The 221,222-nt window shown below is 37.4% G+C and overlaps 6 protein-coding genes and 1 long non-coding RNA gene across 16 annotated transcripts; 2 read left to right on the forward strand and 5 right to left on the reverse strand.

Moving 5' to 3' along the window:
* Positions 1–4,661: 4,661 nt before the first annotated feature.
* On the reverse strand, positions 4,662–42,296 carry atp6v0a1b (ATPase H+ transporting V0 subunit a1b). 2 transcript variants are annotated; one of them, XM_058376094.1, is made up of 22 exons: positions 42,213–42,296; positions 37,086–37,277; positions 35,887–35,965; positions 35,547–35,644; positions 35,262–35,390; positions 33,799–33,881; positions 33,554–33,680; positions 33,297–33,379; positions 31,338–31,431; positions 29,995–30,207; positions 26,671–26,821; positions 26,384–26,523; positions 25,936–26,099; positions 23,381–23,471; positions 23,152–23,270; positions 22,806–23,022; positions 20,281–20,388; positions 16,816–16,923; positions 7,997–8,014; positions 7,289–7,406; positions 7,035–7,206; positions 4,662–5,909 (listed from the first exon to the last, which is right to left on the reverse strand). In XM_058376094.1, the coding sequence occupies exons 2-22, from the start codon at positions 37,200–37,202 to the stop codon at positions 5,816–5,818; spliced, it is 2,523 nt and encodes an 840-aa protein (XP_058232077.1). In that variant the 5' UTR covers positions 37,203–37,277; positions 42,213–42,296; the 3' UTR covers positions 4,662–5,815. The 2 variants fall into 2 exon arrangements, with proteins under 2 accessions (XP_058232077.1, XP_058232076.1); XM_058376093.1 differs by having other exon boundaries at positions 16,816–17,010.
* Positions 42,297–48,339: 6,043 nt separating this feature from the next.
* Positions 48,340–59,001, forward strand: cavin1b (caveolae associated protein 1b). Its single transcript, XM_058376095.1, has 2 exons — positions 48,340–49,060; positions 56,908–59,001. The coding sequence occupies exons 1-2, from the start codon at positions 48,548–48,550 to the stop codon at positions 57,748–57,750; spliced, it is 1,356 nt and encodes a 451-aa protein (XP_058232078.1). The 5' UTR covers positions 48,340–48,547; the 3' UTR covers positions 57,751–59,001.
* A 154-nt stretch (positions 59,002–59,155) lies between these two features.
* Positions 59,156–85,975, forward strand: rpgrip1 (RPGR interacting protein 1). Its single transcript, XM_058376092.1, has 24 exons — positions 59,156–61,928; positions 62,003–62,053; positions 62,249–62,366; positions 62,480–62,685; positions 64,944–65,049; positions 65,680–65,817; positions 66,601–66,706; positions 66,846–66,869; positions 74,031–74,177; positions 74,325–74,398; positions 74,575–74,777; positions 74,870–74,976; positions 75,064–75,114; positions 75,241–75,420; positions 75,531–75,648; positions 75,740–76,252; positions 77,264–77,394; positions 78,761–78,985; positions 79,090–79,150; positions 79,235–79,329; positions 79,532–79,721; positions 81,094–81,178; positions 81,369–81,496; positions 81,573–85,975. The coding sequence occupies exons 1-24, from the start codon at positions 61,913–61,915 to the stop codon at positions 81,671–81,673; spliced, it is 3,174 nt and encodes a 1,057-aa protein (XP_058232075.1). The 5' UTR covers positions 59,156–61,912; the 3' UTR covers positions 81,674–85,975.
* Positions 78,367–79,550, reverse strand: LOC131344114 (uncharacterized). The gene is made up of 3 exons (XR_009203286.1): positions 79,415–79,550; positions 79,227–79,318; positions 78,367–78,616 (listed from the first exon to the last, which is right to left on the reverse strand). It is a non-coding gene; the product is annotated as an uncharacterized LOC131344114 (long non-coding RNA).
* A 5-nt stretch (positions 85,976–85,980) lies between the features above and the next one.
* On the reverse strand, positions 85,981–95,757 carry LOC131344113 (uncharacterized). Of its 3 annotated transcripts, XM_058376098.1 has the most exons (9): positions 95,609–95,757; positions 93,589–93,924; positions 93,441–93,470; positions 91,277–91,591; positions 90,531–90,560; positions 88,452–88,616; positions 86,871–86,915; positions 86,339–86,389; positions 85,981–86,119 (listed from the first exon to the last, which is right to left on the reverse strand). In XM_058376098.1, exons 1-9 carry the CDS (start codon positions 95,679–95,681, stop codon positions 86,106–86,108), a joined length of 1,059 nt encoding a protein of 352 aa, XP_058232081.1. In that variant the 5' UTR covers positions 95,682–95,757; the 3' UTR covers positions 85,981–86,105. The 3 variants fall into 3 exon arrangements, with proteins under 3 accessions (XP_058232081.1, XP_058232080.1, XP_058232079.1); XM_058376097.1 differs by lacking the exon at positions 85,981–86,119 and having other exon boundaries at positions 86,307–86,389; XM_058376096.1 differs by lacking the exons at positions 85,981–86,119; positions 86,339–86,389; positions 86,871–86,915 and having other exon boundaries at positions 87,525–88,616.
* Positions 95,758–97,370: 1,613 nt separating this feature from the next.
* LOC131344108 (intermembrane lipid transfer protein VPS13B-like) lies at positions 97,371–188,607 on the reverse strand. Of its 5 annotated transcripts, none has more exons than XM_058376089.1 (63): positions 188,502–188,607; positions 186,860–186,932; positions 185,638–185,802; positions 183,083–183,226; positions 179,470–179,572; positions 174,393–174,560; positions 173,709–173,890; positions 173,336–173,507; positions 172,364–172,623; positions 170,242–170,337; positions 169,874–169,996; positions 169,487–169,624; positions 166,439–166,526; positions 164,216–164,401; positions 163,921–164,087; positions 163,650–163,844; positions 160,643–160,767; positions 160,046–160,230; positions 155,164–155,289; positions 154,730–154,909; positions 143,479–143,591; positions 142,424–142,562; positions 140,994–141,118; positions 137,330–137,564; positions 136,836–137,062; positions 135,798–136,007; positions 134,290–134,458; positions 133,111–133,225; positions 131,551–131,692; positions 129,865–130,264; positions 129,636–129,753; positions 128,605–128,808; positions 127,784–127,910; positions 127,161–127,304; positions 123,747–124,404; positions 123,169–123,306; positions 122,172–122,531; positions 120,964–121,160; positions 120,309–120,519; positions 119,967–120,151; positions 118,317–118,510; positions 117,109–117,290; positions 114,965–115,326; positions 113,518–113,679; positions 111,761–111,916; positions 111,016–111,279; positions 108,917–109,000; positions 108,106–108,281; positions 107,697–107,873; positions 107,211–107,418; positions 106,907–107,092; positions 105,965–106,111; positions 105,593–105,873; positions 105,338–105,465; positions 104,993–105,210; positions 103,288–103,406; positions 102,231–103,009; positions 101,918–102,094; positions 101,432–101,602; positions 101,122–101,298; positions 99,938–100,040; positions 98,239–98,488; positions 97,371–98,155 (listed from the first exon to the last, which is right to left on the reverse strand). In XM_058376089.1, the coding sequence occupies exons 3-63, from the start codon at positions 185,782–185,784 to the stop codon at positions 97,913–97,915; spliced, it is 11,946 nt and encodes a 3,981-aa protein (XP_058232072.1). In that variant the 5' UTR covers positions 185,785–185,802; positions 186,860–186,932; positions 188,502–188,607; the 3' UTR covers positions 97,371–97,912. The 5 variants fall into 5 exon arrangements, with proteins under 5 accessions (XP_058232072.1, XP_058232074.1, XP_058232070.1 ...); XM_058376091.1 differs by lacking the exon at positions 131,551–131,692 and adding an exon at positions 132,820–132,877; XM_058376087.1 differs by having other exon boundaries at positions 172,364–172,626.
* Positions 188,608–196,095: 7,488 nt separating this feature from the next.
* osr2 (odd-skipped related transciption factor 2) lies at positions 196,096–202,589 on the reverse strand. 3 transcript variants are annotated; one of them, XM_058375986.1, is made up of 4 exons: positions 202,439–202,589; positions 197,970–198,665; positions 197,559–197,658; positions 196,096–197,194 (listed from the first exon to the last, which is right to left on the reverse strand). In XM_058375986.1, the coding sequence occupies exons 2-4, from the start codon at positions 198,626–198,628 to the stop codon at positions 197,015–197,017; spliced, it is 939 nt and encodes a 312-aa protein (XP_058231969.1). In that variant the 5' UTR covers positions 198,629–198,665; positions 202,439–202,589; the 3' UTR covers positions 196,096–197,014. The 3 variants fall into 3 exon arrangements, with proteins under 3 accessions (XP_058231969.1, XP_058231967.1, XP_058231970.1); XM_058375984.1 differs by lacking the exon at positions 202,439–202,589 and adding an exon at positions 200,652–200,930 and having other exon boundaries at positions 196,098–197,194; XM_058375987.1 differs by lacking the exon at positions 202,439–202,589 and adding an exon at positions 200,652–200,926 and having other exon boundaries at positions 196,100–197,112.
* Positions 202,590–221,222: the final 18,633 nt, after the last annotated feature.

The raw sequence follows: 221,222 nt of genomic DNA on the forward strand, positions 1-221,222 counted from the left end.
TGAAAAATTGCCTGATTGCTTATTTGCATACTTGCAAAGTACTGTGTCTAAATGCATTGATGTTTCTACATTATTTTTGGATTTTGATAGTTGGCCATATTCAGCCTCACTTTTAACATGTGGCATGTGGGTATTTGGAAAGCAGAGTCTCACTTGTGCATGATCAAGCCTTGGTCTTAAGTCAATTTTTATTGTAAAATTTGGGCTCAACCAAGTAGCAGTATTAAGAAAGTTCCAAGCATTGTTTATTTCTGAGTACTCTGCCTGAGTACTCTGAACCCTACCTCTGAGCCCTGTATATCACAAGTAGTCTTAATAATTATGGAATGCCATATGATATTACATGCATAAATATGACACTATTATTAATTAATAAGATTGTCCCTTTAGATTTGGTGAAAAGAATGTCATCCTTATCAGAGACGTTGTTTATCTACATGAGTGAATTTTCAATTAATAATAGTACTAAATAACACTTAAATGTAACTTTAACAGCATAGCATGCTCTTATCAAATTTTATTCATGCTTCATGTTGACAAATGGCAGTTACCCATAAATTATCAAGTGCATTCATGATCTGGTTTGCATTAGTGACATGCTTATCTCCATAAAGTTCTCAGAGATGAAAATGGTCTAATGATGGCAAAATGGCAAAAGAACATCTTATATTTGCCATTATGTATAGGCCTTATGTTAATAATAAAATAAATAAACAAGTAAATAAAAATAAAAATACATTACAAACAAATAGAACTGAACAGAAACAGGGAATGAACAGAAAACCAAGGAACAACTAATCAGTACCTTTTAGATATTCCTTACACAATTCATGCGCCAATAATTTTTAAACAGAATTACCCTGACAGAAACAATGCAGGTTGAGATTATGAAATCTGTGTAATCCTAAATGAGGCAAATACAAAGAATAATTCTCCTCTTAATTTCTGCTCCACCCAATTTTATCCGGACTAGACCCCCTCTATCTAAATTGGAATTTTAAACTTTTGTTTTGAATTTTTATATTCCTGTAAGTCTATTTTGTGACAGTGTCTTATTAAATGGATGCTGGATTTGTCAACCTCTAACTCTAATTAGCTTTTCATGAATTCAAAGTGGTGTGTATTAGTTTAAACTGATTGTGTTTGTTGATTGCTATAACATAGATGTAGATTTATGGTAAGTAAATTTGACTTTTTCTTTTCTTTTCTTTTCTTTTCTTTTCTTTTCTTTTCTTTTCTTTTCTTTTCTTTTCTTTTCTTTTCTTTTCTTTTCTTTTCTTTTCTTTTCTTTTCTTTTCTTTTCATTAAGTTCCCACATATATAGCTCAATTAGTTTGTTCTTTTAAATGCTTCTGTTAAACCACAATTTAAAAGCAGTGTCTGATTTTCATTAGTCAATTTTCAGTCAATTTTTATTTATTATTGCTTTTGTCAATTTCAAGTTATTATCAGTGACCATTGTGGGTTTTTGTTTCTTTAATGGAAGGGTACCAACAATTTTGTCCATGTGTGTATATGACCATGGATATCCAAGCTAATGTCCAGGCAATAATATAAAATAAGAATGAGTGTTAGATGAGAGTGTTAGGTGTACTGGGATGTTTGGATGCTGTCGCCTTACCACCCTCACAAGTTACTCATGTTTGCTGATTGTGAAGTAGTTGGACACTTTATGACCAGGGAAGCCACCTTCTGGCTCTCCCTTTGAGTTATGCTGTTGTAGCTAGTCTTGCCAGAGTCCCTGCCAACACTTTACACATAATCTTCATGTCTTTTAACATCACATGATCACAAGCATACCTAATATTTTTCTCACTCTCTCTTTTTTCTCTCTGTCCGTCTCTGTTGAGCTATAGATCCCAATCCTGAGCTCCCAGTGACCACTTCTTCTTTCCAGACCTGCCTGATCCATCCAGACACTCTACGCTGGCACAGGGGACCCAGGGGATTGCTGTAGATAGAACCACTTGGAGACTCTCATGCCATCTTTGAACTGCCAATGCCTCAGTCAGCTTTCGGCAGGAAGTGCTATGACAGTAATGAACTCAGAAACTACACTGACCTATTAGTTCGTCAAGAGCTCTTGGTTGGACAATTCTTTGTGAATATAAACCTTTAAAGAAAGAACATTATCAACATTTATATTATTTACTATCTGGTGTCACCCAAATGAGGATGGGTTCCCTTCTGAGCCTGGTTCCTCTCAGAAGTTTCTTCCTCATATCATCTAAGGGAGTTTTTTCTTGCCTACCAAATGTTAGGGATAAATAGTAACTTAACTCTAAATTTTAATTTTTATTTCTATGGTTCTATATTTCTGTAAAGCTTTAAAACAATATCCATTGTTAAAAGCAATATTCCAATGAGAAGTTTTATTGATGTGCGATTGATTAATGCTGTAATTGTAAATATGATTCACTGTTCATTTGCCTGCCCTTCCTTTTCTTTTTATTCTTCCTAACAAATTCTTATGCAGGTGGGCTGGTGGAACACTATTGTGTATCTAGTTTTAAGAAATAATATGGAATATTATAGGTGAGGATATTGTCCTTTGGACTCCAGCAACTGCTGAGACATATCTTCTCAAATTCCATGAGACTGACCTTGACATTATCAGCATGGGGCATCCTCCCTACTGACATCAAACAGTCCATGATGTTGAAACAACAATTTTTTAACTTCTCACATACAAAGTGTTTTTTTCAACTTGATTCATTCTGATTATTAAACAGTGTGTAAAAAGACAACAGCAATCTCAGAGTATACAGTATATCTACTGTGCAGAGGAGTTTTTTACTATCCCCTATCTGTAGCAATAATTATTTTAGTTAGATATCTGATATCTGCTTTAATACAGACTTTTCATTTTCAGACCAATTAGCCTTTGGCAAATTTTGGGGGGATTTTGTGGTTTTTAATATTATAATAATATTATAATAAAAAGCAGTCAGTGTTTTGTGCCAGTAGGGGGAAACATATAAATAAATGAAGAAAAGTAAAATAAAAGTATTATTTTAAAATAAAATATTCCACTTCCTTTTTTTCTAAACTGCTCAAGAAGTATACTGATTGCATATTTCTTTGGCAAGTACTAAATTGTCATTTCATGACTATGACTATGACACGTGGAGCCTTGTGTCAGGGTCAATATATTGCTTTATCAATATTTTATATTATTCTTCTTCCTATGTTTTTCTTGCCCAAGATTTATGGAAATGGATTCCCTGGTATAGAGACGTAATTCTATGTAACATGAACATGTCCACTAGGGATCAGTGTTGTATCCATAGCTTGAATTGCTGCCTGGCTTCTGTGACTCTTTTGCTGCAGGCTTTATTTTCTTAAGTGCCAGTAGGAAATGTGCCACTCTGTTGGTTCTAAAAAACATCATGTCTTTCTATCAATTCATATTTGTAGATTTGCTGTTATAATATCCAGTTTGATGTTTTTGCCTGCTTGTTCCCTGAATGTTAAAGCAGGTAAATGCAGTCAAACATAAAACCTCTTTCCCTTCTCCTAATATTCACTGTAAAATTTTGGTAGCAGTAATCACAGTGGAAACATCACAGTGGAAACTATAATATATATATATTAATCAAAAAAGGCAGTTCATTGTTCGAGTAGCATTCCTGGAAATTCACTATATGGCCAAATGTTTGTTGACAAATTAATTTGAACACAACTGCATTACATTTCTGTCATTTAGCAGACACCCTTATACAGAGTGACTTACATTTTTATCTCATTTTATACATCTGAACAATTGAGGGTTAAGGGCCTCAGGGGCCCAGCAGTGGCAGCTTAGTAGTCCTGGGATTCGAACTCACTTCTTTAGTCCAATGCCTTACCCACTAAGCTACCACTTCCCCTACAATCAGTATACATAATTATATGTATACTTGTGTACTGTATAATATGATTATTCAGAAATTTTGACCCTTAAGTCTGATGATACAATCATCCTTGGTCCAAGATGCTATAGTAGCAAGTACACTTCTAAGCATATAACCTTATCCCTTGGTTTGCACAAACGTCCAATGATATTTTACTGATCATGTTCAGAACATCATAACAGATAACTGATATTATTATTATTATTATTATTATTATTATTATTATTATTATTATAAAAACATGCCTTTTTAACATGGGTGTTTTTTAGATCCACTCTTAGCACAATTAAATTTTTTCAGTGTTTAGTATGTAATTTTCATATATTATAGATCAATTCTGTAATTATTTAGATTACAGCTTTATGTATTGTATGTATGTACTCTATGTAGCTTTATGTATATGATATATGATTGTGATGTCTTGCAGTTGTATAGTCCAATTAACAATATATTTTACATTTTTTTAACTAAATATTTTATTTTTTTAAACTAAATGTGTGGAAACCCCTTCTTTTATTTACTGACTGATTTATTTATAGACATCTATGTACTTTTTTCAGTAAAAATATACTTTTTTAACATTTTAACATTTGATATGGGTAGAGAACATTATTTTACTAGACATTTATTAAACAAAAAGATGTTTTGATGCCATTGACCCAATTTAAATTTAGCTGTTGTCTTCATTTACACAGAGGGAATGGACTATATGTTTCTTCCCCCAAAAAATAAAACATAAAAATAAATAAAAAACAGTGAGCAGTTCAATGGATTTACCCAGCAGAACTCTTTAATAGTGAAATTCTTGTAGAGATGTACTTTTTCCCAAACACCAATATACAATGGGTAGTTTCTATGATATGTCCATACACCAATAGACTTTAAAAATACATTTTTCCAATAAAGGCAACAATACATATATTTTAAAAATCACTGATATCAGTGATTTAATGTAATTCAGGAACTGTAAGGGGACATTGGAACCCATGTTCTCACTAATGTATAAGCAATGATAATGTGAACTGCACTCATTCCTTTTGAGAAAAGTGAAGTCAGACTTAAAGAATTCTCAGCTTGATCAGCTCTCTGTGTTTACAGAGGAAACATCTGCTTCTGCTTCCTTTTCTAAAGCAGTCATGTTCCACTACCAAAAGCACTGCTGATGATAGAAAGAGTGATCTGCAAGGGCCATTAAAAATTTAATGAGACCTTTCCATGGAGACATGTGAATCTTTTATAACTTGTTACAGTGCAAAAGTGCTTTTTACAATGCACTAAGATTTTTAATAATTAGGGGAAAATTTTGAAATTAGTAAATTCTTATTTTATATCATTCTTATTTTGAGTGATTCTCTCAAAGGATTTAAACTTTTTATTGTGAAATATATTTTCCCTCACAGATATTAAAGGATATCCATCTTAAATTTAATGGCTTCATTAAGTCAACAACCAACTACACTAGAACAATTCATGCATCAGGATTTATTTCAATGCTCACCATTTAGATATCAATATCAATATCAATATCAATATAGTCTCTTGCATGTTACATTATATTTTCTTGTCTCAAACACCACTGCTAAAGAAACAGATACTGAATATGACACCATGATATGACCTCAATTACTGTAGTTGAGGATGTTCAACATCGTATTCACATCAACTGTAACTGTGTTTAAGAATATCACACATTTTTATATATATAACACAGAACACTGGTATTTTTGGAAACCATGTAAATCTGCTAAGAACAAAACATAAAATATCCAACACAATGGTTTTCTAGTGCCTATTTGGAATGTCAGGTTACAGTTTACACACAATTCATAAAAAACTCTAGGAATAGGAATATCAGAATTAGATCCATGCAACAGAGAATGCTATGAATGCTTGCTCATCTGTTGGGAGTGTAACGAGTGATTTTACTCTTCAAATCGGCCCTCCAGGATACTGTCAAATGAGAAGGGAACAAACTTGAAGCCCTGGCCTGTGTAGAACTTGTTCTGGAATTCCACCCTGAATGAAGATAAATGTAACAAAACACGTGATAAAATAATAGAACATTTAATTTTTCTAACAAATTTATTCTGAAAAATTTTTTAAAAGAGGCATGTAGTGGTCTGTGTGGTCTCAGTATGCTGTTCTTATTAAAAGAGCAGTCATTCATTTTTGCTACACATACTCACACACACACATATAGAGAGAGAGTGAGAGAGAGAAAGAGAGAGAGATAGAGAGAGAGAGAGAGAGAATACACTCCTTTATATCAGAGGAGCACCTACAAATTACTATAACTCAGCTTGAAATATTTTGTGATGAGTGAGTAGGGAAAAGGATTCAATATTTTTACATTTCCATATTAAATGTAACAAACTTAATAAAAACATCTCCCATAAATTCTTTACACAGTTTTCCCTTTATTATTATGTCTTGATTGTACTTTTCTCATCCGATATTTCCTGAGTAATTCATGGGTAGCTGATTATCCAAACAATAGTGATATTTTTCAGAAATCCTTCTAATAATTACTATAATGATGTTGACTACTGTTATACTTGTACAGAATGTATACGTTCCACCACTCAGCAATAATGGTGACATCTAAATAAGCTATGTATACAATGCAACATAGTCAGAACACTGCATTATTTAATTGAATGCCATGTAGTAGTATGTAGTAGTAGTATGATATTGAATGTTTATTTGTATATTGTGTGCTTTTGCTTAAGAAGAAGAGGTGAAGTTAAACAGGTCTGCCCAGGTTGCCTTAAACGCAACCAGGTTTACAAACACAGAGGGTGAGAACATTATGAGCTTATCCTACACTGGAGCATTTTATATATATATATTATATATATATAATATATATATATATATATATATATATATATATTATATATATATATATATATATATATATATATATATATATATATATATATATATATATATATATATACATATATATATATATATATATATAAAACTCACCACCTTTTCACCACCTTTAACTCACTGGACTCTGAGTATCTTAATGTTAATTCTGCTTTATCCTGCAAAATATTAATACTATACCAGTTTTTGTCCTAACCCTATACCCTAAAGATCAAAATGTGTCTTGAATTAAATTGTGTGACATACCAGTGCAGTCGCAGAGCATGTAGGAAGGCGGACAGTCCTTCCATGACAAGAAGAATACACACTGTAAGTGTGGCAAAGACTGGGAAAATAATAGACAAACCAAAGAATCCACCACCACTTGAAGAGGCCAGTCCCATGTGCATCACCATTCCCCATAGCACCTCTGACAGTTCTGAGAGAGAGAAAGAAAACTGAATGTTTGCACATATACTTGCATTTATGAAGTCGGTGTGCACATTTGAAAGAGTACCCACGTGCATGAGCCAGACTAAGAGCCCAGAGACGCAAGTAAGAGGCAGTGTTGGAGATGCAACCAAGACAGTATTCAATGGTGTGGATGGCCTGGTGGACAGCTACATCCCCAAAGTTAAACTGCAAAGAGAAAGAGGACACATTACTGAGAATAACAGGTACTCTACAGTGCCATCAGTAATAGAATCCTTGCTGCTTTCATACACAGTAAATAGTATTAACCCTCTATGTTTTAAGGTTGAACAAAAATAATTCAAAAACATGAGCCTTTTTTAATTCTCTCCCCACTCTCTCAAAGTTTTCTGAAATATGTACTCTGCAGCATATTCTGCTTTATGAAGAAGTGATCAGGTTAGACCTGACCATCATTTTCCATCATCATATCCTCTCATTGAGTAAGCTACAATGAGTCATTTCTTCTGAAAACAATAGTGTTCTCACAGATAACATGCTAATACTCCCCTTCCTGAACTCACAGCAACCAGTTAAACAAAGCAATCCTCTCATAGCAATGAATAACCTAAATGCACATATTATTATACAATAACATACAATGTATGTGACTTCTGTAAAGAGTTTAGAACGTTGGGCATATATGGCATATAATTTCTGCTCTGATTAACTAAAACAAAATTGTCAAACTAGGTTTTATATGCACATCCTTTAGCAATTATGCGCACACACACACACACACACACACATACACTTACCGGCTCTTCCTCTGAGTGCTTGAACAGAAAGCAGAAAGGAAAATGATTCAGGTGGTTTTGAAAGCCAATTTTCAATCATGATGAAACCACTATGAGTGTCATTGTGACCAAATTCCTGGAGTTTTTTTTTTTATTGTATTCTTTTCCCATTTGTTCTAAATAGTCTATTATGCATACCTTTGATTGTTTATATAAAATGAAAATACACTTACCAGTTATGCACTTCTGCTTATTTATGCAGTTATCCAAATAGCCAATTATATGGAATCAACACAATCCATAGATACAATTTAACAGCTTCAGTTAATGTTAACATCAAACATCAGAATGGACAATTGTGATCTCAAGTAGGGTGAATGGTGTAGGAATAATTTTATATGTAGCCCGATTTAAGGGACAAAACATATTAGGACAATTGGCTGGTCACCTATTCCGTAGACACGTGTTAATTCCTATATTATTTTACTTTCTAGTAAGCGGATAAAAGGAGTTGATTTTTGTGTGGCACTTGCATTAGAAATCTGTTAATATTAACTCTCAATATGAAATCCAACATTCTGTCACTGCCAGTTACTTTTAGATAAATTAAAATCCTAGTACCAATACTAATCTTAATCAAAACCTAACAGACATCTCAAAAACACTAGATGTTGCCAAATCAGCTATACGGTACATTCAGAAAAAGAAAGAAAACACCGGAAAGTTCAGGAACCCCAAAAAGCCTGAAAGACCAAAAGTCAAGAAGCTTTTATTGTCATTTCAACCATACAGTATATAGCTGACACAGTACATGGTGAAATGAAACAACATTTCTCCAGGACCATGGTGCTACATAAAATAACATAGAACATATAACAACAGAGTTAACTAAGTTTAAATAAATTAAATAAGACTTAAATAAGTTGTCCTAGCCACAAAAAGTCTAGCCACATATAGTGTGCAACCTGGTGCAAACAGTGCAAGACAAAAGACAGTGCATACAGACAATACAAAGCACTACAGGACAGATACCCAATATAGCGCCAACCAGTGTACATTCTGTGTATTGTATAGTACATTGTGCAAAAATAAGAGAATTGTAAACAAAGAGGGTTCTTGTAAACATATATACACAGTTGGTGGCAGTGTGCAAAAACAGCAGTTGAGTGAATGTGCAAAGACACATTGTGCAAAAAACAGCATGTAAACAGTTTTTAATATGGGTGGTACTGTAGACAAATATATATTGAATAAGTGTGTGTGTGTGTTTGGTACAGTTGAGTTCTAGGTGATGGCTTGTGGGAAGAAACTGTTACACAGTCCGGTTGTGAGGGTGAGGGTGAAGAGTGTGTGTGAGGGGTGTGTGGAGTCATCCAAAATGCTGTTGGCTTTGTAGATGCAGAATGTTGTATAAATGTCTGTGGAGGGAAGCGAGACTCAGATCTCCTCAGCTGTCCTCACTATCCGCTGCAGGGTCTTGTGATCTGTAATGTGCAATTCCCAAACCAGGAAGTGATGCAGCTGCTCAGGAAGCTCTTGATGGTCCCTCTGTAGAATGTGGTCAGGATGGGGTAGGGAGATGGGCATTCCTCAGACTTAGAAGTAGAGATGCTGCTGAGCTTTCTTTGTTGTTGTTGACTGACCGGGTGAAGTTATCCGCCAGGTGAACACCTAGGAATTTGGTGCTCTTGACGATCTCCACAGAGAATCTGTCAAAGTTCAGCGGAGAGTGGTCAGTCAACAACATCTTTAGTTTTGCCAACATTCAGAGATAGACTGTTGGCTCTACACCAGGCTGTTAGCTGTTTCACCTCCTCTCTGTATGCTGACTCGTCATTCTTGCTGATGAGACCCACCACAGTGTGTCATTAGTGAACTTGATGTGTTTCGCGCTGTCCATTGCTACAGTTGTGAGTCGGCAGAGTGAACATCAGTGGACTAATTACACAGCCTTGAGGGGCCCCAGTGCTCAGTGTGGTAGCGCTAGAGATGCTGATCAGGACTGACTGAAATCTGAGGAGTTGAAGAGGGAAGTGTTCAAGCCTAGCAGGCTCAGCTTCTCAGTCAGGTGTTGAGGGATGATTGTGTTGAATGCTGAACTCTGCATGAACAGAATTCATATGTAGGTGTCCTTTCTGTCCAGGTGTGTCAGGGCCAGATGGAGGGTCATGGCAATGAAAACGTTTGTGGAGTTTTTACGACACTCAAACTGCAGGGGGTCCAGTGAAGGTGGCAGCAGGGTCTTGATGTGCCTTATTACAAGCATCACGAACCACTTCATTGTCATGGGTGTGAGTGTGATAGGACGGTAAGCACTGAGACAGGACACTGTAGACTTCTTTGGCAAGAGGATGATGCTAGTGGTCTTGAGGCATGCTGGAATGACACTGCTACTCAGGGAAATGTTGTCAGTGAAGATGTCAATGAAGACATCCGCTAGCTGCTTTGCACATTCCCTGAGCACTCTGCTAGGAATGTTGTCTACAGCCATTTTAACTGCTTTAGAACCAGTTTAGATTGTGTCTAACCAGTGGTCTGTATGCCCAAATTAGCATAACAGAGAAGTGGTCTGAGTAACCAAGGTGGGGAGCACTGATTTGAGATTTTCTCAGTTGAAATCTCCGTAAATGATAAGCTGTCCATCGGGGTGAGCATTCTGCAGATCGCTAATATTCCCAAACTGTTCACAGTGCCTCCTTAGCATTAGCACTGGAGAAAATGTAGACTATGACAATGAAAACCATGGTGAATTCCTGTGGTAAATGAAATGGCCTACTTCTAACAGTCACAAACTCCACTAACAATGAGCTGTAACTAGAGACAAGAGTTCTTGCACCATTCTGAGTTAATGTAAACACATGCCACCACCACATGCTTTACTGCATAGAGCTGCATTTCTGTCAGTACAAAACATGGTGAGCCCGTCTGGAGCCCGTCCAGAGCTCTTTCACTGAGCCACGTCTCCGTAAAAACAATGACGCAACAGTCTCTAAACTCTCAGTGAGTTATCCGCTGAAGTTAGGTGTAGTCCAGTTTATTGTCCAGGGAGCAAAAGCTGGAGAGCAGGCTGGATGGGATAGCCAGCACGCTAGGGTTTGTTTTTAGCCTAACATGGACACCTTCCCTCTTGCTGCGCTTCCGCTTCCTTGCACACCGCTTCCGACGTCCCCCTATCCGGCCACTGGCATCAGGCAATGCCAAGAACTGGGGGCCAAGTTCGTGAACCTTCTCCAGCACATCATCATGCAGGTCTGTTACATGATTTCTGTACTGTGGAATTGACCCTCTTGGAGCATGTGTTTACTAAAGTAAGTGTTTTACTAAAGTAACTGAAGTTAGGTGTTTCAATCAAGGGGATGCTAATCATGTGTGTGTTTAATCCAACTACACAGTCCACTGTAAACAGTTTGCATTAAATCACCAGCTTAATGTATATCATACAGTGGTACCTGTAGGTGTATATACAGTGGTTTTCGGTGTATTTCGCCGATTCTTGTTTCATACAGGATTGCAACGAATATCAACATTTCGAACAAAATTTGAACGACTGTTAATGTGAACTATATTTTCGAGACAAATTTTTAGTTATCGAAAATATTTTTCTGTGTTCTGTACCCTGGTGTACACAATAGAGATGAAGCAGTTTACACGGGTCATCTGTTCTGAAAGCATCATCTGTGAGTGCTTGTGTTACAACCCCATGCTATCTTTTGTGGTATAATTTCATTAGCAATGTCTCCGAAAAAGGGTAAATCAGGCATCACTGTTGCCAAGAGGAAAGTTGTGATCTCAACCATCGAGTTGAAACAGATTAATTCATTTTACATTATTTCCTAAGGGGAAAAATAATACAATTTTCAACCAAATCGGTATTCGACCAGACTTTTAGAATGAATTAAAGTCGAACACCAAGGTACCACTGTATATATATACACTACTCACTTGTTAAGGATATTTGGGTGAGATTTATGGAAAATGTAAAAAGTTCACGCTATAGTGATATTATATCATGAAAGTAGGGCATTTAAGTAGAAGCATGCAATGGTGATTTCCTCATCTCAAACCATTTATTACAACATTTATTATAACAAACAAACAAACAAACAAATAAATAAAAAAATAAAAAAATAACTAAGTAACTAGAAATAAGAGTAAATCATTAAATTTAATAATTAAACTATTTTATCCCTAATGAGAAAGCCTATAGCAAAGGTGGCAAGGAAAAACTCCCTGGGATGGAAAAAGGAAGAAACCTTGAAAGGAACCAGGCTCAGAAGGGAACCCATCCTCATTTGGGTGACACTAAACAGTAAACAATGTAACTATAACTGATTAATGTCCTTTCTACAACAGAAATCAATGGTCCATGAGGAACTATTAGGTCAGTGTAGTTTCTAAGGTCATTATAGACACTAATTCTTTGCTGTCACAAGCTGACAGATATAATGGCAGATCTGTGACTGTATGAAAGTCCCCAAGTGGCAATGACGTCTCATGCTGTTCACGAGTCGACTTATTGTCTGCTGAGGCATGGCATTCCACTCTTCTTGAAGGGAGGCCCTCAGGTCATTGAGATTCTGGGGTGCAGGGTTACGAGCCTCTACACGGCGACTCAGCTGATCCCATAGGTTTTCTATGGGATTCAGGTCTGGAGAAAGTGCGGGCCACTCCATTTGAGGTACCCCAACCTCCAGCAGCCGTTCCCTAATGATGCAACCTCGATGAGCTGGAGCATTGTCGTCAATGAAGATGAAATTAGGCCTGTGTTGTTCATGCAGGGGCACAATGACTGGATTAATGATGTTATTCAGGTAGTATTGGCTTGTCACTGTACCATTCACAAGATGTAGGGCAGTTCTGTATTGAGTAGACACATCTGCCCAGACTGTAACACCACCACAACAGTGGCTGATGCATAGCGCTCTCCTTGACGTCTCCAACATTGTTGACGGCCATCATTTCTGCTCAACGTGAATCGAGTTTCATCAGAAAACATCACTGAGGCCCATTGGTCCCTCGTCCAGCGTAAATGCTCCCTGACCCCACGCCTGTGCCTGAAGGTGTGGTCAGGTACCCTTGCAGGTCATCTATCACGCAGACCACACTGATGTAAACGGGTTCGAATGGTCTGATGTGACACTTGGGTGCCTCTCACCTCCCTTACATGTGCCTGGAGTTGAGTGGCATTCATCATCTGGTTCCGCAGGGCACTGTTCACAATGAAGCGGTCATCAACGTGGAATGTGGCCAAAGGACATCCACTTCTATGCCTTTCTGTGACTCTTCCAGTCTGTATCTCTGTCGCAACCTGCTGATGACACTCTGTGACGCTCTAAGCTCAGTGGCTACTTCCCTCTGAGAGCATCCGGTACTGTTGATCAATTGTTAGGTGTCGTCTTGGTCTCATGATGTCAAAATGTGAACAGCATGATGAAGAGGACTGTTTAAATACCAATTCTAATTGAACCAGAAAATGTATCGGTCGATTCATGGATCAAACACCATTTGTGAATTTTGCTGTTAAACACCTTGTTAGAGAACAGCAAGTTATGCAAAAAGTACTGAAACACTGAACAGTTGGACATGTGCATTCAAAAGTGTAGAGAAGATCAAATTAAGTTGGTTATAGTGCATTTTAGGTGCATCCTGAAATTTCACCCGAAAGCCGAATATCCTTAACTTTTTGTGAGTAGTGTGTGTGTGTGTGTATATATATATATATATATAAATAAATGAGCATTTCATTCAATTCATTTAAAAATGTGATTCAACCAAAAAAAACAAAGCCAAACTTAAAAGCCACCTGAAATCAACGCTAGATCTTTACAGATCAGATCTTTATCAGCTTACATGAAGTGAAATAATAAAGGAAAAACATTTCAAAGTCTGTGCTATTATTATTTGATTTCAGTTGATTGACAATGTCTACATATTTATAGACCTAACTGAAAATTCATTTTAAATGTATTTACTGACTCTCCTAAAGTAATCAGTCTAATTAATTAAAATTAATTAGGTGGTCAGTCAGATAGAATATCCCCATTTTCAGCATAAAATTATAATTAGAAATTAAAATGAATATTAATATAAGTCACAATTATTAAAACCTCAATTTTACTGAGAGAAATAATAATCAGTGACTCTCTGAAGGCTTACTTCTAAATAGTTTGGGGTTTTTATTTTTAAAAAATTAACCACAATCGAATACCAATATCCAATATGATGTACAGAAAACACGACAGTAAACATGACAGTAAAATGTCCAATAAAATACAAATAATTGAAATACAGTGTACTTAACTAAGAACTGGCCACTCTAAATAGGGGAGTGTTTTTTCCGAGCATGAGGTGAATGTGTCTCAAGCCTTTGAGGCTTGTCTTTGTAAGCACTGAATAAATGTAGAAACAGCTTTTTTGTTTGTAGATTTCCAGATTATGATTTGGTAAGAATCAACAATGCTAGTTGCATAGTCTGTCAACAACAGTGGCAGCATTAGGAAGGCTGCTGATATGACCAATCATGTGCAAATACCTCTGTCCCTGCCCTGTCCATGAATTGCATTTGGTAATGAGTTGTCTGTTTGCAACTGCTTTGTCTTAGGTGTTCTAGATTAATTGCTTGTGGATTTGCCAGTATGGTAACATCAAACTTATATTATATCAAAGCTTGTAATAATCTTATGGAGCCACAAGAATGTTGTGATCCAAGTACTCTTACATGTAATTTAACTTATGCACCTACATTTAACATCATTCTGTTCACTGATACTTCACACTGGTGTAAAGAGGGGAAATTACTCTTTATAAAATTATTAAATTATTTTACCCATTTATAGGTTAGAACTTTATTGTTAAGAGTATTATCAAACTGGCACCACATGTCTATAGGGGTGAGTAATGTATATGAATGCCTCCAATACTCCAGAGACTGGGAAAAGTTGATGGGTATCAATCAATTGTGCTATCTAAAATTCCCAAATGGCACATGGTAGCTTTGTGATCAGACCATATATAGTGAACCCACCATTTAGTTTAGTGACTATTGCACATTGGTGTATCTGTTTCCAACCAGACGTCAATCTAATGATAACTCTGTCAAAGCATCTGACTGACCATTACAAAGTCATTTCAATGTACACCCTCATCCTAGGGACTACACAACAGTAGATAATACAAACACATGCAAGCCACAGACTCAGAAAGATGGAAATTACTAGAAGTCTTTTTTTTAGAATGTAAATTCACCATAACACCAATGCAGTAAATGCTGAATCTGGCATTCTGACATTGTGGAGAACTGCACTGATGTTAATATAACATCTGATCCTCTTGATCTAACTAATAACTGGAGACATCTATAAAACAATTTGGCTAATATTAGAACACAACTTTAGACATCATCTGTGCCAGAGTATTATGAACTGATATGACTCACCATATAATTGGATGGAATGTACATAACAAGATAGATAAGGGGCACGTGTTGTTCTTTAAAGACCCTTTGAGTTTAGCCTCTTTGAATACACCAATCAGACATAACATTATGACCACTTACAAGTGAAGTGAATAACACTGATTATTAGAATATTAGGCAGCAAGTAAACATTTTGTCCTCAACGTTGGTGTGTTAGAAGCAGGAAAAATTGGCAAGCATAAGGATCTGAGTGAGTTTGACAAGGGCCAAATTGTGATGGCTAGGTGACTGGATCAGAGCATCTCCAAAACTGCAGCTCTTGTGGGGTGTTCCCGGTCTGCAGTGGTCAGTATCTATCAAAAGTGCTCTAAATAAGGAACAGTGGTGAAAAGGTAACAGGGTCATGGCCGGCCAAGGCTCACTGATGCATGTGGGGAGCGAAGGCTGGCTCTTGTGGTCCGATCCAACAGACGAGCCACTGTTGCTCAAACTGCTGAAGAACTTAATTCTGGTTCTGATAGAAAGGTGTCAGAATATACAGTGCATCAGAGTTTGTTGCATATGGGGCTGCATAGCTGCAGACCAGTCAGGGTGCCCATGCTGACCCCTGTGCACCGCCAAAAGTGCCAACAATGGGCACTTGAGCATCAGAACTGAACCACAGAGGAATGGAAGAAGGTGGTGTGGTCTAATGAATCCTGTATTCTTTTACATCATGTGGATGGCCGGGTACGTGTGAGTTGCTTACCTGGGGAACACATGGCACCAGGAAGGCAGGCTGGCAGAGTCATGCTTTGGGCAATGTTCTGCTGGGAAACCTTGGGTCCTGCCATCGATGTGTATGTTACTTTGACATGTACTACCTACCTAAGCATTGTTGCAGACCATGTACACCCTTTCATGGAAACGGTATTCCCTGATGGCTGTGGCCTCTTTCAGCAGGATAATTTGCTGTGCCACAAAGCAACAATTGTTCAGGAATGGTTTGATGAGCACAACAACAAGTTTGAGGTGTTCACTTGGCCTTCAAATTCCCTAGATCTCAATCCACTCAAGCGTGATCACCAAGCCTGATCCATGGAGGCCCCACCTCGCAACTTGCAGGACTTAAAGCATCTGCTACCAACATCTTGGTGCCAGATACAACAGCACACCTTCAGGGATCTAGTGGAGTCCATGCCTCGACGATTCAGGGCTGTGTTGGCAGCAAAAGGGGGACCAACGCAATGTTAGGCAGGTGGTCATAATGTTATGCCTGATCTGTGTATGTTCTTGCATAAATTACCTAAAAACTTGTTATTTTTTGGGTAGGCAGAACTAGGTAGCCCCATGATGATTCATTTATTGTCCCCCCCAGCCATTTTAGAAGAGGGGATACAGATGTCACTAAGTAACTTGCAGCCACCATATCACAAGTTTCACCCACCTCATCTGCGTCATCAGAATGCTGGGATAGCTGGTCGTGCTCAATGATCTCAGCCTCATCCTCAGTGGGTCCATTCCCGACCCGGACTCCCCCAAACTTCTGTGTGCCCTGTTGAGTGAGTCCGGTGGATGAGCTGGTGCCTGCTTGCTCTAATGTTTCTACTTTCTGAGCAGGGCTTGCCTCCCTCATCTGGGACTAAATACAAAACCCAACAAAGTCTGAATGGCTCACAGCATGCCGCATGCTTGTGGTGTGTGCGAATGGGTGTGTCTGTGTATAGGATAGCTACCCATCCCATAGTACCTCGTAATTTATATAACCGGTACTGTGTTGTATTGTTTTGTTAGGGTTTTTTTGGGTGGGGACAGGGGGATTGGGCAGGGTGTTTCACTAGCATTTTTTAAACAGTCCTGTGAAAAAGTTTTTGCACTAGAGAGCATGAACTGTCTAACATCTGCCACAGCATCTCAGTGCTGTCAGAACTTTGATTATGCCACTACAAAACCTTAAAAATATTTATTTTGAGCCATTTATAGATGGGCTTGCTCTTGTGTATTGGATTGTGACATACATAACCCAATTGTGTATTAGCCTGAGATCATGGATTAACAACTGGATATTCTCCTTTAGGATTTTCTGTTAAAGTGCAGAATTCATGGTTCCATTGGTTATGGCAATTCTCCCAGGCCCTGAAGCAGCAAAACATCCCCACATCGTCACACACTGCCACCACCATGTTTGACTGTTGGCATGATGTTCTTATTGTTGTATGCTGCCATAACTTTAAGCCAGATGTAAGATGACCCATGTCTTCCAAAGTATTCTACTTTCAAATCATTATTCCACAGAAAATGATCCCAAAATGCTTTGGGTTCATCAATATTTTTTTTTTTGCAAATTTGAAATGAGCCTTTATTCATTTTTGCCCTGAACTCTTCCATGAATAATATTTTTTCCCAATCTCTTTCTAATGGAGCAATCATGAACACTGACCTTACTGGACAAATAAGGCCTGAAGTATCTTAGTTGTTTGTTGACGTTCTTTTGGGAGAATTTTGATGGGCCAGCTACATCTAGAAGGATTCTACAAATTTTCTCCACTGGGAGATAATGACTTGCACTATGGTTAGCTGGAGTCCCAGAGATGGGTTTGGAATGGGTTTGTACCTATATTCAGAATATTAATATAAATAAATTTTAATAACTGTCTTTCTCATTCCTTCTGGAACTTCTTTTACACAGCTGCTTGTTTTGACCATCAACCTACCTCAATTTGATGGAAAGGCTCTATTTAAGTGCTGAATAGGTACAACAGGGCTAAATACCTAATTACTGAATTTGACTCCATGTCTGTTCTAATTGAACCAACAATTAAATTTGGTTAATTGGTTGATTAAGCAAAGAGATTAAAAGATAATATTTTATTTTATTTTTTATAAATTATATAAAGCACAGAAAATGGCATACAAGGAAGTGGAATTGCAAAAAGCAAGTGGGCATCTGTGCTAGGCTTAAGGGTAACCCTTTTTTTAAGATAAGAAATTTACAAAATCTCTTTCTCTTATATTAAATTAAATTAAAACTTTTTTACAACACTTGTAAATTAATTCTACCTAACGTAATTTTAGTGAAAGTAACTGTTACAGAAAATCTGAAAAAACAATTGCACACTGCACTGTAGATTTCTCTAGTCCTAAAATTGCACACTATATAAACTACATACAGTTGTGCTCAAAAGTTTGCATACCCTATAAGAAATTGTTAAACATTGCCATTTATTTGAAAAATATGACTCATAATGCAAAAGATTTTTTTTCCTTATTTAAGGATAGTGGTCACATGAAGTCATTAATTATCCTATTGTCATTAATATCCATTATTATTAAAACCTACTGATAACTGGAATCACCCAAACAAACCTTATTAAAAGTTTGAATATGCTTGAATGTTTGGCCACATTATAAACACACAGGTTGACACACAGAGGTTTAAATGGTTATTAAAGGGAGGTTTCCACACCTGTGACCCATTGTATTTGTAATTAGTGTCTGTGCATAAATAGTCAGCTCATGAGGTACTGCACTGCACCATGGGGAAAACAGAAGAACTGCCAATGGACCTGCGTAATAAGGTAGTTAAACTTTCTAAAGCAGGAAAAGTATATAAAAAGATATCTCAACACTTGAAAATGCCAGTCAGTACTGTTCAAACTCTGATAAAGAGGTGGGAAATAAGAGGCTCTGTTGATACTAAGCCACGGTCAGGTAGACCAAGATTTCACCCACTACTGCCAGGAGAATTGTTCGGGACACCAAGAAAAACCCACAAACAACTTTGAGAGAAATACTGGCTGCTCTGGAAAAAAATGTTTTTGTTTCAAGGAACACAATTTGGAGGTACTTGAACACAAGTGATCTGCATGGTCGAGAAAGCAGTTACTGTGCCATGCCACAAAAAGGCCCGCTTTCAGTAGGACATGACAGCACCTAGACAAGCCTCACAGCTATTGGAGCAGAGTCATTTAGATGAGACCAAAATTGAACTTAATAATCACAACCATAAATGCTATGTTTGGAGAGGAGTCAACAAGGATTGCATTGAAAAGTACAGCATCCCCACTGTAAATGGTGGTGGATCTCTTATGTTTTGAGGCTGTTTGAGCTCCAGTGGCACAGGGAAGTTAGTCAAAAATTGATGGCAAGATGAATGCAGCATGTTATCAGATAATTCTGGCAGACAATTTGCATTCTACAGCACTGAAAGCTGTGCACGAGATGCTCTTGGATGTTCCAACATGACAATGAGCCATAGCACAAGGCCAAGTTGACCCTCCAATGGCTACAGCAAAAAAAAGGTGAAGGTTCTGGAGTGGCCATCGCAGTCTCCTGACCTCAATATTGAGCCACTTTGGGGAGATCTCAAACGTGCAGTTTGTGCAAGACAACCAAAAAATTTACAGGAACTGGAGGCATTTTGCCAAGAAGAATGGGCAGCTACATCACCTGAAAGAATTAAGGACCTTATGCACAATTATTACAAGAGACTGCAGGCAATCATTGATGCTAAAGGGAGCAAACACGATATTAAGAACTAAAGGTATGCAAATTTTTGAACAGGGATTATTTCCTCATTTTCTTTATTGTCATGTTTTGTTTGGTGATTGTGCCATTCTGTTATGCCTTACATATGAACTTGAGTCCTATAAGAAATAAAATAAATTTGTTTTCTCTTCTCAAAGTTTTCTTTAAAAAATGGTACACATCTTTCAAATTCTCCCAAGGTATGCAAACGTTTGAGCACAACTGTATATAGAAGTATAGTATTAATGACATTTGAATATTCTGTCTTATCCAGAATACTAATAAAGCTAGATATTTTTTAATTTTAATTGATTTGTTCCCTAGAGCAACACTGAGTTTCATACCAACAAAAAGGCTAAAAGGACATTGGAGGAAGGTAACATACCAAGTGCTTTTTCCACAGGTGCTGACGGCGGAGCACCATAGTCTTCACCACCAACATGCAGGGAACACAGCTCATAGCAATAACCACCAACAAAGACTGGATCCCAATCTAAAAAATTCACATTATAATGCCAGATTATATTACACGATATGTAACATGGGATAAATGAAAACATCACAGGTTACATATGTAACCCAATTCCCTGAGAAAAAGAACAAGATGCTGCATCTTGGCTTGACACTAGGTGACCGGTGTGTGAAGCATGTGTGGAAACCCACGACTTCTATTGAACAACATAGGGGCATGTGATGTAGCACTGCGTGTCAACATGACCATAAATGGGCATCTATGTCACTGAATCTCTAGATTATAATTGTCTGAAGAAAGACCTTTCCGGCATGCCCGAAGTTTGGCAAAGCGACACAGTGTCTAATTTTCTTTCTCAGGGAACCGGGTTACATATTTATCCTGAGATTTTCTTTATTGAGGGAACTCAACACTGCCTCAACTCTTGAGGCAGTATTGATATTAATACCAATATTACCACACTGAGAAAAAATGCCTGCCCAACAGGACTGAGACAGACATTTGCTGAGTGCAGACAGAACCAGATCAACCCTGCATTACTGGTTAAAACCATGACCAAACTGTAAATTATATTTATGTATATTATATATTTATTTCACTATATGCTAGTGGAGTGGGCCCTGACTCCTAGTGGAAAAGCCATGCTGTACACCTTTTAGAACTGAGCAACAGCAACTGTTACCCAATGGATTATGTCTATTGCAACCACTAAAGCAGACCAAAAGTCAGGTCTGGTCTCAGTGATGGATGTAAATCCTAAGAGCCTGGACTAGTACATGAAGCCTTTCTTGCTCTGGAGAAACGTGAGGGGGCGGAAAGAAGGCTTCCAAAATGATTGGCTACCCAGTCGTAGAAGACAGAATGAATTCCAAGCTATTGTGCAGAATAGCTTTAAACATTCCAGGATCAAACTATATGCAGGGGGAGGCTACTGACAGGACCTGCAGATTTCCTACTCTTTTGAATGAAGATAATGGTAGTTGAAGAGCCTTTTACCGGGTCAGTAACTTCTTTGAGGCTCAAAGGGAGCCTCAAAAGGAGCCTCAGATAACCCTTCCAGAACATAATGGTCCCAGGAAGGAACTCACTTCCATTCACTTGTACTGCCATATGTACTCCACTAATTGCATTTGGAATTGCTAGGGCCCTGGGCATCAGCCCCCCCCATGATAGGATCTCTGCTCCAAAATTTGCATGCCCTGGAATGTAAATTGTCCTCTGGGAGAACAGTTTGGTTTCTTCCAGGGTCTTCTGCACCTGCCAGAAAAGGGGCCTCGAACACATGACACACTGGTGGTTTATTTATGAGACCACTGTAGTGTTTCCCATGTGGACCAACACATGGTAGCCCTTCAGTTGAGGAAGTGTTTCAACACTGCCCACATCTCCAAGCAGTTTGTGTGCCATGAAAAATAAGTCATTATTTCATTATCCTCTCATAAGGAGTGGATCAGAGGGTGAAAACCTCTGTTCTCATATGCATTAGAACCAGCAGAATAAAGTTGGCTGCTGATGCCATGAGACCTAACAGACCAAAAAAGCCTGAAGCACTGATAAATCATGGCCTAGCCTGACACTGCTCATAGCAGCACTGATAGAACCTACATGTGGAAGAGACAACTACACCTGCATCCTGGCTGTGCTTTCAACTGTGCTAGGATGAGCCAGTTATTGATACAATTCAGTACTCATATGCTCTGGAGTCCCAGAGGAGTCCCTTTTTATTGAAGATAGGGCTAGACCAAAAGGAAGAATTGATATTGGTAAGCTCTAACCCCAAAAGCAAACCTGAGCGACTTTCTGTGTTCTGGCAAAATCTCAGTGTGAAAGTACATGTCCTTTGGATCTATTGTGACAAAACAATCCTCGGATTGATTTGAAACACAATGAGTTTGAGTGTTAGCATCTTGAACCTATATGCTCCACAGAATACGGTTCATAATACACAGATTTAAAATTAGATGCAGCCCCCGTCCCTATTGGGTACCAGCTGTAAAAGCCTGACTCCCTCTTAGGAAGGGGAGTTTTCTACTTTTTATGGGCCTTTTGCACAAGAGAGACTAAAGTTACTGTTTTAGAAAAGGAACTTGTTATGAGTGTTCTACAGAGGGCAACACACCTCTGAATTGAGGGGGATGAGAGGCAATCTGTATTCTGTAACCTTTCCTTATATTATTCAGAACTCAGTGAGATACATTTGGCAGTAGTTGCCATGCTGCTAAATGATCTGAAAGATGCCACTATATAGAAAGACAATCCACTGCTATGTCACCTGACCCCACATTAGCCAATTTGGTTAAGTTTCCACACATGCTTCAGACATCTGTGTCAAGGAGGCATTCCCATAGCGTCAGGCCAAGACCCAGTGCTAAGTTCCCTCAAAAGGAATGGGTGTGAAAAAAATGTGAAAAGAAAATGAGTAATAAAATATTTTTCACCTGTCCTTTGTATAGAGCTTTATTAGTTGGATCGTTGTAGTTAAAAAGACACATGTTGATGAAGGCGATAAGGAGACTTGGAGCATCTTTAGAAGTGGTCCCATCATAGGCTGTCCACTTATAGAAGATTAGCAAGATCAAATAACCGAACAGGCAGCTCATAAACACAATTTCAGGGATAAAACCTAGAAAGATGTTCAGAGGCTTCTTAAAGTACCTAGGAACACACAGGACAACATTCAAACAGGCTTTATAATCAGTGTAATAAAATAGTAATATGCTCTTTTATAATACTGTGAGGATATAGACTGGTATGAGAACACACACACACACACACTCTACTTACAGATGATTGAAGAGAGAAAGAGTGACTCCAAACAACATGTGAATCACCCCTAGAATTATTGACATCTTCATTTTAAATGAGTTCAGGAAGGTTAGCTTGTTTGTGGCAATGTTCCATATCTAGCAGAGAAGACCCACAGAAAGACTTTGATTGATGCTAAATTCTTACCTAAAATCACTATTTAGTGGTGGTAGAAAAACATGTTTTTATTTGTGTTTATGTGACTTACTGGGTCAATACCCAGAGGATATGGTCCGCCAAATACTCCTGGTACAACTGGGTCAAGTTGCAGAACTGGATTTACATCAAGAGTGTCAAACCTAAACAGAAAAAAAACTATATAAAAGGAATTGTAGCAAATTGATTTCTACCTTGTCTACCTTGTCTTCTTGTCTATACTATTATTTGGGTTTATGGACACCTGACTATCATACCTGTATATGGTTTTTGAACCTCCTATTCCAGATGTCAGCTCCTCTTTATTATTATAATAACCCCTACTCTTCTGGGAATGCTTTCCCCTAGATTTGGTATGTGGCTGTGGACATTTATGGACATTCATCCAAGATGGGGGCACAGAAACACACAATCTCTGGCTGCAACATAAACCAGGCCTGGGGGGTAGATAGCTTCAGAGGAAGTTAGGAAGTGAAAGTGCATCATGCAAGCGAGTGTCGGTGATAGGCTAAAGGCTAATGCTAGCTTTGTGGTTCTACCATCTATTCTCCACTTCGATGTTCTTTCTAAATAATATACCAAATAATAAACAGCTTAGACTTCTTAGGACCAATGTGAAATTGGACATTTTTGTTCTTAGGCAAACCTGGCTCAAGCACACTACAGAATGAAAGGAATACACAGCATTAATGACGAGCCACATCAGCAAGTGCATAGATGATGTGACTTCCTTCAAGACCAACACCACACATGCAAACCAGAAACTGTTGATGATTTCAGGAAACTAATGAAATCTAAAGTAAATGCCTTCAGAACTGACAAAGGCAGCCTTCCACACAGCAAGGACCAATCTGTCCCAGGCTTTCACTTCCCTAATCACTAAGGACACATGCCATACATGGAAAAGTATACAGGCCATAACAGACTACATAGTAGACAACATGTCTATACTGTAATGGTTATGCATCACACCCAGATGCACTGAATGATTTAAAACACAGAACAACAGGCTAGTAGGAAAGACCACCCCAACTCCTAGCGACCAAGTACTTTCTTCAGGGCCTTCAGGTAGGATCTTTCCAGATTTTTACAGAGGGAAAACTGCTGGTCCTGACAACACAAATGACTGGATGCTCAGGAAATGTGCAAACATCTCCCTGAGCAAGGTTGTTGTAACTTTAAGACAACTAATCCCTGTGCTGAAAAAAAGTGTGTCCTGCCGAATGACTACTTGCATGAAACATGTAAAGACCAGTCTTCCCACCACACTGGTCCCATTTCAGTATGTGTACTGAACAGAAGATACCATATCTGCTACCATTCACTGTTCTATGAAAAAGGACAATTATGTAAGGACAATTATGTAAGTTCAGCATTCAATGCATCCTACAGTGGACATTGGATCCTACAATCATCCTACAACAAATAATAGAAAAGCTGGGCCTGCTGGGTTTGAAAGCGGATCCTGGACTTTTACTGGGAGATCCCCAACCATCAGGATTGGCAAAGCCACATCCAGTAACACTAGTGTTCCCTAGGGCCTTAGTCCACTGCTGTTTACAGCTATGATCACATCATCAAGACTAAAGATGACACTACAGCTGTGTGCCTCTTCAACAGCACTGATAGGTCAGCATACAGGGAGGAGGTAGAGCAGCTCACAGAGACAACAATCTCTGAGACAGTTAAGACCAAGTGATGATAGTTGACTTCATGATGACCTGAGGACACAAATCACCACTGCAGATATGCAAAACAATTGTCAAAATTGAAGTCAAAAGCTTCAAGTTTCTAGGTGTGCATATGACAGAGGACCTCTTCTGGACCCTCAATATTACCTGCCCAGCTAAGAAGGCCCAGGAGCACCTCTATTATTTCTACTTTTTACAAGAGGCTGAAAAGAGACAACCTCCCCAAGCCCATCCTTACCACCTTCTACAGAAGATCCACCGAGGTGTCTCAGTGTGTGGTATGAGAACTGCACAGTCTCTGTCCACAAACCCTAGAGAGAATTGTGAGAACAGCTTACCATTGTTGACTTGCACACTAACCACTGCATCCACAAAGGTACCAGCATTGCTTATGACCCCTCGTACTCCCTTCATAGTCTCTTCACCCTTCTACCATCTGGCAGAAGGTACTCAAGAAACCATTGCACCTCCACTTGTGTCTGTAATAGTTTCTTCCTGGAGGCAATCAGATTACTCAACATCCTGTTGCCACCAAACGTTTAAACACCTAACCCAGTATTATTCAATATCACTGCACATGTGCACTTTATAAAGCTGCATGTTGCTGCTACATTCATTGCTGCTACACTGCACACTAATTTATATTCCACTGTAGCTAGCCTACAGCTGGCACTTTATGTAGTCTTGTGTACTGTATTGTGTGTTTCACCATGTTCCTTGAGAAATGATATTTTGTTCCAATTTGTGTCAGCTATATAGATAAATAACAATAAAAACAGTCTTGACTTATAGACTTGCATAGCCAATCACTCAGTCCTCAGTGATGCCTAAACAGTTCCTAGAACGTGCCTGATTTCATTTCTAATTAATCCTTAATATCTTTCAGTCTAACCTTATTGGTTTACAATAAACTTACGACCAGTTTCCTCCTTTGGAGCCAAACATGGGCTTGACGCTCCACCCAGAGCCAAACACGTTGAGGGATTTGGAGAAGCAGTCATTGTAGATCATTCCGGTGTATATGGAAAATATGCCCATTAAAAGGACTATATACCGGCCTGCAAACACCATGTTAAACATCTACAGAGACAAATAGAAAGCAGAAGCAGAGAATTAGCTTTAATTAGATTTCACTTGTGCTGTAGTATCAAACTGTCTTCTCCAAATAATTAGGCACAAACAGTGTTGTTACACAAAGCTATGGTATATACAGTAATGCAACTTTTAACAATACACTAATCAGAAAACAATCTAATAATTTATAAGTTACTATAATTAACTAAAAAATCAAATACTGCATTATTAAAATAACAGTCTAAATTAATGAAAAGATAATTAATGATAATTCAGCCAGAACCACAAACCTCATTGTCACGCTTCTGTGCAAGTAAGCGACTCTCTCTGATGACCAGGTAGAGGGCGGCACAGGTCATAAGGACACCATGACCCATGTCCCCAAACATCACAGCAAATAGAAAAGGAAAGGTGATGATGGTGTAGGGTGCTATAACACAGATAATAAATACAAGATTAGGACAATCTAAATAGGAAAGGAGGACTTTTTTTAGTTAATTTTTTTAACTGGCTATATTTAAACAAAATATTATATTTTAAATAAATATAAATTTTAATGTCAATATTTGCATAGTGCCTGGGTTAATCTCTCTGTAGGTTCCAATTCCATAAGCATCCACAATGTTCTGGAAGCCAGAGGTGAATTTGTTTGTCTTGTTGTAGGTGGGTGGAGTCTGTTTGGTCTGCATTCTATTCAAAATAGAAGGAACAGTGGATCCACTTCTCTCCTGCAAGGTTAATAACAGAGAAACCCAAAGACACAGTACAAGATTTAAACTGCTGGCAATAAGAGGTTATGTATAATGCTTCATTAATTTAAAAAGCTCCTTTTTCGCTTTCAAATATTCTCTTTATTTACATAAAAACTATTTAAGTAGTACACATTGCTCCTAGGGCAGCATGGTGGTGAATAGGGTAATGTTGCCCCGTCATAGTTCCAGGGTCAATTGTTTGATCCTGAGTTTGGGTTACTGTCTGTGTAGAGTTTTGCATGTGTTCATGTAGCTTTTCTTTGGGATTTCCAGTTTGTAAGCACTATCCAAAAACATACAATATTATGCTACATTGTCTACATTGCACATTGCTACAATGTGCATCCCATCTGAGGTGAAAGCTCCCGCCTTGCACCCAGTGTTCCTAGGATTGGCTCCAGATCCACCAGAAATGAGTACAGATTTGACTGACAACGAAAAGGCAATAAAAATAAAGTATTCGGCAGGCTACCTTCAGGTGAAAAAAGAAAGAGGCATGTTCACAATGGAATCTGAGCTGAAGAAGATGCAGCATGTGCTGAGAGCACCACTCCTGAAGTGTCTAAACAGTGGGACAGTCTGGATGGGGTCCAGGCTGTCCCACTGTTTAGACACTTCAGGAGAGAACTGGCAGGGTCCCTAAGGCAGGTGTGCAAGAGTGAAGTTAGAATTTTTGAGGAACTAGCACAGTGGCTGGGCAGTAGAAGATTCAGAGGCATGGCTACATTATCCATAATCTCATCCATCAGCAGAACAAGATAATCCAGTAGGTCAGCAGGAGACAGCACAATGGCTTGGCCGGAGAGACAGTCTTGTGGACCTTAGGCTTAGCAGGAGAGCACCTCATATTTTCTGGTTTCCAGTTGAAACTCTAAAAGTCTAGAGAACTCCACAGACTGTCTCTGGACAACTGAATTTTCTGAACATTTGCAACTCTCTTTTTATAACAGGGAATATAACTTGCACTGCAGCAAGAATCCATTTTTTTTGGGAACTAACTGGTGTTTTATGCCACTGGAAAATCACTGGAATGTCAAATGGACATTTAGGGAGTCCAATGGTGGCAAAGACAGAGAGAAGACATGGTTTACTGAATTTGCATATTATTGCAGGCCCTCCATATATCATCATCAAAATTCACAGCTTGGGTCGATACACAGTCAGGAAGAAATAAACAAAGCATATCCATGAGCATGAATATAAAAGAGCTATAGGTCAGTACCAGAAAGCTCAAACACACTCACACACACACACGAAACAGAAAAAGAAATACATTTTACTGGGACAGGGGGAGCTGGTAGCCTAGAATGCAGTGGAACAAGGTGAAAGGGCTGGAGGAGAACCTTATTTTGGGCATTCATGGCCTGTGAAGTAATCATGACCACTCATCCAGATTGTACACAAAGGTTTGTTTAAGATTTAAGATTTCTTGATTTGCATGCTTGACTTGACAGCTTGATTGGTGATGTGCTCTGAACTGAAAGCAATACACACTTCCATTTTTTTCCATGAGCTGCTCCACACCTTTGACATGAACACATGCTGAAATAGAGATTCTGTTGTCTTGAAAGTTGATGGCAGGCTGGGAATGCTCACAAGGTGCAAGGACTTGTCAGTGATGAGCATAAGACCATGTTGTTCTGAAAGATGGGGAGATCTGTGGGAAAAATGACTGCAATGGGTGAGAATGGTCACTGTGGGTGAGCAGGGTCACTGGGGCAGTGTCATGAGTTTACAAGAAAGGAGGGCTTTGAGAACTTCATGAGAACCTGTGTGCATATTGGGCCACCAATAGTTTCTGTAGAAGTTAATGTTGATATCTGACTGCAGGAGATGTGTGTGCCCAAGTTTGTCACTTAGGACAAGCAGCACATAGGTTTTTAAGTGGGGCATGTCACTGTACCAGTTGATCTCGGGTTTGGGCTATATTTTAATAAATGTCCCATGAGAACACACCCAGCAAAACTGGTGGAAGAATGAGTCGCTCACTGGTTTCTTTGGGGGATGCAGGGTGAAAGCATGGGATAGAGTTGGCATTGTTGTCGTTTGAGCAAGTGAGAGGATAAGTTAGTTTAGAAGATATGTTATTAGAAGTCTAAAAACTTTTGCAGTTTCTTGACTGGGGTGGATAGAGGTCGGTTCATGAGTACCCTATGATAGTATATCCTAGTAATAAAATTTTAGACATCGGAAACTCCAACTTCTCCCCCTTGACGTATAGGTAATTTTTGGAATAGATGGATATGACTTGTTTGACATGAATCATGTTACAGTTTTGAGCATATCAAAATATCATTAAATTATAGCATTATATACATTATATCCATTATATGCGATTACATATTTTTTTTCCAACATGTCCAAAGAACACTGTTGACATGCAAGATAGCCCCTACATCTTTACACAGTAATCATACTGGCCAGTGGTGGTGTTCCCTTCTGCTTCCCTTCTCTGATTCACATGAAAGTACAAGTACTGTACAAATCTAGTTTTGTGAAGATGCATAGTTAAGTTGTTCTAAGGCTGAAAACTGAAGTTGGAGGGGTTCAATCAAGCTTTAAGAAGGGGGCAAGGCTTCAAGGGAATGTCTGTTAATATCGTAGTGCTCAAGACACCTGTGCATTGTTCATTGTTCTATTAGTACTAGTGTTACTTTTACTGCTCAGAGGAGCCTCTGTTGTCAGTGTGATCCAAGGCCAGAGTGCATTAAACCTTCTGTAACTCTTGGTCTATTTACATATTTTCAGGTTTTTTTCCTACACAGCGATGAGTCAGAAGTGCTGTTGGAATTTTACCCATTTTTCTGTCACAACAAAAAAACAGTACATATATGTGGAGAAGGTTTCCAGCCCCTGCAGTTAAATACATAACTAGCATTTTCTCTAAGAGGGAGAAAATTGGATAACCTGAAGGAAACCCACACAAGCATAAGGAGAATGTGCAGTAAACTCAGCAATAAACTAAACTCAGGATCGAACCCATGACCCTGAAGCTGTGAGGGAGCAATGCTACCTGCTTCACCTTCATGTCACATAATCATATCATTGATGGATGAAAAAGATATGAAGCCATATGAAAACTGATGTGAAAAATTAATAAAAGATAAAAGCAGCAGAGCATGAACAACAATTAGAGTTTGTTTTCTCACCGTGCCCCTCCGCAGGGCAAACTGTATAGAGTCCAGGTCAGAGACAGGGCACCACACTTCTGCGATTAAACATTTCTGTGTGACATCAATATTGCAGAGGTTCAGTGTGTGATAGATGGCCTTCATCTTCCTCACTTTGATGAACCACACACGCAGAGTTTTTGCAGCAGCCTGAAGAACCCTCTGCCGATGATCCTCAGTTTGATTTAGCACCTGCATTAAACAACAGATGATGTTTGAATCAGATTCAGTGGTACAGCAGACAAATTCAACTACTTGGCTATAAGAATACACATAATAAGCAAATCAGTACTAAGGACTTTCCTTGTTCAATTTTATCTTACCAACTACTTATCACTTTGAAAATTTAACATAAAAAAGTGAAAAATAATGTTCACCTAATTCTAAAACCACATATTTTTCCCTAGTGAGTATCCTGGTACTAGCTTTTATTAGATTACACAGAACCACAACTGTGTGTATATCTGTAGTCAAACAAATAATATTCTTATTATAACTTAGTTCAAAAACATAAAAAAATGCACATTTGATTCCCCCTAAATTTTTACAGACACATAAATGTTTTTTTTTTTCCTTTCACGGCATTTGGCAGATTCCATTTTTCTTTTTTTATCCCACACAATTGCAGGGTCTGCTGTCTTTGTAGCGGATCAAATGACCCGCGCGATTTGGCACAAATTTTATGCCAGATGCCCTTCCTGTCACAACCCTCCCATTTTTATCCAGGCTTGAACTGGCACTGAGAGTCAACTCTTCAGCAGCGGAGCCCCGCCCGGGACTCGGGAACCCGGGCCGCAGCAATGAGAGCGCGGGATCCTGCCACTGGACCACCAGGAGGCCATTTGCCAGATTCCATATCCAGAGCAAATTACGTTTTATCTCATTTTATTCACCTGAGCAAGTGAGGGTTAAGGGCCCAGCAGTGGCAGCTTGGTGGACATGGGATTTGAACTCACAACCTCCCGATCAGTAGTCCAACACCTTAACCACTAAGGATGGTTAATCCCTTTTTTACCCAGCAATAATTAAGCCCAGATGTACACTCCAAGCACATACATGTCCCACTTCCTCACAATATGCTTATAATGCAATTCATGCTCAAAATATCTCAAATCTAACTTTACACCTAGTACGGTCCAGACATGGATGGCTTTCTCCTTTGAGCCTGGCTCCATTAAGGTTGCTAGTCTAACCACAAAAGAATATACTCAAAATTCTCAGAATAACTTGTCATTTAAAAGATCAGCTTCAGCAACTTGTTTAGTTGGTTTCATAAACATTTAGAGGTAAGGAACAATTAGATTCCTAGAGATTAGATATACCATCTGCAGGTCATCAATGCGAGTGCTGACTCCAGCTGCCATCTCCTTTCTCTCCTGTGGTGTTTCAGGACAAGGGTACAGGGATGCACGGAACCTGACAAATTCATGATTAAAGTTAGGTGAAAATAGTGATAAGAGATGAAGATTGTACAAGATGCTGAGGTGTATTATGGATGTATTCACAATTCAAAAACTCATATTACTAAAAAAGTCCTTTACATCCTAAATGTTTTACATGCCAGTCAGTGCCCAAACTTTTTATTTCCAGGTTCTCTAAACAATTCAAAGTAAGGAGCTTGGTACCCATCATCACACGTAGAGAAGTTTTGACACAAGACCAAATTAAAACCCAACTAAGAAAATACATTGCTTTTGCAATGCAATTTATAACTAGCACTGTTTTCTCTGGTTTCTTATTTGAAGTTTCTAATTTGTATGGTAAAAATATACCTGCCATCACAACCTGGCCTCTAACCTAGGCTACACTTTCCAAGGCATGATATTCTTTTTTCGTACACTAGTGTTACATTAACATTAACATGTCATGACAACTCTCAGAATAAACTTAATAAAGAAGAAAGAAAGCTTTGTGGCTGGCAGAAAGGCTTGCATAGCCATGCTATCCAATGTAATGGCCAGGAATTCAAGAGGGGTGGAGAGGCCAAAAGTGTTCACTTCTAACAGAGGGATTTTAAGGTTGGTGATGATTTCCTTAATTTTAAATATACCACAATCGAGGGTGGGGGGGTTTGGCTGGGAGGAATGGCTTTGGAAAGGAATTGGGAAAACTGAATATGAGGAAATCATCTAGTAAACCTGCAGGGGCAAACAGGGGAGATGATTTCTGGTTGATGGGGGGTTGTTTTATTCCAGAGTTGAAACTGTTTTAAAGAATGCTGTAAACACATGGTCAGGTCTGTCCAAGGGATTGGCATTGGGTTGTTTGGCTCAGCATCATGTGGTGTGTTTCCATTGAGGTGGAATAGGGACAGAGTCAGAAGATGCAAGAAAAAAGATAAAGAAACTTTGAGAGACAAATTACAGTAAAACAAGCAAAAATTCTAGATACTGCCCAGTCTTGATGTTGGGCCTGTCAAACACTCAAGCATTTGGTGAAGAAAGAAGGCAGAAGATACCCCTTTGAGGATAAAGTGATTGTAGTTTCTGTGTCAGGTTCTGGACCTGAGCTGGGTTTCTTGTGGGATAAAACATAGCTGATGTCTAGATAAGACATTTTTCAGTGTATGAATGGGAGCCTGGAAGTTTAGTTGGGATAATAAAGAGGTATTTAAATGAGAAAATGCCGCCGACATCCTGCAAAATGCAACTCAGTCATTCAGCTGAATGGAATAACCTATTTTTCTCAGCTATCAATGGTATATAAGCCATCAGTAGCATTTCTTTTGAAATTATTATTATTATTGAGATTATTAAGAACATTATTATTACCTGCTGTATCTGCATCACACAACTGACTATACATAAATGCAGAAAGGACATTGTCATTGTCATATCACACTTTCTGGTGTCACCCAAATGAGGATGGGTTCCCTTTTGAGTCTGGTTTCTCTCAAGGTTTCTTCCTCATACCATCTAAGGGGTTTTTTCCTTGCCACAGTCGCCTCAGGCTTACTCACTTGGGATAACATCTAGGACTGTTTGTCTGTGTGTATGTTTGTTGTTTCTTATGATGTTTCTTATGTAAAGCTGCTTTGAGACAATGCTCTTTGTTAAAAGTGCTATACAAATAAAATTGAACTGAATTGAATTACCCTTGCATAGCTAACTCAAGAGTCACAGCATAATTGATAAACTCACTGAAATAACACAAAATCTTAAAAGAAGACTCAAAGTGATATCTAGTGTTATGTAAACATTTGTTACCAAAAACAAATATTGAATTGTTAATAAATATTAACAAAATTAATACAATAGCTGTCCTGGAAAATGGTTACCTACCCTTCACAGATCTTCTTCACACGATTTTTCAGTTGGTCCCCTTGGAAAAAGATGATAAATACTGACTTATGAACTTGATCACCCTGTAAAACAAAAAATTACAGCTGTAAGCTTCACAGTCTTATCAAATTATTAAGGATTTTAGTACAAAACAAGTGGTCATAATGATTATCCAAAATAGATTTAATGTCTATATATGAAAGCATGAGGGTACAGCAACAATTGTATAAATGAAAGAATAAGGCAGTAGCACTCACTGTGGTGGGATCCTCAAGGGGGTCCTCAATCTCAGCCAGTCGTAAAAAAACATTGCCACGACAAACCCTCCAAAGCATCCGTTCAAAGGTAGGTATACGTTCACGACTGATTACACCAGCAACAAACCTGCAGACCCAATCTGCATTATATAATGTTCAGATACTTCGTTGATAGATAGGTACTTAGGAAGCAATGACATTAGGTACTATGACAGTGATCACACTGTAAATTAAAGAAGACTCACCCAAGTCGCAGTGGGGCCCCTCTCCCAGCCTCACTAGGATCCAAAAGAGATGAAGTCTCCTCCAGGAGGTTGGGGTCTTCCATCTAGTAATAATGACAGTAAATGTAATTAGGTTAACTAAAATATGGTTAACTGAATGCTATGTCAAACAATATACACTCAATGAAACCTTTTCAGGAACACTATACTAATACTGCCTGGGGACTCCCTTTGCTCTCAAATAGCCTAAATTATTGAATGGATTCCACAAAATGTTGGAAACATTCCTTGATGACCGAGTCATGTAATTCCTGTAGATTTTTCAGGTGCACTTTTATGCTGAGAATCTCCAACTCTACCATGTCCTGAAGGTGCTCAATATTCAAATAAGCTGTGCATTCAAGCAGTGACTGTTTTGTATTAAACTGTCCTAAGAAAACATTCTCCACACCATTAGTCCCCTTCACCAGTCCATGGATTCATGATGTTGGTTTCAAAATTTAGACCCTACCATCTATGTGCTTCATCAAAAATTGAGATTCATCAGACCAATCTATTTTTTTCAGTTTTCAACTTTTCTGTAGTTAAAACGAAGACATTGTAATACTCTGGGCAATGTTCTGCTGGGTAACCTTGGGTCCTGGCATTCATGTGGATGTTACTTTGGCATGTGCCACCTACCTAAACATAGTTGCAGACCATGTACACCAATTCACGGTAATAGTATTCCATAATGGCAGTGGCCTTTGCTAGCAGAATAGTGTGCCTTGCAATATTGCAAAAATTGATATTAATTTTTCACCTGTTTTCTTACACATATTCTCACCTAAATGAGCAGACATAATGATGAGTAAAAGCAGTATCTGGCCACTGCATGACATGTCTGCACTCTGGGCCTCAACACAGACATTGCGTGTCAACTGACAATGTATGCAATTCCTTTACATGCCTAGCCGTGATCTAAACCCAGAAATAAACACTTCTAATCAATGCAAAAACCTACAATTTCATGGGTTGTGGTCCGCTGTGTCACAATGACCCATTCATATAATGATTTGCCATTCCTCAGGTACAGACTTGTTACAATTCATTGTGCACAAAACTCACAGACACAGCCCAGAACAGCCTAGACACTCACATTGGCAAATGAAAGACACACATTTTATTTTGCCAAGATAGAATTCACACCAGCCTGTAAAGCATTCAGTGTCACAGTGGGTAAGGTGCTTTTCACTTCGATCTTCCGTGTCCTTTTTTTGCAATTTGTGCTGAAATGGGCCTCAAAGTCGATAGCTTTCAAATTTGGCATGCTCTCTGCCAGAAGCCATACATCTGATGCATATAAGACCATGACACACATCTAGACTAGTTAATGTTCAAGTGTGTTCACTTAAAGTGTGTGTGTGTGTGTGCATCAAATCATAATTTGTATTAGTGATATTCATGCTAAATCAATTTTTAACAGGTCAAACAATAAACCAGACCTCATCAAAGAACTGCTGGGTACGTCTTAGGATGTGTTTTAACTCAGTCAACTCCAGGAAATTCTTCTTTAGGGCTTCTTGATTTGTGTTGATTTCCTTTAGTTCATTCTCCAGCTTCTCGAAAGTTGCCTGTCATTCAAAAGGAAAATGCAAACAAATTGGATCAGTATACCCAATACCACTGTCATAGCTGAGTTTAAGTATCAGTATTAAACTTCTTTTAATATATTTAAATGTTTATACCCATAGAACATAAAACTACAATAAAAATTTAAATGAACAAACCTCAAGATCGATCATGTCTCGTGGAAATGGTACTTCTGGATTTTCACCAGTGTCTATGATGGGGATGTTGGCTTTCTTAATCTCCTTCTCCACAAACCCTGTGCAAAATGTCATCAACATATTTTGTATCTCATTAGGACAGGCTACATTTTTCAACATTTCATAAAAAGGGCAAGGTGAAAAGAGGTTTCTGGGCTTTCACAAGAGGGTTTAACTCTCTCAAAACCAAATATGAATATCCATACATTGGACTATTCAAAATGGTCCATTCCTTTTAAAGAGAACCAATTTTCCCTTTTACAAGATTTCCTTTGGAGAGTCATTAAAGTGTGTGACTCACGCAGCTTTCTATCCATCTCCTCACAGCGCCTAACTTCATTCACAAACTTCCTCTGGAAGACATTCACATCGGGGTTCAGCTACAAAAGGGGTGGATTATATGGTTAGTTTACATTCCATTCAAGGTTAGCATAGAACTGAAGAGACTTGTAAGGTGAGCATTGTGTAAAGTATTTTTAATACATTTAATCTTATTATTGTGCATGCAAGTAAAGAACAGTATTCAATTTTTTATGATGAAGATTAAGATGATGATGATGATGATGATGATTATTATTATTATTATTATTATTATTATAGTATTGGAGAGTTGAAAGCAATGATGTTGAAAAGGTAACAAATTTGTGAATTTTCAAAGAGAAACTTGTCCATTCTTAATTTTTTTTAAACATCACCAAAATCTGCATGCAGAGTCGGGTGACCAGGCTTATAAAAAGCCGCACTTAGATTTTTGATGTATGGGACAGTGTGATTATTATGTCCAAATTATAGTATTTTGTCCAAACAGCTCAACATCAAATCAAGATTTTTTTTGAATGAGTCCCTTAAAGGATCTAAGCTTTGGAGAGCTAAGGAACTGCCAAAACAGGTAGTTTACCATAAGAAAAATGTTTACTTGCTTCTTCTACCACAGATTTTGTAGAAAAATTTTCGTTAATGAGTAAATGACATTATCCTCCAAGAGTTTTCGTCTAATACTAATTTAGGTGGCACTATAATTTACAAGTTAGCTGCTCGTAACTATTAAGTGGTGGGTACATAAAGTGCGTCACCCCCTTAAATGCTGCATTCAGTTATATTTATACATAGGTCTTTCCTTCATTCCTGCATGATACATCCTGATGCTCTACTTCTGCTTGGAGCTTCATGCACCAGAAAATTACTTGCTTCAGATGAAAATTGATGCTATAGATTTAAAGATTTTGTTTTCCCCTGATACTTACACTGAAGATCCTCTTAACATACTCAATACTGTTTAGCTTTATAGAATTAAGTTGTGGAAGAGTAATTACTCATAATCTCACTTGTCATGCTTTACAGAGCTTTTGAATTGATGTAAAAATGTTTTTTACTTTAAAACGACTCTTAATTTATTCAGTTTATCTTCAAGCACAACATCAGGAATATGCATATCTAATCCAATTTTAACAATAAGCATTGAGCAAAATCCCATCCCCTACTAATACTACGCATACTCACATCTCTGAACTGTACCATTCCCAGCTCCCCCAGCTCACTGACACAGCAATATGCAGCCTCAGATTGCAGGAAGAGCTGTGCAAGGGTCATCTCCTCACTGCGGAATAGCTCTCCCATTATGCTTCACGGGCCACACAGTTGACACAGAAGAAAAAAGATTCAGGATTCTACTGCTAACACAGAAGAAAAAGCCTGCGAGAAAAGACACATTGCTGTTGGACAGTTTATTAGCATGTGTATACCAAACCTGTTAAATTTGTCCCTTGAATTTATCCCCCCTACTTTATAGGTGCATATGCAAGGTGTATATTTAAGTGATAATGTTCATGGTGGTAGTATGTAATTATAGAATATATGAATTTTTATCAGGTTACACATATTCACACATTGGCTAAGCACTTTCCTGCGCAATTTTTTGTTATGTGCAAGCAGTTTATGCCTTCAAGGCCTAAATATCATATATATAATATATATAATATAATATAAAGTTCTAAGTATGTTCATTTATGCACTTAATATTTGGTTGTGGCTCCTTTTGAACAAATTACAAATTACTCAATACAGCGTAGCATGGAGACGATCAGCATGTGGCACTGCTGAGGTGTAATGGAAGAGCAGGCTGCTTTGATAGCAGCCTTTAGCTCATTGCAGGGTCTGTTGCCTCTCATCTTCCTCTTGACAATACCCCATTCTTTGTAGGGTTCAGGTCAGGTGAGTTGGCCAGCCAGACAAGCACAGTAATACCAGCAGATGACATGGCACCCTAAATCATTACTGACTGTGGACACTTCACACTGGACTTCAGCAGTGTGAAGCAGCTTGGATTCTGTGCCTCTCCCTTCTTTCTCCAGACTTTGGGACCTTGATTTCCAAATGATATGCAAAATTTACTTTCATTTGAAAAGAGGACTTTGGACCACTCAGTAATTCTCCAGTTCTTCTTCTTCTTAGCCCAGGTAAGATGTTTCTGACGTTGTCTCTGGTTCAGTAGTGGCTTGACACTAAGAATGGGACATTTATAGCCCATTTCCTGGACATGACTCCATGTGGTGGCTCTCGACTCCAGACTTAGTCCACTCCTTGTGAAGCTCTCCCACATTCTTGAATCAGCTTTGCTTGACAATCTTCGCAAGCCTACAGTCATCCCTGTTGCTTGTGCATCTTTTCCTACCACATTTTACCTTTCCAGTCAACTTTCCATGAATCTGCGTTGATACAGCACTCTGTGAACAGCCAGCCCTGTCAGCAATGATCTTCTGTGGCTTACCATCCTCATGAAGGGTGTCAATGAGTGTCTTCTGGACAACCGTCAAGTCAGCAGTCTGTGATTGTGGTAGTGTGTACTGAACCTGACTGGGAGATTTGTGGTATTTATACTGCATAAGTGGAAATTAAATATTCTAATGTTTTCAGATACACTTTTTAAATAATTTTGAGCTGTACACCAGAATTATCAGACCTTAAAAAACACTCAAATTTAATCTGAACAAATCAAGGATTTCAAATGCAGTCTGAACTTGTAAATAAAGTTTTTCCTTCCTATCAACTGCAATATACAATAATATAAAAGCAAGAAACATTTTTAATTAAACGTAAAAAAAGAAAAAGAAAAAAAAAGACTAATACATATGAATGAGAAAATGGCACACACTCTAGAGCAGTCTAGTAGATTGTCAGTCTTTTGTGGTATAAACAGTACCAGTTGTAGTTAATTGTAATTTCTGCAAATTTGTATTAAATTAATAATATAACTTCCATGATCATTATTCAGAAAATTATGAAAGAGAACTTGATGCAGCTCCATGATATTTTAATACATGGCATGCTGATTACTTGTTGGCTTAATGAGGACATGAGATACTGAACTGAGATCAGGAGATTATAATGTGTGTGCAGGGTATAAAGTAGGTGTTACATTTTAATACACTATTTCGATATGTGGAATTAAATAATAGAAGTGTTTTAGTTCATTTAATGCACCCCCTGCAAAGAACCTATTATGACAGGCTGAACAGCAATTTTGTAAATGTAGTTATAGCCCAGAATAGTCTAGTATTTACTCTCTATGAACACCAAATAATTGCCAGAAGGAGGTGTTTTTATACCTGGTCATTTTCTTGTACACATTTGTAATTGTGCCATGAAGCCACATGGTATCTAAAAATACACTTGTCAAAGGCTGCCATTCCCTAATACATTCTCACCAGTTTCAGGTGACAAGGATGTTAACCCACCATAACAGTAATCTGATGATAATATTGAGGGTGTCCAGTTCAGGTAATACCATAAGGCACACAGTGGGCATAGCAAGAATTGTTCAGGTGGTTCTCTTTCATGGAACAAGGTTGATCAATTGATTCGCAGATGTGGTGAGATATGACCTTAAACAGGAATCCTGGATTTGTCACAGAGTTCCTCCCACATCAAGAATGGGGCCTCCTATAAAATCCATTTCAACATACTGTATTGGCTCAGAGGAAGAGGACCTCAATGACACAAATACACTACCAGGCAAAAGTTTGGCCACACCTTTTGATTCAATGTTTTTTTGTTTAGGGATTTATTTTCTACATTCTAGAACAATACTGGAAATTTCAAAACTATGAAAAAACACACATGGACTTAAGTAATCCATATGTAATGACAACAAAAAACAGTCATTTGTTATTTTAAGACACGAAGGTCAGTGTTCTGGAATAGTTCTTGCAAAAACAGTATTGTCAAGTGCATTTGCAAAACCCATCAAGCACCATGATGAAACTGGCTCACATGAAGACCATCCCAGTAAAGCAAGACCAAAACTTACCTCTGCTGCAGAGGAGAAGTTCATTTAGAGTTACCAGCCTCAGAAATCACCAATTAACAGCATCTCAGATTAGAGACATTATGAAGGCTTTACAGAGCATCAGTAGCAGACATATCTCAATATCAACCGTTCAAAGGACATTATTGTGTATTTCGGCCGCCTTCAGCATTGTTTTACCATGTAGAATGAAATAAACATCAGGAAAGACCATGGAATTAGAAGATGTGTCCAAACTTTTGACTGGTATTGTAGATGGGTGAAGTTTGGGTGCTTCAGAAACATCTCACATACTACAGAAAAGTTACAGTAGCAGTAATAGCTGTGACATATCAGTTTGGAGTAGAGGAAGATGCCTTGTCTAACAGTTTTTGGCAGTGGACATGGCACTGGATCCACTGGATGACACTTTTATCATTAAAGAAACCTGAGAGAATAAAATGACTGTGTATTGGGGCCTTGTGAGATTAGTAACATTTACTGCACTGCTGCATGAAATTCGATGGTCTGCACTTCCTTCTGAGGGGCTACATCTACACATGCATGGACCTGGTTGAGAACCAAATCGTTTAATCTAACAAACAACAAATCTTTTTAAGGAAGAGCCTACCAAGGCATCCCAGCATGTGTGAGCCAATTTTTAAATTAAGTAATCCATCTGACATGCCAACCATTATACCTGGCATTAACACTGAATCTAGCTTCATGCTGATGAACTGTGATGATGAACCTGATGTTCACAGATAAATCTGTGTTGCAGAGCAGTTTTAATTATTATAGGCTGCCTCTGACTCATGTGAGCACTCTGACTGGTAAAGGTCCAGTTCCAGTCATTTAAATCTATAGAATTGTATTTCATACAACTTTTACAGACCTAGACTGGCATACACCAAGTATGCAGAGGGCTGCCCTGAAATCCTACATGAATACTTGTCTAGTAAAGCAAGTTAATTTGAAGTAATGACAAAATGGGAAGATTTATCAGAGCCATTGCACAATTATTGTGCATATCCTAAACAACAATTTATAATGTCCTGAAAAAGAAAGAAATTACTAGTGTACTAAAGAACAGGCATCAAACAGATCAGCCAAGGAAAATAAGAAAGGAGACTAGAAACCATACCTCAAGATACAAACACCCATTAGCATATTAACATTCAAAATCAAAGGGCGAGACTACATTTGCAAGAAATACAGAGATGTCAAAAACGATTCACCTCTATCAAAGAGATGGAAGGTGTGGAAAGGATCTGCTTCTGGTTCAAAACATCAGGCTTCACAGTTCATCAGTCAAGCATGGTGGAAGTATTGGTCTTGCACGGCTGCTTTTTATCTAATTTTACCGGTAATGTGCCATATGATTCTAGCAACAGAATGAATCCACTAGCCTACCGAAAACATTCTTTCTTACAAATGACAAAAAAATCCTGCAAGAAATGCATCACAAAAAAAGAACGCAACACATTTGTGATGTCTGTGGTACAGTTATTTCAAGCAAGGGATATTGAGAAATTATGTGTTGAGAAATGGGAAAAAAATCAAAAATCAAAAAGTGCAAAAATAATTAGTGGAGGGTGAAATCTTCATAGAGGCTGTATATTTATGTTATTGCATGTCTTCCTTCCATTTGTGATATGTAAAATGTATTAGTTGTGCACTTTATTATATTTCTTTAAAAAAATTATAAAAGCCTATCAGTAATTAAATTAAATCATTTGTTTACTGTTGATAGATTCTGTATGCATATGACTGCAATTACAAAAGCATTAGTTAACAGCAAAGGCAATTAAATAGTTCATATTAGGCCGATGCGTAGTACAATTAATCGCCAGAATTAACTGTCAGACATGCTCACTGTTTGAGAAAAAAAATGAAAATATATTTAGAGAATATCCTGTTAAAGCCATAATCCAAGCACAAAGCTGCGGCATCCTCATCTGAGACACAGCGTCCTTGACGCTCCAAGGGCGCCATTGCTCACTTCCGCTTTCCAGAAAATATATGCTATGATTTGACATTCTGAATACTACTGGTGCAGAATATGTTTTATTCATCGTTTAATATATTTCTACTAGCGACATCAGTCATATTTAATTATAAACAGCAATATAACAAACACATGAAGGTGGATGCAAAATATGACGCTGAGGAACAAGTAGATTATACAAACACATCATTCGGTTTGAAAACCAAAATAAATATGCTCACTGAAACAGCTACCGTTATCGCGGTCCTCTCTGATGTAGATATAAACAGGGTAGCACAGGATAATTGGAGTGAACATCATACTTTTTTTTTTACCTGCCAAATATATATTTGCTTACCCTTATAGAGAAGATGCGTTCAGTCATGGACCGCAATCTGCCAGCTCCCTTACTCCTTAGTGAACAGATGATGGTGACGTCACTATTTCGGCGAGAATGACCACGTGATCAGATTATTCCCAGTAAGAAATAGCAGCGCCGCTGATAGCAACCACTTTCGGATTATTGTGTAAGGTTTTACTTTTCATAGAAATTAGGTTAATTTGTTTGTAGCCTTTTATATGTATGGAAAGCCATTGCTTGCTTCTTAATTTTTCTGGAGAAGAAAAAAATTGGAAAAGATGACAGATGTCTCGGTGTAGAACATATTTTGACCTTTTTGTGGCCTGGAAAATGATCGTCTACAAAACACTCAGCTTTCTGTGACATACTTTCATACTTTTTATTTACAATTGCTGTATATCAGGGATTTATATTGATTATGTTCAGTGGAACATAACATGTCAAAGGCATTTTGTTTCTTAAGGTACTTAAGAAGTGCAGTAATGTTATCTGAACTTTGTAAAGACTTTGACAACCTACATTTTGGTGCATCATAATGGTGGTCAACACAAACATATCTCATTAAATCACAATAAATAAATTTTCACATGATTTTCCACATGATTTTTGAAACAGACTTCCACAGACTCATACTTTCATGTTTATGTACTGTAGGAAATTATAACAATTAAATTTATTCCACAAACAGTACCCTCTGAAAATATTGGAATGGTAAGGCCAATTCCTCTTTCTTTTATTTATTTCTCTCTTTTTTGCTATACAATTTTGCTATAGTGTAAAGATAAACACGAGAAATTAGATTGGAATTTCATCTTTAATGACCTGATAACATCTGGATGTGTTAAACCAATTAGAACATGACACCTTTTGTTTGAACCTACTGTTTTTCATGCATTCACAAATATTGGAACATGGGACTGGAAGATGGTTTTTGTTGCTGTGTGCTGTGTTAGGTTGATTGTTAACAAAAATAAATCGCTTGGAATGTCTGTGCTTGGATTGAGTCTTGGGTTTCACATGAAAATATTACATTTATTGTTAAATTTGTTGTTAATTTGTTGCTAATCCAAGTCCAAGCATAATATTGTTGTTTATAAAATCCTATAAAATCACAGTGTTCATGGACAGTATGGAAGAAATGGTTGATGGTAGATAATCCCTTAAGTAATTAAAGAAGAAATTATGTAAATGCCACCACCACTGCTTCTACCTGGCATCCCCCCCAAATGTCAAATCTTTCAATATATTAGTACAGATAATTCAGTGATTTTATTTAGTGTATTTCCACATTCTGAAACAAGTTCCTATCTTCAAGACTTTTTACATTCCTGTGTAATCAACTTTATTGAGGGAACCCTAAAAACAGAAGCAGAACATATTACTCAGGTATGAAAAGTTCTAAAAAAGATCATTGACAGAATGCATGTTATGTGGATTTGAAAAAGCTTTAGTTAATTTCCTAGGATAAATCCTGGATGAAAATGGGGTCAATATGGATCAAAGCAATATGGAAGTTGTCACAACCTGGCCCCAGCCAAGACCTGCCAAAGGCCTTCAACAATTCTTTGGTTTCACCAGAGCCCTTACAACAGCCTTTAATCCTATATCATCCAGACCCAGAAATGCAGTATGTGGTAAAGGTGAATGCCTCTGAAAGTGGAAAATGGACAGTTTTCTCCCAAAGAAAAGGTACAGCCTGTACATTCTGGCAAATTTTATCTAAAGGACTAAATCTGTCATTAGGCTAACAAGATTAATGTAATGGCCAGATGGAGAGGCTAAACCAGTAAATGGGGAGGTTCTGCAGAGTTTACTGCTTCAGGGGGAAAGAAATATGGCATGTGAATAGATTTAAATAACAGGAAATAAATCCAGCATAAATCTAGCACCACTAGCTGTAGATCAACTCCAGGTCAGGGAGCTCAGTGCGGATGGTACGCTCAGCTAATTGCACCACCCTCTGTTGAACTTGCCCGTCTTGCTTAATGCTGTTCCCAAACCAGGCTGTGATGCTTCTCATGAGGGGAAGCATCAGATTTGTTGTCTGTCACAAAGGATTTCTGATTGACGCTACCAACACAAAAGTTAAGTCACTAATATGTTAATAAATTTAAAGTTATAAAACAAGACAATTCTGTATCCTACAAACTAGATTTCCCACCACAATATGCAATTTTGTAACAGATTTTGTAACATGCAGCTTATAAATTTTCAAACCAGACAGCCAGAGGGTGCCCTTTACAAATCTTTTTAGCGTCTTACCTTTTTGCTGTGCACTTTTTTTTTTGACTAACTCCTGTTCTGTTTTTTTTGTTTGTTTCTTTTTGTGGAAAGCACGTGCACATGAAGTGGAGTCAGATTTTACCAAGATGTCAATTGTGTTCAATTTTGCAACCAGCTTCACTTTACATGCTATGTCACATGATCAGCTGTATGCACTCTGACACCAAAAAACACCAATCCCCAGAGAATAACATGACAAAATATGTCAAGTTCACAAAAGAAGCTTTTATGGCAGCTGAAACCTGTTTGAATAATCATTTACAAATGTATATGTAGGTGTCCATCAGTCATGAAGGGTTTATGTAAGTACAATTCCATTCAACTGAATTTTATTCATATAATGGAGATGTAACATGGATGTAAAATAGAGACTGTCATAAAGAATCTCTACTGGAATATAAAAATTCAGAATAAGTGTCAAGGGATCCATTCAGGAAAGCTAGAACACTTAACCATCTAAAGAAAGCTTCAGGAACCAATTTTCCCCTCAGCTCATGTCATGTACAGTAATACAGATTCATTGCGGGTTGAATGATATTGAGTTGTCTGCTTGGATAGTGGAATGTAGATAAGAAATCGAGCTTGGACAGTGTCCAGGGCTTGGCTCAAATGTTAGTCTGTTTAGTGTTCATCCATTGTGACATGGTCATAAGGGCAACACTACATATCATCCACCCTTGTTTGTACTTGCAACATCATTTAAAAAACAACATAATTTTGCCATGCAGTTGGATAGATAAACTTATTGTCTACTTTATTAGGAACACTTGTACACCCTCACATTCAGGTAGTTATCTAATGAGCTAATCAGCTGGTAGCAGAACAATATAAAGTATGATGCAGCTAAATTGCAGGTAATGTTTACAGAAAGCATGAACATAAACAAATAACAAACAAATAAGCAAATAACCAAAAAAACATTGTGAGCTATGTGACTTTGATTGTGGCATGGATGCTGGTATGAGGCTGAAATTTCAACTGCCAATATTCAGAATAATGCAAAAAAAAAAAAAAAAAAAAAAAAAACTGAGCGAGTGAGTGTCCTGATGGTGGAAACACCTTGTTGACAAGAGAGGTCAACACAAAATGGGCAAATTGATTTGAGCTTTCAGGAAGGATGTAGTACCTCATATAATAACATTTAACTGTGGTGAGAGGAAAAGCATTTCACCATGGATAAAACATTGAACCTTGAGGTGGATGGACTACAACAGCAAGTCAGTCAAGAACAAAAAACTGAAGCTATCACGGGCACAGGCTCTTATTTGAATGGGACATTTAGAAAAAAAAAAATGCCTGATCATTTTCTAGTCTTTAGCTTTCCAGTTTAATTGGGTCTGTGCTCAGGATAGCCTCAGATTGTTGTTTAAATGTGTGACAAGACATAAGTTGTGTATTGACTTGAAGTCATCTGATGTTAAAATGATTTCCTTCCAGCCAGAAGTGTGTTCCATACCACCCAAGGAAATCTGCCCCTTGTCTCCCAGCACATTAGGAAAAATATTAGGTATACAATGTACATTGTGTGCAAAGTATAGACAAGACTAGCTATGACAGCACAACTAAAAGGGAAAGCCAGATGGTAGCACAGACATTAGGGCTTCCTTGAACATAAAGTGGCCAGCCACGCTATCATCAACAAACAGCACCATGTTAAATTTACATCTAGGTTTTTGTGACAACTAGATTATCTTCATAAGAGCAATACCCCCCCCCCCCCCCCCCCCCAGGATTTAATTTGGTTTAATCAACATAATCCTCTGTTAAAGCTCTACTGACCTGTCTGCCTCATACAAAATTCAGTTTTATTGCTCAACTTAAATTGTAATTTGATATTATGCAGCTCCTAAACAGTGCATGATTCATATAAACTTTACATATACTCACTGTCCACTTTATTAGGAAGACCTGTACACCTGCACAGTCATAGTTTTCTAATCAACTAATTATGTGGCAACAGCACAACATTTGTAAAGAAAAAAATGTGGCACAGACCTTGTAATGAGATGTGTGTATATTTAGACTCAGCTGCAACTCATGGTCCAATGGTGGCACTCAGCCTTTCTCTCTGTCTGCACCCCTCTACCTTCCATACACATTCAAAAATGTTGATGTTGGAATGTTAGAAAGTTGGTGATGTTACTTACACTGTTCATAGATAAGACGCTTGAGAAAAGTTAGTCTTTAGTCTCTAATGATAGTTATTCAAGTTATTTTAGTAATGAACTCAAGCACTAATGACAATAAATTAGCTTTTATCTCTTTTCTCTGATCTACTTTGCCAGGAAATAATAGCTTTTATACTAACACCATAAACAGTTGTCAAATTAGCTAGATATATGAAACGTAACAAAAAAAATAGATATTGTAGGCTGTTTCTGGTTTTAAGTTGACTGATCCTTGGGTTAGGCTTTAATAAAAAGTTTTTTTTTCTGATTGCAGTGGTGATTGTTGTCATTCATTTTTTAACTTTTTTTTATAAACTGTATAATAAGTCATAAAGCTAATCAGGTAAAGCTGTAAACTAAACATAAAATGACCAATCTCACATATCTTATTTTGTATTAGGTAGAGAATTAGCATCAGCACAGTAATCTTTATAAGTAAAAAGTTATGTTACTATGCTAGCCTGGAGAGTTTCCCTGTTTAGAAACACAATCTAGTTTTACCAGCTGACTATGCAAAGTCTTTCAATGATATGATACAGCTGATTGGAAAGAGGTGTGGAGCTTGTTTAATAAAGATTTGCCCATATTGCGAATCTTCTTCTGAGTTAAAGCACACACTTTCTGCATTAATTTTTCTTTCTCTTTAACTGATTTGGTGTGTAATAAAATAAAATAAAAAAACCTTTGTAAATAAAGCTTACATTCAATTAAAATGATTCACTATCACTATAAATGTCAATATATTAACCAACTGTAAAATAGAACCAATGCATCCAACATAATCTAAACACTATAAATATACAGTGTACTGTTTTACTGTTTAATAATGGATTTACCTGCCTATGAATAGAACACAACCCTTAGTTTTCTTATTGAAGCAAGTTACATTACATTTATGCTGTTATTGTCATTGTTGCTGCCACTTAGGTAGACATGATGAGTAATGTGGGAAGAAGGCTTCTGTTCTTGCATTTCTTGGACTTTGGTGTTGTTGCATTTATCCACTATTTGCTTGTTTAATGTTTACACTGCAGCTTTGTCCCAGGCGATAAGATTAATTTGACTACACTCATTGCAACTTTATTAGGAACCTTAAGTTAATATTCAAATCAAACATATGAATGTGATCTTTGTGACCTTAACCATGACATGGGTGCTGCTTGAAGATTTCTGGTAAAAAAAAAAAAAAAATCTCAAACTACCAGAAATATGTAAATTGTATGGAATTTATTATATTAATCTGTTGCTACTCCAAAACTCTCTCCTCAGTTACTGTGCTGTATGGAAAAATCTTGGGGAAATGGGAAAATCCCTTTAGGTTTTCATAACCCTGTAACTCTGGATCCGCATTCCACTCCAAGCTGTGTCTTTGCCTGCCCGCCTCTGCTTCTGTCTACACATACCCATGTTAACGATTCAAAAAAATATCCCTATATTTGGCTTCCCCATACCAGACCACTTGGGTGGAGTAATGCTTTCTCTCTTTCTCTCTCTCTCTCTCTCTCTCTCTCTCTCTCTCTCTTTCTCACACACACACACACACACTCACACACACACGAGAGCTGGAAAGAGAAAAAGTGGGAGGGAGAAAGAAAGGGGGAAAAAGCAGTGGGAGGGGAGAGAGAGAAAGTGGGAGGGGAAAGAAGGAAATTTGTTAAAAGGGTGTCCCAAAGCATTTGACCATTTGTGTCCCTGTACTCCTGCTGCACAGATCCTTGACAGCACATAGTGAAAGCTGACAAGTGTGGTATTTCTCAGGAAAACAAGAAAAAGTGCTCAAACAAGCGGAGGCAACCCAAGGTAAACTCCAGGACACACACAAGGACACATACAATCTCTTTCACTACTCCATTCTGTTATCTGCAGTTTGAAACGTTTATCATGGAAGTGCTAGAAGTCCCCAGCCTGCATGCAGACACTGAGCAACACAAGACCCTCACTGAAATATCCGACGATGAGCTCAACCTTCCTCCTTCTGAAGATGAGGAAGAAGCAACCACCGAGGCCAAATCAAAAGAAGTTGAGGAGAAAGAAGAGGCAGAGGAAGGAGACAAAGGCAATGGGCAGATGAATGGAGTGATGATTCTTGCTTTGCTGGATAAGATCATTGGTAGAGTGGACCAGATCCAGCAGACGCAGACCGGCCTGGAGGCCCGGCAGCAAGAGATGGAGCGCTCAGTCACTGGGATTGAGGGGGAGCTCACCAAGTTGACCAAGAGTCACACTACCACAGCCAACTCGGTGAACAAGATGCTAGAGAAAGTGCGCAAAGTGAGCGTGAATGTGAAGACAGTACGCAGTAATCTGGAGAAGCAAGGCAGCCAGATAAAGCGGCTCGAGAGCAATGAGAATGAACTTCTCAAGAGGAGGAACTTCAAGGTCATGATTTACCAGGTGAGAATTGTGAAATAGTGTTTGGGTTTATATGTGTGCATAAACACATGTGTTTAAGGATCAAAAGGTGAGGATCAAAAAGAAGCAAAATATAACTATATAAAATCCTTTTTGGAAGTTATATCAATATACTTCAATACTTTGCATGATTGTCTTTATATGTTAGGGGCTCTAGACACTTATATAGAAGAAAAAAATATAATGATCGTGGAAATCCTTGGATATAAAGTTTGTCATGTGAGAAGCATTCTGATCCTCCTGACCATTCCTTGTACCACACCCATTTCATTTTAGAAACAAACCCCCAAATGTACGCTGGAAACATGACTCATTTGATACACTGATACACTTTGTTTGGAGATTCTATGCACATTTATGACATAGCAAGGAAAATATTTCTTATTAGAAAGCAAAGAAAATGTTTGTGTCCCAGAGAATGTGCCTTGTGTTTTTTTAGTCAAGGGTGATATTAAAAGTATGGGGGTTGAAGTGGCTGGAAACAGTTAAATGTAGAGAGGAGAGCTGGGATAGAAGAGAGTAGGAGAACAGCAAAGCAAAAAAAAAAAACAACAACAACATAAGTTACAAAGTGAAGAAAAGTTAAAAGCAAATGTAGAGTATGGCACAAATAGACAAAAAGAGCTTACACTGAAGTAACAGCTGGCTTGGTTTGCCCAGGATATATGTCTGTAGCTAGAATATGAATGCTGAAATGTGTAACAGAGTACAGCTTTGCACAGTGACACAAGAATATTCAGAGTTTCCACATACTGACTCACATAGGGAAAGGAGGGGAATAGCAGCGTCATAGAATTGGAACAGCAGTGGACGCTAATTTCTACATAGCTTTGTTTTCCAGAACTCACATTTAATAACCAGTCTGGTTGTCGATGCCTAATTTAAGTCTTTGAATATAAGCAGATGGTATTACTTACATAAGAAAAATGATTTCTGGAAGAAAATAGAAGCTAAATTGGAGAGTGCTTCATGATGGTTTCTTGGTTCTTTCCAGGATCAAATGGTTTCTCTCTGAAACAATTAAATTTAAGTATTAACAATTATTAGAGTAGAGTGCTTAACCATCCTTGTTAACTCAGGTAACTGAGTCGTTCATGAAATAGTAGCAAAATCAATAATACATTTATGTAATACTTTATTTACTCATAGCAAGAAATAATACATTTCCAACACATAACATGTACATAATGTAACTAATAGTATGGGAAATGTGATTTTACTCATAAATAATGATTAATTATATGAAAAAAATATATACTGAAGGACAAATATATAAAACTAACTTCCTGTGTTTTCAGTAAAATCAGAGAGACAGAGTGAGAGAGAGAGAGAGAGAGAGAGAGAGAGAGATGGTATTAGGGCTTGGTCATTTAATGAAGCACATATTTACCAGACAGATCCATTCCTAAGGCTTCCTCCCTTCTTCACTCCTCTCTCTTCTGGTCTCATACCCCACCCACAAACACATAAACTTGCTCTCACTGATAACAATTCTTTATCTTCACCATAATTTTATCAAGCCACTTTTCCTTTCATATACTCCTTGTCAGTATAATCTTTAGAAATATAAATCCACTCCATTTTTGACCAGATAATTTATCATACACCTACTGCATTGGGAGCTGCTGTCATTCTCAAACTCGAATAAGTTTGATCTTCTCTTTCAGTTTGAGACAGTTTTATCTCACCAGAATGTAACTAACAGGGCTGAAATCAGCATCAGACTTATGTATTTATATCAGCTCAGAATGCATTAAACCCTGCCACAGACTAAGTATAACATTTCACATTTCGCACAAGCAGATATGCACACACACGCACGCACACACACACACACACACTTATAGGAAGATAAAGGCATGTAGCTATAAATATATTTCACTGGATACTTGTATGATTGCTAGGGGGAAAGGACTGAAAGTCTTGTTTTCCTTTGTGGTTTATTTTCTGTGTTTGATCCAGGGCTACTAGCCAATCCTGATAGCTCATAAAGCAGCAGCACTCAGTGAAAACCTTGCTGCTCTGTTTAGACTTGGTTTATGGGACCATACATGGCTTTTACTTGGCACTGCTCATGGCTTCTTCTTTTTTTCCAACCATTTTGTATGTACACCTCCTTCCATTCCCTACTTTTCTTATTTACAGAGATGGCTCAAGAGTTTCTAGTCTGCTATTGCTAGAGTGCACTTTTAGCAGATAGCAGATCCACTTATCAGATCTACAGTGTTCCCTAGTTTGTCCATTCACTTGTCTTTAAAGATTTATCATAGAAACTTCTCTAAGCTTTAGTGTTTATTATTGTCTACACTAAGTAGATGTGTTTTTTTTTCACTCACTAACAACTCTAACGTGCAAATTTTATGCAAAAGTAGTTATATTTTATCCCTCCTAACTGCCAGGGGCTGATTCACTAAATAATCCTACATGCCAGATCTTTGAACAAAGTTGCATATATGCAATTAATAACACTGTCATAAGGCCATGAATCTTTCAGCATATTAAACTATCCATTTAGTAGTTTGTGGCCACGTGTTTTTCAAAGCTGGTGAGAGCTCCGAATATCTAGTGCTATAATTTTTGTTTTATCTGGTTAGTGTCCCTCACTTTTGCTATTAATCAATGTATTGTTTGCCTCTTACCTATATAGTTAACTTTAATTTACTGTGTGTTACTGCCCAGTAGCACCACTTATCATTAGAGTTTTCCACATTCCTTGTTGTTTATTGACCAGCAGGTCTGTCTAAGAGCTACTCATGGGTTTGATTATGTTTCCATCGTTGTACACTGCACTGTTCACTGCTGGGCCTACCATGTTATCCAGATTACTAACACACATCACTTGGTGAGGAATAATGATTACAGTGTATTCTTTCGCAAATCACTTGTATATGGTCTGTACTGTAGTGTGCCTATATACAGGGTTATGCAGTAACCTCTAGGGCATTTTTCATACATCATGGAGCTAACTCACATGGGTCTGGTTTGGCCTCTTTTAGCTAACATATACTGCTGACAGAGTCTAAACTACCCATGGCTATCCAAGTGGGACTTGGTTAGTTATGTGTTATCTTTTCAGACAGCCGGTTGTAATGGTCTATAGAACAGTTTAATGATTATAACTACAGCTTTAAAGCAAGGTTTAGACAGATAGCAGGATAAGCTAGTTGCCAGTATAAAAGATCATCAGCAGTTCATCAAGGACCACAATGCTTTATCTTGTTGCTGGTTGTCTTAGCAGATGAAATACTGCTCAGTGATCTGGCCATGTTTGTTAATCATGCATTTTTCAATGTTTCCATGTTCCTAGAACACCTTATTTTTGATATCTGTTTTTTGTTGTATTATATTAATTAGTAGTTGTTCGAATTCTTCAATATTTTATATTAGTAAAAGTTTTTGAGTTTTGTTAAGTTTTCCCCTCTTTCTATTTCTATTGGAAATAACATAGTGGAACATGAGGAACATTTCAGTACATAATAAAAAAAAAGAGGAAAAGGGATGTTATGAATATACTTTAGGTATTTTCAAATGGATGGATTTTAATTACAATTTTTTAGGTTCAAGGTTATGTTGAGAATAGTAGGTGCACACATACACTAACATTCCACATAGTTATAAATCTCTCTATAGACACCACCCTCTCTCCTCTCTCATTGTTATTGGAAAGTATAACTCAGCAGCACCATGGCAACAGTGACTGTGGCTGGAAGCAGAGTCCTAAATCACAGGGCAGGATCAAGAGATGCCACAGTATCTGTTTAATGCTAAACATTTCCATACATGCATTCAGATTTAAACTTTAATGTTTTTTCTTTTTATTAGTCTCAATTTGTTTAGGAAAAATAGAAAAATTAAAAATGAAACTAGTTGCAAATGTGTGCATACCCCTAAACTAATATTTTGTTGAAGCACCTTTTGATTGTATTGCACCACTCATTCTTTATGGAATAGAGTATGTCATTGTGACTTGGCAATATTTTCCCATTTTTCTGTGGCATAAATATTCTAGATCCATCAATTGTAAGAGCCCATTTGTATCTGAATTTGTATCGGTTTTCTGTTCACAATGTTTGTATGAAATCTCTCTCTCTGTCTCTTGCTCTCTCTCTCTCTCTCAACCTACCCTGAGACACATTTTTTCTTGGCTGGTTTGATTGGTTTATAGCAACTAAGAAGGATTCCCTTCTCTACCCCAGTTGTTTTGTATCCAGAGAATCCCCCACATACACGCACACACACGCACACGTAGACACACACGCACACACACACACACACACACACACATACACAGAGGGGGGATTCCTTGCAACAGCACCATGGCTGGTTGCAGTTAGACTGATGTAAAAGAACTCTTCATATGTGGCTAAAGAGAGGGCTCTCTGTTAGCTAGTGGAAAGCTTCCAGTGTCTACACACACTCACCAACTAAAGTAGTTAGTAAAGTATTTTTTCACTCACTCACTTACGCAGACAAACACACAAAAATGCAACAAACAATTATCCTTGCTCTAACACAACTGTAATCTATAGTTTTGTCTGTTTTCTTTTTCTGTCTGTGTTCTATTCCGTTTACTCAAAGCTCATGGAAAGTAAAGTTGTCTGTTGGTTATGTTTATATACGTTTTCTGAAACTGAGGTACAATTTCACACCTCATAACTGCCACAGGACAAGCTTTAAGCTATTTTACCAGGTTCTTATTGAACCACCCCCACCCTCCCTCTAACAAATGGCTAAAGGGAATGAAATTATGTATAGCTCAGTACATTAGCATGTAGTTTAAGGCTGCAAGTTGCTGTTGATGTCTATTAGATGAATCAATGACTTTCACCTTGTGCACAGTGCTTGCATTTTCCATTACATTTGTAATCTACGATTTATGTTGTTGAAGGATAGTTAATATGGTGACAATCTGTCTGGTTTATGACAGTCCATACATGGTTTGTTGAATGCATAACATCAAATAAAGACTATCAAATGAAGTCTTACTGAAAGCTTACAATCAGTTAGCACTTTCTGTCATTAAATTTATTTATTTATCCATGTTTGCGGAAAGAGATGAATTTCTCTGAAAAGGGGAAAGCATTTCGGGAGAAGAAAACTAGTTTTGACTTATTTGTCATGCTCATTGTCATGGTTATGCTGGAATCTGCATCTAACTACATTCCGTAGAATACAGTAAGGCCTACAAACATGAATGCTGAAGACTACAACACCCAGTGACCACAGAGTCTTTCACATTCTCACTCACCTGATTACACACACGCCTGGATTCCTGCATATGCTCTGTGTCTGTGTGCCAGTCTATAACAAGCTGTTTATTTTTTGATTGCTGTTCTGTTTTAGTTTTTTATCTAATTTCTGGTTTTCTTCTTTGCTTTTGCCTACCCTAGTGTAGGTTTTTTATATTGCCTGGCCCTGTATCTCAAATGTGCCTTTGGGTTATGTTTCTGTTTGTTGTATACTTCTGTACCTGCACTTTGACAAATGTAGACATAACTGTGAACAATTACAATAGGACATAGCCATTCCCTGGCCTTCATATACATGTTGACAGTTGTAAACAACATGGCTGCCATTGACCAGTGTCTCTGGAATGTGATTGATTGATTGATTGTTTGATTGATTGATTGATTGCAGTTTGTCCCTCTTTAAGCATATTAACCACAGTTGAAATTTCCTCAGAAACTTTCATATGGTGTACCCCATATCAAACCGATTTGTTTGATGAGAAAGGCTCTGCATATATCAGTTATATGTAAAATATATACCGAAATTGCTGATTGGCTGAAAAGTTTAATGCTCTTATTTTCATAGTCACCTTTGCCTGAAAAACTGTATGTGTATGTATGTATGTAGTGTGCCTTACCACCCCACCCTTTAGAGTTCTCAGGACCAAGCTTGTTTATTTTCCTGTCTATGAAGTGGAACAAAGAAACATTAATGAGAGGGGTGGGACTTTGGTTTCTGAGTGGAGGAGGTAATTTCCTGACTTCCTGTTACATGTTTTCCATGTTCCTGTCTTTCCATTTCAGTTTTCTTGTAAGAATGCTGTTTACGTAGGAACATCTACCCCTGATCCCTTTATTGATGCTATTTATTAATACACAATGTAAAGCTTGTGTATTAAAAAAATGGTAGTTTATAGAATGCCAGCATTGAGTAAATATGAATACACTTTCCTAAACCTACTTTGGACCAAAGTAGGAAGTTGATACATGATACAATACATTTAAGATACAGCACAAAATAGCCTTTATGCCTTAGGTTTCTATTCTCAATTGATTAACACATGATCACTATAAAAATACAATAATTGATTCTTAACAATAAAAGTGGTCATGTGATCCATTCAACTCTTATAAGCATATCACTAAATAAGTGTTGTGTATTTAAATATAACTCAAACATGACTAATTAAACATTAGCACTTAGCTTTGTTAGCTAAGTTAGCTTGAAATAATTGTGTGACGCGTTATTTGAATTTCGTATTTTTCTATTTTCATTTAGGCATGCATGAGATACAAGAGATTGTCATAACTAAATGGGTGTACTAAGATACTAAGACATGGTATGCACATCTTAAATATTTAAATACACCCACTGAGCAAAAAGTAGCTACATCCTTCATGTATGTGTCTCTAGGTTTAGTCCAGGCATTTTTGAGAAGTATGGGGAATGAGTGCATCAATTTCCACCTACATTAAACCACTCTGGTGAAGGATTTCACAAAGGCAGAGAAATTCCATCAAGGAACACATACACAACACACATTCAGCCATTTTTAGCATGGTAGAGGAAAAACAACGCAAGCATATTGTATTATTTCAGACAATGTGTTTGTACAGCAAAAAGATTCAGGGCAACACACCAGTGGAAAAACAGTTGGTTCACAAGGCAAGGCTGTGTGCTCTGTACAGGAACTAGAGGCTTCCTTGAATGGAATGCAAAGAATGAGAGTAGGGAGAAAGCCTGGGTGGGACAGATGTGGGTAGAGAAGAGGAGGGAAAAAAAGACAACAAAAGAGACAACTAAACTTTAATTTAAACACCATTCCAGCTGTGTCCTTATCTATGTGTATGTGTGTGTGTGTGTGTGTGTGTGTGCGTGTGCGTGTGTGTAGGATTGTTATCACATGCAAGGCAAGCCTTGAACAATAGGACCATTAAGAAGAAAAAATAGAAACAAGACATTTAATGTTTGGCAGCACTTGCTCAAGGAAATATCTGTTACATGCTTTAAGAATAGCCTCTGTCCTGAGAAAAGGAACATGACAGTATAACATAAGGCATAGTAAAGAAGGGGAACATGGAGAGAGATACATGGTGTACTTCAGCAATACTACAATTCTACAGTAATACATTTTTTGAAGCAAAAACACCACAACACCACAAGAGGGTCCAATGTTTGTGTACAACTGCTAATATGGCCTAATGCAGAAATTCTCAAACTCTTTGCTACCAGGGATCCTGATAACTGTTCAAAAATCGCAGAATCTTTCAGTACATTTTTTAACAAACAAACATTATTTAATTGTGTACAATGATATCTTGGTTATTTCAATAAACCAAACTGTAATAAACAAAATATCCCTTAGTCATACTTCACATATTGCTGGGGGTCTCCATTAGTTAGTACTGAAAAAAAAATTAAATGCAAGATCTATAACTTTTTCTGCATGTATACTTACAATATATGTGTTTTTATGTTACTAAAGATAAACCTATTTTAGAGACTTTTAGTTTTTTTTTTTTATATATGTTAATAACATAAGACTATTTGTTTTGTTCTGCCTATAGCATCCTCACAAATTTCTCTGTGTGCTTCTATAGGATGAGGTGAAACTTCCTTCAAAGACCACAGTGGCAAAGTCCCTGAAAGTGCCCCAGGCAGCAGAGGGTGAGATTGAGCTTAAAGCCACTATAGATGAGGGTGACGAGGCTGGAGGAGAGAAAGCTCACCTGGACCTGTCATCTGATGAAGAAGAAGTAGAAATTGAGGAAACTATTGAAGAGACCCGAGCGGAACGCATCAAACGCAGCAGCCTTCAACGGGTCCAAAATATCAAGACAGTCTTTTCCAAGGAAAAGATGGAGAAAACCAAACAAAAGACAAAGGAGAACCTTGAGAAAACCAAGCAAAAGACCAAAGAGAACTTGGAAAAGACACGAATGAAGACCAAAGAAAACTTGGAAAAAACCAAGCAAAAGACCAAAGAGAACTTGGAGAAGACTAGGCAAAAGACGCGAGAGAATCTGGAAAAGACACGCCACAACATTGAGAAGAAAATGGGCAAGCTCAGCACTCGTATGTCTGTCAACCCTGAGCGTAAAGAGAAGATAAAAAGCTCACAGAAGAAGATGGTGAAGTCTTTCACACCTGATCACACCATTTATGCTCGGTCTAAAACTGCCGTGTACAAGGTGCCACCATTCACCTTTCATGTGAAGAAAATCCGTGAAGGCGAGGTGGAAATCCAAGGCACAGAAATGGTGGAAGTGGGTGGGGAAACAGAGGAGGTAGAGAATGGAGTAATGGAGGGAGGAGAAGAAGAAGAGATGGAGATGGAAGGCGGAGAGATGGAAGAGATGGAGGAGAGTGCTGAGATGCTGGAGACAGAAGAGGATTCGGAGCTGGTGCATGCAGAGCAGGATCATGATAGAGATAGTGATTAGATAGGGTGTGTCTGTGTGTGTGTGTGACAATGTGTGCATTAATGGCAGAAAAGATAAAAGGTCTCACCATGGTTGTAGACAAGTTAAAGTCTAATTGCAAAGGAATGTTGACGGTTTAAGGTTTGGTATATATACTAGATTAGGTCAAATGATTGTTCAGCTAATTTGCCGCAGATTTGGGGTAAGCAAAAAATATGTTTATATATTAATGAGATAATCAATTAATGGTTAATTAATATACTAACACACATGTTTATGTACAGTTAGTCTAGTCAGCAAACACAGCTTGACATAATCTAGTCAAACACAACCATGTTTCACTTAAGAATGAGAGGACAATGACCAACAAGTTCTTTTAATGTTTTTCTATGTATTCAAAACAGAATTTTCTTTTTAATATTATTTCTTTTATTTTGGAGGCGCAGTTAATGCATTCTGATGTTACACTGAAATTTTATTCTGTTAATCTATATCAATTCACAAGTCACATTAACAATTTTAACGACCAGCAGCATGTGGCTGCTTCGCACCTTTCTATTATAGCAACCATCACCACAGCACTATGACCTCGTAACAGTAAAAACTCCACAAGCACAATTATATGAGTTGTTCTTAGTAAAGGCATTTTGTTAGTCTCAGTGCCTATATCTGGTGCTATAACTGAAACTGACAAAATATTTTACAAAGGGATTAAGGGATAGAGGACTAAAAGAATAATAATAATTATAATTTTATTAAAAAAATTCATTTAATCAGCGTTGGATTTATATACAAAACATTAAGTAAAAGTATTACCAAATTGTACTAGCATGAATATTATTTCTATTTTATTTTATACACCACTGCTGTCAATGTACAATAACAGCAAGTCTCTGTCCCAATCATATGGACAAAATGCACTTCTTATTTAGATATGAATGGAGCCTTTTTATGTGCTGCATCTGGAGTATTAGATATGAAACAAAATGTGCAAATGTCCAGGACTGTGATTTTGCTGCATTATAGAGCATATGTGTAATCTTCCTTTTTGAAATCATCACCAAGCCATCTTTATTTTTTATTGCTAAGATTTCAGTTAATTAGGCACCAATCATCCTTCTTTCCTTGCCAAATACCATATTTATCCTTTCATAGTTTACATGTGCACATTTTAGTTGGTTTTAGTCTATATTTTGCTTTGCAACTGATCTGTATGTATCTAATAATGTCTCACTGTGTACTAATATGTTAATAAAAGCAGACTTATTCACATCCAGTATTGTTTAGTTTTAGTGAAAGCACATGATACTGATTTTTTTTCTATTGGTTCATAGTGTATAGTATCATGAATTAAATTACATGAAGTTTGGAGGGATTCCACATCTTTAAATATATTCTGACTAATTATCACATTTCTAGCAGCAACCCATCAACCAGTTCCAGGATGATCATGCCACAGTTAGGGTTGTGCACTAAATACATCAATCACTTTTTCTTTTAAATTATGCGGTTGACCAGGTGTGTATGCATTGCCTAGCTGTGGAAGACATCACCAGGATGCACTACGGTAAGAAGCAAATCCAGTCAGTGTGATGCTCTGGGCAATGTTCTGCTGGGAAACATTAGGTCCAGGCATTTATGTGGATTTTACTTAGACACAACATCTACCTAAACATTGCTGTATACCAGGTACACCCCATCAAGATATTCCTTAATGTCAGTAGACTATTTCAGCAGCCTAATGTGCCCTTCCACACTGCAAACATTGCTCAGGAATGTTTGAGGAACATGGCTAAGATATCAAGGTGTTGATTTGGCCTCCAAATTCCCCAGATCTCAATCCATTTGAGCATCTGTGGGATGTGCTGGACAAACAGGTGCAATCCATAGAGACATCACCTCCTGGAGGCACCACAACTTACAGGATGTAAAGGATCTGCTGTTAACGTCTTGGTGGCAGATACTACAGCAAACCTTCACAGGTTTTGTGAGTCCATGTATCAACATTTACATAATTTAGCTGATGCCCTCATCCATAGCAACTTACAGAAGTGTATTTTAGCAAAAACACATCCTAAGGAACTAAGAGCACAGTACGAGAAAGCAGGGAACTAAAAGAACAGTACTGCTGGAGAAGTGTGGACAATTTGGCGAGTTTAAAAAGTAATGCAACTGCTTTCTGGATTAGTTGCTGGTACCATGCATCCACAGATAGGGGCTATCAAACTATTGTTAAATGGTTATTGAAAGCGAGTTATTGTTTCATCCTGATGCTTGGACCTCTTGCAGTATTGTTTCACTGATTATTATTGCCAGATACTGTAGAACTGTACCTTTCCAAGCCATTAGCTATAGCTATAAAGAACATCATGTGGACAAATTAAGTACTGTTTACCTTTACTGTTCTAGACCTGTATGGTGTAATGATTTATAAACATTGTATCTTCTGTCAACCAGAAGAGTATGGCTTATCTTTTGATTCTGGTTCCTCTTAAGGTTTCTTCTTCATGCTATTTTGTGGAGTGCATTCTTGCCTTTGTCAACTCTGGTTTGCACATTAGGGATGTTTATTAAAAATACTGTTAAAATACTGTACAAATAAAAGAGAATATTCATTCATTCATTCATATTTTTGCTCTATATAATAAATAAATGATAATTGTATGTTGAAACTGCATTTGTCAGAAAGATGATATTAATAAGGTATATTCTCTAAGTACTCTCTCTCTCTCTCTCTCTCTCACACACACACACACACACACACACACAGCGCTTTTCTTATGAAGCACTCTTCATAATCTGATTAGCTTTGTAAACCTTCTGTTCTTTTCCTTCCAGGCATGCATGCGAACAACAGCCTTATCAATTACATCAGCCTGTGTGAGAATTACAGACATTAAGAGCACAATTCCAATATTATCCATAGCTTAGTTATATTGCGTAAACCAATATCAAATGGGCTGGACCAAAAATCAATACCAGACCAATAACACTTCCTCTTAAATCCTCTTACATGTTTTCATTTATTTTTGTTCATTTATCTGCAAAAGTTGTGATTGCATAATTGTGAATTTTCCTCTGGGATTAATAAAGTGATATATCTATTAATCTATCTAAAAATGTATCCCAGTAGAGTTCAAAGGACTAGCTCTTTTTTTAACCTTTCAATTCAATTATAATTTAAAAGACCATTTTAATTTAAAACATGGATTCTAGATGAGTTTCTGGTGGGCCTGGATTAGCATCATATCAAGCTAGTTTTGGGCAATGGCCATATGCTTGACACCCCTGGGTAGATAGAGGACATAAAGTAGTAGAGACAGAGGGGGGAGGCACAGGCAGATAGAGATTACTAAACCGATTAGCTTGGGGTCATGGAACAGAGCCTTTTACAGGACAACAAGTAACATCCTGTGTTAAATTGAGACAAGAGCACAAACATGCGATGAGGTGAGAGTAGAAGAAACAGAGAGGCAAATAAATGGATGGAACTTCAGAAAAGACAGCATAAGGAAAAAAAACATTCGGCAGTTACTGTATGTAAGAGTGATGGCTTAAAATGTGATTAAGGATAGGCAGTGTGATAGATGAAAAACAACAATTTTACTGCTCTGATCACCACCACAACTTTTTATCCACAAGCGTATTTTCAACTGCATTAAAAGTAAGTATAGAATTAAAATGTCCTCTGTCTACTTCTTTTCTTTCATCATCTTTCATTCGCTTCATTCTCCTGCCTTGCTTTGACATTGCTCCCCATCTTTCATCCAAATAAACATGATCTCATTGGAGAACTATCTGAACATATATAAAATTAATGAATTGTTTCTTAATAGTGACTTATTTCTTCAATGAGTAAGGAAAATAAGAAAAAGATTAAATGGAAGTGGGCTGCAAGATCAATGCTTCAGGTAAAGGTAGAGATATAGGAATATAGATAAATAGGAATACCTGTGGACTTTACTATGTAAGATGAATATTTGCAGGATTTCATGCATAGATTGGTGGTTTTGCTTCAAGTAATTTATTTGAAAGCTCTGAATGCTACCTAGCTGAGAGAAGCTGAACTAGTTGTAACTATTATCAGTGAGATTTTTGTGTCTGTGTCCAGATGCTGCAGAAATCAAATAAACAAATCATCACTGATTGTGGATAAGAGTAAGGGACATTCCAGTGAGGATCCATGCCCATCATGCAAGGTGTTTGTGTGATATATGAATAAAATCATGTTCATGTTAACACCATTATATTAAAACTCTTTTATCTAACACAGAACAAGATGTGCGGTCCTCAAAAAGACCTCTAAAAGTCCTGAAAATTAAAGGTACGTCCCATGGATCAATTCATTCTGGGATAAATCACTTCTAAACATCTATGTAAGCAATAAAATATATAACTGATAATAAACTATAATTGTAATTCTTTAATTGAGATTATACTACATTTTAGATTGAGAAGCATAGATTTATTAATCGAGATTTTTCATCTTCTTTTATTTTGCACCATTTGCACATCTCAGATCTTCAGCATGTGTCCAACCTATCACAGAAGCAGCTTGAGGACCAGCATCTCTGTCTAAAGGAGGAGAGTACACTCCTCAAACAACATGTACAAATACTAGAGCAGAAACTATACAGGTCAAATATACTGTATACACAAATTATTTAACACTACATATGTACACACACACTTACAAGACATATATACACTGTAGAGCCAAGCAGTTAATCTCTGTATCTTTCTTTGTAAGGTTCTCCACTAAATTGTCAAAGCTGAGGAACGTACATTCTGGTTTGTCTTGGGGGCAAAATATTGACGCTCATGACACTATTGAGGAGCTGAAGGATCGTGTAGTTACTCTGGAAAGCCAGAAGGAGGTGTTGCAGAGAAAACTTAGCAAGGCCAGACAGCAGATCCTGGCACTGGGCCGACAAGCTCACCAAAGTCCACACATGGGTGAGAAGTGATCGCAGGGTTTCATGTTTAAAAAAATCTGCCCTATACCCTAAACTTGTTACTATCTCTATATAACTTCTGCCCTCTTAGACCGAATATCATATTCTTGGGTGGGTTTCCGAAACACACTGAAACTCAACCCCACAAAGCTCAGTGTCTATATCCATGTTTCTTATCACACTCAGAGTCACCATCCCTTTTCCATGTTGATTATTCTAAGCTTATAGCTAATTTATGCATTTTGAATTATGTTTTAGCTTTGACCTGGAGTGAACTTGATTTTCCCCAAACCTTTATCAATGTGCTTCAACAATGCACTGATTCTCCCAGGCTTCAGCTGCAGGCATCCCGCAGAACTAACACTGCTCTGAGCAGTTCATCTGATCTTGACTCTAACTTCAACTTTAGAGGAGTTACAATGGATGCTGTGGTGCAGACTCCATCTGTTTCAGAAAAGACCTGCAATACCAAGGATGTTACTGTTAATTCATTAGCTACATAAAGACTATTCATGCTTAACAGAAACACCTGAACAATACGCCCTTCTTGTCTTGGTAAAACCTTACTTCATTAAACCAATAACAAAAATGGTAATCTAATACAAATCAATCTTTTTTCCACAAACACTTATAATCAAATGATAGTTTCATCAAAACAAATTATATAAGGCATAATAAATACACACTGTAACTGATTAAAACCTATACACATAATTTATTATTAGATTTTAACATGCCACTAGTGCAGGGAATGGACCACCTGCAAACATTTTTTGCAAGCTAAACATATTGTTAAAATGCCATTTATAGCATTACCACTTGTTCAGTGGAGGTGGACTTTTAATATTTTTATCTGATTTATTAAACTCACAACTGATCCAGGGCACCAGTTATGTTACAAAATAAATTACTTCCACATATGTTTCAGTTGATCATGGTATAAATATTGTGGGGTTGTAATAGCTAGTGCTGATAATTAGGGGATTACCTCCTCCCCATTCCCCCTAGAAATTACACCTTTGATTAGGATACTAAAACAAAATTTCTGAGTGTTTACATTTTTCTTTAGCTTGGAGAACAGACACAGCCTCAAAATGGTGAAACCTGAGCGATGTCTCAAGGCAGCTAAATTGACACTTCTGACTCCACCTTCCATTCACAAAACAGCACTCAACTGCCCCCCCCCCCGCCCCCCATATACCCCCAATGCTCGACTCAGGCTGACCTAAATTGATTTGATCTCCAACAATTCTTACTGTTCAACTACTTCATAAACATCATTCTTTGGTTAGTCAGAATCTCTTTCAGAATTTCCAACAAGTAATATTGTTCTGAAATGCACAGTTTCTGGGTATTGTATTGCATTATCCATTACAAAATAATATAATATAATGACCTCATGCACTCTTCTAATGGCCAGATGAGGTCCTTATCAACTAACAATATAGACCTTGTTCAATGGAAGGGGATCCACTGTATTTTGGGGGAGGCTGGCAAATTTACCAGTTTACATTTGCAATATGCCAAACACCAACTGCATGCAGTTTCTTGAATAAAATATACCATAGGGTGGTTCAGTGTTTTATATTAAAGTATGTGGCCTGCCATAGGATTATGATGAGCCAATAGTTGGGTTCTCAACCTTCATTTGAGATTCCTCTGCCAATCAGTATAGCCCATCAATAACAATTGAAAAGTAGGATAGATGTTGGCTCTACAGGCTGACCATCACTTACTTTCAGTTGTTTGAAGGTATGCATTAGATTGTTGTCTCATGGCTGCCCCAAAGGGAAATCCCTGAGGAAAATCCCTGCAAAGAATGGATGGGTGTTAATGTGGACAGTGACAGTGTCCGTCAGTGATGGACCAGGCATGTTCTCCCCTGCAAGCAGCAGCTGTTCATATCCCCTGCTGTACTTAGCTACTTCATGGCACATCCACAAACATTCTCTTTACTAATATCTGAAAACTTTGCAGATTCCTCCCCAGAATCAACAGATTGATACAGTAAGGCAGTAGTAACTAGGTAACTGCCACCTCCATGCTTTTAAACCTAGAAATAATAAATATACTGTCAGATATTAGGGAATGTCCAAATGCACACATTACATTACACTATACAACACTTTTAGGTTTTGGAATGCCACTTTACAACATCCAAAACCCCAATATTTCCTAGTAACCACTTTATCCTTGTCAGTGTTGCAGTAAACTGATTTCACTAATGAATTGTTTATCTGCATTAATTATCTGTTTTAGGACAGGGTTTACAACAAGAGGGAGAAGTCACACAGACAACTCAAACAGTCCCAGCTCACTATGCACTCAGCTCCATGGATGATTACAAAGGACAGAGTAATGGACTGTAAGTTAATCTTTCTTTAATGGTACAGATGATACATGTTTAAATCTCTGTAACTGTATTAATGTGCTTAATTAGTTAGTTACTTAGTTCTTAATGGTATGGCTGATTGTAGTTTTTTATGTTTAAGACAATATAAGAGAACATGTAAAAATAAAAAAAATAAATGTATAAGATATATATTTACAGGATTTTTATGAATACCAGATTTCTTATGTAAACCCTTATACTAACACATAAATATGTACAGTATGTGCACAATTTCAGTATTAAATACACACTCTGTTGCATGTAAGTCAATTCCAACCTACAGAGTCTAATCAGAAATTGAAATCTATTAGAAATCACAAACTATCCTCTAATGCCATTTCTTATGATCCACATCTGTGCAAATATATGAATTGTTTATTACACAAAAGAACAATTCTTATAGCTATTAAATGATAGTAAATAAGTACTAGTGCTAGTAAGTGAGTCAATCCAAGAACTGTAACTGCCATTTGACACCCTTACATTGTACAGTAGAAACCTGCTATCAATTTCAGAGTGAAGTGTTTTACTTTAGCTGTTCTGTCTTTTTAATCTTTTGTTATAATCTTCCATGTACTAACCATATATTTGTTCTGACCTTAGTTTTATAGCACCACAGGCAGTAAGATTAACAGAGCTTGAACTGGCAATTCGATCACTCAGAGAAACCTTTAAACTAAAAGAGAAAGAACTGCAATACTCTATGAAAGGACCAAACAAAAAGCAAGTTGATGAACTCAGGTAAAGAAAAACTGACTGTATTAAACTAAAAGTAGCAGGAAAATAAGTACATACTACATATTTTAAATACTATATGGTCTAAAGTTTGTTTTTACACCTGACCACCCATATGTGCCCTCATTTTCTGAGGAAGGCTTTCCACTAGATTTTCTACCATGACTGAGTTTTTGTCCATTCAGCATCAGTTATCATTCATTCAGCATCAGCATTTATTTATTTTTTTATTGGATTTTTCATATATTCTATTATTTTTATTCTTTTGGTAAGGGAGACGTGCAAAGTAAGAATGTCATTGTATTTTGTATTTTCATTGTGTTTTCACTGTGCATATGACAATAAACCTCTTGAATTTTGATACTTGAATCAGTGAGGTAATGCACTGATATCAGGTGAGGGGGCCTGGAGCACATTCAACATTAAACTCCATCCCACACATGGGATGAACATCCCACAAATTTAACAAACTTTTTTTTTTGTTCACCAACTGTTCACTTTCAACAAATTGAAAGCAGGAACACGTTTGGCCCCTTAGTTCCAGTAAAGGGAAATTATAATGCTACAGCATACAAAGACATTAAATACACCACTTTGCTTACAACTTTGTGCCAGCAGTTAGGGGAAGACCCACATATGCATGTGATGATCCAGTGTCCACATATTTTTGGCCATGCAGTACATGTTACAAAGTGGTAAAATTGCAAATCAAAACAATGACTGTACATATACACTTATATATGATCACAAGCACATGCAGGGAACTAATTTTCTATCTATTTATTGCAGACTTACAATAAAAAATAATGTAAATGTGATCAGGCTGCAGAAACAGCTGTCTAATGAAAGGACTGCTCTTTTGGTCATCAAGGAGAAGTTTACAGGGCTAAAACAGGTGAGATTTTTGAGAAGGTAATGAGATCAAAGACAGACTTTGCATCAATCTGTTCATTTCAATCTGTTCTGTTTAAAAGATATATGGTAAGAGAGGAAATGTTGAGGTATAAATATTTTTTTGTTTTGTGTTTCATTAGGCTTATGAAACTCAGCTGGAAGAGGTATGTTTTAAAACGTTTCCCTTGTTCTGAATCCCCAATATTTTCTGTGTGTGCCTGTGTTGTAATGAAGAATAAGAAAAATAATAAAGAATATATAATAATTGGTTAAAGCAGTTAGCCAGTTAATGATCGGCCAATCAATCAAATGATGAAACATACAGTATCAAATGATAATATCTGTTTATGTATAGTAAGTTCATTTTTAAGGCAACTGCTCCAAGCGTTGGCTCACAGGTTTTTGATGCTATATTTTTGAGGGTATATCATGGAGAGGAGTCATTACATGCGCCTGTATGAGTTTTTTAGAGGGGTCAATTTTAATTTTAATTGTCATTATAATGAATTAGCAGGTCCAGAATGAATGAATGAATCTGTTGAAGTCACAGGAATTGACTTTTTTGGGGGAGATTTTATAGGTATTTTGACAGGAGAACAGTGACAAAGAGGATAAGCTTGTGATCAAAATCTTCTATAACTGAGAATACAGATCAAAACACTAGAGCAGCAAACTAAGTGTGTTGGAAACGTCTCAGGTTATGTAACTGACACAGAATTGCTGGGTGCAGAGAGGACCAGCCTGCCGCAGCACAATCATGCAAGGGCAAACCATAGAGCTCTAGAATCCACTGCACTCCGAGTGGAGTGACCTTTGACTTGTAGAGGCAAATCCATTCTGTGAGCCCCGTAGGACAAAGTGATAGCATCTGTAACCTAATGCTACCTCTGTTGCAACCTCCAAAGCAGACCAAAGGTTTGGAGTATTTACTCCACTGATCTGAGTGATGGATATAGAATCTAAGAGGTCAGACTGGATAGTAGATGAAGGCTTCTGCCTTATAAGATGAAGCCTTAGATGAAGCTGGTCGGTCACAGAAGGCACCTCCGTAATGTAAACTTCACAGATCAGGCATAATATTATGACCACCTGCCTAATATTATGTTGGTCCCTCTTTTGCTGCCATAAGGTCCCCACCTCGCGACTTACAGGTCTCAGTGTACACTATATTGCCAAAAGTATTCGCTCACCCATCCAAATAATCAGAAACAGGTGTTCCAATCACTTCCATGGCCACAGGTGTATAAAATCAAGCACCTAGGCATGCAGACTGTTTTTACAAACATTTGTGAAAGAATGGGTCGCTCTCAGGAGCTCAGTGAATTCCAGCGTGGAACTGTGATAGGATGCCACCTGTGCAACAAATCCAGTCGTGAAATTTCCTCGCTCCTCAATATTCCACAGTCAACTGTCAGCTGTATTATAAGAACGTGGAAGTGTTTGGGAACGACAGCAACTCAGCCACGAAGTGGTAGGCCACGTAAACTGACGGAGCGGGGTCAGCGGATGCTGAGGCGCATAGTGCGAAGAGGTTGCCAACTTTCTGCAGTCAATCGCTACAGACCTCCAAACTTCATGTGGCCTTCAGATTAGCTCAAGAACAGTGCGCAGAGAGCTTCATGGAATGGGTTTCCATGGCCGAGCAGCTGCATCCAAGCCATACATCACCAAGTGCAATGCAAAGCGTCGGATGCAGTGGTGTAAAGCACGCCGCCACTGGACTCTATAGCAGTGGAGACGCGTTCTCTGGAGTGACGAATCGCGCTTCTCCATCTGGCAATCTGATGGACGAGTCTAGGCGGTTGCCAGGAGAACGGTACTTGTCTGACTGCATTGTGCCAAGTGTAAAGTTTGGTGGAGGGGGATTAGGTGTGGGATTGTTTTTCAGGAGCTGGGCTTGGCCCCTTAGTTCCAGTGAAAGGAACTCTGAATGCTTCAGCATACCAAGACATTTTGGACAATTCCATGCTCCCAACTTTGTGGGAACAGTTTGGAGCTGGCCCCTTCCTCTTCCAACATGACTGTGCACCAGTGCACAAAGCAAGGTCCATAAAGACATGGATGACTGAGTCTGGTGTGGATGAACTTGACTGGCCTGCACAGAGTCCTGACCTCAACCCGATAGAACACCTTTGGGATGAATTAGAGCGGAGACTGAGAGCCAGGCCTTCTCTTCCAACATCAGTGTGTGACCTCACAAATGCGCTTCTGGAAGAATGGTCAAAAATTCCCATAAACACACTCCTAAACCTTGTGGACAGCCTTCCCAGAAGAGTTGAAGCTGTTATAGCTGCAAAGGGTGGACCGACGTCATACTGAACCCTATGGATTAGGAATGGGATGTCACTTAAGTTCATATGTGAGTCAAGGCAGGTGAGCGAATACTTTTGGCAATATAGTGTATATTTACAGGACTAAAAGGATCATTTTTATTAGATACTGACTAGTAAAAAACCGCATCCACAATCATTGACCAGTATAAACATATTCATACTGAAAAATAAATGCTGTTTTAGCATAATGTTTTGAAAATTAGCAAAGATGTCCCTGCAGAAAACTAGTCAGTCCATATAGGCAGCCATATTGGAGAATGCTGCCTAAAGCCTGGTATTGGCTGCAGAGCATGGATAAATCCCCCAGGGGGCAGAAGACAAGTATCAGATCATATACAAGTTTTTTTCTTTAGTAAAGTATTGATAATGTGGGTGGTACAGAGGTCTCAGAAACCCATGTATCAAATATGATATAACTGGCATTATAGGTTTAAATCAAAGGATAATACACTTAAATTTAACAGTTACCTATTAATATATTCAAAATAAAAGAATCACAATAGATTCTAGTACAATACAATTTTAACGGCAATGGATTTTAAGTGAAAATTATAAATCTGATTTTACACTTTTTACATTAGCATCAAGGGAATTTGCACAATCCATTAATCAAATCCACTATCTAAGAAGTGCCTAGCCAATCAAACAATCTGTCAGTGCTTGACATATGATGCTTGAATATCTGTAAATATAGAAATTGTATTACCTATTCTAAAATCCAGAGGACTGTGGAAAAATGTGGACTCTTTGATTACTCCCATGCCAAACATGGTGTGGCACTCATTACAAACCATTTGTTTCTTGAGCTCAGGTAACTGTTGGGTGGCTGACGATCCTAGGGGACTCTATAAGGTTACTGCATCCAGGCAGGAGTGTAAGCACATTTGAAAATTCTGCAACTGGGCCAAATGAAATTGAAATAAAATAACAATGAGATATACAAAACACAGAAAATGATTATAAGCCAAAAGCTATTTTAAATAAGCGAGTCTTGAGTTTGGCTTTAAACAGAGGCAGGTCAGTAATAGTACGCAACTCATAAGGAATTGTGTTCCAGAGTTTACGACTGGCCAAAGCAAAGGAGCGATCACCCCACTGTTTGTACCTCGACCGAGGGACCTTTTGTATGTTATGGTCAGCAGAACTCTAAAGCTCTACTTTGTTGGTAAAAGCTTACTGTCTCACACAAGTAAGAAGGTGCCAGGCCATTGATTGCACTAAAAACAAACAGCAAAAGTTTAAACTGTATCCGGAACTGTACCGGAAGCCAGTGGAGGGAAACAGGATTGGTGTGATAGTATCATATTAAATGATAGATCATTTTAAAAAAAATTAAAATTTTGCTCAGGTACTGCAGCACTTGACCATTCAGTCCTATATTATGTCACTGGGGGTGAGTGTTTTTTTGTACTTTTCCAGTTTCACTTTCACATTCTATTTATCTTAGGCTCACCGTTCATTATTCGTACTGTTCCATTTTCGTTCTGTCACATTTTGTAATTTCCCATCATTATTCATTCAGTTTGTAATGGTGACTTGATTCACTGTATACCAGGAGAAAGCAGAGAGGTAAGACATCAAGTGACTTACATTATGCAACAATTTTACCCAGTAGTAGAGTTCATTCATTTAAAACAAATCCTTAACATAACTCATGAACAATGAATCATCTCAGAGAGCGATTCGTTCATTTTGTATTGACCACATATGCACAACATCCTATAGGTTCTATACAGGAAACATGATTAGTTCATCTTCCGAGTCGTTCGTTCATCACATGACAGCCTCATAGGCTATGCAGTCTGTGTGTCAGTATGTAGATGTGTTGAGGTAATTGGCTATTAACACATAACACTGTAATTATATTGTGCTGAAATGAATGAAATAAATGAAATGACTCAAAAAAAAGATTAGTTCATTTTGCTGAACAAGATATAAAGATCTGTGTCAGTAAAATGATCCAAACTTCCCATCACTGTTACCCAGAGGTTGTGTATATAAAGAATCAGACAATTTATGATTATGATTTATTACAATTTATTACTCACTCTGTCTACAAACTCATCTCAGTCTACAAATTCTAATTCCCAACACGTACTGTGGTCTAAAAAAAATATGGCTGTACCAGTCTCCACTTCTTAGAAATCACAAACAATGCCTTCTTCACAGTTGCCAGGCTTTTAACAAGACTCACCTGTTTTCAATCTCTCTCTCTCACACACACACACACACACACACACACACACACTTACTGATTTAAGAGTCTCTCTCTCTCTCTCTCTCTCACACACACACACAAAAAAAAGTATATGCTCATCTTACTTCGTGCTACACTAAGCTTTTGTTTATGTGCTTGCTGTCCCGTTTTGATCACGTTTCCGCCTCATAATTCCTATGCTTTCAACGTCTGGCCTAGCGAGGCATTGTCCTGCAGATTTTAGCTCTAACCATGAAAAAAGAACCTCCCCCTGTCTGTAGCATTAGTAATTCTGAGGATCCATTGGCTAATCCATTGGTTAGCTTTTTGAGGTGAGGCTCTCCAGGCTGCCTAGCCTGTGCCTGTTTTGTTGACTTCAAGTTTGTCTTAATTTTTGGATTATTTCTTGCGACTTTATTAAAGCTGGTTAACCTACACTTCCATCTGTCTCAACCTCCCTATTCTGACACACCCAAATTATTTAGTAATCAGCAACAGTATAATTACATTCATTATACACAGATCAGGCATAACATTTTGAACACTGACAGGTGAAGTGAATAACACTGATTATCTCCTCATCATGGCACCTATTAGTGGGTGGGATATATTAGGCAGCAAGAGAACATTTTGTCCTCAAAGTTGATGTGTTAGAAGCAGGAAAAATGGGCAAGCACAGGGATTTGAGTGAGTTTCACAAGGGCCAAATTGTAATGGCTAGATGACTGGATCAGAGCATCTCCAAAACTGCAGCTCTTATGGGGTGTTCCTGGTCTGCATTGGTCAGTATCTATTAAAAGTATCCTTTAAGTCCTGTAAATTACAAGGTGGGGTATCCATGGGGGACTGCAGGACTTGAAGGATCTGCTGAAAACTTCTTGGTGCCATATACCACAGCAAACCTTCAGGGATCTAGTGGAGTCCATGCCTCGACGGGTCAGGGCTGTTTTAGCAGCAAAAGGGGGACCAACACAATATCAGGCAGGTGGTCATAATATTATGCCTGATTAGTGTAAATACTATATGTCCAACTAGTGAGAGGTGTATGCTGCTTGCTGTTGTACAGGTAGTTTTGGAGCTGTTTTTATAATATTTTTAATTGCATGAAGTAGCAGGTTAGAGCAGTTTGCATTTCATACTTTAGCTCCAGTGCAGCTAGACCCTGCTGAAGTCAGCTGGTTGGTAATCTCAAAGTTTTCACACTTTTTTTCTTTTTTGCCGAACTATAGTGAATGTTGCTGTATTTGTAGCAAAGTCTACACCTGTATCTTGACCAATATCAGCATGTTTTTTTGCATTATGCTGCTGCCACATGATTGGCTGATTATATAGCTGCATGAATGGTTGGGGATTAAATGAATATTAAGGAATTTGTCAGTTGAATAAATTAAAGATTTAATTTTTCTGGTAGAATTGCACTAAAGTAAAATCCAGATCCTAGGCCACATAGGACTATCTGGTAATGAACAAGCAGATGCTGAAGCAAAGAAAGCTCTCTCCATGACATTTACAGACTGTGGAATCAGACTTACTCAATCAGACCTCAAACCAGTACTACATCTATATACATTGACCAGGCATAATATTATGACCACATACCCAATACTGTGTTGGTCCTCCTTTTGCTGCCAAAACAGCCCTGACCCATCATGCACTGTGTATTCTGGCAACTTTCTAACAGAACCAGCATTAACTACTTTAGCAATTTGAGCAACAGTAGCTCATCTGTTAGATCTGATCACACGGGCCAGCATATGACCCTGTCGCCAGTTCACCACTGTTCCTTCCTTAGACCACTTTTGATGGGTACTGACCACTGCAGACCGGGAACACCGCACAATAGCTGTGGTTTTGGAGATGCTCTGATCCAGTCGTCTAGCCATTACAATTTGGCCCTTGTCAAACTCGCTCAGATCCCTACCCTTGCCCATTTTTCCTGCTTCTAACATCAATGTTGAGGACAAAATGTTCACTTGCTGCCTAATATACCCAACAGGTGCCATGATAAAGTGAATAATACTGATTTTCTCCTCACCTGTCAGTGCTCATAATGTTATGCCTGGTAGGTATAAACCAAAAATGGCAAATGAAATGGGACAGTTGTATTAATAAGTTCTATGAAGTTCAATGCAAGTTGAGAATATTTTTTTTTTTTTTTTTCACAAATGTTCTTTTTGAGAGTAGACATGACAGATTGTTTATACAAGATTTCGATTTGGTCGTTCCAGACTCACTAATCTGTCTTTATTAAAAGGGGAATTACCACCACCATGTATTTATTTCTCAAATCCTCTGTCTATAAAGCATATGGTGTTGGATTATACTGCCTTGAATGGCACTAGACAACTTTTTTTTATTCAGAAAGCTCCTTAATGTTTTTAAAAATGTTTCACCAGGAATAATTTAAAAAGTGACATGAAGAATTTTATGTAATGTTTGTTTCTAAATTTGCTTTTTACTTCTTTGTTAATACTATTTATGTATTGTGTATTGATCTTAAATAGCTATAGGTGGTGGTATGAAAATAAATAAACTGTAAAATATAAATACTGTAGTTACAGTAAAAATAATAGTCCTGTTCTCTATTACCGCTTATGGTGTTTTCATGTTTCAGAATCTTTAGGGTTTTTTGTTTTGTTTTATGTTTGTTTCAATTTGCATTTTCATTGTTGCTATTTAAGAATATCCCCCATATTTTAGTGTGCTCTTTTAAAGCCATTAAATAATTTAAGATTGTCATTACAGCAGTAATAGGCTGTGATGCTTTTGTTTTGCCTATTGTATATGTGCCATAGGGCCAGAGGTCACTGCATCAGAATCAGGAGGCCTTGCTCGGACAAGTAGGGCAACTGAGTGAGCAATTAAAACAGGAAAAACAGAAGGCACTGATCCTAGAAGGTCAGCTTAATACTGCCACTATTTCACTTCACAGCTTGGCAGAGGTACTGTAGTCATGACACTTTCATTTGAGTGAATTCAGGACTACTTCTTATAAATACACCCCAGACACAAATAGCCACATAATTTCTCTTGGTATATTATTCCAATGTAATATTTGCAAGAGTTGATTTTATAACCAATCTTCTTAGCTCCAGGAGAGGGTCTCAGACATTGAAGGGGAAAGAAATCTCCTGAAGAGGAGCTATAATGCACTACTAATTAGGTGACTTTTCTGCAGACCGCTTACATTATATCACTATTAATACAATTATTCACTGACAGCTTTTCACTGGTGGAATTTTCTCTGTTTTTGCAATGCTCATTTGAATGCAGATATCAAGATATGCACATTTGAATGAGAAATAATCATACTGAAATACTTATTGATTTCCACCACAGGACTCTGTCTGGCCATAGCCATGGTAATGAACATGAATGCGATAAAGAGAGTGAAAAACAGGAAATGGAGAACTGTAGAGCTGACATGGTAGTACTGAAGAAAAAGCTGGAGGATCAAAATAATGAGAGAGAGATGGAGCAGGAAAAAAAGAGAGTGGTGCTAGACTATGAAACAACTCAAATGGAAAGATCACAAAAAATGGGTGAGCAACTGAGAAGGTAACTTGGGGTATGAGTTCATGAATAGCCTATTCATACTGTAACATTTCCATAACTTAATTGCTTTCTCATTTAGCCATGACCACTACCCTTAGAGAAAAACATGACTTCCTGGAGCAAGAAGTACTACAGTACAGGCAGAATGTGACATCCCTACAAGACAGACTAGACAGAGTATCAAAAGTAAAAGTGATTGACTTAAATTGTATTATTTTTGCAAATAATGGCAAATATTGATAGTCTAATTTTTTCAACTTCTTTCTGTCAAAGGATTTTCAGACGGATGTGGAAGACCTTAGCGAGATTCTAATGCAAATTAAGGTTGGTTTGCTTATGTTAAATTGATTTTACAATGTTTAAAAGTTTATTACTACATTTATTATTAAATTTGTTGCATTTCATTTATCTGCATCTGTCTCTCTCACTCTCTATACATCACCCACTCAGGCTTTTCGATTGCAGCAAGAGAGTTGTAAGGGCCTGACATTCATGGTGAGTAATGAGAAGGTCCAAGATCCATCACGAGAGTTGGCTGCTCAACAAGTCTCTCATGTGGAAACCATACTAGAGCTGCAGAAAACCCGGGAATTGTTGGTTATGCAACAGAAGATCAATAGTGACCTGCAGGTAAGCACACACACAAACTGTAGAAAATAGGCCATTATACACAGAACTGCATTTCTGGCATGGAAATTACCATAATAACTATAATAGACAAGATGGTTCCACTTTACCAGGCTTACATGAACATAGAAAAGGAGAGAGCAGAAGGGGAAAGAGAACGGAGAAGAAGGGAGGTCAGTGAAAAAGACAAACTGCTGAAAAATAGGGCACTTCAAATCAACAGTTTACAAGGTACGACCTGTGGGACTACTGGATATTTGCAATAAACTTATATTTTATTGAACTATTTCTAATAATGTTTTTTCTCTATTTATTGTCTTAGATCAGCTGAGGAACTTAACATACCCTCCTGGAAACCGCAATCAGATTATACCACATCAATACACATGGACAGGAGTGGGTCAGGAATCAGTCCAGATGATGGAGGGGAAGACCATTCTAAATCAGCTCCAGGATGGAGGATCCTTGCTTGAAATCAGTCTCATGGGGGCCACGTTCACCCCTGTGGGATTGAGACTCATGAGACAGCAGAAAGTTGTGGATACCAGTGGTCCCTTTGAGGTGGTGACATTTTGTACCTACTCATTCCTTGACTTTGAAATGCATTCAACCCCACTGGTTTCAGGGACACAACCAAACTATGGCTTTACATCCTGCTATGTTCTTACTGGCCTCAGCCCCACCAAGCTTGAGAGTCAAGGGGTTTTTGTACATGTTGAAGTACATCAGGCACTTGGAGGAGTGCAATTCATAACCCGGGGCAGAGCAAAAATCCCCCTCATACAAGCACTACAGCACAGAGGAGAAAAAGTAAAAGGGAGAGTGAACATTACAGGTAAGAGGAACAATACAGACAGCATGTTTTAATCTAATGAAACCACAACATTCAAGATAGAGAATTGATTCCTTGCTCCAGTCCTGTAGTAACACAACCTTTTCTAACACAACTCATAAATCAGATCTTAAAGTGATGAATAATAGCTGTGTGATAGAACAGAGTAATTATTAAACACCATGGAGTCAACTTAACAATGATTCGCATCCACTGTGAAGATGAGTAAAATGTGTTAACTTAATACTACACTAATGATATGAGAGAATCTTGAAGTAAATTGTAGGAATATATTTTTAAAAATTCTGGCTTCCACAAAATTTATCTTTTGCTAATCACCAACACATGATCTTTGAAGAAACATTTGCCTCCCTAGCCATGCTCCTCACTGGGCATAGGAATAAAATACATTTACATCATTTTCTAGGTTCATTACAGCTACAACTTGAATTTGAGTAAATGTTCACTAAAGGTGTGTTGCCATATAACATCTTGATCTAATATTTGCATGCAATCTCACTCTGTACTACTCAATAACAGTCATTTAGTAAGTAAAATAGGCTCCACACCCCATAGTGCTATTCCCATTACTGCCCTTTGGAACAGCCTATTTTGTCACTGGAAATGTTTTCATAGTTTCTACTTCTGGCCATCCACCACATGCTAGTCTTTGCATGTTGTGGATGGACCTGCCATATTTGCTATAAGTCCCTGCTATGTTTCTGTATGCAACTACATATTTTGAAAGTTTAGAGCATACACTCTCACAGACACCCATGCGCAGCTCTACAACAGAGCATATGATCTCTCTTTACATATTCTCCTCTCTTTAAGTCCTTTTCTCTCTCCCTCCTTTCCTCTCATTCACACACACATACAACTCTTTGCACTCATATTTTTAATATGAGATTAGAGTGCTAATAAATGTTCATTCTTCATTGTTCAATCTAACTGTGCACTCTCTTAAGTTGCAATTTCCCTGTCAATAGCACTGTCTTTTTTTTAACTCTGTAGGATCCAAAGGGGAAATAATAGGGGTCCTGGAATTCTGTCTCTGTCTGTTCTCTGAAGTGGAGGCAAAAGATATTGGCACTGACCGATTGCCCGTACACACAGCTTTATACCGGAGTCACATACAGCCTGAAGTAAATACTATCCTGCATGATCTATATATGACATACTGTATATTATAAATGCTTTATGGATCACAATTTTACTTAAATTTGAATTTTACTTATTTTCACAAATTTAATACCAGAATATTACATTATTTTAAAGAACTTTGATTTGAAGCAGGTTATTAGTTTGTTGCTACTGTAGGTGGTTTGCTTAGGTGTTGATAAACGGTTGCAAATTGGTTTCTAAGGTGTTTCTAGTTGTTTGCTGTTATAGTCCAGGTAGATTCTATGATGTTGCTTCGTTGTTTAAGCTAAGGTTTTGCTAGCTGTTTACTATTATATTCCATGTCCTTGCTAGGATGTTAGTTGGAGGTTACAGAGCCATCCCAGCTGGTTTCTTTTGTGTTGCTAGGTTGTTGCAATGGTATTCTAAGTGATTGCTATCATATTCCAGTTAGTTGCTAGGGTATTGCTAAGTGTTTGCTGCAATCTGTTTCTTAAAATCAACATTTTTTTTAAAGGGAATTGCATCATTGCATGCTCAATCTGTACTTACTAACATAGTTGCTTAGTCAGTGACATCAATTTATTTTAAGGAAAAAATAAGATCCAAACTCCCCAGCAGTATTTAATTTCATTTTATTTATATAGCATTTTAACAACTGACATGGTCACAAAACAGATTTATGGAAAAATAAACTTAATGGTGTTTATGAAATTTATCCCTACTGATCAAGCCAGAGGTGTTTGGGGCAAGGAAAAATTCCCTGACACAATATATAGAAGAAACCTTGAGCGGAACCAAAAGGGAACCCATCCTCATCTAGATGAGACAGGATAGTGTAATTATAAAATATCTAGGGCCATTCTCACCATCAGTGAATGGCCTCCAAGTGATAAGACATCCAGCCAGTTGTATCACAAAAGAACTGATGAACAGAAAAATTAAATTTCTGCTATATGCAGATGACCTGCTGCTGCTTCACCTAGAGAGGTGGGACTACAGAAAAGTGATTACACATGATTACAAATTGGCACCATACCTTCTTAATATTAAAGACTATAAACAAAGACTGTTCATGTAAAAGTACTGTCTGAGTGAGCACAATCTGGCTGTGAAGAGAGGCTAAAACAGGCAGAGCTTACACTGCAGATCAGACTGAGTATACTGGAATTACAGCAGGAGATTTGTTCACTCATTCATCTCCAGTAATCTCTTTATCCTGCTCAGGTGGTATTGGAGTCTTTTCTGTAAACAAAGGGTAAAAGAGAACAGATTCAGGATACCAGTCACTCACAGGGCAGATTGTGTTAGAAGCAAAGTGACATTAGCCCATTGTTCAAAAATGTATCTGTCTCTTTTTCATAAATGAAACGCAATCTCTTCTTTTAGCCAGAGCCTTCCAATCAACTCAGAATGCATAGTCCTGCCAGATCACAACATCCCCAGTTTCCTGCACCCAAGTCACCTCCAAGAGAACCAGGAGCTAAATGGATACAGTTTCCAATTTACAACCAAACTGGTCATACAAGATCATTTAACCACAATCTGAAAATGCCTGACTCTGGTCACACCTCAATTAGCAGTAAGCAAAGGAGCTCAAGACATCATTCAAGGGTACAAACATAAAATATTTTTCTTTTGCACCACCATCCACTCTTGTTAGCCTTTCCATAAGTCACTGTAGTCTATTTTTTAATAATTTGTTCCTTTGATGGAAGGCAATGGAACAGGAAGACAAGGAGAAAGGAGAATCATCATCCCAGCCTGTAAGTCTGAGAGGTAAGCAAAACTATTTCTCTACAGTGGTTAAATTATAATTTCCTCTTTTTATGACATCAAATAAATGAATATTTACCTGACTAGACCAAATGGACAGTGAAGTTTTAGAGTCTTTGGAATCCATCACCACCAGTGATAGTGATGTTGTTATTCCCCAGCTTGAAGCACCTGTCAAACAGGTACTGAATATTATTCAGAGTATTTTGAATTGTCATTTAGCATTAGGAATAAGTTATTTTTGAACAAAATTACACACATACTCACCACATACTCATCTTCTGTAGCATACAATATTATGTCATTTGGCAAGGTTTAGATTTGCACAAAATCTGTTCAAAAGTTAGAGCTAATGCTAACATTTTGCCTCTCTTGGTCTTTCAGGGCTGCAGACTTAAAATAGAGATCTTATCACTTTTGTTTGACCCTTCCTCAAGTGTTGCATTAGACCAATCTGTGCAGCAAGTTTATGTGGAGTACCGGCTCTTAGGCATTCCCAGAGAGACCACAGAAACCCCCGTGTCTCTGCAAAAACCAACAGAGGGGGAAGAAATACATTTCAACTTTAGCAGAGGTACAGTTGTAGATTGCAGTGACAATATATTGACTTATCTTGATGTCATTACTAGGGCATGGACTTTGAGAAGGTTGCTGGGCAACCATAACCTGTACAAACGCACTTATTCCAAACAATTATAAATATTCTTCCCAATTTTGTAGAGCTGACACCATGTCTTGCCCTACTTCTCTAAGGTGTGCCTCCACATTGTGCAAAGGTGTCCCCTCTTTTTTGCCGCCTGGTGTCTAGTGGAATGCTATATTTTCTATGCTGTTGTCTTCATACCTGAGAACATGGCCAGCCCATCTCTATCTCTTTCCTGCAATGATCAGTGTGATTTCTGTCAGGTTAATTTTGTTAATTTACATATACATTTACATGTATTAGGATTTACATTTTCATGCAATTTGTGCATCCTAATACGAGGCAGGTTGAGTTGCATTAAATAAAGTGGAACAATGGTGATATTTCACTAATTTCCTCTTTATATACTAGGTCTCTAACCTACACATTTTTTCAAATAAATAATACCAATATAAACTGAACCCTTATTTCCTTAGCACTGTCTGTGACTAAATCTTTTAAACAAGCAGTTATCAAATCCCTAATTTAAAAACCTGACCTCGATCCCTGTCAACTGTCCAACTATAGGCCAATGTTAAATCTTCCCTTATTTTCAAGATCCTAGAAAAGGTTGTAGGACAGCAGTTATACCAACATATGCATTACATTCATGAAATGTATTAGTAAGGATTACTCATCATAGTACAGATACAACACTATTTAAAGTAGTAAATGACGTACTACTAGCCTCTCCCTCTCCAGGGTTGTGCCTCCTTGCTAGTGTTGCTCAACCTTTGTACATTTTTGGAGTATTGTACACTGTACACTGAGTACACTGTTACCCTAACAGTGCTCTGGCTCAAATCCTATTTGACTGATTGTTAACAGTACGTAGATGAAAATGGTGACTTCTCTATGCATACCATGGTAAAGTTCATGTTCCACAAGCATATTTCAGAGTTGCTGCTGCTCTGAGCTATTTCCTGCCCATGTGGTCTCAAAAAATACCAAAGATATAGCAGACCACAACCTCTTTTTTTTGCATGTGCACAGGGATCATAAAAATAGAGTTTTATGTGTGTTGATGTTGTTGTTGTTATTATTATTATTATTATCACTAGTTAAAATGTTTAATTAGAAGAAGAGTTTAAACTATATGAATGCAAAAGCAGAAACTTAATAAAAGATCTTGTTGAGACCTTTCGGTGCAAACAGTTACTACCATCAGAACATAGCAACATCACTCTTATTCTTTATAATAGCTGCACTCCCTCAACCTCAGCCTCAATCGCTCTCACTCGCTGACTTTCTGTCTCTCTTTCAGTCATTCATGTTGACTCCATGAAGGCAGCTCCTCTGAAACAGTACCTCTATACTAAACTGGAAAGGACTGATGCTAAACAGGGCAGGTAAGCAAAAAATGAGACAAGGTCAACTGGAGTGTAATGGGAATTATATCCATATTCTCTGTGATGAGACTAGGATACATAGGACACAAGGATTTTTGTCACAAAATTTGACAAATAGGAAGCAAAAAAAAGAGAATACAATATAAAATAGAACCCCACAGTTCAGTTTTTTCCCCCACTAATCACTTAGGTTAAAGTTCACTGTGGTCAGTGAGCCTCTGAATGAGGAGGATGAATGTGTGGATGTTGGCCATGCCTACTTGGACTTGCAGGAACTACTTCTTACAGGGAATGATGTAACTGAATGCCAAATTGATAGTAAGTGCACTCTTTATTATATTCAGGGTATGGCTGTATTTTAGAGACATTTAACTCATAGATTTTTCTATCTCAGTTGTCAGAATGGATGATGATCAGGAGGTGGTGGGGAGGCTGAAAGTGTCTTTAGAGGCAGCACAAGCTTTAACAGGAATCTCCTGGGAGAACCCAAACTAGGAAGAATGGAATTAGAAGACAGAAGAGGAGGCAAGAAAAAAGTGCTTGATCTTGAATTTATCTGAAAATCCTGAATAAATTCCTTGATAATATGTGTTGATTAGTGGATGATGAAAAAGAGTTTAAAGCTATTCTAAGCAAAATATTCTCCAAAGGAGTCCATTTTCATTTCTCAGTCTCACACAGTCTAACCATACATTGAAATAAATAATATAATGTGCATGTAGATGCAACATTGTGTCACAGGAAATGACAGTTGGAGTACAAGCTTTATTTTTTCATGCAAGCAGTTACACCTTCTGTGTCAAAAAAAAAATGGCTACACTTTTTTTTTATGTCTGAATATTGTAAGTTGAATCTGACAAATGCATCAGCCTGAAATAGCCATAAGTATTCATGAAAAACTCTGGAAATAGAGGAGATGAAGACCATATGGAAACCATAAGAATAGAAATGTCCCTGAAATGAATGTCCCTGTCCCTGTCTGACTAGGCATCTAATCACCTTCAACTAACTAGTGGGTAAATCCAAAAAAAGGACAGCCGGCACCAGAAGCCATAGAGGCCATACTTGCCGGACAAAGGCTGCCAAAAGGGCACCTAACTGTTGAAAGATTTGGAGATTTCAACCCAGTTTAAATTAGGCATCTGAGATTACTTACTTGCAGAAAACGTGGTTTGTTTTCATTTCCAATTGGAGTGGTTTATTATTTGTAACCTAAATTTGACCTGATTGAATGTTGTTTTATATTGTACAAAGCTAGTTTGATCTTTGCTTCTCTCTCCTTACATCGTTAGCCCTTTGTTCATACAGTGTAATAACACTATCATTTTCCTGTTCAATCTCAATATCAAACCTACTGTATTACATATCAGACCTATTGTAATAAATTTCTCCAGTTTTGGTTTGACTACTTGTCACACACACACACACAAGAAAGTAAAGATACCACACAATGGTAGTCCAGTTAAAAAAATAGTTCTTACCCAAGCATTCTTGGTAGTATGTGTACTAAATAAATGTTATTGAGCTTTACTTTGTCTCTTAGATCAAAATCTAAGCTAATGTAACTCTGAACCTTCAGATCATTTTATCTATTCACTTGTCACTATTATTATACCTAATTAATAATTAGGTTATAATAGTTTTTATAACACAGTATAATAGTATGATTTAATAATCATTAATTATTTTAATAATAACTAAAGCCCCAAATATTATTATACAAGTCATTTTATGAGACTGATCACCCAAAGAAATGTACAGCCTTATAAAGTATACTACTATTTTTTTTTTGAAAGTTGATAAAGTGGCAAAAATATCTAAATATGCAGCATTTAAGATGAAGACAGGGGATATGGTAGTCATTGTGGTTAGACTTGGTAGAACAGAGCTTAAAATAATTGAATTGATCATAACTAAAACATAATACCAAGTTCAGTACTTCACTGTAATAAGTTATTTGATTGGCTTAGATATTCTACATTGGTCATGTTTGGATTCTGTTTACTGGGGTAAATCTTGACAGCGGTAGTATTATGCACATGCATACCTGCAGGCATTTGATACCTAATAAGAAGAAAACAGGAATTATGATAGTGGGGTTCAAGAAAAAACACTATTATACTGGGAGAGAGCATTTTACTAAATTATTTTCCCTAAAATGGCTTTTACAAGGATTTTTTCCTTGAAAAAATCTAAAAGGATCTTAAAAGTTTGTTATATTTGTGTTTTGGACAGGTTTATTACAAAAATCTTTACATATAGTTGTTTTCCATTTTTAGATCTTTAGATTTTTAGAAAATTTAGATCAATTATGAGGAAGCCACATGTGAAACTGAAAAGGAAACAACATGAGGAAGAAACTTTGAGAGGAACCAGACTCAAAATGGAATCAGTAGATTGTGTTATAATGAGTCATTACCCTTTCACAACTGTACACTATAGATAAACAGTGTTGAATGTAAGAAAAGGATCTTCAGTATGAACATCAGGGTTTAGCATCATTTAGTTTTCAGTTCAAGTCTGTTGTTTCCAAATGATGTTATCCATTACTAATGAATGTGACATGAGTGTAAACTACTTTCAGTAAGTGTAAGCTTTAGGCAATCCAAGAATAGTGATGAGAATAGTCACTACATTTTCAAAATATTTATTTAGTAAACTAAAGATTTATTTAGTGATACTAAACTTTTGTGGAAAGCTGTATAATATAAAAAGCCTTAGTCACAAGGACATCCTTTTTTGGTTGATTAATTTAACATGTTAATGTGTATTAACTTTTCAAATGAAGAGTCATTGACTCAGCTGTTTGGACAACTATGGGAAGTTCAGTCCACCAGCATTTCATTTCCTGAATAGGACACAAAAGGCAGAAACCTCAAAACAAAAGAGCTGGTTGCAGTACATGCCTGTAAAAGCATTACAAAAGAAGAATTCATCAGTTTGGATGCCACTTCACTGATATAGTTATTAAATGTTATTTGCTTTACTTTAAGACATTCTAATACCTTGTCTATAACTTAAAGTAAAGATCTATCATTTCCTATTCATCTTTTGAACCCGATCCCAAATGTCTTCTGTGTAAAAGAATTGGCCTTGCTGTCCCTAAATATTTGGAGGGGTATGTGCTTAATTAACTATAATACTATTTTGGATGTAGTCCCTATTCTTTTTTTAAAATAACCCCCCACTGTTTTGGTCAGGCTTTGTATCGGATTTTGAAACAGGGTTGTGGGGATTTGTTCCCATTCTGACATAAGAGCATTTATAAAGTTGGGCACAAATATAGTGTTACAGATGCTACACATCTGGCTGTTGAGCCACACAATTCTTTAGCACATATATCCCACCAGGCCCTGCTGCTTTTCTAAAACTAGGTTTGTTTTTTGTTTTTTTATCATTATGATTACATTTTTATTGAAGTCTTAAATTATGATTAGTTGTGGATCCACATGTATCCTAAATGTTTGTTACTTGTATGTTGAGATTTATTATTTTGTCTATTTCTGTATATAATTTTTTACAAGATTTGAGTTTCTAGAGTGGTAATTTAGTTTCAATTCAGTTCAGTTTAATTTAATTTGTAATGCACTTTTACAATCACTTCATTAGAAACACTATACTAATATAGTGTATGGCCTCGCTTTGCTCTTAAAGCACCCTCAATTCTTTATGGCATGGATTTCACAAGATGTTAGAAACCTTCCTTTGAGATTCTGGTCCATGTTGACATGACTGCACCTTGAAATTGCTGCAGATCTTTCAGGTGCACTGTACACTGCATATTTCCCTTCTACCAAACCCCAAAGGTGTTCTACTGGATTTATAGTTGGTGACTTGGAAGGCCAGTAAAAAAAAAAAACATTGAGCTCATTGCCATGTTCATGAAATCAGTTTGAGATATTTACATTATTATACTGGAAGTAGCAATTAGACAAAGGGTAAATTGTAGACATATAGGAAAGCATATGTTCATGCCAAATTCTGACCCTAGCATTTGTGTGCCTCAATAGAAATCAAGATTCATTGCACCAGGCTACTTTTTTTTAAGCTTCATTTACCCACTAGGGGATTCTACTAGGTTTGAAAACATGGCAATGTAATTTAGGAGTGATCACCCCATTCTCGTGTGTGTTGACTGACTTCTTAATGAGCGTCAGGAAATGCTTTCTAGGATTTTAAATGAGTTACACTACAGCTTAATTACTGGAGATTTTAATTTTTTGAGTCGGAAATCTCTTTGGAAAACTATTTTGTATATGTCACTAGAAACTTGGAATTTTCTTCACTTTATATCTCAAAGAATATTTCTGTGTGTGTGTGCGCTAGTTTGGTTTCTGTGTAATATAGTTCAATTTGTCTCTGATTAAAGAGAGATGTCTTGTTTTTAAGTTATTGTTGTAAACTGCCAGTCTTGTTACTGTGCTCATAAATATTGTTTTTCCCTATACTTAGAATGTTATTCTCTATAGTCAATGAATGTAATATCCCTTCTAGAATGAACAGCTACATCCATATCAACTTACTGCTAGACAATTAATTTGATGAGTTCACTCTGTCAACATTCACTCTGTTAGAATTCCCAGAAATTTGGTTACTACACCCCTATGAGCTAAACCTACAGGTATTCCCTTACACAAGTAGCATTTAGTTCAGTCAATACAATGTTCAGTTTAAAATGCATTCCATAAGGTGTAGGATTTTGAATCGTATATTAAAATTAAAATCCTGTAATGTGATGTACCCCTCTATGTAAAATCAAAAAATTCATTTAAATTTTAAGCTTACAATCAGGCATGTAATTTTATTCAGACAACAACATATTTTTTAATTACATCAGTAGCCAAAAAAAAAGAAAAAATCCTGAACAGACTGGGCAACAGAACATTAGGGAACAGTATGGGATTTTGAGATGTTTGAATGTCTCTTCTCAGTTGTTCTTAACTGTTGGAAGACAATTGGTAATAATTAGTTAGTTAATAATTCAGTTAGTGAAATCAATAAATGTATTTTATATATAGTGTATGATCAATAATTTCAGTTAATCTACAAACCAAGTTGAGTGTACTGTTTATTCAGCACTACTATATGTGATGTCGTATTTTCCATTGAATCAAACATAATGTTCATATTAAAGGTCAAATGATCTGCACACAAACTTACAGGTATGTAAGCTTTCATTTTCAACCTGGACAAAAGAAAACTGACAAAAATCTGGGAAGAAAAGAAATAGTAAAGGTAATATTCAAAAAATTAATTAAAAAGGAAATATGTATTTTTTATTGTATTGTTATGGATAAATACATTCAGTATATCAATATGCAAAGTGTGTAGACATTCACTATTTGACCAAAGGCATGTAGACACCTGCCCATCAAACCCATATGTGGGCCTTCCAAAGGTTGAAGCACAAAACTGTGTAGAAAGTTAAGTTTAAGAATTAATCGGTCCAAACACATCTTTTGGTTGAACTGAAGTAAATAATTTGTACAAGACTAATGATCTCATGCCTAGATGGGTATCCCCACAGCCACGCTCCACAATCTAACTGTAAATCTTCCCAGAACAGTGAAGGCTGTTATAGCAACAATAAGGAGACCAACTCCAAGCAAAAAAAGCAAAAAGGGGTATGCTGGTGTCCACATACCTTTGGCCATACAGTATATCTAGCAACTGATTTTGTGAAAATAATTACCACTGTTTATAGCTTCTGTATCGTCATACGGATTCTCTCGTTCAACTGTGTGAGAAAGAGGTATCATTAGCTTTATTATCCATGCATATTTATCAGACAAGAAAAACACATATTCACTCCCTAAAATTCTATTTGGATATAGATCCTCCTAGATGCCTACTTCTGTCCCAAGTCCAGAAAATGATGAAATTGTGTACATTTTAACATGACTTAAATGACATGTAAAATAGATCTGAAATCAAATAAATGTTTAATTATACATGTACATGGCCAGTGAATTAGCTCTAGCTAGCATTGATTGCTATAGCTAGCTAATGTTTCCAATGGGCTGACAGCAATAGCTAGCGAAGTTTACTATAGTGTTGCATGTGTGCTGTATAGCTATTCAACAACCTTCATCTACCTGACCAAATGAAAATACATTTCATTGTATTAATCAGTTCATTGTAAATAAATGCAAAATCTCTATGGAATGCAGAAACCGCCGACGTATACAATCTGTTTTGTACATTATATGACTTCCTCTGTCCTTATATATACCCATATGTCTTATATATAAACACTAGTAATTATTTTTTTATATATTAAATGAAAGGTTTCAAACACAAATAGTATTGTAATTATTCTAAATAATTTAAGTTGATTTTTTTTTAATTGTATAATGTATTTTATTTTTGGTTATTTATTTTTGTAGCATGTTAATATTATTAACATACTTTTTGACTACAGCTAGTCTTATTTTCTGATCTTAATAATATAGTTTGTACTGTAGTAATAATAAAGTTTACATTCCTACCATTGGTTTTCATTTGGTTGTATTGTTATGGCAATGTAGGGCTCATGAAAGTACTTGAGTAAGGAAATTAACTTTCTATTGATGGCCATGCCAAACTGTTTTAGGTCCAGTTAATAGTGACGATATCAACTTATTAAATTATTCTGGTCTGTATAGGGTTAAAATATTTATTTAATAAAGATTATTCATCACTGGGCAAATGAAAAATGAATAATTCTGTTCAGACATTGGTTAATTACTATCTCTCACAATGGTTAAAACAAAGATGAAGATCCAACAAACAGGTAGACGTTGGGCGATTAACAAACAGATGAAGCAGGCAAGGTGAGATCACAAGAAAACAATAGCTGATATTAGACAGGATGCAAGAAACTAAAGATGGAACAGAGAACAAGGCTTGCTATAGCGAGCTCACAAGAAAACAGCAATAATACTTTGCCACAAAGATGTGACACACTAAGGTTTAAATAACGCAACAATTTAAAGGGGAAACACAGAACATATGAGAATAATCAGCACACAGTCGGGGAACAGCCAGTAACAAGACAGGGGCAGATATAAGACATGAATAAAAAAAGACACATGATGAAGCAACCAAACAAAAGAACCGAGCAGAGCATAAATCGAATATGCACAAATGAACCTGTCCTGCCAGTTGCTCAGCACTGCACACTCGTGGTAATCATTGGTTAAATATAAAATATATAGGACATAAATATAAATTATACTATTACTACACAATAGATCAGCAACAACAGGTAGGTAGTGAGGAAAAATGTCCATACCTTTGTGTGTGTTTTCCTTTTTCTGTTTTTGGAAATAGATGTACACCCCAACCAGTATGGCCAAAAGGAAGATAGCAGAGGTTGCTGAGGTTATAATTAGCATTGTGGCATTCATAATGACTACTGTGTCAGTTTGCTCCTGTGCACTTTGTGTTGCACCTTTAGCTGCAAGTATGATAAAAGTCAACATTCATTTTGTTTCAGACATTCATTTTCTTCATGAGTGAATAATGACAGTTGTGAAAAGGAAGTGGGATGTTGAGCAGAAACAATGAGTAAAAGCCAAAGTGAAAAGGTGAATTCTTCTCCATTCTCTTCAAGTAAGCATGACCTCACTTCTCCATTCTTTTCAAGTAAGCATGATATTCAGCCTGAAATGACAGACTGCAGGTCTGGACTACATAGCAGCTTTTATTGGTCAAGGACTGTCTGAGAAAGTGTCTGACCAATATGTAAAACGATCAATCAGTTTGAAACAGTTTTGTTCAGTGTTATGTTTTGGGGTATCTGAACCATGTTCACATAATTTGGAAAATCCAGCTTTTAGCTGATCTTTATAAAGTCTCATTCTCACACAACGGCTTCCTTCTTCCATGAGGGAAATAGAACATCACAACAGCTGTGTACCATTAAAAAACACAACAAAATTCTCCTAGAAATCCTATAGAATCCAATCAAACAGATGACAGCTTAGAAACTCTTGAATTCCCTCAAACTCAAAATTTCCAATTTCCTGTTTCATATGCATCACACATTCAGCCAGTGGTTTTGGGCATGAGACTAAGGCTGTGTGCCCCACCTGATTTAAACTATCCACTGTCATTCCTATGCCAAAGAACAATTAGCCATCTTGTCAAAATAACTATTGTCTTTTATTTATTGCATCATTAGTCATGAAGGTCTTTAAGAGATTTATCAAAAAAATGTTCACTCCACCCTCACCCATACTAACAGCAGTGGGAACTATGTGAGGCTACTGTTTATAGACAACAGTATAAAATACATAGTCCCAAATAGGCGTGCCTCCCAGCTCAGAGCCCTTGGGCTTAACACCACACTCTGCAACTGGGTCCTGGACTTTCTCACAGGCAGATCCCAGGTAGTGAGAGTGGGGTCAGTTCACATCGAAGCACTATAACTCTGAACACTGGCACCACAAGGTTGTGTCCTGAACCTGCTGCTCTACTCTCTATATACATGACTGGCTGTCCCACAATAGCTCCACTTCTATTGACAAGTTTGCTGATGATAGATGCTCATATCCAGCAACAATAAGGCCACATACCATGATGAGATCTCTCTGAATGTCCCCAAAAATTAAAAAAAAATTGTGGACTGCAGGAAGAGGCAGCAACAGAACTAAATCTCACTCAAGATTGACAGTACCCCTGTAGAGAGTACAGCTAATCATTTAGCCATTGTGTGATGTTCAGGTGCCCACATACTTGGCCATACAGTGTAATTTTCCAGCCACAGCCACAGATATAGCCTCATCAATCCCTGAAGCTGATGAAAAATCAGCTTCAGGGTTTGTCAAACACTCCACCAACAGCCACAAGCTCACTCTGTATGTGACTTCTGCTTCAGCCTCATAGCTTTCAACTGAACTGTCTGATTCTAGGTTATCCATGTGTGGATCATCTAGACTTCTACTCTGGACATATTCTTCACTGTCCATGCCCATTTACTGTTAACAGATTTACTGATATCTCTGACTCCCAAACTGCATTGCTGTGCATCCAACCCAGCAACTCTCTCTACAACAACTCCTGAGGCACAGAATACAAAACTGACACTGTCGCCAACTTTCAGAAAACCTAGTCATTGTCTACACAAGCATGAGTGCCAAAAAATGCTACAATGTATCGTGGGTCCACACCTATTTATGTAAGTTTAAACTTGTCAGATTTTTAATCTACTGTAGTAACTATAAATCTCCTCCAATTCAATTAGTTTTCTTATTATATTCACTGATTTTGAGATCAAAGATCTGACATTGAGATCAAGAAAGATATCTTTAGAAATTTGTGATTTCTAAATAATATCTAATATATCTGACCAAAACTGTTCATGTCTTACCTTTAATTTGCCAAGTAGTAGAGCCATTTTCTGAAGAAAAATGCACAGGAAATTAGATAGCAGACATAGTATACTTCCATCAAGTAGATACATGTGGATACAGGTGAGTCAAAGGAAAAGCTTACTTTTTTTCTTTGCATTGTTTATTCAATGTAATGTAATTCAACTTGTTGTAATGCTAGTGTTCCAGCACTTCAGCACAGAAGAATTTAGAGCTATTAGAAGATTAATAAGAACGGTGTAAAAATCATCCAGGAACCTGCACTTAGCCAAAATAAGTGAATAGAAATGCCTTGTGGATGCAAGAGGTCAACCTAGAATGGCGAGACTGGGTCATGCTGACAGAGAGGCTACACTTAATAAGCTAATTCATTTGTACAATCATTGTGAGCAGAAAGACATCTGCGCTACATCAGAAGACCACATCGTTCCACATCTGTTGTGTCCGTGGCACAATTTTAGGGTTTTCATTTGACTCACCCTTGTATCTCTAATGTGAAACAAAAATGTATTAACATTTGTATTGTGCAATATTTTCTATTTGTCTTTTTAAATTTCTTTCTTTCTTTAGGCTACTTGCACGTTAACTGTCTGTTACAACTGAATTTCCCCACTGTGGGATCAATAAGGTTTTATTATTATCATTATCATTATCATTTTAGAGTACGCTGAAGAAAATAACTAAAACCTAAGCAACTGAAGTATGTGTTCATATTTGAGATAAAGTGAATCTATTTGGAACAAACCTTTGACAATAAGCTTAAATTTATAACATGAAGTGGAACTCCCTGAAAGTGCACACCAGAACCACTGAGTATCTGTGGGCCACATAGGACTGATAGTCAGTGAACCATTCTTCATTGTTTTTGCTCTCTCACATAGTGGTTTCTGGGCTCCACTGGAGGTGCAGCCTGTAGGACAACGAGTTATAGGAATAGTCACATCTGCTTCAAGAGTCCCCCAGATTAACTGCGAAGCATCAAGATGTGATCTGTCCACAGGACATTGAAGCATAAATGTCTTGTTCAGAACAGCTTCAAATGGATCAATGCTTTTGCAATCTAGAAAAAAGAAAGAAAGAAATTATATGTTAGTTAAATAGATCAAATGCATAGGTCTCATGACAAGGAAAGTTTACAAATAATGCAAGCTGCTAAGATCTTGTTTTAAAACAAATAATATATTATTTATATATATTAGAATAAAATCTAAAGAGTTTCTGCAAACACTGGTAAAGACAAACAGAGTAAATTAAGTGTAATGTTCATAGAGAAATTGGAAAGGAAGTCAATTAACTTAGAAGCATGAGGGGGAAGATGAGACTAGGTAATGCACATAAACATGGAACGAAATATTTGCAAAGAGATTCAGAAAGCAGCAGGTACGTGAAATAGGTGGAAACAATGTGAGCAATAACACATGAATTAAATATTCAGGTTTACATTACTTACACCAATCAGGCATAACATTATGAGCACTGAGAGGTAAGGTGAATAACACTGATCTCCTTATCATGGCGGGTGGGATATATTAGGCAGCAAGTGAACATTTTGTCCTAAATGTTGATGTGGTTGAAGCAGGACAAAATGGGCAAGTGTAAGGATTTGAGCGAGTTTGACAAGGGCCAAATTGTGATGGCTAGATGACTGGATCAGAGCATCTCCAAAACTGCAGCTCTTGTGGGGTGTTCCCGGTCTGCAGTGGTCAGTATCTATCAAAAGTGGACCAAAGAAGGAACAGTGGTGAACTGGCGACAGGGTCATGGGTGGCAAAGGTTCACTGATGCACGTGGGGAGTGAAGGCTGGCCCGTGTGGTCTAATCCAACAGACAAGCTACTGTTGCACAAATTTGCTGAAGAAGTTAATGCTGGTTCTGATAGAAAGGTGTCAGAATATACAGTGCTTGACGGGTCAGGGCTGTTTTGACAGCAAAAGGGGGACCAACATAATATTAGGCAGGTGGTCATAATGTTATGCCTGGTCGGTGTATATACATTGTGTCATTTGTTGAGAACTAAATAATAGGACAATAAAAACCAAAACATAAGCCCATTCAGGGCTGGTAGGCAGAACAATAAACTCACACATGCAGTAATGCAGAATACCAGAGGTGCAACTTGCTAACTTATTACTGCAGTCACTTTATCTCATCACAGTCTGTTACTTGCCTTCACTTTTGTTTTTGCTCAGAGAAAAAGCAAGGACTGTGCAATATTTGGTATGTTTCTTAGCAGAGTACTTATACTTCAAAACATTGCGCTCTATGTAAATTGGTTTATCGTAGTCTTGCTATTATGTGTATACACTGACATTAGCTCCAATTTTTTTGCTCCAGATTTTGTACTATCCAGAGCTATACAATGACAATTAAAGGCTTTATAATCTATTTCTATTTCTATTCTCAAAGCTGGTGAAACTGGTTCATAATCATTTATGCTTAATAACTGGACAGTTTGATTGCTGAAGTTTAACTGACCTGATGTTATACTGTGATGATTAAAAGTACTCTTAATTTATTTGAGCTGATATCAGCTATCAAAGACTGGGAGAGGAAAAAAAGGATTATAGAGTGAATAATTTCTGAATCATGTCTAAAGTCAGTTTGTTTTGAAAAGCCATCTATAAGATGTAAAGGGCACGATACCAGCAATTTCCTGAATTTCCAGATTTATGTAAAGCTGCTTTGTCCATTGTTAAAAGCACTATGCGATTAAAATTGAATAGATTCAGAAGATATCAATTTCCATTATTATGTTTAAAATCAGGTATTTAAATTTATACACACTGCCTATAGATATCTGCGGAAATTATACTGCATAATGCCACATTTTTCCTAATTACAGATGATTTTGTGAAGGTCAGTATCATAAATTGTTTTTGAATACATAAAACATTGTGATCCTAATTTACCTTTGATCAAAGTCTGAAGTTGAGGCTCATCTGAAAAGAAAAATGAAAAACCACTAAAATGAAATCACTAAATGATATTCATATACACATGCATTTATACACATTATTATTATTATTATTATTAATATTAATTTGTTCAGAAACATACCTTTGACTGAAATCTTTATTTCAGAACAGTAAGGCCCAGTTCTGTTTTGCACTGTACAACGATACCAAACCGCATCTGTGATCGCCACAGGACTAATGATCAGTGATCCAGTTCCTTTTTCTAAATCTTCCACAGCTCTTACTTTACATAGAGGTTTCTGGGTTCTGTTGTTAATAGCTCCTGTGGTGCAGGATGAGGAGCAGTTACCAACTCTTTCTGCTCTTTCACCTTGAAGAACTTCCCAAATGACCTGTGTGGCTTCAGGCCATGTTGTTAAAGGGCATGTAAGTGTAACTACTGAATTCAGCACTGCATCAACATTTAAAACACTACACTCTGGGTAGAAAGAAGAGACAAAGACAGCAAGTGAATTTAATAGCAGTTGAACATTCAATCAAATTCTGTAGTTAAAAAATTATATAAATTTTATAAATAAAATGTAACTATAAGTGAAAAAAATTGCATTTGTCACTAGATTCTATTCTACAAATCACAAGTTAAGAAACTCCCCCAGGCACACAGCCATGCACCTGTAGAATATTTTCTCAGTTTGTGTTACTATCACAAACACCAGCACAAAGTCAATAAATATAACTGTTCGTATATCTGTCATTGTGAGTCATAAATGATATTTCTTTGTTTTGGCCAAATGCATATGTAGGAGTTTCTTAATTAATGACTTTGTGTACCTGCAGTAAAGAATGTGGGAATGTGTAACTGTTTGCAACTCCCAAAGTATTTTCTCTGTAAATTTCAAATTTACTGATATTTATTGTGTGACTATTTTTCATAACTACTACTATAACTGGTGATTCCACTGTTACAGCTTCTCAGCTGTTTTGTTCCAATAATACATTCATGCTGCTCTAAAGGCCTTTGAGGTGTGGTTTATAGGAAATGAGAAAGAGAAGCAGAAAGTCAAGTTCAAGAGTTAAAATTTCAGAAAACAGAAGTGCTAAGGGAGCACTTTCAGTATGTTTTGTTATGGTATATACTGTATATATATACAGCTCTGGAAAAAAAAAAAGAGACCACTGCAAAATAATCAGTTTCTTATGTTTTTTTCTTACAGGTGCATGTATTGGTGAGATGAACAGTTTTGTTTCATTTTTTTGTGAACTGCTGACAATATTTCTCCTAAATTCAAAATATACCTATTGTTATTTAAATTAAATTTCTTAATTAAAATTAAGAAATCAGTATTTGGTGGAATAACCCCGATTTGCATGCTCCATGCTCTCCACCAGTTTCTCACATTGCTGTTGGGGAACTTTATACCACTCTTTTTGCTTGATAGATTGTGAACATCCATCTTCCACTTGATGACATTCCAGAGGTTTTCAATATATATATATTGGAAAAAAAAAAAAAAGAGAGACCACTGCCCAATCTCCAGATTTGAACCATATTGAAAACCTCTGGAATATATATGAATATGAATATGAATATGAATATGAATATATATATATATATATATATATATATATATATATATATATATATATATATATATATATATATATATATATATATATATAAAGTGTTTAATATAGTCGTTCAGGTATAAAAAAAGTGAATAAGCTATGCATAATATATGATATGATATGATATGTAACTAGTGTATTCATTGTATATGTAACTAGTGTATTCTCCTCTGTAACCATATCAGTAATTAGTCCTTGCTGAGTTGTCCTTGATTATAGATTTTTCTTAAAAAATTACCATGTATTACATTAAGATTCTGATTAACTCCTGATCCCAGCAGCTTGTAATATGTGTTGCTATTTAGCTAATCATAATTTCTATTTTTTCATAAATATAATCAGGTTTTGCACCATGAATTGTAAATGTCTGTATATTCAACAAATAACCAGTTCAATAAATTGAAAAACAGGAGCAAAAATCCATCAAATAAGAATTCAAGCAAGCTCAGGACCAGAAACATGACGTTTAGATATATAGATATGCAGATAATAATACAAAGCGATAGTGATCAATTGTGAATAAATATCAAACTCACTTCTGCATTCTGTTGAAGCCAGCATCAGAAGAAATATTAAGTGGTAAGAATCAAACCGGCACCATGCCATCATTCAGATCCTGTCAATACACTGTGTTCTCTGTAGTGAGTAAGCCTTCCTCAATGTGTCCTCAGACCTGCTGTAGTTTCTGATTGTGAGAAAAGAGGAAATACTAAAAAAAGAAGTATTCTTTATTCTTCTATATCTTGAGACAAAGTGAAGATGATTTCCAGAACTTCATGCTTTTAGTCCTGCTCTGTAATCATTTAAGTTGGAATAATGATCATTATTAATTGAAAATCTTCCAAAATTCTAAAATTGGCTCAAAAATAATATTTTATTTCTTTCTCAGTTGTTTAAACAGAGGAAACAAACAAACAAATAAAAAAATAAATATCTGTTTTGGGGGGTGTCCATATTCATCATTGATTTATTTATTTTGATGTCACACTGATATCACACTGTATCGTGATATGGTTCGTTACTGGAAGCTTTTCAGCACGGTGCACACTAGTGCCATCTTGTGGTCAAAAGGATGAAAAGCTGCCTTGCCTTTGTGTCTCAGAGGACATAGCCATTTTTTATTGTTTCATGTAATAAACCACTTTGTAATCTGAAAATCATATAGGTGAAGATATGAAAGAATGGGATGAAGGAATTGATTAATTTTGCTATTGGTATAAGCTTTATAAGTTAAAGGTTCATTTCATTGATGGAAAAATTCCCCAAAAACTAAAGCCATCTGCAGGCCTGGCAGAGGATCACCAGGAAAGAAACCTAGTATTTGGTAAATGTCATCAGTCACTGACCACACAGGATGTGCAACCAAGTATTAAAAACATCAGTTTACATTAGAATTATTTTAGTTTGATCAATTATTTCACTGACTGTGAATGTGAACACAAACTAATGCAAGCCTCAAATGTAATCATCTAATCTGTACACAAACAGGATCTGTTTGGTTAAACCTTAGAAAATAGGATGATAACCAGCAGTAAAAGATATTCACTGGACAGAAAATTGAAGATCAAAATCTTGTATGATTATGCTGTGACACTAATGATGATTTTGTACAATTTAGTTAAAGGAGAAGTTCACTTCCAGAACAAAAATTTACAAATAATTTATTCATCCCCCTTGTCATCCAAGATGTTCATATCTTTCTTTCTGCAGTCAAAAAGAAATTGTTTTTAGAGGAAAACATTTCAGGATTTTTCTCCATATAGTGGACTTCAATGGTGCCCGTGAGTTTGTACTTAGAGAATGCAGTTTAAATGCAGCCTCAAAGGGCTCTAAAGGATCCCAGCCGAGGAAGAAGGGTCTTATCTTGCCAAACGATCGGTCATTTTGTTAGAAAAAAATACTTTTTAACCACAAAATCTCGTGTAGCACTAGCTCTGGGATGCGTGTCCACGACACTACATACTGCGTAATCACGTCAAAAGGTCACGTAGGTGGAACTACAGACCCACTGTTTACAAAGCGAACATGCAAAGACCAAGGAAGTGCAAAAAAGTCAAACAATCTTTACTAACAATAAGGTAGAAGGAGAATGTATGGGTGTGTTGATATTCAGGTGCAGAGCAAGCAACCACAGCTTCAATTGCTCAGGATTTTTAAAGGAAATTTTTGAGCAGTCATGTTAAACATCTTGGATGACAAGGGGGTGAGTAAATTATTTGTAAATTTTTGTTCTGGAAGTGAACTTCCACACATTCATTCCTTTGTAAATGTGATATTCTGGGAAAATAAAGACTCAAGGCTCGAGATCTAGGAATATTTTGCATTTTTTAATCAGAATATATTACATATTATTAATTGTGCATGATGGCAATTTACAATGGCTATTAAGGTTAAACAAAATTGACATTTAACAATATTCTTATTTTAAAAAATGGACTAAGAACCAGTTAACAGGTTTAAAACCAGTCCAAATTAAAATGTTGTTTTCTTTCACAGTCAGAGAAAAAGGCCCCCAAACAGATTTAAGTCCAAATTAACATCTTGTATTTAAATAGTACTTCCATACAACCATATTCATCAATATTTTTTGCAACATAAAATATGGTTTAACAAAAGAATGCATTCGACATGACAGTGTAGAGTGTCCATATTGCAGCCTTCTTTGTAAATATAGGCCAACAATTTGCTCTAATTCAGACATCTAAAATGAAAATCTGAATAACGTTTAGAGACTACCATATCAGACATATGACCTCAGATCTGTTGATGTAGAAGTCACTCTTAAAGTAAACACTCAATACTTATATATTATATTTGTGCACCAGAGGACACAAATATTCTCAGTTAAAGCCAATGCCCAGTGCCTTATTCTTCACCATGTTGAATTTACAGATGAAGACTTGGATGTAGGCGGGGTCTGCACGGTAATGATAGGTTTTGGTGATACTTGGGGCCGGTTCAGCTGACATGACGACTGGTGGCTGGAAGAGTGAGGAAGAGGAGAAGTACTGCGAAACACACGTTACATAGTCCATCAACCAACGGTATTGCTGCTCAGATAAACGCTCACGAACACCGTCACCCTGAGAGACAGAAAGTGTAAATACTGAAAACAGATAATTTTATGTGGCAGTCGGTAAAAAAATAAAAGTAAAAAAGTGTTTACCTCACTGTTGCTGGTAACTCGATGCTGCTGCAGAGTGAGTGTGAGTTTTTCAGGGTTGTGTGCATCCTGTTGACACTGTACCTCAGTAATAGGAAAGGCCTGCTGTTGTGTGTCTTCACACACACTCACAATAAAGAGCACCTCTCCACTTAGGAGCAGACAGCCTGCATGCTCCTGCCCTGAACTGCTCATCATGCATACACACAGTGCCATGTGTACTTCCGGATGCCCCACAGACTGCATCATCTTCCTGTAATAATACATGTACACACAAAAACACAGATTAATGCAGCAAATTAAATACAGAATGTCCATACACAAACACAAGGATGTTAGTAGAATTATCCCTCCTGTATTTCTGTCTCAAGTCTCAGCCCAAGAAAAGTCAGGTAGTGCAAAAATCGTTCCATACAGATTAACTTCACTGTTAATGAGTACACACTGCACTCAATATGAGGAATATTCCTCTGCAATCATCTAGCTAGATTTCCAAATATAGTCTAAGAATCCAGCCATCAAATAATCAAACTATATTGTGTGCACAAATCATACACAGTTGCTAGTATATTAGGTACACAAACTACAATGCAGTATACTATACAGTATTCATACTGTCCATATAAATGCATACACATTTAAAACTTAATCAATTACCCCACAGGTTCTTTTTCTTGTGGTCACCAGAGAGGCAGATAGGGTCACAAGAAGTTTTACAAACAGTTGTATAAAGTTATGTGAAAAAGACAGTATACCCTCCTTCAGTTCTTGCTTAATGCACCTAAATAACGATTGTGTTATGTAACCTCAGATGATGACAAAAATCTGCAGTGGCCCTTATCCAGAGCGACTTTTATCTAATTTATACAACTGAGCATTTAAGGGCCTTGATTACAGGCCCAGAAGTGGCATCTCGGTGGTCCTGATTTCAATATGCAGTCATATTTATTTACACTCCACAATGGCAGCACTGAGAGTGACTTTCTACCCAGCAGTGACACCGAGGAGTCAAGATACTAAAAAAAAACAAATAAAAGCAAATGTTTTCATGTATTCTGCATGGACAAGTGATCCAAGTATTCTTAAACACTTCATTCGATTTTTTCCCCAAGTTGTTTAAAATGCTCCAAACTGCTTGACCTGTCTAAAATTAACAAGAGATTAAAAACTAAGGGCAGGGCTTTCAAATAGAGACATAAGAGAAAGTCAGAATCAGAATCTGAATTTTAGCTTTCATTTCTAATTTAAAAGCCACTAATTCTTTGAGTGGAAATTATTGAAAAAATATAAGAATGTGATTGACTGGTGTTTCTTGCTACCCTGTTACATTCACTGTTTAACAGCTCTGAATGTCTATTCTTTGTTTGAGCCCAGTGTTTTGACTTAAAGTGTGATTAACTTCAAGACAAACTGTTCCAATCTGTTTTGCTCACCTAAAATTAGGTGACAAAGTTCTAAGTTGCTTAACACATCAAGGTAAGTATCCAGAAATGAAATCTACTGTCTCAATGGTTCATTGAACCAATACCCTTTATGTTCTATTCCAGTACTTTTGGAGGGGGCTGAATATAAACTATAGTAAAAGCTGAAACTATTTAAAGTGTTTCTGAATTTCTGTTTTTATTATTAATTTTGATTTTTGTATTGTATTGTGTTATGTTATTTGTGTAAGTGTATGTGTACGTGTGAAAGCATGTATTACCAAACATATTTAAGATGGCTATTGGCTCCATCAGCTGATTTTAAGTCTGTCGGCAGGTACAGCTGCTTTGGCAAGTGCCAAAGCCCAGCACCATGCAGAATACCTGCGAATACATACACTTCAATGATATGCAGGGACTAAACATACATTTATTGTCCACTTTATTAGGAACACCTAGTTATCTAATCGTGTGGCAGCAGCCAAGTACAAAAATAATGCAGATCAAACCTCAGAATGTAGAAAAAGTCTGATCAATTTGATGCTCATCATGGCATGGATATTGGTACAAAATGTACTGGCTTAAGTTTTTCAGAATCTGCCCAGGATTCTCACAAACAACAGTCTCTAGGGTTTACAGAGTACAGTATGAGGAAAAAAAAACATTGAGTGAGCAACAGTTCTGTGCCTGGAAATGTTCTGTTGATAAGACAAATCAGAGGAAGTTGGCCAGATTGTTTCGAGCTGCCAGGAAGGATATAGAATCTCAATAACACACTAAAATGTGGTGAGGAGAAAAATCTCAGCATGCATAAAAACACTGGACCGTGTGGTTGATGGGCTACAACAGCAGATAACTACACTAGATTCCACTCATGTCAGCCAAGAACAGGAATCTTAAGCTATCATAAACAAAGGCTCACTCAATGTAGACAGTTGAAAATTAGAAAAAATAATCACATGGTCCAGTCTGCAGCTGTCCAGTGTCAGTGAGCCTGTTTCCATGATAGCCTCAGATTCCTGTTCTTGGCTGACATGAGTGGAATCCGTTGTACTTATCTGTAGTTGTAGCTCACCCACCTCAAGGTTCAATGTGTTGTGCATTCTGAATTGCTTTCTGCACAGCAGAGTAATAAGAGCTTATTTGAGTTACTATAAACCTTCCGGAAAACTATAGAGAAATTCCAAGGAAAACAGAAAAATCACATTCTTTTCCCATCCTGATGTTTGATGTAAACATTAATTGAAAATCCTGACTTGTATCTGCATGATTTTACACAGTGTGGTGCTGCCACATGATTGGCTGATAAGTGCATAAATTAGTAGATGTTCCTATTGAGAGGTAAGTGTACTTTCACAAACTTCTGAAACAATAACTACATTAAAATTCCAACCCAATTAATCAAACTGTAGTACATTTATTTGTCTCTAACAGTTATGTGGTACATAATTGCAATCTCACTCACCATATCCTGTCTGTGACACAAGCTCAGCAGCGCCTCCGATTGGTTTGGTAAAAATTCCCACAATGCCTTTTCCCACTCCAGAGATGACACCACGGGCAGTACTGGCTGCAGTGCTTTGAGCCTCTATAGACCTTGTAAATGTTTGCATGGGCTGGTCTACAATTCCTGCTATTGCTCCTACAAGCACACAGACAGACATATGTACAGATATGCAAACAGGCATGCCCCCCACACACTGCAGAATGGAATAAGATAATAGTTAAATTATAGCGTAAGAGAGTATACATATGATAATGTGAAAGAGACTGACCCAGTAAGCTGAGTCCCAAGCAGGACAGGCCTTGGCGCAGGCCGTGACCCAGAGTCTCTGGGAGTTGCCTCCTCCACTCCTCTTGGCGTGTGTAATATTCCTCATCTAAAGACAGTCTGTCCATGTTCCGTGCTAGACTTGTGGCCAAGTTGGTAATGGACGTCAGAGTGCCTACACAAGAACAGGTGTAGAGAGTGGGGGTTTAGAGACATCAACTTTGGCTTGTACATTTTCTGATAAAGCGTTCTTGGATTAAATACCAAGGATTTTTTCTAACATTAAATTTTTAAATATTATTAGCAGAAGGTGTGAAAAGTTCAATTCAATTTTAATTGTACAGCGCTTTTAAAAATGGACATTGTCTCAAAGCAGCTTTACAGAACATAAGAAACATAGTACAAAAGTCCAAGATTACTTAACAGTCAAAGGCAATGCACCTCTCCATGTGTGTGGACCAAAGAGAAGAGGAAGCCATTACCACATTACCTTTTGAAATGTGTTTGACAAATGAGCTGGTTCCACGAGACACACCACTGACGAAGGCTCCGGGACCACGTGTTAGTCCTTCATATGGCAACCTGAAAAAATCAGCCACTCCATTTCCAATACTGCGTACAAGGCTTGCAGGACTGCCGAGGATCTCCAAAGAACCCACAACCCAACCTACACAGACATGACAACCAAGCACAACAGAGTTTCAGACAGTTATAGAGTTTTACTGTTTTCCCAGCTAGAGATGTGAAACATGATTAAGCTCGTATGTGTGTGTATATGCAATGTAAAAGAATGAGCAACACACCTGCTCTGAAAAGGGCTCCTGCAGCATAGTGCAATGTTAGTGCATGTATCAACTGACGTGGAGTGGTAAAGAGTGGCCCTCGTTCAAAAATGGAGAAGAAAAGTGGTGTGTGGTCTGATGCAATATAGAGCTTCAGAGAAGCATGTATACTGACCAAAAGACTGACTGGTTCAATTAACAGCTGCTGTAGTTGGACAGGCCTAACAAGAGTCTGCATTGACTGGTAAACCTGTACAGGTATAATGAGACTGGGGTCTCCAAACTCTTTGTCACCCACAACAGAAACAGGTACATAGGTATGGAATAGTGTTTTCAGGTAGTATATAAAGGTGTCCTCCAGATAGATGCGGGCTGGTTGAAGTTTGAAGCTGACCTTTTCTAGGTGGTACCCATTGCTGGACAATGTGAGGCCCACACACAGGAAACACATCTGGCGTAACTCCTCTAAAGCCTCAGGATTTATGATCAAGTCCTTAACACCCACCCACAAATCTGTGTCTGGTAACTGCTCCTGACACAGCAGGACAGGAAAATGAAAACTTGAGCAGCTGTAAAGCTGGTTGTCCACCTGCAGGCTGCCACACAGTATCTTCACATGGTGACCATTAAAGGTTGGCGTCTCACCCATAGTGGGCTCTGGTAAGGGCAGCAATACCAAAACCTTAGACATGGTTAAACGCAAGAGTTCCACCGAGCCAGTCGGACTCGTGATGTCATCACAAAGTGCCATGCTAACTTCACTTAGTATCACATGGAAAGACAGCATCTGATTAGATACTCTGTCAGAAAGCAAACAGACAAAAACATGAGAAAAATAAATACAGCATCTAGACAAGGAAACCCACTAACTAATTATCTGTCATAAGAAGTTTGAATGCAGTTGTGTTTGTGGAACCTGTGTGAAACTTAGTGTGGCTCTGGTTATGCTAATTTACTTAACTATTTATGCTTTTGTGGTGTGTATCTTCTATGAAAATCTAACATTAAAGTACTGGATATATATTTGGATTTTAGTAGTGTATTATTTGGATATTGTGTCAGTGCCTGTGTTCTGTACCTTTGGTGTCTGTTGATCGCAGCATCATCACAGCTCTCAGGTGCAAGGGTGAGGACAATGGTGCCATTCTGACAAGCTACAGTAATATATAAACACCCAAAACCTGGCAAGACCGCTACCTATAGAACACACAAAACAGAATCATACATATTTGCCTTAGTATCCTTGTGAGGACCTTCCACAAATACAATTATTCAATTAGATAACTAATTCAATGCTACACCAAGATCTGAAAGACTGAACAAGTATGGCATTCATTGAATGGTGGCTAGGAAAAAGCCCCCTCTCTCCAAAAATAATATGGCAGCATGACTTAGGTTTGCAATATTGAATTTCAACAAACCACAAACGTTCCTCTAGACTGAAGAGACCAAGGTGGTGGTGTTTCATCATGCATAGCATCATGTTTGGTGAAAACAAAGAATATCGTCACAAACACCTCATTCCAACTGTCAAGTATGCTGCTGGAATGATATGATTATTTTTATTCAGCCACAGGACTTGGGGAAAACTCTGAAAACATTGGGTCACTTAGACACTGATTTCCACTTTATACCAGAATATTCTTGAGACAAATGTGAGGCTATCCATATAGCTGCTGCAGCTGCGCCAAAATTTCACCATGCAATAGTACAATGATCCAAAGCACACTGGCTAACACTATTATTGCTAAGGCTGGTGCTATGTAAATTATAGGGTGCATTAATTTTTGTTGTCACACAAGGATATTTGTTGGTTTCTATAAGTTTGTGAGGACACATTTGCTATTTAGGCCTTGAAGAACATTAAAAACATAGACTTGAAAGGTGGTGTACATTTTTCTATGTACTATATATACACACATACATACTCCCTCCAGAAATATTGGAATAGCAAAGCCAATAGTTTATTTTATTTTATTTTATTTTATTTGCTATACACTGAAGACATTTGGGTTTAAGGTCAAAAGCCCAATAGGTGATATTAATATCTAGATGTTTCAAACAAATTACAGTGTCACCTTTGGTGGCCAACCACACAATTATTTGGTGTTCAAAACACTGCATCAAGCCATTAACCCACTGACATTGCACAAGCATACTATGACTTCTTAATGGTCCTTTCAGTTGTTTTTTTGGGGATGTTCTGCTGTCTGCTCTTTAGAAGGTGAAATGCATTCTGAACTGGATTAAGGTCTCTTGATTTACTTGGTGTGTCTAAAACCATTTGCTTTTTCACATTACATTTTAATTTTGGGTCATTGTATTTTGTTTCTTCAAGTTAGATTGGATGGATTTCTCTGACATCTGAAGTGAGCCTTTTCCAGAGGCAACTACTAGAGACTTTATAGTTGTATGACCAACAAGATTCGAAATAGGTTTATCAATGAGGCATAATTAAAAATAAGAAGAATTTACATTTATGGCATTTTTATCCAATGCATTTACATTTATGGCACTTGGCAAGTGCCATTTATTTATAGCAATTTCCAGAAGTGCTATAAAACAATAAAGACTAGTAATAAATAGAGCTTGATACTGATTCATTAGGTTATGCACTATGAGTCTGATCGGTCTAAGAACTGTTGGAGAGTTAATATTGTAAAACAAGCACAAATAGAACAAAAGTATCTTTTAAAAATAAATTGCTAATTTTAGTACAAAGCAAACACAGCTCTCCACCAGAAAGTAGAAGCAAGCTACTAGTAAAATACATGTGTTAGTACCTGTGTGCCAAGGCTGTTAATGTCAATGTCATCAGTCCATTTGGGAGTGGTAGGAGTGGCCGCAGGGCTGGGTGCATCAGAGGCGATGCTGAGCATCACTGAGGGCAGAGTATCTCTCTGCCTGCATTCAGGGAAACTGGACAAATGGTAGTACATCTCATGGTGCACAGAGCACAGAGGGGGCAGCCTCTTACAGAACACCTCTGCCCTAGCAGGTTCTGATATCATATGCAGACATGCAAAAACACAAACATAAATACACAAAATAAGATTATTAGCATACCGAGCATTTAAAAACTTTGCAAAGTTGTCTTCTTGCAAGATGTATATACATACAAACAGTACCTTTAAGGTTTTCCTTCAGCAGCAGGGTTTTAGGACAAAGGTTATGGATCAGCATGCGGGGACATTGGTCCTCACTCACAGCTATGTAGTTGATTCCTAAATGCTCCAGATATGTCACAACCAGGGCCCTAAAAATATACACAAACACTGAGTAATAAAGCATTTTGTTCTCCCAGAGACGCTCAGTACAAGGGGTTGAAACAATTAGAGAAGATAGAGACTCAGCAATACCATACTGTGCAAGTTATAACCCACCTGGTGGTGAGGGGGTTGTCATCATTCTGCTGTATGGGCACAGCCACACTTTGTCTTGGAAAATCAGATTGCACAGGGACTGGCAGGCTCCATAATTTCTCATCCTGTTTGGATTCTATCATGCAGCTGAGAAGAATTCGCTTTTGGGGTAGCATAGAGGAAAGCTCTTCTGTGGGGTTCTCTTTCAACACATCCCAGCAAGACACTGCACACCTTGAAGGACTGCCAGCCTCTGACCCAGGATCCATTGTCCACACACTTGTGTGCGAGTGACTATAAGGCTAAATTATAAGTGGCATATGTCAAGAGGGATATTAAAATATAGGAAATACCTGTTTATTAACAGAAGTAATAAGAGCATGTGCACATTACCTGCTCAGGTATAGACACTAGATGTTCAGACAGCAGTGCTTTGTAATTAATGGTATGCTTTGTGTTGTTCAATAGAATGGTTTTATCCTCAATCTGTAAGATCTGAATCCCATACCTCACTGTGGAGGACACACAGAACTGGCAGAGCTGTTTGGGGTTGGGGTGGGGAGGGGGATGACGCAAAAAGTGAGTCATGTTACTTTACATTATGAATCAAGGCAGTTTTCTAACTCGAACACTATTATGAATACGGCTCAGTTAGCAATGAACTTTGACATTCAGCACCTATTGCCCTGGAACCTCACTCTAACCTATGTCAGAATGTGCAGAGCACATAACTAACCTATACTTGGCTTGGCTTTAATGAATTTCAGTGTATCAGAAATAGTAGTTATACCACATGACCATAATGTTGGTTCTGTTTATGAAGCAGTTTGACATTACAGAAAAATGCAATACCTCTTTTTAACTCTTACTCTTCAATATTACTGCTTTTGCAAAAAAGGAAATTCGTTTACACTTAATATAATTTATTTACTACCCAAACCATTCATGTATATTCAATCAAGATTGAATCAACAATTGCTATTAAAATACAGATAAAAACCCCTCAGAGGACTGGAACTGCCTTACAATTAGTATTTGAGACCCAAACTTTAAGTCAGAGTCAAAAAGGCATTTGGTTAAAGTTCTCAATTAGGTAAAAGTGCATTATCTAGTCTGCTACAGAATTTGACCAAGGTTATCTTTCATACAGTATGACACACTGTTATCTCATGACATTAGCGGCTGTGTAATGTATGCATATTTGGCTTTTTTTGGACACACTGTAATGACTGTAATGTGCTTTATTCTAAGATCTAACTTTTGCATGCAAGGCACAATAAGATGTGTGACAAAACATGTTTAGTAATTATTATAGAAGTTGTCTCTTTCACAAACCTTCTGTCTGGGTGGGGCTCCAAGAATTATGTCAGCATCCACATATCCCTCCTCATCCAGGCTCAGAATCTTGGCTCCACCCACCTCTGTCCAGCGTGGTGAGGTTAAATCATGTAGCAGATGCACTGCTTCTGACTTGTGAACTGTATTAGTGTGGGGCCAATAAAGGCCAATTTGAAATGCCTTCTAACTCACAGACCCACAAGAATGGAAAATGGAAAAAGAAACAGACACAGGAACCTGAGACATTTGGTCTTTGATCAGCACCCATATTTTATCCATTTAGCCAGTGAAACCAGACTACCTTAAAGTTTGGGGGCACAATGGTCTTGCCAGCAGGAATCTGGAGAACGATGCTCTCATCCTCAAAGAGCCAGAGATCCCACTGAGAATGGTTGGTGAGCAGAGCCCAAGGCAACAACTCCACAAGAAGAGTGCTCAAACCTGTCTTCCATGCACATAAGCGCACCTGCATGGGACTGTCCCACTGAGCTACTGGCTCTGTCTCCTGCCTGCAGAGACAAAAATCCATCATACACATGATTTGAGAAATACACTCTGCATCTTTGGTTTAACAAAACATGCCTTCTTGATTATTAATTACGATTAATGATGTTTTTTGTTTGTCACACCAGTGAGAACCATAACTATTAGTACAAAAGCTTTCTGTTAGCGGCTGAACAATAGCACACAACTCAAAATAGAAAATTTCACACATACAGAAAGCTACACTAGACCTCTCACACAGAGTCTGCAGTACATGTTTGTGTCAGTCTGTGTATATATCTACTTGTCTGGGTTTTTGTAGGTGTAGGGCCAGGATGGTGAGTCACAACTTCTGGGGCCATAGAAGTGTTCCAGGATTTTGTTGAGGTTTTCACTCTTCTCTGGGCCAGCTTTATTCAGAATTTGCTTGATAAGATTTGAGGAGATTGGTACTGCACAGTGGGATATATCTCTTTCTTCACTGTAACACACATACACATCAATGAAAATGCTTAATTAATTAAAACCATACAATTCTAATCCCTTTTTTAATATTTCAGCAAAAACTAATGTAGTGGAGAGAGTGAGAGAGAGAGAGAGAGAGAGAGAGAGCCTTGTATGACTGAGCATAACTACACATGAATGAATGAAGTGAATCGAAAAGGTGAGGTGTGTGAGTGACCTCTGTGAGTGAAGTGTTGTGAGTCACGTACCTGGCTTGAAAGATGAGGTGGTGTGTTAGGTTTGGCTCCAAGTTGAACAGAGCTTGCTCCCGCCCTTGGCCTTGTATGAGCTGGCATTCCTTCTGCCCCAAACTCCGCTTTTCTACCTGCACGAAGACAACGTCTGGGAGATGGCTCCGCATTACAAATAGAGGACTGAAAACCACCTGTAGACAGGAAACCATTCTTAATGCACACATAAATAAAACTTGTAGGGTATGTATATATCTATATTATCTGTGTAATGAAATGTGAAATCTGTACTGGTTTAGTGCTCCAAATATCTATATAGGTGTTTGTATTCTGATTTAAAGCCAAAGAGTGTGTGGCCTAAAGCAGAAGGGATTTGGGAGGTTTTCAGGAAAAATAAATAAATAACATAACCACTAAAGGACAAATATACAGAGTTATGACAGTTTCTCAACCTGCCTGCAATATTCTCTTCCAAATTTAGGTTCTAACTATAAATTAAGAAGCCTTATGTAAACCACTGCAACCTAGACAAGGCAGTTACCAAGGATACATGAATGAATGTGGGCTCTGTTCTGCAAACTTCATATCTGACTGCTCACTCATACTCAAATCTCCCTCTCTTTGCAGCCTTTTTTGTCAATCCCACAGTCCCAGTTCTAATACACACACCTCTATGTCTCAACTAGACTTCCTTTAAACCTTTCTGGTATACTGGTATTCTGGAAACTTCCTATTTGATTCTGTTTGTATCTCTTTAAAATGTTATTCATACTAAATAATGTATTTATATTTAGTAATATCCTAACTGTGCGTGTATAGATAGACTCACCACTCTTTGCTGCATATTAGAGTTGGGTTCCAGAGTTATTATTGTGCAACAGACAGACACCAAGGACCCAGTAGAAGATGGGAACTACAGGAAGAAAAACACATGAAAGGACTGTGCTATACCAAAAACAGAGATAAAGATAACACAGGGAAAGCCAAAGGGAATTACACCTTCAATGCTGTGACATTATGAAAACCCTTCATGTGACCTACCAGTTAGAGGCTAGAATGATTTTAATTTTCTCATTTGTGCACATACTTGGCAGTTTTATTACCTTAGACTGTTATTACTTGAATTAAATGTCGATAATGTCTGCAGTATGACGTTTCTTTTGATGCCTTTAATTCACGATAGACAGATTTCTATATCACCCCTGTGAATTGCCCTCTGGCAAGACAAACAGTCACATGGTGAATATTTCACATCTTATTTTACTAAGAAATACTCTAATCAGCAGTCTATTATTCTTCTACATTTGGGTTTGAGATCAAAATTCAATTAAATTTAATGGACATTTTCTCAAAGAAAAATGAAAATAATAAAGTTTAAATTTATCCCTAACATTTATCCCTAATTAGCAAACCTGGAGTGATGGTGGCAAGGAAAAACTCCCTGAGAGGATATGAGGAAGAAACCTTGAGAGGATTGTTTAAACAATTAACAGTGTTGAATGTCTACTCTTGTTTGTAGTCTCAGATTTTGCCTGCGATATTAAACCAATATGAAGGGCAGAAAGCTACACTTCTATGGGAGACAAGCAAGACCCAATCATTAAGCATAGCCAATACACAAATTTGGAATCTGCTGAAAAACAAAGAAACCACTGGTGTACTAACAACCTGATACTGAACATGTTGGCCAAGGAAAACAACAACTGAACCCAGGGTCATATCACTCACTTCTTTAATCTACCAGATGATCTTGCAATGTGCTATGAAGTGGAACCTGCTATGTGACGTGTGCACATGATGGTGTTAATCTGATCATCAGATAATTTTTTATGGCAGAAAGATATGCACAGCTCCCATCTAAACTTAACCCACAGGCCAGACCCTTGCCTCTGATGACAATCTACAGCATTTATCTATAATTCATGGACAGCACATAATGTCACCATGCAACTTTTAGATTAATATAGCTCAACCTAGTTGTATGAATGTTGAAGTCATATCCTATGAAGATCCGATAACCACCACAATCCTCTGCAGCTAATGCCTTATTGGTATTTTATAGTAAAATACAGTGTTCTAAGGTCTTAGCTTGAGATTCAGGTGTTAATACACAGTACCTTACGGTTAGGACAGGGGAAACAGAACAACAATTCTTAAATAATAAAGTAAAAGAAATCTCTCTAAAGTTATTTCACAAATTCTCAACGCTTCCTACACTTTCTCCAAACAACTTAATAGTCAGTAACATCATACTAAAGTGTTATTATTATTGTACACTCACGTAGTATGTTATTCTGAATACTATACTAATACTGTGTAGGGCCTCCCTTTGCTCTCAAAACAGCCTCAATTCATTATGACAGAGATTCCACAGGATTTTAGAAACATTCCTTTGAGATACTAGAAACTTTAGCAAAAGGTGTTTTCTTGGATTCAGATCCGGAGACTGGGAAGGTCAATGAAGAACACTGAACTCATTATCATGTTCATAAAACCATCTTGAGATGACTTCTGCATTTGTGACATGGTGCATTATCATGCTGGAAGAACATCATATAACATTAAAAATCACTAACATAAGTAATCATTTGAGAGCTAAATCAATGCTACCAAGCCACTTACATTTGTAGACAAAATTGGCAGAGAGTCTGTTTGCTCTAATTTTTCAAGCTGATAGGCTTCAGAAAATATGAGCTCATTTCCAGTAACGGAATATAGTGTGCAACCTTGCACCCTGTTTTTTTTCCGGTGCATTGTTGGATTTTTTAGGGAGTGAACATTCCAGTGCACTGGAAGAAATTTGCAATTGAGACAGCCCTTAAAATGGCCAACTCTCTGATCAGTGCCATGACTACTAAACTAGGGAGCTGATTGAGAAGCACCGTTTTTCATTACATGTAAGACAGATTGGATCATACCATTACATACCTGAAGCACACAGCTGTTGTTCACAGACGTATGTTTAAGATATACATCCTGGGACCATTCCTGATCTTTTTGTTGACGCACACAGACACCAGTCACCTCAGAGTCCTCCAGCACATATGAAGGTAACTTGCTCTCTGGATCAACAGAAGATTGTAGCTTTCGCATCTGCACCTGGTCCTCCAGCCCAACACAGCGCTGTACCAACTGCACCTCAATCACCTCACTCAAGTAGTTACAGATCACTTGCCTTCCACAGATAATAATCTGAAGGAGAAAGATGGAGATATCAAGAAAATGGGTTTTGGTAACTATAAACTGTGTTCAAAGTTTACAGTGGATCTTGTCCACTGCATTATTCTTTTTCACAATGGGGCAATATTTCTTCTGTATAGAGAAATGTAAGTACCATGCATACACACGTCATCTCCCCTGACTATACAGACAACAATCCTCCGATGTTACTGAACAGTTTATTTACAACTTGATATCTTGCACAAGAGTCAGACCTTCAGACATCTAGGTTTTTTTTTTCTTTTTAACCTACTAAATTTAAATATCATTAGCTCAAATGATCTTTTAGGTAAGATTTGTAACATGGTGCAAGTTCAGACAGATGGCATGCCAGTCATATTTTAATTCATTATTAGTTGAAGTTTAGTTGTGTCCGAGGCAATGTAAAGTGACAAATACATCAATTTGCCAAACAACAGTGCTCTACGCAGTTGACCATGTAAGAGTACTCTACCTGCTTCTGCACTCCATTCAGCTGCTGGATTTTAATAATGAGTGAAGCAATTTGGCTGTTCCTTTGGATGCATCTGACCATTGTCCCCACATTATCAATACTGAATGGCTCTGACCAGCGCCAGTTACCCCAGCCTTCAATACACACATGCAGCAGCTGTGGAAAGTACACACACACACACACACACACACACACACACACACGCATAAAATGGTGTATAGGTTGGTCTAGGGAACAGATTTAGGAGACAACAAAGTTTTGCTGGAAAAGTCTGCTGGCAAAATGATCAGAAAACCCACTTGTATTTGTGTTAATCTACTGTATATGACACATCTCCATGTTGTAATATAGACAGTAGAATAATGTAATAATAGTTTCAACCATATGCATTGTATGATCCTGTGAAACAAAGAGGCATATGCTGGATGCTTTGCATTATAAGGCACTCCCCAAAGGTCACCAATGATTTCTACTCCAAATAATAATGAGACAGAAGAATAACAGGAAGGGAGAGGGAATATGTTAGAAGGAAAAAGAAAGAAAAAAAAAAACATAGGAGCAAATGCAAGGTATTCAGCTCAGGCAAGTTTAGGAGATCTAATCCACTAGAGATGAATCAACACTAAGGTGACTCACACACATTTTGTTTAGACCCTGGATGCATGTCTAGAACTGCCTTTATTCCACAACTTCCACTCCCTTGTTGTAGTAAGGGTAATACACAAATAAAGAATAGCACCAAATAAAATACTGCTCCTCCTCCTCCTCCTCCTCTACTCCTAATAATTACTACTAATCTCCCTATATAGGCAAAAGAGTATAATTTCTCTTACTAATAAATATCAGGTTAAGGATTTTATGGACAGCCAAGCAACATGTCTGTGCTGAGAATGCAAACCACGGAAGTCAAAGTTATGGTCAAAGTAGAAAAAACACAAAGATTAACCACAGAAGACCTTATCCACAATGAAAGATGGTGGTGGCTGCTTTTCAGCTGAGACTGGGACTCTAGTCAAAGGGAGGGAATAATGGATAGGTCCAAATCTATTTTGGGTTCCTGTGTTTTGGAATGGCTTAGCCAGAGCCCAGATCTAAATCTTTTTGAAAGCATGTGGAATGACTTGAAGAGGACTGTGCACGGGAGATTCCCTTGCAATTGGACAGATCTGGAGCATTTTTCCAAGAAAGAGGGGAATGTTTTACATCTGCTTCTATCAGATTCAGTAGGATATAAAACATGTTAAGGGAACCTCCTAGGATTCAGGAGGAAGAATGCAAGTTTCATGGAAAACTGAACCAGCTCTTAGCTTTTGCACAGCTGTTGAGGGGTCATGGGAGTCTAAATGTGCTGTGGGTCATATCACGTGCCTATAACCATGTGCTTCACATTTGGAGTGGAAGTTACTGAAAGAGTATGGACTACTGCATGTGGTCTGTAGGAGCTCTGTGAGAGTTGGGTCCCTGTGCACATCTAAAATCCATTTGAACAGAGCCTATGCAGAGATAAAGACTTCTGGAAAGATTGTATCTATATTTGGCAATTGCCCAGGAAGAGCTGGAAATTGTGGTTCACATCAGAAATCTTCTCCACCTAATGCCACAACAAACCCTACCAGAAAAACAATTAACAGGAAATAATGGCATCAATGTCCTTTTTGAAGCCAAAAACTCTCATCAGACCCTTTTATGTTAGTAGGTGTATGAATCCATGCAAATAAAAAAACTGTTAAATGTAAATTACAGGGAGAGACAATTACCTGTGGGGCTTTGTGCGATCTCCAACAATACTGGTGGCTTTGTCCACTAGACAGCACAACACTTTCATCTGTATCCACCTGACCAAAACATAGTGTCTCCTGTGTGTCGTTACAGACTACATAGTGACAGAAAATGAGTTCCTCTGCCTCTGGCTTCAGGTTCTGCATGTTTTGAACAGATACAAACAAAGATACATAAACACAATCAATCATAGATAATAATATTACAATGGATTTCGAACGATGACAAAGTAAACTATTTCACCAGCGAACATCTGCATCAAAGTGTCACTCAACGTGAGAGATTTTCAGTTGGTAATCATGGATGATTTGGTTGGTTTTTGTTAATGATGGATAGAAAATTTGTTTATATATGCAGCAAACTGGAAATCACAGTGGACCTTATTGACCTTATTGACAGTAGTGAACCTATTATATACAGTCCTCTTCAAATATATTGGAACAGCAAGACCAATTCTAGTTTTTTTTTTTTTGTCTGTAAACTTAAAACATTTGCATTTAAGATAAAATGGTTGAATATGAGCCAACATATCAGAAATTCAGTTTCCATTTCCTTCTAGATGTGTTAAACAACTTAAAACATGACACATTTCATGACAGACCACCCAATTTTCAAGTAAGCAAAAAGTATCAGACACCACTGAATATTTTGGTGCATGTCCCATACTTGCAAGAACTGCATCAAGCTGGTTACCCACCAACATCACCAAACTGCTGAATTCTGGAAGGTATTTACCGCTGTTTTGTTTTTTAGTTGTTTTGGGTGTTCTGCCCTTTAGTAGTGAGCCCATTTTAGAATTCGTATAGGTGTTTTTTTTTTGTTTTTTTTTTTTAAAGAGTGTTCAAGACTAAATCTGCTGTGTTCAATGTTGTTTAACACATTTATATGTAAATATCAGGAAATTCAATCTAAAATTCTGACCTCATATTCAGTTTTGAATATGTCTGTCAGCATTTAAATTTTTTTTTGCTTTCTTTATCCTTCTGCCCCACTTTAATATTCTTGAAGAAAGTTTTCTTTTTTTCGTCTGAAGACAGCAATGCCGAATACATTCACATTTGTTTCAAATATTTTCCTTAAATACAATATACGGTTATATGGACAACATAACCTAATCAAACCAGCGATTAGAAGGTTTTATTCCCCTTCAAGGACAATTTTATTCAAAATTATCTTGTGTACTAGATCCCTCTGCAAAAATGTTATTACAAGAAGCATTAGACTCTCTTAAAATAACCAATTCTTCCCATACCACTGTCGTATATAATGTACAAAGACTCTGTATGAAGCCTTAAGCAAAATCTGACACCCATTGGTGTGATTGTGTAGATGTCCACATACGTTTGGTCATATAGTGTACATGCTGGCAGCCACCCATAGAAATAATTTCTTGTGTGTGTGTGTGTGTGTGTGTGTCTGTCTCACCTGTTTCCATGCTTTCACTGCTATGTCCAAGGTATGTATAATGTGCTGCCCCACTGTAATCAACATGGGCTCCAAGAACATATTGAAATTGAACATCAGCTCTGTTTGCTGGGAGTGTGTGTATTTTTTAATGGCATGGCCCTGTAGGCTAAATGGTTGCAGGAGAGGCAAGAGGGTAAGGTTCCGGTAGTCCACTAATTGGCACTGCAGTGTGGAATACAAGTGCAGCTCCTGCCCTAGTTGAGCCCCATCACTCCAGTCTCGCACAAATGCTTTTGGCTCTCGCAGAGACACCACCGCAAACTCTTGAACAAATGGCAACTTCCTGTCTGGAAGGAAGGGACGGAGCCGCTGGGATGGAGCTATAGAGAAAAAAAAACAATTAGCTGCAAGCAGTGATGGGCCCAAGCATCCAGAGTACAGCAATGTCTGTTTCAACAGAAAGTGTTAGCATGTGCATGTTATAATGCAGCATCACTGAACATTACATGTAAACTTTAAGCCAAACTGCATGATATACAACTGAAAGGCAATACTGATCCAGAATTCACATTTCCTTTTAGCTGAATATAATGGATATATTAACATCATTCTGACTGTATGTGCCATGACTATTGTCCACAATCTAATAGACATTAAACGATTTATTAGCTTCACTTTCTGTAGCCAGCTGTAAGTGCTATGAAAATGATTACATGCACACACATAACTTAAGTCTATGTCAGATACTCTGGAATTACTACCTGATTCAATGTTGTGTCATGGATATTGCAACAAAATCTGACCATTTTTTTTAAACAGCTGATAAATCCTGTAGGAGGAGTGTTAAAAGATTTGGTTTAAGCCTCATTCAAAAGTCATTCTGTTGCTGGCTGGATGTACCATAAAAAAGAAATTAGTATTGCTATGTCTAAGTACCTCATCATTCAACATACATGTAAAGTTTAAGGTACACTGGGTTATCTCATTTGAAATTATACCACAGCTTCTGATGGCATGATATGACATTAATTTATGCCCTCACCGTGGAAACTCCAAACATATCAAAAGTTCCCTACATTTATAATCATGGATATGATATGCTGACCAGGTTGGGTTTAAAACCAATGAATCACATAGAAATATTTCAAAGTTTGGTACAAACAAAATACACACAGTCAGAAATGACAGATGTCCTGTTGAGTGGAGTTAATGGATGTGAATAAAGACTTAAGAGACCAACGTGCCCACAACATTTAATGCATTTATGTGAAATAGGATACCCACATTGAAGAAAATTGTAACAGCGGTGCTAATAAGCCCTGTGACCTTAATGTTACCTTTATGTGAATGTGTCACATTATGTAACAAATATTTTAAGTTTTTAAAGTGACATTGTGTCAAACTGTTTGAGATACTGACAATGTTCAAGATGCTGACATTTCCATTGCAATTTAGCATCAGAAATATCTTGACATCATGTTTAAATTATTTGGTATTAATTGGATATATCATCTAGAATGAGTATTTAAAAGTTTGGTTTATAAGCCTGTCTGTTTCCAGTTGCCAGCACTGAATAACTACTGGTATGTGTATGTAACCATGCCTCGTCACTTAAAATAAAGGTCAACTTTGGGCCTGCATGATGTATAGAAGATATATGGCACACTTCCTTTTTGTACGGTGTAATTGTGTTAATTAATTACCTCGCTATGGCAATACCATTAATGATATACTTTCCTTCACAAATTACTCCAAAAAACCAAAACTACACTTTCTTTTGCCAAATGGTGGCATTTTGATGATGAATCAATGTTGGCATGATCTATCTGACTATGCTCCATCATTTAATGTAAATTAAATAAAAATTGGGGCCTATTGCATAAATATATTGGAACTATACTGTGCCTGTTTGTGCAGTGTAATATGTTCATAAGGAAAGCATGGAAAAAAAAATATAGGGTAAAAAGTCCTATCCAAAACAGTAGGGCCCTTTGCATTCTTGGTAATCTCTCAATGTAGTAAGGTTTGGAAATAACAAAATCCAAAAAGACTGGATGCATGCACTATAGACAAAGGAAGAAGACAGTTGAAACAATACTTTGACAGTTGATGCTAGTAGACTATGTGTTCAATAAGGAGTTTCAGGTAAGTGTGGCTGTTACCTTTACCAAGCTGTTCCAGGTGATGGCACAGCCGTAGCTCCAGGTGGGCCAGTTTCACTGACACACCCAGTGATGGCACAAGCCACGGTGCAAAACAGGAGTCGACCTGCATACATGCTGCCAGTGCAGTAGGAGATACCAACTGCTCACAATGTAACTGGGAACCCGACTCACTTTCTGAGCTAAACAAAGACAGAAATATACTTCATAAATAATGCAACTGCAGTGTACTTCAGTAGTAGTGGATGTAGTAAAATTATTTGCAAAAGAAACAGAACATTATGGCATCAAAATGGAATTTATATATATGATGTGAGGAAAACAGGAAAAATAAGCAGGTTTAAGGATTTTTGATTTTGACAAATCTACGTGAAGGACCAAATTGTGATGTCTAGGCAGGGCTTGGATGTATCTAACACAGTTATATCCCTGTCAAAATTGCTGAGTTGTGAATAATATAAGCACAAACCTGCAAATGCACAGGCAGCCACATTATTAGGCAGCTGCACAATAGTATTTATCATGTTTGTGAAAATATATTATTATATTGTCATCCTATGTCAGGATTTTTCTTTGGATTTTAACATTTTTGGATCTGAGGGTGAAAACTGATACTTCAGAAAATATGGCAGAAAATGTTGGTGAGTTTAAACAGAATTTACCATGCACTGCAGTTTGTTTGTGACAGCATTCATATACAAACAACACTATCTAAAATTTCTATATAAAATTTTCATTAAAGGTATCATTATGTTCAAAGGTCACTCTTTTTAACATTTAGTCAAGTCTATATTCCATAAAACTTTAGTTAGGTTTCATATAGTACAGCTACAAGCAGTTTACTGCAAATAAATGACCTTGTAAGTCACCACCTTAACTTTAACTAAGCAAATAGATAAGAGCCTTCCTTTGGATAGTTACTGCAGTGATTAATATGTTTACAAGTTACATAAACATATTAACATACAAGTCATGGTAACAGGATATTTAACACTAACTGATGCAGTGAGGAGTTTGACATGTCAGAAGACATACCCAGTGGCCATGAAATTTGTTTTTTTGACATTTCGTCTAGACAGCTGTTGAATGATCAAAATTTTGTTCTACTGTTCGTTCTACTTTTTTCTACTTCTATTATTTTCAAAGGCAAGGTATATTCATTTTCCTGCACAATAATGCATTCAATTATTTTCATTACCAATACACACCTCTCATCTCCTCCATCTGCTGTATTGTTAACCACAACTCTCCAGAGATTAGAAGGCACAAGGTCACTCTGATATGTGTGGAAATTTAGTGTGGGCATTTTGAGCTCACACACATTGCTTTCAGACAGGTTGAACTCTCGGTATGGCACAAAAGCTCTCCTCAGTTCATCCCAGAACTCCAGACTGCATGGTACCTGTATAAGAGTTTGAGATTGTTAAACACAGATTCTCATACACAGAGTGAGAATAGTGACTATATTACAACTATTCAGGATTACAATAAACTCTCCTCATGGGCAGGATTAGAGGCATACCCCTTCGGAAAGTCTGTTCTGCTGCCTGTTTCAGTTTCACTGTGTACCTTCTCAGTGTTCTACAGGATTAACATTACCCCTGCTAATGCTACAAGTGGTTATCTCTGAACACATATTATAGTTTTCTCCTAAGGTGGGTCAGTTCTTCGGGACATTGTGACATTGAATTCTCACTATGGAACAACCCACAGTATGCTTCCCAAACAGTGCATAACAAGCAGTGTTCCATGTCAATTTCACTGACCCACTAGGAACTCTGCAGAAGGGTTCCAGGAAACAATAGCCATCTGACAAGGGTATTTATAGAAAATATTATGACATACAATCTGGGCATATTTGTGAATGTGCATCCTTGTGATTCCTACAAATGACAAACTGTGATAGAATCACAGTTATATACACAATTAGTACATTTGTGTATAGGATATAACATTTTAATTTGTAGTTGCCCAGAGGAAAGTAGGGTCAATCACCAGAAAAAAACAATCCTACTCCCTACCAACTTTTGGAAAACAAATTTTTTAATTTGAAATGAATGGTTAAATGAAATGTTTGTATGCTTGAATGGAATGCATTTAACTAAGTTATTGACACACTTTAATGTACACTGTAAATAAAGACAAAGACAGAGTCAACTTTATAATAATACTACATATTGCACACTGAGATGAGGATGTGAGCCATTAGGATCGGATTACAAAAGCAAAAAACCTGTTGCCAGATTAACTACACACAATACAAAAAGAATATATACCCATTTATTGACCAGATTATGATTGGACAAAATCTGAAATTTGATGAAAACCCTCCCTTTAGTGGAAAAAGACCAAATTAAGTGGAATTGAATAATTGGAGATTGGAGGCATCTTGATTGAATTGAAGAATGGATAGTGCAAACTATAGGGAAATGCTGCAAGAGAAACTGCTTTAGTAGGCTAAAAAACTGAAACTTGGGAAGAAATCTACCTTTCTGTAGGGTAGTGATCTCAAGCACCAGGCCAAACAACACAAAAGCTCAAGATTGACTAATAAAAAAAACCGTCACCCAGACAAAATCCTACTGTGATATTAATATCACAACATGTCACAAAAATATGTTCCAGGATAAATGCAACGTCTCACAAAAGGGTGGCTTTGCTGGTGGCCCAGAATAAAGGAAGTAGCATTCTCCTTTCTTAGGTACTGAAACACTTTGTTTTATCTCCTCATTGCCAGCAGTCTCCAAAGCCAAAGTTTGGCAGTCGGCATGCCACTTAAAAGTTAAAGTCTGTGTGCAGAAGACCACAAAAGTGTGCAAAGGCCTTGGAGCATCTGAGGCTAGGACAACAGTACTCACCTGTAGCACATCCCCCAGGTCAGCAGTGCTGATTTCTGGGTCTTCAGTAGTGTTGAAAGGCACAGGGGTAATGCGCACAAAGGTGAGAATTCTAGGTTCTGGATACCGCCACATCATCACACCAGGACTGTCCTCGGTCTCATTATAGAACATTACTTCATGCACACCTGGCAGCTTCTGAGAATCTATGGAAGATTGAGGATCAAGAAACTCAGTATAAATTAACTCACACTAATTTTCAGATGGCAATTGCATTGTAATGCATTAAAGAATCTTGACCAGAGTTAATAGTACATTTAACGCCACCCCCCTCTTTTCAGTCCATAGACAAGAACAATGTACCTGATCCCTGGATGTACCGGAAGATGCCAGTGCGCAGGTCATCTGAGGAATGTTCTGTGTGGTGGGAGCGTGAGCTAAGAGAAAGTGACTGTTGTGAGGGAATGGGAATTTCTTTGTCTTCCTCCTCCTGACTTTCGACCTCTTTCAGATAGCTCTGCAGATACTCTTGAATCAGACTAAGACAATTGTAGTGCTCCTGCCCCCAAAATACCTGAGAATCAAGAGGGAGAGACAGTGGAGAGAAAGAAAGAAGGTGCATGTAGGTTGCAGGTAAGGTGTGAATGCAATGTGCATGCTGGGTGTGAATGACTACATGAATGTGGAGTGTGTGAAAAGTGTTAACAGAATTCCTTGTAATATATTTAATAATTTTCTGTGCCTAGCAAATAACTGTAGTACTGTAATATTAATTTAGGAACTGTATTGTTCTCTTTTCTCTTTACCATCTTCTACATTTCTACACATAAAACACACAAACATACAAATATCAAAATCATGAACAAATTTCCATGTTTAGGATTAGGGGCTGTTTCTGCATATAAACATGATTATTAAAAAAACCTTTTTTGCACTCAGAAATGTTTTTAGCTCTGGAAAGGCTTAGCATCATGATAACCTCTATAAGAGGTTTGTGTACAGCTACAAGTTTGTGTACCTGTAGTAATCCTCCTCTCAGTTCCAGTAAAATTCTTGGTTGGCCAGTGTCAGGGCTACCACAGTGTCTGCACCAGAGGACATCCAGATCCAAACTGCAGGAGAATGGCCCAACAAATGCACTTCTGCTGCCCTTCAGACCCGTCTGCATCAACACATCCTCACAGTTCCATAAAACACACACTTCCTTTGCACTGTCTGTTCACAGAGATACAGAAACAAAGAGGAAGATTTCAACACAATATAATCCAAAAAATTGACAAGAAAAATTAAAGAATTATGAATAATTGTAAAAAGAAATACTCAGACTGAATGAGTGAAATTTTTTGAGAATGTGTGTTTGAAACAGAAAATTAATTGAAATGTCAAATTTGGAAATTGTAGACTACACACAGTAGTTTTGAAAACTAGGGAGGTTATGGCAGTTTCTCTGTAACATGGCAAGCAATAATTTGATTTGTCTTATTAAATTCAATGGAGAGGGGAAAAAAACTGGTGAGATTTATACAGTCATTTAAAAAAGAATGTACACCCTCCTTCAATTCTATGCTTTTATTAATTAGGGCCTACACAACAATTGTTTCGGACCTCAAAAACATCTACACATATAAATAACCTCAGGTGACAACAAAAAACAACACTCAAATTTGCAAGAAGGAAATCAACATTAAAAATAAACCCTTCCTACTTCCCAATCATTAAACAAATTATGAGCAGCCAGATGTTACTAATGAAATGCACAAGATTAGTTAATACTTCTATGACTACTTCTGGCTCTTTGGTGTTTTGGAGCATTCTGGTGTGTGCCTACATCATGCCAAGAAGATGCAACAATTGCTTCTTTCAGGTCATGGCTCATGTCTTGACCAGAGCGAAGCAACTGCAGCTGCTCAACAATCCAAGAAAAGTTATAAGGCCATCTCAAAATATTCTGCAGTTGAGAAGGATTGTTAAGAAATGGAGAGGCTTCACAGAAGTGAGCATCACAGCAAATTTTAAAAGCAGTATCGTGTGCATGTTTAGATATGGTGTTGATTTTTTCCCCCTGCTATATTAAACTGATTCTGAACTGATAAGACATGCCAAAACATAAATTAATGGAGACAGCTTGATTTACATACAGAGAGAGAGAGAGAGGGACATAGAGAAAGAGATGGATTGATAGAAAGATATCTGTATAATCATTTGGCTTAAAAGCAATGCACTGACCAACTGGTTGCTGTACACTCTTTGTGCTCAGTACAGCTGTCATACTGGACACAGAAAATGTGAGAGTGGGTTGGAGAGGGTGCTCCATTTCCATCATGACGATCATCTGCACAGTCTGGAGAGAGACCTTATAAAAGGGACCGAAGGTCTGAAGGATGTTTGCTATTCGACTGGAAATCGAAGGAGAGACTGCATTGCTGTCACTCAGATTGGTGCTGTGAGATGCCTCAGGGAAGCAGGAAGAGGTGCCAAGTACATTAAACCCATCTGAGAAGATTTTCCTCCATGTCTTAATCTGCTCCAGCTTAGTGGGTGTTGGGTTCACTTTCAGTGGCCTACATAGCTCCACCTTTAGCTCAGCTGTGCAAACAAAAATATGGAAAAAAAAAAAAACAGGCAAACAAAAACATTTAATAAATATGTTTCTGTAAGTTAGTCAACTTACATAATGCTACTGCTGACTGTGAGCCAGTAAGTATGTCACAAATGAGCAGAAAACAAGTTAATGTTTATGGGTACTTTGGCGGTTCTCTTTTTTGGTTAGTGACGAATTTCCCCATGATAAATATGAAAAATTAATAACTAAAATGTTATTCAGGAAGCTATGCTAGTGAAGTACAAGAGCCTGTGATGTGTTTACCACATGGTCCAATAGAATTGGTATATTATTCATTTATTTATATTTATATAGCGTTTTATTGCATATTTTCTATCTGACATTGTCTTCAGATAGGGGACTCATTGGTCTTGTTGTATTAAGTCATCCATTTTATTTATCCATTATGCTCTTGCTAAAGTAGTGTTCTTTGGCCAAGTATCCCAGATGAAACACTTCCCCTTGTGTAGGTCTCACTTGTGACAGCTAATGCCAGGACATCTTGCTGAAACATTCAGTGAAGTGTCTGAATGAAGCACAAGGATTATGGTAGACTATGGGAGGTCCTTCAATATTTCTCTGCATTTGAGTGTGTGAGTGTGTGTGTGTGTGTAACCCCACCTGGCCCATTAAGGAAGTCTCTGATGCAGAGAGAGAGAAGAGGCGGAGGGATTCCAGTCCTGCTATCTACCTCTCCTGCCACTGTCTCTAACCAAAAAACACTGTAATCTAGAGATTCTGGCAGAGACTTTCCTGTGTCTGAGAATAATAAAAATAAATACAGAAATAATTAATGGAAAGAAAAGAGAAAGTTAAACTGCAAATCAAATTGTTACTCAAATTAAAAAATGTGTCCACACTAGAGGACCAACGCTACAAAACAGAGACATTTTCCCATCAATTATCCTGAGTTTGTGGTGCCTTGTAAGTGGTAATTTTGCATTAAACATTAAAGTTGAATGTCAACTTTACCTACAGTAACTCCAAACAAACATTTCTTTAGAAACACTGCTAAACACCTTGATGAAAATGAAATAGACAAATTTATCCAGCATATTTATAATATTTATCTATAGACATGACTTGAGATGAGCCACTTCTTGTATTAGTTGCAGGTAAGCAGAGCTGGGACCTGAGAGATAAGACTAGATCAGAGAAGTCTGTTTGACTTAAATGCAGTAAGAAGCAAGGTAGCCTACCCTGGTAGGTGTAATCACAGGCAACTCCCTTCACTGTGAGGTCAAACAGCGAGAGCTCTAGGCGCTGTCTGCGCTGATGGCAGCTTAGAAGGACAGATGGCTGGGTGAGCTGCAGGAAAAGAAGCGGCTGCAACAGACCTCCTTCTACACCCCGTCTCCCAGGCTGTCTGACGACAGTAACACCCAGTGCTTGCCTTACGTGTTCCCTGCTAGAAGCTGGCAACCCTTCTGACATAAGAAATCCTGTCCCTGAAGAATTATTGGGCAGATCTCCTGCTGTGACCAGCTCAGGCATCTGAGGCTCAATATTTTCTGAATTTTTCTTAGGTATGTTGAATTTCTTGTGTGTATGTTCAGTGGATTCTTTAGTTGATGCTGAATCCTGGGTCATTATATAAGTCATGAGAGTGAGGCTGCCGGCAGTCAGAAAAATGTCAAAAGGGATGAAGGAGAGATTCTTGGTGATGGTAGGCTGACGGGACAGGCATGTTAGTTGTCGGTGGCTAGTGGTCCTGTGTTGGTCATAATGACCAAAGCGCAGGTGTTCACTGTCACTGCCAAAACCACTGTCCTGCCCACAGGGGACAGACCCCATCCTCGAAGTCTCCACATACCCTGCAGTATAAACATTTCCACGGTGAAGGGTCTGCTTGTGCTTCTACACATGTAAAACACAAACCCCATACATGCAACACAGACACACACACACACACACACACACAGAAGAAGAAAAATAAAAACACATTAGACAAGAAAGCACTACAAATGAATTAAAGATGTAAATACATACCATTTATCCAAATGTGTATTAAGGACCAGAGATGAAAGGGTACACCGTTTTATGTGACTGTATCTATGTACTGGGGCATGGTACTGTCCTGCACCTGTCTCTCTGGCTTAAAATGATCATCTACATTTTCACTGCAGCTATAAAAATATATAAAAGCAAACATTCTGAATTATTAGGGAATAAACGGATTCACACCAGTATTTATCATCCGCAGACAGATGGGCTAATCGAACATAAGAGGAATACAAATGCTAGAGGAAATTCCACTGCAAACCACAGGGCCTGAACCAACCAGTACCTTCTGAAAGAAAGTTCAGGAGTAGGATTCAGCTACAAACTACCTCCTAAGGACATAACCTCAAAGCACAAAAGAAGCACTGTTTTTTTCAACAAAAAACAAAAGACCTTTCAGACATCACCACATCATGCACACATCTGAAACACCAAACCCCAATTAGGTCATAGAGCGGTTCTGTGGGCTGCCTTGGTTACTGCTTGATAAACAGCAACACGGCTGGGAAAATATGTAAAAAAGAAGTGAGTATAAAGAAAGAAATGCAACTTGGAGAGCTCCCTGTGAAGAAAGGAGGCTATCCCTAGGCAAATAAAAGCAGGAAGACTGCTTAAAGCCATAGTGAAAAAAAGAAAGAAGGGTGTGAAATGTTTTAATGTTTGGAAAAAAAGTATGGGAAAAACACTTCAACAACAACAAAAAAAAAAACAAACACTTGAAGTCCATGCCAAAAACAGAATGGCCACATTTCCCATCTAAGTGCACTATAATTGGCCAGAAGAGATATGTGAAAAAAACTTATGCGTAACTTGTCAGCACAGGGGAGCTCTATCTTATAGAAACAGTGATTAGAGACAAACATTAACCAATAACTCCATTAGTACCTTAACCAATAACTCCATTTACATTTATGATATTTAGCAGATGCCCTTACCCAGAGAGACCTACAGAAGGGCTTTTAAGTCTCTATTAATAAATACATTTTGATACGGGTTCACTAGGTCAAAGACTAAGAATACCCTAAATCTAAAAACTCTGCTAAAGACTCAGCTAGGACATCTAGAGGTAGGTTATCCCACCAGCAAGCTACCCAAAAAAATGGAGCAATGGTGTGGGGGAATTTAGGAAATAAACAAATCTTTCTGATGGAAATGTGATATCAAAATGTCAGATTAGCAGAATATCTAACTGAATCATGTTTTCATATGATTTCATATGACAGATCATGTGATTCTGTATTATTTGCCCCACATTAGGTCCCTGCCCCAATGGCAACATTCTCACTTCAGACAACAAGCCTTAAAAATCATCAGATTTATCTGGATTCCGAATGACATCATGATATTTTGTGCTATGTCATATTCTTACCGAAAGCTGCAGACATACACAAAACAGGAAGTCCTTTCACAAGATAACATCCAAGACTGTGGATATACCGGGGAACAATGTTGGATCAATTGTGGGGAAAGCTGCTTCATACCACAATGATTGCCTAGACAAAGACATCCCACAAACTGTCTCTCATAATCAGAGAAAGAAGCGAACGTTTTGAGTTCTGTAGCAGAGACTGGAGCCAAGGTGCACCAGAAAAAGATATTAAGGGCTCTGCACACATCTGGCCTGTATGAAAGATTGTCTACACTAGAGGTTTTCCAAAAGCATTAGTGGCCTAAATAAAATGTGAACCAAGGTTTTGTGGTCAGATGAGACAAAAAAAATAAGCTTTTTGGTCCCCCCCCCAAAAAAAAATTCTATGCGTGACACAAACCTACAAATACCATTCCAATACTGAAGTATGGGCTGGAAGCACACAGTGAGGATTGTTTTCCCTCAGTGGGGATTGTGGGTCTCATCAAAATTGAACAGAGGATGGGTGGATGGTGCAAAATACAGGGAGATACTGAGAGAGAACCTAATTCAGTCTGCTGAATAAAAATAAAGCTTGAGAAAATTCACTAACAAGACCAAAGAAACACGGAAGTGGTTAAAACCAAAACAGTGAATGTTCCACAATGGCCGAACACGATCCAATTGAGAAAATGTGGAACTATTTAAAAATTGTGGACCATAAATGTAATCCAACCAACCTGAACAAATCAGAGGCAAATCTGACAGGAAGAATAGGTGAAAATCACTGCCAAACAGTGTGCAAAGCTGTTAGGTACTTACCCAAACAGACAAAGTTGTTATTGAAGTAAAAAACTTGTTTTGGACACACTACACTAGCATAGTTCATCCATGAAACAAATTAGCACTGAGTCTCAAATCACATACTTATGTACTATTCTAAAAAGTTATCGATTAACACAGGGACATTAATTCAGGACACACTGTTGCTTCAGGGTTCCTCATAAGGGATAAATATTCATTTAAACTTTATAACATTTATTCTATGTTTCTATACTTCTGTATAGCTGCTTTGAGACAATGTCCATTGTAAAAAAAAAAAAAAAAAAAAGGTGCTATACAAATATAAATGAACTAAAAAGTCCTACATTATAAATCTGACATCGAAAAAAGTAGGTGGGTTAAGGCTTGGGGTTACAGACCCCTGGTCATGTCCTGTTTTTGTTTGATAGAAGGTACTCTATAATTATGTACTGTCATTTACCTCTGTGCTTTTTTCTGAAGACCCAAAAATAACCATGTTGGAAAGGATCAGCTGTTGGATGAGCTGCACCTGAGACAAACTTAGAAACATCTCCAGGGCCGATGTGACATTTAACTCCAGACTATGTCCACACACCACAATATCCTACAGAGAGAGCAAGAAAAAAATAAAGAAGACAATATAGTAAGAGGGTGAAAACACCATGGAAGCCCCTGGGACATGCAGAGTTCCCACACCACATTTGTTTCTTTCCAGTCAGCTAACCACTATGGAACTTCTTCCCCTGTCTGTTGCCTTGTATAGTTCAGTTCTAATATTTTCCAAAAGTTACAGTTTGTACAGTGTTATCATTTTTTTTTTACAGTTTTACAGGTTGGAAGTTTTACATTTAATAAATAAATAAACAAACAAACAAATAAATAAACCAGATGAGATTATCACTTCTCACTGAGAGTGTGTGTGTGTGAACACACACACACACACACACAAACGAGACACTGTATGTAGAATTTTTAAAAATGTGTGTATTGGTGTGTATAGACGAGATCTAAATCCATGACTAATCACTTACAAATACAAACTTACAAACTTACAAATGTTTCTAAAAATGGTCCTGTTTGTACCTCCATTGGACTGTTGTCAGAGGTGACAGGTTTACTGTAGATGATCGCAGGAGCTGCAGTGATGCGTATGGAGAAGTCAGTCAGGATAGGCGTGAGGATTGCTCTCCTCTCCTGGTGCTTCTGGATGCTAAAAGCAGACACACAGATGCATGGAATTCATTAAATTCAAACATTGACTTGCCCTGCAGCCAGTGTTAATACATGAGCGTGCTACAAAATATTGATTCTAGAAAACAAATAAAACGTTTAATGACTAAAGCTATGTAGACACAGGCAGCGAATTTCTCACTGCAAGTTGCCAGTTGCTGTCCTATGAAGTCGCCAGTAATTATTTGTACTACTGGTTGCCTTACTATTGCTGCTAAAATTAAACATTCTAGAGATAGAGCATATGTATATAAAATATATCATTGTATATATGCATCATATCATCAAAATGAAGTAGAAGCAGTGTGTGTCACATGGCTAATTAGAAGCCTGCATGGAAGTACAAGTGTTTCTAATAAAGTGAGTGTTTGTTATATGATTCGTAGTGTACTCCATTTTGAATGACATAATTATCAATAAAGTCATAATAGCCCCCCAAAATATAAGAACAATACAATACAAAACATACTCCAATACAAGGATCTGAATACATGGATCAGCTTAATAATAAGCAAAATAATAAATAATGCAGGGTAGGGATATTGTGTGTAATGTTTTATTAGAGTCCATACAACTGTGGCCATGTTTCCTAACAGCTCCATATTAATGGGCTACAATATGAAAGACCTGAGAATCAGCTGTGAATGGTGTGGTGTAGATGGCGTGAGACTTACCTGCTGGCCATGTTCCACTCCAGTGCTGGATTTTGAGAATTTCTTTCACCTTCAGTTGGTGTGCTGCCCTTCGTTCCTTCTGCCTGAGGCTGAAGCTGCCCCCATTGTGCAGTGCCCAAATTGATGCTTTGGAGGTCGATTTGATATTGACGATCCTCAACCTCTGACCCTGGGTCACGCAGAACACCCAGATTCAGTGCTCTTCTAAAGAAATGGGGAAAAAGAACAGGGTTGGTAGAAAAGTGCTCCAGACGCAACACATCAGTGATCATAGGATTCGCTAATGTGCTTTCATTTCAGTATTCCACAATACGATATGCCTCTTTGAGTCACACTCAGAAACCATTCTTTATTTCAATAGGCTTGAAGGCTGATGGTCATAACTATATATTTCAGGGAGCAGATGCCCTGTAATTAAGGGCCAACATGCAGTCACCAAGTCTTTGTAATATCTCTTCTTACTTTGGGCTTATTTATACAGTCCACAGTTCAAGCTTGAAACTAACTTCCCTCAGTCACACCAAGCCTTTTTCTTTGCCATTTTTTGAAGAACAAAGTTTGGTCAGGGATTTGGTCAGGGATGAAGGACTCAAGTTAGTGAGCAAGCTATCATCAAGTCAACAACAAAAGACAGAAGCCTGAGTAATAAGTTATACATGTACAAAAACATAACATGATGATCACAAAATCCTGACAGTCCCAAATTGCACTATAGTTAGTAATAATAGAAATCCAGTGTAATTTAAATTGAATTATGCAATGTAGAATATAGTTGTAAAGATAGCTCAAGCTATTACAAGTGCTGACTGACTGCATGCTGTTTGTTTTTGCACAGTAATGAAAGGTTTTTTTTTTTGTATTTTTTGCGTTGTAAGTTATTGTAGATTTGTGTTTCAGCAATCAATCAGGCAGCTGATAAATGAACCAACCAACCGAATATACAATAATGAGGAGAAACTAGAGAATATGGTGTGTATGTTACACTCACTGGTAGATGACCTTGTAGGGTTGAGTGTATGGAGTGTACTCACTGGTAGATATCTTTTCGCAGTATGGTACGGGTGAGAGGATTATCTGCTTGAGGAGCCACACTGACTGATCCTATCTTGAGAACTAGTGTGTCCTCTGTCTTCTCCTTCAGATGAAAATCTGCATACCCACAAATTAAATCATCAATCACATTCAGCTGATGTCTTATTAAATACTTTATGAAGAATGTAGTTGATGTATTGCTGTTATAGGAATTAATCCATAGCTTACTGCTGTCCTGAAGAGGGCAGAAGACTCGGATCACACTGGTAGTGACATAGATGAGTGGCAGACTGCTTGAAGAGAAGGAACAGCCTCTCATTGGCTGGCCAGCTGACCGGTACTCTTTCACTGCCCATCTGGAAGGTGGAGGCGAGACTGTGTGGAATACCTGGGTTATGCTGGCCAGTAGGGGGCATGAGAGCACCAGGTCAAATGGCTGAGCAGTCAGCAAGATTTCGTGCAGATGCTGTGGGGAGCCATCAGACCCAGCACTATTCAGCCTCTGAGGTCCTGCTGTCTCTTGTCGTGCGGTTAGCTTATGGAGGACATTGCAGGTCACAGCTTGTGTGTATGTAAGTGACAGGAAGCCATGAGGCTGCTGACATGCTTCCAAAGCCTTTGCTGCCATCTGTTCATCCAGGAAACCACATACAGCCAATCAAATGTCAATATGAGGCACTTAGACATGGTAAGACATGAAACAATTGAATTACATATAGACAATGTGAGTAACACTAATATATAATCTGTAGAAAGCGGACCAACAACTTTAATTAGTTGATGTTTCATAGTTGTCTGAGTTTGAAGAGTTTGTGAGCCCTTAAGAAGGTTTTGTATTTCTGCATAGTTTGCTTAAGTAACATGATTCAAAATATCAATTTAAAATGATACTTAAATAAATAGACAAATCTGAGTAAATCGACAAGTAATTGAAAAAAAAGTAATTTCACAGATTTTCCAATGGGCAAATATAGAATAAATATCTTGCATCAGTGACCTTTTATTTGTACAGTGACTACACATATTTGTAAAGATGTTCATGTAAAATGTTGTGTCTTTACTGAACAAACACAACATCACTTATGTAACAGTAGGTCCAAGAAACATCACATTTGTAGCTTTCAGATATCCTTACGGACTTTTTCGCTGCCCAGCAGCAAAGGTGTTGCAACCCTATAGTTTATGCTTATATTATTATATAATATTATTAAGATTTTAAATGTTTTTACACAAAAAGTTTTAGATTTTATTTTCTAGGATTGTTGGCAATAAAATCACAAAACTGATGTTAAACTACTCTGGAGAGCCTGAACCTCTTCACCAACTTCACCCTTGATAAGGTTCATCTTCTTCTTCTTATAATAATAATAATAATAATAATAATAATAATAATAATAATAATAATAGTTGTTATTATTGTTATTATTTGTATCATTATTAAATACAAATTAATCACATGTTCAGTCATCAGGACATTTTTCTCATACACAGATTTGAAAGGATGAATTAGATGGACCTGATAGCTTATTAAGGAAACTGAGAACTCAGCAGCCTACTACACACACACACAAATGTCTGACTTTGGAATCTCATACAAAACACAACAGATTATGAGATTAAACAGATTAAAAGATTAGAGGACGGCTTGAAATGGTGCATCGCTCAATTAGAACTGTTCAGTCCTTAAGTGTGTGTGGGTGTAGAGCAGGGGTGTCCAATCTTATCCAAAAGGGCCAAGCAGAAGCTATACCTGATTCCAACTGGCTAATCAGTAGACTCAGGTGTGGCTTCTGCTCAGTTGGAATGAAAACCTGCACCCACACTGGCCCTTTGCGGATAAGATTGGACACCCCTGGTGTAGAGGCTGTTGGAAACTCTAAATTGCCAAAAGAGGGGGAAGACAGAAGCGCTTACAGGAGAAAAGAAGGCAGAGAAGTGGCTGAAGGAGTCTTGGTGCTTGGCTTGGCGGAGCAGCAGGGTACGTCGGTTCAGTTTGTCCGTGCAGGATAGCAACACCCCGCTACACACACCTGGCCACATGGGACCAGCCTTCCCACTAGAACCCCAGTGCAAGGTTAGAAGGAAAAAAATAAAAAGGAGAAAAGACATGATTTTAATTCATTTGTACCAGAAGATGCTGAAAAGGATGGAAGTAGCACCAATATGGTGAAATAAAAGACTCTTCCACATGACAATTTCTTTAGCAAAATGATTAGAAAGGTCATCAGAGGGCCTGAATACAAATTTGATTGGATTTGTGTGATTTTGTTCTTTATTTACTATTGTATTATCCCTACAATATTATTGTACTCAGTGATGTTTATTCTGATTCATTACCCGACCCAGCAAAGTTAACAGATTTTTTTCAGACATTCTCCAAAAGATCATTGTCGTTTTCTCCCCAGTGAAATGGGAGAAATAAATATAAATCTGGGACTATCTATGCAAGACTTCTGACCTCTACAATGTTAACTTCCTGAAAGTCCCACCCCTATCCTCTCTCAACTTCATGAGTACTCTCAGATTCTGTCAAGGTAAATAGAGATTTATTAATACATGTATTTTACTTAGTTAACATTAGACCTGTATATATTTAATATCCATATGGAAATGGTACTTTCATTTTCCATCTGGATGAAGGAAGGCTAAAAAAAAATTTCACCTAAAAAGTAGAAATTGATTTTACATGTAGGCTTAAACCTTTACCTATAACATCAATTGCCGCTGCCAGTACAGGAAAGAAAATGCTCATTTTGTAGTCTTTTGTAGGCTGTTCTAGATGATTAAATCACTTATTTGATTTTTAATGGAAGCTCATAACAGAAATGTATATTGATGAACAAGCAAATATGATGGGGTATAAAAAGTATACATCACCATGTAAGTTTCAGTAAAAAGCAATACCACCCAGCTTCACCCAGAACCAAGAGAATCAATCAGCAATTAATTACATGAACCATCTCAGACAATCAGAGGAGGAACAGAGAGAACCACACAGGAGACAAACCCTGCAATGCATTTTTGGAACTTTCTGCAGTTAGTCTACAGCACATTTGCAGTCTGTGGATGGGATCAGCTCTGATCACTGCTGCTCCCATTACCCTCCTATGCTGCAGACTAACTGTGTCTGTTCCTCTGTAAAGTTTCAATTTAGCAGCATGATCTATAGCTGCAGGATCTCACCACTGCTTTCTCCTTGCACTGCAGAATCACTCCTTCAAAACAGTCAGCCTCACCTGGTCTAGAACATAAAGCCTATCTCATCACACAAACTCAGCATATACACGCTCATCTATAACGTCTCACAAATTAGTGATTAAAACAGTGAAGTCATGTAAACAGTTTACAGTAAATTGATGTTTTCAGCCAAACAATGCAACACAAATGAACAAATAATGCAAACACTGTCAATACAGTATACGAATCATTTTCTTTCACCTACTATCTATTTCCCATTCTCTCTGTGGGTCCTACCTGCTTCTGTAATGGTCAATGTTGAAGCTGCTCACTTTACATTTCAGTTTGGTGTACACGTCCTGCATGTCCACTGAGGCACTTAGATCCTCCAGTTCACTGAGCACACAGATCTCTGTAAACAAACAACTCTATTCACTACATACACACACTCAACACATAACTTAAACAATCTCAGGCAATATCAAGTTTTATTATATTAAGATTCAATCTATTTTATTTTATTAAGTACATCAAACAAAATGCTGAGAAATTAATCAAGAGCTTCTTTTTGTCAAAGTCAAACAAAGTAAAGAAGATAAAGTTTCTTTATTATACAGTACTACTGGGTCTCTTTTTATATGGGTGCAGTGCTTTAATCACTTACATACACACACTACCATCTGAACATCATATATATATATATATATATATATATATATATATATATATATATATATATATATATATATATATATATATATATATATATATATATATATATATATATATATATATATATATATAAGACAACAGATCTGATTCCCCCCCCAAGTAATCAAAAATACTGGAACATATACCAAGTTGGAATTCACATTTAAAAAAAAAAAAAAAACAGATGGCTAGGGTGAAGTATCTGCTCATGATCCAAATATTGCAAACCTAAGTTGTGCCATATTCTTTTTAGAGAAAATAGGGATTTTCCTAGCCTGAACTGTGTTGTCATGAACAAACATTTAATGTGCTTAGAGAGGCCTGTAGGATGCATGCTTTGAGTATAAAACTTTGGATTGGATTTGCTAGGATTCCCACTACTAGAAAGTTGGGCAACTGAATTAAAGGCTCTCTGTTAACAATACTTCTCACTGTAGAACGGTGAATGACAAATTGTTCAGGGATGACCTTATGCAGCTATTTGCTTGGCCATATATTGGTGATAAAACTGATAAACTGTTATTTATGACCAGATAAATATAAACACATTTGAATTAAAGAAAGGTGTACTTTCTTTTTTTTCCCCAATGACTGTATTATTAGAATGGCATGTTAAATTTGCCTGAACAATCTAAGAAAATAAGCAAATAGGAAAAGCCTCTGATCACTGACACTACACTGCCTGCATCATTAATGTGTTAGATGTGTAAATATTCAGTGATGACACACGATTGTCTCTTCTGCCTGTGAGGAGAACAATGCTACCTGTCTTTGTCTTTGGGTCTGGAGCAAACAGTTTGACAGTCAGTTTGGGCAGCATCCACTGCATCCACAGGCTAACCTTCCCACTGGCACCACCAATTGTGCTTGTCTTTTGCTCCAGAGTTATCGGCTCACAGAAGGAGGGGTCCTCACCGGTCGGCACAGATTCACCCTGAGTAACACATAGTTATTTAATTTTCATTAAAATAATCCATATTTACAATATGTATTTAGTCAAGACTGTGGCCTGCAGGTGTTTGCTCCTGATAGTATGGGTTAGAAACTGCCAAGGATCCAGCTGAAGGGAGTTGGTCTAGTGTTTTCCAACCATAACTACAGGCACATATTAAAATTAAGAAGCATTTATACATTTATATTTATGGCAGACGCCCTTATCCAGACTGACTTACAGAAGTGCTTTGATGTCTGTTAATAAATACATCCTGATACGTGTTCACTGGGTCGCAGACCAATACTAACATAAGTCTAAAACTGTAACAGGGAGGTAATATACCAAAAAAGAGACAACACCTTTTTAAATAATTGAATATATTGCTAATATAAGCACTTCAGGAAGAGGTAGGTCCTTAGGCATCATCTGAAAACTGCCAGTGACTCAGCTGTTTGGGCATCTAAGGGAAGTGAATTCTGCAACCTAGATGCCCAAACAGAGAAGAGTCTTGATGCATGCCTTCCTTTTACCCTGACAGCGGTTGGAACCAGTAGTGCAATGCTAGTGAATCAGAGGGCGCGTAGTGCAGTATGTGGTGTTGTCAGTGCATGGTGTGAGAAGTGCTTTGAGGTAAGTGGGTGCTGGTCTGTTTTTGGCTTTGGTGGCAAGTATCTGTGAAACCCAGAAACCCAGTAGAGGGATTATAGTTGTGGGGTGGTGTGGGAGATCTTATATAATATGTTATATCTTAAAATATATGCAAGTAAAACAAAATAGAAACACTAGTCTGTAGTCAGAAGACATTAAGTAGCTAATCAGATTAGAGCCTAGAAAATGCTGTTTACATCGGTGTAGTTATTGAAAATCTCTCAGAGTGGTTTACTTACTTGATGGGTTCACTGACTACCAGAAGCAATCAATACTTTATTAACTATATTCCTCTATTAAAACTAACTATATTAAAAATATTTCTCTGCTCCTTTGCCATGTGCCTAAAATCTGTTGGTAAGGAATATGGCCTCATCACAGTCCTGAGGCTGTACTGGTTACATCTGAAAATAACTTACAACTGACTTTGATCAGGGTTTGTTTTTCCTTGCTTTTGTTGCTTGATTTGCAAATACCATAGGACACAATATTCTTCTTGACAGCTTACAAAGTGTTGGTGGAATTAATGGAACATTATTTCTTTCTGACGTACACACATAAATAAAAGTTTCAGTAAACACACCACACATTCTACACCAACACTACAGTTACTTGACCACCCACACACAACCACCCCTGCAATGTAAGTGATAGGTTTAGGTGCAAAGGGTGTGATACATGTATAACCGACCTCTGTGGGGGAGCCCAGGTCAGCTGAACGACTTAGGCTGACATTATCAGGAGGAATAGTGCCTGCACTACTGTGGAAGGGGGAGGTAGATCCAGCAGGTGGTGGAGGAGTTTCCCCTTGAAAGCCAGATGCATGCCACAAGATTCCTCTTCTCTGCAGACAGTCCCAAATACTGCTCCAATTTAGAAACAGCTCATATAACAGTTGGACCTGAAAGAAGGAACGATTAATTAATATTTAATTAATTAATAACTAAATGTCCTCACTTTATAGTGGAATGCATTACTAACAGAAGCTGCATTAAGTATCCCTGGTATGGACAAATGAACTCAAATATGTACCAAAAACCTTGTAAACAAGTCTAAGGTGCTGAATGGTGCTACTACTGTAATGATTTTGGTCTTCTCTGACTTTAACTTTAGTGAAATTTAAATAAATATGAAGTACAGTCTGCTACTAAATTATAATGAAGAACTAACTGATTTTCTAGTCACCAGTAGACTAAAGGTAATTTAATTTATCTGAAATGAATATTACAAACATCAAACCCTTTTGTAGGCTAAAATAACCCTGGTTTAAACACGTGTAGGTTAAAATAACCCTGGTCTATGGTCGACAGACTGTTCTTGAGCCCTTTTTTTATTGGAATTATCTTGTAAAAGCCCCTAAATGGTCATAGTCGGCGACGAGATAAAAATCTAAAACCAAAACACTGAGAGAATTTATTTTATTATTGGGGAGATTTAAATGGTCATTAAGAACTACAGTTGATCTTAAACATTCCTGGAAAGAAGGAAAAAAAGAAAAAACATTTTAGGAAGGAAGACTTCAACACCTATCTATGTCCCTGCTTTAATTAAATCTTTTCTTTAACTCTCTACCTCAAGCCATGCCTCTGTACATACCCTCTTCCTACTGTACTGTACTAGTCTAGTATTGAACCTCAGAAAATAAATAAATAAATAAATAAATTTGGACAGGAGGCTAGCAAATAGTTTAGCTTTTAAATGTAGTATAGGGGGAAGTGTGGTGTCGTACCTGTGGATTGGAGACTTTCAAGTGAAGTGGTTGTAGGTCTACATGCAGGCACATGATAAAGGCATGTCTGGAGTCGAGAGATGGAGAAGTCGGCTGTAGTTTGTGAGAGGTGACAGCGAGGGTAGAGGTACACCCTACCGGTTCCAGGAGAGAGAGAGAGCGCTGATGGCCCAGCAAAGTATATATGCTGAACTGGCCTACTGTCACTGTCCAGGGGAAAGCATCACCTACACACACATGCACAGAAGCACATAATGTATACATATAGAACAACGTCACAAAACAATGCTACTTATTTTAAAAAACAGGTAATTTTTCTTTAGCTTCTGAGCTATCAAAAGGCACATATATGACAAAAATACAGAGGCATCATGCTAATGATAAGTCTGATCATGAAAGCCATAGCAAGCATTGTGACTTGGTAATCTAAATTAAATGTATGATCTCTAAAGCACGGTGGATTATTATTGTGAAAGTGTGTGTGTTCTCCATACCCTCCTCCAGTACAGGTTTTGGCACGGTGAAGGGAATCTCCTGTAAAGGCTCCATGTGCCTATGCCCAGCACTCATCACACTGACTTGTGGCAGACAGATTACTAGAGTCCCTGGCATGGAGGCCTGGCTGTGATACCAGCTGCGCACAGTGCCTGGGATATCACCACACACTATGGTGCAGGGACATGGCAAGGTGTCCTTAGGCACAAATACACAGCATGACTGCAGCTCCACCTGTGATTGAGGTCAGACATACCTTTATTAATAAGACACAGAAATGGCCTCTCCTGTGACTCCTGTGATGTTTTAAATTTTAGAAAGCTTTTATGCATATAAATAGTGTTTGTGTACCAGCCTAAAATGCATGTTTTGGTGATTTTCTAAACAAACAAAAAATTTTCAGGGAAATTACATGTGACATATTTCTGCAAATATTACTGTTCCATTACTGTTTATTTGCTGCAGATGTTTTTGTAGCTAGTTTTTTTTTTCCAAAATTGGTTTTATTTTTTTTCTTAATTTTTACCACTTCAAAAACCTTAGCCTGTTGCTTCAAGGAGGTGCTTGTGTGTTTTGGATCACTGTATTGTTTTCCAGGATATTTGTTTGTCACATACACATACCTGAATCTAATTTCTCCTGCTGATCCTAAAGGTTCACATCCTTTTTCCACTTACTGATGTGTAAACACAGACGTCAACAAAAAGACATGCATGGAATTACTTGGAAACGCACACGAGCCTATATTATACTTATAGCTTTTACTCATGCATAATCGCTCAAATATACATTTCTGGTCATTCAACATATTACATGCCCACAGTTTCTATGGTAAAGTGGTAAAGAGCCATGGTTGAGCATGGGAGGCACTGGCAGGCTCTAGCAGCAACCAGGAGGTGTTTGTTGCGTATGCCAAAGTTAATATAAGTGTTTCTTTTTCATATTTATCATATTATAAAGTCTTTTTTTGAGTTTGTAGGTGTTTGTTGCTCATGCCAATGTTAACATAAGGTTTTCTTTTTCATATTTATCATATTAGTCTTTTATTTGTGCGTGTCTTGTGTTTTGGCATACAATCAGATACAATAAGCATATTTTATGTGGTTATTTGTTATGCGTACTTGGTTAAATGATGAAATGAAAGAATCCAGTATTCACACTTGAACTAAAAACTAATAAAATCCATATGTTCTAGCGTATGATTCCTTGGACTGCATGTTGATATGAGCTGTTACAGACATACAGATTCGAAACCAGGACAATGATAAAAAGGAGGAAAGTCCTTCACAAGGCATTGCACAGGATGAAGTGGGGAATGATATGAACATGTGAAGTACAGGAAAAGCACATACAGCTTTCAATAATTATGAAAAACGTTCAGTTATTAAAAAATAAGCTTGATGAATTGCAGGCAAACACCTGCATCTTTGTGATAACAGGAACACTCGCAAACCAGGGTTGATGGAAACATGGCTCACTCCCTACAAGACATGGGCTCCTCCATGCTGATTGATGGTTTTGGAGCAGCACTTTGTTTAGACAAGGACTGGGAGGCAATGGGGAAAAAATCAAGGTGGGGGCATTTGTTTACATCAGCCAAAGATGGTGTACTAACATCAGAGCAAGGTTGTGTCGATGAACAGCTTTCAATGTTGTCAAGACCTTTCTATTTACTGCAAGAATTCCCTCAGATATTCGTTTCATTTATACATATATTCACCTGATAGCAAAGAATATAACTGCTGTTATAACACAAATTATGTCCAGTATATCAACTGCCATACAAGACCTAACAAAATTCTGCTATGGTTTTATTAAGGAGCAGTGAAATCTGGTGTTGGCAGAGCCATAATGCGTTACATCTTCTCTCTGTTTATATGTCAGTGTTATGAAAGAAGAAGATTCATAAAAAGGAGGGTGCAAGTTTGGTCAGAGAAAAGCTCCTTGGCCCTTCAGGGTTGTTTTGATTTTATGGTCTAGACTGCTTTCAAAAACTTTGATAAATTTACAGAGGAGGTGTGTGACTGTGTCATTCTGTACCAAGATGGTCACTTCTTACAAGTGGTTAAAGATTTCCCAAATTACAAACAATATATAAAATGTTATGCAGTACGGGAAATGCAGGAAAGGAAATAAAACATGCGGCGAGAGTAGATATGAGCAAGGACGAGCTAACCTGAGGATAAAATTGACACAATCATTGAAGCGATAATTTAAGTTTTACTTTTGATAAACAATTGCTTATAAATATTTAGAATTTTATATTTTATTTTTTGTTATATTTTATTTTATATTACTAGAATTTAGTATTTTTGTTAAATTTTACGTGATTATAGTTTATTTGTTATATTTTGTGTTATATTTTGTATCCTTAAATTCTAGTATTTAGTATTTTTTTCCTTAAAAAAAAAATAAATTCCTATTTTTATTTATTACTTTATTATCTATGCTTGTGGATACTGCTGGAAGCTGGAAATTTCCCTTTGGGATGAATAAATTACTGTCTTTCTATCTATCTTTCTATCTATCTATCTATCTATCTATCTATCTATCTATCTATCTATCTATCTATCTATCTATCTATAATAAAAGGCTTGGATATTCGACTGGTTGATAGTTATAAGTTTTGAATGTAATGTTATGGCTGTTTGTAAAAATATGTTGTTCAATGTTCAATAATGAAGGTTTTTTAAGGAATTTAAACACATTTATGGTTTGTTCTATTATGATGATGCTGTTTTAGGAAACTTTTATTAAATCTGTATTCAATTCTGAGGAAGGCCCAAGCCATTCATTGTACTTTGGATAATCCCTTATGTACTGAGTTTCAAAAGCTGCCCTCAAGCCAATGGCTTTAAGAGTACCAAGAAGTGGGACTAAAAGAATTAAATGGTCTTTTCACACTGTTCTTAACCTCGGGTTATTCTCATTCTAAACCCAAAATTTAATCCCAGGTAGAGAAAATTTTACACTTTCACCCTGCTCTGAAGCAAAATATCTTCCTCATTAATGCACAGCAGCTGCACTGACCAGTGTTATATAAATTTGCCATGGGAAAAGACTTTCTATTACAGGAGATCGCATTTCTCTTTTCTGCTGCTTTGCCAAATATAAACACATTCATCTGTTTAGGAATTACTGAATTCCTAAAACAGAATCACTGATTGTAAAAATATGGAGAAACTGGACAGGCTGAAGTGTTTCACAAAAGAAAAAGAGTGAATCAGGGTCAGTTGCAGCCTCAGTTGGCCATAGCTGGCCACTGCTGTAGACTAAATCCTAAAGAGAGTTAATCCTAAAGAATACAGCTAAAGTGTACAAAAAGGCCTCGCCAGGCTTTTCTTTATATGAGAAGAATGGTTTAGATGGCTTGTGTGTAGTATTAAGGGTGATGCTGTAAGAGGTTTCTACTGGCCACAAAGAACAAAACATAGTAAAAGAGGCAAGCATTAGAATTTGCACTCTAGAAAAAATAAGGAAAACATTGTATTAGATGTTGTGTTAAGAAATGTGCAGAAAACTGCTGGTTCTTTTGAGTAGTGTGAATTTTTATTTTAGGCTTTGTAAGATAATATGAATGATGGGAATGAAGGTGTTGAATAATGGCATGTGCTGTTGGATAAAAGGTGAATTACGGAGTGACAGAGCTAGGTAGTTGTGTACCTGCAGCGTAAGACGTTTGACAGCATCCCAAGTCTGTGTGATTAGATTCTTTATCCACTCATCTGAAGCTGCACACTCAGTTGCTGACTTTGTAATCTTCAGTGGGATAGAAAGGGGACGAGATTCTAAAGATATGCAAGGACAGACACACAACACACATGTTCAGTAATTTGCTCTACCCTAAACAACTCAAAGCACATCTGCACCAGATGACTGTATTTTAGTGCTTAGATTTGTACTTTTATAAAGCTCTACATGATGTGTAACCACTAGTACAGATTTAAATTAAAACACTGCTGGGGAAAAATGACACAAGACATTAACAATGTAGCATCACCGTGAAGTAGAAAAATCTACAAAGAACTGTTCTATTGTTTCAAATCATCCAGTCATAGTCAGTAATGTTGAGCATTAACATGCTTAAGCTGACTGAGATGAAGCTGAAGACAGATCGGAGGTGCTGAGATTGCTGGAAACACGTAGGTGTTGAGATTGCTGGAAACACGGAGGCGGATGTAAGCGCAAGTGGAGTAGGTTTTAATGAACACACTGGCAAACAATCCAAAAAACACTTGTTGAAAATCTAATAATCAGTCTGAGGTCAGGTGCACAGCAAACAGAGACAGGGGCGAGAACACAGAAGTCAGGAAATGGAAACAGAGGTGAAAAATGCTAGAGCTGAAAATGAAACAGGCAACAGGAAATGAGACATAAAGCTTGGTACAGAGCATTCATGAGGAAACAATATATTTTGCATAAAAGACATGACACATGGGGGTTTAAAGAGCAGAACTAAATCAAAGGGAAAAATAACACATGAGAATAATCAAGATACAATTGGGAAACAACTGATAACAAGACAGGGTGGAGAGAAAACAGGGATCAAAGCAAAACACACGTGGCAGTAAATAGGGAACAAAGCAGAACATAAACAGAAGAAAAGAGCAAAGCACTGCCAGTTGTAGTGCACTGAGCGTTCAGCACCGGTGCACGAAGGAGGGGATTTTAACAGTTAATGAAAACCTGTAAATTGAAGAAGAATATTAATAACTAAATCATAAAGAATTCACAATATGGGATTACAATAGTGTACTCATTGTAATATTATTCCAGATCAAGTTTTCAAAACAAAGGCAGATTTCATGTTTTTGTTAGTTAATATATAAAAAGGTGTAAATATCTGGATTCATTTTTTGCATTTTCTCATCAACTAAAATGCCACTGACTAATATTCTATGTCCTTTTAGTCAAAATTTACTAAAATGAATAAACTTGACATGTTGAATGATTTGGGTTTTAATCTGTAGGGTGGATTGCTTATGAAAATTCCATTCTGAAAGGATAACGTTTGGCTTTGAGTGAAATAGTCAGTATAGGCAAATTAAATCTGCTGCCCTTTAACTCGGGGTACAAGCAGTATTGTAAGTTACCTGTTATGGTCTTTGTCTTCATCGGGCTGCTGATGTAGTCTGATGCCTGATTGGAAAGCTGTTTGGCCAGTGGGGTACTGGCCACCGATGCTTCATCTTCCCTCATCTTCATCATCAACATGGAGCCACTACCAACAGTCTGCATCAGAGTGAGCAGGAAGAACCAGAAACAGAGGCACAAAACATTTGTGCATATAAGCATAAAAGCCATTCCAGAAAAAAAAAAAAACATTGTAGACTGGAATCACACACAATAACAGACTTCATCAATGTTGTGAAAATATCAGGAGGGTTCTATAATACTGTCATCAGTTTAATATCCAGATCATGGGACACAATTGCATTCTTTTGTGCACAAATTAAATTTGTTTTAATTTTAAATTCATTAAATTAATCTACACACAAAAACTTGTCATGTGCAAACATGTTTTTTAAAAAATCAGACATTTATTAGAAATACAAAATCAATTTTGGACAACTATTCAAACCCCTGGCTAAAGACATAAACACAGCTTTGTCCCATACTAACAAACTGGAAAGCTTCAAACCACCAGGACCCTTCTTGGCCATCTTTCCAAACTCTGCAAACAAGCTAGAGAGGCCCTGGGTAAGGGATCTATCCAAGAACCCAATGACCACTCTAATGGAGGGTCAGAAGTCTTTCACAGAGATGGCAGAACCAGTACAATAGTCCATTAACCAGGTCTTTATGATAGGAATAGCTTCTGTCTGGACATTCTGAGTTAAAAACACACACAGCAGGCCCTAAAAGAACTGCGAGAGCATGAGTTAAAGGATTCTCTTTTCTGATAAGACTAATTTTGTTTTTGGAGCTAAACTTAAGCCATATGTCTGACAAAACCAAGTAATGTTCATGCACTGGCTATTATCAGTCCCTTATGCTGAAGCACAGTTGGGGCAGCATCATGGCATGAAGGTTTTTTTAAGGTTTTTTTTGTTAGACAGTCAAAACAATAATGCAGTGTCTGAATACTGACAGACCTGATTGTATATATATATATATATACACACACACACAGTGTAAGAGATCCTACCTGTTGTGTCTGCCTGCTTGTTGTGGGTCTCTGAGAATGGTACAGCAGCCAAGTGGATAATATAGGATCAACATTAACAGCAATGCCCTGCACACCAACAAGTAGTACAGCGCCTGCAACATAAAAAGAAACCATAATTTAATATAGTCCAAACAACATTTTCCTCCAATTCAGTTTCACTCTGTGACCACTGTAACATCAGGTTCCTGTTCTTGGCTGAAGGCAGTGAAACCTGATGAAGTCTCCCGCTGTTGTGGCCAATTCACCTCAAGGTTTGATGTGTTATGATATGTGTGTTCTGCTGCTTTCCTTTATATGACATATAATCAAAAAAATAATCAAAAGGTACAAAATTGATAGTTCAACACTAAGAAAGAGAGATTTACTGCAGTATGGAATACCACTTCAATAACATTAAATGCTAGCTACATGGACAAAGGCTTGTTTAAAGCAGCAGATACAGCACTATTTTTAACAAATTAGTAGGGTCATAAATAATGAATTACTAGGATAATTAGCAAAAATGTAACCACTACATGTCATATATCATACACAACACACAACCAGGTCTGGTCTGTGCTCACTCTCAAAATCGGCTTTATTGCCAAGTACTGTGGATTTTAAATGTACAAAGATGCATGGTGCATAGTAATGTAAAGCAAGGGAGCATGAATATAAAGAAATGAACAGTGTAAGAATAAACATAATATCAAAGAAAATTTAAGAAATGTAAACAAAAAGAAACATGTATAAACTGTATAATAGTGTAATATAATAGTGTATAAAAGTGAACCAGTGCAAACACTAAATTGACAATGCTCCATGCAGTGTAGATGAAACATGAACTGTACATTAGTGCAAATGCTCACAGATTGAGGTAGAAAAAGTAAAAAGGTGCAGTTGCAGAATGGCTGTCTGAGTTGTGTGTGTTAATGTAACGCATATGAATACAACAAAGAGGGTTTGTGCATTAATGTCCAAGGATGCGGATAAGAGACTATGGTGGGTCATGGATATTATTGATATCTCGCTCACAACTATATGGAACACACCTAGCCTGCACTGGGAAGGATCAGCAAGAAGTACAGGACAGGGCAAAGTACAAGAATTCAGACAAAGAAGGTGTTAAAGAGATACTATCAAGCATGCTGCTTGTGTTTGATTTCTTATATTGAATTACACTGACCTCAGACACAAAATATCAGACATTTTTTGGGTCATGTCATGCAAGTAGCCAATGCGCTTAAAAATGTCTAAATTATTGCTAGCTAAGTGGAGAGTTACAGCAGATGTAGCACATTAAACCTATCGAGCCTATCTGGAATTTCAGTTCAAGGTCACAAATGTAGTGTCAGGTGGACTTAAAGTGTGACAGTATGAAGGGTATAATCAGGCCACCGTGCAATCAGCAGAGGAACTTCGGGAAAAATGGTGCATACACACAGTGTTGTGCAAAAGGTCACATGAATCTATAACAAAATTTGTGTTTAGAGAATTTTTTTTAGGATGCCTAAGACTTTTGTACACTACTATATGTGCATTATTTTGTTAACAAGTGATGAAAATCATAACAACCTGCAAAAACGTACAGAAGTCGAATTATAATAACAGGATAAACCTATTGCTAGGTTTACTATTGCTTAGAGTGTATAGTCATATGTCAAGAGAAAAAAAATCCTTTTATTGTGATTCAGTAATTTAGTCCAAATCACACAGTACACAGACCTAAAAATTGCCACAGGGGGGCAGTAATATTCTAAAATACATGGTCGCAAAGACACCACTTTTAAAGCATGCTACAGTTATCCCGGAATAGGACGAGGACAACATTTCTTTGGCATTCTCAGCCTGGCTGAATTGGTCGGCATCATAACATTCTGCGTTCTTAAATGGAAAAAGTATTAAATGCACTAAATAATGCAGTCCTTTTAAACAAAAACTTCCACCCTGAATTACATGTCAATGGATCATATTCACTCTGAGACACACACATTTATTTTATTTTTTTTACAGATTAATTCCTTGCTGATTTCAAACATCTTTTTTGTTGAAAAGATGAAAGAATACAAGAACAATGCATTAAAGGTTTCGCTTGCCTGCATATCACATGTATTTCACCAATGTGAGAAAATTCTCCATAAGGCAAATTGTAAGAATTCTTTTATCAACCAAATAATAAAGCAGTGGTCATAAAAGATACATTTTCTAATTCTCACAACATTTATTAAGTCAAGTCACTTCTTATCTGTATCTAGTATTAAAACAGGTTACAGAACATTAATTTTGTTAGGCAGCTTTTTTCTTTTTTTTTTTACGTCAGTGAGGGTGCAACTCCGGCTGAGTGCATGCAAAAGAACCAGCATTCTTAAGAACACTAAAAGGCAAAAAAAATGTTTTTAATAATCATCAGATGATCATTGTTTTAGGAAGTCAGCCATAGTACAGTGCTCCTGAAGCTCAGGGTGCTAGGGGTTAAGACTTGGTGAGGCTGCGATTTGAACTGAAGGCATTCCTTTAACCCAGGCAGAGCTAAATCTCAAGACTTCAGCATGCTATGCATTCCAATTGTGCACACTTAAAACAGACTTAGTAATTGCTCATAAGCACTGCAGTACAAACCACACATGTACCCGCCAAACACTTTCACCCCAAACACAGGTCATTAAGCAGCTGCACACATAAAGCACAGGACTCAGTTATAGCGCTTCTGATATTGTAACTAGTGGCTCTGTTTAGACCCCAAAAAAAAGTTTGGTGAAAGATTTGAATTGTGGTTTTTTAAGTCAGCATACTATTTACTGTTATGAGTTTTCGGAGTGTTTGTTTCCAGCATTTGGAGCCTGTGGTATGTTTGTTCTACTGATAACAGTTCCTAAAGTAAAGAGGCAGAACTTGATTTATGATAACCCAAAGACTGGTGATATAATTCAACCTTTAGATCCTCTTTGTCCTGTTACTCAACAAAACAATAGATAAATCTCCTCATGAATCCTGAAGTCTTTAAACAACAGATAAAGTTTTATACATATACACATATGCATGCAAACTCACTTCTGTGGAAGTATACATGGGCTCATAAGATCTTACTAGTTCAGAGGGGTATATATATATTGATAGGAGTTATGTTTGTGTACTGGGCTCACAGCAGTTACAGTTTGTTAAAGTATAAATGCTAAAATGCTAGGATTTTCAGACACATTGTATGTGTGTGTATGTTTGGTGGAAGTCAGCTTGTGTCAGCAAGCCCCCTCCTCTGTAAGGCACTACAAATCCTTTTTGCTGTCAATCAATTCCCTCATTCAGTTGTTTATCTATTTGTAACGTTTACATCCCCTCTCTCCTCAGTTTTACCCCCTATGTCTACTCCTGCAATCTTTCTATTTTTCTCAATCAGAGTACACTTGTAACACTGTGGCCAGACACGGCAGTGCAGAAGTGCACAGGACAGTATAGTAGGGTAGGTGGATGCTGGAGATGAGAGAGTTCCCTAAATGTGCTCCGAAGCCCTCCCAAACACAGTCATTATTTTACGACCGAACACTACTCACTAAAAATCATTCCCACTAAAGGCTTTTTTTCTCAGTTCATTAGCTGTGCCTCCCCACACTGTACTGTAAGAGGGAGAGAATGAAAGATTATGAGAATGTCTAGCCCTGACTGGCAACAGGCAGGCTCCCATTCATCCCACACTTCATTTTGTTTTTACATCTTCGGTCAACCATGGAGACACCAATTTGTTTGGCTACTAGCACAGAAAACTACCTTTTGGGTGCCGAGTTCATCTTAACTGCAGTTATCTGTTACCATGAATCAGTAACTCCAAACTATAATGAGAATTAACAAGAGTGAGTTTCCCCAATGTAAGGGAAACATGCACAAACATGACATTCTGAAAACATGACATTCAGAACACCTAACATAAAAAAAAAGATATGAATGTGTTGCTCCAGTAAATAATTTGGTCTGAAGCCTGTAACCACCTGTGGAAAACCAGATTCTACTCTAATTATCCTGAGGAGTACAAGCTCCTGCACTTTATCAATCATAGACATGCAGTTTTATCATCTGTCAAACTTACAATACCCTCCAAAATTATTGGAATAAAAAGGCCAATTTCTTTGGTATACTCTGAAGTCATTTGGATGAATATGAGGCCACCCATTTTTATGTGATCAAAAATAATGGAACATGTGACTCAGAGTTGCATCTTGTTACCCAGATGAATCCTGTTAGACTGATTAGAGTGCCATTGGATTTGCCAGTGAAGACTGTATTTGTAATCAGAAACGATACACATGAAGAGAAGAGGGCTATCTTCTTGGGAAAAATAACAATAGTAATAATAATAATAATAATAATAATAAATATAAATAATAATATGGCCATGTTAATCACCAGAAATGAACCAAGTTGCCCAGAGGAAACTGAATGGAGAAAACTGTCCAAACAAGCAGCAAACTGAAAGAAGCTGAAGTACTAGCCTGGAAAAGCACCAAAAAGTAATGCAACAGTTTGGTGCTGTCATTTGCTGACTTTATGCAGTTATTTAGACTGTTCCAGTACTTTTGCTCATCAAAAACTGGGTGTTCCAATACCAAAGATGCCATAACATCTCATAATACCTAGAGGGGACTGTATTCTAGTCTTGACTATTTAATTGTTATCCTTATCACTAACCATTAACCATTCACAATGAACTGGCCTTGGCATGCCCCTTGGTTAAGGTACTGGTATCTATAAAGTGCTACAAAGTGCTATCTGTAAAAAGCCTACTCTAATGTTCTATTGTTACAGGTTATTTGGACAAAAAGTGATAAAGTAATTAAATATATGTGAATATTGAAGAAAATATAATGCAAGATACTATTAAGAATGTTCACTGTCGTGTTTAATAGTAATTACCTTAGCAGTCTTTAAAACATGTTTTAATCAACAACCTTTGAATCAAAAAGATAACATGATCATAAAATAGTCACCTGCTATCTTAAGTGGTGAATACAAGGGAGCTTTAAACAGCTAATATGTCTGTAGGCACTACATATAGGTATGTCTTAAGTGCACTTACAGCCACAGACACATAAAGAATTAATTATACCTGAAAATGAATGTGATGCACTAGGAGTTGTTCTGAATACCAACAGGAAAGTTTTATCAGCAGTTTAATACAATATCCAGTCTGTGATATTTTAATGCTTTTTTGCACATCACACTAAATGCTGCTACTAACAGCTGCTTAGGTTTGTTTACAAGAATCCTTTTCTTTGCTTAATAGTCCATACAGACTCTTTACGGGTCGGTTCTATTTTGTATCTGTAATGTAGCATATTGTATTGTCTGTCTGCCCTCTCTGCACATTGTATGGTCTTCTGGCTTGCACTATTTGCACACTATGCCCTTAACATGGCTAGGTTAAATGACTTTTTAATCTTTAGTTCTGTGTGGTTTTATGTAGCACCATGGTCCTAGAGGAATGCTGTTTCATTTCACTATGTACTGTGTCAACTATATATGGTTGAAATGACAGTAGAAGCTTCTTGAAGTCTATAATCTGGATAATATGGAATCAGCTTCCCCCATGGCAGAGATCATGCTTTAAAAAAAAGATACACTACTGACCCAATAGATCCTCTTGACACACTTGATTTCCAAAGTGAGTTACCAGTGATGGCTGGCAACAGTGATCTTCAGCTTGCTAGGAGCGTGACAAGGCTTTAAAACACTCCTCGCAGCTTCTCACTAAGTCAACTAACAGGCCTTCATTTGAGCTAACAAACATTAACCTTGTTGTCTCAGCTCCTGGTAAGAACTGTCGGACATGCTCGATTTAAGACACAGTGACCCATTTCCGCACTGTTATTTTGCCCTCGCCTCTGTGGAGGCACATGAGGACAGAAGGGAAGGGAAAAAAGGCTGTGTGACCAGACATAAAAAAAAAGTCCCAAACTTTAAGTACATTGTGAGTACAAAATGCAGAAAAAAGAAGACTTTCATGAAAGGGAGAGGAAAACCTCCCTGTGACAGTTCCTAAATATTAGCCATATCTTCATAAATGTGCAACTAAGAATAGAAAGAAGGAGCATTAATCACCTATGTAGCCATTAAAAAAAAGAAGAGCTACATCTACAGCACTCCACCCAGGCTGAAGCCAAGAAAATGTTCACTTAAAGCTTGTTTCATTTCCCTAAGTAAACAGGTATCTGTAGAGACTGCATGCCATCTGACAGCTGAACAAGTGAACAAAACTTTCCTGAGCAGGGAGCAAAGTGAGTCTAATACTCAAGTGAGAAATCCAACTGCCAAAAATGTTGGACTAGCCAAGAGCCAAGCAGTGTTTCCAAAAGAGATGGAAACCTGACAAACATTACTGACTTGTTTGCTAGCTGCAGAGTATATGTTCAGTTCAGTAAGGCAGTGAAAGACAGCACTGATGAACGGATCATAGCCTTGAAGAGCTGTTAATGAAAAGGTGTCTCAAAAGCACAAACACCACATGCAGAAATGTGTACTATAGACTACCACTAGTTTGAAGCTGTTATAACATGGTAATACCTAATGAACCTCAATCTTACATCATTTCATTTCATCAAGGATTGTGAACTCACTCAAGATCTTCCCACTTACTCTTCTTCCCATTTCTTTAAACAAGTGACTAAAGAGGTTTAATGAGTCTCGCTTTTCTACAGGCCATAATGAAATCATTCATTTTTAATACATAATTATCTTCAGTAAAAATATTGTTTGTATTATGACTGAAGTGTTCTGTTGATGATGTCCTAGCTTAGGCTTGGTCCTGTCACTTTTGAATAAACAATAGCTTTAAGAAAGGAGATAAATCACTGTATTGCAGCTGCTCTTGCCCTTGATTTGCTTTCCTCACTTTTTTCTGTAATTATAAACTCACCCTTCAAAACTCCCACCTTCCTTCTTTTTTTAACAAGGTCTAGAGAACACCTGCAGGTCAGGGGAGCAATGCTGAGTTCATCCCAAATCTTTACATTTATGTAAAGACATAAGCATTGTTGATTCTGTAAAAACATTTTCTATTTTCAAACTTACAGAAAATGTCCAGTTAAAATTAGAAAACTACCGCACATTTTTAAATCTGGTCCCCTATTTGTAAGCAATCAAAAGTAACTGGACAGTTGGCAGTTCAGCTGATCAGTGGCTGGGTGTGTGTTATTCCCTCATTATTTCACTTACAAGTAAGCAGATAAAAGGTCTTGAGATGATTTAAAGTGTGCCATTTGCATTTGGAGTGTTGGTGTTAATGTACGGTACTTTATTTAAAGTACAGTAAATAAAGGAGTTTTCAAGTGCAGATTTGAAGAGCTCATGAATTTTTGCTCCTGGAGCAAATTTATTTTCCCAGTCCACATTATAAATATGTTTTTAATTATATTACTAATGTATTTTTCTATTATGATTAGTTTTATGAAAAATAAAATCAGGAAAATTGCTGAATTGCCCCCCGACACACACACACACACACACACAAAGGTCAGTTTAGGTTCATCTGGTGTTGCCATGTAAGCAACAGTAGAGATCGAAATACTGTATTGTCAAGGATAAACATGAAGTAATAAAAGTACCATATGGCCTGATGTCTGTAAAAAATAACTTTTCAAAATGTGCTGCTTGAATACTTCTGTGATAAATACCACTGTGTTCCAGCCTCCAGCTCCTTGGTTGGGTCAACAGGAGTTTGGGGAGGGCACAATTTCCATTTTCTAAGTAAAGTGGAATTTCTTTTTAATTCACTTGTAAACAATTAGATATAAACCATATGGACATGGTGGAATTCAAAGGAAGCCCACTTTTTTGAAGAGTCCTGCAGAGTTGTAAGTGAGAGATGAGAAAACATGTTAAACACTGATGAAATCTGGAAATTATTTATATGTCATTTCATGGCAATTCAACATAATCATTTGTATAATATGTTGAGGTTGAGCTCAGGAAACAGCAGGGACAGACAAAGTCAGAAAAGAAAAAACTGAGCTGGATAATATATGGAAAAATGAGATCAGAAAACAAGGGATTCCAAAAACATCTGGCTTCTTTGGAAAGGGTCCTTTTTAACAAATAACATAGAAGCATTGTAATGAAATAGGTTTATATTAAATATAATTTAGAATTACACGTTCTGTTAGAGGTTGGTTGAGAACGTAGTGCTTGTATGGCACATAATTAAAGTTTGGTAATATACAAATAGTGTGACACTCTTTCTCAAGGCTGTTCATAGCCTATATGCAAGTATAAAGAAGGCCATTTGCTGGTTTACTCAGGAGCAGACATGCACATTGTAGGTAGGGCATACATGCTATATTTTCAAATGAACAAACTACAATTTAGAGTTAGAACTACGAATTAGAGATCAATTGAACTGAACTGAATCTGCATAACCTAACATTAGGCAATTCATTAGGTGATTCTCACAGAGCATGTCGCTCATTCCCTGCTTTACCACATATTTTACATGTGCTTGTTCTAATACAGAATTCGTCTTTTCTGTAAAATGTCAGGCTGTCTATGTGAGAGAGAGCAAGAGAGAGAGGGAGAGAGAGAGAGAGAGAGAGAGGAATGACTAATGTATTTCAGCATGAGAACTAACTTGTCTCTTGGATCAACAACTCTTACAATAAAATCATTAAAACTGTCAACATGTCATTCTTTAATACAGATTAATCGTTGGCTATAGTACAAGCAGATAGCACATTCCGGATCATCCTATTTTCTTGTTAGTTATAAATAATTCACTTCACTCTGAGTACATCATGCTGCATCACACCTACACAGTGCATTATTTTTGTATAACAGCATGGTCTGTCATCTGTTATTCCTTTATCTGTTATTTCTTCATTCACATTCCAACAGATGCAGACCCTTCTATGGAATGCTTTCATACTCTGTACTGAAAGTTTTCTTGCTGCCATAATCCATGGAAATGGCCTGTACAATCTGCTTAGCGGATGTTCCCCCCCCCTCACAGGGGATCCCTGAAAGAGTATGTGGTTCCTGCTATGGAGAGAGGATGTCAGAAATGCTGGATGGCCAATCTTATACAGAGAGGAAGTGAGGAAGTGAGGAATTTAGACGATATGATACGTTTTATTTACGCTACCTCATATTATTATTCACAAACATGGTACTAATATCCTCTGTTATACCGATGCAACAAACCTACATGGTTCAGCAAAACCAGATGACAAACACCAGTTTAATAAGAAAAAAGTGAATAATTACTAATAAGAATAAATGCTGAATAAATTCCTCCTATTTAATTAGGCCAAGACACAAGACCGACTCTAGTCTCTCATTTGAATGCCATTGATATCTCATGTGATAATTCAGGTTTGCTGGTGATGTAATGTCGGTGCCATATTGTGACACTGCTACTGTTCCTCACACCCTGTAACCTACCTGACTCATCCTGGTGCTTTACTTCTGCTTGGAACATCTTGCAATTATGACTTTTTTGCTGTTGTAGATGGTCGCGTATGGAATCCCTAAAGATCTGCACTACCCAAAAATCTGAATTCTCAACCTGAACTAAAGGTTCAGTAGATAAGTTCATAAATAGTCAAAGTATAGTATATAGTATGTATGCGTATCCAAAGTACAAACTGTGCTATGAATCCCAGGATTCTTAATATATTCTTATCCTTTCAACCCACCGCCAAGTTAGGTGTTCACTTCAGATACACCCAGTCATGCTCTGTAAAGAGCATGCTTCTAATTACACTCTTTTTTTTTTTTTAAGTAATTGGAAAAGTAAATTGCAAAATAATCTGCTATTTAACTGATTCATTCAGGTATGTCACCCTGTCTCTGCCTGGCAGTTACTCCATGTACCACAGTCTGACTGAGCTAATAGCCCTAGCAGCGGTCACTAATGCATGATATTTTTTTTCTCAAGCTGTGGGGAGGTTCACAAAACCACCCAAGACAGCTTCTCCAGGGATCAGTAGAGGGAGGGGGTGAAGCAGACACAAAGGTTTTTGAGTTGGGGAGACTGGCTTTCTACGCTCAGAAAAAAACTGTGCAAAAAGTAATAATCAGTCATGTGCTTTCAGCACGAAAAGAGAGAGAACAGATAGATGAACTCTGGGTTTTTGGATCTTTTCAGATTTTGAACCCTTCCCCTGGTATTAAGGATAAGTCAGACTTTGCCAGACATTTCTTTAAAAAAAAAAAAAAAAAAATACAGGAAATGTGTAAGCAATCGCTAGAAAATGTTAGAACACTCTAAAGAGCAGCTAATAGGGACAAACTACAAAAACAATGCTCCATGAAAAACTATCTTAAAGCAACGATGATGTCAAGCAGAACAATTTAAAGAAATCATACGTTTTTTGGAGAGGAATAACAAGGAAACTAAAGGACAACGTGTGATGTATCAAGTAAAAAAATATTAGAACTAAGGGTATAGTTGTCATCACCCCATGTCCCCATATCATCAGGAGCATTTAAGACCTGAAGCAGTATTGAAAATAGCTCAATGTCTACAAAAATACCTGCAGTGCAAAGATAAAAGCTCTTAAGGGAGCATCTGCCCCCATCAACCTTACAATATTGTGTGATTTTGTCTTGTTCAGCTTTCAAAATCCCACCAACGCTCCTGTCTTTCTGGGCCACAATGGGCTTAAATAGCACACAGGGTCAATCACTAAGCAAAAACACTGTACCCATGTAGCTTTGTCCTGGGATTCACATATACAATAAAGCCATACCATATCCTCAACATACATAACACATACTGTAAAATCTGCATAAGGTGCTTCAGGCTGCACATTACAGGGTTCTCCATTCCATCCCCTGTGCATCTTTAAGGAGCACAGAGAATGTGAAATAAAAAGAGAGTAACATGTCTGATGACCTAGGGGCCTATAATGTGGGTGTCTAATTCCTGTGAGCTATAATAAATCTGTCTTCAGTACCCTCTCACATTCCCTAAGATACTGCCTCTCTGATTTCAGCCTGGAACATTAAAGCAATACGCTGACATACCTCTCAATGAGAGATTGGACAGAACTGTTGATGTGTGTGGGTGTGTACATGTATAAGAGACCAAGTTACTGACTGTGTGTGTGTGTGTGTGTGTCAGCAAGCACATGTATAAAAGAGACAGAGAGAGAGAGAGAGAGAGAGAGAGAGAGAGAGAGAGAGAGAGAGAGGATTTACAGAATACCCATCCATCTTTTATTTGAAAAGAGATAGACAGTGAGTTGTTGAATAAATGTGTGTATGTACCCACCAGAGTTATGCCAGTCTCCAGTGGGCTGAGGGATCTGTAGCGAGAACGTGAGTAGGTCTGGTGCTAGAAGAGACTGTGGACGACGGTTCTCACTCAGCCACTGTCTACTGTATAGCTCTCGTGTGTCAGCTGGGCCCTGCAGCACTACCACCAGCTGCTCCTTCTGCCGCTCACCTATACCTGCAACACAACACACTGTACTTAACAAATACATAAGTTATGACATATACACTTTACAAATGCATGAAAGAAAAATGATCTCCATCAGTAAAAACTCCTAAAGGAACCAACAAAGTGTGACAACAGACACAAGAGAAGGAAAGCAGGGAGTGATACAATAAACAAGAGAACGACAGACAGTTTGTAGCAGAGCACTTGAGAGTGATGGTCCTGGTTTAGCAGTAAATTATAACAGTGCTTTCTGCTGTACTCACCCTGAGTCCTGGAACACACTGTGACCGCTCCCAACATTCCTGAAGCACACCATAGCATTGACTTCTGGCACACCTTCAGCTCCACACTCTGTACTGATACCTCCAAAGTCGGAGCACATTTTACACCTACATGAACACAAACACACACAATATTTACATATACCCCTGCACCATTGAGTTCCTGTACTGAAAGACAAAAGATGCAACTCAGGACCATAAAAAAGAGTTAGGCTGAGATTGGGGTTGAGTTTTTATTTTAGTACATGGTATGATATTAAAGGGAATAAACATAAAATATGACAAAATAAAGCTCACCAACAGCAATGCTTAACACTCTTCTATGAACTTTTGTGTTTAGTCTTTACACAGCACATTAAATAATGCCTTATGTTTTGACAATATTAAATGATTATTTTAACTGTGAAATGATTACATGCTGTGCTAGCATAGTCATATGTCAGCTTTATAATTTACTTTATTTTGATTGCTTGTGTCAGTGTTTCCACGTACCTACACGTTTCAGATTCTGAATGATTCTTATGTCATCCATGCAAGCTAATTAATCCACTCAGCCATATGCGTAGAAAGGAGGCTAGTTTTACTCTATGGTAATTCACTATAGTGTGCAGTATATCGTAATGTGTATAGTGTAATGTTAGATCATCAATGTGCTTCTCACCACACTACAAATTATATTTTATATATACCATAGCTCTAAGTATAGTAAGTGAGGTGTTTTTCTGATCTCTGATTGTGAATGTGAGAAGAAAAAATGCTACTGATTTTGTATTTACAGCATTTGGCAGACGTCCTTATCCAGAGTAACTTACATTTATCTCAACTGACCAACTAGATTTTATACAACAGACTTAAATTTTCATGATTGCAATTCAAAACTATACAGCAATCAGTATATTCTGCTAATAGACATTTTATTTACAATCACTGCTCAACCTCCCTGCTATAACACCCCCCACTCTTATGGGAAGGCTTTCCACCAGATTTTGGAACATGGCAGTGGGTATTTGTGCCCATTTGGTCATAGGAGCATTTGTGAGGTCAAGCACTGATCTTGGGCAACATCTAGTGCTAAGCTGGTGTAAGTCATCCTAAAGGTGTGCAGTGTTTTTCTTCAACAACCTCTGCAACCTATGTCTTTAGGGACCTGGTTTGGGTCCAGGAAAAGAAAATCTTAATGTTACAGCATACAAAAGCAACCTAGCCAATTGTGTGCTTCCAACTTTGTGGTATCAGTTTGAAGAAGGCCCACATATGGGTGTTGTCGTCAGGTACCTACTTTTGGATATACAGTGTGCACATGCTACCACATGCAAACTTACAGACCATAATGGACTGTAAGTGCATGGTTCAAAGCACTATTATTCTGGTGCTGCAACAGTGGCTTATCTAAAAGTTCAGAAGACATGCTTCTCCAACCATGTCCTGATCACTACAGACCATGGCACTGCATTTAAGAATGATTCAGTGTAGACCAAATGAAAGCAATTAATGCATTAACCTCAGCAAATACTCATACACCTCTCACACAATTAAACTATAAGTTGGTCTGCAGCTTGTTCCACTTATCAGAATGTTTCAAGGAAGACACAAAGTCAAAATCAGAGAAAACACAAAGAAAAGCATGAAATTCTGGGCTTATATGATGGGCCAATGTTAGCTCTGTGTTGAAAGCTGACTCCAAATAGCTAGAGAAATGATGCTTAAATGATACACATCAAATCTTCCCTCTCAGGCACCATTGCCATCAAACCCCATGAGGGGTAGTAAGTTACAGCGAGTTCACAGCTCAGCCGAAACTACTTACATCACCTGTTCCAGTCCACCCACAGACCCTCCGCATTTAATTTCCTCACACATGCGCTGAGCAGAGAGGGGGGAGAGGGGAACTCAGCAGGACCTGCTAGACAGAACTCCATTTGACCTTCACTTCACGACTATCACTCTCAACAAACCCAAGATCATTCTCAGAATCAAAACGTGGAGGAAAAGATGGAGAGGCATTTCTCCCCTTCTGGTTACTTCTTTTGTGAGATAGGTTGTTTTACCAACTAAGGAAGTGTGTGTGTGTGTGTGTGTGTGTGTGTGTGTGTGTGTGCACACCAGGGCAGGTGGAGCTGTGCCTAAACATACAGCTGGGTATCGAGGGGATCAAAAAACACATCAAACATCAAACAATTGGTGGGTAGAGCTCAACAGCTGGCTCAGTCATCATAGTCACATGCGCGCACTCTCTCTCTCATACACACACACATATACGCACACGCACACATATACGCACACACACACACGCCATGTCGAGCCATGAGAACAAGTACTTCAAGGACATGTATGAGCTGGTGCACATGCATGAGACATCTGTAGTAACATTACTACCCCTTGGCCTTTCTGGGAATGAAAGCACAGGAACAATGCATTTCGCATTGTCTAAAAATTGGTGCAAAACACATAAATGCCTATAGGTGGTAAGAAAATGTGTTTGTGTGCTCAAGTATAAGCTACATTCCAGATGTAGGTGAAAAGTGCTTTACAGCTGAACAACAGGAGCCTTTCAATTAAAAATTAAGAGAGAGAGAAAAAGCTATAAAGTTCTCAAAAGTTCTTGCTGCTTTTGGAGGCAAACAGCTCTTGGTCGTTTGTTTACGAGAAACTTTCATACAGCTGGACGATGACATGCTGACAGAACACTGTAATATGTGAGATCCTATAGTGTCCTCACACAGAGACCTCACACCAAGCAACCACAGAAATCACAGAAACACTGTACATTATTAGTGATCCATGATCTTGAGAGAATCTTGAGATGACACCAATAAGTATGCTACTAAGGAACAAAAATGTATGAATGTCAAAAAACAGCTTAATGTTCATAACAATACACATCAAAGTGGGGGGTGTACCATCATTTTATTCCTTTAGATTAATAGTTGCAAGAAACAATTAAAAAAAAAACCTTCACAGTAGTCTTCACAAAGTGCTTGCTCTATTTCTGCAACTTTTCACTCAGTGCCAATGGACAGTTGACTAACGTTGCCTAAATTTATGTATGGGATGAGGTTTGATAAGGTAAAGAGGCAACTCAATAGATGCACTGCCAACTGTTCTAGTAGCCTAATTCTCTGAGAAATTCTGAAATGTTTCTTGTACTTTACAGCAAAATCTCTGATCCTTTGTTGTAGAAAGGTAAAAACTATCAGATGTTTTATTTTCATAGGCGTAATGAAAGTACTAGCTGCTTGACACATATAAAAAAGCAAGGCTAGGTTAACACTACCATGATTAACAGAGTATATTGTAAATGAAAAGCAAGAAGAACGTAACAAACCTTCCCCGCTACTGAAGATTGATTACCCTGCGAGTTTGATGGCACTCTATTAATTTTCTGGATAAAAAATAAAAAATAGTGTAAGACTGAGGTTGTTTACAGAAAATACAGACATATTCTGCCCAGTGGAAGGGAGCGAAAGTCAAACCTACAAAGCAACTATGCAATTATATGAAACACCTCCAGAACTGAGGCAATGTAAAGCAGCACAGAAAGCTGGAAGAGTTTAACATCCACAAAAAGACTTGCTTCTAGGGAGGTCTGCCATATGGACAGTGTCACAGGGGCTTGAAAGCACTCCAGTGGAAACTCTTCAAAACAGGCAGCACAAATGAGTGCAAGTGTGAGGCCTAACAGGGCAGCAACACCACAAACACTCACCAGTTTGTAGCTATACAGCATAAACATCTAAAATAAAGCCTCATACTGTGCATCAAACTGTTACAACCATCAAGGACCTGCAGTATGTCTGCCATATCTGCCATACTCACCAGATCTCACTCTTGAGTGATTTCCATGTTTTTTGGATAATTAAAGGAGGCAGCTTACAATTGGATGAAGTGCAACAGATCATGCATCAGTGGCTGAACATAAAAAATCAGATCACTTTCTAATGAAATATGGACACTTGTTAAAGGCTGTAACACTGCATGATTTTCTGGTTTAATTTAGCTGGCTCCAAGGCAGACTGTCCATAGGGGCAGGTTATGTTGAGCTCCGCAATATATAAGCCATTCATAAAACTGTAAAACTCCAAACTTTTTAAACTGACTTATTTCAGATCATTAATTAATCTTAGTGAAGTTACAGACAGTGTGTGTGTCTATGCTGCTCAGAACCATTTCTATTGTAACATATATTGAAAAAATATTTCTCTTTTCCAGTGCTGAATTTGTGTGGTCGGCTGTAGAACACAGTTAAACAAAGGTACATCTATAACCACTCAAAAGGAGTTAGACTGTAGACTAGATAACTGTATTGTCAGCTCTCAACTGCCCATTACAGAGTTCCACTAAAAATTCACTAGATAGTAGCCTATAGCAGCCAACTGTGACAGCCTCTCCACTTCATTTGTTTGAGGCTATGTTGTTATTAATGCCACCATGCCCTGTCAAGATTTATGGTCGCAAGCTTCTAAGCTGGACCAGGAACCTAAATGCATTTTTTATTGATTTTCCCACCCTGAGAGCTTGTGGTCACATGCGGAATACTTGTCTTAAACCATGGATAATTGTTTCATAGTTATTGACAGCAGTAAAGCCTATTACTCTACTGGTATTAAACTTAAAGTAGGACAGAGAATCTGAACTGGTCTGATCCCGATCTGTTGTTACAGAATCCATCCACTCAGTACAAGACCAACAGTCAGTGTTCAAAGACAAAATATGTTTTCAAAACTGTTTTTAATGAAAAATGTACACGCATTTCTGTGCACATTTCAGATTATTAACGGTGTTCTAAAACTGAGGAGCTTATGGTGTTGTGTGCGGTTTAGCATGATGTACCTAGTGATCAACAGAGGCATGTGTTTGGTGGTACCTAGTGTTCTGTAGATCTCATTGATGAGTGAGTCGCTGACAGTGGGACCGACCCCACTCTCTGTGCTGTGTGTCCAGCTCTGCCACAAACAGTGTAGCAGCAACATCTGAGCATGAGTGGCCTGCACTGTGAATTTCGGTAACTCAAACAGGTACTCTGTTATGGACACTGTGGACCTCTTTGGCCTAAAGAAAAAAAAGAGATGGAGAAAATAAAATACTGGTAGTGATTATGTTATTTATTTTAGTGATTACACTATTATGTTCACTAAAGGTTTCCAGCTTTCCAAAGATGTACATGCAACAGAGTCCATGTCACCAATACAAAAGATTTTTTCTTTTCTCAAGGGGTGTGTAAACTACACAGCTGATGTGAAACCCTAAAAATTCATAGAGCAGAAAGTACAAAACTAACAAAAAAAGAAAAAAAAAAAAAAGAATATGAGGATGTTTAAAGTCTATAAGAAAAAAAATATTATTATTTTCATCTATTGCATCTAGTGTGTAAAAAAATATTTATTTTATCTTCTTTCATCTTTGTGCTCAAGTGTATTTATGAGTTTGTTGTATATAGACCCACTGAATTTGTCTTCCTTACCAGCAATTGGGAAACTGAAGTATCTTCCCATAGAGGGCAGTACTAAAGCAGGGAATTATGGGTAAGAGTGGTGGAGGTGTTCCCTCATTATCCAGCAGGGTCAATCCAACCTGCAACTCAAATACCTAGAGAGAGAGAGAGAGAGAGAGAGAGAGAGAGAGGTGAAGAGAGGAAGGAAAAAAAAGGAAGGAAAGAATGAATGGTTTAAGTATAACTGAATTAACATTAAATATTAATTACTGTGGGCAACATTTTCTGTTGCCATGAGTTACAATTGTACTTGTAATTGTAACACCCAGCCCTACCTTTCTTCCAAACCTACCATCACACTTCCTCCCTCCTACTACCCCCACCAACTGCCACCAAATAAATGGCAATATATGAGAGTTCACAATCCAAAGCATACAGTTTTTATTCTGTTCATTGAACAATAATAAATAGAGCCGGAAGTGGAAGTCTGCAGTCTTTTATAATGGATGAGTAACTGTATTTGATTACTGGGTCATCATTTGGCCAATGTTATCTTCTATGGATATGAAAAGTGCTCCCTGTGGCCAGTTAGAGTGAATTATCTATATGCAAAAGCATTGGCACAACCACCGGTTCAACACATTTTGCTTATTGGCCATCAACTGTGACTGATATTACTTCTTAATACATACAAGCCGCAATGTATACTCCAACCTCCAACAATGACTGGCAGGTTTTTGTGCAAGACAAAAGAAATGAAAACACAAAGGGAATTATCATTCCATCAGAATGTTGACAGGCTCCATACATGAAGAAGTAAATGGGGTTAAAGCTATTGCTATTTTGATATAACAGGGTCATAAATCGTAAAAATTAGAAATGAAATTGCGAATGGACTTTTCTTTTTTGTTTGAAATTTGATAGCTGTTACCAATACTGTGTGAAACAGTTGCCACAACTATGTTTCAAGTCATATTTTGTCCTGTAGACAACTAAATGTTGCCAATGTATTGATTTTGCACTTTTTTCTTCATATTTTAAGCGGCTCTAAGGAGGCATGACATGAAGGTATCATCTTCAATTTGTCAAATGTAAAATCAATATCTCTCAAACCAAATGCCCTAGAGATTTTGCTGATTAAAAAAAAGAGTTTTTGCAAAAATGTGGGCAACTATTTAGACTCCTGATTGCTTTCCCCTGACATTGACATTGTGTGTGTGTACATACACAGTGTACAGATAGTCAAATTACTGATTTATAATATTGTTATTGTAGTTATTCTTCAGCACCATCTTACTGCATAGCTTATATGTACACAGACAAAGTGAACTTGGCAACTAATAACAAAATGGGTTCATTTTGGGAAAAATGCAAATATGCTGACCAAATGGAAAAAAATCCAAATATTAATACCAGCTGTTCAAGACCATAGAAAAATGTTCAATAATTTGGTGTGACTGCATATCTAGCCAAGACAGCACAAGAAGGAGGACAAAAGGCCGATCCAGGTGATGACAAAGGCAGACAGTTAGATGCTGCTATGGAAGAAAGATTAATTTCTTTATATCAAATGGATGAATGCTCATGGAGGTGTACTGACCAAAAATAAACTATGAGGACTGATAAAAACAGGCAAAAGAATTGCACATTGAATAAATCAATAAAAAGGACGATAAGGCTTTTCCAAATTTTGAGTGATATTTCAGTCCCTGCCCCTAGCATGCCTTCTGTCTGAGTGTGCCAGTACCATCAAAATGCACAATTACATGCAGCAGTTATTTCATTATGACTATTATGTTTTTCTGGAGAAGACGGTATGTCAAGTAGGTAACATAGGATGCATGCTACATGACTGTTGTAAAAACTGTCAATGAAATGATTAACTGAAGAATAATATTCCAAGTCTTTTCAGCATGTCTTTTTGGTGAAGACTACAATGTAAGGTTCAAGCACCGGATACAGATATTTTACTGTAGTGATAGAACTGCAAGCCAATATAACAAATACAATAACTTAAATCTGTTACCATGTTATGAACGTATCTATGTTATCATGAACAGGACAGTGGACTTCTAGCAACATTGCAGTTCTTGGGAACAGGTCATGGCAAAAGTCCATGTGATGGAATAGCAGAAACAATCAAGCAGCTGGTTGCAAGGGAAAGATTTCAGGCATTCAAAATAGCTAAGAGTATTGAGAGTAGGCTCATGGTCTTATCATTCATTTATACCAGTTTCCAAATTGAGCATGGAAATAAGAAGAGTATCTGCTGATCTGCTGTTCTCAGGAGATAAACATCAGGTGTCTGAGTAGTTGCCTACATGGTACAATCCTGCTTCAAACATTGGGCACATTTTGCAGAGACTAGTTTTTAATCATCAAATTTGGTTTGAAGGATATTATTTGCATTCACAGTAAGTTGTTAACTTCCCATCCCAGGGCTAAAAACAGCATTATTAACATATAACTCACAGGAAAACACACAATGGGCTCCATTTATCAAGCTTTTAGTAAATTAAAGTTACTAATCAAAACAAAAATTGCATTCCCAGACATAGATAATTTGTATTTAGTAATGGCCACAAAACTCCAAGGTCAAGTGCACAACTGTATAAAAGGTCAAGTGCACAACTGCATAAAAGTGCAAGGTCAAGTGCACAGTTAGAGCATGAAATGAACAATGAGGATAAATGCTGAAAGGCAATAGTGGAAAATACTTTAGAGTACTTTTATACCAATAAAAACATTTAGTAATATCATGTACAGTAGGAGGAATAATCATGTCAGTAAATCTTCCATTAGCTGAGGCATTTCTGAGTGTAATGGCTACGTATAGATAGTACCTGTTCAGCAATATTTTCACATTTATTTTTGTCATAATTGAATGACATTAATTTATGTACTTGTGCTGGCTTTATTTTTTCCACATTCTTTATTGAAATTTCTTGTGCAGATGCTTGCGAACTATTTATGAATAGATCCATTCATATTGAGCTTGTTAAATAAGGCCCATGGATACTACCCAAGGAGTAATTACCTTCAGACAGCAGTGTGTGTAGCAGTGGTGCAGGAGGTTGTCCGAGGGCAGGTTGAGGCTGCTGACAGTGCGGATGAGCTCTGTGCCATACATTGGTACTGAATGCTCCAGATTTACCCTCTCTACCTGCATACGGAGTGCAGGCAGTGGCCTCACTGGATGGAACTGTGTAGTATTTGACTGTGCAGCCAAACCCTGTCACAGAAAAAAAGAAAACAGTTAGTATGTATGTGAAAGTGTGTGTGTGTGTGTGTGTGTGTGTGTGTGTTACCTTCTGGCCCAATATAGCAGGAAGCAGTATATGCAACAGGTTGAATTCTGCCATGGTAACAGTAATGGAGGCCTTTAGTATTGTGACACATGTCAGCCGTGTTGGGATAAATTCTTCCAAGTCTTTCTCATTCACTGAAGGAACCTCCTTGTTCTCCTCCATCACATCTATTCACACAGGAGACAGGGGTATACAAAAAGAGAGACTGAAGGGCTGAGAAAAATAGAGACAACACAACTGGATTCTATTATGACAAAATTATCAAAATTTCTTGCAACTGCTGTGTATCAGTCACCTGGCTTCAGTGTGTAGTAGGGCTCATACTCATGGTCCATGGCACAGGCGATCATTTTCAAGATGCGATGGACAGCACTGCTATGAAGCAGTAGATCCAGGGGGCCAATGACCAATCGTTTTATCGACATTTCCTGCACCGACTGACTAGAGTCCACCTTACCCATCGAAGAGAAATCCTGTTGCCCTGTTTACACAAGTACAGAAGGTATTGGGCTTAAATGTTAAATGCAAGTCACAGAACACCTTAATCAATAGAAAAAATGACATTCATAATCTGAAGTATAAATAGCATTAGTAGTTAGCTTTTGGGATTTTTTCTAATATTAAACCAGTAGCTATTCTTAAAGATATCCTATGACCTAAGCATCTACAGGGAGTCCAAGAAGTGTGCATACCTTGGGAAAATGAACCTATTTTTAAGCACCATAAAAGCCTACAAATTACAAATCCCAGTTCAGATCCATTTAAGTCGTAGCTCACTCCAGGTCCTGTTCTGAACTTGATTAAAGTTTGCTTGTGAAAAAATAAAATTATTTGGCATGTAACTCTGTCTATATATAAAGGGGTCTGAACACATTTTGAGGACATGGTTAGCTGAAATATGACAGCTAGTTAACAAAACATTTCCCTAATGGCATCCAGTTCAGCTAATATTACAGAGACTTACAGAACTATGCCCTTCAGGAAAACAAGAAAAACATACACATGCATCAAGTGAACTTTAAGCTTACAAATACAGGTATAGAGAAACAAGAGAGAATTGCAGCACTGACTCTCTACCTTGTCTAATAAAATGGGAGACACTTGTAGATGGATCTAGATCCTTTCATCTATGGAGATCCTTTCATTGAAAGTTGTCATATAGATTTTTTTTTCAGTATTCTAAATAAACCTATCCACTGTCTTTTTAATCATAGCTGAATGATATTTAAATCTCCTAAAGACATCCTTTCCCACATTAAAGTACATTTTGATCACAGTTTCACCCCAGAGTAAAGAACATGATCATGTATTGATTAATTTTTTTCCATCATCATTCATAGGGGGGATATCATATAGTAATAATAAGATTTACAATACAGCAAAGGGTCAGACCAATATAGCACTCCTCCTCTGGCCCATTTGGTATTTAATTCCCTAGTGTCCTTTTTTTTTCTTTTTTACAGCTGCCCTGTATTCCAAGCTGTCGTTATAGTTCAAATTCCACCTGTTGCTCTATCTATAATGAAGCAAGTAGTTGAGAGTATGAGACATGAGTTGGGTTTTAGGAGTGTGGAGTTAAAGGGTTCAAATTACAACTGGGGAATAAAACTGCAGTGAGCAACAGCACTTCCTCTTCCCACTGATCCAACCCAGATTAGTGCTAATATCAAACATATGCCTATTCCTTGAGACTTGGAGAGGCCAGCTAAGGAAACTTAGCCAGGATTTAGTGGATTAGGGGCCTTTTTGTCTGCTTCTCGCCTCTTGGCATTGGCGTAACTGAGAAATGAAGTCAGCACAGAACACAGCCACGTTTTGGGTTTCATTTTTGCAGAACTGACAAAAGTCTCAGAGTGGAGCGTGGGACAAGCCCAACATCACCCCACACCACATTCCTACAAGAAACTGTTTAATTCCAACTACACTTGGAGCAGGCAGAGACTGACAAGTGTCTGTACTTTAGATATTAGCATAACACAGACACAATGTTTGCTTTCAATTTTAAATGTAGATCACTTTCTCATGGTTTGCAAACAGAAAAAAAGTGGAAATTTCTAGAATATGTGCAAACATTATTTCTTATTAATAGTATTATAAATGAAATGTAATTTTATTTGGCCTGTTTTCAGAGGCTTAAATTTAACTTTTTTTTTTTTCTAAAAATGGATGCTTAAAATTATCTGGCAAGCTTAAAATATAAGTATATATGTCGAGATAAGATGTTGAAATCTTATATTTGGTTTACTGCAAACTTACAGTAGGTAATACTAGTTATTTATGACCGTATTCAAAATATTTTCAATTGCTAAGATGCTATTGTGAGGCTGCATAGATTGTGTAGAATAACAGATTGTTTCTCATTTAACAACTTGACAAGAAAACAAGACAAGGAGAGAGAGAGAGAGAGAGAGAGACAGAGAGGGAGAGAGAGAGAGAGAGAGAGAGAGACAGAGAGAAAGAGCGAGTGAGCAAGAGAGAGAGAGAAGGACTAACACTAGGTGAGTGTGTAGGGCAGTACCTGTTCCACTCTCATTCTCCATTGTGTAGAGGTAATCTAGATAGAAGGCACCAAAACGTTGTAGCCCTGCAGCTTCAGTGTAGGTCTCCTACCATAAGAACAGTGTTTATTACAGATTACACAAATACAACAAACATAATAGGAAGTTATAGAGATAGGGTCAAAAAATGCTTCGAGAAGGCAGAGCAGTTGTAGAAACACAATCAGTAGTGAATCACCTTCAGTCTCTCAAGCCTAATTAGCTAAGGCATTCTCTAAAGACTTATTAGCTAACTTATTAGCTAATAATCATTTGTTACAACACTAAAAAACAAACATTTTTCAAGATGTAGCCAAACATGGAATGATGTTCAGTATTGGCGCTAGAGCTAACATCTGTGTTGTATGCCGATGACGTTATTCTCTTGGCAGCATCTGAAGTAGACCTCCAATGCACACATGAACTGCTGAGTATAAAACAGCTGGAATGAAAATCAGCACCTATACTTCCACAGGAGGGATCATGAGTGTGAGAGAGATCCATCCTTTACTCGTAAAAAAAAAAAAAAAAAAAAAAAATCATCCGATACCACCTGGCACTGTGTGACATAATCCTAGTGAATGTTGTTGTGCTAATAACCAAACGACACAACAACATGATAAAAATCTGGATCTATTTCAATATGCACAGTAAAAGCAACGGGAGGAAGTCCAGCATCTACATACAAGTAACCTGATAAGACATCGTAAACATAAAACTAAGCACATTGAGTTCACTGCCTGCAGAAAACGCTAGCTAGAGGAGACAAAAATGTCTACAGATTTCCACACAAGGTGAGTGAAAAGAACAGCTGTTACCCAGCATGTTGTTCCTGAAGACCAACCGCTATCGATCCTTGACCATGATAGCATAACAAAAGAAAAACAACACAAAGGACTATACTCAGAACTGTACAGAAAACACTTTTACCAAGTGAAACAAAACCTGCTACCCGTTGCATCTCTACTAGATCCCTATTTTGAGCTGCCGGTAGTCTGTTTTAGTTAAGATGTAGATGATAGTAAAGAAGATCCAGGAACAAAGAAAAAGTCCATAAAGTTAAAAAAGCTTATTTCTTTCATCCTATTATCATTTGCATAACATGTTATGTAGCGCAAGTTATAATATAGTGTACATTTGAACTTTTCTGGTGTCTACATCCTAAAAGAAATGAGCAGCAGTTCAGAGTGGTCAGTTATTATTAGTTAATATTAACACTGCTATTTTCGTGTACTCTGACGCTGATTTTTTTTAAGCAAAATGCAAGGATGAAAGGATGGCATATCTGTAATTATTATGATGTCGAGGCTGTGCAACCTGTAGCAAGTATTTAAATAGCATGTAAATACCATAGCAAAGTATTTGTGTATCATTTTACACCAAAATAGAACAAAATAATAAACACAAAATAAACACACTTCATGATGATTTTATATGACAGATTATTACAGCTAGCAAATCACTACAGACAAAACAGATGTAATAAAAAAAAAGACCTATCAGCAAACAAGATTTTATAATGTGAGCTCTTGTTCTACTTCTTTTTCAGTGCTTTACATCCAGTCATTGTTTTAGTGCCATTTTCAGGACCTTATGATAAGTAAGTAGTGAATCAGAGAGATTGTTCAGTAGAGGCTAAAGGTTACAGTTCCACACAACTCATGTCAAACATTTAATTAGAATAGATAGCATAGAGTCGATTAGGCCATCTAATTCATAACAGAGGTCATTTTAAAACAGCTGATTAGAAAAATATTTATTTCAGCTATACTTTATAATTATTTATTATAATTATTTCAGCTATAAATCAGAATTCCAGTGAGTAAAATGTTTACAATTTCACAAATTGCTTTAATGACATAAAACCTGCAATTGTATTTGAAGGTTACCTTTAAAGGCCTTAGTCTTTTTGTGTTTAATACCAGTGGAAAATCCAAACCAAGACCAGAGATAAGAAAATATATATTATTAAAAGAAAAGTCTGGGGCATTTGTATAAAAAAAAAAAAACTGTATGAAAATATAAAAAGTCCTTGGATCATACAAACAATCTACACACAATTCAGGAAGGAAGTATAAATTAATTCACAAGGATGCATAAATATTGGTCCAAAAGTTTTAACTGAACCCCAAAACAACTACAAATGAACTAGTGAAGGAGTTGAAAGCATCAAGTATGTACATCCACCATTAAGAGAGTCCTAAACTGCTATGGTGAGAAATACTGTCTCACAAGGAAAAAGCCTGTACTCTAAACCTGATGTTTTCAGGTGATTACCAGCACACGCCCTTAAACCTGACTTCTTACCTAGTTTTATCTAGAAAAATGGACAAATATTCCAGAAAAGTATCATGAGAAGCTTGCTGAAGCTTCTGAGTGAACAACTGGTCAAGGTCATTACCAAAGTAACACTTACAAAGTGTACGAAAACTTCTGAGCCTCTGAAAACCCATATATATAATGTATGTATGTGTGTCTGTGTGTGTGTGTGTATGTATATATGTGTGTGTATGTGTGCATCACCTATTATTTTTACATGTACATAGAGTAGAATCCCAACGTGACATTATAAGTATACCATAATTACCTTTAGCCTAGGTACATGTAAACTTTTGGGCTCAACTGTAATTAATCAGCACTTAATACTGAAAATAAAGTCTAGCCATCCACCTCATGTTTAGCCATCCACCTCAGTATCTGATTGGAGGAACATTCACACATTGTTACACAGAGAGATGGCACAAAACAGCAATAATAAAACAAGTGCATTATTTCCTTTAACTGTGGTGCAAGTCAGAAAGTCATATCAGAATTGTGTGTATAAAGAAAGCATGAATGGCAATATGTTTTTTTTTCATACAAAGCTCTTCAATTTGCTCAAAATGAGCAAACTTTTTTTGTAAAAGTAATCTCACCCACATAGACCACTCTTTCCAAGAATTATTCTGCCATTGCCTGCAATATACTTCTAGAAATGTTAACCAGATTCAATTTTTTTTTTTAAATGAGAAATGAAAATGTACTGATACCTTGTGGAGGTTGGCATCGAGTATGAATTCTGCACGAACCCCATTGTTTTCTGGGCTGCGGCTGTCAAATAATGAATTGGTCAAGTAGGTAACTCCTTTAGTGTTTAGATTCTCTCCACAGTAGAAGAACACAGCATCCTGCATTAACGCACATCCACAAGATGAATATTGACATGCAAATACATACATAATAAATACAACTGTCAAGAATAACAAATTGTGTATTCTACGTAATTTCCCATTCTATCTGTATTATTCAAAATACATATGGGATATGGTTGTGTGTGTACATGAGCAAAAAGTGTGCACATGAAAAGTTAGGAGTCTGTAAATAAAAATGAATAAATTAAATAAGCAGTGTATTACACATACACGTGCACACATTACCTCTTCTTTTCTGTCTGTCTTCTTCTCAAAGTCCCACACTCCCATGAAACCTTTCAGACACAGAGCTCTACAGCCCACCACCCCAATCTGACAGTCAAAAAATAGCTCTCCCATCATCAATGCCTAAAAGAATGTAAGAGGGAAAAAATGCACATATTTGTAAGTCTGATGAGACCTAGATGATGCCAAAACATACAACTACTTCTCTAGCTGAATAATCTTGCCTTTACTTATTGGCCCTATCTCTGGTCCCACCCTTAATGTGCTTCTTTTTTTAACCCCATTTTCTCCCCAATTTTACACTCCAGTTTCTCCCACTATCTAAGCAGTTCAAAATAAATCATTTATGACCATGGATCTGTCTTTACCTCCACAGTGATACCTTCCTGCTCCACACAGAGTATCTCCTGTGACTTCACTTTCTGAGGGCTATAGTAACTGCTCTCAGAACTGCTCTCTGTTAGCTAAAGAAACAAAGAAACAAAGGAGCTGTCAGTAACACACAAAAAGAACTGATAAACAAAAAATCATCTAACAAACCTTGGGATTAAAATCATCACCATGATGCAAACAAGGAGACATGAAATACTGCTGAGCTAGCCAAACAGGACAGAAATTATTATGATATAATTACATACAGTCAAGCCTGAAATTATTCATACCCCTGGCAAATTCTGACTTAAAGTTACTTTTATTTAACCAGCAAGTTTTTTTTTGACCGGAAATGACACAGGCTTCTCCCAAAAGATAATAAGACGATGTACAAGAGGCATCATGTTGGAAAAAAATATTTCTCAGCTTTTATTTACATTTGAGCAAAAAGTGGCATGTCCAAAATTATTCATACCCTTTGCAAATTGTCACAGTCTATGGGAAAATCGAAAGTTCTATACCATTCCAAATAGTCCAAGCTGTTCTAAAGCATCCTAATTACCCTGATTCATTGGGAACAGCTGTTTTAATCAACTCAACAGGTGAAAAACAGAAGCTCTCTGCTGTTGGTTTGTGGACAGTCATGGCTAAGACAAAGGAGCTCACTGAGGACCTGCGGCTCCGCATTGTGGCTGCTCACAAGGAAAGGGCTATAAGACCATATCTAAATGTTTTGAAGTTCCAGTGGCTACAGTGCAAAGTATTATTAAAAAATACAAGATGTTCCGCACTGTGAAAAATCTCAGAGGATGTGGTCGGAAGCCAAAAGTGACACCTGTGCTGGCCAGGAGGATAGTGAGAGAGGTAAAAAAGAATCCAAGGATCACCACCAAGGCCATCCTGATGAATCTGGGCTCTGCTGGTGGCAACATCTCAAGGCAGACAGTCCAACGGACACTGCACACCGTTGGGTTCCACGGACGCAGACCAAGGAGGACACCACTTCTCCAGATAATGCACACAAAAGCCCGCTTGGCCTTTGCAAATGCTCATCTGGACAAAGAAAAAGACTTCTGGTCTTCTGTTTTATGGTCAGATGAAACAAAAATTGAATTGTTTGGCCACAATGATGTAGCCTTCATTTGGCATAAAAAAGGAGAAGCCTTCAACCCTAAGAACACCATCCCCACTGTCAAACATGGTGGTGGGAACCTAATGTTTTGGGGGTGTTTTTCAGCCAGTGGACCAGGGAACCTAATCACAGTAAATGGCACCATGAAAAAGGAGCAATACATCAAAATTCTCAACAACAACAACAACAACATCAGGCAGTCTGCAGAGAAACTTGGCCTTGGGCACCAGTGGACATTTCAGCACGACAACGACCCAAAACACACAGCAAAAGTGGTGAAGAAATGGTTAGCAGACAAAAACGTTTTGCAGTGGCCCAGCCAGAGTCCTGACTTAAATCCAACTGAGAATCTGTGGAGGGAGCTAAAGATCAGGGTGATGGCAAGGAGACCCTCCAACCTGAAAGAGTTGGAGCTCATCGCTAAAGATGAATGGGCAAAAATACCAGTGGAGACATGCAAAAAGCTAGTCAGCAATTATAGGAAGCGTTTGATTGCTGTAATAGCCAATAAAGGCTTTTCTATTGATTATTGAGAAGGGTATGAATAATTTTGGACATGCCACTTTTTTGTTCAAATGTAAATAAAAGATGAGTAATAAGTTTTTCCACAATGATGCCTCTTGTACATCGTTTTATTATCTTCTGCGAGACGCCTGTGTCATTTCTAATCAAGAAAAAACTTGCTGGTTGAATAAAAGTAACTTTAAGTCAGAATTTGCCAGGGGTATGAATAATTTCGGGCTTGACTGTATGTTCAGAACAAGGTAAGGACAAAATATGAAAAAACCCAAACAAGTGTGTCTAAAGCTATATGAATATGCTTGTTACTAATAATATTATCAAAAGACCAATAGAATTTGAAATGTATAAGGCACATATCATTAATGGGTAGTGTAGCACATTTTTTGTGACATTTTGAATGATGAGCCCCCTAAACTCACAAGTTAGCCCACCAACATAAAGCAAAATGCCTGCTTGTCTCTCACCTTGAATGTAACTGAGGCTTTGGTGCAGTAGAACCCTACAGAGACTATGGGTTCCCTGAGAGAGGACTGTAGTGGGCTAGGATTCCCGGTGCTCTCCATCTCAGCATAATACTCCTCCTCCTCGTTAGTGTTGATGATGGCTGGGACAAACGACCAGGCCCATGACACCCAGCCCTGATCTTCATTGTCATTTTGCATGTACTGATCTGGTGTTGAATATTGACCTGGTGCATTTGGATCCATGCCCTCATTCACCACCCCTGCTGAAGGAGAGAGACAAAACAGGTCTAAAACTATACTCTCAGATGAATGGTGAGGTGGACAGAGAAAAGAAGAGAGATAATAACATCATACTGGAATGTTTAATCACACTGAAGATGTCTTTTTAAAAAACACTACTGGTTTAGGATTAAGGAAACTCAGTGGCTCTGCAAAGGAAAATTATGATATTTCAATTAAAACTTCTCATTCTACTAATCGAGCAGGCAGTTTAGGACATTTTCAGGAAGGGTATCTGGCGTAAAAGCTGTGCCAAGTTGTTGTGCAGACCAGTTGGTCCGCTGTGACGACCCCTCACACACAGGGAGCAGCCGAAAGATCAACAACAGTCTGTAACAATATTTATGCTTCTAAGTTCAAACTAAGTGTGGAAAGCATTTGGCAGACGCCCTTTTCCAGAGCGATTTACATTTTACACAGCTGAGCAACTGAGGGTTAAGGGGCTTGAACAGTGGCCTAGCAGTGGCAGTTTTGTCAGCCTGGGAACTCACAACCTTCTGATCAGTAGTCCAACCACTAAGCTACCACATTGGATAAATATCATACACAGGATGTGATGTATGCATTACTTCTGAAGCATCAAACACAAATGTGTACAAAATAAAGCTGTGTGCATGTTTAAAGTAGACTTATCTTCCTAAGTACAGTGTATGGAAAAAGTGGTCTGAAGGTAGCCTTGTTATATCCGCTAACCTGGAATGTTAACCACAACTTCATTAGTAGAAGAACTCTCCTCTCTCTCTCCATCTCTCTGAGCTCTGATCTCCCCATAATATAGAGCCACTGCGAGCTCCAGCAGCCGCACAAACATGGGAAGCTGTTGGTCTGTCAGAGACAACTTAAGGCTGTCAACCATTGTGTGGATCTAAAACACACACACACAAAGAAAATTGTAAACATTTTCACAAAACTACAATGTTTACAATACACACACACAGACAAAACACTACAACAATCAAAAGTAGCTCGCTTTTCCTAATAGGGAGAGACAAGTAAACAAGGAACCAAGAATTAAATCAAAGTCTTATTCCAATAGAAAGGGAAATAAAAGAGAGATGCATCTTACTTTGATGATGGCTGGGATTTTGTAATTGATGTTGTGGTAGGTGAAGTGAAGCCGGGTTCTGAAGGAGCACTTGTAGAGCAATGGGTCCTGATAAAACTCAATTTTCCCACTGGCATTCCGCTTATCCAAACACACTGTGCAGTCTGCAAAATTTATCACCTTCCTCAAAACAAGCTTAGGAGCTGCAGAAAGAAGAGGATCAAAAAGTTAAAAGGAAGTGCACTACAAAAAGCGTGTGTGTGTGTGTGTGTGTGTGTGATCATGTTTAGAGAGGTAGTAAAAGTGTTCTACTGCTTTAGAGATGAAATGGGTCAATCCACAATGTAACGATGACTCAAAAGCTCAAAAAGTCCACTTACTGAACCATTCTCTCTGATTATGTTTAACATTAGTTGTAAGGGAATACTAGTGACCAGAACTATGAAATCAGTATTTTTTACAAATCTGTTACAAAAATGTGGTTGAACACTACTTTTCATTCAGAAGCAAGAATAAATGTGTAAGAAATTTGACACGGCCCACTGCACTGATGTTAAAAATTTAAAATGGAACTGGTTTGTGATAGCTTGATGATAGAACCACTTCACTCACTCACAGCATGCATGGAAGAGGTGTAACAATCATCAAAAAACTAATTTCCCTTTTATGGAAATGGACACAACCAAGCAGTATATGAAAACTCACATGTGATGTCCATGAAGGCTCTTTCCCACTGCTCATCCACTGTGCAGCACTCAGCTGAAGTGATGTTGACGGACAGCACAATGTCATCCTCCACGTACTTCAGAATCAGGTTATTGATCACGACGTTCAAGTTATTTACTACACGGCGGATTAGACTCTGTACATAGCCTGCAGAGAGAGAATGAGACAGAAGGGAGACAGTGAAAAAATTCATATTAGACTTTCTGATTCTTAGAGGATGGCTTCTATATTTCTGCTCAGTCTTTTTCACAATCCAAATCGTTATATAAGAAAGCCTTTTCTTCCATAGACTGCACATTACACACTATATTGCCAAAAGTATTCGCTCACCTGCCTTGACTCGCATATGAACTTAAGTGACATCCCATTCCTAATCCATAGGGTTCAATATGACGTCGGTCCACCCTTTGCAGCTATAACAGCTTCAACTCTTCTGGGAAGGCTGTCCACAAGGTTTAGGAGTGTGTTTATGGGAATTTTTGACCATTCTTCCAGAAGCGCATTTGTGAGGTCACACACTGATGTTGGACGAGAAGGCCTGGCTCTCAGTCTCCGCTCTAATTCATCCCAAAGGTGTTCTATCGGGTTGAGGTCAGGACTCTCTGCAGGCCAGTCAAGTTCATCCACACCAGACTCTGTCATCCATGTCTTTATGGACCTTGCTTTGTGCACTGGTGCACAGTCATGTTGGAAGAGGAAGGGGCCAGCTCCAAACTGTTCCCACAAAGTTGGGAGCATGGAATTGTCCAAAATGTCTTGGTATGCTGAAGCATTCAGAGTTCCTTTCACTGGAACTAAGGGGCCAAGCCCAGCTCCTGAGATCCGCCAAACCCAGACTCGTCCATCAGATTGCCAGATGGAGAAGCGCGATTCGTCCCTCCAGAGAACGCGTCTCCACTGCTCTAGAGTCCAGTGGTGGCGTGCTTTACACCACTGCATCCGACGCTTTGCATTGCACTTGGTGATGTATGGCTTGGATGCAGCTGCTCGGCCATGGAAACCCATTCCATGAAGCTCTCTGCGCACTGTTCTTGAGCTAATCTGAAGGCCACATGAAGTTTGGAGGTCTGTAGCGATTGACTCTGCAGAAAGTTAGCGACCTCTTCGCACTATGCACCTCAGCATCCGCTGACCCCGCTCCATCAGTTTACATGGCTTAGTTGCTGAGTTGCTGTCGTTCCCAAACACTTCCACGTTCTTATAATACAGCTGACAGTTGACTGTGGAATATTTAGGAGCGAGGAAATTTCACGACTGGATTTGTTGCACAGGTGGCATCCTATCACAGTTCCACGCTGGAATTCACTGAGCTCCTGAGAGTGACCCATTCTTTCACAAATGTTTGTAAAAACAGTCTGCATGCCTAGGTGCTTGATTTTATACACCTGTGGCCATGGAAGTGATTGGAACACCTGATTCTGATTATTTGGATGGGTGAGCGAACACTTTTGGCAATATAGTGTATATAATATATTATTTGATCCCCTGCTGACTTGGTATGTTTGCCCACTGACAAGGAAATGATCTGTCTATAATTTTAATGGTAGGATTATTTGAACAGTGAGAGACAGAAAAACAACAACAACAAAAAATCCAGAAAAGTGCATTTCAAAAGAGTTATACATTGATTTGCATTTTAATGAGTGCAATAAGTATTTGACCCCTTTGCAAAACATGATTTTGTACTTGGTGGCAACACCCTTGTTGGCAATTACAGAGGTTAGACGCTTCTTGTAGTTGGCCAGCAGGTTTGCACACATCTCAGGGGGGATTTTGTCCCACTCCTCTTTGCAGATCCTCTCCGACTCCTTAAGGTTTCGAGGCTGACATTTGGCAACCTTCAGCTCCCTGTACAGATTTGCTATGGGATTAAGGTCTGGAGACTGGCTAGGCCACTCCAGGACCTTAATGTGCTTGTTCCTGAGTCACTCCTTTGTTGCCTTGGACGTGTGTTTTGGCTCATTCTCATGCTGGAATACCTATCCAAGACCCATTTTCAATGCCCTGTCTGAGGGAAGGAGGTTCTCACCCAAGATTTGATGGTACATGGCCCAGTCCATCATCCTTTTTGATGCTGTGCAGTTGTCCTGTCCCCTTAGCAGAAAAACACCCCCAATGCATAATGTTTCCACCTCCATGTTTTACGGTGAGGATGGTGTTCTTGGGGTCATAGGCAGCATTCCTCCTCCTCCAAACATGGCGAGTTGCGTTGATGCCAAAGAGCTTGATTTTGGTCTGATCTGACCACAACAGTTCTCCTCTGAATCATTCAGATATTCATTGGCAAACTTCAGTTGGGCCTGTACATGTGCTTTCTTGAGCAGGGGGTGCTGTAGGATTTCGGTCCTTCACGGCATAGTGTGTTACAAATTTTTTTCTTGGTGACTATGGTCCCAGCTGCCTTGACATCATTGACAAGATCCTCATGTGTAGTTCTGGGCTGATTCCTTACCGTTCTCATGATCACTGAAACTCCACAAGGTGAGATCATGCATGGAGCCCCAGACCGAGGAAGATTGACAGTTATTTTGCGTTTCTTCCATTTGCAAATAATCACACCAACTGTTGTCACCTTCTCACCAAGCTGCTTGGCGATGGTCTTGTAGCCCATTCTTGTGTAGGTCTACAATCATGTCCATGACATCCTTGGACAGATCTTTGGTCTTGGCCATGGTGGAGAGTTTGGAATCTGATTGATTGCTTCTGTGGACAGGTGTCTTTTATACAGGTAACATGCCGAGATTAGGAGCACTCCTTTTTAAGACCTCTAAGCCATAAATCTTGCTGATTGATAGGGGATCAAATACTTATTTCCCTCATTAAAATGCAAATCAATGTATAACTTTTTTGAAATGCATTTTTCTGGATGTTTTTTTTTTGTTGTTATTCTGTCTCTCACTGTTAAAATAAACCTACCATTAAAATTATAGACTGATAATTTCTTTGTCAGTGGGAAAACGTACAAAATCAGCAGGGGATCAAAAAAAAACTTTCCCTCACTGTATATGTATACCGCTCAAAATTTTGGGATCACTCAAAAATTTTATTGTTTTCCAAGGAAACACACATGGAATTAGTCTGAATAGAAAATATAGCAAAAGAACAGGACATGCTGACATGTCAGAGTTAGAAATAATGATTTTGATGGAAATGATGAATGTTTTCTTCAAACTTTGCCTTCATCAAAAAAACCACCTTTTGCAGCAATTACAGCCTGGGCATTCTAGTGGTCAATTTTTCAAGATAATCTGATGAGATTTCACCCCATGCTTCCTGGAGCATCCCCCTCACTGATGGAGTCTTCCTCCATAGCTGAAATATGCAATTGATCCCAAACTTTTAAGTGGCAGAGTGTGTGTGTGTGTGTGTATGTATTATACACACACACACATAAATAAATATATATATATTATATTTATTTGTATCTCTGGGGGAAAAAAAATAAGAGACCACTGCAAAATAATCAGTTTCTTATGTTTTTTTTCTTATAGGTGCATGTACTGGTGAGACGAACAGTCTTGTTTATTTAAAGGAAGTGACAACACACCAAAATAACCCAAGATCATGCAGTATTTGCAGAGCTATTACAAAACGCAAATAATTTGTTAACAAACTGTGTTAATGCTTTGGCTAAATAACATTAAGAAATCAGTCTTTGGTGGAATAACCCCGATTTGCATGTGTTTTGGCTCCATGCTCTGCACCAGTTTTTCCACATTGCTGTTGGGGAACTTTATACCTCTTTTTGCAAAAAAGCAAACAGCTCAGCTTTGCTTGATGGTTTGTGACCATCCATCTTTGTGACCATGTGTCATCTTGATGACATTCCAGAGGTTTTCAATAGGGTTCAAATCTGGAGATATATAAAAGGGGTGTACATGGACGTCACGGTTCGGTATGGGGGTCACAGATCGATACAGGTTTGGTACAACAGGAATAAGCAACAAGTCCCCAGTGCTTGCTTCTTTTTCTGTTTATTTTGAACAGGCAGTAGTGTTTGGTCACAATCAGCTACAAAACTGAAAAGCTTCTTGTGATATGAAAATACAAAATAAATAGAATAATGAAAAATAAAACTTTTTAATTAGGAGACTATATATTAAACTTTAAAAACTTTTATCATTTCATCATATGATGATATTATTAATTGTAATATTAAGTATATATATTATGCTGAAGTGTGTGGTCACTGTGAGATAGCTTTCGATAGCACAGGAGGTCCATCCATCTGTTGTTAATGTAACAGCAGGTGCAGTGGACAACTCGAGTTCAGTCACTGCTCTCGTGCGTGTGTATAGAGAAGGGACCACGGACTGGCTTATGTGCGCATGAGATGGGACAGTGGCTCGAGCACATTTAATGAAAATAATTGAAGCCGGGATCCTCTACTACTGAATATGGGAGCATTGCAGATATATATGATGTATATGCCAATTGCCTCCGTAATAGCTTTGGTCCTGTCTGCTCTCACATCTAAAGGCTGCTTAAAAACTGCAGGGATTAGTTGTTGCACTACTGTAGTCTTTTTCTGCCTAACTCCGGTGACTGACACATCTGGATAATGTCGTCTGATATGTGTTAGCATATTGGTCGTATTTCCACAGCTGTGACTGAGTGTATTCGTCATCGGAGTACACGAACCGGACCGTGATGCCTGTATCGTGACGGTTCGGGACGAATGCATGTACCGTTACACCCCTAATATATCTTGCCTTTACATATTGGCCCTATCTTTAATATACATAACTTATCCAATAGATTTTTGTGTATGAGAGGTGAAAACTTGCAGGTCATGGGCTAATGGGGAAACAGAGTGGGAATGTGTGAGAGGGGTGTCTGGTAAGATGTTATCTCATTTAGGCCCATGCAAGCAGATCCTCCCTAGACACACAATAACCTCATTCACTTAACTGCTCCACTGAACAAGCTATACTGACTACAACTGACTAAACAAATCCCACTAACCAGAAAAAAGAAACAGAAGAGGGTTGTGTGCTTGTGTAACAAGGGTCCGTCTGATAAGAACCATTACTCTGGCCCTGAAGATACCACTCACCTGGGGGTAAGTCAGGGTCAGGGGAAGTCTGCTGGATTCGTCGAGGTTTAGGCACATTCTTCTCAGAGGCACTCCAACTGGATGTACTGCTCTCATTCTCATCCTACAAACACAGAACATGTATTTGTTCTTTACAATTTTGATACGAGAAAAAGAGGAAAGTTGAAGAGATAGAGAGCGGCAGGTGAGAGGACAGAGTGAGAACTATGAGTGGGCTAATGGGCATGTTAAGCTGCCCCTCCTAGGTTTATAGCTTCTGCTAGGTTGTATAAATAAACTTTACAAATAGGGTCAGAAAGCTGCTGTGTGTGTGTGTGGAATGTAAGTATACATTAGGGAGAATGAAAAGAAAGGCAATGTAGTTCATGAGCAGTAATAAATAGTAAAAAAAAAAACAAACAAAAGACCACAAAAGTAAATTAGTGTTAGAACTGAAGAGATGACAGAGATAGCATCTGTTAGTAGAGAAAAAGAAGTGTTCTTGTCTGTTATAATGCTTTGATTTAAGTGCTGTAAGTAATTCTTTTATAGCCAGCCAGTGTACTCCCAGAGGTTGATTTCTATTGAAAGATTCTATTTTGCTCTTTTTTTAATCCACAGGTCAACATTTCCAAAATAAGGCAATTTCAGAAAAAAAAACATGGGTGTATAGAGACTTCTGCCTTTATTCTGCCATTAAGTCACAATGCATTGTTTTAATTGTCAGCCACATTACACATTCAGCATTATACCTCACACTATTTGCTTTAGGGATTCCTCCTTCCCTGCCCAGATTCATTAATAACTCATGTTTGGATACAGAGGTGAGAGTCAAAATAAATCTGAGACTGCAAATTCAAGGCATTTAACTTTTGCCAAATAATAAACGTTGTATACTGAAAGCCAGTTACTGTTAACATAACAGATGAATCATTTACACTACAATCACAATGAAACTACTTAAAATGCCAAACATCTATACATTTGTGGAAGAGTAATGATTTACAATCACAATATCTGGTTTCAGCCTGGAGTCTGCTACCTCTTTATGTTATTCTCAGGAAGATTTTACTTGCCACTGTAAATCATCATTTGGGATCTAACACTACATCTACATTAACCACACTTTCTGTGCTCTAAAGAAAAATGTAACACGATTACAGGCGCAAAGTTGAGTTCACGTGGATATTGGCTCGGTATTGAGGAACCTGACTGCTTGGGGCAAGATGCAGTTGTAGAGGATGGCAGTATATCCATGAGTAAGTGTGTCACCCTGATAAGGATGGGTTCCATTTTGAGGCTGGTTTATCTCAAGGTTTCTTTCTTATAATCATCTAATGGAGTTTGTCCTTGCCACCATTGCTTCTGGCTTGCTCATTGTGGATAATATAAAGTTGAAATTTTATAATTTGTATTCTAAATTTTTATATTCCTGTAAAGCTGCTTTGGACGAAATCCACTGTTAAAAGCACTATACAAATTAAATAAATTTAATATGTACATAAATAAATAAATACATAAATAAGTAAGAGTTTCTTTCAAGTAAATTTTGTTTCAACTTGAATTTTGATTGTTTGCTCTGCAACACCGGCTATTTGGTGGACAGGCTGCACCAGCCAAGGAAGAAGTCTAGCTGGCTGATATCCACGAGTAAATCCAGCAGTCTACAAAAACATTCTGTCTGCCAATGTACAAAGAAATATATCAAATCTAATTGAAAAGGAACTCCATGATCCAGCAAGACAATGACCCAAATCACATGCCAACACACATAGGAAGGTTTTAAACTGGCCAAGTCAATCACCAAACAATCACCAACAACTGAAAGAAGCTGCTGTACAAGGCTGAATAAAAGAGTTTGGTGCTGTCAGTGAGCTACTGGTCAGTGCATGTTCACTTCAATTTAAAAATCTGTTTTTTAAATCTGATCACCAAAAAATTGGATGGTCTGCCACCCAAAGGTGCTATAGTCTAACACACTCTCTGTTGTTTAACATAATCTCAATGTATCCTTTTCATCTCAAAGCCAAATGTCTTCAGTAAATTCACTCTCATAGCAAACATATTTTTGTAGGCCAACCATTAATATCACCATGTATCCCTTGACAAAAAGCAAATTATTATTACAGAAAATTGCAGAAAAACATCACCACCTTTCAATGTTTAGTTGAAAAAACTAGTTCCCTGAGGCATTGAACCAAAAACCCAATAACTTATTTCCAGGGTTTAAGACTCATTCCTGCAGGACTCTATTAGGAACACCTAAAACCATAGATCTTAATAAGAAAAATGGTCTCCCACCCCCTTTGCTCTTATAACATCCTCCAATTTTCAGGAAAGGCACTGCACTTGATTTTGAAAATTGTGGATTTGTGCGCATTCAGTCACAAGAGCATTGGTGGGGTCAGGCACTGATATCAAGTGAGACCTAGTGAACAGCCCAATTCATCCCATTGGTGTTCAGTAAGGTTGAGGTCTTTGCTTGGACCACTCACAAACCTTAGCAATAAGAGTTGAAGAAGAAGCCTTTATTTTGGTCACATATACATAACAGCACAGTGAAATTCTTTTCTTCACATATCCCAGCTTAGGCAGTTGGAGTCAGAGCACAGGGTCAGACATGATACAGTGCCCCTGGAGCAGAGAGGTTGAAGGGCCTTGCTCAAGAAGTCAACAGTGGCAGCTTAGCTCCTTAACAACCCAGAGCCTTATCTATTCAAACTACCACTGCCCAAGGTTTTCCAAACTTTGTTTATACACAGAGGCATTGTCATGGTTTGGGCAGTTAATGCTACCACACACAAAGGCATTTCATTATTCTGTGCTTAAAACCTAGGTGTGATGCAGAGGTCATGCTCCAATGAATGATTATCCTATTATTGTTTTACAGATAAGGTTAAAAAATGTGTAAAATCCACATTTATCCATCTCTTTTTCATTTGCTGATTGAGCAATTGGGACCTTTCTTGCAAACACCATGCCATCTTATACTTTAATGAACATAAGTGGTCCTGTTGCCATACCGAAGATTGTTTAGGTACTGCAATGGAGTTCCAGTGAATTTGTACATTCTGTTATTCTATTAAAGCTATATTCAGGCTTAAGGTCTGCAGTAAAATAGCTAGCTATATTTTTCACACTTGGATAGCTAGGTACCTCATTTAAGCCAGAGTTGCTAACAAAGGCCAATAAACTAGCACTGGTTTGATAAAAAGCATGCATTAAAAAAAGATCATTCCTATTTCATCAAGAATAGATCGTCATGAACATCTTCAAAATAGGAAGCCATGGTCTCTCACTGAACAACAACCACAAAAAAGACAAACATACTTAGAATGACAAGGAATATAGTAAATTCATTATGGACACTGATGTTGTATATAATCTAGCACAGGCTGTATCTGTATCAGAATTGAAAACAACAGCTTTAAAATGATTTTGTTTTGTTTACTAACTTACTTCGTGATTTATTTTTATGTAATTTACATCTGAGTCTTAGCAAACAACTGATTCACTTGCAAAACAATAGAGTGCATTATTTAATTGATTTTGAATTTCCTATGGCTTAAGAGAGATGTGTCAGATGAAGTTTAGTTTATTTATATGTGTGTCTGTCTTAGGATAGGTTACTCACCTGAGAACCATCTTTCAGCTTGAGGATGCACTCCATGGTGTTGATTGTGACAACAACTGGTTCGGAGCTCAGCTTGGTCCATGGTACATGTATTCGCAACTCATGGATATGACCACTTAGGAAAGTGAAGGGAAGCTTCAGTTCCTGTACAACAAGCACACAAATACAGACAAGAAATAACAAGCCATAAGCTTTTACCCCATGCATATTTAAATAAAAAACAAACAAAAAAAACTAACCGATATAAGGAATGTTTGTTCTAATAAATGCATAGTAAAATGTCTGATAAACCACTGGATCTGTGCTGTTTTAAATTATAGTATTTCCTACAGGACTAATGAAATCTCAACTAGACCTGGACCTCTCCACATAACTACAACAAGAGGGAGTGTCTATGGTGCATTAGTCCATCATAAAATTTTGAAGCTAAAAAAAAAAGAGAAGGCATTATAAGGCTTGTGGATTGACCAATGCATGAGTGCAAGGGAGCTGCCAATTACTGTCACTGAACAACCTCCTTCAATGATAGGACAAATGAGATTTTATATAAGATCAAAAATATTGGAACATGTATGTTTCTTGTTGCCTATGTGAGCCCTGATACATTATTTAAATAACTCCTCCAACTTTGAATATTTTGCATATTCTACCTCTTTTAAAACGGTTCTGTGGAGTTCTCATTATGTCAGACACATCAGTCTTTATGTCTTTCTGTTTGCAGAAAGCTAAAGAAATGAATTTAGGCAAACCAACCAGCTAGCAAGGCTGGCATGGATCTTAGCACTAGTGTGGATGGCCCTGTGTGAGGTAAAGGCTAATGGATGGAGTTAATAATAATAAAGAAATAGCTAGGTCTGTCTGTAACAGTCAGTCAGGACTGTGTGTCCAAGTGTTCTAGTAAGTTTCTGTTTTTTCACTGACAAGGAAACCATCCTGAATGCTGCCTTGAAAAAGGCCATACCCCAGAACTTGGAATGGGAAGAGCATTAGCCATGTAATTAAAAGAAATGACATTCTGACTTTCCTTAAAGAAGAAACTCACCTATCTGATAAAGACAAGAAAAACCAAAGGAGGGATTGCTTTGGTCTGATTTTTTATTTTTTTTTAAATTTACTTCAAGTAATAGGGGCACTGCCAATCTCCAATAAGAGCATTCTATTAATATTTAAGTATGTCGTGCTGATTTCTGCCTCTATTATAGGGATGCATGTAACTAAAATGAAAGTGTTAGCTCCAAATAAAGACTGTCTTACATTTATGTCACACACGGATCTACTGTTCAACCAGCACATATTGGGTTTCTGGGTGGAGACTTTAAATGTGTACTTGATGGTAACTGAGATAAATCATCTCCGCAGGTTAAAACAAACTCTACATCTTCACATTTAAGAGTGCTTGTAAGGATAGAGGTTTGGGAGTTCAGCCTAGAGATAGGGATTATATTTTATACTCTCATCATCAGCATTCATACTTGAGGCTAAATTACTTTTTACATATCTTCTGAATGTTTCTTGTAAAAAAAATAAAATAAAATGTATACTGTTGTTATAAGTCAGGCAGCTACTCTTCTTCCATTAGAAAAATGTACCTGATGATCATCACAGATCTGACATTTTCTGGTGCACTTGGTATTCTCTCTAGGAATTACTGAATAAATATATATATAGTTGTAAAAGTCTACACTTGGTGGGTTTTGCCTGTGAAGACTGTATTCCTTAAAAAGAACAAACTAAACATGAAGACCAGAGAGCTGTATATGGGAGAAAGGCAAGCCATTTTGAAGTTTGGAAAAAGAGGGTAAATCACTGCACAACTAATGGGCATATCCAACACAATCTGGATTGTTCTGAAAAAAGAAGAAACCACTATTGTATTAATGACCAGACATCGAACAGGTCAGCCATGAGGAAAAAAACAGCAGTTGGTTACAAAACTATTGGGAGAGCTTTGAAGAAAACCCACAAAAACAACAGTCAGTGGCACTAACAACCCCCACAAGAGAGGGATGAAAGTATGACAGTCCACCATTCAATGAACAATGAATTAAAAGGATGCAAACCACGCAATGAATTGGAATTCACAATGAAATACAGAGACAAGCCACAAAAGTTCTGGAACAAAAATTAACAGCTAGCAAAGTGATGGAAAGGCCAAAGTGTGGAGAAATAGGATCTGCTCATGATCCAAAACATGTAAGCATGGTGAGGGCTTGGGCTAGCATAGCTGTGTCAGGAACAGGCTCACTAATCTTTATGGAGGATGAAATGTATGATGGTAGCAGCAGAATGAATTCAGAAGTCTACAGACTTATTCTGCCTATCACTTTACAGAGAAATGGAAGCAATTTAAACGGGAAGAACTTGGAATAAAAACATTTTAGAATGACTAATTCAATCGCCAGTCTTTAACCAATGTGCTTCACTTACTAAAGAGGAGTCTGAATGAAGAAAGAAAAAAAGCTGTAGTACAAGTCTGGGAACACATCACAAAAGAACAATGCAAGTGTTTGGTGATGTCAGTGGGTGCAGTTTTATATATTTGTATATTCTCTTACCTGCTCCAGTACATCCAGTTTGAGGTCCAACTTGCTGAGCACCACATCACCCCCCCAGAGTGAGAGCTGCAGGTCAGAAGGCTTCAGGTTCTTAATGTAGCGGTTCACATAGCTCATCAACAGTGGAGTAACATATGACTCCAGCATCCTGACTGTCTCTCAGTCCTGCACAGAAAAATCATACAGAAAAAGTGGGTACTGGCTGATACAGGAACTTGCTCTAGTTCTTGTTAATGATGTGATGGCATACTGTTTACTACCACTTCATCATTTCAGAGCTAATCTGGATTACTGAATCTCAACATAGTCAACTCATCAGCTTATTACCAGGTATATTACTTAAAGAAGGAAAATGTGTTTTGGAGCTTTCCTCAGCTGTCTTTAGTATCGATAGGTGTAATATTACAAGTTATCATAAATGTTTAATGATAGTAGCATCCATTTAATCTGTCTTGTTGGAAAGACAACTTTAGTCAAATCAATTTACATTAGTCAAACATGCAAAGTAATGACTAACAGTAATATAATGACTTTTAGTCAAATATATTATCCACCTAGTAATTCTCCACCAGTGTTTTATGTTAACATCCTGTCGTTATTTTCACCTTGACTGACTGCATTACTGAAAAAGAGACTGTTTGAGTTGGTGTAACTAATATTAAAATGTCTAATGTTCAATTATGGGAACTGGCAGCAAGTATGGGCCAAATACAAGAGTGGCTGAGAGTACCTAGTACAGTTTACCCGCAAAGGGATGGTGTGGGTTTTCAGTCCAACTGAGCAGAAGCCACACCCTAGTCTATTGAAAGCCAAGATCAGTTGATTAATCGGATGGAATGAGGTGTGGATCCTTGAATGTGATTAGAATGAAAACCTGCATGCACACTGGCCCATTGCGGAGAAGACTGGACACCCCTGTAGTACAGCCTGCTGAGACAAACCCTGAGGTGGCATGTCTCATTCTGTAAACTCAAAGAACACTTTAGAATTAACTGCTGCTAGCTCATCATTGAAACAGTCTAAAGATTCAAGTTTAGAGCTGAAGAACAGTAATGGCAATGAATTTGCCACAGACTGACGTTAAAGCACAGCACCAGCTGCCATCCATACATGGACAGGTCTTTCACTAACAGGTCTAAGAGCCTTTATTTTATCTTTATTCCACAATATGAACAAAATGCATAAAGTAACAGACTGCCTTTAGCTGTTAATCTGTACTCACCCTGTTCCTACAAAACCACCTAAATGAGCTCTGCTGCACAGGTCACATGATCTCCAGATAAATACACCTGTTCCTGAAAGAACCGAGAGTATAGTACAGAACATAGCCAAATACACAGCATCACAAAGACCAAATCCAGGACAAAGTTCTAGAAATATATTACCCAGAGTTTATAAGGTTATATATAAATCCCAAACTTTGAACCTGCTGCAGCAAGACATTCAATTCATCATGAGAAAATGGAGTTATAAGTTCTAAGAGTATCAAATCCTCTCTAAAAGTTAAATTACAATTATACAAATAACACTGGTTATTCAGTTATTGGATATTTTCTTTTTCAAAAGTACATCTAATGTTAATGGCAATTTAAAAGATAAAATGAAAACCGCTTAACTGTGACCTAAAATAAATAAACAAAATAAATAAAAATAAAAATCAACCTTTTATGTCTATGCTTCATGTCAGGCCAATTTTTCTGTGTGTATTTGTGTTTGCTAATTCACATGACTGTCAGTATGTAGCCAAAGTGCTGTGTGCCCTGCAAATGTATTCACTGCATTTCTCACACAGGTTACTTTTTTTTTTTCTTCTTCCATTTGGGCCAAAATTATAAACAGGGTTGCCAGGTCTCAGCAACATTTCATTCCATCCTAACCACATTTCAAAAATCCTTTGTGTGAGAAATAAGTTCACTGTAGGTGTACAAATTATTGATATCCAATATCTATAATATTCCTTTTAGTCGTTGTCTAGTGTGGACACCAAATAACCCAGATTTCCCTCTTCCAGTCTGTACAATATACATTATTTGGCCTAAAGTATGTGGACACATGACCGTCCGAACCATTTTTGAATATCCCAATCTAAAAGCATGGGCATTACTATGGAACCTGGTTCACACTTTGCTTATAGTAACTCCATTTCTTCTACTCAAACATTAGCAAACCATGCCATCATGGACCTGGCTTTGTACAAAGAAACACTGTCATGATGAAACAGGGTAGCTTCAAGATCTTTTACACTACCCAAGGACTTTTTTTTTCCCACCTTGCTCCAAAAGTAGCCCAATTTGGCATTGAATACAAGACCATCAACGCTCTGTTTTTATCTTTGTGTGTGTGTGTGTGTGTGTGTGTGTACACATGTTCTTATTATCTTTTTATCTATGGTTGGGAAGATCAAAAAATAATTCTAAGACTGGCTTTACAGATTCTGCCTACTGTGTGTGTGTGTGTGTGTACATTGTGTTATAGTCTTTTTATCTATGGCTGGGAAATAAATCTAAGATTGACTTTACAGATTCTGCCTACTGTGTGTGTGTATATGTGTGTGTGTGTGTGTGTTTACAACCAGAGCAACTACCAACAGTTACCTGTCCCTGATTTTTAAACTAACATGATACCTGGATATAATCGACACACTTCCCTGGGACCAGTGCATGTGATATTCGGAGTATTTTTTATTAAGGATGAATCTTGAAACAATCTTGAAAGGTTCTTTAGGATGCCTGTACACTTGCCTTATTGTAGCATAGCTAACATCCAACCAAATAAACACTGATCAACTTAATGACAAACCACGTTACTGCATGCAAACTGGCCATTGCCAGCGCGACTATAAGGAGTGTCGCTGTAACACTTACCTTACACGATGGAATCGGAGCAATGACTCAAGTTATATTCATTGTTTTATCCAGGTTTCACAGTCCAAACATTAGCAACTTCCGCATACCTAATCACACCTTCCGCTCAAAAGAATAACGTCACTTCCTGACCCAAAAGGATACTGCGACGCACAAATGAATCAGTTTGTTTTATTTTATTTGCATTTAGTAAATAAACAGAAGAGAGTTACAGGTAGATACAGCAGTGCGGGGAAAAGGCAATAGTTCATAAGTAAAGGAGGAGAAAATATGGGTTTTGTGAGTTGACACTTTAACGTGACTGCCGAACTGTAGAGGGCGCTAATACAATAGATTGAATCAAATAGATACAACTATAAAACACACACACACACACACACACACACACACAAAATATGCTATAATAATAATAATAATAATAATAATAATAATAATAATAATAATAATAATAGCAAAGTAGTAGTAGTAGTAGTAGTAGTAGTAGTAGTAGTAGTAATAATAATAATAATAATAATAATAATAACCCTTCATATATATTTTCTACCCCAAAAAGTATATTTTGCTAAAATAATAATTATTTTTTGTGAAATAACCAAGTAAATGTTGGGCCATGGAAAAGCTCTAATGACTCAGATAGATAACATGCACCCTTGGGCTAAAGGCAACTATAATCTGGTACAGACCAAATATGAGCCATGTATGTTTATCATACCTTTCATATTAGGATGTTTTTTGTTTTGTTTTTGTTTGTTTTTTTTGCCTCATTAAATGAAGAAAGACAAAGCAAGGCTGGTGTGGGGGAAAAATGAAAAAAATAATTAGAAAATTGTTATTGTATAATAATGTAGAATAACACACTACAATTTGCTGTAGGCTATAAAGTATCATACTTCAAATTACATTTATGAGCACAGTAATCCACTTTTGTTAACTAACTGTATTATGAATAGTTCATTACAGTTAGACTATTAATGGTGCTTAAAACCATTAATGCACTTTACAGTAACATACTGTGGCAGATATAATGGCATACTTCATTTCACAACTAGGATGGGAAAATCAATGGTAAGTGAAACCACAGCCATGTTTGCCTTAAGTTTTTAAAGGGTTACATACTGTATATGGAACTGCAGCAGAATTCATTTCAAATATTATTATGAAAATGAAATATTTCAGTTGAGTGAAACTCTGTTTACCTGCTGGTAATAATCTCAAAACTATTTTTTGATGGATTCACAAAAAACCAACCAACAAATTTGAAACCAACAATTTTGCCAATATTGCACAGTAGACAATAGAGCATTTCACAGTGTACTACACAGACCTGGCCCAAAGCACCTGGAGCCAGAGGTGGCAAAGGGCATTAAATTCAATTCCATTATCTTTAGTTTAATTTCTTAAATACTATAAGTGCATACCCCTTGTATATCTAGACGTTCTGGAGAAGAGCAATTAACTTAAACACAATTGAACAGGTGCATTTCTTAGTTCAGTTATAAAGGAAGTGACTACAACAATAAACCTTGTGGGTTAAGACCTTATGCAAATAAACAGTAAAGACATGCTGCTCAGAATTGTTGCCTGTGTTGCCTGCTAACAGGAGACCAGATAATGAACCCCACAAAGAATGAAGTTTGGGAGTTGTGCCTAATAAAGTGAAAATGTTGAATTAAAATGTTCACCTAAAAATAATCATAATATGATAGCTTAAAGCTCTCATTAAAGATTAGCTTGATTATAGACCAAGACGTCCATCTTACAAACAGCAGAACCTTTTCCATTGTCTAGATTTCTCCTATAGATAATGTGATTTGAAATCAAACACATACAATCATGGCGGGGGAGTACACTCTCCTTAATTTCTATGTTTTTATTTATCAGGGCCTAAAAAGATATTGTAGTCATCGCCAGCTTCCTATAAACAAACAAATAACCTCAGGTCAACAGCAGATTTCAATATGTAGTAGAAGATGCAAATCATCATTCAGAAACCATGTAGGAAAAATTAAGGACAACCTATTTCCACAATCATTAAAAGATTAATTAGCAGACAGGTGCTAATTAAATGCAAGAATTGTTTGGAGCATTGTTCTGGAGCACTGAGGTGTGTGTCTACATTATGCCAAGAAGAAAGAACACCAACCTTAACTGGAGAGCAGCAGTTACAGTATGGTTCACCCATCTTGGAAGGCCATCTCCAAGCAATTTAAAATTCACCATTCTACACTGAAAAGGATTGTTTACTAATTAAGAACCTTCTAAACAACTGCTAATCTTCCTAGAAGTGAACATCCCTGCAAATTAATGCTCAAACATATAAAAGCCCAAAAGCAGTATGTGACACACAGGCCTTTGTAAGCACAATAAATGTTTATGTTTAAGACAATCAGTAAAAAAAAAGACTGACCAAGTATGGCAGGAAGGGGGACTAGGAAGAAGCCCCTTCTCTCCAAAAAGAATCTGGCAGCACAAATTAGTTTTGCAAAATTGAAGCTGAACAAACCACAAACATTCTGCAACAATATTCATTGGTCTGATAAGATCAAGTTGGACATGTTTGACAAAAAACAAATATAACATATCGATATCTCATATCAACTGTCAAGCTTGATGATAGAAGGATCATGATCTGGGCTTGGTTTGCAGCCACAGGACCTGGAAAACCAGCAGTCATTGAAACAACAAATAGCACTTTATTCCAGCATATTACTAAAACAAATATGAGGCCAAGCTGGACTGAAATCGTGTCATGTAACAAGGCAATGATCCTAACCACACTAGTTAATCAACATCTGAATGGCTAAAAAATTAAGGTGTTTGGATCCAGATGTCAAGCCCTTTAAGATGCTTTGTATAAATGAATGCTCTCAAACATCAATGAACTGAACCAATGTTTGTGCCAAAAAGTCTCCAAAATGATGCGAGAGACTAATAAACTCCTACAGAAAAAGCTTACTTTAAGCTACTGTTGCTAAATGTGGTTCTACATGTTACTAAATTATTGGTTGTACTGAACCTTCAGCCTGGTTTCTGAATGTTGCCTTTCTTTTGGGGGAAAAAAAAGACAACAACATATTAAAATCTTATGTGTTTTTTGTTGTTTTTCTGTTATTGGTTATTTGTTTACAGAAAGTTGGTGAAGACCAGAAAATTGTTATTTAGGTCCTGATAAATAAAAGCAATAGAATTGAAGGAAAGAGTTGTCTTCTGTATTAAATATATGTGCGATGAGATAATGATTCTGAATCTGGGCAAGTAGTACTCATATTAGGTCAGTACTTTGTTCATCCTTATGCTTGTTCAGTCTGTTTCTCTAGTCGATTTAGGTGTGACAAGAAGTGCTCATGTATTGAAAAAAGTAGCAAATGTGAAAAACATGCTGCACATCATCACACTTTATGTTGTAGCATGTTCTAATGTAGAAAGAAATATTAAATTATTACATACAGAATTATGTATTGTGGAGTTCAATATATCTTGGACAATAATTTGATGGCCATGGTTTCATATGTATACTTAAATCGTGATGAATTATTATTGCTTACTTAAGTACACTAAAATTCCCAGCATTGTTTAGATTATAAGTGTATGGATACTTCCTTTCAGCATTACCTTTTAATCTAAATGCAGATCTATGTACTTACCTTGGTGAGCCACACCCAAGTATTTCATCACACCTGAAATTTCATCATGATGTTCCATCCACACAGTCTTCGGATCAGGACAAGAGGTCAAAAATGTCAGAGATGCAAGTTATCAGGCAGATGTCAAATGATTAAAACCTTCATCTGTTCCATCCAAGAACAATGTCCCAATCCCACATGACATAAATGTACAGATATATGTAACAGTCCATAATACAAAAAAATACCCTGAGGGTATCACAAAAGAGGGTCAGCCTTCTAAAGTTCTCTAAAGTCTACTTTATAGTCTAGTGGTTTTGGCTATTTCTCCATTTCGTGGCAAATTAAAACTGCTATGTGGGAAAAAAAAATAAATGTGACATAAATTAGCACAAAAATCTTGTTTGACTAAGCCCTAATTAGATTTTGAGGCAACTGTCACGGCTGACAATAATGGATGCAGCAATAAAGAACTGCCCGAGGGACAGACTTAATAGACATGACAGTGCCACAACAACATCAACCTACATTGTGTAAATCTACATTCCACATTCTGCATTCACTCAAAGCATCTTCTCAACCTACCATCAAGGACATGCCAGGAAACTGGTCAATTATTTTTATACGGATGTGGATTTTGAGCCATTGCTGCAGACTTACAAATGTTGAGTTAGTGGTCTTTTTACTAGAGGATTGTTTCACAATGGACAGAGCTCAGAGATGATGGTTTTTTTGTCTGGTCCTTTTAATTTCCCACACCAATTCTGGAGGGAAGTCCTGTGATTAGTAATGCCCCTGTCCCATTTTGAACACTTATATTTACTGTGTTCCAAGATATATCTGATGATTTGGAAACTTGTCAATCAATGATCAATACTGTTGGACAATCCTGTACATGCTTTGTAAGCTCTTTGCGGTGCATGACTTTAGCAGTCTTACGATGTCAAGAGAGGCTGATCATAATCATAATGACGTGTGTATGATTTAGAATTACTGTTCGACATGTGAGTGTTTACATCTGAGCACAGGCTCGTGCCTCATTGTAAAAGGGTGTCTACACTTGTGCAACCAGGTAATTATAGAGTTTCTTTTATCCTTTTTCCTTTTTAAAGGGTTTTATCACATTAAATATGTAAAAAGATTTATTCTCCAGCAGTTTGATATACGGATAAGACCTTGACTATGTCGTCTATCGGTCCACTATTCAGTCTATTCAGTGTAGGTTATGAGGAGCAATAACATCATGCATTAACGTAACTGCACATTTTATATTATTATTACTATTTAGCTGCTAATATTTTGCACATTAGGAAACTGTCACTATATTATTTATATTTATATTTATTATTATATGGAATAATATTATATCTATTATTTATATTTTATTATTTTATATTATTTATATTTATATTATTGCTATCTTATTTATTTATTTAAACTTTGTCAAAGTAGTGGGAATTATTTCTCACTATCATTCAAAGTTAGTACTAAAGTTAGTACATTATTGCGCGCTTCATGAGTTTATTAAGAATGGTGGGTGAATTAATGAGTAAACTGAGTGCGTTTAATCCAATCCTCAAAAACTCATAAACAAGCATTTAACAAAGACCTTTGTTATGCGATGGATTTGTGGAAACTCCATTATAACTAATCATTTTGTAAATATTTCATAACTTATCTTAACATTTAAATAGTTTGATTCCATGGACTATATTCTATAGCGATAAAGACCTACTTGTCTGGATGTTTGAGATCCTCTGATCTAGACGATTTGTCTCCTAATAAGCAGGTCTGGGATGGAATCCGACCGTATAGCCTACCACTGGTAATATCTTATCGTGAAGGCTTTATAAATGAGGTCATTTCTATTTGTTTTCTCAAACGGTAAGTAATTATTTCATAGTTACAGTAATTATAAACATAATAACATTGATAATAATTGTTTATATAATTCTTGCGCTGCACTGTTATTTATTCATGACCTAAACTGCATTATTATTTATTTTGCCTAATTTTCCTCGGAAACATCAATGCTACAGGCAGTTTTTAAAATTATTTAAATATAAAATTTTCGCCTAAAATGCCTAAAACCACTTTACCAATGTTGTTATTTGGCCCTACTCTTTTTTTTATGCTGATTTTTTCTTATAATTATAAGCCATAAGAAATAGAAACAAGCCAATATTTCTCAACTGAAGGACAATTCGTTTTAAGTTTAGAAACTCTGCTCCGATGCTGCCTAAGTCTCATAGGTAATGTTTTATACTGACATATTTATCTTCATAAATATTATTGTGTATTATTATAGGTTACCATCCTGTCTAGATGATTAGAACAGCAAATCTGTTGCGCAGTTATTAAATACGACGCATATTAACTCATCTTCACAACTGACTTACTGTTAAGTCATGTTTTTTAATATTTTACCACAAAAGCCAACATTTTTAATAAAATGAGAATAAATACGTGTTTTAAGTTACAGGCAGTAACTTCTTTTAACAGTACTGACTGGTGGTTAAAATAGGCTATTTAATTTCACTGTTGGATCTCATTATATCACATGAACTAATATCTGATCATCTAATTTCAAGGTTTCTATTCTAATCATTCTACTATGTTGTTATGGCAGGTAACTTTTGAAATGTAAAGTCATGGCTGTAATGACTTCAATATCTTATACTGTCGCCTTATAAAAAGTAAACATTACTAATACTCCTCCACTTACTACTACTACTACTGCCAACTACAATAACTATTCTACTACTACAACCACTCCTACTAATATTTCAAAGAAGAAGAAGAAGAAGAAGAGGAAGAAGAGGAAGAAGAAGAATTGAAGAGGTTGAAAATAGTTGTCACACTTGTATTTAACTTACTGTTGAATTTATAGAAAAACACACTATATAGGATTTACCATATGGAATAGGAATATAAAAGACTGAATAAACTGAATTTCAAGTTGTGCTAAATAATGTAAGTAACCATTTATTACTTAGCTGAAGTATATTTAGACTTAATAAAATGGTTTATATGACAGAGGTATCTTTCAACGAAACTCTATACCTGTATTCTTCCTAATGGCCCGAGTTGTAAACAAATTGTAACTTATCTAGCCTGTCTATAAATGAAGAACGTACACTCTAATGTTGTTAAAATAATACATAAACACACTGTTATTAGATTTTGCTTTCACAAACAAAAAACAAACTGATTGTCCATAAAATATGAACACACACCTCCATACTCAGCAAGTGTCTATTTCCTGTTTTTCTTTCTTCTTCTTCTTCTTCTTCCTCTTCTTCTTCTTCTTTCATATCAGATGGAAACGTTTTAAAAGGATTAAGGAATAGGCTGTCTGAAATTACAAAGACCAATTTATTTGATCCCAAATAAGCTGATAATATCTAATTGAATTATATTTTACATTTATTTATTTTACATATATATATAATATATTTTTACATTTTTGTGTTACACTGATTATAATGTAAAGTAAATGTTTGGCTTAATAATTCAGGATTCCTTTATTCAACATTGCGATTCTTACTCACGTCAGCCTAATTTGTCCACAGACTGTAAAACACAGCTGGACATAGACAGTAGTTTAAATTAGTCCTAAATATTATTTTAATTATTTACAATCAAGGTTACAACTGTGGACCATGAAAGCTGAGGTAAAAACATACTGGCTATATGTAAACTCCAAAGGTACTTATGATTCCTGCTTGAACCAAATGACATACAACATTATGTCTTCAGGTGTCTGAGCATTGGCGCCATGTTATTATATCCTACTTACTATACTAACTAAAATAAATAAATAAATAAATAAATAACCACTCAAACAACCCCGTGCTTTTTGCAACATGTTGCAAAAGAAAAAGAAAAAAAAAAGATTTCCAAAATGCATGATTCGTTATTTTCAACAATAAACAAAGTTAATAGTTGACTTCTAAGTGCCTACCTCCCTCACACATAAACGTGTCTCCTCAAATGGTAATATATCAGCAAGCGAACCGCTGAAATGTTTGGTTCTATTAACTTTAATTTTAGCATGTACTTGACATAATCGGTTATCAGGTTAACTAAAAGAAAACACACACGCGATTTTAGAAACAACTTTATTAGAAGTAGACCTAATATGTAGCCTAGATTATTCAACTATGTGTCGTTTTCGAAAGTGCTCTTTCAATTACACGCAGGAATAATACACGAATAATTGAAGTAATTGTATGTATTGAGACTGTTTCTACCGTAATTAACACCATCCTGAAACAAAACGGTCTCGTTTGGGTAAGTAAAAAGATCTGAATCATTTTCCAGTGGCAGTAACCTAACGTTCTTACTAAAAAATATCATGTATTCCACCATACAATGTTAAGTTGTACCTAAAACTCACTGCAATGCAATCTCGTACCCTAAGTACACCTCAACGTATACATTTTTGTGCATTAATACTGAACTTTTTTCTGGGTTACTTTAAGTTTTACGCACACCGATTTTATCTGAGCTTACAGTGCACATGGTAAGGATTCACAATCCTGTCCCAGGCTTTCACAACAACATAAAGAATAGATAGGTGAAATAGTTAGTCTGATTTTAATTTTTAATAATCTCTTGCGAATTGCAATGAAGTAGATAAGCACCTTGACTTGCAACATTATTTCTACCATTCATTAAAAAAAAAAAAAAAAAAAAAACATCCACAGTTTATGACGGTTTATACAATATATTCATTCAGCCATCTTCAGTAACCGCTTTTGTAGATGTAGTAAAAATTTAACAAAGGTTCTCCTCCTATATTTTTTCCATCTCATGTTCTGTCGAATTAATTCAGTCCACAAATATACGCCAGGAGTATTTGGTTTGTTTTTTTTCCTTTTCTAGTTGTTAGTCCTGGTGGAGTGTGTGTGTCAAACTATGGCGTCGCAGGTCACAGTTGCGCCGAAACACCTTTCCGCAGCGCTCACAGGAGTAGGGCTTGATGTCTGTATGGGTGAGAAGGTGAGTTTTCAGATTACTTCTTTGATTAAAGGTTCTTCCGCATGTGGGGCATTTGTGAGGAGACTCCTGTTCAGATTTGAAGCAAGCAAAGTATTATTCCCTTAAGGTCTTAATCATAAGAAAAAGAATGTCCACATAAGCCTTTGACTCAGACAAGAATTTCTTAGTTGTCGTAATGAGATGTCCAAATAACAAAACATATTACTGCCACGACCAACAAAATCTCATTGTATTGTTTTTTTTTTTTTTTTTTATAATGTTGTTTCGATTATCCTGAGTGATCAAATTCAAATTATGTGATAAGTTTGTATGGCCTATATTATGCGTAAACAGTTTGTTGTTAATTGCTGAACTAAGAGAAATCATGTATTAAATGCAGGTTATATGCGCAACATAATGACAGATTATGAAGACAAAAGCAATATCTCACCTGCATATGTAAAGTTTTATGAACTGCCAAAGTCCGTGACTGACAAAATCCCTTGCCACACTCTTGACATTTGAAGGGTTTCTCCTTGGAGTGGATGTATCTGCAACAAAATCAAAATATTAGTTATCTGACAGACAGCAAGAAAATATTCAGTGATATTTAGGGTTTGAATCAAATCATAAAGAATGGCTTAAATCTTGATGGGAAAATGTGATGATAATTCAGATTACGCGAGATGTGATTATAACTATAATAAAACAAGCGCAAAGTCTTGCATGAATGCTTATACTTTACATGTGAACTGCTATACGTGTAAAAGCTAATTGGTCTTATATATAAGAAAGCAGTAACCACCACACCGGAGTCATTTCTTTTGTAATCATAATAAAAAAGTTTTAATCCTTTACGTACCGGTGATCACGGAGGTGGTCCTGTCTTCTAAAAGCTTTTTGGCAGATGTCGCAGGTGTAAGGCCTCTCGTCTGTGTGTGTGCGCTCGTGTATAAGTAAGTTGTAGGATTTCGTAAAATTTCTTCCACAAAATCTGCATATGAATTCCTTTTTGGTTTTTGTCGGTAGCCTCCCTCGTGGGGGCTTTCTGTGTGGTGACAGTTTATTTAAGTCTGAGCTCTGGCCTCCGAGACCTGCTGTGAGCTTTAACAGGTCATCGGTCTTAGACTCGTCCTCTTGTGTAGCCGCAATGGCAAGGTTAGCAAAGTCAAATCGGGGTCTATCTTTGTGTAGAGACGGGATTACTTGAGTTATAGTTCCTTGTTTAGGATGGAAGAAGTGTGCAGTAATCGGTAACGCAGGGAGTGAGAACCGAAGATCCGCGAGGCCCTGCGCCGCTGACATTTCTGTGATGGTTGATTGTAGTCCCTGCATGTGAGTGTAGCCCAAAGTCCAGTGGTTCATTTGCATTGTCTGCACCGTCCTGAGGCCATAGAGTCCTTGAAGGTGGTCTGCGGGGTGAGATAATGCATGCCTACTTGCTGCCTGTAAGAACGAGTAGTTGGAAAGGTGGAGGGACGGATGCAGTGGGATGGGGGCCGGAAGAGTCTTACTCCCCATTTTCCAATCGATCACTAAAGATAATCTCCCAAAGGTCCTGTTAAAAATCAAACAGCAATACAAATTAGTCTCCAGAACATTTAAATATGGTTAAATATTGTATATTTATAGTAGTAAATATAATTAACCGAATCTAAACCGTATTGCAGTGATGCTTTTGTTTTCTTTTTAACAGAAAAACCTACCAGAGCATAATCCTTGCATAAATAATAAATTAATAATAGTAGTTTAAAAGGTCTTTTAAATCTCTCTGTAACCGATCCCAAGACTGATCTAGCTTTAAACCTCACATAACGACCATTACGGAAAATCTTTGTACGCAGATCGAGGAAGGGAACTCTTGAAGGGAATTCCCGCTGCTGGGAACAGGCTCAGACTGGGAGCTGACTAAAACTGTGAAAATAACATCGCTGAACCAGAGGCTGTCGCACCCAAGCAAGATCTAAAAATTGTTGCATTTTTTTTTTTGCGTTAATACACTTTCACTGGAAGCTTTGGCCATGCTGCGATATTTTTTTAGCCCTATTATGACATATCCATTACATCGTATGATATTTAGGTGCAAGACAAATGAAATGTAGTTAATGCATTAGCCAATAGGTATTCAGGGCAGGTGATGTTTTGGAGGCTGAAACTGTAGTCGAATGGCGTCCTGCATTTAATTAAAACATAAACACACGCACAAAAAAAAAAAAGAACTGAACTGTGCTGGACATAGTCAGACACACACACACACACACACACTAAATTGTCCTGTTTGCACGCACATGCCACTTTACATTTATATATATTTATATTAATCCTGTTTACATGTGTCGCTTTAATATCTGCAATTACTGTATACACTGTTCTTTGCACATTGTCTTGTTCATTGCACAAAGTCGGCCTGTATGTTGTTTGTCTGCACTGTCTTGTCTTGTCTTGTCTTGTCTACCTGTGCCCTTCTGTTGTATGTCTAGTTCTTAAAGACTGCACCTTAAGTATAGTTTAATTTTTTAGTTTAATTTTATTTTTTCAATTATAGTTTAATTTTAATTTTATCTCTATGTCATAGCTCTATGTTTGTCTGCGTCACTGTACTTTGTCTGTGTCCTGTGTCCTAGACCTCTGGTCTAGGAGGAACGTTGTTTCACTTCACTGTGTACTGCATCAGCTATATATGGTTGAAGTGACAATAAAGCTTCTTTGCCTTTGACTTTTGACTTTGAAAAAAGAAGAACACTATTTGTCTAATTATTTCAGACATCAATGTTTGATTATCAATATATAAGAAGTAAACCATAAACTGTATACAGCGCAGTTGTTTTTTTCGATTCTGACTGGTTAAATGTGATGATTGCTCTATAACTCTAACAGACCTGCAAGACAATTCGCAGATTTAGGTCTTTATTAATTAGTTTGTAACGATTTTATATCATTATTTATATTGTTAGGATTTCATATTAATGGCTAATTCATAGGCAACTGTATGGCGGAGGCTCCAAATACTCCTAATAATGACGGATTAAAAAGTTGCGATTAAAAACGGTGTAAAAATCGTTGAAGCTCCCTGTAAGGAAACGTTTATTTAACGCCGTGCTTTATATTTATTGCTAATTCTAATCTTTATCACACAATGCCAGTGCACTGTAACTAATTCCATAAAGATAGCCAAATAAATATTTCATTCAAGAGTTATTTGTCCAAACAAATTCGCAGTTTAAATCAGCTTTTGGTGTTGGTCTAATTATAAATGATTTCATGCATTTGTCAGCGATATTGCCTCACAGTGAAAAATGCTGTTTTTTCTGTCTATGACCTGCGAATAATGCAGATGTTTAAAGGAAATGAACTGACTGTGACACCCGAGTAACAACCACTATGGTTGCCTAGTGTATTCTTTGCCAGCAATTTGATAGAAAGACTACATTTTCACTACGTATAATGTGACAACATAGCCTACCCACCAGGTTAAGGGTAATGGCAATAATATTAAGGGTAATAAATGACAAGAGATACAAAACAGCTGAATTCAGGTTCTTACCCAGCAGATATGGATTCCAGCAGTCGCGGTCAGTGAGTGCCGTTTCTCAATAATCCATAGTGGTCAGAACAATACAAAGTCTGGTGTGAAGCCCCTTCTAATCACGTACATTTTTCCATATCAACTTTCCCTAACTTAGCTGAACACAAAAGATTGAACGTTTAAACGCAAGTGGTTCGCTATGTACACTGTTGAATGGAAAGTTGTGTGAGATCTTAGTTAGGTTGCGAGTTTGATTCAAGTGAGTGAAGCGCAACAAGTCCAGCACTTTTCACGAGTAAAAGCTTCACAGCCCTTAGCCCGCCTCCGACACGCCCTTCCACCCGCAACCAGCTGCAGTCTTCCTCCTTAATTATTTATGTTTATAAAGCAAATAATATTTTAATGATGATAATGTCCTTGGTTTAGTAAAAGAAGATATTAAAATGTTGATAGTTGATGTTTTCAAACTTGCTTTACATCTATAATATAATATACCTCAAATAAAACAGAAATCAGATCAATATTATTGGGAACATATGTTGACTTCTAACTGGATGATATTTCGATTAGGTCCTAAGAGTCCTAAGAGTCTACAGTGATTTTTATAATTTGGTCTTCTTGAGGACATATGGGTTATTTATGGTGGCAATAAATTTATGGTGTTGTTTCACCTTTCGAATTTCAATTATTCGGAAATCTTTACATTTGTACCAATAGATTGGTCCACTGAGTAGATTATTAAATGATGAAAAAGGCAAGTTAACGTTTGACAGAAAAAATGCGAAATAAACATAAAGAACTATGACGTTATTTTAGCCTATTGTAAAAAAAAAAAAAAAGAAGTTATTTTGTTACAGTATCTATAATATATTCAAGCATATTTAAGAATTTCACTATTAGTTGGTAAACTATTTCTAGTTTAATCTTTTTCCATTTTTTACCCAAACTGCACGTCCAAAAGGGACTGGCTTTTATCCTTTAACATGCTTCGATGTGTGTTCAGTGTACTATAATTGTCCAATTTCGACATTTGTATTCTTACTTTATATTTAGTATAACCAAAGGTTTATTTATTAAGATTTTGAGCACACAAGTGTTGTTGAAGATACATTTTTTTATGTGATTAAAGACACCAAGCTGTATGTGTAAGATATGATTTTCCCATAACCACAGGACTATAAAAATCAATCTAATTTACATTCAAGACAGCAGTAATATATTTGTACTAACCCCTGAGTAACCATCAGTAAACAGACACAAACAATACACTTTAAGATGTGGCTCATTCTCACTATTTCTTATAAACCTTCAGATGTCCTCTAACAGGGTGAGGCCAGATCACAGTGGCTGACATTCTGTCTGTCTGGACAAAGTTAGCCCTTAGTTCAGCCAATGTTAATTACACACACACACACACACTGAATTCTCAAAGTATGGAACACTGTAGCAGCAACACACTTGATCTGTAATGGCTGCCCCTAACAATCAGACAGTGACAGTCTGATATCCGCCACCCAAACAGACACTGCTGATTCCCTTAGCAGCTGTGTACACACACGTGTCTAAACGGTTGATCCTGCAGTCCCGACATTTTAACTCTCATTATCTTAATGTCTCTTGGGCCTCAGAGAACAGAGAGGCAATGAGTCAATATTCTTTCTGTATTTAAAACGAAGAATACGCCATGTTGGTCTGTTCACATATTTAGCCTAGATATTTCGTCCGGAACTATGTACGAAATCAATTACATATTGCGTACAAAGACAAGAAAGAAGCCTCTGATTTTGAGAGAAATGTTCCTTTACCTTTAGAGGAATGGCAATGGGGGGCACAGAGAGTGTTCTCTGACAGCTGAAGTGGGTTCTGCTTCAGGCAAAGTGAAGTACTATTTCTCCAGTTTCAGAGACAGAGAGAAAGCAAAAGGCGCATGGTGAGACAGGATGTCGTCCATGATGGTGGTGGGTTGAATCTGCCCTGCTGTGGTTATACTCCCCCTCACTTACTCTCATCTTGCTGCCGTCTGGGGGGCTGCTTTCATCTTCTTATTCTCCCCTCAGCATTGAAGTTCATATATATATATATACATATTCATTCCTCATAAAATTCAACTATTAAGAAATGTTCCTGAAAATGGATTTCTTCATTATTTCTTTCAGTGCTGTAAATTATAATTGACTGGGATTATTGTGCCTAAACTGAATTGCAGTGAAGTAAGATGTTATGAAAGTAATTTCTTATATCCTTCTGGTTTCATCTAGTATAGCTGATTATGATGTTTAGCCAAACTGCTAAACTAGTACAAAGCCGCATGCACTGCAGACAAATGTCAGCAGGAGTGCACATGCAAGCTATATGGAACAAGAACAGTTCACAGACATAAACCCTGTTCTGTGAAACACTTGAGAAGTTTACAGTCTTATAATCCCTGACAGAAATTAGTCATAGATTTCATTCCTTATTTGTTATTGTATGGTATTAAACCTTTATATAATTCTATACATAAATTCATTGGTAATTGACATTTTTAATAAACCTGAATGTAATAGAAAGCAAACATCCCATAGGCTCTATAGCAGGATAGCACCAGATATAGAATGCGGCACCCTAAATGTCACAGATTATTTACGTAAAATAAATAACCTAAGAACTTTAGGCAAAGAACGTTTCTTTGCCGCTATAGGTTGCAGTGGAGGGTGTTTTTGCTACTCTTAAGACTTGAGAACTATATGACGTGTTAAACATCATCCTTCCTGTTGACAGAATTTTGGAGGTTGGCTGCCATTTGGGGTCTGTGCAGCATCACTACCATCTCGAATACTGCCGCAAGATCTTGTCTTGATTTTGCTACAGTGAAGAGAATTGTACTGTGTAAAGATTCATTTAAAAATCCAAATAAAGTTATTTCAGTATCTCGTATGTGACTGGCTCAGTCCATTTTAAAATAAAAGTCATAGCATGTATTTCTTTCAAATGGATATCATGCTAAAACACTGAACTATTAAATACATTGTTAATCTTCCACAGACGATTTATACTTTATTTTTGTTATTTTTCCACTTTGTGCCATGTATTGCATTCTTCCTTTTTGAACTTCTGTTATTTTACAAATTGATTGCTCTTTGCAACATATTTTCTTGCCTGTTGCCTGTGCATATGGTCAAAAGTATGTAGACACCTGACCCACACACCTATATGTGTCCATTCCAAAACCATGGCCATTAACATGGGGTTAGTCCCCCTTTGCTGCTATAACAATTTTTACTCTGCAGGTTTACTGTACTAGGTTTTGGAATGTGGTTGTGGGGATTTGTGCCTATTTAGCTGCAAGAGCTGAGGTTGTGCACTGATGTCAAGTGAGAAGGCCTGGTGTGTAGTAGGCAAATTCATCCCAAAGGTGTACAAAGGGGTTGATGTCACGGCTCTGTTCTATATCAACTGAACCCATGTCTTTATAGACCTCATTTTGCGAAACAATGGCATTCTAGAACAGTTTTGCGGTCTATAGTTCTAGTGAAGGGAAATTGTAATGCTACACCATACAAAATAATCTAGACAGCTGTGTGCTTCCAATTTTGTGGCAACAGTTTGAGAAAGGACCAGATATAGGTGTGATGATGAGGTGTCCACATTATTTTGGGTATATACTGTATATTGAGATCATTTTACACTTAAATTGACACAGTTGTACACAGACGTTCAATTCAATTCAATTTATTTGTATAGCACCTTTTACAATGGACATTGTCTCAAAGCAGCTTTACAGAAGAAGAGAAACAGAGAAATTATTATTAAACTATTTTATCCCTAATGAGCAAACCTGGCGACGGTGGCAAGGAAACTCCCTGTGATGATATGAGGAAGAAACCTTGAGAGGAACCCGGCTCAGAAGGGAACCCAACCTCATTTGGGTGACACTGAACGAGCTGTTCAACACCTTGCTGCTGCCAGTGAGGCATTCATGTTATTACATGGTGTGTCTCTCCATCAAACTGGCTTATACATAATGCCAAGTGAAGTTAAATGCAGGTTACAGAATCACTAAGCCAGCATGACAAAATTGACCAGCTGTATTCAAACACCCACACAAGTTCCGTCAGCCTCACAAAACAGGGTTGAACTGTTTCTTATCTGCTGTTCAATAAGTTAAAGGTGTCAGATATGCATATGCATGTCCATATTTTTTTTTAGATTTCAAATAAAAAATTTAGACCATTTAGCCTCTATAGCACTTATGTGATAAAAAGTATGCAGGCAGCAATGTGTCCTCTTTAGTAACTTGAAATTACATACATTCAGACACTTTTTTGCTGAGGGAATTGGTGGTGGAAGATATTTGAGTAATTGCTACTATAGTTTAATAATTGGAAATAAATATTATTTTAGGGTATTTATACTTTATTTGAGTATTACTGAAATTGAATACTCTTAGTTATTTACAAAAAAACCCTCTACCCAATAACTATATGCTATATGTTAATAGAACAGGCTCCTGCACACTTTATTAACATTTCAGTTTAAAGCATTCAATCACGTTCATCAATGTAGGAAACAAAATCATGTCAATTTGTCATATGCCTTCAGCTTCTCATGCTGTGTTTTTCAGTTAGCACTATAGCTATGTATTTGTGCCTGAAGAGGGATAATACACTAATAATACAATGTGGAAATACTTGTGAAATCATCTTTATTTCCCTGGAAGGCACAAATTAGTCTAGTTTTGAAAAAAGAGGTAAATTATGAGGTAAATTTGCACTAATTTGCTATAAGTTAAGACTTATATGCTTTCATGGCTTATGCAAGCTTAGATCCAATTTTTTAGTTTAAACCAAAAAGTTTAATATTTAGTTAAACCAAATTTAACTAGCTAAGCAGCAATATTAGTTAGTTACAGGATATTTAACTGTGAGATTAATTTGTTAGCAAATTATGTAGTTTTAGTATTGCATGTGACCAGAAGACTTACTGAGAATAAATAATGTTTTCAGGCAAAATGACACAGTTGCTTAAGTTGTCCTTTCTAATTTTGAGTTCTTACAAAGTACAAAGTACAGTAGCGAAGTTTTAATTTTACTTGAGTACATTTTTGCTGAATACTTCAACATTTAATTGAATAAGATTTTGGCAACTAAATATATATATATATATATATATATATATATATATATATATATATATATATATATATATATATATATATATATATAGTTATATGCCACAAATGACTTTTTCCTCAGATGACCAGGGTTTTGTGGATAAAGAGATAAGCATTTTCTATTGTAAACCTATGTTAAATGTCATAAACTTAAGTTAATTATAACTCAACAAAGACTAGGATACAAATTTTTGTAGTGCACGTGGTGGTGAGGGTCCAGTTGTGGCCATCGAAGTGCAGCTGTGATTGATTACCATGGGTCCTCCTGAAGTCAGCCATAATCTCTTCTGTTTTATTGACACTGAGAGATAGATTGTTGTCTGACAAAGTGGATGGTAGTGATAGGCACAGGCAGGTCCACAGGTGCATGTTGGGACCTGAGGATATGCTACTCCACCTTCCCATCTTCATACACTAGGAACAGTGCATTTCAGAAACATGTTGTATGTAAACATGCATGCACCATCTGCTCTAATAGGATCATCTGTACACCTACTCATTTATGCTGATGGCCCCATATGGACAACCTAAAGATACATGAGATTGCTGTGGATCGTATCACTTAGAAACCATGGAGATGGGTTTGGACTATAACTGATATATTTTTTCAATTCAATTCAGTTTTATTTGTATAGCGCTTTTAACAAAGAACATTGTCTCAAAGCAGCTTTACATGAGAAACGACATAAGAAAACAACAAAAATATAAACAGACAAACAGACAGACAGTCCTAGATGTTATCCCATGTGAGCAAGCCTGAGGTGACTGAGGCGACTGTGGCAAGGAAAAACTCCTTTAGATGGTATGAGGCTATATCTGATATATCAGTTTTGCAACTACAGTTTAGGACTGCAGTTGCTTTCACAGATTTAGGACTGCAACTGCCATGAACTGTCATTTTGCAGTGTCCTTTAGTAAACAAAATAGACTTCATGTTAAAATTAGAATGGATTTCCTAGTTACACAATTGTATTTTTTGATCATATAGTACAAAATTATTAAAGAGAATTCTTCTTTTATAATTGCACTAACCGGTTTCTCCCAGATAAAGACGGGTTCCATTTTGAGTCTGTTTCCACTCAAGGTTTCCTCATATCTTCTCAGGGAGTTTTTTCTTGTCAGTGTCACATCTGGGTTACTCATTAGGAATAGATACATTTATCAATATTTATATCCTGAATCTATATATTTCTGTAATGTTTTCTGACAGTACGCATTTTTAAAAGTTCTCTTAAAAATGTTGTTAAAATGGAACTTTGGAACAGTAATACTTAGAACCTTTTTAAGCTTTGTCATTTTATGAAATAAAAGATAACAATCGGTAGACATATGTGGTGTTATTCCAACATTATATTGTGGCGTTATTTCAATATGTAATTGATTATATTCAAGCAGGCAATATGGCCAATTCTCATACTCGCTCAGATCAGATATGTATCAAATTTATGCACAGCATTGTCTTTTCTGAGGTCTGGACAGAACCAAATTGAACCATCTGCCTTGGGAACCAGGACCACAAAGCTGGACCACTCACTGTCGGATTTCTTTACACCCCTTTACACTACTTCCAAGGGAAGCTATGAGATTATTACGACTGGGTAGAAAATGTCTGAAAATTTCACTTGCAATTTGGCAACCTGTATGATTTGTGACAGCGAGAGATGGTCCCTTTAGCGGACAGGGCTGGATTGAGCCTCACTTCCAGTTCCAGCTCCTCCCTCTCTGAATGGCTGTTGCCAATATGACAGGGGCTCTCTGTGGTTTAAAGAAACTGTGGTGGTATATCTCCCATGCTCTGTCTCAATTTTTAATTTTCCTTATAGTATATGCCCCAGACTCACTGTGTGACCTCAAAGAGACCTATCCAATTTGCAAGTAATCTGGATCCCAGTGTCTGTAATAATACATGCAACTTTATCTCCCTGTGAAAACTTGTATAACATAGCATCCCTGTTATACAGCTAGGATTGACATTCTTGCACCTGTGACAAATTTATCAGTGTTAATTTTCCTACTGTTTTCTTGTCAGGATGTCAAGATGTTAAGGCCCCTCCTCCCAAATTTCTATGATAATGTCGAAGATGCCACACCCATATTCAGATGGAGTAAACCTTATGGAACCTCTAACAGTGCAAACATTAGGGGTTAATTCCACTTATCTCAATTCCAAGTATTATCATTTATAAACATCTGAACATTTATAAAATTCAAGACTTTTTCAGCGTTTGATTATACTGTTCAACCAGGCCACCTATCTGCTGATGGTAAATGGGGTGAATTAATTTAATTCCTAATTATACAATTACACCTCTGCAACACTGCATGTGAGATGTCCAAAGAGGCAAAGATTCTGTGTATTGTATTATGTAATTCACTTCAACACAAAGTTGCAGTGGCCTGACAGTTACAATTCTTTCAAAGGGGCCCTTAGTTAATGGAAAAGGTACAATAACTCCTCTGAGGTGGCTGGTGGATTCACCAGCTGACATTCACAACATGCCACACACCACCTACAATCACCGGACTGCCAGGCCAATAGAAACAGGCCATGAGATTGTACAGTGTTTTATCCTCACCTAAATGCCTTTCCATATAATTATAATAAGCCATGTGGAAAAGCAGTTCCCTATGGCACTTTGGGATAAATAAGTAGGGCAGCTCTTCTTTTGTTTGTGTGTCCTGCAACACTTAATATAATTCATCTCTAATAATAGGAAAATATTGGGCTGGACTCACTAACCATCAATTATTGGGTTTTCAGTAGCACACATGTCTTTGCAGTCATCCATGGCTTCTGATTAGCATGTGTAAAGATGGTCTTAAATGAAGTTCTATTATTTTTGCACTTGTGTAGTTATATATAGCAGGTTCCCAAATCCAGAAGTGCTCCGAACCAGACCAGGTTCTTCCCTATTTCACAACCAGTTTGGCAAATTTAATGAAATTAAAAGAATAGAGATGTGTGATCCGAGCAGCCGAGGTGAGGGTGGGGTGCAGTGTTGTATGCACTATGTATGTTAGTGTAAACAATACTGTATATAGTTTTGTGGATTGCAAAGAACATGTTGAAGGAATTTATGTAGCACTGATTTCCGTGTTTGATGAAAACTCAAGGCTACTATTCCTCCACCATTCATAGTTTTTATTTTTATTTTTTTTAAACATATCTTTATTGAGAAAACATGCAAGACAACAGAAAAATCTTTTAACTATCTTCCCTTCCAACCCCACCCTCCCATCCTCAGCATCCACATGTTCAATTACACAGGGCAAAATAAATAAATAAATAAATAAATAAATAAATAAATAAATAAATAAATAAAGGGCTAAGACAGACAAATATTACCATATTAAATATAAATATGGTATTTTATTTTATTATTTTTATTATTTACATCAGTCACTGCATTGAGAGGAATCTAACATTTCTTGTATCGCTATTTCGTTCTTTTCATTCATTGTTAATGTAAGCACAAAGACCACCAATACCACCACAAGTGCTGCTGTACTGTCTGTGCAACGTATTGTCTGTGCAAATGCTGTGAGCTGAGCTGCTCAGTGCAGCCTGCAACACTAGGCCATGCACTTCTGTGTTTTTTAGTGTTTGTGTCTCCACCCATGCCCTATCACTGGTTGTTTCCCTTTAAGTGTCCTTATTGCATTCACATGTTTTGAGTGTACCTTTTGATTAGTTTGTATATTTAATCCTGTGTGTGTCTTTGTTTAGGTGCAATTTATACCCTCAATGTTATGTTTCTGTTATTACCAAGCCTTTTCAGCCTGTGAAATGCCTAAACTGCATTTGCATCTATTTCTACTCACCATTACAGAACAGAAGATGCTGCTACTATGTATGCAACAGTGAGTTGAGAAAGATGTTTTTTTGGGATAATAATGCCGTGTTTGACTTCTCATTTTTATCAATGGACTTTCATGTACCCCCAGATAGTGCTAAAGACCCCCTGAAGGAGCCTGTTGAACCCCAAGCCCATAGTAAAGCATTGGCTGATATTCTTGTTGTCTCATTTCAGTAAAGCAGCCCACCAGGTGGTGGATTCTATATTAACTGTTAGATTAATAGAAAATATATTTACACATCAACAAACCTAGGCTCATATAATTTAATATGTGTCCTAGTCTTAATATATGCACCTAGCCATTCTACCACATCAACTGTGCAAAAACATTTGCCAGAGAATAGTCACACTGTTCATGTTCTCTAGTGCACTTTTTGCCTCTTAGTACCAAAGGATGATAGAACGTTTCAATTTTGTACAAATTACAGAAAAGTAATGCCAGATTCATCGCCACTTCCAGTTATAGAGGCCTGTGATGATAGAACCATCAAAAGTTCTAAGTAAACATGATCTTTTAAACAGTTATTAGCAGGTTCCACTCGCTTTTAAGGCTTCTAATTTCTGCCTTAACTACGTAGGACAAGTTAAGAATTATATAAAATCCTGTTATTTGGTTTGTTTTATGAACATTGGCAAGCCAGACTGCCTGGATTATGTTGTCTTCTCAGACACCTGGGAGCAAACTGTGAATTTGTTGGCTACAGTGTTTGCTAGGTATGCCTCTTTGGTGTTGAACTTGGAGATATATGAATTTGGAAGAGGAGTGGTTACATACCTCAGGAAACCTGTTGGGAATAGTAAAGTATGCCCTCCAGATATTGAAGTCCAGTATATTAGATCTTATCTTAAAAAACAAACTGAATGTAAGTTCAAAAGTTTCTTTAATATAGTTAGTTATCGCTAATGCTTTGAATTTCACACCTCTTTCAACTTGCTCTGTGACTCCTGCATGTCAGTCTGTGTTTGGTTTGCCACACTTGATATTTTTGGATACTTTATTTAGAAATAACTGAATTGGAGATGTGTTCTGTTACAGGAGCATGTACAGAGGATATATCCAATACTGTTTGTTATTAAAAAATAAAAACTGGTTTATATTATCATTGAAAAGGAATTGTATACTGCTAGTTGGGAAGTTCCTCATCTTCCATCCTTGTATAAAGACCACAACTCTTGTGTGGCAAACTTCAATCAACAAATGAAAAAAGAATAATAATAATATAAAAAAAAGACAAACGAAAAACTGGCATTCACCTCCAGGTTAAACACTGGCTAAAGAATTGACCCTTTAATGAAGGACCATACCTCTGAAATACCTCTACTGTCCCAGGTGGCTCCAGCATTTCAGAGTCTTTTGCAGAAGTTGAGTACATGTATACCAGATGTTCACATGATGCACACACCTGTTGATCTATTTTGTTGTTTCTCCTTTACTGTGAGCAACACTCTAAAACCGGATTTCATATCTAATAAAAACAATCAATTACAATGTACACAAATTATTTTTTTTTTTTTTACTAATTTGTAGTAGAATATACTTGTATTTGATAGTAATGCCCCCAAAAAATCTAAATCACTTCAGGCTGTTCGTGTTGTTTGTGTGCGCAAAATAATCTTGTGCTCAAGATCAAATGGAACATGTGATCATCGCTCATGCCAGGTGATCTTTGTGTACAAAAAGAGCAGGACCAACCCACGTTGCTGTTGTTTATGGCACGCAGAATGTCTGTTCAAAAACAACCGCTTGGTCATGGTAACTTTATAATTTACTGTTAGGAAAACTTTAATAATTTGCACGGAAGACGGCTCATGTTTGACCCCATTTTAAGGTAAAGATTTGAACATTTTCTGCATAACCTTTTTTGCATAATTTGACTCAGTTTCCCAAAACTATTGTAGTGCTATGTCAATGAAGTGTAATAGACTTTGGGTATTTGTTTCCTATTGATCATGAAAAATCCGCTATAGTCTAATACAAAGAGACAACATGGTCTACTGGCCTGTAATGTAGATTCAGTTGGTAAGACGGGCTCCATGAATGATCATATAAGATTAATCTATCAAAAACTGAATGAGCACAAATGCACACACAAGCAAACTGATATGGTTGTGCTAGTTTTCTGATCATGTGAGGGGCCAACTTCACGCACATGGAGGAGGAGTGAGGAGGGAGACGGTACGACTGCTGTACAACAGTCTACTGAATCTTCTGAGTGCTACTGGTAAGACAGAGGAACCTTTGTGCATTTAACATTAGCGTCCTGTTAGCTAACTTGGCTAACTTATATCACTCCATGGGTTGACATGTATTAGCCAATTTTAGGGACATTTTTATGTTAGTCCCCTGTAAGATAATTTAGCTACTGTTATTTCCCCATGGTCTGTTTCTGGCAGTGAAAATCAAACATTAAACATTTTTATCTGTTAGTCACATGTAAGCTAACTTGGCTGCCTTATCACTCCATGGGCTATTTGTGAGTTTCACTGGACACTGCACCTCTTTTGTTGTTGTTTTTTCAAGGAGCTGGTTTAATTTTTCTGTTGATTAAACCACTGGTAAAATGGTTAATTTTCTACATATGACAAAGCTATGACATTAGCTAAACATTTATATGGACTTAATATTACCCAGTTTAAATTAAGTCTTAAAATACAGAATAAATACAGAATACATTTACACTGTTGTAATAAATTACTTTTCTTACTTACATTACTTACCTTTCTTAATAGTTTCTTAATTGTTTTGTTTTTATTGTTTTGCGGGTCCCAGGAAGAGATGGAATAGAAATTAATGTTCTTGAATTTCATGTACAACATTGAAATAATACAGAAAAAGTATATACTTTATCTTTACTTTATCTAGTTAAATTCCCTTTATACTTCTCACATAGATTATGTTGGCTTAATATCTACCTTAAAGACTAACAAACTAAAGCCACTACACACACCTACACAAATAAAAAGATATTACTTTATAAGAAGATTACTGTTGAAAGATTATTGTTTACAAGTCAAGTTGGAAGTCATAAAGGATGAGTTGCCAGTCTGAAATCTATTTTGTTAATAAGTTATAAGCATTAATAAGTTGTGTTTTTCTTTTAGTTTAGAAAGACTGCTATAACCTGGCTGTGTGGCACTACACATGAGATTGAGTTTGGTACAGATTTAATCTATCGATTATAGTTCATTTTCAGCTTAGCAGAGGTTTTTCCAAGTGGTGGGGACAAATGTAATAATTATGTTACGGTCTCTGTGTGCTTTAAGAGTGCTTTGGTGGAGAGTGCAAGTGATGATTCTCACCTGTCATATTACCACCAGTCTACTAAGTTGTGTCACTTTGTGCTTTCAGACCTTCCTGTAATCAGCCAGAGGACATGTATGCACACTGCAAAGGTGGGCTTGAACTTGCTGAAGAGACAGCTCTGAGTCCAGGCTAGGCTGTTGAGTTGGTTTTAACGAGTGCTGAAAAAATAAATTACTGCCTATAGACATACCAGGGTGACCGCAGAGGTAAATTAGTATTTAGAAAAACTGAATTATTGAGCGCTTTAACATTGCTGTAAAGTTTAACATTTCGTAACTTTACGAAAGAAACATATAGATTTGGAGTATAAGTCAAACTGTATATGGAAAAGCTGGAGTAATGAAAAGTAATGTAGCATGTTTAAATGTGATTTCCTAATATAGCCTTTTTTATCTTCTCCATATAATTGGTTAAATATAGCTTGTGCTCACTGTTCGCTTCAAAAGTGTGGTGTTTGGATGGTAAAAATTTAAGTAACAAAGAATTGTTCTGAATTTCCTTATCTCACAACCCTGAAGTTTCTTCCATTTGTGGCTAAATTGTACTGTTGTACTGTTACAATGTACTGTTATGCCTAGACTGGTCATAAAATTGGCATAAAAAGTCTTAAGCAGTTGAATCGTGACTTAAGTATCCCATAGGACACTTCTATATGGCTATATAAGTTTTGCATGATCTCCTTAAAGTTGCTGTGCAAGTCTAGGCAGTGGCTCTTTATACAGATATTGCAGATTTTACAGGACCATTGGCATGGAGTTGAAGATTTAAGGATTGGCTTTTTTTTTTTTTTAAGTTTCTCAGTGTTATGTTACAGTGCATTTTTGAGTAGTGTGTGTTTTATCACATACTGCAGTAATCACACAGTCAAAGTCAGTCCTGTGGTCCATAATTACTCTGTAAATAAATCATGTTGCATTGGTCAGTGAGCAGGTTTCTATAATACAGATAAAAAACACATTCAGAAAAGAATGTATGGCATGGTGGAGCATCTGTGATGCTGAGACGTTGTTTTTTCCAAGCAATCTTGCTAAGATATATAGAACATGAAGTACTAGGAGATTTTAAATGAAGATGTTGCTTACAGTGCTAATAACTTGAATAAATGAAGTGGAATTAGGTAAGAGAAATGTTAGTTGAAGGCTATGTATGAAACAGATCCTGTCCTCTATTTCTTTTTTCTTTTTTTTAAAAAAAACCCTTGAAAGCTCATGTACTTTTATGAACATTCATGACAGGGGTAGCACAAATGACCCTTTATGGGCTTCATTGAAAAAAGGATTCTCTCTGCACTTGTTGCTGTGGGAGTCCATGAGAATCAAGGAAAAGGCACTAGTTTGGTTTTTGTGATATGGAAAAACACTCCAGAGCAGCTAGGATTACTGTCTGTGTGGAGTTTAACATGTTCTTCCTGTGTCCCCTTTGGATTCAATATAATTCAATTCGATTTTATTTGTATAGCACTTTTAACAAAGGACATGTTCGTAAAGTAGCTTTACAGGAAATAAAAATAACAAAGTTTAAAATTTCAATATATAAAACTACCTGAGATGACGTGAGGACGAAACGTTGAGAGGAACCAGTCTCAGAAGGGAAGCAATCCTCATCTGGGAGACACTGGAAAGTGTGATTAAAAATTAGGTCCTTTCTACATAATCAAGTGGAGTTGTGTAACCAGGAACTTTCAAGAAACTTATAAGTAAGAGCATCAGCATAATATCTGGACAAATTATAGATTTAACATAAATTCCATCCTGACAAAGCCATCAAATGTTCAATGATGGAGACCTGAACACAAAATTTATGACAGCAAACATTGGAACAAAGGTACTGTTATGGCTCTCCACAGCAGTCCCACGGATCTCCAGGCTGTCCACCTCTGCAGCAGTGATCACCTCCATGTAATGAGTCTCTCAATTTTACCCACAAGTAAAATATATAAGGATAAAGCAGTGGGCCTATTAAAGTAAAGTCACCATTTACATCCACAAACTGATGACAAGATGACACCAAAAACCTAAAGATATGCAGATGTAGATTAGACTTACTGTCTTACAATAGTGCCAGACTCATGAAACTAACATGAAAACAGAGTCAAGACTCCTGGACCTCTCGGGGTGCTAACCGTCTTGGCAGCTGAATGAGCATCATGAAGCCTCACCCATCCATGGGTTTGCAAAGTGCTAGACCTGACTCTCCTGACCAGAGCTAGACCTGACTCTCCATGGAATAAGAGCTTTGAACTCTCTCATGGAAACAAGGCTAATACACTCTTCATCACACTTGTACACAGAAACTGGTTTAAATAGGCACTATACAGTGTCTATTTTTCTAAGAAGAACTCTCATATGACATCACTAATTATCTATTCTTAAAAACAACAATGCTTATTGTGGTTTAATAATCATTATATATCATTATGTATCAATAGTTATGTGCTATATTAATCTCTATGAAGTCCGATCTGTCTTTAAAGAGAAGTGTCTTGTGCTCTGCACTCACAAGTTTGTCCAAAAGCTCCACAACATCTTCTCTGCACTACTTAACCCTCTGACTCCACCTGCTCCATCCTTCCTGACCACTGAAGATTTCGCCACTTTTTACACAGAGAAGATTGGGAAGATCTGCCAGATCTTCACGTCTGCCCCAACTTCATCTACATTACACAGTCAGGACTCAGCTACTCCTTCACTCAAGCATCTCTCAACCATAGCAGCAGAAGAGGTTTTGCAAATCATCCACTCCTGCAATCCCACCACCTGCCCACTGGATCCAATCCCTTCCAGTATGCTCCAGACCATCTCACCTGACCTCCTGCACGTCATCATCACAGTCATCAATGGATCCATAACATCTGGTCAGTTACTAACTGCCTTTAAAAAAGCAAGGGTTATCCCTATACTGAAGAAACCTGCTTTGGGTCCCTCTGACATCAGTAATTACAGACCGGTATCACTTCTCTCCTTTCTTTCAAAAATTCTCGAACAAATTGTTTTTAATCAGCTGTCTGACTATCTCTTGCAGAATAACCTCCATGATCCCAACCAGTCTAGCTTCAAAGCAGCACATTCCACAGAGACTGCCCTTTTGGCGGTCACTGAGAAACTACATGCTGCTAGATCAGCCAAGCTGTCATCATTCCTCATCCTTCTCGACCTTTCTGCAGCATTTGACACAGTTGGTTTGCTTCTTACCGCATATAACAGGTCGCATATATCAGGTAACATGGAAGGGATTGACATCTGCTCCACGCAGACTACTGGTGTCCCACAAGGCTCAGTACTTGGTCCTCTCCTTTTTTCCCTCTACACCCACTCTCTGGGCAAAGTTATATCCTCACATGGCTTTTCATACCACTGCTATGCTGATGACACCCAACTTATCTTCTCTTTCCCTCCCTCAGATACCACAGCTTCTGCTCGGATCTCAGTGTGTCTGGCAGACATTTCATCTTGGATGACCGCACATCAGCTGAAACTTAATCCCAGCAAAATTGAACTGCTGGTCATCCCAGGTGATTCATCCCCAGCCCAGGATCTTGCATTATCTAAGAACAACATGATGATCTCCCCTTCAGCCACTGCTCGCAACCTTGGGGTAACCATGGACAATCAACTATCCTTTCCCTCCCATGTTGCTAATGTGACACACTCATGTTGGTTTCTTCTGTACAGCATTAGAAGGATTCGACCATTCTTATCCACACAGGCTACTCAAGTGCTTGTTCAGTCTCTGGTTATTTCGAGACTGGACTACTGCAACTCCTTACTGGCAGGTCTTCCTCTGAATGCAATTTGTCCACTGCAAATGATCCAAAATGCAGCTGCACGGCTTGTCTTCAACCTGCCTAAGTTCTCCCACACCACCTCACTGCTGCGTTCCCTCCACTGGCTTCCGGTAGCTGCATGCGTAAGATTCAAAGCACTGATGCTTGCCTACAAAGCCAAGAAAAAGACCTTATTACTCCTCGACTGGTTCCACCATCTCTCAGGGTAAAAGGTAGGTATTCATCTAGACTCTTCTCTGTTCTGGCACCGAGGTGGTGGAATGAACTTCCCCAAGATGTCCGTACAGCCACTGACTGACTGAGTCACTGACTGTCTTCAAACAATGTGTGAAGACCTACCTTTTCCTGAAGCACTTAAACTAGCTCTTATTTTCCCCTGTTTTTATGTATTGTTACATGTTAAAAAAAATAATAAAAAATTTTAGGCCAATGGTATCCTAAGTCTGTAACCTATTGTATTCATTGTATTCTGTAACTCAATGTATTCATTGAGAGAGACTTAAAGCACTTTTGTACATAGCTCTGGATAAGAGTGTCTGCCAAATGCCAAAAATGTAAATGTAAATGTCTTAAAATGCAGATCTTGTTACTGTACTTATAAATAGTGTTTTCTCTATACTTAGGATATTAATCTCAGCAGCTAACTGATGTAATTATAACCTTCTAGAAATAATAACAACACCAATATTAATTTATTGCTGAATGATTAAGTTGATCAGTAGTAAAGCACTGATTCTAATCCCTTGAAATTCCCATGCTATACTCCTACAGGTTTCCCTTGCACTGAGGAAAATCAGATAAATATAATTACCAGTGAATGTGAAGGAAATGTGTTGTAAAATCTGTTATGCAATTTATAACAAGTGAGAAAAGATTCTGATAAACTACTTCTGATAAATGTAATTTTATGATATACGTCTTTCTGTAATGTATGGTGTGTTATTTTATGGACTAATTTGTAAAGCTACCAAAAAAAAAAAACAACCTAAACCCAAAAAGCAATAAATCTAGGCTATAGAGAATACCAGCAGTCTCCTCCAGGATAATTTGTTTTAATGAGTTGATTGTATTGTTAACGGTTAAAATTTTGTTTCTGCTGTCTACTCTTTACTCCCTGAGGTTACTTATCTTCCTGCCTTTCTAAATGCATTCACTTCACTGTGCACATGTGCACAACCACATACACACAAGCATAAAATAATACTCGACATAGACCATAGCACTTCCAAACCTTATATTGTGTGCAGTATGGGGAATGTATTCAGAACAGACACACACAAACATATTTTGCTTGAATATTTATCCCTAGTCATTAATTAAAGCTGGTAGAGCAATTAGTCTCTTCAGTGTTTGATAAGTTCTTGATTCATGTTTTGTGAAATGTGGCCATGTTGTGTTGCTGATTGATTGTACCTCATGGTTCACAAGACTTCCAGTGTTTTTTTGCCGCCTGTGATGCAATTATTTATTTAAATCAAATATTACTGGGAGCAGGGAGAAGATTTAGTATAATATTTTTAGCTTCACTAGCACACTGCACTGTCTAGCCAGCTCTGAAGTGAGAGAAACAGAAGGGAAATGCAGTATAGCATCAAACCAGATAGTACAACAGTAGTAGGTGCAGATTAAGCACTGATTTTTAAAGAGGATTATTTTGGATCAGTGCTCATAAGAAAAACACACAGAATGATCTGAAGAAAGGCTGTGAGCTATGTGTAACAAGCCCACTGTTGTAGACTCAGGCAGTCAGTCTCAGTAGTGTCATGTGATTACACAGAGTGCCCTGCACCCAGATTTAGACTAATTTCTTTTATCCTGATAACAATTCCCTTATCAGTGCCATCAGAACAAGTGTTGCACTCTCAGTCACGTGAGTAATGAACATGAATGAAGTTGATTATTTACTCTATCATTCTTTCCCACCTATAATATGTTTAAAGAAGAAACTAAAAGTAGATCAATTAAGCACACACAAAATTACATAAAAGGGCAAGCTGTCATTGTCACAGGTAAATGTGTGTGCAAAAAATGGTTTTATAAAAAACTGCTCACCAAGTATTCCATCTGTATGTGTGATTTCCTGTAATCAAGTGATGGAAAGCAGTGTTACGTAGGGAAAATATGCAGTAAAGAGCTGCCCCAAGCCTGCCGGTGTTGGCAAAGAGGGGCCTGTCCCTCCCAGAGTTTAAGAGAATGAAGAATCACCAGATTATGATGGGAAGATGGACTTGCTGAAAAAGAGTTTCTGTTGCACTTGATTGAGGTTTTTGAGGTCATCAAGTGATATGGATGCACAGAAACTTGATGCTGGAGACGTGTGTGTTGCATATAACTGATAACAGTGGATCTACTGGTGTACTGCTGCCACAGACATTTTATTTAAAATGAAACGGTAAGCTACATAACAGCATAATCACACTGTTTAAATCTTAAGATGTTTTGTTTCAGCATAATTATGTTAATTGCTTAAGTTTCAGCATAATTATTTTAATAGTCTGTAAATTGGTCTTTAAAACAATAGAGGAGCCTTGCAAGGCAGCAAGTGAACATTTTATTCTTAAAGTTGATGTGTTAGAAGCAGGAAAATGGGCAAGTGTAAGGATTTGAGCGAGTTTGACAAGGGCCAAATTGTGATGGCTAGACTACTGGATCAGAGCATCTCCAAAACTGCAGCTCTTGTGGGGTGTTCCCGGTCTGCAGTGAACTTAATTCTGGTTCTGATAGAAAGGTGTCAGAATACACAATGCATCAGAGTTTGTTGCATATGGATCTGCATAGTCGCAGACCAGTCAGAGTGCCCATGCTGACCCCTGTGCACCACCAAAAGCGCCAACAATGGGCATGTGAGCATCAGAACAGGACCACAGAGGAATGGAAGAAGGTGGCCTGGTCTGATGAATCACGTTTTTTTTTTTTACATCACATGGATGGCCGGGTGGGTGTGCATCACTTACCTGGGGAACACATGGCACCAGGATGCACTATGGGTAGGAGGCAAGTGAGTGGATTGAGATCTGGCATTCCCCAGATCTCAATCCAGTCAAGCATCCGTAGGATGTGCTGGACAAACAAGTCCAATCCAAGGCCCCACCTTGCAACTTACAGGACTTAAAGGATCTGCTGCTAACATCTTGGTGCCAGATACAACACCACACCTTCAGGGATCTAGTGGAGTCCATGCCTCAAGGGGTCAGGGTTGTTTTGGCAGCAAATGGGGACCAACACAATACATTGTTATGGGTGATCAGTGTATACCCTGTATACACACCCACCCACACACACACACATACACACACATACACACACACACATAGTACATCAGTGAGCTAGTACGTCACCTAGCTCTCCATATATTGCTGCCTCTTCGCAGCTAAATCTCTGTCAAGACTACATTTTCTATACACGTTGCAGCTATTCCATTATTATGACATTATCTCTGAATTTTCACAACATACCTCACACCAATTCAAACCTCATAAAAGCCCAGAAGCTGCTGTTTGCTTTTTAATTGACTAACATTTACATTTGATTTTTAACAAGTTGTCTTATACAGACAAGGGTAAGGAGAAGCTGTGAGTCATAAACATAATGGAGAAACACACCTTATTTTTATTGAGGGGCATAAACAGTAGTTTATGACATACTTTACTGTTGCATTGCATAACAAGTTGTTAGGAACCTTAAACCAAGGGTTCTTAAACTTTCAGCCAGGGACCCCTCGCAGCCAGGGACTATAAAATAAATTACATAGGCCCCTACCACTGGTGAAAAAAAGTGACTATTTGGAAACCTAGCCCACCCAAAAAAAGTGATCAGGTAGCTAGAGGTTACACCACAGTTTTGTAAATAATGTTCACAAAAAGCAATTCTCATTTGATGTGCTTTTCTTCATTACATGTAGTCATGTAGCAGGCTCGGTCAATAACAACATCAGCTTTATTGAACAAACTGCCTCTTCCACTGCTGCTGTAATTACAGGATATATTGACATGAAATTTATTGTATGAAATGTATGTATTTTAGTTTCTGTTAAAACTGGAACACTCATTCAGAGTGGAGATGAGGTTCACTGAACAATGCATGGTGCAATGCTATAACACTGCTATAAGTCATTTTGTAACTGTAATAAAAACACCAAAATTATAGCTGTGTAATTTACACATTATCTTTAATCACTGGAATTATGTAGGCCTAGTCTCCTTTATCAGCAGAAATCTGAAGGCTTTGCATGCTATTGCATTTTGGATCATTGTAGCTGGTATTTCACTTGAATTAAATTCTACACTGTTAAAAAAATTAACACGTAAATCACACATTAAATTTTGCAGAATAAAATATTCAAATTAAATAGTTCAAGGTAATTTGTAGAGAACAAAATGATGTGACAATTGTCAGTGGAAGCCAAAATCTTTTACACACTGAGGACTTTATGCAAAATCACACCAAAAATCAAAGAAAAAAACTGAAAACACAGGCTGATCCAACTTGCATG

The sequence above is a fragment of the Hemibagrus wyckioides genome, linkage group LG23, assembly GCF_019097595.1.
Source record: "Hemibagrus wyckioides isolate EC202008001 linkage group LG23, SWU_Hwy_1.0, whole genome shotgun sequence".
NCBI classification, from domain to species: domain Eukaryota; kingdom Metazoa; phylum Chordata; class Actinopteri; order Siluriformes; family Bagridae; genus Hemibagrus; species Hemibagrus wyckioides.

What these genes read in the sequence shown, in the direction of transcription:
- atp6v0a1b (XM_058376093.1), bottom strand. Translation starts at nt 37,202, where the DNA reads ATGGGAGAGCTATTCCGCAGTGAGGAGATGACCCTTGCACAGCTCTTC. An exon ending in CCCAGCAGTTCTTTGATGAG is followed by an intron (nt 33,882 to 35,261) that starts GTCTGGTTTATT and finishes CATTATTACTAG; the next exon opens with ATGGAAGACCCCAACCTCCT. An exon ending in ACCTGTGGAAAAAGCACTTG is followed by an intron (nt 17,011 to 20,280) that starts GTATGTTACCTT and finishes TTTTGTATTTAG; the next exon opens with TCCCAGATGAGGGAGGCAAG.
- cavin1b (XM_058376095.1), top strand. Translation starts at nt 48,548, where the DNA reads ATGGAAGTGCTAGAAGTCCCCAGCCTGCATGCAGACACTGAGCAACAC. An exon ending in TCAAGGTCATGATTTACCAG is followed by an intron (nt 49,061 to 56,907) that starts GTGAGAATTGTG and finishes GTGCTTCTATAG; the next exon opens with GATGAGGTGAAACTTCCTTC.
- rpgrip1 (XM_058376092.1), top strand. An exon ending in TCACCAAAGTCCACACATGG is followed by an intron (nt 62,686 to 64,943) that starts GTGAGAAGTGAT and finishes TATCTGTTTTAG; the next exon opens with GACAGGGTTTACAACAAGAG. An exon ending in AGATTCTAATGCAAATTAAG is followed by an intron (nt 75,115 to 75,240) that starts GTTGGTTTGCTT and finishes TCACCCACTCAG; the next exon opens with GCTTTTCGATTGCAGCAAGA.
- LOC131344113 (XM_058376096.1), bottom strand. Translation starts at nt 95,681, where the DNA reads ATGATGGCATGGTGCCGGTTTGATTCTTACCACTTAATATTTCTTCTG. An exon ending in GGCTTCAACAGAATGCAGAA is followed by an intron (nt 93,925 to 95,608) that starts GTGAGTTTGATA and finishes CTTTCTACCCAG; the next exon opens with AGTGTAGTGTTTTAAATGTT. An exon ending in ACTTCAGACTTTGATCAAAG is followed by an intron (nt 91,592 to 93,440) that starts GTAAATTAGGAT and finishes TCTTTTTTCTAG; the next exon opens with ATTGCAAAAGCATTGATCCA.
- LOC131344108 (XM_058376087.1), bottom strand. Translation starts at nt 185,784, where the DNA reads ATGCTGGAGTCATATGTTACTCCACTGTTGATGAGCTATGTGAACCGC. An exon ending in TTAACAGCCTTGGCACACAG is followed by an intron (nt 103,407 to 104,992) that starts GTACTAACACAT and finishes TGTGTTCTATAG; the next exon opens with GTAGCGGTCTTGCCAGGTTT. An exon ending in GAGTTACCAGCAACAGTGAG is followed by an intron (nt 98,156 to 98,238) that starts GTAAACACTTTT and finishes TCTGTCTCTCAG; the next exon opens with GGTGACGGTGTTCGTGAGCG.
- osr2 (XM_058375986.1), bottom strand. Translation starts at nt 198,628, where the DNA reads ATGGGGAGTAAGACTCTTCCGGCCCCCATCCCACTGCATCCGTCCCTC. An exon ending in GACCACCTCCGTGATCACCG is followed by an intron (nt 197,659 to 197,969) that starts GTACGTAAAGGA and finishes ATTTTGTTGCAG; the next exon opens with ATACATCCACTCCAAGGAGA. An exon ending in ATAAAACTTTACATATGCAG is followed by an intron (nt 197,195 to 197,558) that starts GTGAGATATTGC and finishes AAATCTGAACAG; the next exon opens with GAGTCTCCTCACAAATGCCC.